Source organism: Panulirus ornatus, chromosome 17 (assembly GCF_036320965.1).
Source record: "Panulirus ornatus isolate Po-2019 chromosome 17, ASM3632096v1, whole genome shotgun sequence".
Taxonomy (NCBI): domain Eukaryota; kingdom Metazoa; phylum Arthropoda; class Malacostraca; order Decapoda; family Palinuridae; genus Panulirus; species Panulirus ornatus.
In genome coordinates this window covers 6,910,332-7,162,940 of record NC_092240.1, presented here as the reverse complement: position 1 = coordinate 7,162,940, position 252,609 = coordinate 6,910,332, and the positions used below count along the sequence as shown (strand labels likewise).

Sequence of the window (252,609 nt, the reverse complement as noted above, 5' to 3'; positions counted from 1 at the left end):
GAAAGTGGTGGCATTGCACAGAGCATCAGACTGAGAAGGAAGAATGGTGTCAAAGAGTGACAGGATATGTGGGTCAGTTGTTTGCTCTGAAGAATATATGTGATTACTGAAGGTGTATGGCATTAGTGGTGGATTGAGTGAGATACTACAGAAGCTGGTGTTTGAATTTGGAAGTGTGTGAAAGGAGAGTAAATGTGAATAAAAGCAATGTTATTAGGTTAAGCATTTTTTTTCTTTCTTTTTTGATAAAGAGTCTGAATGGATAGAACAGAGGAAGTGGAGTATCTGAGATATCGGTGTGGATATAGCAGCAAATGGAACCATAGAAGCTGAAGTGAGCCATAGGGTGGGTGAGGGCAAAGTTTGTGGACTAATGGCAATTGTATGGAAAGAGAGTTCACTATCTTTAAAGTGCTAATGGCAATTGTATGGAGAGTTCAATACCTTTAAAGGGCAAAGTTGGTATGGTAGTCCCATCAATGCTGTATGGGTGTAAGGTGTGGACCTTGCATAGAGATGTAAGAAATAAGGTAAATGTGTTGGAAATTAAATGTTTAAGGACAATATGTGGTGTGAAGAGGATGAACTGAATATGAAATGATAAGAGAGGAGTGTGGGAGTAAGAGATTATGTATGAGACAGCTGAACAGTGTGCCATAATGGTTGGGGCATGAGGAAAGGATGACTGAGAGGATATACATCTCAGAGGTGGAGGGAACAAGGAAAAAAGTTGAAAACATAAGGGTGAAAAGATGCAGTGAACATGAAGGCACAAAGCATGCAAGGGACAGAGCAATATAGTTTACAAGGGACTACATGCTGTCAATGTACTAAATCATGCCATTCAAAGCAGTTGGAAAGCTAAAATAGGTCTTTGAGGTCTGGTTGTGGATAGGGTGCTCTGTATTCAATGCATTACATATGAATTTGAGAGTTAATGAGGACATTTTTTCATTATCTTTATGCTATCTTGCTCATGAGGGAAATGGAAGATGTGAAAAAATTAATTTACTCATTATTACGTTTCCATGGGTTATTATTAAGATCAGCAGATAAACTCAATGTAACAGCCTTTTTTGTTTAAATATACACTTTAGGTTTAGTGCCTGGCCAATGAGTGTTATGAATACCGCTTTTAATTTGTAAATCATAGAGTAGTCTGTAAGGCCTGGGTGTAGATTGTAATCACTGGTATTGTTACATTTTACATGAAAATTAGAGAATGAAAGTGTGTATACGAGTCTTTGTTCATGTGTTCCTGTACTACCTTGCTTTGAGAAAAGCTAATAAGTATTGGAAATTTTTTTTTTAACTATCTGATAAATGAAAATCACAACACAACTGGCTGCACTGAGAATATATAAAATTACTGGAAAGTCCAAGTTACTCATGGTCCAAGTGCCATTTTGCTGAAAAACAAGCATCATTTTGAACAAATTCAACCAACTTGGGATTCTTCAAGCCATTTGTTGTACTGTGCCAAATGTTATGCAGCACCTGAAGTATGGGACCATGATTTAGGGTGAAGCCTGCAGGGATCCTAGTTCGATATTTCAATCCACTAAGTAGAAGTATTCCAAGCTTCATGCATCCCACAACATCTCCCATTCCTCACTCACTCACCCAGCTTCGTTTACTCTCCCCTTTTCCCATTATACCTTCAATCTCTAGGTATTTTTTCACACATCACTTTTCCAAGCATACTTACTTTCATTCTCCTCAAATCATTTCTTCTCCAAAAACCTCAAAAAATCTTCAACCTAGCCTCCACCTAGCAATGATAAGACATCCCACCAGCTGTATAATAATAATAATAATAATAATAAAGTGTGTGAAAGAAGAAAGTTGAGAGTAAATGTGAATAAGAGTAAGGTTATTAGGTACAGTAGGGTTGAGGGTCAAGTAAATTGGGAGGTAAGTCTGAATGGAGAAAAACTGGAGGTAGTGAAGTGTTCTAAATATCTGGGAGTGGATTTGGCAGCGGATGGAACCATGGAAGAGGAAGTGAATCATAGGGTGGGGGAGGGGGCGAAAATTCTGGGAGCCTTGAAGAATGTGTGGAAGTCAAGAACATTATCTCGGAAAGCAAAAATGGGTATGTTTGAAGGAATAGTGGTTCCAACAATGTCGTATGGTTGCGAGGCGTGGGCTATGGATAGAGTTGTGTGGGGGAAGGTGGATGTGCTGGAAATGAGATGTTTGAGGACAATATGTGGTGTGAGGTGGTTTGATCGAGTAAGTAATAATAGGGTAAGAGAGATGTGTGGAAATAAAAAGAGTGTGGTTGAAAAAGCAGAAGAGGGTGTTTTGAAATGGTTCGGGCACATGGAGAGAATGAGTGAGGAAAGATTGACCAAGAGGATATATGTGTCAGAGGTGGAGGGAATGAGGAGAAGTGGGAGACCAAATTGGAGGTGGAAAGATGGAGTGAAAAAGATTTTGAGTGATCAGGGCCTGAACATGGAGGAGGGTGAAAGGCGGGCAAGGAATAGAGTGAATTGGAACGATGTGGTATACCGGGGTCGACGTGCTGTCAATGGATTGAACCAGGGCATGTGAAGCGTCTGGGGTAAACCATGGAAAGTTCTGTGGGGCCTGGATGTGGAAAGGGAGCTGTGGTTTCGGTGCATTATTATATGACAGCTAGAGACTGAGTGTGAGCGAATGGGGCCTTTGTTGTCTTTTCCTAGCACTGCCTCGGACACATGAGGGGGGAGGGTGTTGTTATTCCATGTGTGGCGGGGTGGCGATGGGAATGAATAAAGGCAGACAGTGTGAATTATGTACATGGATATATATGTATATGTCTGTGTGTGTATATATATGTATACACTGAGATGTATAAGTATGTATATGTGCTGTGTGTGGACGTGTATGTGGGTGGGTTGGGCCATTCTTTCGTCTTTTTCCTTGCGCTACTTCACTGACGCGGGAGACGGCGAAAAAGCAGAATTATAATATAATAATAATAATAATAATAATAATAATAATAATAATAATAATCCCTGCGTGTCGTAGAAGGTGACTAAAAGGGGAGGGAGCAGGGGGCTGGAAATCCTCCCCTCTCGTTTTTTGTTTAATTTTCCAAAAGAAGGAACAGAGGGGGCCAGGTGAGGATATTCCAAAAAAGGCCCAGTCCTCTGTTCCTAACACGGGAAATGGCGAATAGTTTAAAAGAAAGAAAGAAAGAAAATAATAATAATAATAATAACAATAATAACAATAATAATAATATTCATCCATCCCTCAATTTATGAATGGGTTACATTCTGAAAAACTTTCTAAGATCAAATTTTCATAAATCAATTTCAATTTATCCATTAACTTACATTTAAAAATGAGTTAAGTTCCTACATAAAGATTAGTTTTTCATAGTAGGAAACATAAAATACATTGTAAAAGTTAGTAAAATTAGCATACTGACAGAACTTCAACCACTATCACATTAACACAGTATTATGTTGACATTTTTAATTTGTCCTTAGCACAAGTGCTAGATAATGGGCACCTCCTCATTTTACTTGGGCAATAATTCACCTTCAAATATTCATTTATCTAATCTATACGTGATCGTCATTTCCCACATTAGCACTACACAATATATACATACAAGAACATACATGTGCATATACATATCAACATATATACTTTTAATATATTCCTCTGAGTCCATGGGGAAAATGAAACACGAAAAGTTCCCAAGTGCACTTTCGTGTAATAATCACATCATCAGGGGAGACACAAGAGAGGAATATAACAGTCAGTTATATTCCTCTCTTGTGTCTCCCTTGATGATGTGATTATTACACGAAAGTGCACTTGGGAACTTTTCGTGTTTCATTTTCTCCGTGGACTCATAGGAATATCTTGATCACGCGCAATATTGTGATCCTTTCCAATATACTTTTAAATATATCTTAAGAAATAATCACCAAGATATTTATAACTGCTAAGTTTATGCTCACAAACTGAGCTGGTGATTCATTTCTATCTATCCGTATCTTCAAAATTTCATAAATAGTCTCTGTAAATCAAGAGCTGAGTGTACAATTATATATTAAACTCATGCAGCTCCATGGATTTCATGCGTATGACTTTTGTGGCTTTTTAGAAAGCATGCAAAACTCTCCTCTCCTTATGTGAGGAGTCAACCACTGCTTTCCTAACCCTTAATCCACACACAGAAATATTGAAGCAAAAAAGAAAATCAGGCAAAAATATGACATTCAGATGAATATACTCTACAGTAACTGTTATAACATCTTTACATGTGCTTCTGTACTATACACACCTTAAAGTGTTGACAGTAAGCACATATCATCTTATAATCCATACCAATGTTGATATCTTTGATGGTAAAGACAGTCCCTTTGGCAGTCACTACAAAATTTCACTCTTATTCCACATGTATGTGGATGCACGAGTTCATCTCTGGCCAAGTATATAAGGATTTATATATAAAAAAATACTTTTTGTAGGTTTATCCAGAAAAACTTAATACTGTATTACATTACGAAAATCCAAGACATTTAACTTGTGGTAAAATGTAACTGCTCATAAGCATGAAGGTAATTATGTGAATTTTGAATATGACAGCACCAAAGTGTAAAGAATTTTTTCTTTTTTCAAATCTCTAAAATTGCACTTCAGCTTTTACCTCTATGATAAACAAATTATAGAGGTTTAAGTTTAATGGGAAAACCTGTTCACTAAACCATAAATTGGCCTTCAGAAGTTCCTTTTTACCCCATGTATCATAAATTTGAGGAGTGTAGGAATATATAAGGCTTTAAAGTAAAATTCTATACCCATAAAAAACCTTTCTATCTAAATATATAAAAAAAAATATATATTTATATATACATATATATGAAAACATCTCAGATGTTATGATAAACAATGCATCCCTCACTTGACTGTTTCACAATGTTACATAATCAGAACATTTAACTCCATTTTCGTGTCACATCAGCAACAATATCACATTTGACTGAGCTACCTTACTCCATCATTTTTTCTTTGAAACCGTGTCACATCAGCAACAACATCACATTTGACTGAGCTACCTTACTCCATCATTTTTCTTTGAAACTGTGTCACATCAGCGACATCACATTTGACTGAGCTACCTTACTCCATTTTTTCTTTGAAACCAATGTTGCATGGGCAAAAGCATGGACTCATGCTAAGTAAATAAAAAGTTAAGTTTAGGAGTGTTAGGAGGCATATAATACAACATGGATTAATGTGAGCTCCTCAAGCATTTGTAGACCCATCTCTTGAAGGTGGAAATGCTGTAGAAAGAGAATGACAAAAGAGGGAACAGAATTTCACTGCTTTACTACACAACAAAAGGGGCTACCATAATGGCCAATCCTCCAGTGACTGGCCTCCATATAGAAATTAAATGGGAATCCAGGTCTAAGAGTTGAAACACAAACACTAGTGCACAAGAGCAGAGACAAAAATATCAAGAACAGAAAGAGGAAAACATCACAGCAGACAATAATGTATGGTCAAACAGAGGTGACAGCAAAATTTATAGGTCAAATAGAGGTGTTGCAGAGCCAACAAGAAAGAGGTATTTTTATTTCACTCTGGCTAACAGGGAGGCAGAATAGGCACCTCAGGCACTATATGCACTCTAAATGATCCCCTGTTGGTGTGGAATACCTCAGGAAGGGAAAAAATTGTGGCAACTATATAACTTCCCCAACTTCTAACATGCAGATTTAGCAATGATGATCATGTGGGGTTCCCAGAAAAGAATGGAAGATATAATTATGCTAACAATGATTATGTTAACACGTTTATGTGAATGCAGGGTTGAATTAAATGAAGTCTGAAAGTAGCAGACAATTGAAATTCACAGATGGATATTGCATTACTTCTCAACTATGAGGTGCTGTAAGAGTCTGAGTTAAAAGAAACAGAATCAGTGTAAGAAAAAGGATGTCTTGGAGTAAAAAAAGTGATCTGAGGTGTGTAGTGTGGAATCAACAGGATTAGAGGCTGAAGAAAGATCACTGGCAGGGCACCACTGTTAACAGGATAAGAAGGAAAGGTTGCTTTATCAATGACTACCGAAACGAAATGATCACAAGGAACTTTTGCACCAGAAAGCAGAGCAGTAAATGAGGGAGGTTTAGTTACCAAAACTTTACGCTTCAGAGATGTTTAGGGTCATGAAAAAAGATTAACCAAATCCTGAATAGGCAAAAGCCAAAGGTGGCTGAAGAGAGATCACTAGCAAATCCTGCATTGATACAACCACATTAATCAACTGGAAGAAAATGAGTTTCGGAAGTTTAGTTACCAAAACTTTATGCTTCAGAGATGTTGAGGGTCATGAAAAAAGATTAAACAAAATCCTGAACAGGCAAAAGCCAAAGGTGGCTAAAGACAGATCACTAGCAAATCCTGCACTGCTACAGCCACACTAATCAACTGGAAGAAAATGAGTTTTGTAGGATTTCATGCAAGAGTTAAGAGGAGTCTCCAGAAATCTGGAGATAGCAGAAACAAAAGTAATGGGGCATTAGCATTCACAGAATGTCAATCTAATACACCCCTTCTACACATATTCAATTTCACTTAAACACCCAGAACAAGTTCATCTTTATTCAAAGCTCCCATATCAGATTTTTTATGGAAAATTAACCATGTCTTTATGTTCTGAGAGTCTGTAACATTAATGAATCCTGAAACTGATATGGCAAAACAACAGTGAAGGTCATACTTCCTGCCCTGAACATTCATCTAAAGTAACAGGTTGAGACACTAATATCTCAATCTCCACTATCTTCGATCAGTGTATTCTATTTATCTATGATGCCCAGTCCCTCCAGGAGCTCCCATCAAGGGGGTGCATGGCAAAAAAGTCTCCATTTATCTGCTCTCAAATGCTTCCCTCATATACAGAATTCCATGCATTCTTCCCTCATCACTGTCCCTTCTATACCCTATTTCCTCATGTCACAGGTGGTCCTCCTCTCAAACCAACCCCTTTAATTGCACTATCATACTCTTTACTTGTAAATGCCCCTTCCTGCATTCTTTCCATATTCCTAAACCACCTCAAAAGAATAATGTTTCACCCACTAAACCACTCATCAGTTCATTCCCTTTGCATTCTCTGCCATACCAAATCCCTCATAAACCCCCTCAATAATTTCTATCCCTCTAGTCATACCACATGCCCCTTTCAAATCACTCATTTCCACAACATGGATTCCTGACCTCTGTGGCTCATGTCCATGTTTTGGTTGCATAGGTCAGGGTCAGGAGGACTGTGATTACTCTTAATTCTTTCTTCACTTCCATACTTACCCTTCTCTCCTTTGTCATGCTATTAAGGGACCCAATGACTCTTCTCACCTGAACTGCTCTCTCCCTTATCTCTTCTTCCATATCACCAAACTTACCAAGATAGCCCCCAAACACTTAAATTCTCTTCCAATCTTTCCCCACCCATATCTACAACAGTTTAATACACCTTCTCTCACTCTGTAGGGCATTACAAACCCTATACTTTCACTTTGTTTCCTTTCAAACACCATTACTTTACTTCTTTCCAAATATTTAGAATTCACAGCAATCTTCAGCTTCTGTTTATACATCCAATTTAACACTAAGTTATCTATGCAGAGCAAACATAGTGTTTTCACTTATACTAATATTTTACTTTCTTTTTTACATCTACATTTTCTTCTGTTGCAATACATTTCTGTGTATAGTACAACAAAATGTGCAATATAACGAAGGCCACAAAAATACAGTACTCAATGTGACACTGCTGCCATTCATGTTTTTTCTTGCCTTAGCATATGCAAACTCCAGCTGGATGGTCTATTTGCTGGAGGAGCATGTCTAAGATGAGGGTCTAATTCACTCATTCGTTGAGTCACGAAAGATATTTCTCCACTACCACCTTTCACTTGACTAACTACTCCTTCAGTAGTTAAATGGGGTCCAAACTCAGGCTCATCTTCATTCACTGCTCTGGGTATTGGCCATATTTCAGTTTTCTTTCTCTCCATTAGAGCTAGAAGACCAGAAAAATTTGTCTGAAGATGAATGGCTCTCTCATCCATGCCAAAGGTGGCCAAGACAGTACACAGAGCCATGACTGATATAACCATGCCATCTACAACATCAAATAAGTCATAAAGTGAAGTAACTAAACCTAAATCTTCATATGCACTTCCTTCTTTTGTGCTATGTTTCTTTCGATCTAATTTTCTCTTATTTTTGGTGGAGCGATATGTTCTTCCAGTGGCTGACGTTCCAGTTCGAGAACCAGTTGCATGACTCCTAGAATATGATATTCCCGTTATTGTACTTGTATCTGAATAAAGATCAGAATCAAGCTGACTTTCATTTCCCTCCATGAAATCATGGTACTGCTTTTCTTTAGTTTCCCGTACAACAGCTAGTCTTAAACAGTACTGAGTTAATGTACTTGTAAGTCTCTCTATTTCTGCAATACAAAACATATACTGCTCTATAGCTCCTGGCTTTATGTGTGTGTCCACAAGATCATGTCGGTCATACCTGTATGCAACCCTAAGTGCATCATCCCACTGATTTGCCCTGACTAAGCAGTCTACTGCTTCCTCTTCATTTTTCAAATATTCCTCATAAATCCATGCAGCATCTGTGAGTTTATTCTTGTCCTTCAGTGTTTCAACAAGAGTGCAACAAAGATTATTCATTTTCTCATTGTCAAACTTAAGTTGTGCCCCAACAACAAGTACCATTTTCCAGTTTCCAGACAGCTGGTAAGCTTTTATAGCATCGTCAAGTTTATTGGCACGAGTATACATAATTCCTGCTTCATTATAGTTTAGTTTTGACCAAAGGTAGTCCCCATATTTTTCACATATAGCTTTGTTCATATCTGATGATGAAGAAAATATCTGTAAAGCTTCTCTGTACAATTTTTCAGACTCTATAAGTTTAAGGCATTCTTCTTTGTGATCATCCCTGTCCTTTAAACATTCTAAAGCCTTATGAAACCTTCTTAAGTGGACATTAATCCTATATTTTCTATAGTTTTCTTCAAGCATTTTTAATTCATTCAGGAAAGGGAGATACTCTTTTGGATCCTTCTGAGATTTTTCAGCAACCATCATGACAAGATCAAAGTCATAGGTTCCAAGGGCTACATCAAACAATTCATTAACATCTGAAATATAGAGCAAATGTCTTAATCCTTCTTCTGCAGATACTTTGAACTTTCTTTCCTTCGAATCTTTCATTTCCTGGATCAATTTCAGAGCAACATCCATTTGTCTGGGAGTCATCTTAACATATGAAGTCAATATAGGTAATAAGAATCTTTCTTCATCAACAGATATCATTGCTTCACGTACAGCTTTGCACACCACATCAATCTTACTATTTAGTGCTTGATTTTGGGATGCCTGGTTCTGTCTATTACTATAATTAAAGGAGTACATGGTGTTAGTAACATCAATTTCATTCAAATTGGCTAAAAATAAGTCTATCCACTGAGGGTTATAAACATTTTGCACAAAATGAGTAATATTAGCAAGAAATTCTGCTGGATCATGGTCATACACAAGATTTAAGTCTATTCGTTGCTTCCTCATGATATCCATAGCTTGGTAATATTTATGCTCCTTTAAGAGGTATTTCAGCGTATGAACTGCTAATGGACGAGGACTTATTACTTCGAGATTCCCACGAGGCATTTGTAAGACTACTCGTGTATCCTGAGGTACAGCTGTAACAAGCCGAGATCCCCTTTCTACTTTTCGTGAACATACAATCCCAACATCCTCATTTCTTCCTTCAACTAATTTACAAAGTGCACTGTGCTTAAGGGGCACTATTTGAAGGGTATGATTAGTTGTAGTTACCAACAAATGGTCAGTGTGAATATGGTATGATGTACAGTTTGCAAAAAGCTGTTTACTTCCCCAATACAAGCGATTCCTGCATGTCAGCCCCAAGGGAATAACTTGAGATCCCTCATTAATTGGGCAAAGACTCATCTGCTCGCATAAACTAGGGAATCTAACTTCCTTTCCATCTTCAATGAAAGGTTCTATTACATGAGTCTGAAGATTGAGTCTAAGCAGTTCTCCAGAGACAAGCTGAAGGGCAGCAACTGTCCCATCAGGAGCAGACACAACACCAACAACAGAATCTTCTACTGGTAATACTGCCCTTACAGCCACTCGTCCAATCTCTGATCCTATGGCTTGCAGGTCAATAACAGCAACAAAACAATCCCCTTCTTTCTTAAAGCAAGCTAGTAAAGTGTTTTTTGCTGCCCAGACCCAGTTATAAAGCTGACAAAATTCTGAAGGCCTTGGAGTTTGTCCTGGGTCCCATTCAATCTTATGTTGAGCAATCACTCGGTGAACCTTGACCTTAACTGTGAAGCCATTTCCTCCAGCTCCAGTAATTTTTACACTGCAACCATGATCATCAAGGGTGTCAGCAGCATGAGCTTGGGTTAAGAAAGTTAAGGTGTTTGAGCCATGCATTACACATATATTGTTACTGTTGCAACCAGGGGGATCAAAGGCTTCAAGAAATCCTGAATCTTCCACATTCTGAGGATTGTCTGATGAACCTTCACAGGATTTAACAATGGGTGGAGCAAACATTACTGTGTGTATCTGCTCTGTGAATGTCACCTCATATGCTGACAGTGGAGGAGGTACAACTGACAACCTAAATGGTGTTATGTATAATTTTGTGCCGTCAATCACTGCAACTTGTGCAAGATCCAAAAGGCTAAAGCCACGCGAAACATTAGTAGTTATGACCCAGCTGTAGCAATGGAGATGGGTAGGTGTGAGTATATGTAAAGTATACGGGCTTTCTTCATCCCAACATACACAATTCATTCCTTTCAAAAACCTCAGCTCCTGTTTCAAGTACCAGTGGTAATTTCCAGTTGTCCACAGCTGAATAATATCTTCTGCTATAAAACCCTCTTTACTGTTCACGAGTGGTTTAATCCAAACAAGGAGAACATCAGAATCCTGGTTCCAGGCAACTTCTTTAACAAGCACCTCATTAGGTTTGAAAGGTAGGGTAAATTCTCCATGCTTGAGGCCATTCTTTTCAAAAAATACCACCTCATGCTTGTTTGGTAACCTCTGAGAAGAAGCAATTAAACTCCCAGAGGGTTTCCATGACAATGCTTGTTCTAGTCCATCCACATCTTCACTTGTGGCCTGTAATATCCCTTCACGATTAATTACTCGAAAACAGCGACTCTGTGTAGCCTGAGCAACATAGCTTACCACAAAGAGTTGGCCATCACCCCGCCAACTGATCCGTGGTTTGCAGTCATCCCAACTGGGAACAGGTTTAACTGCACTCTTTCCAACTTTAGCAGCATGTTTACCCTCTGTGCCATGGAACTGTGTCTCCTTTTTTCCCCAACCTACATTGATGAATTTATTCTCACCAAAATCATCCTGGTGGAGAGTAAGTTCAGTAATAGGATCAAAGTCTGCTGTCATAATCACTATGTTTGCTTCTCCCGTCACCAACACAAGAAGTTCTTGGTCAGGGCTCCAACACGCAGCCTCCACGCCAGCACAAACACTACCTACAACCTCAACCTGTAAGAATCATACATTATCTTTTAGTTTTCCACTAGCTCTAAGAAAACTAAAAAATGCTTATCTTTTTCTTTTCATCACTATCTCATTTGTCTACAAGACATTATCACTTGAGAAATACAGGAATGTAAGAAAAAGAATTTTTTCTAATTAGCATCTTTCATATCCTCAAAGATTAAAGCATTTACATTTCAGTTCTAATGATACTGCACCAAATATTCTTAAACAAAGCATCATTTTAAGAATAAGTCCTAGTTCACACTACTACCTCAGTTTTTTCAACTGCTCCTGTTGACTCCTCTTCTGTCATTATCATCTACTTCATCTAATTCATACAAGTATATTATCATTCTTTCTGTAACTTCATTGATCATGTGAAAGAAAGTGAAACTTAAGAAATAAGAATCCACAAACTGGGAAATCATGAGGTACCAGATATGAGAGAAACAGTGAAATCTGATGAGATAAGAAGGGTCCACTGAGTAACATATTATGACAGAATGCAAAAAAATACATATTCTCGGCTTTCATAAAGTGTATGAGAAAGCATGAAATGAAGTTGGAATCCAAAAACTGGAATGTATACAATCACCATTTTTAATGAAATAGAATAAAAAATCTTACCTACAAATCCATTCACATTTACATAGAGCACATCAAGTGCACATAACATTACAGAACTTTCATGCATATCCTTATGTCTAGTGTAAAAAGTGAACAGTTTATCACACTAAGAGCAGAACTTTATTTATCCCCCTCATTAAGTAAAGTTAAAGGATGGACCTCTAGTCTCCTTTCTACTTAAATCACTTTACATAAAGTTAAAATAGTTACCATGCACTTAGCATCTGAAATACCCTTAGCCTTTACCATTTCATTAATCATGTCTATCCATCTTCTCTACAATTTGCCTCTCTTCCTTGAAACTTCAGCCAACCAAACCATAAATCATCATCATAAGCTTCTCGCTTGTCCTACATTCCATATGTCTGTACCACCTTACACTGTTAGCCATGCAACTACTGTACCTCAAACTACCTTCCTCATCCAACATAACTTTTTCACATCTTTATACGCTCTTTTCAAATCCTCCCATACTACTCCAGTCATCTGTCTCAACCTATTAAATCATTTTAACCATCTGTGCCTATGAAAACTGCAATTTCACTTCCACACAGAAGACTTGAAACAAATATTGTATTAGATAATCTTGTACACTACACATTTATCTTTTTCCAGTTCCATTTTTCACTGTCATATTACCCTTCACAGACTGATATATTCCCAAAATTCTGTCTTTTAAACTTTTCCATTTTCTATCTTTTGTTCTTTCATATTTTTCTTCAACTTTTTTCTTGCATGCACCCAGTAAGGCACCTATGTTCTTCTCACTCATTTTTCCTATTCCAGTGCAAGCAACTAGTAACTACTTCACTTCTGCGATAGCCGTACTTCCTGGCTGAAAAATCTGTCAATTATTCTGAAAAAAGCTAATGAATATTTGAAACTTTTGTAAAGATATTGCCCAAAACACCATGGCATGAGCTTATATGAACCACTATCCTCTGGATGTGTGGGACAGCCCTCACAATATAAAGTATATGAAATGCTAAAAATCTATTTCTCTGTAAAGAAAGACCATAATTACTTTAAAACTGGACATAAACTTCTTACCTCCTGGGTATTATAGTTAACACTGATCACATCTCCCTCTCTTGTAACTACACAAATGGCATCATTCACTGTGATGACATCTGCTTGGATGATGCCTTCAGTCCTGATCTCATGATCAGTCCAAACAACACCAATGAATGACACACTACTGGTATTACTCTGAAAAATCAAACTACTTAAAACTTATAACAATAATTGACAAAGGAGCTAACTTTAAATGTCAAAATAGTAATATAATTCTGAGAAACTGCAGAAGCTGGTGACTGAGTTTGGTAAAGTGTGTGAAAGAAGAAAGTTAAGAGTAAATGTGAATAAGAGCAAGGTTATTAGGTACAGTAGGGTTGAGGGGCAAGTCAATTGGGAGGTGAGTTTGAATGGAGAAAAACTGGAGGAAGTGAAGTGTTTTAGATATCTGGGAGTGGATCTGGCAGCGGATGGAACCATGGAAGCGGAAGTGGATCATAGGGTGGGGGAGGGGGCGAAAATTCTGGGAGCCTTGAAGAATGTGTGGAAGTCGAGAACATTATCTCGGAAAGCAAAAATGGGTATGTTTGAAGGAATAGTGGTTCCAACAATGTTGTATGGTTGCGAGACGTGGGCTATGGATAGAGTTGTGCGCAGGAGGATGGATGTGCTGGAAATGAGATGTTTGAGGACAATATGTGGTGTGAGGTGGTTTGATCGAGTAAGTAACGTAAGGGTAAGAGAGATGTGTGGAAATAAAAAGAGTGTGGTTGAGAGAGCAGAAGAGGGTGTTTTGAAATGGTTCGGGCACATGGAGAGAATGAGTGAGGAAAGATTGACCAAGAGAATATATGTGTCGGAGGTGGAGGGAACGAGGAGAAGAGGGAGACCAAATTGGAGGTGGAAAGATGGAGTGAAAAAGATTTTGTGTGATCGGGGCCTGAACATGCAGGGGGGTGAAAGGAGGGCAAGGAATAGAGTGAATTGGAGCGATGTGGTATACCGGGGTTGACGTGCTGTCAGTGGATTGAATCAAGGCATGTGAGGCGTCTGGGGTAAACCATGGAAAGCTGTGTAGGTATGTATATTTGCGTGTGTGGACGTATGTATATACATGTGTATGGGGGTGGGTTGGGCCATTTCTTTCATCTGTTTCCTTGCGCTACCTCGCAAACGCGGGAGACAGCGGCAAAAAAAAAAAAAAAAAAAAAAAAAAAAATTCTGAGAAATCATGGATTCATATGTAATAATCTAAATATCCTCTTAACTTTTATTCAGGCAAGTGGCTGACAGCATAAAATCAGCAACATTCCAAAAAAGTAACATACCTATAGATGGAAGGCCCAGTAAACAGCTGAAGAACAGCCATGGATGCAGCTGGACTCCAGCCCTGAACTTCCATATACTCCCAAACTTAGCTTTGCATGCCTTTCCCCCAAACACCTTTCAGATACATATAACACCTACTAATTTCCATAGTCTTAAACAGAGAGGCACTCTGTTCCACTGCCACAATGAAACTGGCAGTTTTATAAATGTGGCCATAAGACTGGTTGTTACTCACATTGCACCACACAAGAAAATGAATCATATAAAAAAAAATTCTAAAAATATAGTGGTTCATGACAATGCCAAGTATACAAGAAAGAAATCATGCAACTGTCTATACAGGGAACCATCTAAAGACTCTCCACAAATATGAGTAACTCAGGAATGCTGACCAGCAACAGAAACAAAGACATACAATTATAAATAGCCCAAAAGTAAGAAGCAAAATATTATAATGCCTGTGAATGCAATGTCATATACGGTTCGATGGATCTTCACAATGGGGAAAACAAACATCATTGTACTCAAAAGTGTGGGCTGGCTCAAGTATCTTTCAAAATAGCCATGAGAGCAAGGTGTCCATTAATGATAAAAATCAATCAGTCAGTGGACTGAAACAGGGCATGTTAAGCTGTTAGGGTAAACCATGCAAAGGTCTGTGAGACTGGTTGTCGATTGGATACTGCTGTTCTGGTGCAACGCGCATGACAGCTATAGAATGGATGTTAACAACTGCAGCCTTCCTTTATCTGTTCTTAGAATATACCTCGCTAATGCAGAAAATGGCAATCAAGTATGAAAAAATAATAAACCTAATAAAAAATCATGGAAACCAAGTACAGTAAAACCTCTGTTATCTGTGATTCAAGCCAATGAAATGTTCAAAACACGTAATTTTTTAAAATCACTTGGTAACCCTTTACTACCTACATTCTTTGGTGGAAAATTCACAAAGATAATAAAAATACTTCAAATTGCCCATGCACCATCCAGTGTTTTGTGGCACTGGTGATTGTTTATCATCTCAATGTGCTTTGTGGCATGGTGATGCATGTTGGTCCTGCACATTTGTGCATTATGTGAAACCTGGACTACTATGATGGACAATGGCCCCTTTCAAGCATCAACAGCAATCACCTGACAGCTCCTTGAAGCCAGCTATGTCTCACACAGAGTAAAAGGAGCGTTTTAAGCCTCGAAAAGAAGATGGAGTTGGGCAAGAGGCTGGCTAAGGGCGAGTCCAAGGTGGCACTTATAAAGGACTTGAATGTCATTTGCTTACACTTATTAATATTTCCTTTTTGTAAAATATTTATAAATATGTAAAATTTTTGTTATGCAGAGTGGCTGGATCCCCCAAACATTTTGGATAATAGAGGTTCTATTGTAGTTCATTAGTCATAGACAAAACTGTTTTAATTTGAGCTTACCTAATGAGTACCAACCACAAAATACTTATATAAATTTCATTAACTTTCTTAAGACAGAAGGGGAAAGAACAGATGGAGGAGATCAGGGTTCCAGAAAGTATCACATGTTGCTTACAGCATTCCTCAACCAAGAAAAAGTTGAAAATCACTGGTTTACAGTTAAGAGTGCTATTATGTTATAGTCTGTGAGCATGCAAGCTATCATGTAATCTGGCAAACACATACAGTAATGGTATGTTAATGGATGAATATGATTAGGGAAGTAGCTAAAATAAATCAAAATTTTCCATCCACATCCATATACTGCAGTCAGGGAGGGTATCTAGGCATCCTATGGAACTGGATGTCCATTGCCCTTTGCCTACCAATAATATTAGGATTATGAACCCAGTTACCCCAAGTATATAGCTAGGAGTTATAGATAATACAGAAAAAGACAGACATATCTTACTTATATGATTAACTGTGGCCAACAATAATTACATCTACCTAAATATCTAGGAATAAACTGAACATTTTCACACTATCAGATCGAATATCAACAGAAAAGTTTCTAATGCAATAAATGAGGAGCTGGTTAACAGTAATTGGTAGGAGCAGTAGATAGAAGTAGTAAGTAAGAACATTCAGCCAGGAGAATTAGGTAAAAACATTAGGTAGACATAGTAGGTAGGAGCAGCAGAAAGATGTAGTCATTAGGGACATTAACTAGGAGCCTTTGCAAACACTGCACTAGACTTGCCCTCTGCCATTGGCCTGTTAAGAGTGAGGACTAAAGACTAAGAAGCAGCACTTGAGTTCTTTAATAAACATTTCTGTGGTCCGTATGTTTGTCTGCATGCATAACTGTGTCTCCTCCCATGTGTAGTCATACCAATGCTGGTTATGTTCTTGTGATTCCAGTGATTATGGGTCACAAGCATGCTTGTGATGGAGATTCTAGTGCTTCTAGTACTCCTAGGAGTAAGAGAAAGTGTGTTGTATCAACCATTTGAGGGCAATGAAAGTGCACTATCCATAACAGTGTCTTAAGGTACGAGTATTTGGACAGCATATGATATTTGAAACCATAAAACTGAAGTGTTTAAGTTTAATGCTTATGAAGCTGCAATCAAAATCACTGAAAAATTTAAAACAACTTAAGGATCTGAGCTGCTGCTTATAGAAAAAACACTCTTGTTGTAAGAACTAGTGTTTAAGTAACATCAATAACTTTATATATACATTTTAATGTTATTAGCAATACATAAATGACTTTTACAGTACACAATGGTGTACATCATTATGGACACCTACATGACTCAAGTTCTAAATATACACAGGTGTCTGGAAGGGCAAGCATGCATATCATAGAGTGTTCTGTAACTGAATTATGTAAATGAATTCCAATAAATTATGATGTTTATGTGTAATTCCATACACAAGCATCCTCATTTTCAAATCTAATCAATGAATTGCAATGATTTTATCATTAAAATGCAGAGCTTGCATCTGGCAAAGCTCAAAATTCAAGCTTTAAATGTCTACCTATTTAGTTTCTGAGTAAACTTATCATCAACAGCATGACAGACAATACAACATGTACTCACAGTCTTCCTTGGTTGGATTCCTTCCGTGTTTACATGATAAATAGCCTCAGTAATGACATCTGTGCATAGTATCCCTAGGGAGGATAAAGAAACCTCCCTACTGGTATCATTTATCATTAAAATGCAGAGCTTGCATCTGGCAAAGCTCAAAATTCAAGCTTTAAATGTCTACCTATTTAGTTTCTGAGTAAACTTATCATCAACAGCATGACAGACAATACAACAACATGTACTCACAGTCTTCATTGGTTGGATTCCTTCTGTGTTTACATGATAAATAGCCTCAGTAATGACATCTGTGCATAGTATCCCTAGGGAGGATAAAGAAACCTCCCTACTTGTATGGTCAACTAGAACTAGGTTTTGCATTGCTGGCTGATGTCACCACAACCTGAAAGAACAACAAGGTTAGATTATCACTTGCTAAGAGCCTTGAACACAAATAACTCCCATACAATATGATGGTTAGATCATAAATGTTTGATTAAAATAAGTCAAGTTAATCTAGATTTCTTAACCATGGTTAGTCTCAAGAAAAGTCTTATATGGACAACATAACTTTAAAAATATATAGATGACAGTTAATCAATAAATTAACCTAAGTTCTTTAACCTTTCCATTGCTATAATCATCAACTGACAATGCACAGTTCACTCATTACATCATCAAAAGACAATTTAATGGTTCCTACCCTCATATGTGTTCAAAGCTAATGTTTGATCTCACCACTTACCCCCAGATGTCCAAGGATTTTCCTGCCATAGCTAGAAAAAAATATCGTACTGTACCTCAGTCACCCATATATATCATCAGAAATGCAAGCTCACTCTGTCTCTGTACATACAACACCAACAACAGTACTGAAAATTTAGTGGTCTACTTTGAGAATAACCTTCGGTGAGGAGGTATCATCATCAACGGATGTAGATGAATACAATCTTGTCAAAAAACCTCTCACTCCAAAGGAGTTCAGCCTTTACTTGCCAATGATTGCAGCACAGCCCTGAAGCTGTAACAGTCATGTTAAAAACGGTCCTGGGGTTATACAACTTAGAAAGGTTCTACTGATTTCTAGTGCCATTTTGCTCACTTTTGCTTCATGCTTTCCTTGATCATCATAGCTGTCCCCATTCATTTACTATTGATATGATGAAAATGATGTTCGAATTCATGTTCCCCAGCTTAAATAACTCCTAATTATATAAAGAGTCAACTAACATGCGTTTCTTTCAAATCCATACAATATTCCAGTAAAGTTCCAGTTTAGGAACACCACAAGTATATGGATGACATATGACCTGATTTCTACCCCTTAGCAGAAGTGATTTAGCCAAAAGGTACATGATTCAAGGTATGATTTTCCCTATAGAGAAATGACAGCAGGGCTGTGATGAGGTAAAATGAGGTAAAGCTAAAGTGAAACACTAGTATAAATCAACAGAATTCATGAAAGCCTTGCTTCAATTCATCTACAGGCTGAGCTTTACCTTAACATAATTTATGAAAGCCTCTCTCCAGTTCATCTAGACACTGAGATTTACCTTAATATTTGATATCATATTCAAAGTATACCAATGACATCTACATCTTCCTTCTGCCATACTGGTTCTACGCATAAGGAGAAAGTAAATACTCATGAAGCACTAAACATACATTCAAGCAAACAATCTTCCCAACAACTGAATATAAACATCATAACATTCACATTTTTTGAATGACATTAAAAATACAGTAAATCAAGGTCGGTAAGAATATGCAGGTAAATTTTCATGTGCTCTGTTAATTTCTAACACAGCAGTGACAATCTGACAAATCTTTGACCCCTACCTACTAATGTGTGACTCTTCTCACAACTGTTGCCTTAAATATAAACACCCTTGCTCCATATGTCTCCACTTCTTCTGAAGACATGTGTATAGTTTCATTACGAATATCATTATGGTATTACTTGTATATGTTTTTTTTTTTTTTTTTTTTTTTTTTTTTGCCGCTGTCTCCCACATTTGCGAGGTAGCGCAAGGAAACAGACGAAAGAAATGGCCCAACCCACCCCCATACACATGTATATACATACGTCCACACACGCAAATATACATACCTACACAGCTTTCCATGGTTTACCCCAGACGCTTCACATGCCCTGATTCAATCCACTGACAGCACGTCAACCCCAGTATACCACATCGCTCCAATTCACTCTATTCCTTGCCCTCCTTTCACCCTCCTGCATGTTCAGGCCCCGATCACACAAAATCTTTTTCACTCCATCTTTCCACCTCCAATTTGGTCTCCCTCTTCTCCTCGTTCCCTCCACCTCCGACACATATATCCTCTTGGTCAACCTTTCCTCACTCATTCTCTCCATGTGCCCAAATCATTTCAAAACACCCTCTTCTGCTCTCTCAACCACGCTCTTTTTATTTCCACACATCTCTCTTACCCTTACGTTACTTACTCGATCAAACCACCTCACACCACACATTGTCCTCAAACATCTCATTTCCAGCACATCCATCCTCCTGCGCACCACTCTATCCATAGCCCACGCCTCGCAACCATACAACATTGTTGGAACCACTATTCCTTCAAACATACCCATTTTTGCTTTCCAAGATAATGTTCTCGACTTCCACACATTCTTCAAGGCTCCCAGAATTTTCGCCCCCTCCCCCACCCTATGATCCACTTCCGCTTCCATGGTTCCATCCGCTGCCAGATCCACTCCCAGATATCTAAAACACTTTACTTCCTCCAGTTTTTCTCCATTCAAACTCACCTCCCAATTGACTTGACCCTCAACCCTACTGTACCTAATAACCTTGCTCTTATTCACATTTACTCTTAACTTTCTTCTTTCACACACTTTACCAAACTCAGTCACCAGCTTCTGCAGTTTCTCACATGAATCAGCCACCAGCGCTGTATCATCAGCGAACAACAACTGACTCACTTCCCAAGCTCTCTCATCCCCAACAGACTTCATACTTGCCCCTCTTTCCAGAACTCTTGCATTCACCTCCCTAACAACCCCATCCATAAACAAATTAAACAACCATGGAGACATCACACACCCCTGCCGCAAACCTACATTCACTGAGAACCAATCACTTTCCTATCTTCCTACACGTACACATGCCTTACATCCTCGATAAAAACTTTTCACTGCTTCTAACAACTTGCCTCCCACACCATATATTCTTAATACCTTCCACAGAGCTTCTCTATCAACTCTATCATATGCCTTCTCCAGATCCATAAATGCTACATACAAATCCATTTGCTTTTCTAAGTATTTCTCACATACATTCTTCAAAGCAAACACCTGATCCACACATCCTCTACCACTTCTGAAACCACACTGCTCTTCCCCAATCTGATGCTCTGTACATGCCTTCACCCTCTCAATCAATACCCTCCCATATAATTTACCAGGAATACTCAACAAACTTATACCTCTGTAATTTGAGCACTCACTCTTATCCCCTTTGCCTTTGTACAATGGCACTATGCACGCATTCCGCCAATCCTCAGGCACCTCACCATGAGTCATACATACATTAAATAACCTTACCAACCAGTCAACAATACAGTCGCCCCCTTTTTTAATAAATTCCACTGCAATACCATCCAAACCTGCTGCCTTGCCGGCTTTCATCTTCCGCAAAGCTTTTACTACCTCTTCTCTGTTTACCAAATCATTTTCCCTAACCCTCTCACTTTGCACACCACCTCGACCAAAACACCCTATATCTGCCACTCTATCATCAAACACAATCAACAAACCTTCAAAATACTCACTCCATCTCCTTCTCACATCACCAGTACTTGTTATCACCTCCCCATTTGCGTCCTTCACTGAAGTTCCCATTTGCTCCCCTGTCTTACGCACTTTATTTACCTCCTTCCAGAACATCTTTTTATTCTCCCTAAAATTTAATGATACTCTCTCACCCCAACTCTCATTTGCCCTTTTTTTCACCTCTTGCACCTTTCTCTTGACCTCCTGTCTCTTTCTTTTATACATCTCCCACTCAAATTTACAAATACATATATATTCGTATATGTATTTGTAAATTTATCATCACTTTCTTCTATCACAGCATCTGTATCATCTCATTATCATATAATATCCACTCAATGTAATTATATTTGTGATAAGGATGGGCCAAGATTGATGTTGACTGACATGAAATTTTATTCATCTATTATACTTATTATTATACTTTACTATACTTTATTTATTATACTTTATTTATTATATTTATTTATTATACTTTATTTATTATATTTATTTATTATACTTTATTTATTATATTTATTTATTATACTTTATTTATTATACTTTGTCGCTGTCTCCTGCGTTAGCAAGGTAGCGCAAGGAAAGAATGGCCCAACCCACCCACATACATATGTATATACATACACGTCCACATACGCACATATAAATACCTATACATTTCAACATATACATATATATACATACACAGACATGTACATATATACACATGTACATAATTCGTACTTGCTGTCTTTATTCATTCCTGTTGCCACCCCGCCACACATGAAATGACAACGTGAGGTAGTGCTAGAGAAGACAACAAAGGCCACATTCGTTCACACTCAGTCTCTAGCTGTCATGTATAATGCACCGAAACCACAGCTCCCTTTCCACATCCAGGCCCCACACAACTTTCCATGGTTTACCCCAGACGCTTCACATGCCCTGGTTCAATCCATTGACAGCACGTTGACCCCGGTATACCACATCGTTCCAATTCACTCTATTCCTTGCACGCCTTTCACCCTCCTGCATGTTCAAGCTCCAATCGATCAAAATCTTTTTCCCTCCATCCTTCCACCTCCAATTTGGTCTCCCACTTCTCCTCGTTCCCTCCACCTCTGACAAATATATCCTCTTTGTCAATCTTTCCTCACTCATTCTCTCCATGTGACCAAACCATTTCAATACACCCTCTTCTGCTCTCTCAACTACACTCTTTTTATTACCATATATCTCTCTTACCCTTTCATTACTTACTCGATCAAACCACCTCACACCACATATTGTCCTCAAACATCTCATTTCCAACACATCCAACCTCCACACAACCCTATCTAACCCATGCCTCGCAATCATATAACACTGTTGGAACCACTATTCCTTCAAACATACCCATTTTTGCTTTCCAAGATAATGTTCTCGCCTTCCACACACTTTTCAACCCTCCCAGAACTTTCAGCCCCTCCCCATCCTGTGACTCACTTCCGCTTCCATGGTTCCATCCGCTGCCAAATCCACTCCCAGATATCTAAAACTCTTCACTTCCTCCAATTTTTCTCCATTCAAACTTACCTCCCAATTGACTTGTTCCTCAACCTACTGCACCTAATAACCTTGCTGTTATTCACATTTACTCTCAGCTTTCTTCTTCCACACACTTTACCAAACTCAGAGCATCTCTATCAACTCTATCATATGCCTTCTCCAGATCCATAAATGCTACATACAAATCCATTTGCTTTTCTAAGTATTTCTCACATACATTCTTCAAAGCAAACACCTGATCCACACATCCTCTACCACTTCTGAAACCACACTGCTCTTCCCCAATCTGATGCTCTGTACATGCCTTCACCCTCTCAATCAATACCCTCCCATATAATTTACCAGGAATACTCAACAAACTTATACCTCTGTAATTTGAGCACTCACTCTTATCCCCTTTGCCTTTGTACAATGGCACTATTATTTTTTTCATACAACTCCAGAACCTCCCATCCAGGAGCTCTGCAACGAAAATCCTACAGTCTATATCTCCTTTACTCATCACAAAAATCCATAAGTATCAATTTCGATAAAATTACCGTTGCAGTCATCCTGTAAGTTTCAAGACTTAAAAATCCCAAAATTCGCTGGATGTCCAAAACGGTACTACTGCAATACCATAAACTTAACATATCCCAACCTAACCAAAACTTCAAAACCCCAAAGTTCGTTGGATATCTGACATTGTAATAATGATCCCAATTTCGTTAAATTCTATATCTTGATAACTACCATCTGAAATTTAGGGATACTACCATAATCTTAGCCTTGTAATCTAACTAAGTTCTACTAAGCATAAGTTGACTGACACGCTATTTCTTCCTGATCAATAAGCTATTTCTATGGTGCCCCTTAGACGGGCGGGACTCTAGCCGATTAAATAATATAGAAGTCCAAACTTTACGATAAAACTTCTGTAGCCAAAAATTGTACGAGAATGGTATAATCTACCACAACGTATATTACAAGTCAGTGTCACAAACAAATTTCACAGCCAGTACGCACGTGCTAGACATGGGGTAAATATTACGCAGGGCCTAAAGAAAAAAAAAAATGCAAGTTCAAAATCCTTAACTCAATCTTCTCCCACTTCTCTCCTACAGAAAAGGCCGATTTTTCATAATCATAATGGTATAGGGGAGATAATTATTTCTGAGGGGGTTTGCGTCATTTTGTATCATGAAGATAAGTGAAAACAATGGAAATTTAACGTGCATTACATGTGTTAAATTGACAAACCTGAATTATGAAGAACGTGTATAGCCGAGCGACCTCATGTATAAATATTTACCAAAGTGAATTAATGTCTTCATTATGGTCATATGAATATCAGAAAGCTGAGAATTAATACGTATCAATTGACAAAAAATTAAGATAAATAAGGCATTATGATGATATCAAAGTCTGTTATATTTTTGAACGGAGAACAACGGTTTTCAACTGCTTATCAATGAGCAGTTTTTTCTAAAATTGTAGCTGTCTGCGAAACATTTTCATATCATTTTATGTTTCAAACATCTTTATTGCAGCCCTGAGAGATAAACATATGATTTACTCAGTATAAATAATTATATCCTTAATCCTTAGACGATTTCATGTCCTCACTAACTTATATTTAAAGTTTTGCTCTCATAAAAATATTGTTTTGTCGTTCTCATGGTAGGTATTCTGGACTAATTTCTCTCTGTCAAAAACCTTGACTTAGAAAGTTTCTAGAAATATGTATTTTTAACAAACGAAGTCAACATTTTGTTTGGAATTCATGTGCACTTAATTTACCATTTGACTGTGGTGAGAAAAGATGTATTATATGAGAAAAGGCATGATAGTAATCAGTAATTAGTATTTCGGTGAAGGTCAATGAAACAGTGATCAATTATTCTGTTTTACTATTTGTTGGGCACGAGTGTAAAATGTGATAAGCGGATCATTCATGGTTTTAGTATGATATGCCATATGGAGTTTGCAGGCCTATCGTATAACAGTTGTTAAATCGACTAATTGTAAAAAAAAAAGTATTAAAACAATTCTTCCAGGTGTATTTGTGAAGTGCAAGTATAGCGTTAAAAGAAATTAAATATATTGGGTACAGTCAGCAGTTTTCTCATGGGGCCTTCCAAGAATTTATTGTTTTGAATTGTGATTGTCACCAGTTTATCTGACTTTCATATCTCAAATGATACATGTATATCTCCAAAATGTAATTTTGAACAGTTTCTTTTTATGTATACTAAGAAACTTCATAGAGTGTAAGTTGCCCAGTTATGCTATAAATAAGACTGAGAAGTTCAACGCGAGATTAATTGTAATTTCTGCTGTATGCACAATTTTCAAATAAAGAGCATGATATATTTGATATTAGTTTTTTATTATTATTATTATTATTTTTTAGTATTGTTAGTGAACCAGCAGATTGTACAGCATAGGAAAATGAGAAGAAATATGGAAACACGCAAGATTGATAAATATGAAAAGGAATCCTTCCTTAACATCAAGTATTAAGTTTTAACATGATATGTGTGGATGAAGAAAGTTGATAAGAAAGAAGCAACTGTTGAAACTTGAAAGGACTAAGTTTGAGTAGAAAGAGAAAGGGCACTAATAAAGGTATGAGAGTGTGTTGGTGCAGGATGACTGAAACATTTAAGGGTTTTATATGAGCTGTCATATTTTGTAATGGGTTATTGTCTAGAGTAAAAGCTGTTCAATATATGGCAATTGCAAATTTTTTCCCAGCTCTGCTGAGATTTCCAGAAAAATTAATTGTATTAGTTCATGAAGTTTAGGTTCCCCTGCCAGACATTAATATCTCAAAAAACTCATATTCCAGATCTATGCAAATTGTGAAGATGTTTAGTAAGAAGCCTCTTGATTTACGTCCTGAGATCACGGACTATTATCCTCGCCATAATGAGACTTATCAATTTATGGTTCAGGCATGTCACAGCACAGAGGTGCAATTGAAACTGATCAAGAAATTAAACTAAAGGTGAAAATTGTATATTTTTTTTTTTTTTTGCCGCTGTCTCCCACATTTGCGAGGTAGCGCAAGAAACAGACGAAAGAAATGGCCCAACCCACCCCCATACACATGTATATACATACGTCCACACACGCAAATATACATACCTACACAGCTTTCCATGGTTTACCCCAGACGCTTCACATGCCTTGATTCAATCCACTGACAGCACGTCAACCCCAGTATACCACATCGCTCCAATTCACTCTATTCCTTGCACGCCTTTCACCCTCCTGCATGTTCAGGCCCCGATCACACAAAATCTTTTTCACTCCATCTTTCCACCTCCAATTTGGTCTCCCTCTTCTCCTTGTTCCCTCCACCTCCGACACATATATCCTCTTGGTCAATCTTTCCTCACTCATTCTCTCCATGTGACCAAACCATTTCAATACACCCTCTTCTGCTCTCTCAACTACACTCTTTTTATTACCATATATCTCTCTTACCCTTACGTTACTCACTCGATCAAACCACCTCACACCACATATTGTCCTCAAACATCTCATTTCCAACACATCCAACCTCCACACAACCCTATCTAACCCACGCCTCGCAATCATATAACACTGTTGGAACCACTATTCCTTCAAACATACCCATTTTTGCTTTCCAAGATAATGTTCTCGCCTTCCACACACTTTTCAACCCTCCCAGAACTTTCAGCCCCTCCCCATCCTGTGACTCACTTCCGCTTCCATGGTTCCATCCGCTGCCAAATCCACTCCCAGATATCTAAAACTCTTCACTTCCTCCAATTTTTCTCCATTCAAACTTACCTCCCAATTGACTTGTTCCTCAACCTACTGCACCTAATAACCTTGCTGTTATTCACATTTACTCTCAGCTTTCTTCTTCCACACACTTTACCAAACTCAGTTCACTTTTTTTTTCTGTAGACATTTTGACTAATGAAGCTGAATAAATCATCAAACAAGATATCAATTACCATCATAAAGGTGGATCAAGATTGTCAGTCATTTTGATTGTGTGTATATCTTAATTTTTCGTCCATATATGTTCTAAAGTTAAATAAATCATAAACAATGATTGTCTTGTCATCACTCAATCGTAACACAAATAAGGATGAGCCTAAATCAGTACTGATAAACTAATAAATTCATATATCAAAACCATAAATGTTAAAATAAAATAAAATGCACATCTTATTTACAAGGCATCAGAAGTAGAAGCAAGAAGAAGTGTAAGCTAGTAGGGGCCTAGTGTAATTAGGAGTCTAAAGTGATAGATGGGACCAAAGTGCTGGCAAACCATGTGGAACAAGGGTATTAATGTTGAGGCATCAGTAGCAGGTGAAGTTTATGTTAATACTGAATAAAAAGATCTAAGTGGCACCTGGAGGGACATGTCAACACCAGATTGAGTAAGCCAAGAAAAGCAATGCCAGTTTTCTAGATTCGATGTATTATCATTACTCTACAGCATCTTTTTTGCCACTATAAAGAATTATTTATGAGTGAGGGATTTACCCTTTTCACTCTTAAACAGGAAATGAAAGAGTGGGAAAAATGTAAGGTTATATAATACATAAGTAATGTAATACACATACCAATAAATATAAAATCATAATAATTTGCCTATCTTAACACTCCAGATGTCTTGTGGGTTCTATCATTAAGGAAATTTCATCAATATAAAAACATGTACTTCATTTACCGCTACCATGACTCATTTGGTTTGGAAAGTAGACACTGAGTTTCCATGTCTTTTGAGATATAGGAATCTAACCCTGTGCAGGACATATCTCATGAACAGCAACTGAATCCCTGAATCTATGTACACATCTAAACTCGCCTAACATATGTGAAACTTGAATTCAGTGAGATTTCTGCACTCTACCGGCAAGTTTCCTTGTTCTATAACAATATCATTTGCTTTGTACAATGGCACTATGCACGCATTCCGCCAATCCTCAGGCACCTCACCATGAGTCATACATACATTAAATAACCTTACCAACCAGTCAACAATACAGTCGCCCCCTTTTTTAATAAATTCCACTGCAATACCATCCAAACCTGCTGCCTTGCCGGCTTTCATCTTCCGCAAAGCTTTTACTACCTCTTCTCTGTTTACCAAATCATTTTCCCTAACCCTCTCACTTTTGCACACCACCTCGACCAAAACACCCTATATCTGCCACTCTATCATCAAACACAATCACAAACCTTCAAAATAACTCACTCCATCTTCTCACATCACACTTGGCATGTCATGAGAGGCTGTTGGAAGTGCAGTGTAGAGGTTCAACTTTCATGTCTTCTTGGGTATATCATGAGAGGCTTTTGGAGTTTCCTGATGTGGGAAGCAATGATCAGATATGAAGAGAAAAAATTTATATCACCATTGTTGTTTATTCCCAGATGCTGTTACATCAAAAGTAGTGTTATTGCTGACTGAAGTCATCAGTGACATCATATGTATTGTTTTAACAGTATTATTCATATAATACACACGTGCTTTTCCCATTCCAGAGCAACCAACCATATTGTTGTTCATTATGAGAGAACATGTTTTCAGATTAGTGTAGTATATTATCAGACTGATATCCTAGTCTTCATCAGTCACCCTGCAGTTTCTGGCTACAATATCTTACACAACCTTATCGTCCTTTCTATATGTTGCTGTAAATTGTGTTCCTGTAGTAAACTTTAATGCTGTCATGTTGAGGTTGTCTGTTTGCCACAAGATATTGCTCTAGCATGTTGTTCACAGTGATATCAAATTTACTACTGGTCGTTATCCCCTGCTTATCACCTGTGTGACTTACAACTATTTCTTACATATGACTGGAAAAAAACATAAATTAAAAAATATACGTAAATATGAAAATAAGCTTGGTTGTACATCTGCTAGTGCTAAAGTCTGTATGCATACAATAGTGTACATACACAGCATCTCTAGCAGTTCTTGTTTCATTTATCATTAAAATGCAGAGCTTGCATCTGGCAAAGCTCAAAATTCAAGCTTTAAATGTCTACCTATTTAGTTTCTGAGTAAACTTATCATCAACAGCATGACAGACAATACAACATGTACTCACAGTCTTCCTTGGTTGGATTCCTTCCGTGTTTACATGATAAATAGCCTCAGTAATGACATCTGTGCATAGTATCCCTAGGAGGATAAAGAAACCTCCCTACTTGTATGGTCAACTAGAACTAGGTTTTGCATTGCTGGCTGATGTCACCACAACCTGAAAGAACAACAAGGTTAGATTATCACTTGCAAAGAGCCTTGAACACAAATAACTCCCATACAATATGATGGTTAGATCATAAATGTTTGATTAAAATAAGTCAAGTTAATCTAGATTTCTTAACCATGGTTAGTCTCAAGAAAAGTCTTATATGGACAACATAACTTTAAAAATATATAGATGACAGTTAATCAATAAATTAACCTAAGTTCTTTAACCTTTCCATTGCTATAATCATCAACTGACAATGCACAGTTCACTCATTACATCATCAAAAGACAATTTAATGGTTCCTACCCTCATATGTGTTCAAAGCTAATGTTGATCTCACCACTTACCCCCAGATGGTCCAAGGATTTTCCTGCCATAGCTAGAAAAAAATATCGTACTGTACCTCAGTCACCCATATATATCATCAGAAATGCAAGCTCACTCTGTCTCTGTACATACAACACCAACAACAGTACTGAAAATTTAGTGGTCTACTTTGAGAATAACCTTCGGTGAGGAGGTATCATCATCAACGGATGTAGATGAATACAATCTTGTCAAAAAACCTCTCACTCCAAAGGAGTTCAGCCTTTACTTGCCAATGATTGCAGCACAGCCCTGAAGCTGTAACAGTCATGTTAAAAACGGTCCTGGGGTTATACGACTTAGAAAGGTTCTACTGATTTCTAGTGCCATTTTGCTCACTTTTGCTTCATGCTTTCCTTGATCATCATAGCTGTCCCCATTCATTTACTATTGATATGATGAAAATGATGTTCGAATTCATGTTCCCCCAGCTTAAATAACTCCTAATTATATAAAGAGTCAACTAACATGCGTTTCTTTCAAATCCATACAATATTCCAGTAAAGTTCCAGTTAGGAACACCACAAGTATATGGATGACATATGACCTGATTTCTACCCCTTAGCAGAAGTGATTTAGCCAAAAGGTACATGATTCAAGGTATGATTTTCCCTATAGAGAAATGACAGCAGGGCTGTGATGAGGTAAAATGAGGTAAAGCTAAAGTGAAACACTAGTATAAATCAACCGAATTCATGAAAGCCTTGCTTCAATTCATCTACAGGCTGAGCTTTACCTTAACATAATTTATGAAAGCCTCTCTCCAGTTCATCTAGACACTGAGATTTACCTTAATATTTGATATCATATTCAAGTATACCAATGACATCTACATCTTCCTTCTGCCATACTGTTCTACGCATAAGGAGAAAGTAAATACTCATGAAGCACTAAACATACATTCAAGCAAACAATCTTCCCAACAACTGAATATCAACATCATAACATTCACATTTTTTGAATGACATTAAAAATACAGTAAATCAAGGTCGGTAAGAATATGCAGGTAAATTTTCATGTGCTCTGTTAATTTCTAACACAGCAGTGACAATCTGACAAATCTTTGACCCCTACCTACTAATGTGTGACTCTTCTCTCATCTGTTGCCTTAAATATAAACACCCTTGCTCCATAGTCTCCACTTCTTCTGAGACATGTGTATAGTTTCATTACGAATATCATTATGGTATTACTTGTATATTTTTTTTTTTTTTTGCCGCTGTCTCCCACATTTGCGAGGTAGCGCAAGAAACAGACGAAAGAAATGGCCCAACCCACCCCCATACACATGTATATACATACGTCCACACACGCAAATATACATACCTACACAGCTTTCCATGGTTTACCCCAGACGCTTCACATGCCTTGATTCAATCCACTGACAGCACGTCAACCCCAGTATACCACATCGCTCCAATTCACTCTATTCCTTGCCCTCCTTTCACCCTCCTGCATGTTCAGGCCCCGATCACACAAAATCTTTTTCACTCCATCTTTCCACCTCCAATTTGGTCTCCCTCTTCTCCTTGTTCCCTCCACCTCCGACACATATATCCTCTTGGTCAATCTTTCCTCACTCATCCTCTCCATGTGCCCAAACCACTTCAAAACACCCTCTTCTGCTCTCTCAACCACGCTCTTTTTATTTCCACACACCTCTCTTACCCTTACGTTACTCACTCGATCAAACCACCTCACACCACACATTGTCCTCAAACATCTCATTTCCAGCACATCCATCCTCCTGCGCACAACTCTATCCATAGCCCACGCCTCGCAACCATACAACATTGTTGGAACCACTATTCCTTGAAACATACCCATTTTTGCTTTCCGAGATAATGTTCTCGACTTCCACACATTCTTCAAGGCCCCCAGAATTTTCGCCCCCTCCCCCACCCTATGATCCACTTCCGCTTCCATGGTTCCATCCGCTGCCAGATCCACTCCCAGATATCTAAAACACTTCACTTCCTCCAGTTTTTCTCCATTCAAACTCACCTCCCTATTGACTTGACCCTCAACCCTACTGTACCTAATAACCTTGCTCTTATTCACATTTACTCTTAACTTTCTTCTTCCACACACTTTACCAAACTCAGTCACCAGCTTCTGCAGTTTCTCACATGAATCCGCCACCAGCGCTGTATCATCAGCGAACAACAACTGACTCACTTCCCAAGCTCTCTCATCCCCAACAGACTTCATACTTGCCCCTCTTTCCAAAACTCTTGCATTTACCTCCCTAACAACCCCATCCATAAACAAATTAAACAACCATGGAGACATCACACACCCCTGCCGCAAACCTACATTCACTGAGAACCAATCACTTTCCTCTCTTCCTACACGTACACATGCCTTACATCCTCGATAAAAACTTTTCACTGCTTCTAACAACTTTCCTCCCACACCATATATTCTTAATACCTTCCACAGAGCATCTCTATCAACTCTATCATATGCCTTCTCCAGATCCATAAATGCTACATACAAATCCATTTGCTTTTCTAAGTATTTCTCACATACATTCTTCAAAGCAAACACCTGATCCACACATCCTCTACCACTTCTGAAACCACACTGCTCTTCCCCAATCTGATGCTCTGTACATGCCTTCACCCTCTCAATCAATACCCTCCCATATAATTTACCAGGAATACTCAACAAACTTATACCTCTGTAATTTGAGCACTCACTCTTATCCCCTTTGCCTTTGTACAATGGCACTATTATTTTTTTCATACAACTCCAGAACCTCCCATCCAGGAGCTCCTGCAACTCCAGGGCAGCACTTCTTTCACATTCTGTACCTCTCCTAAAACCACAAAGTTCCTCCTCAGTATGAAACTCTTAGTGCTACTTTCACATACCCAACCACTCATAAAACCACATTCTCACATTCTTACTTCCTAGTGTGAACCTCTGTGCATACCTCCACCTTCTCAGTTACCACTCTTCCATACAACCTTACAGGTATGCTTAACAAACTTACACCTCTGTAATATGAATATTCACTTTACCCCCTTGTAGCACTATACAGGTATTCCACCTATCCTTAGTTGCCTCACCATGAGCCATTACACACATTAAAATCCTAAGTAACTAATCAACAGCACAATCACCCCCTTTTCTAAAAAAAATTCAGCTGCAATTCCATCTCTTCAGAACTACTCTACACTTCATCTTCTGCAAGGCCTTCATCACCTCTTCACTTCTCACCATGCCACTTTCTAAGACTTTCTAATTTCGCGTACCTCCACAAACAAAACATCTCACTTGTAACCTTTTCATCAAACACATTTAACAACCCCTCAGAATACTCACTCCATCTCCTCTCTACCTCATTTCTGCCTGTTGCTACCTTTCCATTTGCCCCCTTCACTGATGTTACCATTTGTTTTCTTGATTTTTTCATACTCTTAAACTCCTTCTAAGACTTTTTCATATCCTCTCATTTATCCCTTTCTTCAGTCTGCACCTTCCTCTACTGCCACTTTCACTTGTATGTCTCCCTCTCGCTTGTGCTCCTTCTTTGCAAATAACAGATACCAACATAACTTTCTCACTGTACCATTGACTTCCCTATCTCACCTGTTATCCGTAGACATAGCCAGGTGCCCAGTTTATTGGCCATCCCCAAGTTGAGATTGAGCAGTTGGGTTAACTGCAAACCAGTTGCCACAGCCAGGATTCAAACCCATGTGGGACTGACCCTAGATGGCCCATGCAATAACTGCTATAACATGGTGGTCATCATGTCCATGCAACTAATTTCATATTTAAAGTCTCATCCAAGGAATGACTTGCATGGCTCTATTTCCCTGCATATTTTCTTTGAAATACGTGTTTGGCTACAAGGGTGACAGAAATGTTAAAGGAGTATTTTACATGCATAACCATGATTTAGATGCGAGAAGTAGGATATACTGTAAAGACTATCAGAATGTAACTGTACTGCATGGAATATTATGTCAAACTCCAGGTGAAGATGAAAATGCTTTATATTATCTTTAGATAATTACCTTATCTTTCAGCTTGGACTCTTTCGTGATGAGCACCAGGACTTCAAGGACGAGATGAAGAGGCAAAGAATCTTGCGTGGAAAAGAGAGACCCAAGAAAGGAGAGGGTAAACGGGCAAAGAAATAAAGGAATATATTCTGTAATTCAAATTCTGGATTTCAGCATCCTGTTAATAGATACCTGTAAATATAACTTTCATTATTCCTCCGTGTTTACATTACCATGGCCATGCGAATTCTAAATTACAAAAATTTGAACTTTGGATGTAACAGTGGAAGATTACTTAGGCTTATAAAAAGAGAATTTCTGTGGGGTTTGGTTGTGGAACAGGAGCTGTGGTTTCTAGTGCATTATACATGACGATTGGAGAATGGATGAGTGAATGCAGCCTTCCTTTATTTATTCTTGGGGTGTGTGGCTGGTGGAGGGGCAGCGTGGAGGTTCCACTCTCACATCACACTTGGCATGTCATGAGAGGCTGTTGGAAGTGCAGTGTAGAGGTTCAACTTTCATGTCTTCTTGGGTATATCATGAGAGGCTTTTGGAGGTTCCTGATGTGGGAAGCAATGATCAGATATGAAGAGAAAAAATTTATATCACCATTGTTGTTTATTCCCAGATGCTGTTACATCAGAAAGTAGTGTTATTGCTGACTGAAGTCATCAGTGACATCATATGTATTGTTTACAGTATTATTCATATAATACACACGTGCTTTTCCCATTCCAGAGCAACCAACCATATTGTTGTTCATTATGAGAGAACATGTTTTCAGATTAGTGTAGTATATTATCAGACTGATATCCTAGTCTTCATCAGTCACCCTGCAGTTTCTGGCTACAATATCTTACACAACCTTATCGTCCTTTCTATATGTTGCTGTAAATGTGTTCCTGTAGTAAACTTTAATGCTGTCATGTTGAGGTTGTCTGTTTGCCACAAGATATTGCTCTAGCATGTTGTTCACAGTGATATCAAATTTACTACTGTCTATCCCCTGCTTATCACCTGTGTGACTTACAACTATTCTTACATATGACTGGAAAAAACATAAATTAAAAAATATACGTAAATATGAAAATAAGCTTGGTTGTACATCTGCTAGTGCTAACGTCTGTATGCATACAATAGTGTACATCACAGCATCTCTCTCAGTTCTTGTTCTCATTTATCATTCAGTAAGTGTGCATTATTCAAGTGAATCTATGTAATGAATATTTCTGCTAGATCTGACTATTTTTGTTTTAAACCCTAAAGATGATGAACAAGAGGGAAAAACCCATCACATGTTGATAGATCTGGCAAGAAGCTGGGGAAGATGCTTGATTTGGAATTGAAAATGAAAGTAATCACACAATATGAAGTAAGAAAAAAATTGATATGATTGCACAATATCAGCAGTTGTCCCATTTGACGGTCTCCACAAATTTAAAGGAAAAGAAAAAAATATGTGAAGCAGTGAAAGGTTCAGCAAGTGTGAAGTCTACAATAATAACTAAGCAACAACAAGGGTCCATCCACGAAATGAAAAAGTTGTTGATGCTGTGGATGGAAGATCAAATTAAAAAACATGTACCACTAAGCCTTCTAACAATTCAGGCAAAGGCCAGAAGTCAAACATTTTTGAGACTTTGAAGGAGCGAACAGGTGAGGATTACATTGAGAACTTCACAGCAAGTCATGGTTGGTTCGGTAGGTTTAAAAGATGATATAGCTTGCACAACATTTGAGTCTCAGGTGAAACAGCAAGTGCTGATGAAGGAGCTGCCAAAAAGGTAGAAAATAAACCAAAGATTTTTTCATAAACCAGAGAGTGATTTAAAAAATGTCACTTCATAAAACTGGTTAAACAAAAATGAGATACTCATAGTAGAACTTGCATAACATGAAAAATAAAAAGGATGAAATTTGAACTAAAGATGCTTAACTAAAAGGCATAAGGAAACTACAGAATCATAATAAAGCTGGTTCATAGAAAACGAGATAATAATGGAAATTGAGTTGGACAAAATAATGCTATACAGGTTTAAGAATTCTACATGCCATGCTGACATACATCTGACTTACATCCATTTCGAGATCCAACTGGTTGGTGAGAATGGAACTTGGACGTATGTCAGAGATGAATAGTATTTGAATATCTATTGTTGATTAACATTCGGCAAATACGTCAGAGTTCTTGGTGTAGAAGTTGCCATGTTGAGTATATGATTGCTCTCCACACATGAGGAGTGAGCAAAGATCCTGGAAGCAATGAAGATTGTATAGAAAGAGAATGTTATCTGGGAGGGCAAACATTGGTATGTCCGAAGGAATAATAGACCCAACAATATTATATGAATGTGGCTCTTGTTTGTCTGGTGAGTGTGGTTTCAGATGGATGTGCCTGGTTTGGTGGTAATTAAGAGTTTTGGGGAGGGCAGTTGTTTACAGCTTACCAGGTCATTTCAGGGTGTGTGTGTTTTGTCTGTGTTATACATGCTGGGAATGTTGGGGGGCAGGTGTCTGTGAGTAAAGCTTGTTGAAGAGAGGCAGAGGTAAGCTCTTTATTTCTAGTTGAGGGTAGGTGGTTAGTTATAGAGTGGTTTGGGAGGAATAGACTTTTGTCTTTCACTATGGTTAGTTTGGTGTCTTCCCCGATTGAAATAGATAGATGTGCTGGAGAGGATCCAACGGAAAGTAACCAAAATTGTACCTAAAATGAGTAAGTCAAGAGTTATGAATTCAGAAAAGCAACCTCTAAATTGCCTATGATAGAAGAAAGATAAGCTTTTTAATGTAAAAATAAATCTGATCAAGTAAGAGTACACCACCAAGAAATTCAGCAAGAAACAAGTTCAGGAAGATGTGAAGTTTTTCATTAGTAATAGAAGCACTAAAGGCTTAGAAGCGGCACTGGAGTTCTTTAGTTTTGGAGACTTAAACTAATACATACTTCAGTGGTAATTGTAGAACCATGTATATATATCAGTGCATATGGTCTTAGAATTATCTTGAGAACCTATAGAATGTGTTAAATATTTTTAGATTGGTGACTTTAATTTGAAGTTGACAGTTTTAATGATTCTGGTATAATATTCTGCTGACACATTACCATCTATATCAATGATGTAAGTATTATGTACTTGATATTACCAACAAAGATTGATGTACCTACCTATGAGTACCTATGATGAGATTTTGTCGTGATGGTAGAGCACTCATTGCACAACTTGTTTGTTGTATATCATATTCTTTCCCTCTAGTCACTTCATCATATATTTTGCTTGCTGAAGAACACCTTTTTTTGACAGCTGCTCCATTAGCATAAATGTATGTTCTAGGTTCATATTCCATAAGTGTAGTCTTCTTTTGAATGTTTCTGTGGTCACCCTTTGTGGATATTTTTTATTCTCCTAAGTGTCTGGAAACTGAATATTAATGCTATCTTTGCATTACTTTATTGCTCAATTATAACTCACTTAGGAGAAGAGCTTTCATGTGTGTGTACATGCTAACAAAGTTCTCATACAGTGGGAAAAATTACTTGACACATAGAGAACCACTCATGCATTTAATTCGTCAGGTCAAGTTGATTAGCACTTAAAATGAAAAGAATTTCAAAAATTGGCGTTAATTCTGTCCATTATGGATGATTAAAGTTTTTCAGTAATTTTCAGGATTGCAAATGATAATACCAATATTTTCAAATTATTAATTTATTTAACTGAAAAAGAGATTTCCTTAAAATGATACGATTTATGAAATCTAATAAATCTTTCCTTAGTATTTGTAGCAAATTCAGATACCATAAAAAGAACTGATCACAATGAAAAAAAAAATCATTGCTATTTGCCTGAGATCTACAAGGTATATACTACATCTTGAATTCAAATTGTATTAATCATAATACAGCCTTGCTCATCTTATCACAAAAGTCTCTGACAATATGCATGAGAATGCCGTACTAAGGAATTATCACTTTGGAGTCATAGCTGCTCTGTAAGCCATGAAAGTCATTATGGGGTGCCCAATTATGAAACTGTACCTGAAAACTGCAGAAACAGAATATGCTAGGACTAGAACTCTACCTTTCTGATTTGACAGATTACCAACTCTTTTATATTTAATGAGCATTATAACACGTGTCCTTTGGAATCATATTAAGCTTAAATTATCATAATCTACAAACATGTTCTTATCAAAACTACCAAGTTGCAGTTTAAAAGTAAAAAAAAAATCAGTCTTTTAAGTGACTCTTTTATTTGACAAGAATGGCTTCAAAAGACTTGTTCCATAAACTTCAGTAAGTGAAAAATGCAAATTGATTTACACAGAACTTTATGATCAAAATAACTTTCCTTGTGAATATACAATGTATCTCTCTCAACATCTTGTACTACATAGGCCCCTTTTAAAAGGTATATAATTGGCAATTCAAATTACAGAGGTATAAGTTTGTTGAGTATTCCTGGGAAATTATATGGGAAGGTATTGATTGAGAGGGTGAAGGCATGTACAGAGCATCAGATTGAAGAAGAGCAGTGTGGTTTCAGAAGTGGTAAAGGATGTGTGGATCAGATATTTGCTTTGAAGAATGTATGTGAAAAATACTTAGAAAAACAGATGGATTTGTATATAGCATTTATGGATCTGGAGAAGGCATATGATAAGAGTTGACAGAGATGCTCTGTGGAAGGTATTAAGAGTATATGGTGTGGAATGCAAGTTGCTAGAAGCAGTGAAAAGTTTTTATCGAGGATGTAAGGCATGTGTATGAGTAGGAAGCGAGAAAAGTGATTGGTTCTCAGAGAATGTCGGTTTGCAGCAGGGGTGTGTGATGTTTCCATGGTCGTTTAATTTGTTTATGGTTGGGTTGTTAGGGAGGTGAATGCAAGAGTTTTGGAGAGAGGGACAGGTATACAGTCTGTTGTGGATGAGAGGGCTTGGGAAGTGAGTCAGTAGTTCGCTGATGATACAGCACTGGTGGCTGATTCGGGTGAGAAACTGCAGAAGCTGGTGACTGAGTTTGATAAAGTTGTGAAAGAAGAAAGCTGAGTAAATGTGAATAAGAGCAAGGTTATTAGGTACAGTAGGGTTGAGGGACAAGTCAATTGGGAGGTAAGTTTGAATGGAGAAAAACTGGGGGAGGGAAGTGAAGTGTGTTAGATATCTGGGTGTGGATTTGGCAGGGGATGGAACCATGGAAGCGGAAGTGAGTCACAGGGTGGGGAAGGGGGCAAAAGTTCTGGGAGCGTTGAAGACTGCGTGGAAGGTGAGAACATTATCTCAGAAATGGGTATGTTTCAAGGAATAGTGGTTCCAACAATGTTATATGGATGTGAGGTGTGGGCTATAGATAGGGTTGTGCGGAGGAGGGTAAATGTGTTGTAAATGAGATGTTTGAGGACAATATGTGATGTGAGGTTGTTTGATCGAGTAAGTAATGAAAGGGTAAGAGAGATGTGTGGTAATAAAAAGAGTGTGGTTGAGAGAGCAGAAGAGGGTGTATTGAAATGGTTTGGTCATGTGGAGAGAATGAGTGAGGAAAGATTGACAAAGAGGATATGTGTCAGAGGTTTTAGGGAACAAGAAGTGGGAGACCAAATTGGAGGTGGAAGGATGGAGTGAAAAAGATTTTGAGCGATCAGGGTCTGAACATGTAGGAGGGTGAAAGGCGTGCAAGGAATAGAGTTAATTGGAACGATATGGTATACCAGGGTCAACATGCTCTCAATGGATTGAACCAGGGCATGTGAAGCGTCTGGGGTAAACCATTGAAAGTTGTGTGGGGCCTGGATATGGAAAGGGGGCTATGGTTTCGGTGCATTATACATGACAGCAAGAGACTGAGTGTGAACGAATGTGGCCTTTGTTGTCTTTTGCAGGGGGAGGGGGGTGTCATTTCATGTGTGGTGGGGTGGTGATGGGAAAGAGTAAAGGCAGCAAGTATGAATTATGTACATGTGTATATATGTATATGTCTGTTTATGTATATATATGTATACGTTGAAATGTATAGGTATGTATATGTGGGTGTGTGGACGTGTATGTATATATATGTGTATGTGGGCGGGTTGGGCCATTTTTTCGTCTGTTTCCTTGCACTACCTCGCCAATGCGGGAGACAGCGACAAAGTATAATAATATAATATAATAATTGGAAAAGCATTTGTATTATAGTCTGCATTTCCTTAAAGAGCATTATTTTCCTCTGATACATTTACATAAGAGGAAGTCTTAAGGATAATGCCGTCACCATTTTCCAGGCTTATAAGAAATAGATTCTTCCATAAAGATTTGATCAGAAGAAAAAAATACTCGTGTATCTTTAATTTGCGAAGGACTATGTCCTTGGACACCCTGTAGTAAGTTGGAGCATTGTGTGCAAAGCAACTGAAACCCATTATATAAATGGGTAAGATGTATCTCTTAAGTATAGAATGTACTTGAGACAAGTTTTGAACAATGCACCACATTATTTCATCTTTTATTACAGTCAATAGTTAACACTTTCTCTCATGTTGAACGTACATGTTAAACTGTATCACAAGTGTTTAGTAATATTAGATGGACACATATCCTACTTTAAATATATATATATTATGTATTTCATTATACTTTGTCGCTGAGTCCCATGTTAGCGAGGTAGTGCAAGGAAACAGACGAAAAAATGGCCCAACCCACCCACATACACATGTATATACACATGCACATATACATACCTATACATTTCAATGTATACATACATATACATACACAGACATATACATATATTCACATGTACATATTCATACATGCTGCCTTCATCCATTCCCGTCGCCACCCTGCCACACATGAAATGGCACCCCCCGTTCCCCCGAGCACAAGCAAGATAGCAGTAGGAAAAAACAACAAAGGCTCTCTCTCTCTCTCTCTCTCTCTCTCTCTCTCTCTCTCTCTCTCTCTCTCTCTCTCTCTCTCATGCCCTGGTTCAATCCATTGACAGCACGTTGACTCCGGTATACCACATCATTCCAGTTCACTCTATTCCTTGCACGCCTTTCACCCTCCTGTTTTTTCAGGCCCTGATGACTCAAAACCTTTATCACTCCATCCTTCCACCTCCAATCTGGTCTCCCACATCTCGTTCCCTCTACCTCTGACACAAATATCCTCTTTGTCAATCTTTCCTCACTCATTATCTCCATGTCACCAATCCATTTCAACACCCTCTACTGCTCTCTCAACCACACACTTTTTATTACCACACATCTCTCTTACCCTTTCATTACTTACTCGATCAAACCACCTCACACCACATATTGTCCTTAAACATTTCTTTCCAACCCATCCACCCTCCTCCGCACAACCCTATCTATAGCCCATGCCTCACAACCATATAACATTGGTGAAACCACTATCCCTTTTGATCTTTGAGATAATGTTCTTGCCTTCCACACATTCTTCAATGCTCCCAGAACCTTCGCTCCCTCCCCTACCCTGTGACACTTCTGTTTCCATGGGTCCATCTGCTGCTAAGTCCACTCCTAGATATCTAAAACACTTAACATCCACCATTTTTTCTCCATTCAAACTTACCTCCCAATTAACTTGTCCCTATATAATTTTTGATCACCAATTCCTGTGTCAGCAAGGAAGTGCCATACAGATGAAGAATGGCTCATCCACTTATATACACATATATACATAAATGCCCATATACATATGTATATGCATATGTGCATATACCTAACTCACAAACGAATACTTATTTAAGAAGGAACACTAGTGCCTGAGGCAAAATGTTTAACTCACACTCGAAAGAAAAATAATGCAGTACGTTGTATTTTTGCATTTTTTCAATACAGTTCCCTTCATTTGATTATCACTAAGCTGATAAACTAATAAATATGGATGATAACTAATAAATATGGATAGTAAAGATCAAGAAGGTATTGTGTAAAGGAATGCAAGTGACCCCAGTGAAGCTTGTGCCCATAGCAAAACTTTCAACATATACTCAGTAAATGATATGGTAATTTATATTTTTAATATACTTTTTCAACAAAATTATCTTTACTTGGCTGTTACCTTACTTAATAACTAATAATTATCTAGATATTTAGAAAATATAAGAGAAAAATTTAGTAATGTAACAAGCCAACTTCCACACACACACACACACACACACACTGTGCATAAACAGGATATTGACAGACCCATATTATTCAAATTGTGTAAAAAAAAAATTACCAGAAATTGTGAGGAGAGCTTGAGGTTATGGTGGAGTGGGATGACTTAATAAGGGAAAGCACCAAGGTCGTTTTTGTTACCCTTATGAATTACATGATTCAGTAACTTGCCAAATCACTTGTACTGTAAACTTTACATAGCCCTTCAAAGCCCTGGGATTTTCTGAATGAAATACTAACAAGACCATAAGCTGAAAATCTCCCTCAACATCACCTCATAGTATGAAGCATCATTCAATCAGTGGCTACCTTAAACCTCAAGTTGCCTCTTCCTACTTGCTAATAGAAGTTAAGAGTGGCATCTTTTTTCAAAGTAAACCAATTTCATCAGCATTGAATACTTGTAAATGTGTGTAACCCCCTTCTCAATAGTTTTCTCAAAATATGCTAGATACACATTTGATCAAGCCCTTTTGTTTACAAGCTGACCACAAGCATATGAGACAGTGGGTCACGTTTTTCTTAACACATCTGCTACCCATCGGTTCCACTAGCCACTACGGAGGTCAGTCTAGTTAATAAATGTCAGAGAAAGATTAAATAAATTTTTTCTACCGGTAGATAGGATACAGATCAAATAGTGCTTTGCCATTACATTATAAAATGCATCATGAGTGCAAAAAAAAAAAAAACTTGAGATATACAGATATGTTATATTACTAAAGGAAAATAGGTATTGAAAGTATGTAATTTGTTTTTTCAAATCTTCCAATTATGAGCCTAGATTTGACATTATTTGAACTTGTACCCTTATTCTCATGTGAGAAATGCCATGAAAAATAGCTATCAAACACCAAGAGCTGGTGGTACTGTAATACTGTACAGAACATGGGTTTTTATTTTCTAATCCTACATGGAGTTATGATGCAATGACAATTATCAGCATTAGTAACTGAAATTTCCTGTACATAATTAAAAGATGCTTGCCTAATCTGTCACTCAACCAAAACCACCATAAGGCTCACAAAATGTGGGAAATGTCATTTCACCTCACCAAAGGTTATGGAACGATAATAACAGTGAAATGAATATAAATGGTAAGGACCTATTAAAGGGGAACCTTACTGATATATACCTTTCTGTTTTGACAACCTTATGTCTCATTTTACTTGTCATTTCTTTTTTTTTAATATAACTGATATTGTATCATAATCTATCTGTCTATTTGCATTTCCATGAGGTGGCTCAAATATCTACAGGTATCTGAGAGAATTAATTAGCATAACGTGTCACACAACATTTAGAGTACTAAAGGTAAATCTGTTATGTTTCCATCTCTTTTGTCAGCTGTCAAGGATGTATCAGCTCTCCCAAAAGATCTGCCTTCTGTGATTTTTCTTTACTCATGCAAGTACATGATGTTGACAGTAATTCTTCATTTCAGCAAAGGGCCGAGTAATTCAGTACTACAAAAATCATCATATAACAGAAATGCTGCAATACAGTAACATAATGGTTAAAACTGACATATTTGAAGTAGACTATTAACTACTACAGTATTACCCACTGTACTATACTGTACCAAGAGATCAGTGACCATTACATATTTACCTCATAGACAAATATGAACTGACCAAATAAAAGTAACATTTGAATTTTATCAACAACATATTTTGCCATTATATAATTCAAAATGATACATAATAATTAAAGCAAATATTGTCCATAAAAAACCTGGGAAATAACTTTGTTCTTTTAATATACAAAAGATGAACTACTTAGGTTTGTTGATAACTGAGCAGGCCCAAGAATCATGAGTCTGTAGGAGTATGTTTGTCATAAAAAAATATATCTAAACCCTATATATGATGCACAATAATGTATATGTAAAATCCTAACCAGAAAGATTCTCCAAGCATTACCATATAATACAATTACATAAATTTTGATTATGATACAGTGCTGACCTCTGCAGAGTTTTCAGATACAATCTTTCTAAATACCATTACCAGTTTTTTCACATTTAGTCAAATAACCAATGAAATGTTTTCAAAATATCCCTTTTAATGCATAATTAACCCATACTTCCAGAGATATTTCTCTTATGCAACCAGTTACTCCCCAGCCTTCCTTTCAAGATACAGCCAATTCAGTAGCATAAATTCATGATCCTCCTAATATCCAAGTTTACTTCATCACACCACAAATAAGAATCTAGTATGAACATCAGCTTCCATGCTGTCTCTTAAAATGGATTCCAAACAGTTGAAAATCCACCAAGGATGCTTACCTTCCATATTATTGTCCCTAGTCCATGCAATGCATCTTATTTTGCCAACCACTTATTTATACATATTCTGATTAGTTCACTTCTAAGAATTTCTTTTTCCATTCAGATGTAAATGTGAACATCCAAAACAAGCATCTCCATCCCATCAATCAAGCCTACTCTTCCCACACCAAGGGAGGCATTGATCAGCTGGAGAATGTGCATAGATTACAAAATTAGTCCCCAATGGACTTACTGTATGAAGAAAGGTGAAATGAGCTTGTGTTTAGCAGTACAAAAAGGAAAGGAGTCTCTGAATTAATAATGCCTTTAAACTGTAGATTACTCTCAGGTCTAACTCACATCATCCGCAGGTCAGTACCAAGAAAAGGGAGGGAACTCATTGCAACTAATCAAATCACAAAAAAGGAATAATTTCTTTGTTGTTAGAGCAATGAATTCTTGGAATGCACTAACAAAGTTGGGTAGCTGAGAGTCTCTCCATAAATGACTTCAAGAATAATTGTGAAAGATAGCCGACTGAAAGCAAGAGAAGGTCATTTAAAAAGGGTAGGCAAATCACTGCCTTTTCTTTTTCATCTACTGTATATCTTGACATTCATAGCCTCACACTCCTTAAGGAAGTACAGTATATCTATTTCTACAGTACTGTTTATCATGATTCACTTCTACCAATATTATTTCATCACATTTTATAAAGTGGAAGTGCTACCATTTCTTTATTCAGAAGCTTCAATGGTCATGTATGGCTTCTACGTGATTTTTCACTGATAAGTGCCTCTGTGATCATATACTTAATTTTGCAAAGTGCAATCAGATTAATAGTTACACAAAACATAATCTTGGATAGATAATACTTGAACTATGAGAAAGTAATGGACAAGTTACTTTCCTCTAACCATTCCTATAACATATTTCTTAGCGCAAGTAAATGGTGACTGCTTTCCTTTTTAAAAATCTAAACCTGTGTTATATAATTTTTTTAACATTATTAAAGTGATGCTGTTAGATCTTCATAACTTAAGTTTGGAGGCAGTAAACTGCAGGAGGAAATTTTGTACTTAACACCCAGCTTTGATTGTAAGGGAAAGCATTATGACAATACATTAACAGCAAAAGAAGTTATTTCTATAATGAATGTAATAAGCAGCTTGCTTCAACATGATAAGCCTAACAAAGATGCAGAATTCACATTCAATATTTTAGCACAGATTTGTTTTGTATTCATTTTATTTTGATGACTGGTGAATGCGATGACGGAAAAAAATCCTGCATATGCAGTTATGCTTTAAGTAAATACAGTGATACATTTCACAAGGATAGATTAAACATGATTACAGTACCTCCTTAGGAGATGCATTGTATCTTTGATAAGATTGCTTTACCGAGGAATGGGATGATTCTCATGCAAATAGTATAATCTGCAATGTGTTTGTATATCCTTAACAGTACAAATGAATATATGTACATTAAGAAAGATGTGACTATCAGAAGAAACTGTATACTGTACTTTAAGAATATTCATATGTATGAAGATATACAGTAACCATGGGTGTCAGGAGATTTTCCCACAAACAATTGTTATAACACTAAAAACAACTTAATGAACATTAAGTTACATGAATTATTGGTCAACATACTTCTAGCTAGTGTACAATCATACTTCTCGCTCTGTGAAATATGAGGAATGGGACACAGTGCTGATGACACACAGAATAATAAAACTCTTAAGGAAATTTCTAAGTGTTCATTGCATTCTTTATTATTTTCCATATACATAAAATATATAAATAATTTCTAAAATTTCCTAATTTTAGACATAATTTAAGAAAAAAAAGTAGCATGTTGAGAAGTAAAAGCTTTACCAGGAAAGAAGAAGTAGGATTGTTCTCTTATCCTATTGATGGTTATTTTCTCGATATTCACATTACTTGCAACACTCTCACTCTTAACTTTACTGTATGGTGTGTTCTATTGGAAACACTCCTATTCTCTTAAAAGATTCACCTTGCACCATTATTTTCTTGTTTCTTGCTTGCTGTTCTGCAGTCTTTCTTAATCATAATTTTCATTTTTCGTCTTCTAAATACTCTACTTCATAATCGGACATATAGTTGATGAGTGCTACACATACATGATAGTGAAACATGCAGGGAAATATTTCAGTTAACATTTTCAGCACTACTGTTGTTAACCTGACATATGAAAGTGCTAAGAGAATTAGCACAATTCCACTGGTGCTTCCTGAAGCTATGAGCTATAAATTCCTCACAAGATATCTACTTGTTTTCATTAAGCTATGAGCTATAAAGTCCTAACAAGATTTAAAGTACATGAGCATATAATTTTGTTTAATATATATATATATATATATATATATATATATATATACATATATTTTTTTTTTTTTTTTTATACTTTGTCGCTGTCTCCCGCGTTTGCGAGGTAGCGCAAGGAAACAGATGAAAGAAATGGCCCAACCCAACTCCATACACATGTATATACATACGTCCACACACGCAAATATACATACCTACACAGCTTTCCATGGTTTACCCCAGACGCTTCACATGCCTTGATTCAATCCACTGACAGCACGTCAGCCCCGGTATACCACATCGCTCCAATTCACTCTATTCCTTGCCCTCCTTTCACCCTCCTGCATGTTCAGGCCCCGATCACACAAAATCTTTTTCACTCCATCTTTCCACCTCCAATTTGGTCTCCTTCTTCTCCTTGTTCCCTCCACCTCCGACACATGTATCCTCTTGGTCAATCTTTCCTCACTCATCCTCTCCATGTGCCCAAACCACTTCAAAACACCCTCTTCTGCTCTCTCAACCACGCTCTTTTTATTTCCACACATCTCTCTTACCCTTACGTTACTCACTCGATCAAACCACCTCACACCACACATTGTCCTCAAACATCTCATTTCCAGCACATCCATCCTCCTGCGCACAACTCTATCCATAGCCCATGCCTCGCAACCATACAACATTGTTGGAACCACTATTCCTTCAAACATACCCATTTTTGCTTTCCGAGATAATGTTCTCGACTTCCACACATTCTTCTGCAACTGGAGGGATGTCTGATCATTATCTTGTGGAGGCTAAGGTGAAGATTTGTATGGGTTTTCAGAAAAGAAGAGTGAATGTTGGGGTGAAGAAGGTGGTGAGAGTAAGTGAGCTTGGGAAGGAGACCTGTGTGAGGAAGTACCAGGAGAGACTGAGTACAGAATGGAAAAAGGTGAGAACAATGGAAGTAAGGGGAGTGGGGGAGGAATGGGATGTATTTAGGGAATCAGTGATGGATTGCGCAAAAGATGCTTGTGGCATGAGAAGAGTGGGAGGTGGGTTGATTAGAAAGGGTAGTGAGTGGTGGGATGAAGAAGTAAGAGTATTAGTGAAAGAGAAGAGAGAGGCATTTGGACGATTTTTGCAGGGAAAAAATGCAATTGAGTGGGAGATGTATAAAAGAAAGAGACAGGAGGTCAAGAGAAAGGTGCAAGAGGTGAAAAAAAGGGCAAATGAGAGTTGGGGTGAGAGAGTATCATTAAATTTTAGGGAGAATAAAAAGATGTTCTGGAAGGAGGTAAATAAAGTGCGTAAGACAAGGGAGCAAATGGGAACTTCAGTGAAGGGCGCAAATGGGGAGGTGATAACAAGTAGTGGTGATGTGAGAAGGAGATGGAGTGAGTATTTCGAAGGTTTGTTGAATGTGTTTAATGATAGAGTGGCAGATATAGGGTGTTTTGGTCGAGGTGGTGTGCAAAGTGAGAGGGTTAGGGAAAATGATTTGGTAAACAGAGAAGAGGTAGTGAAAGCTTTGCGGAAGATGAAAGCCGGCAAGGCAGCAGGTTTGGATGGTATTGCAGTGGAATTTATTAAAAAAGGGGGTGACTGTATTGTTGACTGGTTGGTAAGGTTATTTAATGTATGTATGACTCATGGTGAGGTGCCTGAGGATTGGCGGAATGCGTGCATAGTGCCATTGTACAAAGGCAAAGGGGATAAGAGTGAGTGCTCAAATTACAGAGGTATAAGTTTGTTGAGTATTCCTGGTAAATTATATGGGAGGGTATTGATTGAGAGGGTGAAGGCATGTACAGAGCATCAGATTGGGGAAGAGCAGTGTGGTTTCAGAAGTGGTAGAGGATGTGTGGATCAGGTGTTTGCTTTGAAGAATGTATGTGAGAAATACTTAGAAAAGCAAATGGATTTGTATGTAGCATTTATGGATCTGGAGAAGGCATATGATAGAGTTGATAGAGATGCTCTGTGGAAGATATTAAGAATATATGGTGTGGGTGGAATGTTGTTAGAAGCAGTGAAAAGTTTTTATCGAGGATGTAAGGCATGTGTACGTGTAGGAAGAGAGGAAAGTGATTGGTTCTCAGTGAATGTAGGTTTGCGGCAGGGGTGTGTGATGTCTCCATATATATATATATATATATATATATATATATATATATATATATATATATATATATATAGAGAGAGAGAGAGAGAGAGAGAGAGAGAGAGAGAGAAAAAAAATATTTTCTTTCACTGAACTGCAAAGCAAATACTTAGCTAGATATCAATAATCACAACCTTCTCATGTATACATACATACTATACTAAAATCCATGGTTGTTTCATTACAAACTTCACTTTTTCAGTTGTTTTGAAACTTCAATTCTGAGATGATATTTGTAAAGTGAGGTTAGGAATTTCAAGGAACTCAAAATTTAGCTACAAAAGCATCTCAATAACAGAGAGGTTAACTGAGCAATAAATCTGACTGAAGTCTAATAACTTGAGAATATGTATGCAAAATCATTCCAAACAACAACTGAAATCAAATATATTTCTACCAGTGATCATGAAAAATTTACACTTGACAAATGTGTCACTTGCCTCCATTCAAGAGACGACAGACTTCATATTATTTCTCACACAATTACTGTTCATATGAAAGGATTTACTTTCATAACTTCCAACAAATATTATATATCTTTCTACCAATAATGTAACAAACATTGAAAATTTGACATCTGCTTCATATCCATTTACAAGATGAGATTTTATATTATCTCTAACATATTGCTGTTCATCAGAAAGAATGTATTTTCAGGAATTTCAAAACTTATGCACTCAACTGAAAAACCCTAGATTGTGGGGATGAACTACCAGATGTTAAACAGCTATGAACATGGACTTCAAAAGTATGATTAATATTATACTTGAAGAATGTGTGGAAGGCGAGAATGTCATCTCAGAAAGCAAAAATGGATATGTTTGAAGGAATAGTGGTTCCAACAATATGGTTGTGAGGCATGGATGATAGATAGGGTTGTGCGGAGGTGGGTGGATGTGTTGGAAATGAGATGTTTGAGGACAATATATGGTGTGAGGTGGTTTGATTGAGTAATAATGAAAGGGTAAGAGATGTGTGGTAATAAAAAGAGTGTGATTGAGAGAGCAGAAGAGGGTGTATTGAAATAATTTAGTCACATGGAGAGAATGAGTGAGGAAAGATTGACAAAGAGGATATATGTGTCAGCGGAGGAGGGAACGAGGAGAAGTGGGAGACCAAACTGGAGGTGGAAGAATGGAGTGAAAAAGATTTTGAGTGATCGAGGCTTGAACATACAGGAGGGTGAAAGGCGTCCAAGGGATAGAGTGAATTGGAACGATGTGGTATACCGGTGTTGGCATGCTGTCAATGGACTGAACCAGGGTATGTGAAGCGTCTGGGGTAAACCATGGAAAGTTTTGTGGGGCCTGGCTGTGGAAAGGGAGCTGGGGTTTTGGTGCATTACACATGACAGCTAGACTGTGAACAAATGTGACCTTTGTTGTCTTTTCCTGGCGCTACCTCGCATGCACGCAGGGGGTGTCATTTCATGTGTGGCAGGGTGGCGGCAGGAATGGATGAAGGCAGCATGTATGAATATGTACATGTGTATATATGTATGTGTTTGTGTATGTGTGTATGTACATGTATGTATACATTGAAATGTAGATGTATGTATACGCTGAAATGTATAGGTATGTATATGTGCATATGTGGGCGTGTATGTATATACATGCGTATGTGGGTGGGTTGGGCCATTCTTTTGTCTGTTTCCTTGCGCTACCTCGCTGATGCAGGAGCTGTGGTTTTGGTGCATTACACATGAAAGCTAGAGACTGTGAACGAAAGTGGCCTTTGTTGTCTTTCCCTGGCATTACCTCGCATGCATGTGGGGGAAGGGAGGTGCCATTTCATGTGTGGCGGGGTGGCAGCAGGAATGGATGAAGGCAGCAAGTATGAATATGTATGTGTATATATGTATATGTCTGTGTATGTATATGTATGTATACGTTGAAATGTATAGGTATGTATATGTGTGTGTGTGGGTGTTTATGTATATACATGTATATGTGGGTGAGTTGGGCCATTCTTTCATCTGTTTCCTCGAGCTACCTCACTAACGTGGTAGACAGTGACAAAGTACAATATAATATAATATATATATATATGCAGGTTTGCGGCAGGGGTGTGTGATGTCTCCATGGTTGTTTAATTTGTTTATGGATGGGGTTGTTAGGGAGGTGAATGCAAGAGTTTTGGAAAGAGGGGCAAGTATGAAGTCTGTTGGGGATGAGAGAGCTTGGGAAGTGAGTCAGTTGTTGTTCGCTGATGATACAGCGCTGGTGGCTGATTCATGTGAGACTCTGCAGAAGCTGGTGACTGAGTTTGGTAAAGTGTGTGAAAGAAGAAAGTTAAGAGTAAATGTGAATAAGAGCAAGGTTATTAGGTACAGTAGGGTTGAGGGTCAAGTCAATTGGGAGGTAAGTTTGAATGGAGAAAAACTGGAGGAAGTAAAGTGTTTTAGATATCTGGGAGTGGATCTGGCAGCGGATGGAACCATGGAAGCGGAAGTGGATCATAGGGTGGGGGAGGGGGCGAAAATTCTGGGGGCCTTGAAGAATATGTGGAAGTCAAGAACATTATCTTGGAAAGCAAAAATGGGTATGTTTGAAGGAATAGTGGTTCCAACAATGTTGTATGGTTGTGAGGCGTGGGCTATGGATAGAGTTGTGCACAGGAGGATGGATGTGCTGGAAATGAGATGTTTGAGGACAATGTGTGGTGTGAGGTGGTTTGATCAAGTAAGTAACGTAAGGGTAAGAGAGATGTGTGGAAATAAAAAGAGCGTGGTTGAGAGAGCAGAAGAGGGTGTTTTGAAATGGTTTGGGCACATGGAGAGAATGAGTGAGGTAAGATTGACCAAGAGGATATATTTGTCGGAGGTGGAGGGAACGAGGAGAAGTGGGAGACCAAATTGGAGGTGGAAAGATGGAGTGAAAAAGATTTTGTGTGATCGGGGCCTGAACATGCAGGAGGGTGAAAGGAGGGCAAGGAATAGAGTGAACTGGATCGATGTGGTATACTGGGGTTGACGTGCTGTCAGTGGATTGAATCAGGGCATGTGAAGCGTCTGGGGTAAACCATGGAAAGCTGTGTAGGTATGTATATTTGCGTGTGTGGACGTATGTATATACATGTGTATGGGGTTGGGTTGGGCCATTTCTTTCGTCTGTTTCCTTGCGCTACCTCGCAAACGCGGGAGACAGCGACAAAGCAAAAAGAAAGAAAAAAAAAAATATATATATATATATATATATATATCTTTCTTTCATACTATTCGCCATTTCCCGCATTAGCGAGGTAGCGTTAAGAACAGAGGACTGGGCCTTTGAGGGAATATCCTCATATGGCCCCCTTCTCTGTTCCTTCTTTTGGAAAATTTAAAAAAAAAATGAGAGGGGAGGATTTCCAGCCCCCCGCTCCCTTCCCTTTTAGTCGTCTTCTACGACATGCAGGGAATACGTGGGAAGTATTCTTTCTCCCCTATATATATTTATCTATTTATTCACTTTGCCCCGCTGCCGCCCCCCGCACCAGCGAGGCAGCGCAAGGAAACAGACGAAAGAATGGCCCAACCCACCCACATACACATGTATATACATACACGTCCACACACACCACATATACACACCTATACATCTCAACGCACACACAGAAAGGTGCGGTTGTAAAAACTGTCTGACAGACAGAGAGAGGACCAGGTTTTACAGAAATGGATTGGACAAAAAGAGAGGATGAGTAAAGAAAGATTGTCATAAAACAAAAGTGGAGATCACCAACAGGTTTAGAGAGATTAAGTGAACGAAGCTCGGGGCATCAAAGCTTGAACATTCAGGAGGATGAGAGGCATGTGCAGAATAAAATCAACTGGATTAGTGTTGTGTATGGGGTTGATATACTTTCAGTAGGCTGAACCAGGGCATTTAAACAGCCAAGGTAAACCATGGAGTAACCTAAGGGGTTTGGCTGTGGATAGTAGGCTCCAATTTCAGCACATTATACATGACAGAAAAAGGACACATGCAAATGAGGCTAATGTTCATTTTACTCAGATGTTAACTTGCTGAGGTGGCATAGGAAGCTGTATATATAAAGCTCAAAAGTGTATGTGTCTGTCTTTATGTCTGATTGTTACCTCACTACTTCTAACTCATGAAGCCAATCTTGATTAGGTTTTGTGGGTTGATAGGTTGGAACCAATGATATGTATATAAGGGGTTTTCTACCTTCTCCACTCCCATCTATGTTGGGTTTGAGCTAACATATGTCCATGTGTACTCAATGTAAGTTGATAGTACTGTAAATTCTTTTCATTATCCAGTGTGGCTTTTAAAACGTATTTAGGGACACATGGGTCTTAACATGGAAACTGGCCCAATGCTATAGTATCTGAAAATGAATATTTTTTTTTTTGTCGCTGTCTCCCGCGTTTGCAAGGTAGTGCAAGGAAACAGACGAAAGAAATGGCCCAACCCACCCCATACACATGTATATACATACATGTATATACGTCCACACACGCAAATATACATACCTACATAGCTTTCCATGGTATATATATATATATATATATATATATATATATATATATATATATATATATATATATATCCCATGGGATAGGGGAGAAAGAACACTGCCTACATATTCCATGTGTCATAGGTGACTAAGAGGGATTGAAGTGGGTGGTATTACTTTCAAAAACAAGGAACAGAGCAAGAAGTCAAGTGATGAATTTTCTCTAAGGCTCTTTCATCTGTTCTTGGTGTCACCCTGCTCAAGTAAGAAATGGCGAGCATGTATGAAAAATGTATACGTATATATTCATATTAAGACTGAATGATTAGTTGGTAAACTCCATTTATTATGTTCCCAATTTAAAACAGCAATATCGGATCGTTGCCACGACTGAATTCATGTGAGGTCATGTTGGGCACCATGTTCATCGGGTGCCAGTAAGTCAGATGTATTCTTCTTCTTCACGTTGTGGTGGGTCAGGCAAGGAGCCTTGTTCCTTTTGATTTATTCACATCTTTTATTTCCCCTGAAGAGGTCTTGGAAAACGGACAAATGCATGGGAAGATGTTCTTTTAATTTTCTTTTGAATTGTGAAGATTCTGCATATCCCATGATACCACTATGGATCAACATTCTTAAAGTACATGTATGTCTATCCTTTATCAAGCTTATTCTTAATTACTCTTATTCAATTCACATGTTGCTTGAGGCATAATGCCCATGCATTCACACAATTTACTGCTGGTTTTCTTTCAAGAAAAAATTCCTTCCAGGGGGTGGCCACAGCAACAGAATCTCCAAAACTAATGAACTTCACTGCCATTTCTTGGACTTCAGTGCCTCAGCCTTAACAGGCCACTGGCAGAGATCAGTTCTAGCACAGAGTTTGCAGAGGCTCCTACCCACTACTTCTACCATATGTTTCTATCTAATGCTCCTGTCCAAGTGTTCCTATCTAATGCTACTTCTATTGTTCCTACCATTTTGTTAAAAGCACATAACACATGGTGCTTGCCACAAGAAAATCTAAAGTTACAAAGAATGAGCTGTGTGAGTTAAGTGTTGTCAAGTGTTAAGTATAACAAGAGACTGTATGTTTGTGGACATAATGCTAGTAGTCCACATGTGGGTGAGGCAGAAAGAAAAAACAGCTACCTGGGTCAGAAGAGTGCAACTTGTCAATCACTGAAGTGCTGGCCCTCTATGCAGCCGTCACCAACCCTCCCGATACCCTGGCAAGTAGTACTGGTAATATACCTTCCTGGTCTCAAGCTGCCTACTACCTACTAACATTGAAAAAAAATGTGATGGATATTACAAAAACATTACTTTATTAGAGTAAGTAATACATTTTACTAAAACTTTAGCATTCTACAGAATTTTGGCTGCAAAGTGGCATTCTCCAACCGCTGTTTGACGTGGTAATGCTAGCCTTAAAACCCAGAACCTTTGCCTCAACCTTCATCAGCCTTGTTTTCTTTGGCATACTATTCCAGTAAATGTCAGCCTTATGACAGTTTCATACCTGATCTGGTGTGTAATCTTTCACCTCTATAATTTTTGCGAGTTCAACTTTTGTGCACTTTGCAGCCTCTATATCAGCTGTTGCAGCCTTCCCTGAAACAATTACATTTCTCAGGCTGACAAGCTTGATAAAAGTATGGAGCCAGCTATGGCTAGCAGTTTTTCACTGAATGGTTTACCCTCTTTCTTTATCAACTCATCTTGAATCTCAATGGCTTTATTTCTAAAATATACCTGGTCCTCGGAAACTGTCTCGCCAGCATTTCTTGCCACCAGATTTTCAAGGCATCCTCCATCTTCACATATGTAGGTGTCCTGAGATGCAGTGTCATCTTCAAAATAGTTGGCTGAGAAAAGGCTTTCCTGATAGATTCACCTTTCTCAATGGTGAGGATGCTGTTCTCATTAATGCTAAAAAGGCAAGAGCAGCTGAAGCACTACACCCACTTCCAAGTTCATTCAGTACTTAGAGCTTTTCCTCCAGATAAAGGTCTTCCTTACCCTCTTGGCAGGTTCACTCGGAGAAAGAGCACTTGCTGGGTGCTTAGGCACAGTGGTAACTGGTTCAATTGGGCAAAAGTATAGAAATATACAAGTGGGAAATGATGTGTCCTCACAATGAACACTAGCAGAAAGCTGATGTGGCGGGCAGTGTGGCATGCACAGCATCTGCAACCAGAAGCTCATAGCCAGCTGGGCTTGTGTTGTACTGCATTGATTCATAATGAATAAATTGCAAGTAATTTAGGTTCTTAAGCTATATCAAGATCGTTTATCAACTTGTGCTATATCTTGACACTTCTGTCCAATAATTCAGTAATATTCTTCAAATCAGTGAAAACCTGTAAGGAAAATTTTGCATCACTCGACAAACCATTTATGTAATTAGGCTGATGGCCCAATGACAACACACTGACTGATGCCATCATAGCATGTTCCTATCACACATGACTTATAATAATATCCTAGTATCTTTATGACAGAAAAATGGGCAGCATATTCACAGAGGTTTTCAGCATGCATAAGTAAGATAGCCACTTAACCACCAATTCAACATGACCAAAGACAGAAGTGCATGATCAGGAAAGCATCAAGACCAATCATTGTACTATAACCACAATAAAATTCTAATTGCTAATATAAGTCTCTAAAGTTATTATTTTATCAATCATTCAAAAACAACAGCAACCAAATAATAATGCAAAAAAGTACAGTGTACTGTTCTAAAAGATAACTCCTGTGAGGCATGAATGGTTACCATTACTCATTAAGGATGGAGGGCTCTAGATAAGGTAAATCTGAACAAGCATTACCAAATAACCATGATTTACACTAACACCAATAATAGTATTGCTTATGTTTCCCAGAGCTGGATAAAAAAAACTAAATGACTAATCACTGCTTTCAAGTAAGCTTTCCATTCAAATCTGATGACACATCACTCAGGCACTAATTCCACGACCATTACATCAAAGATAAATCGACTAATACTGTGCTCAGGTAAGAATGCAGAACTCTACTCCTAACATTAATTGTGTGCCATTTCTTGCTATGTATGTCATTATTCATGATGAGCTTTAATCAGATACAATGATCACTAAGTGATGATTCAAACTATACCCATACTTCTGGAGTGAAGCCTTTGATGTAGTAATTCGTAAGCTTTGACTGTTTCTATGGCATTTGCTTGAAATGGCTAGTCCTAAGATTTGTGAACAGTAAACAATTAGTTCTGAAAACAATAAAGATAATTATTACCTTCACTATGAAAACTGGAGGAGCGCACCGCATAAGCTACCTAAAATAAAGTCTATAGCATTCTCGAAGCTCGACAATAATTCTATACTCTTCCTTGATAAAATTTGAACTGAAGAGAGAAACAAAAAACACTCAGGTTAACAGATGGTGGCACTGGTAAGATGGTACACTCACAGCTCTCCCAGGCCATTGGATGCCAACTGATGAGTTTCTGCTGGTTACTACAGATTAATGGTAAATTTCTCAATTTTTCTTATCATTCACTATTCAATGGGCCTTAAACCAAAAGGCAATAAGATGTCTTAATTCTATTTTCTTTTACAATCAGTCTTAGAGAACAAAAAATGCACAACCACTTTGGATACATAAAACCCCAAGAATGAGATCAAATCATAAATCATTTTGTTTCTTACAAGGAACTACATAGCTGGCATTACCACAGAAATACAGTAACTAAAACAATCAAATGAAGAGACATGAAACAATGATATAAATGATGCTATTTTTATCTTTACAAATGAATTACTTTAATGAGTACCCTTATGAAATTAATCATACCATGCTGAAAAGTACAAATGACAACAAATCCTCTCACAGCCAAACAGTCTACATGAACAGTCTATATTACAAAATAATTTGGCAACAAAATTCAGCATTACATAATTCCAATTAACTTTTTGCCTGCCTAATCATATTCTTATTGTTAATCATATCTATAATTAGCAGTACAACCAAAAGAAAACTGCATACTCTTACCACTAAATATTTTCTGATATAAATTGGCCATTGAAAAGTATGTACAACTAAAAGCAACCTCAAGTCAAAAATGATCTCAACCAAGAATGTGCTTGCAGTAGTGCAAATATCAAAAAACTTGCAGAGAGTGATACTGGAAGTAGAAAACTTATTTTTTCATGTATATAGATAGTATCATAGAGAAATCATTTATGAATGAACCATAGTAAAAAAAAAAGATTTAAGACAACAAACAGCATTGCAGATTTTAAATAATTCTAACCATTTACATATAGCAAACTAATGAGTTGATCACCTCAAGAGGTATCAAGAGGGTTCACTTCCTTATGCATAAAAATTTTAGATGAATACAGAATAAAACCTATCCTAATCTAATCAAACCTGCCCTAACCCATACTTAAGGGCCTTCAAATCCTGTCCCCTTACTTAATAAACCTATCATGAGAATCTTTAAGATGTAGCCATTTTCACAGACAGGAGGTGTAACACCTATTCAGCACTTTCTCTACTCATGGTGATAGTTAAGGAGAATATTCAAAATGTTAGGTGATGTCATCATCATCACTAAACTGACAAACATTGTATCAATTTTCTTTTTTCATAATTGATTGCCATTTCCCATGTTAAGAAGATAGAGCCAGGAACAGATGAAGAAAGGCCGCATCCACTCACATCCATTTCCTAGCTGTCATGTGTAATGCATGAGGACTGCGGCTTCCTATCCATGACAAGGCCCCTCAAACTCTACATGGTTTACCCCAGATGCTTCACAGGTCAAAAACTCAACAAATACATAAAACCTAATACAAGGTGTCCCCATACAATGACAGTTCACATAATGTTTTGTACATAGTTGAGATAGGATTCTAACCCAACAAATGTCAATGTAACCCCATGTAGTTGAGAAAGTTTTGTAAAAAGGAATATTTTTCATATATTCAGTGTATAATATTTTCTTCATTTTCCTTTAAAAACACTTGAAAATGTTTCAAGGTATCTCCTGACTCACCATTCATCTTAAAATGATGTCAATGCAAAATATGTTTCAATTTGTATCTCAGCCAGTTAGGTAATACAGGAGCAAAATACTTTTTGAATTTCATACCACCTTCTGATGTCATGTTTCAGCAAACATTCAGCTTTACCATGGTCTGTCTACCATTTCAAGTATCATTTCCTGACTCTAACATAGTATTTTCCATATCCAAGGTTAAGTGTAGCCATTTCATTATATTTAGAAATAATATCAAGGGTACTCAAGGGTGCACAGGACATCAGTTGTCATTCTTGATATGAAATTAAAGGTATCTAAGAGTTTTGATGAAGGCTAGGAACCCATGGCAATGATTAAGTCCATATGTCTCCCTCATTCAACAGTAGCCATATGGAAAAATAGAAATTATCTTTTATGTGGATCTCAAGCATCAACATACCCTGGCATTCTCTAAAGGGTTTACACATTTCACGATGCTACAAGGGTATTTATTGAGGGAAAATCAGGTGAGGCATACAGCTTAACACTGGACAACTTTTTCAACAGTACTACGAAAAGTTCACACCCCTAATTTAAAAAATTGAAGCAGATAATTCTGGGGATGACAAAGACAACATTAGTGCCCCTCCCTCTCCTTCCCAGTAACCCTCACTCAGTTTTTTCTGTTGACTTTTCACTGAATATCATGTAAGTCAAATAATAAGTGGTATGTTGTTCTTAAACTGTTCCCTGTCTATTCCATACTCCTAAATTAGACACAACTGTTTGCTGAGAAATGTGACTCCTTTCATAAAATGAGTTTCAATTGCTCATTTAACAAGGCTGCTTAACAACAGGATTTCCAGGAACTCAACCCTGTCACAAAGTGAAGGCTCCCTGTGTTGGTATAACTGAAGGTACTTGCAATGCCTAAAGTCCTATGTGAAAAAGAAATAAACACTTTCATGATATTTATGTCTCTGCCAAGTACGCATATGCTTAAAGTTTGAAATTTACATCATTACACCTGAAAAACATTATTAAACTGATATGCAAATTTATGCAATTAAATGCCCTAAATGCAACTTCATCACCTCAAGAAGGATGTTTTCCTAATTACGTGCCCAAAAAGCTCAAAATTTAATCAGATCATCACCTCTACAGGAGGTACCTACGATGAAAGTAGGAGATTTTAGGACACATTATGCTTGAGTTATGATATAACAATCTAATTCAATTACATGACCAAAAATCTGATCATTTCATCACCGCCACAGGAGATACCTACAATATAAGTAAGAAGTGTTTATAATGTATCATTCTAAAGTTTCATGCCAGTGTGTCCACAAACAGACAGTGACAACATAATATCCCATATATATACTTTAATACTGGCAAGACAGAAATACTGAAAGCATAAATTTTGTGAATTATGGGTCACTTAGAGGGAAGAGAATACAAAGGTCTGAGCAAGTCATTTTGGTCTACTTGAAAAAAAATCTTTACACAAGTGCTTTTTTCCCCCTTAACAAGGCAGACAAACAACTACCTCAGTTACAGACATCCACTCTTGAGCCATCATGTATGATCTACAGCCAAGCCCCACAGACTATTGCACAGTTTACCTTGGAAGCATCATATGTCCCTGTTCAGCCCACTGACTGTACACTACCCTCACATACCACATGGATCCAATGTGTTTAATCCCATACATACCTCTCACCTTCCCTAATGTTAAGAACCCTATACCCCAAAGCCTCTTTGTCTCTATCCTTACATCTCCATGGTATCCCCTTCCCCCTTCATCCCTCCATTTCTGACATGCAGATCTTCTTAATCAAGTATTTCTTTGCTCCTCCTATTCCTATGTCTGAATCAAAACACACGTCGTCCTGTGGCATTTTATTGCTAACTTGTTCCCTCTCTTTCCTTCTGCCTTCTGGGCCAAAGACACATCCATATGATGCTGCTACGACTACTTCACCTTCAAACATACCCATCTCTGCCATAACAGACAATGACATCTTCCTCACAATCTTCAAAGTAACCAGAACCAGGACCTTTACTCCTCCACCCTATAACTCACCTTAACCCCTAATGATTTCATTCACAGCCAAGTCCACTCCCGGGTATCTAAAACACTCCACTTCCTCCCCATTCATACTTATTCTTGAACTAATTTGTCTCATCTCACTTTTGGTCCTCACTACCTTACTTTTGTTAACATCACTCTCAACCTTCCTTTCACACACACTCTCCCAAATTCTCTCACCAGTTTCAGAGAACTCCCATTGAGTGTGCCACCAAAGCCATGTCATGTGTAAATGGCAACTGAATTGTCTCCTACACCCCATAACCCCTGTGAGCAGTAGACCTACACCTTGAAATAGTGAACTTGTAAAAAAAAATATCCATTAATCATTCAGTTATGCATGCATATATGGTCTGTAACTTCATAAATTTGTACATGTAAAACAAAAATATGTATAAAAACTAAGAAATATGCATATGAAATAACTTGCGCTGATGCTGAGCATCCATGCCACCAACTCAAGCCCAACCCAATCCACTCACCATCTTTCCAGATCTGCATTGATGAAAGTATACTACTTTTATTGTTATCATCTTTGATAATGTATGATATAAACATATTCTGTATGGGAAAAACTTTTTTCATATACTATGATGAAATTTAAGGATTATACCTGCAAATTAAGGGTTAGTTGAGTGATTTTCTAAATCAGTGTTTTACAAAAATCCCTTACCAGCAACTTGGGTTATGTTCTGCAAGACACCATGGTTGGCAAAACCAAGGTTTGCAAAGTATAAGGCCTGTGGGAAACAAGGGTTTAAGGAGAGTGACTTTTGACTGACATATCTTAAAAGTGGATCATAGGGTGGGGGAGGGGGCGAAAATTCTGGGGGCCTTGAAGAATGTGTGGAAGTCGAGAACATTACCTCGGAAAGCAAAAATGGGTATGTTTGAAGGAATAGTGGTTCCAACAATGTTGTATGGTTGCGAGGCGTGGGCTATGGATAGAGTTGTGCGCAGGAGGATGGATGTGCTGGAAATGAGATGTTTGAGGACAATGTGTGGTGTGAGGTGGTTTGATCGAGTGAGTAACGTAAGGGTAAGAGAGATGTGTGGAAATAAAAAGAGCGTGGTTGAGAGAGCAGAAGAGGGTGTTTTGAAGTGGTTTGGGCACATGGAGAGGATGAGTGAGGAAAGATTGACCAAGAGGATATATGTGTCGGAGGTGGAGGGAACGAGGAGAAGAGGGAGACCAAATTGGAGGTGGAAAGATGGAGTGAAAAAGATTTTGTGTGATCGGGGCCTGAACATGCAGGAGGGTGAAAGGAGGGCAAGGAATAGAGTGAATTGGAGCGATGTGGTATACCGGGGTTGACGTGCTGTCAGTGGATTGAATCAAGGCATGTGAAGCGTCTGGGGTAAACCATGGAAAGCTGTGTAGGTATGTATATTTGCGTGTGTGGACGTATGTATATACATGTGTATGGGGGGGGGTTGGGCCATTTCTTTCGTCTGTTTCCTTGCGCTACCTTGCAAACGCGGGAGACAGTGACAAAGTATAATAAAAAAAATAAAAAATAATAATCTTAAAAGTCATATCATGAACACTTTAAGGTAAAAAATAAGTATGTTATACTGACTGCCTATCTATAAAATTACAAAGAAATGATATACACAACTGTAAAGTGATGTGATGGCAGCATGTCACCACTGATGCTGCACCTCCATATTCCCACAAAGCAGCCAACAAGGCACACTGCACAAAAGGCTCTCTTAATGCTCACCCTAGCAACATCACCTCCTAATGGAACTCCTCAAGCCTCTCATTAGCAATGGTGGTCTACTAGGATGGGTTACAAGCACACAGCCACTTGACACTCACCCAATGCTTCAAAAAAATTTTGGTGATGCAAAGGAAAACTGTGGATACTCAAAACTTGCTGTTGAGATTAGTAAAATGGTATACATTATTCTAAACGTATACTCAAACCATGATGGCAAAACCTTGGTAGACAAGGTATCTCTGCATAGACTGTGGGTAAGTCGCCCTCTACCTGACAAGTGATATTCTGGGGCATTTAACCTTAGTGTGTCTGAGCGTGGGCTTTGACACCAAGATGGTTGCTTTTAGGAACTTAAAAGAAATGAACAGTAATATTTTACCTTTTACAATGACAATTTAATATGGTACTTAAAATACATAAAACACATGAAATACAAAACAGATATGCAACTCCCATACTGGTCTTTGTGAGTTATGCAGGTGTTTGTCAAATGGGGTGAATGAGAAAAATAGTTGAATGAATAGGGGGATGGGACAGCAACTTGGAAAATCTACTTACTGGACAATCCCTGAGGCCAGTGGGTGAGACATTTATGCTTCACCAGTTACCTGAATATTGCAAACATCATAAAATGAGTTCTGTTTTTTATTGATCCAATGCAAGAAATGCTGCTTTCATTGGCTCCAGACCTTTGTACATGATTGCGATGCATAGGAACAGTGTGGGTGGAAGAATGATCCTCTCGTATTCGAGAACTATGGTTAGTCATAGATGGACATGCATGGGGTGGGATGGGAAAGCTTTCAGTAAAAGAAAGAAACCATGGAAAAGTCTGTAGGATCTGGCTGATAAAGGGGTGTGCTTTCAATGCATGACAGATAGAGAATAGATGTGAGTGAGTGTGGCCTTTCTTCATCTATTCATAGCACTGCCTCGCTACCATGGAAAATTGCAATCAAGTAAAAGAAAATATAGCTGCTGTAATTTGAAAATATGCCTTACAATCACTACATCAGCATAATATAATGCTATCATCTGAATGATTCACCAGTGCAACATATGTTGTAATCAAATGTAGTTAAAGCTGTTTTTGTTTCCAGACTTCTATTTCTTCTGTAAAAGGGCAAATAAAGTAGCTGGAGGAAACCATGGAAAGGTATGTGGGCTTGACTGTGGACAAGGGGCTGTGGTTTCGGTGCAATACTTGGCAGCTAGAGAACAGATGTAAGCAATTACAGCATTTTAACCCAGTTCCTTACAAAACTTTGCTAAAACATGAAACAGCGAACAACTATGAAACATAAAAGAATTATTGACTAAAAGGTAATTTTTCTAATCTTTTCATTTTACCGCTGTCTCTACCCTCATAAATTACTGAAATTACTATATCTAGCATGAAACAAACGTAGCGGGGTGGCGACAGAAATGGATGAAGGCTGCAAGTATGAATATGTACGTGCGTATGTATATGTATGCATACGTTGAATATGTACGTGTGTATGTATATGTATGCATACGTTGAAATGTATAGGCATGTATATGTGCATGTGGAGGCGTTGATTTATATGCATGTGTATGTGGGTGGGTTGGGCTATTCTTTCGTCTGTTTCCTTGCGCTACCTCGCTAACGCGGGAGACAGCGACTAAGTATAATAAAATATAATAATAAAATAATACTATGTCTAGCTAATAGACTACCTAAATTCAGAGGTAAACACTTATTCTTTCATCCTTATATCATGTTAATGATGGGAATGATGTATGTGTGACCAGTTCGTAACTAGCAATGATTTCAATTAATGATTTAGATACCAAACTTAAAGGCCAAGGCTGGATGGGAGGGAGAAAGGGATGGGGGCAGGAGAGTTAGAGTTGCAAGGTGTTAAGTTTTGAGCAACAAACTTGGGAGTATTTATCTGGTTCTTCCAAAAGATTTTCCATCAATGCTTTCTCAAAATAATAGCTAAAATAATCTAATTTGATGCTGAGATCTGATATTTACATACTGTAGTCTACCCCATAAAACAGAAATAATCAAAACATAAAAATGGGAAGTGTGTGCTCAGTGTCAAAGATGTCTGTCACAAGGCTTTGGAGCAATGGGGATGGAAGAAAGGATGATGGTAGCAGGCAAAGATGAATGCAATATACTTTCATCACTTGCCTTTTTTGTGTCATTGCTTGAACCTAAATCATTTAATGAAGCAGGCTTATCATTGTCTACCAAAGAATATCCATAGCAAATCAAAAACTTGATCTACTTAGTTCCTCAGAGGAGCATGGTTGGAGGAATGAGGCAATAACCTTCTCTTAATGTAGATACAGTATTAAATCATGTTTCTTCCCCACTTACAATGATATACTACATTTTACAAAATAAAGATACAATAATTGTAATCTTTGTGATTTTTCTTAATTCGTTCATTAATCTAATCTTACAATTTAATAAACAAAAATACTTTACTGATTCTTGTGAGAATATTAATTGTTACTGCTTTGTGTTTGATTAAAGCCTATTGCCAGTCATAAGTTAACTGCTGAGGGTATATAATAACTAGTTTTGCTGCATGTTTTTTTATGCTTGATTTTTTACTTTCAAAGCAATACCCTGCAAATTATAAGTGGCTAATTAAGTGAAGCAGGATAAGAGATCAATATCAGCATTTTCGAGAATGACAGCATCAACTTCTCAGTTCCACCACTTCAATATCATCGTCAGTCACAAAGACATTAAGAGGTAAAAGGAAAAACAAAAAAGAATTCTAAAAATGGTAAAAAGCTGAAACTATGGTCTTGATCATATGACATATGGTTTCATCTCAACATCTATTGGTGACAAAAGGCCTCTGTGTGCGATTAGCTATGAAAAATTCACCATTGAAAGTATGAAGCCTATTAATTCTTTCAAAGGGGCAATACAAATGATTTGTACATACCTGCATATCTTTTAACCATTTAATCTAATTGCCAATATTCACAAATGTCTATCAAGAATTTCAAGCTACATCAATAGGTCAGGCAGGGGAGATGAGTCATAGGTCTAGCCATTCATATTCAGATAAAATGGGTATGTGGGAGGGAAAAGTTTAACAAACACTGCTCTAAATGATCTACATTCCTTTCTTGAATGACATCTTCCATAAATTTGCCACCTTCAAACTTCAAGTGGGTGTTACTTTCTTGAGAAGAATTAAAAACCTTCTTGAGCATCGCATCAGTGTTCCATGGTACACTTCCAATCCTGCAGAACTTTTCTCATATGAAGTGGCTCACTGAAATGAACAGTGAAAGGATCAAGTACCTCATTCTTCACTTCCTTTACTTTCATCAGGTAAAACTTACCAGGACATGCCCTTTTATTAACTTTTATTCCTTTTAATACCAATGATACATTATGTACTTGTTTTGTCAATATGCTGCATAATTTTTATCGTCCACTAGCAACAGGACCACAGCTAGAACACAAGTTATGCCTTTTATTGGTTAATATAGGTGAGAAATTTTAAAACATTTTCCATAACCTCACTGTCTTAATTCAAGTTGCTATTTTTTCTCCAGTAATGAACCAACAGACTGGGTAATAACCCTCTCCCTTCTAACTTTAAAATTCTTTGATTTCTTCTACTTTCAGCATCATACTCTTACTCTTGATGTGCACTCAGACTTAATCATGTTTTTCTAATCAGATTTCAGGAATCTATTCTATCATGTTGGTTACTGCTTTGAGTTTCCTGTGTGCCATTTTCTTGGATAATGGGCAGTTCCTTATTTCACTACTCTATCAATTCAGCTTATTCATGACAATTGAATACTGGTATCTGCCATGCATTGGAACATACAATCTCTTTACTACTATGAATGTCTTACTGAGCCTTTTCTAAAGTACAACCATACAGTGTGTGTGTACAATGTCATCCCAGATAATCCTGTAAAGAGGAACATGAAAATAATTACATTATGCAAGCTTTAAATCAGGTGTTTTTTCATAGCTATTATGTTGACCAGCATCAAAAGTGGTGTTGAAAGATACGTCAAATGGAAAATTTTGATAATCATTTATACCAAACTTTTTTCTCTAATCAAAACATTATCGACAAGATTCTCATTTGCAGCTAGAATTACTTCATATGTTCATGGTGTACGTTTTTAAGATAATGTTTATAAGGGCAATATCATTCAAGTCTATGTAGAGTCCATACCCACAGCTACTAGAAAGGGGTTCTCCTCACTTCAATACTGATATGCTTAAGTCTCCCACTATAATCGAATTCCATTCATTACAAATACCTTCTAACTGGTCATTGAGTCTTTTATTTACTGGTGTCTGTGCATGGGCCTAGTCAATAAATTCTATCATTTCCTTAGGAATCTTCATCTTTAACTTACACAAAAAGTCAATAAAATCAGGAGCCACTACATTTTCAGTTAAAATTGTATATTTGGCAATGAGATCTGTTTCGATATCTAACTAAGATTCAGATACACCAATTATATCACGAATTTCATCTTATTCAGTTGTTTTTAAATCAGATTCTTTTTTCATATGCCATGCATCTTCACAGATAACATTCCAAGACATGAGCATGAACTGTATATATATATATATATATATATATATATATATATATATATATATATATATTTTTTTTTTTTTATACTTTGTCGCTGTCTCCCGCGTTTGCGAGGTAGCGCAAGGAAACAGACGAAAGAAATGGCCCAACCCCCCCCCCCATACACATGTATATACATACGTCCACACACGCAAATATACATACCTACACAGCTTTCCATGGTTTACCCCAGACGCTTCACATGCCCTGCTTCAATCCACTGACAGCACGTCAACCCTGGTATACCACATCGCTCCAATTCACTCTATTCCTTGCCCTCCTTTCACCCTCCTGCATGCTCAGGCCCCGATCACTCAAAATCTTTTTCACTCCATCTTTCCACCTCCAGTTTGGTCTCCCACTTCTCCTCGTTCCCTCCACCTCTGACACATATATCCCCTTGGTCAATCTTTCCTCACTCATTCTCTCCATGTGACCAAACCATTTCAAAACACCCTCTTCTGCTCTCTCAACCACACTCTTTTTATTTCCACACATCTCTCTTACCCTTACATTACTTACTTGATCAAACCACCTCACACCACATATTGTCCTCAAACATCTCATTTCCAGCACATTCACCCTCCTGGGCACAACTCTATCCATAGCCCACGCCTCACAACCATACAACATTGTTGGAACCACTATTCCTTCAAACATACCCATTTTTGCTTTCCGAGATAATGTTCTCGACTTCCAAACATTCTTCAAGGCTCCCAGAATTTTTACCCCCTCCCCACCCTATGATTCACTTCCGCTTCCATGGTTCCATCCGCTGCCAGATCCACTCCAAGATATCTAAAACACTACTTCCTCCAGTTTTTCTCCATTCAAACTTACCTCCCAACTGACTTGACCCTCAACCCTACTGTACCTAATAACCTTGCTCTTATTCACATTTACTCTCAACTTTCTTCTTTCACACACTTTACTAAACTCAGTCACCAGCTTCTGCAGTTTCTAACCCAAATCAGCCACCAGCACTGTATCATTAGCGAACAACAACTGACTCACTTCCCAAATTCTCTCATCCACAACAGACTGCATACTTGCCCCTCTTTCCAAAACTCTTGCATTCACCTCCCTAACAACCCCATCCATAAACAAATTAAACAACCATGGAGGAAAGTGATTGGTTCTCAGAGAATGTAGGTTTGCGGAACAGAGAAGGGGGCCAGGTGAGGATATTCCCTCAAAGGCCCTGTCCTCTGTTCTTAATGCTACCTCGCTATTGCGGGAAATGGCGAATAGTATGAAAGAAAGAAAGATATATATCATATATATATATATCTTCCTGCATGTACACATGTCTTACATCCTGAATAAAAACTTTTCACTGCTTTTAACAACTTGCCTCCCACACCATATATTCTTAATACCTTCCACAGAGCATCTCTATCAACTCTATCATATGCCTTCTCCAGATCCATAAATACTACATACAAATCCATTTGCTTTTCTAAGTATTTTTTTTTTTTTTTTTGCTTTGTCGCTGTCTCCCGCGTTTGCGAGGTAGCGCATATATATATGTATATATATATATATATATATATATATATATATATATATATATATATATATATATATATATATATATATTAAGAATATATGGTGTGGGAGGCAAGTTGTTAGAAGCAGTGAAAAGTTTTTATCGAGGATGTAAGGCATGTGTACGTGTAGGAAGAGAGGAAAGTGATTGGTTCTCAGTGAATGTAGGTTTGCGGTAGGGGTGTGTGATGTCTCCATGGTTGTTTAATTTGTTTATGGACGGGGTTGTTAGGGAGGTGAATGCAAGAGTTTTGGAAAGAGGGGCAAGTATGAAGTCTGTTGGGGATGAGAGAGCTTGGGAAGTGAGTCAGTTGTTGTTCACTGATGATACAGTGCTGGTGGCTGATTCATGTGAGAAACTGCAGAAGCTGGTGACTGAGTTTGGTAAAGTGTGTGAAAGAAGAAAGTTGAGAGTAAATGTGAATAAGAGCAAGGTTATTAGGTACAGTAGGGTTGAGGGTCAAGTCAATTGGGAGGTGAGTTTGAATGGAGAAAAACTGGAGGAAGTGAAGTGCTTTAGATATCTGGGAGTGGATCTGGCAGCGGATGGAACCATGGAAGCGGAAGTGGATCATAGGGTGGGGGAGGGGGCGAAAATTCTGGGAGCCCTGAAGAATGTGTGGAAGTCGAGAACATTATCTCGGAAAGCAAAAAAGGGTATGTTTGAAGGAATAGTGGTTCCAACAATGTTGTATGGTTGCGAGACGTGGGCTATGGATAGAGTTGTGCGCAGGAGGATGGATGTGCTGGAAATGAGATGTTTGAGGACAATGTGTGGTGTGAGGTGGTTTGATCGAGTAAGTAATGTAAGGGTTAGAGAGATGTGTGGAAATAAAAAGAGCGTGGTTGAGAGAGCAGAAGAGGGTGTTTTGAAATGGTTTGGGCACATGGAGAGAATGAGTGAGGAAAGATTGACCAAGAGGATATATGTGTCGGAGGTGGAGGGAACGTGGAGAAGAGGGAGACCAAATTGGAGGTGGAAGGATGGAGTGAAAAAGATTTTGTGTGATCGGGGCCTGAACATGCAGGAGGGTGAAAGGAGGGCAAGGAATAGAGTGAACTGGAGCGATGTGGTATACCGGGGTTGACGTGCTGTCAGTGGATTGAATCAGGGCATGTGAAGCGTCTGAGGTAAACCATGGAAAGCTGTGTAGGTATGTATATTTGCGTGTGTGGACGTATGTATATACATGTGTATGGGGGTGGGTTGGGCCATTTCTTTCGTCTGTTTCCTTGCGCTACCTCACAAACGCGGAAGACAGCGACAAAGCACAAAAAAAAAAAAAAAAATATATATATACATGTAGGAAGAGAGAAAAGTGATTGGTTCTCAGTGAATGTAGGTTTGCGGCAGGGGTGTGTGATGTCTCCATGGTTGTTTAATTTGTTTATGGATGGGGTTGTTAGGGAGGTGAATGCAAGAGTTTTGGAAAGAGGCGCAAGTATGAAGTCTGTTGGGGATGAGAGAGCTTGGGAAGTGAGTCAGTTGTTGTTCGCTGATGATACAGCGCTGGTGGCTGATTCATGTGAGAAACTGCAGAAGCTGGTGACTGAGTTTGGTAAAGTGTGTGAAAGAAGAAAGTTAAGAGTAAATGTGAATAAGAGCAAGGTTATTAGGTACAGTAAGGTTGAGGGTCAAGTCAACTGGGAGGTAAGTTTGAATGGAGAAAAACTGGAGGAAGTAAAGTGTTTTAGATATCTGGGAGTGGATCTGGCAGCGGATGGAACCATGGAAGCAGAAGTGGATCATAGGATGGGGGAGGGGGCGAAAATCCTGGAGCCTTGAAGAATGTGTGGAAGTCGAGAACATTATCTCGGAAAGCAAAAATGGGTATGTTTGAAGGAATAGTGGTTCAAACAATTCTGTATGGTTGCGAGGCGTGGGCTATGGATAGAGTTGTGCGCAGGAGGATGGATGTGCTGGAAATGAGATGTTTGAGGACAATGTGTGGTGTGAGGTGGTTTGATCGAGTAAGTAACGTAAGGGTAAGAGAGATGTGTGGAAATAAAAAGAGCGTGGTTGAGAGAGCAGAAGAGGGTGTTTTGAAATGGTTTGGGCACATGGAGAGAATGAGTGAGGAAAGATTGACCAAGAGGATATATGTGTCGGAGGTGGAGGGAACGAGAAGTGGGAGACCAAATTGGAGGTGGAAAGATGGAGTGAAAAAGATTTTGTGTGATCGGGGCCTGAACATGCAGGAGGGTGAAAGGAGGGCAAGGAATAGAGTGAATTGGATTGATGTGGTATACCGGGGTTGACGTGCTGTCAGTGGATTGAATCGGGGCATGTGAAGCGTCTGGGGTAAACCATGGAAAGCTGTGTAGGTATGTATATTTGCGTGTGTGGACGTGTATGTATATACATGTGTATGGGGGTGGGTTGGGCCATTTCTTTCGTCTGTTTCCTTGCGTTACCTCGCAAATGCGGGAGACAGCGACAAAGCAAAAAAAAAAATATATTTTCTTTCTTTTCTTTTAAACTATTCGCCATTTCCCGCGTTAGCGAGGTAGCATTAAGAACAGAGGACTGGGCCTTTGAATATATATATATATATATATATATATATATATATATATATATATATATATATATATATATATATATATATATATATATCTTTCTTTTCTTTCTTTCAAACTATTCGCCATTTCTGTACCAAACACCATGATCTGTGCATCATTCTAATTATGATAGTGCTCCTGCAGTCACAATCACTTGTTCTAAGGCTAATATTGTCCCTGGTCTACAAAAATAAATCCCTTAAAGTCCTTGCCTCTATATGGGCCTCTATCTGTTTACTAACAACATACAATCCTATGTTACTCAAATATATGTAATGTAAATGAAAAAGAGTTAGGAAGAGAGCTAATGATTATTCTGGAATAAGTTGATGACAGCATACTTACTAATTTCAACTATTCTGTCCCATGCAAAATCTGTCAGAAGGGCCAAATCCAGCACATTCTGTTGGTTTTATCATTGTAATTCAATCTATCTTTTCCATATCTATAAACAATAAGTACAAAGAAATTAAATACATTTCTTCATGTAATTAGAGCAAATTCACACCACAAAGAAATAAAGTTTTAAAGTCAAATGACGAGAAAGAATTTTAGTAATATCAATAAAGAGTTCAATAACAAATGAACACAAATATGTCTTATTTGTATAAATATGATGTTTAGAGTTCATAAAAGGGAGTTTGTGCTATCATCTTACTTTTCTCCCATATCTACTTATGGCCTTATGTTTGGATCATTCTTCTGCCCCCTTTAACTAGAAAAAACCTCACAATTCAAAGCATTACAGAGAAAAGTAACTACTTCAGTGTAAAACACAGGAGGACCTGTCCATGTCATAACTTTTTCAGTAATAATACAAATATTACAATACTGTCAAGCACACAGCCATAACTAACACTAATATGGTACATTCTGAATATCTGAATATGGCTTTATGTATGGATAATTCTTCTGCTCACTACCACTCAAGAAAATCATTAATATTTTCAATATATTGAACAAAGAATCCCTACTTACTAGAAGACCTATGCATGTCATTTTTCCGGTACTTAGGCATACATGGCAATATCATCAAATCCATGACCATGAATAATGCACAAAAAGTACATTTTACGCATTTCAATTACATACCATTTGTCTGTTTATTTCAGATTTTTTATGACAAAAAAAATCACACATCAACATAACATACTGATAATTGTAAAAGAAAAAAATTGGAAATTTCAGATGATTTGCTCCAAGCTGTCTTTGATTGCTTAGTTTATTTCACTATATACCAAGGCAAACTGAGACATCAGGTCATGCTAAACATCACATTCCACATTATCGCTAAAATCACATGAAGAAAAGTTTGATGAGATCATCACCATTCAAAGATTCTCCACTGCCAGGAAATTATTCTCTCCCGCTACTCTTACTACTTGTGCCTACATCATTTCACCTAAATCAGCTTTGCTATGAAGACATTAACTCAATATATCTACTGTCTAATTGACCAAGTGACATGCCGAAGCCAACTGTAGGGGGGAGCAGGAAAGCAACCTGGGTAAGAGTGAAGAAGAAAAAGATGTTATCAACTCTGGATAGCAGCAACCTGGGTAGGGGTACAGGAAGAAAAAGATGTTATTAACTCTGGATAACAGTAAGTGATGCCTTATTTGCCACAGAAGAGTATCCTGAGTGTAGCAACCCACTATGCAACAAACAAGAGAACAAAGTCAAACAACGGAAGACCTCTAACAACAAGGACATATGATGTATATCAAAGAATATTTTCACTGGCACCCGATGATGTATGGGGTACATCAAGGGAAGAAATGGGTTAAAACTTTTTGTAAAAATCATTATATAAAATGAAATATGCCTGAATTAAATCATCATAAAATGCTATTCATATTTCAAAATACATTTATCATTAATATTTCAAATGCAATCATACATTAGTTTCTGATAAAGCATATCAATCGATATACACTTCACATGGATAAAATCTTTGAATTGTAGCAACTACAATAAAATTTGCTGATATACTACAGAATCTGTTTAAAGCTATATCTAACCCTTTCATGAGTTGGCATGTATTATTACAGGTCATCATAAAACTGATATGGGCTTATATTTATGGAAGCCTTGTTCCCATCAAATTCCCAACTTGACTTTGCTTATTTCATGCCAGCAGAATTCATTATGCACTTTGTAACTCATCCTAGACTTAGGTCAGTCTTTAATTCCTCTCAAGATTTTTTTCATACATATTTGCCATTTCCCGCATTAGCAAGGTAGCATTAAGAACAGAGGACTGAGCCTCTGAGGGATAAGATATAAGAAAAACATTGCTAATGTTCTGACAGATTGTGAGGACCAACAATCATCAGATGAGAGTGACACTGATATCAGCAATGGTAACAGTGATGAACTTTTTGATGATGACTTACCAGAGAGAACTCAAGACCACTGTGATGAACTACAGCATATCAAACCACAGACAAAAAGTTGCATGTGGCTGATAATGCCCTCAAGCTGCTACCATGAGGAGAGGATTTGCATCTTACCCTCTAAAAATTACTGCGTAAGTATATAGATGCAATAAAAATTCCTGTACAATACTGTTATTAAGAATTTCTTTAAATAACATCATTTCATACCAAAAGATGAGGCTGAGATATCCCTGTTTTTTCCTTGAAAATTAAAAGAGGGAACATCCCCACACAAAACTCACTCATGGAAGGGTTAAAATCTAGATAATAATTCATGCACTTTACCCTCATTAATTCCTCTGAAAGGCCATGACATTTTATTCAGCTTGCAAAGAATTACTGGACGACAATTCATGTCATAAAAGTAGCTTATAAGAAACAGAACATAACCCTTAAGTGATGACCAGAAACTAAGAGGCATTGGCTCAAGTGAAGGGTCAATTTGTAAACACTAATGCTCCTGGCTTGAGTCCTGCTCTGACCAGACAAACATGAATGATATTATCATGTGTTACAAATTTTATTTTCTTCACCCATAAGTACACAATGCAAGACCCTTGTTTAAATTATAGATCATAGAATGTTGACTTATATAATATATCCCTAAATGTTGCTGGGTTGCGTTTCCTGAATGCTGTTCCATATACCCATGAAGAATCAAGTTGTGTTCCTGGGATAATAAAACTTCTTGACTTCATCTATTACTTTACACCATTCTAGTGCAAAGCCATCTGGTTCTTCTAGGTAGTATGTTCGGTTAGGCTGTGGAAAAAATGACAATAGCTGAAGGGCATATATAATGATATCTAAAAACAAATATCAACTGAATGCACAATCAATGCCTATCCTAATAAATATGCATATGCTTGAAGTGGGTTTCTATGGTACAGTGGTTAGTGCTGCTGACCATGAGCCACACATGGGCCTCCTGGGGTTAAAATCCTGGGCCTGCCAGTCCTGCACCCAACACAGCTGTTCATCTTTTCCTCAGGATGGTTGATAAATGGGTATCTGGCTTGAGCTAAAGTAAACATATGTATACATATTTACTTATTCATATATCATACTTGATTGCCATTTCCCGCATCACCGAGGTAGTGCCAGGAAACAGATGGAGAAAGACCCATCCATTCATAAACACACATACGTACCATACATACATGATCATACATGCACATACACAAACATATCAACATATATACATATACATACAAATACACATGGATATACATAACATACACATACACACAGACAGACATATACATATATACACATGTAAATATTCATATTTGCTTGCCTTCATCCATCTCCAGCACCACCCCGCCCCACAGAAAACAGCATCACCACCCACTGTGTCAATGAGGTAGCACCATGAAAAAAAAAAAGACAAAAAAAAGGCCACATTCACTTACACTCAGTGTCTAATTGTCATGTGTAATGCACTGAAACCACAGCTCCCTATCCACATCCAGGCCCCACACACCTTTCCATGGTTTACCCCAGGCATTTCTTTATCTGTTTCCTGGCACTACCTTGGTGATGTGGGAAATGGCAATCAAATATAACAAATAAATAAGTAAAACGTACACATATGTATACTTCAGCCCAAGCCAGAATGAATAAATGATGTACGTGTATGTGTGCGTGTATGTATATATGTGGGTACATGAAAGGATGCGTCTTTCTTTGTCTGTGTCCTGGCGCTACCTCACTGACACAGAAAACAGCGATCAAGTATAATGAATATAAATTAATATTTTTTCATACATATTTGCCATTTCCCATGTTAGCAAGGTAGCATTAAGAACAGAGGACTGTGCCTTAGAGGGACAATCCCCTATCCCCAGGGAAAAATAAATATATTCATGAAATAAACTTTTTTTCATTTTATCATGCTTAGTCGCTGTCTCCCACATTAGCGAGGTAGCACAAGGACACAAATGAAAGAATGGCCCAACCCATCCATACACACATGCATATACATAAACGCCCACACACGCATATATAGATACCCATACATTTCAACTTATACATAAATATACATACACAGACATATATACACATGTACATACTCATACTTGCTGCCTTCATCCATTCCCATCACCACCCCACCACACATGAAACAGCACCCCCCTTCCCCCCCGCGCATGCAAGGTAGCGATAGGAAAAGACAACAAAGACCACATTCATTTACACTCAGTCTCTAGCTGTCATGAGTAATGCACCGAAACCACACATCCCTTTCCACATCTAGGCCCCACAAAACTTTCCATGGTTTACCCCAGATGCTTCACATGCCCTAGTTCAATCCATTGACAGCACGTCAACCCCAGTATATCACATCATCCCAATTCACTCTATTCCTTACATGCCTTTCACCCTCCTGTATGCTCAGGCCCCAATCGCTAAAAATCTTTTCACCCCATCCTTCCACCTCCAATTTGGTCTCCCACTTCTCCTCGTTCCCTCCACCTCTGACACAAATATACTCTGTCAATCTTTCCTCACTCATTCTCTACATGTGACCAAACAGTTTCAATACACCCTCTTCTGCTCTCTCAACCACACTTTTTATTACCACACATCTCTCTTACCCTTTCATTACTTACTTGTTCACACCACCTCACACCACATATTGTCCTCAAACATTTCATTTCCAACACATCCATCCTCCTCTACACAACCTTACCTATAACCCATGCATCACAACCATATAACATTGTTGGAACCACTGTTCCTTCAAACATACTTTTATTATATTTCTATGATATTAGATCACAGTTTCCCATGTCAGTGAGGTAGCACCAGGAAACAGATAAAGAATGTCCCGTCTACTCACACACACACACACACACACACACATATATATATTTCTATTTATTCATTTTGCTTTGTCGCTGTCTCCCGCGTTAGCGAGGTAGCGCAAGGAAACAGACGAAAGAATGGCCCAACCCACCCACATGCACATGTATATACATACACGTCCACACACGTAAATATACATACTTATACATCTCAACGTATACATATATATACACACACAGACATATACATATATACACATGTGCATAATTCATACTGTCTGCTCTTATTCATTCCCATTGCCACCTCGCCACACATGAAATAACAACCCCCTCCCCCTTCATGTGTACAAGGTAGCGCTGGGAAAAGACAACAAAGGCCACATTCGTTCACACTCAGTCTCTAGCTGTCATGTAATAATGCACCGAAACCACAGCTCCCTTTCCACATCCAGGCCCCACAGAACCTTCCATGGTTTACCCCAGACGCTTCACATGCCCTGGTTCAATCCATTGACAGCACGTCGACCCCGGTATACCACATCGTTCCAATTCACTCTATTCCTTGCACGCCTTTCACCCTCATGCATGTTCAGGCCCCGATCACTCAAAATCTTTTTCACTCCATCTTTCCACCTCCAATTTGGTCTCCCACTTCTCGTTCCCTCCACCTCTGACACATATATCCTCTTGGTCAAGCTTTCCTCACTCATTCTCTCCATGTGACCAAACCATTTCAAAACACCCTCTTCTGCTCTCTCAATCACACTCTTTTTATTTCCACACCCTTTATTTCTCTTACCCTTACATTACTTACCCGATCAAACCACCTCACACCACATACTGTCCTCAAACATCTCATTTCCAGCACATCCACCCTCCTGCGCACAACTCTATCCATAGCCCATGCCTCGAAACCATATAACATAGATGGATCCACTATTCCTTCAAACATACCCATTAATGCTTTCCGAGATACGTTCTCGACTTCCACAAATTCTTCAACGCTCCCAGAATTTTCGCCCCCTCCCCCACCCTATGATTCACTTCCGCTTCCATGGTTCCATCTGCTGCCAAATCCACTCCCAGATATCTAAAACACTTCACTTCCTCCAGTTTTTCTCCATTCAAACTTACCTCCCAATCCACTTGACCCTCAACCCTACTGTACCTAATAACCTTGCTCTTATTCACATTTACTCTCAACTTTCTTCTTTCACACACTTTACCAAACTCAGTCACCAGCTTCTGCAGTTTCTCACATGAATCAGCCAACAGCGCTGTATCATCAGCGAACAACAACTGACTCACTTCCCAAGCTCTCTCATCCACAACAGACTGCATACTTGCCCCTTTTTCCAAAACTCTTGTATTCACCTCCCTAACAACCCCATCCATAAACAAATTAAACAACCATGGAGACATCACACACCCCTGTCACAAACTGACATTCACTGAGAACCAATCACTTTCCTCTCTTCCTACACGTACACATGCCTTACATCTTCGATAAAAACTTTTCACTGCTTCTAACAACTTGCCTCCCACACCATATATTCTTAATACCTTCCACAGAGCATCTCTATCAACTCTATCATATGCCTTCTCCATATCCATAAATGCTACATACAAATCCATTTGCTTTTCTAAGTATTTCTCACATACATTCTTCAAAGCAAACACCTGATCCACACATCCTCTACCACTTCTGAAACCACACTGCTCTTCCCCAATCTGATCCTTTTAGGATACATACATATATATTTTTTTTTCATACACATTCGCCTTATCCTGTGTTAGCAAGGTAGCAAGGTAGTGTTAAGAACAGAGGAGTAAGCCTTAGAGGGCATATCCTCACTTGGCCCACCTCTCTGTTCCTTCTTTTGGAAAATTATAAACAGGAGGGGAGGATTTCCAGCCCCCTGCTCCTTCCCCTTTTAGTCGCCTTCTACGACACGCAGGGAATACGTGGGAAGTATTCTTTCTCCCCTATCCCCAGGGATAATATACATATATACATAAATGAATATATAACACATATATCCCTGGGAGTGGGGAGAAAGAATACTTCCCATTTATTCTCTGTGTGTCGTAAAGGGCAACAAAAAGGGGCAGGAGTGGGGGACTGGAAATCCTCTCCTTCAGTTTCACTTTTCTAAAGTAAGAAAATTGAAGGGGGCCAAGATTGGAGTTTCCCTTCAAAGGCTCAGTCATCTGTTCTTGAACACTACATCGCTATCGCAGGAAAGGGTGTATTCCCTGCAATTCATAGAAGGCAACTAAAAGGAGTGAGAGCTAACAGAGACGGTTCAAAGGAGAGGAAAAAAATGGTACTAGAATTAAGAGATGAGTTACAGAGTTAGGTTAGAGGTTTCAAATCTGTCACGCTGGAGGATACAAGAGTGAGTGATGACTTGATCACAGCTTTTAAGTTTTAAAATAGATCGATGGTGTAGACAGTGAGCAGTTCTTCGTGAAAGGTAGAAAAAACAACCAGAAAGCATAATATAAAATTAAGCTAGAAACTTGTTAAAAAAGATGCGAGAAATTATCTCTATAGACTAAAAGTGATTAAGGAATGGAACAAAATGACTGAAGACAAGGTTACTGCAGCAGCATAGAGAAATTTTCGGAGATGTATGGTATGTTCAAGAGATGTGGCCCCATGACTGTAAAACTACCTCCTGTACATTACAAATAAGTAATTAAAAACAAGAGTGAGTGGTGACTTGATCACAGCTCTTAAGCTTTAAAACAGATCGATGGTGTAGACAGTGAGCAGTTCTTTGAGAAAGGTAAGAAAAAACAACCACAAAACATAATATAAAATCAAGCTAGAAACTTGTTAAAAAAGATGTGAGAAATTATCTCTATAGTATAAAAGTGATTAATGAATGGAAAATGACTGAAGGCATGGTTACTGCAGCAGCATAGAGAAATTTTTGGAGATGTATGGTATGTTCAAGAGATGTGGCCCCATGACTGTAAAACTCCCTCCTGTACAATACGAGTAAGTAATTACTAACAGGAAAATTGCAAAGAAAATCCTGAAAAAAATTGCCCAAATAAAGGATGCAGCATGTTTTGGAGGATTCTGTGGAGTCTTTAAGGATAAATTATTAACTATCAAGAGGCACTGCATTCTCAACACAGCAAAAGAAAATAAGTGTTATTGGGTAGTCAAAGAAAATCTTTGTCTGCTATTTCAAAATGTAAAATATTATCAGCCAAATATAAGACATGTTCCACTATGATGTCATAATAAATACCAAGTAACACTTAAAAGCAGATTACCGTATGAACAAAAAATGTTTTAAAATTCTTGGCCTCCGGCCAAATAAAGGGGCTCCATGGAATTTCACCCTTCAGCACCATATTAACAGGGTCAACATAATATAGATGTGGCCCAGTTGTCAATAAAAACATGCGCCTCCTTGGAAACAGTCCCTGTAAATAAAAGAAGTTTTGATTATAGAGAAATTTTATCTATTTAATGTAAATTTTGAAGAAATCTATTGATGCATATACATCTCAGAGAAAAGAAAATAAGTATAACAAGACATATATTTGTTGGTCAAACTGCATACCATTCAATTCACTAACCCAGGATGAGTAAGCAACAGCACCTGACCTATGCACACTTTTTGTCAAGAGACTTTTATGTAATATCTATATTGATGCCCATTCCACAAAGAACTCCCATCAAGAAGGAGGCCATGGCAAAAGAGTTCCCACTTATCCTTGTCTGTACATACCTCTCTCGCATACACCATTCCATGCATTCTTTCACCATTTCTCTCCCTCCAGAACACATTCACTCTATTTGCCCATGCCAGAAGGGGTCCTCCTCTCACATCAACCCCTTTAACTGTACTATGATACACTTTCCTTTTAAACTTCCCACCTAGCTTTCTTTCCACATGTGCAAATCACCTCAAAGTGTTACATTTCACCTAGTCTAACACTCCACAGTTCATTCCCTCTACGTTCCCTGCCAAACCAAACCTCTCATTTACCACTTTCCTCACCTCCATACTTATATGTCTATCCTTCACTGGACAACCAAGCAACCTAAAAACTCTTCTATCCTGTACTGCTCTCTCTCTTATCTCTCCTTCCTATCATGAAATCTACCCAAGCTAAGCTCACAAATACATAAATTCTGTAACCTCTTCCAGTCTTTCTCCCCTCATTTCTACAAAACAGATTAGCACATTTTCTTCTCTAACTTTACAGGGCTTTGTAAAATCTAAACTTTCACTCAATTTCCTTTCAATCACCATTACTTTACTTTTACTCATATTCATCTTTCCCACCCAAAAATGCAAGTTTTGAAAATTGAAAACCCCTTCCCTTTCTGAAACAAAGCGCCATATGGATGAGATTCTCCATGATAATCTCACGGAAAACCAGGGTTAGGACTTTCCAACCATCAGTACTTCTAGTATGGAGTGGAAGTGCTTGTTATCCTCATCCTTCAGTAACCACTCTATTATTAATGATAATGGAAACTCACGTATATCTAGCCTCCCCTTGGCCAAGTAACAACCACCACGAAGATGATGTCACTGGCCCACTCACTGTCAACAAGTTCAAGTTCATAATTTGCTGATCAAGGCATCAACACAAAGGCAGTCATAGTGGGTAGAGAGAAAAGATTTTTTGAAAAACAGAGAAGGAAAGACAGGGTAAAAATCAAGAAAAAATACTCAGAAAAGTTTTCTACCTTTCAAAACCTATACTTCTCTTCTCTGCAGTCCATCCCATGAACAAGATGGCATACTCACATCAACGAGGATGGTTTAAAGAAAATATTTTAGATAAGAAAACTTAAAAGTAAATATCTCCAATGGTGATTCAGAGGTATATTGGAATATGACTATTCCAAAGGAGAAATCACCATAGACACACAGGGTAGATCCACAATATCTAAAGTTCCACCTGATGAAGGTGGGATAAAAATGCTAAGGACTCCTTCCTTGATTTCCTTTAACAAAAAGTTTCTGAGGAAAGCTAATGTAGAGTCATCTGAATAAGAACTACATTAGTAAAAGAGAAGTGGGCATGTGGAACAAGTTGAATAACAGTGAACAAAAAAAGAATAAGTGGTAAACAAACAATATGGAAATTTGAAGAAATTCCTCAAAAGTGCAAAAGTCTTACTAAGGAGAGAAATGGGTACTTACATACAAGCATACATACAAAATAGTACATAAACAATAAGACTTCTACAGCCCTCCCAATTTCTTCAAGTGAATAAAAGGGCAGACATATGTAATCTTCACCATTTGTTTAATTACATCATACAACCATCTACACCCCAAAACAAAGGTTCACCTCATTATGAAAACACTCTTTCTCCCTAAATTCAAACACTTCGTTCAACTATACCATCTTCATTACCTGCCTATTTTCCACAATCACTCTATTTTGCTCCTTCTAACTCATCTCTGAATAAAATGATTATTAATAATAATCAAACCACAAAAAAGGTATCAAAAGGTTTTCAGATAATAAAATTACATTCTTTGAATAACATATACATTGTGCATAAACTTTATTTTTCATTATACTTGATTGCTGTTTCCCACATCAGCGAGATAGCCCCAGGAAATAGACAAAGAATGAACCATCCACTCATATACACGTATATATATATATAAATGCCCATACACACACATATACATACATATACATATCAACATATACAAATAGACATACACATACACAGACATATACATATATACACATGTAAATATTCATACTTGCTTGCCTTCATCAATTCCTGTCACTACCCCATCCCACAGTATACAGCATTGCTACCCCCTGCTTCAGTGAGGTAACACCAAGAAAACAAACAAAAAAGGCCACATTTCTTCACACCCAGTCTCTAGCTGTCATGCATTATGCACCTTAACCACAGCTCCCTATCCAAATCCAGGCCCCACAGACCTTTCCATGGTTTACCCAGATGTTTCACATGCCCTGGTTCAGTCCATAGACAGCACGTCGACCCCAGTATACCACATCGTTCCAATTCACTTTATTCCTTGCGTGCCTATCACCCTTTTGAATGTTCAGGCCCCGATTACTTAAAATATTTTTCACTCCATCCTTCCAACTCCAATTTAGTCACCAGCTTCTCCTTGTTCCCTCCATCTGTGATGTATATACATAATGCCTGTGGGGCCTGGAGGTGCACAGGGAGTTGTGGTTTCAGTGCATTACACATGACAGTTAGAGACTGTGCGAATGACTGTGGCCTCTTGTTTGTTTTCCTGGTGCTACCTCGCTGACACAAGGGATGGCGATGATCTTTCCTGGGGGGAGGGGTGGTGCCAGGAATGGATGAAGGCAAGTGAGTATGAATATGTACATGTGTATATACATGTATATGGCAGTGTATGTGTACATATATGAATGTATATGTTGATATGTATATGTATGTATATGTACGTGCATGACCATGTATGTATAAAGTTGTGTATAAGAGTGGATGGATCTTTCTTCATCTGTTTCCTGGTGCTAACTCACTGATGCAGGAAACGGCAATCAAGTATAATGAATCAATATATACACACATCAATAATCTACTGTACATTACTTCCATACCTTACGCTTATCCATAAGACCCTGTTTGAGAATAAGGTTGCCCTCCACAAATTTGTGCCATTTGTTGTCTTTCTCTTGGGTAGCCAGCCTCAATATGTATTCTTCCTCACTTACATCAGCTATATTCCTCTTTGCTGTAAAGATCAGACCTATGAATTAAAAAATCTGTAAGTATGAAAAAAAAAATTAACTCAATATCAACATTTATCTACAAATACATAACTATCTGAAAATAAAGTATCATAAAATAAAGACTAAAAAAGCAAAAACCAGATATGCGAACATCAAGGAAGAGTCAAAAGAGTGAATATCCTTCATATGGCCTCCTTTTCCCAAACTGTAATTAACTTTCTATGGCCACATTCACACTAAACTGCTTACTGAAATAAGTGTGGAAAAATGATAGGGCCAAAACAGACTGGAAAGCATTAGTGATGAGTGAACACAGTATCAATAAAAGATAATTTATTAAAAAGTCAAAGGTAGATAACTGTAAGGCCCATGGGATATCTAATGACCTGAAATGACAAAGTATTTCTAAAAACTGAAAAAGGAGATAAAAACATACAAATCAATATCAACAGATGCACTTAATGAAGACAACATTCAGTCTAGAAATGGTGACTAATGAGGGAAACAGTTTACAAGAATTACAGATGCAATTGTTCTAGAATCAGGGAATGAAAATGGTCAAGATGATCTTACATCTGATGAGTGAAACATGACAGAAGATACAAATGGCATCTAATCACAGTATTATCTATGAAACTTGTGATTCCTTGGTCCATATTTTTACAGATTTGTAATTATTTTCAAGTAAAAAGCAACGTAAGTAACTAAAACAGAATTTGATATCTTAAAATCAAATGAAAATTACTGAATCGTGTGAATACTCTAATGTCAAGCCTTAACATTTAAAGATCAACATGGTACAAGCAAACTTGCTGTGTTTGGAGAATGTTTTTTTGGTTGTTTATAATTATACATTTCCTTTTTTCTGAGAAATTCAATCTTATCAATGCTATCGTAATGGAATTATGTTGCATCTGGGTTCCTCAACCCCTTACCTCCTCTACACAGATATCTATGCAAACTTGAAATGGTTTGGTCACATGGAGAGAATGAGTGAGGAAAGATTGAAAAAAGAGGATATATGTGTCAGAGGTGGAGGGAACAAGGAGAAGAGGGAGACCAAATTGGAGGTGAAAAAGATTTTGAGCAATCGAGGCCTGAACTACAGGAAGGTGAAAGGCGTGCAAGGAATAGAGCGAATTGGATCGATGTGGTATACCAGGGTGGACGTGCTGTCAATGGATTGAACCAGGGCATGTGAAGCATTTGGGGTAAACCATTGAAAGTTTTGTGGGGCCTGGATGTGGAAAGGGGGCTGTGGTTTCAGTGCATTACACATGACAGATAGAGATTGAGTGTGAACAAATGTGGCCTTTGTTGTCTTTTCCTAGCACTACCTCGCACACACATGGGGGGAGAGGGGTGCCATTTCATGTGTGGCAGGGTGGCGACAGGAACGGATGAAGGCAGAAAGTGTGGATGTGTACACGTGTATATATGTATATGTCTGTGTATGTACATGTATGTATACAGTGAAATGTATAGGTACACATATGTGCATGTGTGGGCATTTATGTATATACATGTGTATGTGGGTGGGTTGGGCCATTCTTTCATCTGTTTCCTTGCGCTACCTCGCTAACGAGGGAGATAGTGACTAAGTATAACAAATAAAATATAAATATATATATATATTGCAGGGAAATAGTACAGATGACTGGGAGATGTATAAAAGACAGAGGCAGGAATCAAGAGAAAAGTGCAAGAGGTGAAAAAGAGGGCAAATGAGAGTTGGGGTGAGAGAGTATCAATAAATTTTAGGAAGAATAATAAGATGTTTTGGAAGGAGGTAAATAAAGTGCGTAAGACAAGAGATCAAATGGGAACATTGGTGAAGGTGGCCACTGGGGGAGTAATAACAAGTAGTGGTGATGTGAGAAGGAGATGGAGTGAGTATTTTGAAGGTTTGCTGAATGTGTTAGAAGATAGAGTGGCAGATATAGGGTGTTGTGGATGAGGTGGTGTGTAAAGTGAGTGGGTTAGGGAGAATAATTTGGTAAACAGATAAGAGGTAGTAAAAGCTTTGTGGAAGATGAAAGCCAGGAAGGCAGCAGGTTTGGATGGTATTGCAGAGAAACTTATCAATAAAAAGGGAGTGACTGTGTTGTTGACTGGTTGGTAAGGATATATAATGTATGTATGACTCACGGTGAGGTGCCTGATGATTGGCGGAATGCATGTATAATGCCATTGTACAAAGGCAAATGGGATAAAAGTGAGTGCTCAAATTACAGAGTTATAAGTTTGTTGAGTATTCCTGGGAAATTATATGGGAGGGTATTGATTGAGAGGGTGAAGGTATGTACAGAGCATCAGATTGGGAAAGAGCAGTGTGGTTTCAGAAGTGGTAGAGGATGTGTGGATCAGGTGTTTGCTTTGAAGAATGTATGTGAGAAATACTTAGAAAAGCAAATGGATTTGTATGTAGCATTTATGGATCTGGAGAAGGCATATGATAGAGTTGATAGAGATGCTCTGTGGAAGGTATTAAGAATATATGGTGAGGGAGGCAAGTTGTTAGAAGCAGTGAAAAGTTTTTATTGAGGATGTAAGGCATGTGTGTGAGTGGAAAGAGAGGAAAGTGATTGGTTCTTAGTGAATGTCAGTTTGCAGCAGGAGAGCGTGATGTCTCCATGGGTGTTTAACTTGTTCATGGATGGGATTGTCAGGGAGGTGAATACAAGAGTTTTGGAGAGAGGGGCTAGTATGCAGTCTGTTGTGGATGAGAGAGCTTGGGAAGTGAGTCACTTGTTGTTCGCTGATGATACAGCGCTGGTGGCTGATTCGGGTGAGAAACTGCAGAAGCTGGTGACTGAGTTTGTAAAGTGTAAGAAAAAAGAAAGCTGAGAGTAAATGGGAATAAGAGCAAGGTTATGAGGTACAGTAGGGTTGAGGGACAAGTCAATTGGGAGGTATGTTTGAATGAAGAAAAACTGGAGGAAAAGAAGTGTTTTAGATATATATGGGAGTGGATTTGGGAGCAGATGGAACCATGGAAGTGGAAGTGAGTCACAGGGTGGGGGAGGGGGCAAAAGTTCTGGGAGCACTGAAAAATGTGCTGAAGGCGAGAACATTATCTTGGAAAGCAAAAATGGGTGTTTGAAGGAATAGTGGTTCCAACAATGTTATATGGTTGCGAGGCGTGGGCTATAGATAGAGTTGTGCGGAAGAGGGTGGATGTGCTGGAAATGAGATGTTTGAGGACAATATGTGGTGTGAGGTGGTTTGATCGAGTAAGTAATAATAGGGTAAGAGAGAAGTGTGGTAATAAAAAGAGTGTGGCTGAGAGAGCAGAAGAGGGTGTTTTGAAATGGTTTGGTCACATGGAGAGAATGAGTGAGAAAAGATTGACCAAGAGGATATATGTGTCAGAGGTGGAGGGAACAAGGAGAAATGGGAGACCATATTGGAGGTGGTAAGGTGGAGTGAAAAAGATTTTGAGCAATCAGGGCCTGAACATGCAGGAGGGTGAAAGGTGTGCAAGGAATAGAGTGAACTGGAACAATGTGGTATACCAGGGTCGACGTGCTGTCAGTGGATTGAACCAGGGCATAGGAAGTGTCTGGGGTAAACCATGGAAAGTTTTGTGGGGCCTGGATGTGGAAAGGGTGCTGTGGTTTCGGCGCATTATACATGATGGACAGAAACTGATTGTGAACAAATGTGGCCTTTGTTGTCTTTTCCTAGCACTACCTTGTGCGCATGAGGGGGGAGGGGGTTGTCATTTCATTTGTGGTGGATGGCGACGGGAATGAATAAAGGCAGCAAGTATGAATTATGTACATGTGTATATATGTATATGTCTGTGTATGTATTCATACACAGAAGCTGGTGACTGAGTTTGGTAAAGTGTGTGAAAGAAGAAAGTTAAGAGTAAATGTGAATAAGAGCAGGGTTATTAGGTACAGTAGGGTTGAGGGTCAAGTCAATTGGGAGGTAAGTTTGAATGGAGAAAAACTGGAGGAAGTAAAGTGTTTTAGATATCTGGGAGTGGATCTGGCAGCGGATGGAACCCTGGAAGCAGAAGTGAATCATAGGGTGGGGGAGGGGGCGAAAATCCTGGGAGCCTTGAAGAATGTGTGGAAGTCGAGAACATTATCTCGGAAAGCAAAAATGGGTATGTTTGAAGGAATAGTAGTTCCAACAATGTTGTATGGTTGCGAGGCGTGGGCTATGGATAGAGTTGTGCGCAGGAGGATGGATGTGCTGGAAATGAGATGTTTGAGGACAATGTGTGGTGTGAGGTGGTTTGATCGAGTAAGTAACGTAAGGGTAAGAGAGATGTGTGGAAATAAAAAGAGCATGGTTGAGAGAGCAGAAGAGGGTGTTTTGAATTGGTTTGGCACATGGAGAGAATGAGTGAGGAAAGATTGACCAAGAGGATATATGTGTCGGAGGTGGAGGGAACGAGGAGAAGTGGGAGACCAAATTGGAGGTGGAAAGATGGAGTGAAAAAGATTTTGTGTGATCGTGGCCTGAACATGCAGGAGGGTGAAAGGAGGGCAAGGAATAGAGTGAATTGGATCGATGTGGTATACCGGGGTTGACGTGCTGTCAGTGGATTGAATCAGGGCATGTGAAGCGTCTCGGGTAAACCATGGAAAGCTGTGTAGGTATGTATATTTGCGTGTGTGGACGTATGTATATACATGTGTATGGAGGTGGGTTGGGCCATTCTTTTGTCTTTTTCCTTCGCTACCTCGCTGACTCGGGAGACAGCGATAAATTATAATAAAAGAAAAATATACACAATTACACACTTAGATTCACATCTCTATTTCAAGGCTGGGTGATTCGCCATGTTGGCAGTGATGATAATTTCTTCCCACAATAAGTCATCCTCTAACCATGCTAATGACAATGCATTCTCCTAAATTTTCTAGGAGGGAAACTGAGCAGCTTTCAGCTAGATTTAGAGGACCAACTGGACGATCCTGAATTACTTGAAAATGACAATGGTACTACCCACCTGGGTTCTGGGAGGGTTAGTGATGGCTACAAAGTGAAAGCACTTCAATGGATGTCAAGTTACACTCATAAGTGGACTGCTGACACTGTGTCAACAAACATAAAACCTCTCCTTGTCACACTTAACACGCAACAACACTCAATTCACAAAACTAGTTCTTCCTAACTCTAGTTTTTCCTGCACTGAGCACTATGCACTACTCCTGTCTATAGGTAATGTGTTTAGCGCAACAGATATAAGTAGTGGTAGGAACATTTGACAGGAGAATTAGATAGAGAAATTTGGTAAAAGTAGTTGGTAGGAGCATTAGCTGGGAGCATTAGGTAAATGTAGTAGGTTGGAACATTAAAGCAAGAGCATAAGGTGTAGGAGCATTAGCTGGAAGCATTAGGTAGATGTAGTAGGTTGGAACATTAAGCAAGAGCATAAGGTAGAAACATTAGGTAGTAGCAGCTGGTAGGAACATTAGATAGGAGCCTCTGAAAACACTCCCCTAGAGTTGCCCTCTGCCAGAGGCCTGTTAAGGGTGAGGCACTGAAGGCAAAGAAGTGGCATTGGAGTTCACCATTTATGGAGACTCTTTTGCCATGGCCATCCCCTCAAGGAAGTTCCTAAAGGGAACAGGCATCAGAGATATAGATAGATAGACATAACCTTTAGCCATATTTAAAGTTAAATATAATATTCTGGCAGATATTTTCAAACTAAATAGTCTTACACACAATGATATTTTCAGTTCATTTCTTCTCTTATTTACCTTCACATATCATTTCAACTATCAACATCAACTGACAACTCTTGTTCTTCTCTTTAATGTTTTCTGTAAAATTCCATAATGGCCAATCAAAAAACAACTTCCCTTGTGAGAATACTTCACCAACTTGCAAAATCCAGTTCTGTTACTGGGATGAGTTTGGGGATAATTTTACAATAACTATCTTCCCTTAAATACAAGGGTTAATCACAAACTAATTTAGTACCTGTCTGTTCTCTGAAAGCTAAGAATCAATGAATGGAGAACAAGCCTGAATCCCAAGAGTTCTTTCAATTTGCAATCACTGTAAACTACAAATATACACAACTAACAGGTAAACAGGTAAACTGAAATATGAAAAACCTGATTTCTTGGTGGCCTCAGAGTCACTGGTTTTATCATTCTTGGATCTCCCTTTATCTTTAATATTAAGTCCGAGCATTAGTTCTAGCTCATTTTTTTCCAACCCGGGCTGGTTCTTAAATTCCCAATCAATCTGTAGAGAAAGATGGTAATGGTATATCAGAAATGGTTTTCATACATAAAAATAATCTATCTAAATTTGACTAACTCTCAGAATCCCAAAAAGGTCTCCTTGCAGACAGAAAGAGCCACTGCATTCTTTCTAAATTCCACTAGTACTTGTTCAGTAAAGAGATTTCACACAATAGAATTATGGTATAATGAACGTCTGTATTTACATAACTTAATTCCCAGACTTTATGATAACTAACACGTTACTTTCCCTTTACTATGTATGAAGCAAAATTTCATAAACATATGGTATCACAATTGATATACTAAGACTCAAAGTAAAATGAGCAAAGGTGTAAGAGTTTAGGGTTCATACAGTAACAACATGGGTATGAATAACCAAAGAAGAGGACACAATTATCAGCTGGTGGTGAGCACTATGGACCATGAGAATAAATGATTCATCTACAGATATGACTCATTTGTTGTATGCCAGACAATGATTTTAGATGATCCCAGTATCTACTAGTGTCCACACAAGTAAAATATGAAAAATCCATCAATAAAGACTGATTTGAGAAAATACAAGGAATATCTGTATGTTAAAGCTGAAGAGCAAAGTAGCAGATTTCATTATGAATATGACGCTGATATTGAATCACCCACACACAATTTTTCTTTTACACCGTCCTACTGTTTCTCACCAAAGTGATGAAGTACAAACTAAAATGACAAAAGACAAATGATTCAACGAAAATTCTGAAACAAAATACAGACAACAAGTAGATTCACATCCCTGATGTTCTTATTATTTGGAATATATGACCTAAAATCAATCGACAAAACACAATGCAAGATCATACATCTCTTCTTCAACAACCAGAGTTGAGATCTTCAAATGACTGAAAGTATTTTCAACCACCAGCATTCCCCACACAGCTACTTTTGTATCCAATGTTCTTATATAAAACATACATAGTTTCATAACATATTTTACAGTTATGGAAGTAGTCATCCTTTACTTTCCTCCTTCATACTCACTGGAGATACTGCATTCCTTATATGCTTGGATATATTCTGCCTTCCAACCAGATCTGGCCAAACCAATCAGACAGGATGCATAAAGTTCATTAAGAGCATGTTGCTTTCTTTTATTCCTGTCCCATTTGGGATTGTCTGTTTGGTTGTGTCTAGAGTGCTGGGGTTTTTCCATCTTTTGGTGTATGTGGATCCAGCCACTCTGAGTAGAAAGGACTAAACCCTACTTGTATTTTTTCAACTATGCTGAGTAGAGAAAATGCTGCTCACAACTTTGAAAAATAACTTATCAACCTCCGAATTCCATGACAACAGAGATTTATTCAATCCACCAAGGTCATTTTCCAGGCTATCAAGTTGCATCAAAAAATTACTGATGGCATTACTTGAGAAAATTTATGTCCAGTAAGATGATGCCTAAGTTCCCTCAGTACCATAACTGATGTAAAATTTAGAAGTTCTACTTCAACATTGTTCAAATTCTGAGTGGTTCAACTGGAAACTTCTGGTTGGTAAATAATCCAAGAATAAAGTTCATTAACATCTCTTACCATTTCAATGATCTTTCTCTTGAAACTGGCATTCTCCAAAAGGACCTAATTCTATCAGAGGATTATACTGACATCTTCCGTGTAGGAATGAAACTCTAGGATCACTGATGAATATACAGATATCTTTTTTTATTAGTATACTTTGTCGCTGTCTCCCGCATTAGCGAGGTAGCGCAAGGATAGGGGAGAAAGAATACTTCCCACGCATTCCTCACGTGTCGTAAAAGGCGACTAAAGGGGAGGGGAGCGGGGGCTAGAAACCCAACCCTCCTTGTATTCTAACTTTCTAAAAGGGGAAACTGATGAATATGACTACAATAAAAAGATCAATATTTCTATGAAATCTGTAACAGGCAGAACCATCAAACTCTGGTTCAATCAAGTGGATATAAGATGTTGCACTTTCCCCCTCACAATATTTCATTTTGATACAATACAAAAAATACAATCACCATCCTAAATCATTCCAGTATGAGAGCCTGAATTGTAAAACAATGAGCACGAAAAGATGAAAAGGGAGGAGTTGCTCTGCAACTATCTGTTGCTATCAGAACCTCACACAACTCTAATAAAAACAGACATAGTAACTCGGTTCCTAAAGCAGTTCACCACCTGACTAATCACATTTGATGAGCTCTGACTCTAACAAAGGATTCTATGATCTGATGGTGTACAGAAGAGTGACTTAATATTGCTTCTCTGGTTTTTGTGTAATGACCATGCAGGAGTCCGAGAATGGCAAACATGTCAACAATTCTACATCAAACAAAGAAAAAACATGAGTTCATGAATTATATGTGGACATCAAAAAGATGTAAAAATAGGCAAAACCAAAGTTTCTATGTATGAAGATATGGTATGAATAATGAATAAAAATCTGAAAACTGGCATTCTTGTAATTTACAAACTAGAACCTCTTACCTCATTCCCGACATGAGGCATAAACGGAGCAATTTTTGGAGGTGTGAGCTCATTTAAGGAGTCAAAGTCTAGGTTAGCAAAGAAAGAATGACTTCTTATGCTAGGATAGCCCTCGCAGTCACAAGCCCCCAATCTTTGGTCCGCCTCAACCACCTGTAAGTATCATGAATCTATGTTTTACCATTCTTAATTACAACGGATGAAATAAATGGGGAAATTCACAACTTGCAACAGCGTCATTGTTACAAACATTTTTCTAAAATGGCTTATAAAAAAAGAAGACAATATGATTTTCAACAACTGTAAGTTTGAATACTTTACCAAGAGTTTTTGCACCAAGTCTTTAGCTTCTTCACAAAATCCCTCAGGGAATTCATACTCTAGTTTCAATATCTTCTGGAAAATATAGTACTCACTCCTGTAAAAAACACAGACTACTTAGCACTGTAAATTAGTATTTCAAACTAACATGTTGATGTCAATACCTTATCCTATTTGCTAGGTGAGAGCATAAGAAAATTCAATTCAAGGAAAGGTTCTGGAAATTTCATCTCTATTTCTAATGCACTACTGGAGAATATAGCACTCACTCCTGTAAATAACAAAGACTACTTGGTATTGTATAACAGTCTTTCATAATGACAGGTCTAAATATCTGCTTTCCAGCATGAAAAATGCATATCTATCATCACTACATTGAGCGCCATTCACAAAAATCCATACTGGCATAATGACAGATAGCTGAGATGGGGAATTATGGCAATACGTCATCACCAGTTATGGAGACTCTTTTGCTGTGGCCACTGCCTTAAAAATGTTCCCAGAGAGAATGGGCATCAGAGATATAGATATCACAAATAGGTCACTGGAGTACATCTTTAACTCTGTTTCTGATGTCTTGTAACTGCTCATCAGTAATACTATAGTTAAATTTTTATCTATATCAAGCACAACTGTGGCATTTTTTAAAGTCTGTTTGCCTACTTCATCAATGTCATTTACACACCTTCTACGAGTTTACAGAAACATAATATGGATGAAGGGTATCTAACAAAAAAAAAAAAAATCTGTACAATTTTTCTCACTTAAAATTAACACATACTTTCTATTTCTTTTTTTCTTATGGGAAGTATGACAGGAAGGGAGGATTTCCAGCCACGCACTCCAGCCCCTATTGGCTGCTTTTTACCACATGTAGGGGACACATGGCCAGTATTCTTTCCCCTCTATCCCTAAGGATATTTCATTATGTAAGGTACTTTTCCAACACTTTATAAATATAGTAAATATTTTGTACCAACCTTGACCTAAAAGGTGGAAGACCAGATACCATTTGGTAGAGAATGCAACCAAGAGCCCAAAGGTCAGATGCTCGGCCACATTTCTTGGATTCTAATAGCTCTGGTGAAACGTACTGTGCTGTTCCCACAAAGCTGCTCTTGCGTCCTCTGCCATCTGCAATTAGATTAGCAAAGATAGGACACAAAAAATCAATACAAAATTACAAATTCAAATATCCTCTACATTAGAAACTTCACTCTCTAACTCATGAAAAACAAATAAAACACTGTTTGACAAAACCATTATTCTTCTCTTCCTCTGTCCCTCTCTATAACAGCATGATACCAATGCACAGAAAACTCTGCTATGGGACTAGATGAAATATCTCGTAATTTCCAATTCAATCTTGTCAATAATACGACCAATGACATTACTTGTAGGACAATCCATTAATGATAGCAACATAGCAAAACTTCACATACTGGCTTTTTGCTATCAACAGACAAAGGAAGATCCAGGCTTCTGCCAAAACAATATAAACCAGATAGTTTGATGTGACATGAAAAAAGTGATCAAGGAACACTTCAAAATACTTGATTAGCAATAACAAAGCTGATGAGCACCAACATGGATCTGTACCATGTAAAAGTTCACAAACCAAGCTACTAAAAACCGAAGACCTCCAAGTCACAGCATGAGAATGAGAGGACTTCTAAGTCTCAGCAGTAGAACAACAAGACTTCTGAGTCTCAGGAGGGAGTGGATGAAAGCTAAGCTGAGGATGAAAGTGCAAAATTAAGATTTCTTGAGGAGCTTGATGAAAAGCTAAAGAATGAACAAAGCACCCTTGTTTATACTGAGTTCACGTACCAAATTTGTAAGTACGTAATCCACCTTTTCTTACCCAAAACTAGTTTTAACTAAACTTAGATTCCCACTTATGCAGTTGTGCATAACTTGTCAAATAAAAAATGAATATTCATTTTATGCTTGTCCATAACTGATGAAAAAAGTTAAATGCCTATCAAATTACCACTGATAACAGAATAAAGAATTAATCATGGTGAACAATGTCTGACAGGTTAGACAGATATCTTCTTGTGGCCATGACAATTAATCATGAGAGTGTGACACAACATGATAATTTTTCATACAGTTTGAATATTCATATTCATCTTTCTATCTATATCTCTGATGCCTGTTCCAACTGGAACTCCCTCAAAGGGGTGGCCACAGCAAAGAGTTTCCATGACTAAAGAACTTCTATGCCACTTCTTAGCCTTTAGTGCCTCATCCTTAACAGGCCACTGGCAGAGGGCAACTCTAGTGCAGTGTTTGCAGAGGCTCCTACCTAATGTTACAAATGACTACTTCTATCTAATGCTCCTACCTATTACTTCTACAAAATGTTTCTACCTAATGATCCTGCCTAAATGTTCCTTCCTACTACTTCTATCTACTGCTCGTACCATTTTGCCAAAAGGCAGGGCTAGCACATAGTGTGTGTTATGTATGACAAGGTGAGACTGTGAGTTTGTAGACAGAATGCCAGTAGCAAGTGTGTTACTGAGGCAGAAAGAAAAGACAGGTACCTGGCTCAGAGGAGTGCAACTTGACAACCACTGAAGTGTTGCCTCACTAAGCAGATATCACTAACCCTTCCAATACCCAAGCAGGTGGTATTGGCAATGTACCTCCCTGGTTGTTGGCTGCCTACCAACTACTACCTACATTCACTACAGTTTATATAATGTATCTATACCATCTACATGTAAAATATTGTAAGTTTCAATGTATGAAAATAAATTTCTCTCTATGTCAAAGCCATATGAGCTTCATGAGAATCTCTAGGAATCCTGAAGGTTAAAAAACTCTTAAACTCCTGCCTTTTGGTGAGGTAAGTGCCTCTTACTCCTTGTTAACCACCTATTTGGTGCTAACAGTCTACTAGCTCAACCTGAATCTACTTACCAACCAATCAGCAACTTCCACCAGGTAATGCCATCATTGTCCCGTCAGCCACTCGCACTGGCCTACCTTATAATTCTCAGAACTGATTCTTCAACTTCAAGGTTGTCACCTCTGGTGAAAAGAAATTTTTTAGGAATAGAGGAGACATAGGGTGGTATACAACAACCCTGAAAAATGGCTTGCAAGTCACCAACTCAGAGCAAAACAGCTTTTCAATCTTTGAAATTTACACTTCTCTCAAGAACTGGATCATCTTACAAACCAAAAGACTATATCAGTATGAAAAACGATGGTAAAAAAAAAAAAGCCTTAATGGGACATCCAGCAGGGTAGTGTCAATCTGCCTGAGAGGAGGGAAACCCAGTGCCACACAAGGTCAATCCTTGACATCTAGAGTAAGGTATCATTGTTTTATATAACAGAAGATGGCCAAAGACCTCCACAGTTGATCTTCTCTCAGGGAAGGTTCCTCAGGAAGGGAAAGGTGGAGGTTACCCTCCCAAAATCATGGGCTCTAACATACAGGCCAGGTAGGACAATGAAATAAGTCTCTTAATCCAGGAAGTGATGTTCCTTACTGAAAGAGGATTTAAGCTTCCTTAATATAAACATGTGCTCCCTTTTTATATGTCTCAGGTGATCTCTACCCATTCTCATGGAGATATAACAGGGTATAAGGAATAAAGCTTTCCAGCTGAAGTCTTCTAAGTATGAATAAGAATAGATGTATTTGGATTTTACTTCAACCCAGGACACATCCCTGTTAAAAATTTTAAGAGTTCATTTGTCTACATGTTGCAAGTATCTCACAAACTCTTCTCCCAGCACCAAAAGCTAAAATGAAGAAAGTTTTCATGATAAAACATTCATAGTGGATATTAGCAGATGCAACCTTTCTTCATCTGTCCATAGTGTTACTTCACTAACATGGGGAACGACAATTGAGAATAAAAAATAAATCCAGGAAAAAACCCTGACTATTAATTAATTTGAAAACTCCAGGATCCCTTCTATGGCACTCCTGCAGCTTCATGGCTGTGCTCCAATCTGTAACAGGGAGTGAGAGGTCCTTCACTGAAATTGTACTCACTTTTGTCAACTGACAATTGATACAGCTCCACCAACAACAACAATTCTCTGTTTGAAAAAATTAAAAATTTTTGATAGCTCTCACTTATACTGCACCATGGAGGCAACTGGACTCCAAAAGAGAGAATGGAGAAGCTTAAGTTGGTCCAGAAAGGCTTATACCAAAATCATACACAAGTGACTCCTTTCAGGTACTCCTTTAGTATCCCTAGCCTTTAATTTCATAATGATAAAGCCTTAAGACAGATTCAACACAAAAAGCTTCAGGAACCTGAGAAAAATCCAAATCTTTAAGGAAAGACTGGAAGATTTCACACTGACTGATAATGTCTTTCAGTAGAGATGAATACTACATATAAGATCATCTTATCAATGCTCTCCAAATCTCAGACTGCAAAGAGGTTTGAGAAAACCCATGTGCATATTCCAAAACCCAAAATTTAGCATTAGGATCATGAATCAAGATTGAGACAGTCTGGAAAAACTTGATACATTTGCTAAAAAATATTGTATAGCTGAAAAAGCATCTTGCAACAAGACAGTCACTCCCACCATGGGATACAATCACTAAATCAAGAAAAGTATATACGCAAATAAAGATAACAATATTCCAAAAGAAGGAACGGAGAAGAGGGCCAGGTGAGGATATTCCCTCAAAGGCCCAGTCCTCTGTTCTAAACGCTACCTCGCTAATGCGGGAAATGGCAAATAGTTTGAAAGAAGAAATAAATAAAATAAATGAATAGTTTGGGGAGAATTTTCTTTAAGAGGTTTACTGGGTAGAAAATATAAATCTGGTCATAACAGTTCTGTTAAACAACCAAGATGTCTATTGCTACTTCTGCCTAACACCAGAGAGACATAGGGTAACAAGTCATTGCCTCGGTGGTAAAGAAGGGATCCAGTTGAATTCATCTCTACTTTCAGAAATTGTGTTGTCATGGCAGCTCCTCATATATGCAAACACAATAAGATGCCTTGAGGTAAAGGTTCCTAATAATCTTTGTTATGAGAAAGAGAAGCTTTATTACCTAGAATGTCCATTTTTGCCTTCAGGGTCACCAGAGAATTGCTATGCTGCAAAACTAAACTTTTCCAAAAAGTTCCAGTTGATGTTAAGACACTTTGGCCTGGGACTGAACAATAACACCTCCCTCTAAAAAAGTACACTTACACTTATAATTCTTGTCTGACACTTTTACCAACTGACCTTTAAGATTACTAAATGATTGTTCAGGCAGTGTAGACCTTTGGCCTAAGAGGGAGAGGGTTTTTGGGAGCACAACTGCTACCAACCTTGTAGAAAACTGGTGAGGCTATGCATAATCCAAAAAAGTATCACCCTGAACTGACAAGTCTGGTTTCCTATTCTGAGATACAAAAAACAGTCTCAATCTGGGTGAATCAGAATGTGCCTATAACTGTCCTTTAGGTCCAGTTTGCTTGCTCAATCTTTTAACCATAAGAATTGGCACATGCTTTGAACATTAGTCATCTTGAATCTGTGATTTTTGATAGAGGTATTTAACAAGCACAGATCATGAATCTTCCTTTTTTCTGCTTGAGTCCCATTTTTTTTAATGACAAAAGAAACAGTTGATAAAAAAAACTTGTCCCACAGGTTTTCTTACATCTCAACACTGCAAGAGTAAATACCAATAAATACTGAATTGGGGGTGTTCCCAAATTTCACCTTGAAAGGGGACGGAGAACTCTATCTCTGATCTAGACCCTTTCTTACCCTCTAATGTCTTTCTCAATAACTATGACCTGGCACATTTTAAGACAGATTTTCCACTTCCTCCAAAATTCCTAAATACTTTCCTGTCTTTTTTTTCCCCATTTCATAATTCTCTCTTATCACAACTAAAGTTCTGGAGCTAATGCCCAATTCAAAAGGAGCTATCTTGACAAAATCTATCAGAAAATCTTGTCTTACAGTCTCAAATGGTGAAAGAAAACCTCTGTCTTTGGTAAGGATATAAGTTGAGGTGAGAGTTTCAGTGGAGAAAAACAGGAAAAAAAGAAGCATTTTAGATACCTGGGACTGGATATGGCAGTGAACAGAACAACAGAAGCAAAAGTGAGACATAGGATGAGGGAGGAGTCGAAGGTTCTGGGAGTGCTGAAGAACATGAGGAAAGAAAGAACATAATCTAGGAGGGCAAAAATGGAAATCTCTGAAGGAAGAGCAGTCCCAACAATATCATATGGATGTAAGGGATGGGCTTTAGATAGGGTTGTGTGAAGGTGTAAATGTAACGGAAATGAAATGGATGGACAGTATGTGGTGTGAGGTGGTTTGATCGAGCAAGCAATTAAATGATATGAGAGATGTGTGTAATAAAAATGTGTGGTTGAGAGTGCTGAAGAGGGGGCACTGAAATGTTTTGGACATATGAAAAGAATGAGTGAGGAAAGGTTGACAAAGAGGACATATTTATCAGAAGTGGAGGGAACAAGAACAGCTGGGTAAAAGGTGTACATGGGATAGAGTGAATTGGAATGATATGGCGTACTGGGGCTGATGTTCAATCAGTGGACTGAACTAGGGTATTTTAAGCATCCAGGATAAAACATTGGCAAGGTCTGTCACTGCATTACATATGACAGCTGGAGAATGGATGTGAGCAGATGTAGCTTTTCTTCATCTGTTCCTAGTGTTAATTCACTGACATGGAAAACTTACACTTTCATTACTTACTTGATCAAACCCCCCACACCACATATTGTCCTCATACATTTAATTTCCAACACAGCCCACCCTCCTCCATATAGCAATTGCCTATAGCCCATGCCCTTGCATCCATATAATATTGTTGGGACTATCATACCTTCAAACACACCCAGTTTTGCCCTCCCTAATAACATTCACTCTTTCCCTACATTCTTCAATGCTCCCAGAACCTTTGACCCCTTACCCACCCTATGACTTACTTTCACTTCAATGGTCCCATTCACTGCCATGTCCACTCCCAAGTACTTAAAAAATTTCACTTCCTCCAATTTTTCTCCATTAAAAGTCACATCCCAACTGGCATGTCCCTTAACCCTGCTAAACTTAATTAGCCTCACTTTTATTCACATTTATTCTCCACTTCATTTCACACACTTTTCAAAACTCAGTCATCAACTTCTGCAATTTCTCACTCAAATCTGCCATCAGCGCTGTATCATCTGCAAACAACAACTGAGTCACTTGCGAGGCCCTTTCATTCCCCACAGACTGCATACTCCAAGAATCTCATATTTACCTCCCTCACCACCTCATCCATAAACAAATTAAACAAACATGGTGACATCACACATCTCTGCTACAGACTACCCTTCATTTAGAAAAATTCACTCTCTTTTCTTACTCATACACATGCCTTTCAACTCCAATAAAAACTTTTCACTGCTTCTAGTAGCTTTTCTCTCACACCATATATTCTTAAGATCTTCCAAAAGGCATCTCTATCAACCCTATCAATTGCTTTCTCTAGATCCATAAATATCACATACAAATCCATCTGTTTCTCTAAGTATTTCTCAAACACATTCTTTAAAGCAAACACTTGATCCAAACACCCTGCATCACAAAGAGGATATATGTATCAAACATGGAGGAACAAAGAAGATAAGGAGACCAAAATGAAGATGAAAGGATGGAGTGAAAAAGATTTTGAGTGATCGAGGCTTGAACATGCAAAGGTCAAGAATCCAGGCTGTAGAATTTAATGAAATTTGAGAAGAATATGGTATGGTAGGATATGCAAAAGGAATGAATTGTGCAGTGAGTGCAATGTCATACTCTGAGGTGGTTGGGCATCTGTAATAAACGCAAGATGGGAAGTTTACATAGAGTTTATGATAGTATGATTAAAGGAGTTGGTATAAGGGGAAGACATGGGGAAATAGAGTAGAAAAATATGGAGACAGAGAAATGGGGGAAAAAGTGAGTGGAATGGCATATGTGAGGGATAAGTGGAGACTCTTTTGCCATGGCCAGCACCTTGATGGGGATTCCTGAAGGATATGGGCATAAAAGAAGAGATCTACATAAACTATCTGTGTTTTGTCATACTGATTCAAAGATATTTCTCAATGTATGAGGTGACAGGGTATCAGCATCCATCAAAAATATCTTCAACTGAAACAAATATGAAAGTAATAGCTCACCATCTACACCTTCCGCTTCCTCTTTATTGAGAATTTTAGCACAGCCGAAGTCTGAAATTTTGATGTGCATACGTTCATCGAGAAGAATATTCTCAGGCTTAAGGTCCCTGTAAGAATAAAATTTAAGACGTGAATAAAAACTTCCTTCTCATGTCTACAACTGATACCTACACTATTCAACACAACCAAAGCAGAGTGGCACATGCAGAATCATCTCCATGCATTCTAAGTAACCGTATCTACATGCTTTCATAAAACAGACCCAGCAGCAATCCTCGAACCACTTCCGGAAGATTTCTATAATTCTGAAAGTTTCATTGCTTATTGCATAATAGAAGCAATCATTAATTACCAAAACTCACTTTAGAGAAAAGTGCTGAAAAATCAAACCTACCTCCCTAAACATGGAAAAAATTAAAGCACAGAAGCAAGAAAATCAGCTCTGAAACATAAGACTCCATTCTATACTTAAACAATGTACAAGCAACAGGGATAAGTCTCTTTAACTTGCTTGAATGATACATAGTATGGAACCCACCTATATTAACCAATAAACTAACTGCTGTGACATATATCCATGACTCATCTATATTTTCAAAAGACAGCACACAATCTTTAAAATGCTACCTCAGATCAAAGATAGGTCAACTCAAAATACAAACTTCCAGGCACTCCAAAACTGAAATAAGGAAACCTGAATAAACCAGTCCTTGCGCTACCTCGCTAATGCGGGAGACAGTGACAAAGCAAAATAAATAAATAAAATATAAGAAATTACACAGTCATGACTATGCAGGAAACACTATCCTACTTGCATGCAAGCCTTCCATATCATATAGGCAAAAAAAATTAATTCATTCACATATTTTTTAAAATCAATCCTAATCCATTCTCCCAAACAAGCAATTACTCATGAAGAATAGTATAGGAGTGTAGCAGTACCTAAAAAAAAAGAGAAGCAACAATGAATCAATTCATAAATATACTGAGACCCTGAGTGCATGACAACAAATTACAGTTTGTAGCTACTGTTTATTGCTGTTTTACATAGCAATGTGAGAACAACTAGCTGGTATTAATGCATTCCACTATTTCTCTTAATTATCTGAAAATGATAAAACGTTTGGTTTTCTATATTTCCTTTAAACCAAAGATACATAACCTAGATATGACAATGGAATAATAACTACAATTTTCTGAAATGGAAAGCTATTACTAAGGGCCCTGCTTATAGCCACCTTTACCCACGCAAAAGAATGAGAGAGGGTGGTTGAACTGGAAATGTAATACTTTAGGATTCCATGTGCTATGGGAAGGGTTGGTTGCCTTAGGAACAATTGCATAAGAGAGAGGTGAAGAGGGTGTGCTAAAATGGTATGGACATATGGAGTGGATAAGTTAGACTGAATTGGAATATATACACGGTTGACATGAGGGAGCAAGGGGGATGAGTACACCGAAAAAGAGAAGTAAAAAATGGAATAAAAAAAGGTTTTGATCAGGGCCTGAACATGCAGGAGGGTGTCAAATGTCCATGGGACGGTACAAATTTGACTGACAGGGTATACATTAAGAAGCATGCCGTCAATGGGCTGAACTGGGGAATAACAAAGGGTCAAGGGTTAACACAGAGAGGTCTGTGAGGCTTGACTGTGGATAGGGGACTCTAGTTTCAGTGAATTATACATGAAAGCTATTGGGTAAGGTGAGCATCTGAAGCAGTTCTTGATTTATTCTTGGCAGTACATCACTAGGCAGGATGCAAGGAACTAGCATTAGGAACATTAGGTGGGAGCCTCTAGAAAAACTAAGTTAGAGTTGCCCTCTGCAAGTGGCCTGTAAAGGGTGAGGCAGTAAAAGGCTAAAATGCAACACTGAAGTTCACCAGTTATGGAGTCTTTTGCAGTGCCCACCCTCTTCAGGAGTTTCCAAAAGGATCAGATATTAGACAACTAACATGAAAAGGAGAGAGAGAGTGGGACATATTTTTTTCACACTTGACTGCCGTTTCCTGTGTTAGCATAGTGCTAGGAACAGAAGAAATACTACATCCGTTCACCTCCATTCTCTAATTGAAATGTGTAGTGTACCGAAACCACAGCTCCCTATCCAATTCATTCCCCACAGACCTTTCCATGGTTTTCTGAGATTGCTTCATCCACTGCATATCATTATCAATATTATCATTTTTCATACATGTTTGATATTTCCCACCAAAACCACAACTCCCTATCCAATCCATGCCCCACAGACCTTTCCATGGTTTTCCTTGGATGCTTCTCCACTTCATATTATCATACTAAAAATTTTCATACATGTTTGATATTTCCCACAAGGTAATGTCCAAAAGAGATGAATGAGCCATAAAGGGTCAAAGATCATCTGGCTCTTTCCTCTGCTCTTCCTTTTGGAAAGCAATACAGGGGGGGAAGATTTCCAGGCCCCACTCCTGCCCCTTAGTTGCCCTCTACGACATGCAAGAGATATGTAAGTAGTATTCTTTCTCCCACAGCCCTTGGGATTATCAATATTACTATTATTATCATTATTATCATTATTATTATTATCATCATTATTATTCCCATCCATGGTTGTTTAATTTGTTTATGGATGGGGTTGGTAGGGAGGTAAATGCAAGAGTTTTGGAAAGAGGGGCAAGTATGAAGTCTGTTGGGGATGAGAGAGCTTGGGAAGTGAGTCAGTTGTTGTTCGCTGATGATACAGCGCTGGTGGCTGATTCATGTGAGAAACTGCAGAAGCTGGTGACTGAGTTTGGAAAAGTGTGTGGAAGAAGAAAGTTAAGAGTAAATGTGAATAAGAGCAAGGTTATTAGGTACAGTAGGGTTGAGGGTCAAGTCAATTGGGAGGTGAGTTTGAATGGAGAAAAACTGGAGGAAGTGAAGTGTTTTAGATATCTGGGAGTGGATCTGGCAGCGGATGGAACCATGGAAGCGGAAGTGGATCATAGGGTGGGGGAGGGGGCGAAAATCCTGGGGGCCTTGAAGAATGTGTGGAAGTCGAGAACATTATCTCGGAAAGCAAAAATGGGTATGTTTGAAGGAATAGTGGTTCCAACAATGTTGTATGGTTGCGAGGCGTGGGCTATGGATAGAGTTATGCGCAGGAGGATGGATGTGCTGGAAATGAGATGTTTGAGGACAATGTGTGGTGTGAGGTGGTTTGATCGAGTGAGTAATGTAAGGGTAAGAGAGATGTGTGGAAATAAAAAGAGCGTGGTTGAGAGAGCAGAAGAGGGTGTTTTGAAGTGGTTTGGGCACATGGAGAGGATGAGTGAGGAAAGATTGACCAAGAGGATATATGTGTCGGAGGTGGAGGGAACAAGGAGAAGAGGGAGACCAAATTGGAGGTGGAAAGATGGAGTGAAAAAGATTTTGTGTGATCGGGGCCTGAACATGCAGGAGGGTGAAAGGAGGGCAAGGAATAGAGTGAATTGGAGCGATGTGGTATACCGGGGTTGTCGTGCTGTCAGTGGATTGAAGCAGGGCATGTGAAGCGTCTGGGGTAAACCATGGAAAGCTGTGTAGGTATGTATATTTGCGTGTGTGGACGTATGTATATACATGTGTATGGGGGGGGTTGGGCCATTTCTTTCGTCTGTTTCCTTGCGCTACCTCGCAAACGCGGGAGACAGCGACAAAGTATAATAAAAAAAAAAAATAAATATCATTATTATTATTATCATTACATATACATGTGTGGACGTATGTATATACATGTGTATGGGGGGGGATTGGGCCATTTCTTTCGTCTGTTTCCTTGCGCTACCTCGCAAATGCGGGAGACAGCGACAAAGTATAATAAAAATAAATAAATATATATATATTTTATCCCTGGGGTTAGGAGTGAAAGAATACTTCCCACGTATTCCCTGCGTGTCGTAGAAGGCGACTAAAAGGGGAGGGAGCGAGGGCTGGAAATCCTCTCCTTTCGTTTTTTTTTTTTTTATTATTATTATTTTCCAAAAGAAGGAACAGAGAAGGGGGCCACGTGAGGATATTCCCTCAAAGGCCCAGTCCTCTGTTCTTAACGCTACCTCGCTAACGCGGGAAATGGCGAATAGTTTGAAAGAAAAAAAGACTATTATTATCATCACTATCATTATTATGGCAGAAACATTTAGGCTGGAGCATTAGGTAAAAACTTTAGGTAGCAGTAATAGGTAGAAGCATTATATAGAAGCAGTCATTAGGAACATTAGGTAGGAGCCTCTGCAAACACTGCACCGGACTTGCGCTTGGCCAGTGTCCTGTTGAGGGTGAGGCACTAAAGGTTAAGAAGCAGCAATGGAGCTCTTTAGTTATGGAGACTCTGTTACCAAGGCCACCCCTTTGAGGGAGTTCCAATTGGAACAGGCATCACATATGTAGATGTAGTAGTAGATTATTATTTTCATTATTATTATTACTTCTATTATTATTAATATAATTATTATTATTATCATTACCATTATCATTATTATATTATCATTATAATTATTATCATTATCATTACCTTTTTTTTTCAGACTTGTTCACTGTTCCCTAAATTAATGAGGTAGTGCCAGGAACAGACAAAGTACAGGCCTCATTTGATCAAATCCATTCTCTAGCTGTTACGTGTAATATACCAAAACTACAATTCCCTATCACAACCAGGCCCCACACACCTTTTCATAGTTTCCCCAGCTGCTTCATATGCTCTAACTCAGTTCAGCAAGAGCACATAGCATCCTATAAAAGATTCCTGGTGTTACCCAGGACCTCTTTTAAGTCTCCTGAAACCCAAGGCTGCACCACTTCCAGTAGCAGGGAAATGTGGACTCCTTCAAGGTAAGAAGTTCTTTGACAAGACTGTTCCCCTATTAATGAGTACAGCCTTGCCAAAGGCAACTTTTCACTCATGGTGCAACTTTCAGAAGATATGTGGATCACATGTTTGCTTTGAAGAATGTGTGTGAGAAAGACTTAAAAGAAACAATAGGATTTGCATGTGGCATCTATGGATCTCAAGAAAGCATATTGCAGGGCTGATAGAGGTGCTCTATGGAAGGTGCTACAACTATATGATTCACGTGGAAGGAAACCTACTGGAGCATGGAGTATTTAACACTCGAGCAAGTCAAGTGCATGAGCAGGTAGAGGGGAGGGTGGGTGATTGCAAGTGATGGTTTATCTGTTTATATATGGGGTAATGAGAGAGGTGAATGTAGGGGCCTTGGAGAAGTCAGGTATGCAGTCTGTTACAGGTGGGGAAAGCAGAGATGAGTCAGTTGTCCTTTGCTGATGAGAAACAGCAGAAGCCAGTCTCAGTTTGGGAATGTATGTCAAAAAACATTGGGAGTAAATATAAACAAAAGAAAAATCATTAGATTCAGCAATGAACTGGGAGAGGTTATTTGGAGCGTGCATTTGAATGGAGAGAGCTTGGAAGAAGTGGGAGTGGAAATGGAAGTGAAAGGAACCATGGAAGGCATAGGTATCATAGGGTAAGTGGGGTACAAAAGTTCTTGGATAACTGAGGGTGAAAATGGGTTTCTGAAGGTATAATACTCCCAAACATGTTGCATGGATGCAAGGTATGGGCTATAGATGAGAAAGTACAGAAAAGGGTAGGTGTTAGAAATTAAATGTTTGAGGTTGACTGAGTAAGTAATGACAGGGTAAGAGAGGTGTGGTAATAAGAAAAGTATGGCTGGCAGAGTTGAAGTGGTGTGTGCTGAAATGCTTTGGACATATGGAGAGAATGAATGATGAAAGGTCAACAAAGAGGATCTATTTGTCAAACAAGGAGGGGACAAAAAGAAGGGAGAGGCCAAATTGGAAACAAGGGATGCTCACTTGAGCATACAGTAAGTTGTGGATAGCAGACTGTGGTTTCAGAGCATTACAAATAACAGAGAGAGAATGGATGTGAGAGAACGAGGCCTTACTGGCTACCGCAAGAAACAGCAAACAAATGTGAAGAAAAGAAAAAGACAATATAAATGTATGGTGCATATATATACCAGTGTTTCTACTTCTATCATATTAACATATATATACAAGTGTTTCTACTTCTATTATATTAAAGCCATATGCAAAAAGGGTTAAAATACAAGCCTACAGCATTAATCATTTTAAATACGTTGATATTAAATCCCTAAAGAATTACGTACTTACCTATGAATGATGTTTAAAGAATGTAGGTGCTCTAATGCCCTTACAATTTCTGCTGTATAAAAGCTTGCACATTCTCTGTCAAAATTACCTACTCTCTGTATCAAATTCAAAAGTTCACCATTCTTACAGTAGGTCATTACAAAATCTGAAGTTTTGCTTAAGGAATACAACTTTGTTTAAAAAAAGCTATCTTAATCAGTGATCTTGGTTCAATGTTTCTTTACTTCCAAAAGTCATATCAGAAAAACTATTATTAAATACATAATAAACCTGCAAAAATTCATCAGGAAAGTATCTGATAAACAAAAAAAAGTTCACTTAAAACAACAAAGAAGCTTACCATATTCCATTATCCTTTACTCTAATCTCATAATATGGGGCTCATTAGTCATATATAGCTTCTGTATTTTACCATACATCTTCAATCTTATCAAGTGCATGAAAGCATGAACTTCTGCATCAATGTAGTGCTTCTTACTTTTTCACTCTGCAAGCCCATATGATTCATCAAATTAGTCAGTCTCCATTCACAACACTGTCAAACACAAAATAGCTCCAATGCACTTGATCGCAATCACTCCTCTGACATCATCTAATATAACCCTTGCCCCACTTAATTCTCTCTTCTACAGTTTATCTTTCTTTTTGTACCTTCAACTAACTATCTGTCAATTATCTATCTAATTATCTATTTATCTATCTATTCTATTATCAATTCCATTAGGTAGATCAGGGAAATAGAGTGGAAGAGTACTGGAGGAAGAGAAATGGAAAAAGGCATGGAATAGTGTGTGCAAGGGAGGCATGTAAGAACTGGGATAAGTGGAGACTGCCTTGGCCACACCCTTCATGGGCTTTCCCACAAGGAACTGGTATCAGATATATATATGGATAGACATATAGACCAGGTTCATACAACCTCTAATATGATTTGTGTACATCCTCAAGCAATGCTCAGAATGAAGCGAAACACGAAAAACTTCCACAATCATAATACTGTCTCTTTCTCTTCAAATATGCACACTAAGTTGATTCAATAAGGGTGACCAATGTCTTCATTCACACCATCACCATGCATAAAATACTTCTGATGCATTAGATCCCAAATCATTCCTGTCATTCATTTCTGTAATCTTAGCAGTTCCTCATGATATCAACATCTATCCATTTCTTTCACAACCTATATCTTTTCCTAATATCTTTTTGACCAACCTATAACCTGCCATACATTCTACATAACCATGCTATCCTAAAAGACTATTCACTTTTATGATCTTCCTTTAAACTCAAGCAATTTAACTTTTAACCGCAATTTCTAATATCACAACATTCACTTCATCATCTACAGATACACTGGAAATCCCTACCCTCCTTAACCACTCACTATTCAACATATCTCACTTCATTTCTTGTGTCTCACAACCAACCATCAAAGATTCTGAAACAGCAGCTTTAACATGTTAAGGTAAGCTTTAACATTATGTTCACGTAGGTATCAAATGTGCATAATCAATTTCATAAGATTAAAAAGGATACAGAGTTTGAACTCCCCTTGGAAAGCATAGGAAAGTTTAACAAAGAAGGGAGCCTTGGGGTTCTGGTTACTGTTCAGCAAATTCATCACATCTTTCTCTCTAGTTATTTGCTGCACCTTTTTCTCTCGTATTATGAGTTGTTTTTCACATACCTTCACTGAAAAAAAAGAAGATATAAATTAAACAACAATGCTCATTAAGATTCTTCATAACTTCCTGCATATGACAAAAAAGGTGTCTGAGCATGAAAATCATTTACTATGTGACCAGAATTAATTCTGAACTTTGACAAAGAAGATTTGAAAGTTACACATTTAGCAACCCTCTCTCGTTAAGCAAGTTGTTACACATACACACACAGTAGCAAACCAAACAGAATATTGGCACTTCCATACAACTTCATTTTATGTACAGGGGGGTTCATTAATTCACAAACATTTGACCAATGAACACCTGTACTTATGAACGAGCTCTAAAAAACAATATTTACTTTCTAGCCCAACATAAAATCAATCATTCGTGCTTAAGAACTGCAGAGCTGAATCTTTTTTCCTTAAGTGTTACTTAATATGATGTTCTAATAACAATATCTTTTCCCTGGGGATAGGGGAGAAAGAATACTTCCCACGTATTCCCTGCGTGTCGTAGATGGCGACTAAAAGGGGAGGGAGCGGGGGGCTGGAAATCCTCCCCTCTCGTTTTTTTTTTAATTTTCCAAAAGAAGGAACAGAGAATTGGGCCAGGTGAGGGTATTCCCTCAAAGGCCCAGTCCTCTGTTCTTAACGCTACCTCGCTAATGCGGGAAATGGCGAATAGTTTGAAAGAAAAGAAAGAAAATAACAATATCTACTTTAGAATACATTATCTAATACATATTTACAGTCAGGTATAGGCATCTATTTTGATTTTATGCATTTTCTTTTTATATTTCCCAACTTACAAACAGGGTCAGGTATGAAACCCATTTGTAAGTTGAGGACCTGATGTACTTGTCAATCACAGTTTTCTGAAACAAAGCATTACATCATTTTGCTCCAAAACACTGCAATGGCCTTGTGGTCTGAATATAAGCTAACTGTACAAGAAGCACAATTCATTATGGTTAAATGGAAGTTACATGTAACCTTCAATTCTCCTTTGTCCCCTACTGAAAGCTACATAAATGAAATGGCACTGGAATACAAGGGAAAATGGGGACTAGTTCTATTATTCCTACCTTCCATCCATAAATTTCTCCATCTGTGACATATGATACATATAGTGTTACAAAGAAAATAGATAAGATTTATTTATGTATTCATTATACTTTGTCGCTGTCTCCTGTGTTAGCGAGGTAGCGCAAGGAAACAGACGAAAGAATGGCCCAACCCACCCACAATTATTCTACAGCTTTACTTTACTGATAAAAATCTAGAGAACTGTAATTAGAATAATCCCCTAATCCCTGGGAAAAGAGAAAGAACATAACCCCACAAGCCTTAGGTATGTTGTAAAAGGTGGTTGAGGGGTAGAAGCACAAGGCTGAAAATTCCCACCTCCTGTATTATCTTTTTTCTATCTATCTATTAACTGCCTATCTGTATCATCTTTTTCTAAAAGACTGAACAGGATAAAGAGCCATGCTTAACCTAAAAGACTCAGTCAACTCTTCCTGAAACTACCTTGCTAAAGCACGAAAGACATGATGTCCAACACATATTCAAATATTCAAACATATATGCATGTACATATCCATAACCAAATCAACAGCCACAGTGACATGACACACCCCTGATACAGACCCACCTTCACCCAAAACCACTTATTCTCCTCTCTAGCTACTTGCACATGTCCCTTACCCTCTTGATAAAAACTCTTACTGCTTTAATAGCTTTCTTCCCACAACATTTATTTGTAGAACTTTCCACAAAGTCTATCTATCACATACTTTCTCCAGATACATAAATGACACATTAAATCACTCTGTTCTTCTAAGTATTTCTCACATAATTTCTTCAATACAAACAAATGATAGACACATCCTCTATCAATTATGAAAGTGCATTTTTCCTCCCTAATCTGATTTTCTGTGTGTGCCACCACCCTCTCAATTATTATTTTCCCATTCAACTTACCAGTTACTTTTAACAAACTTAGAACTCTATGATTCAAAGTCATCTTTGCCTTTATTTAACAGCACTATACAAGTATTCCACCAACTCTCGGGCAGCTCATCACAAGCCCTAAGCACACTGAAAATCATAACCAATCAACAAGTCTTTATCTAATGTCACTATACAAGCATTCCACCAATTCTTGAATAGCTCATCACAAGCCCTACACACACTGAAAGTTACCCTCTTTCTTAAGAAATTCAATTTCATCATCTCTTTTCCATTCATCACCCGAATTGCTGACCCTCTCACTTCACAAAACTCCATGTCCAAAACACCCTATAATTAAACACATTCAATAGTCCTTCAAAACACTCATTCTTCTATTTGCCTCATCTCTGCTTGTTACAACTTCCATAATTTACCCCCTTCACCTATGCTGTCATTTGTTGCTTTTCTCATAGCATTAACCTCCTTCTATGATATTTTCTTATACTGTATATCATACTATGTATTATACTATTTACTACCTACCTTCTTACCTACCAACCAGTGGAGCCTATTATCTTAATGGATAGCAAGTGAAACATAACAACTTACCTGCATATTCTTGATTTGTGTGCACATCCTTTGCGAGGTAAACCTAAAAATAAACAAATTAATTCAATACCTTCATACTGTCTTGTATATTTCAAATCATTCATGTCTATTTTACCACACATTATATGGAGAATGAATTACCATTAACTGGTAACAACACATATCATATGATATAAAAAGTCTTCATTCAATAACAGAAAAAACACATCTACGTTTTCATGCCTATCTGTCCTTCCCCACTACACAGATAGTATCATGAACAGATACACACATGGTCCAATCTGAACACCAACAGTTTCTAGCTCGCACAAAGTGTATCAAACTGAAGTCTATGAACTACATCCAAACCCCACAGACTACTAAATGATTTTACCTTGGCTACTTCAGCCCTTTAACACTCCCCATCCAACACCTCAACTCAATTCCTTCAGTTTAATGCACATCTCCAACATTCCTGTATCTTCAGGCCCTAGAACCCTGTGCAGGATAACTGCACAAAAAACAAAATCTCAAAACTGGTAATTTACAATAGAACACTCAGCTGTCTGAGGGTGCCCTCTTCAATTCTGACTAGGTGAAGGATATAACAAAATACTCACACTTGAGAAACTTCCTTCTCCTATGAGCTTGCCAAAGATGAAATCCCTGTCTGATCGTTTATCTCCAATTGCTTTTGAGCTCTGGTAAAGTAATAAAAAAATATATATGTATTAGAAAACGTCATTTCATACTGCTGAGACAAAATTCAATTCTCCCAAGAAATGTTTAACTGCCAATATAGCAGTTCTAATAATCATTAATTTCTAGCAATTTCTAAGTGAATGAAAGTTCCTGATATAAAAAATATATCATGCTTTTATTTTCAAATGATTTCGCCAGCACCTGCATTACAAAAACTGTTTGTTGATGTTAAGGGAAATATGTCCTCTTTATGGAGTGGTTGCCTCTACTTCTGTCCAAAACTTATTCATTTCACAAAATGACCTTTTCCCAAATATTATACCTTCTGTGGATATATTATAAACTTATCCAAACAGCACATGCCATGGGAAGTCCATTATTGATAAAATGCACACTACATTTCTTTCTTGTATCTCCCCTGGTGATGTGATTATTACACAAAAGTGCTCCTGGGAACTTATCGTGTTTCATTTTCCCTAAGAACTCATAGGAAAATATATATATATATATATATATATATATTTTATATTCATTTATTATACTTTGTTGCGGTCTCCCGCATTAGCGAGGTAGCACAAGGAAACAGACAAAAGAATGGCCCAACCCATCCACATACACATATATATACATACATGTCCACACACACACATATACATACCTATACATTTCAACTTATACATATATATACATACACAGACATATACATATATACATATGTACATACCTCATACTTGCTGCCTTTATTCATTCCCGTCGCCACCCCACCACACATGAAATGACACCCCCCTCCCCCCGTTGCATGCACGAGGTAGCACTAGAAAAGGACAACAAAGGCCACATTCGTTCACACTCAGTCTCTAGCTGTCATGTATAATGCACCGAAACCATAGCTCCCTTTCCACATCCAGGCCCCAAAAAACTTTCCATGGTTTACCCCAGATCCTTCACATACCCTGGTTCAATCCATTGACACCATGTCGACCCTGGTATACCACATTGTTCCAATTCACTCTATTCCTTGCACGCCTTTCACCCTCCTGCATGTTCAGGCTCCGATCGATCAAAATCTTTTTCACTCCATCTTTCCACCTCCAATTTGGACTCCCACTTCCCGTTCCCTCCACCTCTGACATGTATCCTCTTTGTCAATCTTTCCTCACTCATTCTCTCCACGTGACCAAACCATTTCAATACACCCTCTTCTGCTCTCTCAACCACACATCTCTCTTACCCTTTCATTACTTACTCGATCAAACCATCTCACACTACATACTGTCCTCAAACATTTCATTTTCAACTCATCCATCCTCCTCCACACAACTCTATAGCCCACACCTCACAACCATATAGCACTGTTCGAACCACTATCCCTTCAAACATACCCATTTTTGCTTTCCGAGATAATGCTCTCGCCTTTCACACATTTTTCAATGCTCCCAGAACTTTCACCCCCTCCCCCACCCTGTGACTCACTTCCACTTCCATGGTTCCATCGACTGCCAAATCCATTCCCAGATATCTAAAACACTTCACTTCCTCCAGTTTTTTCTCCATTCAAACTTACCTCCCAATTGACTTGTCCCTCTACCCTACTGTACCTAATAACCTTGTTCTTATTCACATTTACTCTCAGCTTTCTTCTTTCACACACTTTACCAAACTCAGTCACCAGCTTCTGCAGTTTCTCACCCAAATCAGCCAACAGTGCTGCATCATCAGCAAACAACAACTGACTCACTTCCCAAGCTCTCTCATCCACAACAGACTGCATACTTGCCCCTTTCTCCAAAACTTTTGCATTCACCTCCCTAACAACCCCATCCATAAACAAATTAAACAACCATGGAGACATCACACACCCCTGCCGCAAATTGACATTCACTGGGAACCAATCACTTTCCTCTCTTCCTACTCGCACACATGCCTTACATCCTTGATAAAAACTTTTCACTGCTTCTAGCAACTTACCTCCCACACCATATATTCTTAATACCTTCCACAAAGCATCTCTATCAACTCTATCATATGCCTTCTCCAGATCCATAAATGCTATATACAAATCCATTTGTTTTTCTAAGTATTTCTCATATACATTCTTCAAAGCAATCACCTGATCCACACATCCTCTACCACTTCTGAAACCACACTGCTCTTCCCCAATCTGATGCTCTGTACATGCCTTCACCCTCTCAATCAATACCCTCCCATAAAATTTCCCAGGAATACTCAACAAACTTATACATCTGTATTTTGAACACTCACCTTTAACTCCTTTGCCTTTGTTCAATGGCACTATGCATGCATTTCACCAATCCTCACATATGTATACACACATGTACACACATATGTGCATATGTGTGTACATGTGCATGTTTGGGCATCTATGCATATACAAGAGTCCAGCAAAATAGTTAGAAATGCTATTCAATGCTATACCAGGAGATACAAGAAGCATACAAGGAATATCTAAAGAAACGTTTCAAACAAACCAAATAGAGGGCTACAGTTGATTCCTGATGAGCCTCATATCAACAAGTTATGAGAGGTCAGTGGCAGCAGAAAGAATAGAGTTAATGACTAGACACAAGACCCAGCATCAGGATGGAATCTAGTTGTAGGTATATCACAGGCAGTTCCATGTAAAGTTTATAGCTCTAGCTCTTTCAGTCATCTTTGCTTTTCTATTCTTACCATACTAATCTCTGTTTCTGATCTCTTCCACTATCACAAACAGCCTTGAAAAGACTCAGTAATTTATTGCCATTCGCATTCTTTGATATTCATACCTTTTCTACCTTAGGTGACCTTGGCATGTTAGAACCATCTGGCGATATCCTGAAATTAATGAAAAGATAAAATCAAAATGGTACATTTACATAAGAATGAACATCTAAACCCTATTCAGCTACATCAAATGTTCTGGAAAAATTACCAAGTCTTTACTTGTCTGGAAAATTAAAATACAATTAACAAAGCATTCCACCTGATTAACCTAATCATCAATTTACACCACAAGTAACTGGACAACATAAAAGACTGCCAACTTTTTTAAAGTAAGACAGTCAGGGAAACAGGCTTCACCAGACAAAATCTACAAGTTTCCTTAACATGAAATTCAAAAAAATCTGGAGCATCAGAAAAGATGAAGTATAATAAGAAGGGTTCGGGTAGAAAGAATTCTACCTCTGATCCCTGCATGTTGTAGAAGGTGACTGAAGGGGCAGAGCTGGAGGCTGCAAACCATCCCCTTCTGGTATTTCAATTTCTAAAAGAAGGAACAGAAGAAGAAGCCCGGATGGGAGTGCTAATCCTCCTCAAGGGTTCAGGCTGGGATGCCTAAGTGTGTGTGTGGCTGTAACTGAGATTAAAAGGGAGGAGAGCATGTGTTGGAGGTACTGGAAATGAAATGTCTGAGGACAATATGTGGTGTAAGGATGGCTGATTGAGTAATAAAAGGGTAAGCATGTAGTGTGGTAATAAGACAAGTCTGGTTGCAAGAGCTGAAGAGGGTATACTGAAATACTATGGACATATAAAGAGAATGTGTGAGGAGAGGTTGATAAAGAGGATATATGAGCCAAAGATGGAGGGGACATGAAGATGGTGACCAAATTTGAAATAGAAAAATGGCGTGGAAAACATTTTGATGGCTATGGGCCTGAATACGCAGGAGTGTGAAAGGCATAAATGGGACAGAGTGAACTGGAGCAATAAAGCATACATGAGCCAACATGCGTTAAACAACAGCAAGAGAATGGATATAAGCAAATGAAGCCTTTTCTTGTCTGTTCATGGTGCTGTCTCACTACCACTGGAAACAGTGAACAAAAAATAAAAAAATTCAAGGTATTACCAAAAATACTGTAGTGACTAAAACAGCTGTCTTGTGAACTGTGGGCTGCAATGAAAGAGGGGGATATGATGATCAAAGCAAGCCAGTGTGTCCAGTTAAGAAACAGCTTAAAAAAGCTTGAATTTCATACTGAAATATCAAGAATAGAAAAAGGAAATATCATCCCCTCCTTAGCACTAGCCATGAAAATTTACAAGAAACCGCCATTAAAACTGATCAAAATTAATAACATTAATTACCCATGTCATCATCCAAAATTTTCTTACGACTTCTTTAGTATCCACATCTTCTAGATCACTTGATATTAGCTAAAAAGCACAAGATTGCATTTCTCATAAATGCTACATCAAATTTTCATCTTTTATAAAAAACAATTTATAAAAGAATCAGATTTCAGATAAGAAGAACCTACATGGTAAACAAAATATTTCAACAAGGGGTCTCCCCCATTTACAGTTAATGAGGACCTAGCATGCAGTATTTTGTTGTTACCTTATACACAATAAATGGCCTGACTCTTATGGTACCTTGTAACTAACATTACCTGCAAGTTCATAATGAAACCATTGATGACAGACACTCTACTTAGCAAGACTCATACAAAAGATAATTCCTAACCTGCTATTGCTGCCATTAATATGTTGTTCTGGGGCAAGTCTGCTTACACTACCATCTGTCTCCATTGTCATACCATAATCTGCATAAAAAGAGCAAACAGTTTAATAATAGATCAGCATAGCTTTTTTTGAGAAAAATGCACCTTTTTCACACTCAAACCTTTCTTTCACCATCATCAGCAAAACAACATAAGAAAACTTCCTAAATGACTTTGAAACAAAGATTCAAACATGCACTTATTTACATCTTAAGTGAAATATTGATTCAAATATGCACTAATCTACATTTTAAGTGAAATACTAAGTTACCTGGATACATGTCTTTCTGCAACCAATAAAGTAAGTTGTTTTCTCTCCTTATGGTTCTTATGGTTTGTCCTACGAGCATGGGATATATTCCCTTGGAATATGGGTAAAGTCCCCCCCAACCCTATTTCTAGTGAGGAATGTCTCATAACTGTGGAACACCAACTCTGAGAGAAAAGTCCTTGTAATATGGGTTAGGTCCCCTCCAACCCCATTTCTAGTGAGGGATGTCTCATAACCAACTCTGGGTGAAGTCTTTTCAATCTTTAAACCTGGCTTCATATTTTACACTTACAGCAATATGTGATATAAGCATGATTATTTTCAAATCATTAAGTATTTTCTTAATGCTAAGGGTAAAATGCAAGAGAAAAACGAGTTCATTGCAGATGAACCTTAAAAAACATAAGGGTATAGGAGATAAAAAATTATATGGAAGGACGAAGAAAAATGTGAAAAATCAAAAAATTCAAGGAAGTGGAAAATGTATCTCTTAAAAAGGGGTTAAGTTATATCTGTCAGGAATAACGAGAAAAAAGTAAGTTCCGAATCTTAGCCATTTTGGAAAAGAAACACTTTGCAAAGGCCCAACTATGAACAGCCAACAGCCCCATAGTACAGCAATCATGTGATGATATTGCTTCACATCACTGCCATACTTTGAAGCAGAAACCAAAGTAATAGCTGTGGAAGAGGAAAGGAGAATCAACACTATGGCAAGTGGATCAAGTTATGAGGTCAATAAAGAATAACTGGCTAGATGGAATGCCTTGGAATCAACTCTGTAAAGTCAGTATGCAAAGCTAAAATTCCCCAAAATGTAACAGCAGTACTCTATACTGTAGAGTTTATTCATCATAATGAGAATTAAGGAGCAAGAAATCTGTTACACTTGAGGAAGTTACTGTAATCCTGCAGGCAATAGACTACAAGAACCCTATTTCTGTCTTCATATTGTATTCCTACCATCAGATGTTGCTTTAAAGATGCAATGAAACGTCATGATTTTGTAATGATTAAAAAGTGACAAAAAAGAACCAATTATTTTCAAACTAAAATGGAAAATATACACTTCTTGGAAACCTAAACAATATGATGACTCTCCATTTGCTAAGGTTGGGTGAGGCTTTGTTTTCATAAGATCTGTAGATTGTTTATGAGAATCACATTCTTTTACAATAATAATAAACACAATACATTCCATTATACTTTTAGCCCTCAAGACAATTGCCTCATCCAATATGGCAACATGTCATGCCCTAAACTACACCCCGCAGCTCATAATATATCCTTAAACACTACACACACATTACAGAGAAAAGCAATTAACATCTAAAGCTCATTTCAATGCAAAGGCAAACTGATAAATTATCATTTTCTAAAAAAGAGGAGGTGTGTTTAGAACAAATAAATGATTCCTAATTTAATGCAAGGTCTGGTACCACATAAGAAAAGTTCACATCTCCCAATGTGTCTGAAGTGGAAGTTTTGTTAAGCTATATATTTAGGCTAAAAGTTGGGTTAAGCTAGATTAGACTTGTAAAATATGGTAATGAAATCCTTTCACCAGACAGATAACTGATATACGAAATAAAACCCTAAGGTCTTACATGAGCTCAACTCTGCCACTTCCTGCACTTCCAGACATCTGCAACCAGTTACCTGCTCTGGTCTTTATTCTTTTAATAAGGAAAAGAAATATGCTGGCAAAGTACAGCTCAAAGTAACTACAAAGCTCTGCTAGACCGACTAAGCTGTTTTCATCTTTCCCACAGTTACGCTTCTGACGATTAGGTCATGGTTTCAGCAGCACATATTTCAAGGGAATCTGAAGTTTATGGAAATCTGGATAATTACAATGTTTATTAGCAATAAACAAGCGTCACTATGGAATATACTTCCCTGTAACTCATCAATACTCTGCTTGATACTGCAGCCAGCTTCAGTTAATTGCACATAATAGTGATGTCAAACTCTCATTACAGCAATGAACCTTTGTAAGCTGGAGCAAAACCATTTCAGACACCCTGAGATGAAACCGACTTCACTCTCCTTGATTTCCAAAAGGTTAATGGGCTACCCGAGTGCCCTATCAACTTGATCATGTACCCTTCGTAAACATCTGTTTGAATAATATTCTTCATTTACCTCTATTTACAAAATATGGTTCAAAGTTCCACGAACGTCCAACCTCAGTTTCCTTCTCTCGCGAGAAACATCAGGCCCTGCAGCTGACGCGTACCAACCCCATCAAAATAAATAAACAGACATTTTGCCGTAATGAAGGGCTTTTACTGATTTATTGAATTATTTTTCATAACTTTTGAGAACACGACGCTAGACCTACTTTTCTTTCTATGATATTTTGACTTAAGATAGAAATATCTAAGAAAAATAACACTACATTAAATGCCAGTCAATAGTATATTACGGTTGGCAGCTCTGGGCCAGCGGCCAGACTAGCGGTATAGGAAAACATGAACATCTCAAGGGTACCACCAGTTCTCCTCAGTCATATATATATATATATATATATATATATATATATATATATATATAATTAAATACATATTTAGTTATTGATATTTTCATGTTCTCTAATTTTCTCAAAATCATTCTTCCATTAGGTGGGTGCTCAAACACCAATTGTCCAAAATTAACCATTTTATTTCATTCAAGCTTTCGCCTTCACAGAAGTATCATCAAGAATCTGCTAGGAAAAAAACTTCGTCAAAACAAACTTGAATGAGAAATGTAAAACGCAAACGTGTATAAAAACAAATTTGGAAAAACTACAGTACGTAGAACATGAGAAGTAAGGGAAAACATTGTAAGCCATACAAATTAAGTCATGACGGATAGTTTGAGCTACAACCTAAATAGAAAGTAAGGATACAGAGATATATAAAAACACACTAAAAAAAAACGCAGAACACTCTTAAACAAGGTAGTACTATAGACAGTCCATCACTAAATACACTAAGATGAGCCAAGCGAAACCGTTATTGCCCTGGTGTGGCGTTGAGGTCAGGTCAGGCTCGTACGACTCTCTCTGACCTTAGTAACCCACGACCGGGTGCGCCATGAAAGAGATGTATAGCGGTGGTCATATATTGATATATTCCTACGAGTCCACGAGGAAAATGAAACACAATAAGTTCTCAAGTGCACTTTCGTTTAATAATCACATCATCAGGGGAGACACAAGAGAAATATGTCATTTGATATATATATATATATATATATATATATATATATATATATATATATATATATATATATATATATATATATATATGCCACCGACAACTGTACACTAAACTGTCATATACATTGTCGTTCAGTGCATAATGATGATGTGAATTGGGAGTGTCATCCCATATCAGTGTGAAGTACGAATGATTGATTTCGTGAATGCTTTTGACATAATTTTATTCAGTTCTACCCCTACGTTTCTGTGTTATAGTAAGTCTTGTGCATTAACTTGCTGAGCATAAACTTTTCCATCTTTTCAAGTATTTTATCTCTAATATTTTCCCTTGCAAGGATTAATAATTCAGGATTTTACTATCATGTTCGTCGCTTCCTGCGTTACCGAGGTAGCGCCAGGAACAAGTTAAGAAAAATAAAAAGGCTTAAAACACAACCAGGCCCCACAGGCCTTTTCATGTTTTCCCCGACTGCTTCAGTCCACTGGCAGCATGTCGCTCCTTGTATACCATATCGTTCCAATCTATCACGTACACGCCTTTTTACCATTGTTTACTTTACATTAGGAATATCTTATCGAGTCCCTTCCTTGCTACTTTAATTCTAGATGTTTCCAGAAGCCTGGTGATACACTTTTTCATTATTAGAGATGTCCCGCTTACATCTCTAAAAATCTCGTCACTTCAGTATATTGCCTTATGTCATGTCAGAGGCCGCTGCAGCATTGCCAGCACGACCTCGTTCGACCCATGGAGTTAGGGTTATGCGGGGCCTGGACCCCGGCCCTGATGATGCATAATGGACAAGCAAAACGTTGCCCCGTCCATTTGTTAGCTGGTGCCTACCGTCCGCGATGGTCTTCAATAATCATAGCCTAACTCAGCATCAATTAACAGGGCGGCTTGAGTCGTGATTACCCCCCCCCCCCGTATTTAATAGGTAGTAAGGTCAGGTCTGAGAGACGTAGCTATTACAGGTCGGAAGCTTCTAACCTCTGTCTCCTCCAAGCTGTTGGACTCAGAGGATAAGTCTGTAAGAGCAGCGCCTTTTACGGAAGTTGTGAAGTCGCCTATAATCATGGAAGTAGCTTCTGAGCTACACCGCCGAACATCGAGTGTGGGTGTCGGGGATTAATACTGTTGGTGCAACCGTAGGTTGGATCGCCAAACACATGTTTCCGAGGATTATTAGGTCAGGTGAGGTCACAGGCTGTCACTTTGCTATCCTGTCAAGGCGTCGTCATGACACCTATGGGGCAACAGCGGGGGTCGCCATAATATCAATTTTCTTAACGAGAAAAGTCAATCGACATTTTTTTTTCTTTTTTGTCAACAATGACTTTGCCAAACTACCAGTTCGATGGGCACCTCACTTACTTGGTGGTAGGTCACAGCGTGTGACCTCGCCTGACCCACTCCTCGATGTTTGAAAGTGAAAGGTCAAACGCTACTGCTGTAACTATTCCAATAAATAGATAACCTGACCTTTTTTTCCATAAGAGCCGCTCATACGGACCTAACCTCAGTCTATGAGTATGGAGAGAAGTCGGAGCCTGCGACATCTCCAGTTAGCTTTGGGAATAGCTCCTCTTCCCACACCGCCTTCATGACCTGACCTTCCTGCCTTTTATATAACTCAGAGGTATCCAGGCTCTCGTGGGCACAGGGTGGAATAACAATCCCAACCCCCTAGGTCCCTCACCACCGACAGGCCGCCCGAGAGCATAGGGCCCGCACCTCCTGAGTCGTGGGGAGGTTTAAATTTAAGCAACATCGTATATACCCGGAGCATCTGCAGAACAGCAGTCAGATGGGTAACTCGCTCTGGACAACGAATGTACCGCTCCGGTGCCTTTAGTTAAGGTAATGTGACTGCAGATTCAAGCCAACCTGACTAGCGGCGTTTCATCCTCCTGGGAGGGTTTTCCCTGGTGGGACATCGCCTCCGTCCGTTACGAGAAGCAGCTGTAAGAAGAAGGGACCAACGGCCACGCCCGCGGCACTCTTGCAACCCAAGCTTATACCGGCAGCTGCCACACACGGCAGGAGCCGCGATACGCACCACACCCACCCCCTACGGAAGCCCCACGAAGACTTGGTACCACGTACTTGTCCCACGTACTCTTGCTTCGCCTTACACCCTCACCAGCATCACGGCACCCTTGCCAAGCCTTCTGCTACTACTTAACTTGATCTCTCCCTCACCATAATCCTGAACCTCTAGTAGCTCACTGACATAGCCTATCCCATTTTATGTACCTTGACCAGTAAAGCACTGTTGTTAAAATAAACTGTAAGAGCATCCGCTAAAGGAATATTGGATGGTTCATTCCTGCTTTCTTTCACTTGTATGCCGTTCTTCTACCGATCTGAGTAATGATTCATGATTTGAAATAGTGGTCGGGGTGTAGAGTGAGGAATGTGTGAAGCAATAATGAACACCAGAAAAATTATACAAGTATATAGAATTTGTGAAGAGATAGGTGAAATTACTGCAGTGCATTGCTTATAGTGAACAATATGGTGAACATTTGTTGCGTATAGTGGTGGCATCTGACGTTAAGTGTAATATATTCTTTTGAAAAGCAGGGGACTCAGCCCCTCCCCCCATTTTGTGTGGACTTACTTGTACAGAACAGCAGTATGCTGCATCGTCGTCCTTAGGTCACTGGCTTTTGCTTGAGACCAGTGAGCCACACACACTTTTTAGAAGCTGCTACTGTCTCTGAAATATATTCAGTACATAACGATAGTGGGATTACCTAGAAAATTTTATAGAATTGTTTAATTACCCAGAAGTGTGGCCATTCATGGCTGTATAAACACACACAAATGATAATGCTGAGGGATGTTCCATGAGCGAAACCTACCCTTTGTCACCAGGTGTGCGGTCACCATAATGATGCCCCTAGCGGCGGTGTTACGAAACATACGGACAAAAAGTTTCCACAGGATACTAGACCGTACAGACGGCATTGTCTCCCTTCTGGAGATGTTAACACTAGCTTTTGTTCTTTGCCAGGTGACGCATGACGTACCGCCTTCCCCCAAAGTACTACTCAATGCTGCACTTTCGTAATACGAGGACCGAGAAATTAGTGGAAAGACCCTGGTAGCCAAACAATGCTATATCAATATGTCAGCCTTCAGAGAAGTGCATCTCCTGGCGACCTGGTGCAGGAATAGGGAAATAGGTGATGTACGAGTCTCGGATGTGGCTGTGGGAGAGGTCAGTCATGACCCCCGGTTCACAGACATCTTTTTTCCATTCATCCAGGATGTTTACGAATGATGCAGATATTTGTCCGTCCTATACTGAATAATAAAAAAAAGAGACTAGTTGGGGGATATGAAGATAGTACTAGAGAGTTTTCCAGCTTAATCTGTCATGGACTGGTTAACCTGTAGCTGGCGTTGACTGAGTTCTGTAGGACACTGTCGTCAGGAGGGCTGTTGTTAACTCTGTTTTCAATAGTGGAGTTGTTAAAACACGTTCGTCAAGCAGTTGTATCCATCAGGACATCTTTCATTAGGATAGGACAAATATCTCAACTTAGTCCTGTGTAGAGATAGCTTCCTAAACACAGACAGCTTGACAATGAATATTCCATCATTATCCTTAAAAATGGTATCCAATTAAGTATTTTTACAGTTAACGTTCCACAGAAGTTACGAAATTTCTGACAGATACAACTGATAGACTTGTTCTATTTTAGTAAAATTTAATGTTGACATTTCACACAAAACGTCATTACCAGCTGATTCTGCATGTGGGTTTGTTTTGAATCGTAGAGCGCATGCGCACGAAATCCGGTCAAGATTCTGACCATATTTATTAGCCGCGACATGTCCATTTTGTTGTCAAATGTAGAAAGTAGCAGAGGGATAGGGGCTCCAATTTACGATATAAGACATTACGATTCGTCACAAATTGAAAATATTCTTACATGGAAAATACTGATCGCGTAACATCAACTTTAAACCAACATGTTTGACGGAAGCAACATCAAAATTATGGCCGGAGCTAAAGGACGAAAATGGGTACAAACTATATATAAACATTCCAGATGTTGATAGTACCACCAATGTGAAAAACACTTGGTTCACACTGTGCCCCAAAGCCACAAGAATAGCTCCAATCAGCCACCGACGAACAAAATGGACACTTCTCAACCTTCACTGTACACCGACATCACTACACACTCCACGTCTGTAAAAGAAGAAAAAAAAAGCACTTAGAATAACCACCCTTAAACTCAAGTTAAACCTACACAACACATTGATCCACTCTGTATCTACCATTTTTTCTAATATACCTTCCTCTATCCAGCCCCATACATTCCTTCCGAACGAGTGTGGAGTGTGTCAGGTTCATTTGTAAATAAACTAAATATCTAGAAATATCTTTACTATCATTAAAGTTCTGAGTTTGATATGACGAAAGTAATAGATAACTTGATTTTTATAGAATACATGTACTATAATCTACTTAAATTTCTATTATATTTGTTGTACACTTTTTTGTTATTCTGGTAATTTCGAACTCAATAAGCCCGCCAGTCCGCGCCGATCTGAATCAAAACAATGAACCCTCTAGCTCTTCACTATCCTAGTTATTTCCCAAGTTATTTTAGTATTAACGACATTTTAGCCACCAACGAGAGAGTTCCGTGTAAATTTGAGCGAGCTGCCTATGGGTTGGGTGAGTAGTTTTGTAGTAAATAAGTTTCCTGGCTTGAAGAACAGCTATGAAGGGAAGGCTAGAGGGAGTTCCGAAATGTTAAAATTGAGTGACAGTTTTAAGGATGAAGTGTTTTTTTGTCTTTATATGTAAAATGGCATTGTTTTATGAAAGTGGCGATTATAACAAGTTAATTCTCTTGGTAAACAGCGACGAGAATCATATCACTTATTTTCCAGAATTCTATTCCTTTTTTGGGCTATTGCTCTAGTAAATGGCTTTTGAAACGGAAGGTGTATATGCACATATATGAAATACGTATGCTTTTGATATGTAAAGAATATATATTAATGATAAAATGGGATCTGTAAATCATGGATGGAAAGAAATAGTACATTTCTATACTGTATCTTTTCTAGCAAGTTTCTTAGTTTCATATTATGGCCACTAGGTGTTCTGCCTTTGCATCTCTTTAAAAGATTGTTTCCTTGGACCTGATGCGGCGGCTTACCTCATGTTCAATTTTTTTTTAACTATGGAATACTGTTATTACAAAAATCAGATTTAGTTATGTGGATTAAGCATAAGGTTACCATACGGGAGATATGCGATAGGACTCTATTGCATGGACGAGTTGGATTTATTGGTGTACAGTTAGCACAGGTTTTTCTCGTGTTTTATGGTTTGCTTGTATTAGAGTAACAGCATAAAATTTGAGAAGGCCCCTTTTATTAATCATTAGCATTTTATTTAGTCTTACCACTAAATATGTTAATGGATGCCCTTTTTGTTGTGATTAATAACAGAATGCATAGGTGATTTTTTCTTATCAGTGAACCTTATCGACTGTCTGTAATTTCTCTTCAGGTTACCTTGATCCATCCAGTGGCAATAAGGATTTGACTGCTGGAACAAAGTTGGAGTTGCCATGCTGGTTGGCAAGGGCATTATATTCCCGTCGACATATAGTTTCTTGCCAGCTCCCGAAAGCTTTTAAGGAGAGATACAGGTAAAAATTAATACAAAGAGACTGCACAGGTATAGTCATAAGAACCAGATTTAGGAATGCAGATGTGTTAATGATGTTGGTTTTGTCCTTATTTGAGCTAGCATTAATTCCTCTTTTCTGTTTTTCATGTAGGAAGTCAGGATTATATTGAAGCAAATGATGTGGAATGGTATAACGGCTGGTAAGTGTAAATAGATGAATTATATTTCTGAGAAATTACTTTGGTACTAGAAGTGGTAGATAAAAAATAGATGAGATAGATATTTTGAATTAAAATGACATAAGTTAATGAAGTAATAGGGGATATAGGATAAGAATAAACACTCAAGGGGAAAAACAGTATTTAAGTTCTGGGTTATGAGAAATGATCAAAAGTTGTACAGGTCTTGCTATGCTTGAAAGAGTACTCTTTAGTATTGTGTAAGTCATATTCCACTGTTATTTTATTATATTCCTATCTCCAGGGAAATCTTAAAGGCAGATGCAAGCTTGGTGGATCTGCATATGTTTTCTCCCCACTTCTATGAATTTGGTCGGCACCTTTTACCTCTGGCTGGACCCGATGCTCCTATTTTGGGCACTCTGCTTGTTGAGGTTAGGCAGTTATTTCATCACAGTTTCTTTTGACCTATTTTCCCAATGATGGTTCATTGTGACCACATTCCCATTACACCTTTACCGCATGTTATTCATTTCCTTAGAATGTTATCCGTTCTATTGTTGTTTACCTCCTGCCTTATGTTACATCCAAAAATCACTGTGTACTAGCTCCCTTGTCTAGTTGGCTCATATTTTTCCCATAAAATTTAAGGTATCTAATTGTGTGAGCACTTAGACACCATTTTTTTCTTATAACGGTATTAATTTGCAAATTTCTTGAAATTTTGAATATTAATGTTTTTTATTTAAAACAACCAAGAAGTCTAGAGAAGAATGTGTCCTATTATTATTGAGTTTTTGATGCTGTAAACTGCAGTAATGATAAAGCTTGTAAGATACTTCACATGATATTGACGGTAAAGTTTGGACAGTTACACCTTGAAAACTGCCACCTCCCAAAATCTTGCATTTGCAAGGGTCACTTCACTGGGTTCTAGGAAAAGAATTCCACTGCCCAGAAAGAGACAATAAGGATGTGCAGGATTAAAGTAACACTAATCAAAGAAAAACCTCATTATGTGAAGCAAGTTGTACTGAAACATGATAGTTTGCAGGAAGTGTGAGTAAATGCCTAGAGAATATTTAGGAAGATATGGAAATAGGCTTTTTAATAAACAAAACTAGTATTTTACAAAAAGATTTAACTGGATGAATATTGAACCACATATGGTTACACTTCATGTTATTTTTCAGACTTTAAGGGAACGCTTACGAAGAACTATGGATACATCTCTGAATTCTCTTGATGATGATGCAGGGTCCCATATGGCCAAGCTAGATGAGCTTGAAAGATCTCTCTTTCGTGCTGGACGAAAGACCTTCCATGATCACCAACTGTGGCTCTCCCGAAGGGCTCACATTGTCACAACTTCTCCTATGGTTGAACAACACAATAAAAGAAAATTTTCCGAACTTACTTAGGTGACATAAGTTTGTTGCATTGTGTTAGTGATATGGTGATACACTTAAGTTTTTGGTTTATGAAAGGAATTTTGTAGCTTTTATCGCTGATTAGTCTGGGTCTAGGGCATTGGTCTTCCAATATTTTGATGGGAATGTAAATTTCACTTTATGAGTGCTCTAGGTTCCAAGATTGTGTCTTGGACCTCTCCTTATCATGTTGGTCATTGAACATATAACCTCAGCTGAAGTGAATATTTATGATGGAATATGTACTCACATCCAAGGCAATATTCTATTTCTCTCATGTCTAAGCCAATCCTTTTATTCCATTTCTCAATTTTACTTACAGAATATATGTAAATTTTGAGTTGATATCTGTCTTTATACAATAACAATGTAAAGAATTCTGAAGGACATTTGTATCTGGGATGATGTAATTTAGGCTGTAATACTTTCATGTCTTGGAAGGTTATCCTCATGAGCTCAGCCTCCATAAAAATGTTATACCAGCTAAGGTTCTGAGGGTTTAAGGGAATGTGTATAATGTACATTGATGGTGAAATGAAATCTAGATTTATGATAAACCCTCCAACTGCTTGAATTCGGATTTATTTGATATTATAGTTAGTCCCTTTAAGGTGACTTTCAGTATGGTTGTAGGTTGACTAATATGGAAGTGTAAATTAATGATTACAGGATTATAAAATTTCATGAGAATTTGCTTCATATTTATTTGGTATCTGTCTGCAAAAGGAAGCATTAAGCGATATTATACAGTATCAAATGAAACAGATTTTCCTGATATTGTATTTTAATTTTGAAACAGTCTTTTTGGCCTTAAAATTATGCTGAACTGTTGATGTTACCTGCATTTTTGTTACTTTTATTTGGAAAATTCATTAGCTTCAAAACTTCACTATAGTACCTATTCATGTCGAGTATGTTTCTAGGGCTAAAATGCTTTTTAGGGGCCATTAAGTCCTGTAATTGGGTATTCAAATCATTACAGCAATAAAAATTTTACAAGAATTAACTTTTTATTTGGTATCTATCAGCCAAACATTATGCAGTACATTACATCATCAAATTAAGAAACTTTCATTATATTTTGGTTTTGAAACAAAAAGTTTTTGGCAGAAAAAATTAACCTGAACTATTCAAGACCTACAATTTTTGCTATTTTTCTTAGGAAAATTTATTAGCTTCAAAACCTTGATATGGCACCTATTCCTCATACTTAATACAATTCTGGGGCTGTCCTTAGGCATTTAATTTTCAACATATTGACACTACTGTTCTTTTGCATTCGGAGTCTGTGACCCACATTAGTACAACACTGTCAGGACTACTGTACCTTCAAAAATACCCGTCTTTGGTCTAAGAGACCTAACCTTTCCTTCCATACTCTCCTCTGTGCATCCAAGACCTTATACTACTCTCCAAACCCATAATTGACTTTGGCTCTCATGGTTCCTTCTACTGCCATGTACTTAAATTGTTACACTTCTTGTAGGTCCTTTCCACTCAGGAATGTGCTTAAACCATCACTCTGATACACCTCATTACTTAACTTTTGTTCACCTTTACTCTCAAGTTTCACACACATTTTCAAATTGTCACTAGCTTTTAGAGTTTCTCTGAGTCTGTTATCAAAATTATTTTGTTAGACCTATTGCCTATCCTGACTTCACAAGGTATCAATAGGAACAGATGAAAAATAACCTTGTTTGCACACATCACTACCCACATCTACATGTCAAAAAAGGTAATGTAACTAATGGGGCCGAAAATCCTTCTCTCCTGTATCATATTTTTCTGAAAGTAGGAATAAGTGCCATAAAAGACTTCTTCCCCTAAAGGCACAGTTTCTGGATTTTAACTTATGAAGGTGTGATAAGGCAACTCATTGCTATATATCTGTAATCTTGCTAAGGCAGAGTAAAAGGTGTAAAAAAAATAAAATGTTACTTTTCATCCCACTTTGATCACTAATGATGGATCTGGACAGTATTTCTTGATCAGAAAGAAATAGTGCTACAATTCAGTGCTTCTAGGACCCAATGTTTTCTTATGGTTTTCTAAAATTTCTTCATTTTCCTTGTGTTCTCATGTACAGAAAATGTAAGTCTAATTTTGGAATAGTATTAAAACATCCTTTTCCTTTTATCCATTTCATTTTAATAACAATTTCATATATAACTACAGATAACAATCTACTTAACTGGCTATGAATAAATTATGTATCACAAAAAACTTTTTTTAAACATACATAAATTTACATATGTACAAGACAGAGTTAGGATAATGTTTAAGTTCTTTTTGATTACATGGCTGTATACAATATCTCTAGGCATACATTACTTTACAAAATGTACATAACAGGATAAAAGGTTTGAAGGTCTTTCAATTAATTGAGTACAACAAACTGATTATATGTTTGTCTTAGACTATTATATCCTGCTTCCAGTAAGATGGTCAATGCTATCTCCCTCACTCACACAAAAATTACAAAAATGTGCAAATCACACACGTTCTCTCCAGTATCCTCTTTCATTAATTTACACTCCAAACCAGCATGTCTCCCACCTCATTCATCTATACTCACGTCAGTTGTTCTCCCATAAACTTTAATCAGTACATCACTCCTCACCTTATTTAAAACTTTCACTGAACTACATCTCCTACATTCTCATTAGTCCTTGTGCACTCTTCCTCCTTATTCAATTCCCCCAGAATCATCTCTAATGCTTGAACTTCATTACCTCTGTTGAAGCTGTTCCATACTTCTTTTCCAAATACCAGAGGCATTTGTACCACGTCTTTCAACATATCTTAAGTAAAAGATAAGTCCCCAGTTTTACTATCCCTTTCCTCTGAGCTTGAGCAGTCAGCTGTCAATTCTGTTTTGAATCTCAATTTCAACTTCATGATAAATTACCCACATTTGAAAATTTCAGTCCTATTTATCCTCTTACCATTTAACCATCTTTCAATGTGTGTTTAAGGGCAATGTTACCACTTACTGTATTTTTTATCTCTAAAAAGTTGGATGTATGCACACAAAAACTGTTTATTTACCAAAACTAATTTATTCATTTGGCTAAACAAATTACCACAGAGCTAATTTTCCCATTCGGCTAACCACAATGGCTAATGCTTTACGTATATCAGTGTGAAAGGAGAGCTAGTAAAATGGTATGACAAAATAACTGTAACCATGGTGCTAGGGTTGACTAAGCAAAGACCACTTTACAATTAAAACCAGTATTCAGCTTTAGAGCAAAAGATACATTAGTTGTTTCTAATAATAAAACAATTTTTTTTTCTTACAAATCATGTGAAAAACCACATAAATAATTCCTTCTAAAAGGCTATTTACAAGACTCAAAATTCATTCTAAACAAAAAACCTATCTATTCATTTTAAAAGAAACACCAATTTACATGGTAAATTATCATCCAACAACAGAAACCCAATCACCTTATACTTACAATTCTCCCAAAATGATGACAAAGTAAAAAAATGCTTCTCACCAGAAGGTTATTCATAAGATTTAATATTCACCATCAATTAACCCTTTACTCAAAATTTAGAGAGAATTTAATGACCATTTACTTGATCATTAAAAAGAATAATTATAAAAAAATAGTACAAAACACCTACAATCACACCACTACCAATACATTCAAAATAACTATACAATTTTGGATGTACTAACTCAACCATATGCAACTACACAACCTTTTTTAACATTGTGCAGTCCTCATTAAATGACCTTTCCATCTATATCATGTATCAGTTACAACATACATGATGATGGCACAAGTAAACTCAATTTAGTATAAGACTCAACACCAATGCACAACTGATTTCCATTTGTCTCTCTAAGAAATATACTTATCATAACAGTTAATTGCACACTTTCATCTGCTAACCATTTCTACCCCTTTAAGTGTTTCAGGAACTAATGGCAACTTCCAAAAAGATTAGCAGCCACAGCATGCTTGCACAAATTCATGTTAAGTGAAAAGCATTACAATCACCTTAATAGGAATAAAGAGGAGTAAAAAAGCATAAAAAACAGTGAATAATTGTAAAAGGAAGGAGAACTGTTAAACTAAGAAGCAATAGAGCACATCACAATATCTGAAGGATATTTTTGAGCTTAAAATGACAACCAAGTGGGGTGCATATGGATGAAATAAAAAATTCAAGTGCATGCATTATATGCACTTGCAGAACACACTCTGTAGCCCTATGAGTTCTGAACACCCTCCCTATCTTGTAGGAAATGTTAATTTTCATACCAAACCTCCCAAACTATGTATGCAAGACTACATTCTTACTTCTCTCATAGTAGTGCTTCTGTGGAGAACCAAGTCAAAATTATCCCACTACCAAATAACATTAGGCAAAATATTGGAGGTAGATTATCAGCACTTAAACAGCAGTATGCTGAATGTTTCTGACACTTTAGTGGACAAGCATGAATAATAACAACAAATGATAATGATAATAACTGTAATAAAACAAAAATTAATCCTTTTGTGGTAAAAGATCAACTGGCAGATTTGTGAGTGGAAGTGATACAGTGGGGAGAGAAAAAAGACTGGAGTTTCCTGAAAATGCTTCTTAACAGTAATCATGTTCACCCTGCAGCATAACCTGATGGTCAACTACATACATAAAAATAACATTCTATTCTCCACTGACTGCTGTGTTCCTGTTTCTCTATCTGTTCAATGTTCTCTTTATTCAATTTCGTATATCTTCTGTACTTTGCTACTTCTTCCTTTTGTACACTTGCCATAAAAAGCTCCATTATTTTAAGTCTTACCTATTAAAACAGAAGCGATAAATGCTTCACTCATACGACTGTTAATCCAGCCTGAAGAACCCTTCAGTCTAAATTCTGAGTAATTTGGCTGAGTCTTTGATACCTTAAGGTATGGAGATAGTCAGGAAGTTAATCATATGATAGATTTTACATGTGCCATCCAAACAGGAATGCAATAAGAAAAAAACAAGATACAGATCATGCAAGAAAGGAAAAAAAATAGTGATCACGATGTTCAGTTTACCAAAGATTTCCAGGAAGCAACAGCCCAAACATTAGAAGTTTCTCTTCAGTAAGAAAAGGCTCTCATATCATATCAGGGTCCTGGTAAACAGCAGAGATTAATATCATATGCTGTAACATTATCAATGTACTGTCTTAGCTCATGGTTAGTAGTGACTATTATCTGGATGGATATTACTGTATCCGATGGCAAACTGTCAAATATAGGAGGATTGAAACAAAGAGATTACAGTATATAAGACAATCTTTGCCTTTGCCTCTTCATTTGCTGGATTTTCTGCTTAAAACAAAGCAAGGTCACATTAACCCAACAACCAGATAAATGAAAATCAAATCATTTAAGATATCCATTCAGACATGACGGTTAGGTTAATTTGGCCTGCATATTTTACATTATCTGTTTAGAATACGGTTTTTGGATATAACAATTGATAACTTACTAACTGCAACAGATTAACATAACATTTCCATACATGTTACACAATTGCACATATGTCCTAAACATCTAATCCAAGTGCAGCTCATAATACTCTTTTGCTTATTAACCTAAACTGAAAAGTACTTTTTAATGTAGTCACAAAAAAAAAACCTAAAAAAATATTCTATTGTTCTTAGAGGACAGCCGGCCAAAAACACGAACTACTAAGTACCCTGTCCCAGCTTGTTAAATGGATAGTGAAACAAAATATCTTAAACTAACCATTATAGTGGCCATTATTGCCGCTGGTTAGCTGTAAACAAATTAAACATGAAAGTCACACTGCATGAAGTCACACATCATTATTGTCACATAAAGAATCGGTGGGATCTTTTAAAAAACATCATAAAACATTTGTATTAAGTTCCATGACCAAGTCAACTTTCAGGTTAAGCTTTCTTTTAAGGGGAATGACTCAGGAAAAATCCAAACTATTGCTACATGTCATGTCAATCACTCCTTTAGACACTTGGAAGGAACTTTCCAAAGAATACATTTTGATGTGTTTGACCCTTACAAGTCAAGTCAAACATAACTTTACTGAATGGGTGTGAGCCCAACCACAAACAAAGGAGAACAATGGAAAACACAATCCCTAAGTGTCTGCTATGCTATACCAGTAACATAAGAAGTCTATCTTTCTGAGAGACTTCAAATATAGGCAATAACTCAAAGCACTTTCAGTGCCAAGTCATGATGAAAAAGGCTCTGACTTGCAATACCTCACTTGTGCAAGCTGACAAGGTCAGATAAGCCTCTGCTTTTATGCAAATAATTCAAGAAATGAACATATATGCTGCCTTACTTACTTGTCAAATGCTTTAATTATCCTACAATATATCCAGAATTATCAGTGATTTTCAAAAATGAGTAAACAAGCCACATCTTAACCTAGTATGGTACAGACATGAGGTTGTTCTCTACTGTGTGTTCAGTAATATATGCTGATATCTGTTTAAAATTATAAGCCTACTATTGTACTCAACAGTGATTTAGGCCTTATATTAGGAAAGGCAGTTTGAAAAGCAGAGACAACCCATAATGTGGCCTGAGGGATGTAATATAAACATGATTCTAGGACTGATGGTTTACTTAGGCTCTGAACTAGGGGAAACTAGTCTAAGAGTACTTGTAAGAAGGAATTAATAAAGATAAGCAAAGTCATATGGAACTAAATAAGCAATGCCCATTTGAATATGGAGCTGATGGAGGAGGTTAATCTCTTACTTTTACATTTATGAGTATTCAACAATTAGAGTAAATGTTTCTGAAATGAATCTTTAAGTTGGTTCATTCTAGTCTGTTGGAACATATTAAGTCTCTAGAAATAAGTGGGGGCTACACGGATGTTTACTTTAACGTCAATATCACCCACAGTACCTTTCTGGGCCCAGAGTCCCTCCTACAGCACAGACTGACTGAGGACATAGTTAATGCAGACAGCATATGTAAACTTAAAGAGTTATGACAGTGCAGTGTTCAAGAGATGGGGCCCCACAAGTGTAAAACTCCATTCGCATACTGAGCAAATACATAATTAAATAACTGATCAGACCATTTAATATGGGAAGAGGGCTTACAATACTAGTTGAAGAGTCTGAAGGTCTACATAATCATTTAAGAGATACAATGAGCATTAACTGTAAGAGTTACTCTTAGCTGAAGGTATGATATCAGAACATTTGTATCCTGAGCACAGGAAAGGTACATCCTGGTCACTTACCTATATGTAATGTACTGCAAAAGTGTATTAAAGCTTTCTGATAACAAGACCTTTCTATTTCTTCCAAATCAAATGGAACTGTAATACAAATAGACAGGGACTTCAATGAAACAATACTTGCCATATCATGGTTGCCATATCTGTGGTTTTGTGCAAATTTGGGTGTTGCCGGACTCCACTTCCTCAAGGTTATATTGCAACTGGAAAGTCATCTTTTGCAAGGCTGGGTCACTGGGAGTACACTCCTATCAATAAACATTTAAATCCAAAGGAGTTTGCATCTCCCTGCTTTTAAAAGTAGAGCAGCCTTGGGCTGTAGCAGCCTCTGCAAGAGATCCTGGGTAACACCAAGACCCATTTCATAGAAACTAGTCCTGAGGTAATCATAAAGAAATGAAATATGCAGCCTTTAGAGTAGATAATAATATCCAAAGCCTGGGTATAACACTGAGAAAACACCTATGGCACATGGGTTCCCATATCATTCACAAAATTTAGTATGTGATAATTTTTTTTTTTCATAGCTTGGTATCTGATAATCCCATTATTACTATGCATATGCTTGTAAGGAGTTTCTCAAATTTCTTTAATGCTAAACTTCCTTCTATATTCAAGCAAAGAAAATCATTTTGATCCATTATAAAAACTGGTAAATAACAAAGGTTCTGGACTACTCTCTTCAATCATTACACTTGTTACTAGTTTTATATGATCTTACAGCAGTGCTCCAATCACAGGGACACAATAGTTTCCAAAGTTGAATGAAAAGATTTCTGTCATCCATGGTTAATTCCATCCAAATCTATGGCATGAACTAATCTATGGTATGCCTCACTTTATCTGCTGATGAAACCAACACAGTTTATCTGATCTCTATTCTATCTTAAAATTTACCCAAATTACCAACTTGGAATACATTTATATTTCAAGACCTGTTCATAAAAATTATTAGATTTTCAGAGCATGAAGTATTTGGAGTCATTTAGGTTTGATTTGTACAAAACATTCTCATACTGATCCCATGTTCAAAGTACAGTAACTATCATGAAAAATGAACATATGTGATGTCCTCAGCTTAATGAATCAAACTAAAGGGATTTGTAAGATGTCTAGAAATATTCTGCATGTATTTTTAACAAATCATATTCTAAGGATTGGTAAAATGTCTAGAAATGCTCTGCTTGTTTTACTGGTTTCTAGCAAAGTTCTTTCAAGTTATGAAGGATGCTATATTCAGCATCAAATATGGCCTAATTGCTGAATTACAATCCAATCACAGAATCAGAATCTAGAATTTTTCTGCTTTGGTGATCTACTAAGCATCCTGGGGTCCTGTTCACCTTATTGGAAAGTATGCATTTTGCCTAGTCAATTAATCTTTAAGGTCAGCATTTCCCAATGTTATACATAAGCCTTTAGGACAACAGGCCTGTAAGCTTGTGGTATCATTTTCTACCAACTTACAACAGACTAGGGGATTGATAATAGATTTGCTCATATACCACAGTATATCCTTTTCCTGAGTTTAAGAGGTCCTTGAGATTCTCTAAGATGATCACTTTAAGTCACAGCTGGAAAATCACTTTATTCACAGTTATTCAATGACAATTAAAGATGCAGTTCTAAGTAATAATCTATATGTTGACTTCTTAAATCTGGGTAAAAACTTCATCAACAACTCTGCAGCTGACTAGTAGGATCTTATGAAAAGTAGTAACAGTTCAAGTAGCTTCCACTACAAATCTGTTAAAATACTTGTTGTTCTTTTCATCTCAGAAAGCCTGAACAGGGAGCCCAGAAGCTGATGTAATTCTTAATATATTCTGCCTGAACTCGAAACTTCATCCATTTCAACTCAAAACCATATTGGCATTTGCACCTCATATGATTTCAGCAAACCATGCAACATTGCATAAAATTTGAGGACTGACCACATACAACTGGCTTGAGAAGTACTTTGCATAAAACAGAGCTAGTCAAATTTTCTAATATCTAAGTTATTTCAAAAACATATCTTTTCTCAGTAATTTTTTTTCAAAATATATTCTAACAGCAATTATTCCTACAAACGCCCAGGATATCTACTCTTTGGTTTCCATTTTGTAGACTGCATCAGTGTGTAGTCAATATAAGTGCAGTGTCGCTCTGTCAGGAAGGGAACATAAAAAGCCCGGAGTAACCTGTGAGATCTGAAAGAGAATCTTTTATATAGGATAAAGGCATATGAAGAACATAACTATCGATTTTACTTATAAAACTTATGTCACATGATAAATGACTAGTCCAAGATTTAAGCAAGTACAGTTAAGTATGTTATCTTGCAGTTAGTGCTTGTTCTTTCCTATCCTGGTAGGTAATTGTGCCACCACCAAATACCTAACATAACCACAGTATGTATAAACTTTAGTAATGGTGTTTAAGTGAGCTCGTGTATGCAGTGCTGTTCAGCTCTTAATGCAACTGAAAATGACCATTTGTATTCTACACGATAAAGATCTGTGTGGATTACATACAATGACAACCCAAACAAAAGAACTCTCTAAGAGGCTGAATTGTTTGTCGATTACATATTTCTTTTTATACTTGATCGCCTTTTCCCACATTAGTGAGGTAGTGCCCAGAGCAGATGAAGGCAGGCCACATACGCCTGCATCCATTCTGTAGGTGTCATGCATAAAGCACCGAAACCAAAGCTCCCTACCCATAACCAGGCCCGACAGAACTTTCCATGGTTTACCCCAGTCACTTCACATGCCCTGGCTCAGTCCACTGACAGCACATTGACCCTAGTATTTCACATTGTTCCAATTCACTCTATCCTGTGCAGGCTTTTCACCCTCCTCCATGTTCAGGCCCTGATCACTCAAAATCTTTTTCACTCCATTCTCCCATTTCCAATATGGTCTCTGCCTTCTCCTTGTTCACTTCACTTCTTATGCATATATCCTCTTTGTCAACCTTTCATCACTCAAACTCTCCATATGTCCAAACCATTTCAGCATATACTTATATCTGTGTAAGGTACATGTTAGCAGACTCTGCCTGCTCAAAGTTACACTGTGAGTGAAAAGTTACCTTTCATGAGGCTGTATTATTCGGAGTACAGCTTCACCAAAGAACTTCTCACTTCAAGGGAGCCTAATTTCTCTGCTACTGGAATAGCATGCCCTAGGCTGCTGGAGCCTTTAGAAAGGTCCTGGGTAACATCGGAACATTTTCATAGAAATTTATAATAAAATCATATTTTCAATGTCTCAAATCCAGCAATTTTGAGGCTGAGCAGTTGTCAAATTACAGATTTTGCTGGATTGTGGATACAATTGTATTAATACTTGCCAAGGGGACCTAAGAGCAGATGGCAGGGTTCAAGCTGTCAATGGGATGAGCCAGGGTGTATGAAGCAATCAAGATAAACCACAGAATAGTCTATGGGGTTTGGCTCTGGACGGTAGGCTCTAGTTTCAGTACATTATATACGATAGCTATAGAGCAAAAAGGCGATGTTATTTTGTTCCTGACACCATCTCACTAAGGTGGGGAAAAAGTAATTAAGTACAAAAAGTCATCCATACTGGTGATTCCATGTGGACATAAGGCTAATCTACAACACCAAAAGTAAATTATGATTAATCAAATTCTAAAAAAGCATTTCATATCTGCTAATAACACTTCACTAAGATTATCTCTAAATTAAATCATACACACACACACACACAAAGAAATCTAATAATTTTTCACTAAGTTCTCTTATATTCTGTTAATACAAACTTACTTACCTTGCTGCATCCATAAATGGTACAGTGTGTAATACAACCCATTCTGAGTTGCGTTTTGAGTATCTCGGTTCCCGTGGTGTATCTTCCTCACGATCCAAGTCTATTAGAAAGTGACATGAACTCAGAGGCACCTGAAAAAGCATGTCAAAAAAGTAGAATACTCAAAACACATCTAATCCATTCATCTACTATCACATTCCATGTTATGCAGCATATGCTACTTACATCTAATTATCTGATCCATGCTCCCCCTGGAAACTCCCTCAAGAGGGCTGCCACAGCAAGTGTCTCACTGTTGAACTCTGGTGCTGCTTTTTGGCCTTTAGTGCCTCACCCTTAACAGGCCACTGACACAGGGTAACTCAAACATCATTAACCATCCCAATACCAAAGTGGATAATACTGGTAATATATCTCCCTGGTCAGTGGCTGACTACCAACTACTACCTACCACTACTTTAAATTCACAAAATATTTCCATCAATTCAAAAAATTTCTTTTAAATTCATAGGTAAACAATTTATATACAGTTATGTAAAACCCCATATGAAGTTCAAATTTGCTTGTTTATGCTTGGATGTTTGTTGAATCATTTCTTTCAGTGATCCCCTTTTCACATGTGTATATACACAATAAATCCTATTTACGAGCACATGCCACTTTCAGTATGTGTTTCTTCTTCCCATGATCAGTTTTAAACACAAGCAAATTCATACATAAATAACACTTACATATGCTACCACATGCATGGGCTACCAATCGATGGTATCAGCTCTTTATTTCCCACTACTTAGCAATCATAATGTTAGTACCTTCCTGTACAATTATCTGCTACATATGAGCTATATTTCTCACTAAAAAAACTCTCCAGGACTTGTTACAATCAAGTAACAGAAAACACTGGGGGAATTAGATTGAAAAACTCTGTTGGCAACTTGTAGACTAGTTTGATATACTGTAAAACAAAAAGTGGAGCAGACATTTCCCAGTTTATATGATAATGAATTAGTAAACAAAATGAAAAAATATGAATAAAATTAAAAGTGTTTATCATTCCCTTGTGAAAAGAAGGAAATAGGAAAAATATTGATCTTTGATTAAAATATTAATGGTTTTATAGGGCCTAGATGTGGAAAGGGAGCTGTGGTTTTGGTGCATTACATGACAGATAGAGACTGAGTGTGAACGAACGTGGCCTTTATTGTCTTTTCCTAGTGCTACCTCGCACGCATGCGGGGGAAGGGGGTGCCATTTCATGTGTGGTGGGGTGGCGACGAGAATGGATGAAGGCAGCATGTATGAATATGTACATGTGTATATATGTATATGCCTGTGCATGTATATGTAAGTATACATTGACATGTATAGGTATGTATATGTGCATGTGTGGGCATTTAAGTATATACATGTGTATGTGGGTGGGTTGGGCCATTCTTTCATCTGTTTCTTTGCACTAACTTGCTGGCAGGGAAGAGTGATAATAATAATTTTTTTTTTTTTTTTTTTTTTTATACTTTGTCGCTGTCTCCCGCGTTTGCGAGGTAGCGCAAGGAAACAGACGAAAGAAATGGCCCAACCCCCCCCCCATACACATGTACATACACACGTCCACACACGCAAATATACATACCTACACAGCTTTCCATGGTTTACCCCAGACGCTTCACATGCCTTGATTCAATCCACTGACAGCACGTCAACCCCTGTATACCACATCGCTCCAATTCACTCTATTCCTTGCCCTCCTTTCACCCTCCTGCATGTTCAGGCCCCGATCACACAAAATCTTTTTCACTCCATCTTTCCACCTCCAATTTGGTCTCCCTCTTCTCCTCGTTCCCTCCACCTCCGACACATATATCCTCTTGGTCAATCTTTCCTCACTCATTCTCTCCATGTGCCCAAACCATTTCAAAACACCCTCTTCTGCTCTCTCAACCACGCTCTTTTTATTTCCACACATCTCTCTTACCCTTACGTTACTTACTCGATCAAACCACCTCACACCACACATTGTCCTCAAACATCTCATTTCCAGCACATCCATCCTCCTGCGCACAACTCTATCCATAGCCCACGCCTCGCAACCATACAACATTGTTGGAACCACTATTCCTTCAAACATACCCATTTTTGCTTTCCGAGATAATGTTCTCGACTTCCACACATTTTTCAAGGCTCCCAAAATTTTCGCCCCCTCCCCCACCCTATGATCCACTTCCGCTTCCATGGTTCCATCCGCTGACAGATCCACTCCCAGATATCTAAAACACTTCACTTCCTCCAGTTTTTCTCCATTCAAACTCACCTCCCAATTGACTTGACCCTCAACCCTACTGTACCTAATAACCTTGCTCTTATTCACATTTACTCTTAACTTTCTTCTTCCACACACTTTACCAAACTCAGTCACCAGCTTCTGCAGTTTCTCACATGAATCAGCCACCAGCGCTGTATCATCAGCGAACAACTGACTCACTTCCCAAGCTCTTTCATCCCCAACAGACTTCATACTTGCCCCTCTTTCCAGGACTCTTGCATTTACCTCCCTAACAACCCCATCCATAAACAAATTAAACAACCATGGAGACATCACACACCCCTGCCGCAAACCTACATTCACTGAGAACCAATCACTTTCCTCTCTTCCTACACGTACACATGCCTTACATCCTCGATAAAAACTTTTCACTGCTTCTAACAACTTGCCTCCCACACCATATATTCTTAATACCTTCCACAGAGCATCTCTATCAACTCTATCATATGCCTTCTCCAGATCCATAAATGCTACATACAAATCCATTTGCTTTTCTAAGTATTTCTCACATACATTCTTCAAAGCAAACACCTGATCCACACATCCTCTACCACTTCTGAAACCGCACTGCTCTTCCCCAATCTGATGCTCTGTACATGCCTTCACCCTCTCAATCAATACCCTCCCATATAATTTACCAGGAATACTCAACAAACTTATACCTCTGTAATTTGAGCACTCACTCTTATCCCCTTTGCCTTTGTACAATGGCACTATGCACGCATTCCGCCAATCCTCAGGCACCTCACCATGAGTCATACATACATTAAATAACCTTACCAACCAGTCAACAATACAGTCACCCCCTTTTTTAATAAATTCCACTGCAATACCATCCAAACCTGCTGCCTTGCCGGCTTTCATCTTCCGCAAAGCTTTTACTACCTCTTCTCTGTTTACCAAATCATTTTCCCTAACCCTCTCACTTTGCACACCACCTCGACCAAAACACCCTATATCTACCACTCTGTCATCAGACACATTCAACAAACCTTCAAAATACTCATTCCATCTCCTCACATCACCACTACTTGTTATCACCTCCCCATTTACGCCCTTCACTGAAGTTCCCATTTGCTCCCTTGTCTTACGCACCCTATTTACCTCCTTCCAGAACAACTTTTTATTCTCCCTAAAATTTACTGATAGTCTCTCACCCCAACTCTCATTTGCCCTTTTTTTCACCTCTTGCACCTTTCTCTTGACCTCCTGTCTCTTTCTTTTATACTTCTCCCACTCAATTGCATTTTTTCCCTGCAAAAATCGTCCAAATGCCTCTCTCTTCTCTTTCACTAATACTCTTACTTCTTCATCCCACCACTCACTACCCTTTCTAAACAGCCCACCTCCCACTCTTCTCATGCCACAAGCATCTTTTGCGCAATCCATCACTGATTCCCTAAATACATCCCATTATTAATAATAATAATAATAATAATAATAATAATAATAATAATAATAATAATAATAATAATAATAATAAATGAATAATTTTCAGCATATCAAAATTTGTTCACCAAAAAAAATTCAATATGTAAGGAAATTCAGACATTTTGATGTTGAAACAACGGTCACAAGGATTATTTGAAGCAGCAAAAAACATATTTCATTACGCTCTATCCCAATTCCATGATAAATTGTGAGTTTTTACAGCTATAACTTCATGAAAACCTTGCTAAAAGAGATAAAAACATCCAGCTCAAAGGCAGTTGATCCTCTGGGAAGAAGAAACTACATGGGAACTGTGACTTTAAAGATACTGTCAAATGTGAGGAAAGCTAGGCTTAGGTGGTACACTCCAGTAACTCATTACATAAACTTTGTTCAACCAACGTACTTACTTTTCATTATCTTGCACTCCTTAGAATATATGGTAAATTTATCTACTTTACACTGATTTTTTTACAGTTATCTTCAGAAATGTCTTACCTAACTAATTAACCAAAGAGTATTGTAATATTAACAAAACCAGTAATATTAACAAAACCCGGAGAAAGTGAGAAGAAATGATGTCCAGCTGAGTCAACGAGGTTGTCAGCACAAGATGCCCAGGGGAAGCCTATGGATTAAGCTTGAGCTTCCATGTTCAAAAGTGTTGAGAAGCATGTGTAAAATAGAAGTCAGTGTCCTTTTGGAGAGGAGGGTGTGTTTGAATGTATAGTAATCCCAATGGTATTGTATGATGCGAGTCTTGGGAAACAAATTCAAAAGAGAGAATGCGGGTGAATGTGTTGAGAATGAAATACCCAAGGATGCCATTCATGCAAGTATTTTGAATGAAAGAGATGACCAGAGTGTAATGAAACAGTTTGGATGCATAAAGATGATGATGAGTAAAAAAAAACTGACTTACAGGATCTATGTGTCACAGGAGGGAGAAAGTGGGAGAAGAAGACTAGGAAGAAGATAAAAGGACACAGATTAAAGAAAATTCTATCGTCCTGAGGCCTGAATATTTAGGATGGTGAAATGTGTATATTGGTTAAAATGAATCTGTCTGATGTGATATACTGAAGGCAACATGCTGTACATAGGCAAAACCAGGGCACAAGAAGTCGGGTAAACCATGGAACAGTCTGAAGGGCTTAGGTATGGGTGGTAAGCTCTGGTTTCAGGACATTATATGTGACAACAAGGAGAGTCGATGTGTTCAAACCAGGCTGCTGTCTTTCCTTCCTAATGCAACCACACTAAGGTGAAAGAAGCAGTATCTACAAAGAGAAGAGAGTTGAAAAGACTTAAAATAGTTAATCTATTTCATACCTAACTGTTTTTCCTGCATTTGTATGAGGAACACAACAAATATTAACTTTATTATCAACAACAATAATAAAAACAATTACATTATACTTTATCAGAAAATGTACTTATTCATCTCCATGGCATGTGAACCCTGGAAATAATTACATCTATTCAGATAGTCAGCTGAATTTTAGTGACATGAAAGATTCCTATCACCTAAAAGGTTAATATATCAGTGTGCCATGATATTAGTATTTGAATTAGTGTGTTCAAGTCAATCATCATCAAGCTACAAAGATCACTTATTAAGCATATTAGGATCACTTGATTTCGATGGCAACTACTATTCTTTGGCAGTATGACTTCATAAGAAGGGTGTTTAAAATACTCATCTCTTAGGCAGATTAGACATGTCTGCCTTTAAGTTTTGCCTGCTATATGGAAATATTAGATAAATGACCCTACCGTGTTGACATATGATGAAAATCATGCCCTTAAGGCAATGAGTTTTAGTTTATCAATTCTCAAAAACACTGCATATGTGAAATATACATTAAAGACTATCTTTTTTTTTTTTTTTTATACTATTCGCCATTTCCCGCGTTGGCGAGGTAGCGTTAAGAACAGAAGACTGAGCCTTTCAGGGAATATCCTCACTTGGCTCCCTTCTCTGTTCCTATCTATCTATCCATCTATATTTCCAATGTCTGTCCCCAAATGGAACTTTCTGAAGGGGGTGGCCATGGAAACAAAGATTCCATAATTAGTGAATTCCAGTGCTACTTCTTAGCCTTCAATGCCTCACCCTTAACAGGCCATTAGCAGAGTGCAACTCTACCACAGTCTTTGCAGAGGTTTCTGTATTAGAGACAGGCAGAAATATATGAAATAACAGAATATACTCTTGACTCCTCCGTACTCACATATCTAGACTTCTCTTCAATATTTGCATCATTCATATGTTCAGGTATAATAGTGGTTCCATTAGCTTCTTGAGAATATGGCTTCGGTAACTGACCTCTAAATTCACTTTCAATGAACTGGAGATTCCAACTGTAAATAAAATATTACTTTTAGTGTAGCTCTATACCTACAAACAAAAATTCAGTAAGAATGAAGGAGGTGAGTGGCTCCTAGTGAAGACAGGGTTGTGTCAAGGATATGTGATGTTTACAGTGGTTGTTTGATCTATTTGAGAATGAATTGGTAAAGGAGGTGAATGCAAATGTCTTACAACAAAAAGTAGATCTATGGTACATTGGTGGTGAATGGGGGATGTAAGGTGAAAAAGTTGCTTTTTGTAAATGGCATGCATCTGGTGGCAGACTCCAAGAAGAAACTCTGGTGACAGAGTTTATGAGTCTGTGCAATAAGAGAAAGTTGAGAGTAAACATGAAAAAAAGTACAGTAATGAGGTGCATGGTGGGATGGGACAGGATGGTTTATGTATAAGTTTGAAAGGGGAGCAGCTGGAAGAAGCTGACCTATTTAGGTACCTAGGATAGCTGATGGAACCAAAAAGGATGAGGCAAGTCATAGCCTGGGAGAGTGGACTAAGCTCCTGGATGCATTCAAGAGCAAGGGTGAAGTCAGAGTATGTTAGGGAAAAGAGGAACATGTTTAAAGGCATAATGGTTCAACAGTGTTTATAGATGTGTCTTGGGCCTTCAAAACAAAAGAAAGATTGATTGATGTTGAGAAATTTGGAAAGTGCTAGAACTCAGTGAATTTTTAGCAAGAGAAAGGTATCTAAATACTTTTAAGCTATTCATACAGAATTATATATCTTGCCAAAATAAAATAAAAGATGTGTTTGGGATGAAATGTCTGAAAATGAAATGAGGTATAAAGCTGGTTCTTGTGTAAGGAAAGACAGTGTAGGAGAGAAATGTGACTGCAAGCATAGTCAGAGAGAGAGGTGACCAGGGTGTGCTGACCACTGATTCAGACAAAAGGAAAGGATTACAGAAGAACCTAAGATGATCTATGCATTAGAAAAGGAAGGAGAGACTGATATGTAAGGATGAAATGAGGGATGCTTTGGGGTTCTGGGGTCTAAACATCCAGGGGGTGACAAGTGTGTAAGTTGCATGGAATAGAATTAATACGATCAATGTAAATGGGCTAAACCAGCGTGTAAAATGTGGTCATGATTAATCATGAAACAGTCTTTGAGGCTTGGCTTTGACTGGTATGCTCTGGTTTCAGTACATTGTCTATGAAAGCCAGAGAGTGGATGTAGGCAATTTTTTTTTTTTTTTTTTTTATACTTTGGCGCTGTCTCCCGCGTTTGCGAGGTAGCGCAAGGAAACAGACGAAAGAAATGGCCCAACCCCCCCATACACATGTATATACATACGTCCACACACGCAAATATACATACCTACACAGCTTTCCATGGTTTATCCTAGACGCTTCACATGCCTTGATTCAATCCACTGACAGCACGTCAACCCCGGTATACCACATCGCTCCAATTCACTCTATTCCTTGCCCTCCTTTCACCCTCCTGCATGTTCAGGCCCCGATCACACAAAATCTTTTTCACTCCATCTTTCCACCTCCAATTTGGTCTCCCTCTTCTCCTTGCTCCCTCCACCTCCGACACATATATCCTCTTGGTCAATCTTTCCTCACTCATCCTCTCCATGTGCCCAAACCACTTCAAAACACCCTCTTCTGCTCTCTCAACCACGCTCTTTTTATTTCCACACATCTCTCTTACCCTTACGTTACTCACTCGATCAAACCACCTCACACCACACATTGTCCTCAAACATCTCATTTCCAGCACATCCATCCTCCTGCGCACAACTCTATCCATAGCCCACGCCTCGCAACCATACAACATTGTTGGAACCACTATTCCTTCAAACATACCCATTTTTGCTTTCCGAGATAATGTTCTCGACTTCCACACATTCTTCAAGGCCCCCAGAATTTTCGCCCCCTCCCCCAACCTATGATCCACTTCCGCTTCCATGGTTCCATCCGCTGACAGATCCACTCCCAGATATCTAAAACACTTCACTTCCTCCAGTTTTTCTCCGTTCAAACTCACCTCCCAATTGACTTGACCCTCAACCCTACTGTACCTAATAACCTTGCTCTTATTCACATTTACTCTTAACTTTCTTCTTCCACACACTTTACCAAACTCAGTCACCAGCTTCTGCAGTTTCTCACATGAATCAGCCACCAGCGCTGTATCATCAGCGAACAACAACTGACTCACTTCCCAAGCTATCTCATCCCCAACAGACTTCATACTTGCCCCTCTTTCCAAAACTCTTGCATTTACCTCCCTAACAACCCCATCCATAAACAAATTAAACAACCATGGAGACATCACACACCCCTGCCGCAAACCTACATTCACTGAGAACCAATCACTTTCCTCTCTTCCTACACGTACACATGCCTTACATCCTCGATAAAAACTTTTCACTGCTTCTAACAACTTAGGCAATTTAGGCTGTTGATTTGTTCCAGATGCTACCTTGGAGGAATACACTATTACAATCAAAATAATTAAGGTCTCCTTTAAATATTCTTTCTCTTTATGATGTTTTCTACATTAATATTCAAACACCTGACATCATGCAATCTGCCACAAATTCTTAAATTTTGCATTGTCCTGCAAATATAAACTTCTCCAATTCCTATTTCTTTTCTTTCCAAAACTTTTTTCATTACCTTTTGTTTTTTCCCATATTGAAGGCCAGAGAGTGCATACAAAATCTTTCATAAGCATGGTAGCTACCAATAACCTCATCATCTTATCAAAGTTTAATGCTAAATAGTACACTCTAAATCAAGTTTACATATGATGTAATCAACAATTACTTAAAAGAAAAAAAGCCAAAAAATGAGGGCTATCAGTTGTATTCACAATGTTAATGTAAACTAAAGAAACATGAAAGGATGAGGATGTTGAAAAAATAAAAAGTAAAAAGAGGGAAAAGATAGACATAAATGTAGTTAAAATTAAAATATCTTTCTCTGACTGTTAGTGTAGCAAAAAAGGGCATGCTACAACAATATATGGGTCCCATTGTCACTACGGACACAGCAAATCAATTTGTTTGGATACTATTGTCTGCACTCTCACAGAAGGGTTAAGGGGATAGTTCTGCCAGGCAAGGGAGAAAGACAATAAAATGTGGTCAAGCTAGTAAAAAGACTATATCCAAACTTCCCTGGCTTTTCTCAGTGGGTCAACCAATCACAGACCTTCAAAAAGAAAATTGCCTACACGTAACATCTACCTCCCCTTGCACCCTCACCCCAAACAAAGTCTCTCAAACATTTTCTCTCTCACACTAACTGACAACCATGTTCAGCATGATTTGCAAAGAGATACATCTAACAACTAGAAGTACTAGGTGAGTAGACAATGTGTTTGTGAACTTCAGGCTCCTCCTATTGCTAGGAAAAATCAATTTCCTCCAAAAATTTATTATCTACACTAATTAGAGCTTGAAAGACACAAGAAGATAATTCTAGTTAGTCCTGAGAGGTTGTGGTAAAAGCTAAAAAGATATCCTTCTAGACCAGGGGGTCTATAACCCTCATTTTTGCAGAAATTTTCTGTGTGGCCAGGAAAATAAAAATATAAAATAAGTAATGAAATCTGGTATGCTTGAGATGACCAAATTTCTTCTGATTATTTGCATTTTTCAAGTTAACAAGAGACAAAGATGAACTAAAGAGGGAAAGACTTGGGAAAAGGGCAAATGATTCTGAATAACTTGTATCATGGTATTATGATACATGTGTCCTGCTTTTTATTGGCCCTAATTCATTATACCTTATTTGGTGATGAAAAAACAGGTTTGTGCTGGCATTTAAAAACACCCTCATATTGGGCCAATTCTATTTTTGTTCTGGTTATCTGAATGCATGATATAGTTCTGCATTTCTGATTGCTCACTTCATGTTTCAATCCTCTGAAGTAGTTTTTGACATGCCGCATGATTACCACAAGCGGCAGTTGTGGCTAACACTGATTACCTGCTAGTAATGTGGCTGATTAGTTCATAAAGGGTGCTGTCCAATGATCTAGCCAATAGAAAATTTTAAAAAATCCTCTAGAATATTCCCAGAAACTTATTGTAATTTTTTCTGTTTTACCTAATTTCCTTTCTGCTTTAGAGGGAAAGTATCAGTGATGAACACAGAGTGGCTGCATATGCATACATCCAATCCCTGTCAAACAAGATAACCTTGCACCTCCTTCAGTTCATCACTCCACCTCCTCCTCAGTCTACCTCATCTTCTTGCTCCATCCACAAAGATACTCTGTGAGCTTCTTTTCATACATTCTCTCCATATGCTTCAGGTACATCCTAGTTAGCCATCTCAATCAAACTGTGCTCTCTTCCACACCTCTTTCTTAAACCACCACTTCTTATACAACCAACCTCCATCATAACTCTTTCAACTCTTTCAAGTTAATCATTTCTGCCTACTGTGATGCTGCTGCTCCCTGCACTTCTGATACAGAGATTTTCTTTGTCAGTCTCTGTTCACTCATCCTCTACATATGCCTAAACCATTTCAGAAAACCTTAGTCAGCTATCTTGATCAGACTGTGTTCTTTACCAAACTTGATCACTATTTCCCACATTAGCAAAGCAGTGCCAGAAACAGACACAGAAAGGCCACATCTGCTCACAACCATTCTCTAGCTGTCATGTGTAATGCACTGAACCACAGCTCCCTATCCATAACCAGACCCCAGAGATCTATCTATTGTTTATCCAGAATGTTTCATATGCCCTGGTTCAGTTCAATGACAGCTCGTCGACCCCAATATACCACATCAGTCCAATTCACTGTCCTGTGCATGCCCTTCATGCTCTTGCAACTTCAGGCCCCTACCACATTTATCACTACTCCATTGGTATTCATGTTATCATTCTTAATATAATTCCAAATCATATTTGCCATTAGGTTATCAACCCTATCTCACTTTATTTTGTTGAAAAGTGAGAAAGACTGTGTGTGTCCATGTGTAAACTGACACAACCATCATGCATCTATGCAGATGCTGGAGCATCCTCAATGAAAAAAATGTATTCAGGACAACAGATATAGATAAAAAAAAGAATAAATTGATACAGAATGAAAAATACCAATAATTAAGCAGTAAAACAAGATCTCACTTTAAGCCAGGAAGAAAAAAGGATGATGGAAATCTGTGCCACTCCTTGCCCATACAGACAGTGATAGGTCTGTCTGATGGATAATTTTCCTCTGCTGCCAATCGATTTAACTCCATGAAGGTTTCTAATGGAGCATGGTAAGCTGAAAAACAAAGAAAAATAATTCTTAAATTGAATATACTGCATTTAAGAGAACACTGAAATATCCACAAAACTAAAAATTTTCATGTACTTTACTCCAAACATAAGCACATACCAGCTTATTTCACATTTCAAGGATAAACAGCAGAAGTTTGAGGAATATTACAATGGTATATTGCTAAAATTCTTCCAAACAATAATATTTTCCTACTGGTACATCGTTTCCAGCCTCAGCAGGGTAGCATCAGGAACAGGAAAAAAAAAATGTCTCATTTGCTCACATCCACTCTCTGGATGTCAAGTTTAATAATGCACCAAAACTAAAGCCCATCAAATATAGCCAAGCCCCACACATCCATGGTTTCCTCTGACCACCTCACATACCCTGGTACAGTCAAGTGATAGCATATCACTCTTGTATACTATACTGCTTCAAATCATTTTATACACTACACACTTCACACCTCCCTGAATGTTGAGACAATGATGCATCAGTCAGCACACAATTCAATAATGTCAGTGAATCTCCAAACCTACTCACCAATGTATGAATTTGTATCCATCTATTTTTAAACTATGTATTTCCTATCACAATTCTTCTTTCAGCATGTAACTCAACAAGCTTTTCTCCATTTTCATTTATTCAAGGAACATCATGTTCCTCTAATCATACCTTCAACTGCCACATCATCCAACCTAGAAAGATCCCCTCACACCAAAATTCAATCCCTTGCAACAAAACTGCCAAGACAGCTCTTCACAAATTGCTTTCATTCTATCTTGAATTCTCTCACTACCATGTGAATAAGTACTGACAATCTACACAGCTCTGAAATTTTTCATTCTAACTACATCAGTCTTGAACTCACTTCTATACACTTATCATCACAGTCCCACAGCAGCTTTTTCATTAGAAATGCCATCCCTTCTTTTCCTCATGTCCAGTCACTAACTCAAGACATTTATCCCTGAACATTCCTACACCATTCCATCCCCTTCCCCCTAGCCTTTGCTTCACTTAGAGCTGATACAGGCATGTTTCTCTCATCAAACATATATTTGTAAAAAATAGACATATAAAGGACAATATAATGGTCATGTTGATATCTCAACAACAAACTGCGATACCTTACAATACCTTTGTACTGGCCAACGATGCGTGAAATACTGAGTGTTGATGTGATGATAACAACAACAAGGGCAAACCAGCCTGTGTGGTTCAAATAGTGTTGTCGTTTTACTGTTAAGAGTGATGACCATAGCTTCTGGCAGCAATCTGTATTGTACAAATAGCTTTACATTTTGTAATCTTAATATAATATCTGGATAGTACAATGTTTGACAAAACAATATTCTGAAACACAAAAGTAATGTTGAGATTAATTTTTCATCAACTCTACATGATGATATGAATGTAAACATATCTACAAAAAGTTGTGATTAAAACTTGGAAAATTATTTAGTGAATGCATGCAATCATATAATGGAGAGATGCTACACAGGTCAGATATAATGAAAAGGAAAAACAAAGGCAAAATTCCACTTCACACTCAAACATGGCATCCTATCTTCTTTTGATGAATATACCATTTTTTTCTAATTTTGTTACCATGTGCCCTTTTCATGAAGTTCTTTTATATAATCTTAAAGACAATGGGAGATTGACTTCTGTATATCCCCCTTTTCAGTAAAATTGCCTTTTTTTTCAAATAATTGCTGGAAAACCACAAAGGTTTCAGATCATTGCTTGAAAACTACAAATATTGCAGGTATGAGCTATCCAAATTTCACAGCAAAAATTCCCTCAATGGAGTATTAAGAATTAATGGTCAACAGAATGGCAACCCATTGATCAAATACCCATGACAACATCAAGAAAATAAAGAATTAATCTATAATTCAACCTCATTCTCTCAGTGACTTGCATGTGGTATATCTAGGATAAACCCCTGTCTATATGATAAAACTTTAATGTACTGATCAATCCTTTTTCTGGTCTACCTCTTTTCCTTGAACCTTTATCAGATATATAGGTCTTCACTTACAACATGTTACAAGTTCAACAAGTAATATCTTTATGTTCTTTCATTCATGCAACTAACTAATCATTTCCACCACCCTTCCTATCTATATCATGAACCCTTCCTTTACTTAAAATCATGAACCCTTCCTTTACTTAAACTATTCTTAATGATTCCCATCAACCTATATCATGAACCCTTTCTTTACTTAAATCATTCTTTTCATTCCTATGATAACTGCAGAGGGCATTCACTTCTACAGAAACATACAGGCAGTATCAAACACTCCTATAAACTGGAAAAATGCCTTAATTACAGCAAAGTCAGCTGTAAAAAAAAAAACAGTTATCCCTCACTTTACAGTGGAGATGTGTCCCCAGAAGATGCCATGCTCACAAAAATCCTTGGTAATTTTTTCACTATACAGATACAATGAGAAAAGGGAGGGGGAGTTACATTCCTTGGGGCAACAATCTAAAAATTTTCATATATACATAAATAAGGCACAGACACAGGATAATGAGAGTAGATACCTGCATGAATTATATTTTTCCAGTAAGAAATTTAGGTTCTAAAGAAGAAAACTGTCTCTAACATAAGTAGAACACTATTGAGCATCTGTGGGAGCAATAGGTCTGTAGGATGTTAAAACATCATTTTATATCACAAAATATGGTGTAACCATAAGGATTCACTTCCTTCAATCATCAAAAATGATATGAAACTGGAATATGCTTATTCAAAGGAAGTCAATAACCATACAGTATTCTAACTATGGCATTACCACACATTAGTAAGCTGGTGTGAAGTACCTAGTCATTCATATCATTCACTTACCACTGGTGTTTGCCTTATGGATTCTCTCAGGGCTTACCCTGCAGCATAATTTCTTTTTTCACATTCCAAAACCTACATATCCATTTTAGGACTGAACCCTATGAGCATGAGAGTATACCTATATGAAGAGGGAGAGACTTACTGCTACATACTGATTCAATTACAAAATAATCATCATGTTCTTTTAAAATTTCCTTTAATTTCTTTGTTTTTCAAGCCACACCTCCTCATTCCACAACTGATTGTGATAAACTGAGGCATTTGGGACATATCCCACCAGGTAATAAAATTATTCATAAATCATGATAACACCACCTAGAAGGACAATAAGAAGCAACTTGACATAAAAAATAGCACAGAAGATGCCACCATGGGGAATCAAAAGCTGACTGTTATGTAAAACAGACATAAACAGTAAATGGGTGAATTCAAGCATGTGATCCTCCCTTTAACTAAACTTTCTGTGCTTGGAGATTCAGATTTCTTCTAATATCACATGCAGAATCACTCTCTATGGTCCCCTCATTGCGCAAATATGATATTTGGATGTGTTCTTTATCTGAACCACATATAATCTTTCTTACATTGCATAGTAAAGAAGGACTCAGTTCAGGGAAGTGCTTGGTGTCTTTCCACCTCAGTTCTATCTATAACTCTGATGCCTGTTTCCCATGGGAACACCCTCAAGGGGGCAGCCACAGCAGAGTCCCCAGCCACAGCCAGAGTCCCCCATAACTGCTGAATGCCAGTGCCACTTCCCAGCCTCCAGAGCCCCATCCCCAACAACATACCAACAGAGGGCAGCTACTGCACAGTTTTCAGAGGCTCCTACCTATGTTCTTACCACCTACTTCTACCTAATATGTCTACTTAATATTCCTGCCTAATGTTACAATCTCCTACTTCTGCCTAATGCTCTCCTACCTTCTACTTCCATCTGATGTTTCTACCTAAAGTACCAGTCTAAAGTTCCTATCTACTACTTCTATCTTGTGCTCCTACCATTTTGCCAAAAGCCAGGCTAGAACAAAAGTGCTCACTGCAGGAAAATCTAAAGTTGTGAAGAATGGGACGTGAGAGTTGTTGTCAGGTGCTATTTGTGACAAGGAGAGATTGTATGTTTGTGAACAGAATACTAGCAATCCATGTGAGAGTTAGGCAGAAAGAAAAGACAACTACCTGGGTCATAGGAGGGTAACTTGACCACCACTGAAGTTTTGGCTCACTACACAGCCATCACTAACCTTCCCAATACAAGTAATACCAGTAATATAACTCCCTAGTCAGTGACTGTCTACCAACTACTACCTACAAATAACTTTGCATAATTGAGTCTTGTTGATATTTCTGCATGCTAGCTAAAGTTGGGGTGATAATTGGCATCAATATATGCCTCTCACAAAAAGAAAGCATTGGATCCTTTAAACAAGGGTGGGAGAATTAAGTTCACAAACAGTGGGGTTCATCTCTACCGGGCTTGTGCAACTTTTTTGGGTATAGTAATTATAAAAAAGTTAAAGTTAGAACAAAAATTGAAATTCCATTTTCAGATCAACAGGAGCTTTGAGGCTCATGGACTATAGTTCTGTACCATAAACAACCAAAGATGAAATGCTGTTCCTAAAGGGAACAGTACTTTATCATGAAAGTTTGGAAAGATATCTTCAAAAAAAAAAGATATCCTTCAGGTGGACATCTTCTGAATCTGTTTTCCTAGTGCATTATGGTGGATCTGTAACGTTCAGGGTTCTGTGCAATGAAGGCAATCCACAATTTAATCACATTTCATGAAGAAAGAATCCTATGAGGTACTGCATGAACACCCACAAGAACAAACCTTCCAATGCAGTTACACTAATGTACCATTAGTACACTTGTCATGGCATGAAACCTTAAGTCTCAGGGTTCATCTTATCTCTTGCCAACACATTCCTTATTCATTTTATTCATTTTGCTTTGTCGCTGTCTCCCGCGTTAGCGAGGTAGCGCAAGGAAACAGACGAAAGAATGGCCCAACCCGCCCACATACACATGTATATACGTACACGTCCACACACGCAAATATACATACCTATACATCTCAATGTACACACATATATATATACACACACAGACATATACATATATACACATGTACATAATTCATACTGTCTGCCTTTATTTGTTCCCATTGCCACCTTGCCACACATGGAATAACAACCCCCTCCCCCTCATGTGTGCGAGGTAGCGTTAGGAAAAGACACGAAAGGCCCCATTCGTTCACACTCAGTCTCTAGCTGTCATGTAATAATGCACCGAAACCACAGCTCCCTTTCCACATCCAGGCCCCACACAACTTTCCATGGTTTACCCCAGACGCTTCACATGCCCTGGTTCAATCCATTGACAGCACGTCGACCCCGGTATACCACATCATTCCAATTCACTCTATTCCTTGCACGCCTCTCATCCTCCTGCATGTTCAGGCCCCGATCACTCAAAATCTTTTTCACTCCATCTTTCCACCTCCACCTTGCCAACACATTCCTAACTTACTAAAATTTCAGCAGGATATCAAAAACTATAAGGGTATGCTGTATTTTAATCAAAGCCTTGTTGTGGTTTAATACAGGAACATTTCCATAAGGTATTGCAGGGTTCTCCTTTGTACAGAAACACCCTCCAACTTGATATCTAGCTTAGGTGTGAGACCTTAGACCTTGGAGTCTGCCTCCATTGTCCCACTAATAACACAAGATTAATAGCTGAATTCAACATATGACTGAGATCGATAACACAAGAAATGGAATCAAAACAATTAAAAGTGAGAGCTGCCTGGAGGACTCTCCCGGTGGGAAATAAATCCGTCAATCATTTGAATTTGCGTTTCGACCTATTACAAAACAGTTCAGTACTGTCCCTCAGTGCATATACAATTATCAAAACCCAGGTCCATTAAAAATACCTCCACTAAATACTCATAAAAGTACTATTCAAAAATACCATAAACCACTACAATGATAAAACAAGAAAATAATATAATGCAAAAACACATAAAGCATATACATAGTATTAGTAGGACTGACCATACCAAATGATAGTAACGGTAATATTTTATTATTTTTTCTATTATACTGCGTTTAGCGAGGTAGCACAAGAAAATAGACGAAAGAATGGCCCAACCTATCCACATACACATGTGTATACATATATATATTTTCAGACATAATATTCCTCAAGGAATACAAAAGTACTCATGACCATGCCTTAGGAACCAAAACTAAAATAATGAAGATTCTGATTCAACATCACTGAGGGTCAGTGAAAAAATTTAACAAACCACAAACTCTACAAAGTTAGACACCTGGAGCACATTACATTAGATAAGGAACATGAATGGATGTTGCAGGCTGCCTCACATCACCTAACCTCCATGCCATTATATTGCAAGTCTGAGAGGGTTGAGTTCCTGTGAACTTGCATCTACCACCCTTATCTAATAAATGGTTGTCAAAGATGATCAATTCTCATGGATACACCTTATTCTCTTTTTTCAAGCAAACAGTGTTATAGCCCACTACTCTAAGATACTCACAGGGCTTAGTCTGTATATGATAAAGAATTAGATACATAATGTATGTGATGTTTGGTCCAAGAGAGGGGTGAGGAAATTTGGCAATTCAAAAGCAGCGAGATATATGTGAACCTTTTACTGTAAAGGGAAATAGGCTAAAGATAAGAATTAAAGAGTGAAATGGATAGAAGTAGAAAAATAAAGAAATAAGATCGTAAAACTAAACATAAAAAAAGTTGTGAAAATCTGAAGCAGTACAATGTTGAGGTAATGTGGAAGCAGTTTAAGAGAGTATCATCAGAGGTTGATATAGAGTTGTACAATGTAGTAAGTACAGGATGCAGAAAGAAAAGTAAAGAATTAAAATGATTTAAGTACATTAGTTAAGGAGAAAAACAGAGACTGAAAAAACTGAATATACCGGTGTATAGCGATGAAAAAGGGTAAAAAATGCAGCAAACCTTACCTTACCTTCCTGCCCCAGGGTCTCCTTGTATGGGGCTCCTGCAGCATTCAGGTAGCCAGCTACGCCCACTAGGAGGGATCACAGGTCAAGAGGTGCAATGACGTGTGTATGTCTTAATGGGGTGAATGCAAGACAGATAAGGAGTTAAGTGTTCAGTGTCTTCTTTATGAAAGTTGCATTTTGGGAATGATGGGTCTTGTAATGTGCCAAACTGCTGTTTGGAATGTTTGAGAGATGGTTGGTGTACAGAACACAAAGAAAGTGTAACCCATACACACCATGGAAATGTAGTTCTGATGGGTGCATGCATGTTAGAGATGACTAAGATTGGGTTGGAATGGAGGATGTTTAGTTCCTGTCAAGACATTATGGTGTGTATACTTTTGCCTGTGTCATATTTGTTGGGGGGAGGGGGAGGATATGTAAGTAAAGGTGCAGAAGAATGAAGCACGGGTATGCATTTTTCTTCTTCTTTTGAGTTGAGTGATTCTGAACTTTTTGGGTTCATCAGTCTACTTCTTTTATGAAAAACTATGTGCCAAGCATAACATTGTGAAATTATACTGGATTTGTATTGCGTGTAGGGAATGGTTGTTTGTGGCTGCAAGGCAGCTCGTGACTAGTATGAGAGTTATGTTTTGTGTGGTATTCAGCTGCTATATTTACTTATGACAGAGTGGATGATGAGGCAAGTGAGGCATTGTCTAATAATGAAAGGATGAACTGTTCGTAAATTATGCAAAAGGATTTTTTGTCAACCAAAACTGGTGCCAGAAATATTCTAAGGGTGGTCTGTTTGCTTATGACAGTGGTGTTGATATTTGTAGCATGGGAAGTGAATGCTTTGTTGATTGTGAGTGGTTCATCACTCAGGTCTATGAGAGAGTGCAGGTTGGATTCATGTCTAACAAGGGTGAAGAGGGCGACATTGGATTTTTATGAGGATTCATACATTCTTCTGTTTTTATTAAGATGGTGTTCTATGTGCACAAGGTCATGTTACATGTTTTTTTCTTGTACTAGTAGTGTCCAGAATGTTTTGAGTGGCTGAGTCTACTAGAGCTGTGGTGTGTGGGTGAGTGTGAAATTTTGGTTGGCTCTGTTGTGGATCAGTTTTGGAGGCAAATTTGGATACTGGTGATGGCACTAATATATGGCAATATGAGCTGGAAGGTTTGGAGGGTTTCAGGATGGGAACTACATTGGCAGGTTTCCAGATCTTTGGGAATTTGCTGTGCAACCAGGAATGGTTGAAAAACATCTGAAAGACCTTAGATTGCTAATGGGCCAAAGCATTATATGTGGGAGTTTGATATGTTGTCAGGGCTTGTTGAAGGGGAGTTCTCAAGGTTTAAATCATACTAGAGTGTCAGAGGGAAAGAAGGGCAAATGAGCAATTTTTTTGAGGGGGGGTTGATTTTGTGTTAGTTTTTCATGTATGTTTAGGATGTGTTTTGTTTGTGGCTATGTGAGTATGTTTGTCTTCTTTGAGATGAAGGGTGCTGCTGGTTTGGGTTTAGACATGCATGCATGGACACTAGGGTGATGTGGAAGAGTGAATTTTCACTATAATCATGGATAAAATGAAAAACAGAGAACAGAATATGATAGTGAACATGAATAAAATGAAAGCAAATTAGGTTTTCAGAATAGAATGAGTGCATAAATAAGGAAAATAATAAACTATCTTGGGAGTACATATGTAGAAGAGCGAAGAGTCAGATTGTATTAAATAAATCTTGGCAGATGCTAATGATAAAAGATAGTAGGAAAAAAGGTGTGCAGAGTAAAATGAGAGTATAAGCTTCCAGTACTACAGATTAGAAGTAAGAAAAAAGGAATGGATGTAGAGTAAAAGTGGTGATAAGAATTACAGAGGAATATCTCTCATTAGCACATTGGTAGGGTATTGGTAGGAAAATGACTGATCATTTTAAAAGGATGAGTCCCTTGTAGATGGAGATCAAGGAAGGTTTATGAAAGGAAGAGCATGCAAATTCCTGCACATATAGGTGTTGGAAAAGTCTACTTGCTATCTATGCACTTAGAAAAGGCGTGATAAAGTGAAGAGAAAAGCTATCTAGGAAGTTCCGACAATATGGTTGTGCAGAGAACTTTTGAAGACTTCCAAATGCTTTTAGGAGTTTTTATAAAGGAATTAATACATGTGTGACCCTAAGTGGTGGTATGAAATAAAAGGGGCTCTGTTAGGGGATTTTGTCACAATGGCAGGCCTAGGAAGTACAGCTTACCATATGTCCTGCCTGTTGACTTTTCTCTGCTGCTACTCCTTTTGAGTAGTTATCAATTTGAATTTCATCATGAATTTACTTCTGCTATGAGTTAGGCAACAGTAATAATTTTCTGTGTACAGTGTAGGCAGAGTTCAAAATACTAAAGAATACATCTTAAGTTTGTTCTTATGATTAAGATCTTAATTTTCTAAGTAAAATGATACACAACTTAATCTGAAGAGATACTGATTATGAGTGCAGTGCTCTCTTTTATTTTTCAGTGTTGCCAAGTGAATGAGGTATGCCATGAGTATTTTCAGGCACACCCAGTAAGTTATGGGGTATCTTTAGAGATTATGACTCAAAGATTATTGCTAATGGTTTTCACTCGTAATATCTACTATCTTGTAAAAGTGAAACATCAACAAAGATTTTAACAGATGAGGGTGCCGATCTTGTACAGGCATCCCTCACATCTCCACATATACTGACCAGTGGATAGAAAATGTCTAGTGTGTGAGACAACATGACAAGTACTGATGGCAGTATATTTCAACTCTAGGCAGAGGTGGCCAATTCAAGAATTAGTTTTCGTATGAGGTCATTTGCTCCAAACAAGAAAGCCTCATATGAGGTCAAATACCTTCGTAGGATTAAATGTTTCTGTTGTCACTTTGTGCACGTTTCTTATTTCTCCTCGTACTACACTACATGATTAGTCAAACTTTTCTGTTGGGTGCTTCTACATTTTTGTGTGATATCTTTTTATTTTTATTTTTTTTTTTTCTACCTTGCAAACGCGGGAGACAGCGACAAAACAAAAAAAAAACAAAAAAATCTTTTTAACATGTTCCAGGAAATAATCTTGCATCTTCTTTGATGAGATACTTTCAAATTAAAAATATAACTCTTTATGCCTACTATTTTATGCCAGGCATATATCATGTTTCTCTCCCATTCTTTCTCGATTGAAGAGTTCAAGATCTCAGCCTCTTGTGGTAGTTCGTATGTTCTGTGCCATCAAAGTTGTATGACATCACCATGGTAGTCTATTGTTTTTTAAGAATGAGTCATTATTTACATTTGAAATTAGTAAAGTGATGCCTGTATACTACTATAATGTAGTATAATGTAAAGTATTAAGTTGGAACATCAAACAAGAACATTAGGTACTGCCTCTGAAAACAATGCACTAGAGTTGCCCTCAGCTCGTGGCCTGTTAAGGGTGGTGCACAAAAGGCTAAGCAGCACAGGAATTCACCAGTTATGGAGAATCTTTTGCATGGCTAACCTCTTGAAAGAGTTCCTGAAGGGAACAGGCATCAGAGATATAGATAGACAGATAGTATACACTAAATCATGATGAAACACAATAAAGTTACCAAAGCTGTACCATGCTGATGATACTATAACATGACATGCTACTCTGATGAAGTATGCAGAAGCAAGCTTCAGTAAATGCCAGGTAAACTTAAGGATTTGAAAAAGGTGGGATATCACTTCGTAATATCAGCTTGAATGGTGAGAAACTGTAAGTCATGTCTGTTTATTTGGAAGCTAAATTTCATTGGGATGGTAGTTGGAATGAAGCTGAAAGCAGCATTTTGCTCAAATACAATAACAGCCAGGAATATTTCAGATAAGACTGCCAGACAAATGACATAGGAACATTGGCACTGGAAGCATTAACTGTATAAAGGTGATGTGGATGGTCATCCTGGCATCATTTGACAAAACAAATATGTTTGCAAGTGAAAATGCAAGAGGGACTCATGTAAGTGTACAAGTTCATATTTCAATTCAACATACTGGACATGGGATGAGGATGAGTGTAAATAATGTGAGAGAAAGTATGTACCTCATCCACCCCATGGGATTATAATCAGAGTTAATGACATAGCGTTAATGACAATCATATTCTTTTCTATTTCATTCAAAATTTCATTCAGGCATTATTATCCATCTGATCCAGCAGTTGTAAATGTCCCAAAATAATGATTTTGTCTTACCAATATTGATGGCTCCAGCAAGGCATATCAGAGGGTACACTGGGAAGAGAAAGCGCTCTTCCTTATGTGGCTGTATTATGAAGATGGTCAGCCATAGATACATGGGGGATAAGCTCAACCAAAAGGGAAGATAAACACTACTCTTCTTTGGCAGCTGCACCACATACAACATGATGCCCTAAACATGAAAAAAAGATAAACCTTAGTGAAAGTCTTTGCAAAATTAAAATTTTGTTACAAATAGAGGAATAACTGGTATTGATGCACAAAGCAAGACCACAACTGGGATGGTGGACACAGAAAATGGAAATGGAAATATAGTGAATGTAGTGAATGGGCTCAACATTTGCATACATTTAAAATAACATTTAAAACGACAGCAACTGTCATTCTCTAGTGAAGAAAGAACTAAAGTATTTGTCAATACTCATTGCTATCAGAAAAACATGCACTCCTTCTACATAACTTGTCTTCTGAGAGGAAGAAACTGATTGACAGTGATACCCTAAATCAACAGCAAGCTCTTTCAACAGATGGCAGTGGTAAACAACAGATCCTAATTGCATGATAAGTTCATTCTCTGATGATTCATCATCCTTGTGGTAAGTTCACTGACGTTGAATTGGCGAGTTGTGCCATTATTTCCTAAATTCTAGTATTCTAAAACTCTGCACATATTTTTGACAATATATGGATACAACATGTGATGAATGATTTTTGAAGCAGACTCAGACTGCCAAAATGGAGAAACAACCTTTCTTCCACAAGTTCTGTACTGATTATGACCATAGTCATCATCTCTAGTTAATCATAAAGTTACAATACATAAGACGAAGTTCTTCTATGAATCACTTTCTGTTGTATCTTAAACTTGAGCCAAAAGTGGATAGAGTGTCTGCAGCCACTTATGCAATTTAGCAAGTTAAGGGTAAATATAGGAGTTGTCCCTTTCAATGCTCCACATATCATGACTTGAGTTATGCAGCTATTGCTCCACCCATCACATGATCTGTGATGTGGCTCCCACCACTATCTAAAATCCCAGCTGATAATTTTTCTACTTAGAGGTTACAAGCAACCAACTGCCACAGCTGGAAAAAATATTCTACATCTCAGTCACTCACAGATATCTGAGAGTTCACATTCTTGACAGAATTTTTGGAGAGTAAATTAAGTTGTAACATTTAAAACTCATATAAACTTAAACATTAGGAAAATAAAACTCCACAGGTAAATTTACAATCCATCAGATCCTCTACCAGGTCCCCCTAGCAATATAAATACCCATAATCTGGCAAACTGGCTTGATCTGAGACATTTGAGGGTGTACTGATGGTAAAAGAATATTCCTAAATAACTGAACATAATTTTGTTACAAAATGAAAAATCTCTAATCCAGTTATCTACTTACATATACTGGAAGTGAAGCTATAGCTGCCAGAAATATAATATTGAAGTTGAGGAAGCCATTGAAGATATAGAAAGACCATGGTTCTGTGCCATAAATGTCTGGGCCATGTGAAGTGAAGACATTGTACATTACGATATTGAAAGGAGCAACTACAAGACGACCAAAGTACTGGGAATCTATTTGTATCATGGGTATCTGAAACAAGATAAATGCTTAAAATCAATTATACTAGTTACATGAATATATACAGAATACACATAAATGCAATGGTGACAATTCAGTGTATAACTGGGGGCCATGGGATCCATGGGGTAGTGTTTGCTTATTCCTCACACTAACTTTGTAAGGTGGGAGAGGCAACTAGGTATAAAATACATTCATATATAAACACAGTAAATCATACATACCAAAATTGTTACGGCAGAGATGATGCACCACTTGATGAACATGAAAACTTGCTTCTTCCGAAATACAATATCATAGGCGACTGGAATCCTGTAAATATATACACATTTAGCACTAAATAAGATAGATCAGGGTGTGAGACAAGTTTGCATGGTGAAAAATGGAAGCTGTGGATGAACTTTAGTATTTGCGAGTAAAGTGTAGTGAAACATCTTTAGCTGAAAGAAGAATCATGCAAGGGAGAAAAATTGGAGGTGTACTGATAATCATGGTGAATGAGAAAAATCTAAGTGAAGATTATACGAGAAGCTGCATGAAGGGATACTTGCCCTAACACTTATGTACTGGTGTGAAATCCAAGTGTATATGTCATATACATCATGACAGATAAAAACATAACAGTACTAAAGATGGATACCTTGTACAATATAGGTGGAATCTACGGTACAAAGACATTGAAAATAAAGATATGGGAAGAATATGAAGAATAAACAAACCACTTAAAAGACACCCAAAGGAAATTCTTTCAGAATTGCATGGTCACATAAATGTATGGCAGACAAAATGTTGGTCAAGAGATACACAACAGTGTAGCTCGGTTCAAGTAAACACCTTTCATAAGAACAAACCGATGTTCCCATTTGTTGTCTTGTCTCACGCACTTTATTTACCTCCTTCCAAAACATCTTTTTTATATATATTATATTTATATATTTTGCTTTGTCGCTGTCTCCCGTGTTTGCGAGGTAGCGCAAGGAAACATCTTTTTATTCTCCCTAAAATTTAACGATACTCTCTCACCCCAACTCTCATCTGCCCTCTTTTTCACCTCTTGCACCTTTCTCTTGACCTCCTGCTTCTTTCTTTTATATATCTCCCAGTCATTTGCACGATTTCCCTACAAATGCCTCTCTTTTCTCTTTCACTAACAGTCCTCGGGGTTATCCCTATAATAGTAGAGGAGTGTTAGGGAAGTGTTGTGGATGACAACTAATGAGGGGATCAAATATGGGATATGGCTCAGTGAACTAAGAGATTCTCACACAAAAGTAAAACATTCAGCAAGGATTGTGGAATTAAAGCAGAAACATCTAAATTTCTCTACTGAACAGAAAATGCTAGTTATCCATGGAAAATAACTGACAGCAACTAGGTACAGTGAAGTTTACATAAGGGAGCAACACCTATATTTCTAATCTATGCTCATGAAATGAAAGAATGATGGATGATGACAGCAAGAAAAAATTGAAGGCAGATGAGATGAATTTTTCAGAAAGTGGATGCAATGCTCATAAGAGACTAAATGAGTAATGAGAAAGTTTGAGTTCTATTAAACAAAATGAAGTCATTAATAAAATCAGAGAAGCACAAAGGGGATTTAGACTTAAGAAGAATATCAAAGAGAGTGATTAGAGAGTTCACTTAATCAAAGTGAGTGAAAATTTCAACAGAGTAAGGTATTAAGTATTTGAGAGTAGTGCTATGATAGAGGAAATGAGATCTTCATAGTTGAACAGAGGACCTGAATAAGTTACCTTATACATCATATGAAATAATATATGGCATAGATGAATCAGGTAATGAAAAAGGTTAAAAAGCTAAAAGCAAAACATTCAGAACACTTATATAAAATACTGTTACTGCTTTCATTGCTGACAATGATACCCAACTCAGTCACTCATTCTCATTTCAGTCTCTTCATAACCCATCCATCAAAAGTAAATAGTAACCATCACATAATGTCAACTTTTTCTGCATTCAAAACAAAAGGGTGCATGCTCAATCTTTTTATGGCATTTTAGCCAACTACTCGCCATTATAATAATAATAAAAAAAAAGCTCAGCAGTTGGGATTTCAAGAACACTGCTTAAAACACCTAAAAGTTTGAGAGGCTTCATTCATACGACAACATCGCCTGAAATCTATGCACTCCATGAGAACTGAAAAGTAATTTTTAAAAAAGGTGAAATTACTAATTATGATAATGAGAGACTTACCCTATAGCTGCAGCAAACGGCCACCCAAGGAAGGCTGATATTGCAGTTGTAAAGATGGCAAGCTCATAGGACTGATGATACCATGCTCCCATAGACATCAATGTCATATACCTAAAGAATGAAACAGTAGGTTGATGGGTGTGTGGAGGGACAGATTTGTGTCTTTGAGGGCAGGGATGGGCATATTTATGGATGACGTAAGGATGCAAGGCATGGGTCCTAAATATAAATGCACATTAATGGATGGATGTGTAGGAAATGAAAAGCTTAAAGGCAATATGTGGTGCAAGGAAGGTTAGTCAAGTACAAAATCATTGGGTATGAGAGATGTGTGATAGTAAGAGGAGTGTGGTTGAAAGAGCTGTAGAGGATGTGCTGTAATGGTTTGGAAATATGGAAAGGATCAGAAAGGAGAGGCTGATTAAGAGGATATGTACATCAGAAGTGGAGGAAACACGGGGAGACCAAGAATGAAATAGAAGAATGGAGTGAAAGATGCTTTCAAGTTACTAGGACCTGAACATGCAGGAAGGTGTGTGGCATGCACAGGATAGACTGAACTAAAGCAATACAGTATATTAAATGAGCTGTTGATGGGCTGACCAACAGCATGTGAAATGGCCAAGGGAAACCATGGAAAAGTTTGTAGGGCTTGGCTGTGGATAGGTGGCTCACATGAAAGATGGAAAGTTGTTAGGAATATTCTTAAATCATTTTAGGGATGTGACCTGCTATTCATAAAAATGTGGGGCTCTCATTTCTTTTGCTCATTGGCCTCTCTGCAGGAAAGTACAGCTCTTGATGAGCTCAAAACCTACTTTAGTGTTGTAAATTCTTCATATTTTCATTGTCCATATTTCTAATTAAAGATATACAATTCAGCTACAACCCATCCATCCAATAACATTCCATACCAGGAATTTTCCATTAAATCCTGCAAGTTTCTTCCAGTACTGTGATCATGAAATCTTCTATTCCCAGATTCTAATGTCTGCATGTTTTTCAATGAACAATTTTGGGATGTTCTTCCTAGATCATTCACTTGGAGAATTAAGCTGTTCAGTACTTCAAAATGTTACTGAATTATGATAAATTACGGTGGGATTCAAACCAGCATGCTGAGGATGCTGAAAAAGATCACAGTACTCTACAAACCAACTCAGGATTCAACAGGACACTGCTTTATCGTGGAAAATGGAACTCAGGATATAAACAAATAAGATAAGAGCCTGGGAAACTTCATAAGAATAGTAAAAACTTACATAGCAAAACTGGAGGGAAGGTAGGCTGTGGATGATATAAACATGCCAGCAGCAAATACCAAAATGCTCAGGGTCAGCCTGCCAACATTTGCTCCAAACTCCCTGCATATGCCTCTGAGAAAATAAAGAATATAACTAGAATAAATTGCTGCAGTGCAACAATACAATGATAAACCGATAGAAGATTGGTAATGGTGTATGTAATAACCTCTGATGATTCTCATTTTTCTTAAGTCATGAAAAATAAAACAATCAAGACAAAATCATTTTCACTTTAAGAATACATACTTCAAAACTAGCATATGCTTCTTAGTATAATATACATCAGTTTAATTGCAAGATAGACACAAATGTATGAACATGTGAAAAGACTAAGGTTTCTATTTTCAACAGCTGTTCTGAGCACTGCTACGGAGTCTTCAACACTTAAACATGAGAAGATGGGTGGAACCCATCAGTTAAAGAAGATTCTACATACATGCAATCAAACACACACCATTAAGCACTCTACAGTATCTGTAGTAATCATGTGGAAATAAGGCCATCTGCAGAAGGTACAATATGGTTATAAGACCAGTCACACAAATCACAATCTGGAAAAAAGGTCATCTACAAATAGATAATGCATCTACAAACTGATGCTAAGAACCTTCATATCAATCCCCTTAAATCTTCAGTCAGGAACCTGAGAGAAATTATTCCTGACTCTCTCTGTTTGAGCTGGCAGCAAGCTCACTGAAAGGCCTCTATAATATTCAATGTCTATTTCTTAAACTTGACAAATCCATTTATAAAGTCCACAAACATTATTTCCAGTCTTAAATCAATGATTCTGAAATTGTAAACCTACAATCCAATTGCAAACTAATGATCAAGTATCTACTAATCCTAACAACAGAGCTACAAAAGCCATGAGCTCTTATGAAATAGATTATGCAACTATTACATTCCTGAAAGATAAACTTGCTCATTCAAGTGCCCCAAATACTGTGTGATGTTTATGAACTATTATGTCAATTCCAAAATACACTTTATAAATAGTCACCTCACAAAACATAAAATTTACCTGTAAAAGTAAAGTTCACAGCCTGAACATCCTAAGGCCAACATGCATCGTATAAAGAAGAATACCAGCATGCGGTTAGACTGCAACAGACTGGAATATATCCAGCCAGGAACTGCATGGATGAGGATGTAAGTGTAGGAGCGCAGTGCATACTGAGGTGCATATTCCCACGTCTGGAATCCCTTACCATACAGCAGGAAGTGTGTCTATGGAAGCATTAGAATATTGAATATATAATAACATAAATGACTGGATGATGAGTACAATCTCTCATTAAAAAATACATGAAAAACATCAAGATATAAAAATACTTGTTTTAATGGTGCTACCTCATTGAAGCAGGGGATAGAGATGCTGTTTCCTGCGGGGCAGGGGAGCACCAGGAATGGATGAAGGCAAGCAAGTATGAATATGTACAAGGGTATACATGTATATGTCTGTGTATATGTATATATACGTATACGTGTACATGTTGATATGAATATGTGCATGTATGGGCATTTATGTATATATATGTATATATGAGTGGATGGGCCATTCTTCCTCTGCTTCCTGCCGCTACCTCAGTGACATTTCACATGCTCTGGTTCTGTTCATTGACAGAAAGTCAACCCCTGTATACCACATCATTCCAAATCACTCTATTTCTTGCACATCTCTCACCCTTCTGTATGTTCAGGCCACGATCACTTAAAATCTTTTTCACTCCATCCTTCCACCTCCAATTTGGTCTCCCGCTTCTCCTTGTTCCCTCCACCTCTGACACATATATCCTCTTTGTCAATCTTTCCTTACTCATTCTCTCCATATGCCCAAACTATTTCAAGACACCTTCTGCTCTCTTAACCACACTCTTTTTATTACCACACATCTCTCTCTCCCTTTCATTACTTAATCAAACCACCTCATACCACATTTTGTCCAAAAACATTTCATTTCCAACACATTTACCATCCTCCGTACAACCCTATATATAGCCCATGCCTCGCAACCATATAGCCTCGCTGTAACTACTGCTCCTTCAGACAAACCTATTTTTGCTCTCCGAGATAATGTTCTCACCTTCTACACATTCTTCATTGCTCTGAGAACCCTCACCCCCTCCCCTACCCTATGACTCATATATATTATCCCTAGGGATAGGGTAGAAAGAATACTTCCTGTGTATTCCCTGCGTGTCGTAGAAGGCGACTAAAGGGAGGGAGAGGGGGCTGGAAATCCTCCCCTCTCGTTTTTATTTTCCACAAGAAGGAACAGAGAAGGGGGACAAATGAGGGTTTCCCTCAAAGGCTCAGTCCTCTGTTCTTAACGCTACCTCGCTAAAGCAGGAGATGGCGGATAGTATGAAAAAAAAAGTGACTGGTTCTCAGTGAATGTCGGTTTGCAGCAGGGGTGCGTGATGTCTCCATGGTAGTTTAATTTGTTTATGGATGGGGTTGTTAGGGAGGTGAATGCAAGAGTTTTGGAGAGAGGGGCAAGTATGCAGTCTGCTGTGGATGAGAGAGCTTGGGAAGTGAGTCAGTTGTTGTTCACTGATGATACAGCGCTGGTAGCTGATTCGGGTGAGAAACTGCAGAAGCTGGTGACTGAGTTTGGTAAAGTGTGAGAAAGAAGAAAGCTGAGAGTAAATGAGAATAAGAGCAAGGTTATTAGGTACAGTAGGGTTGAGGGACAAGTCAACTGGGAGGTATGGTTGAATGGAGAAAAACTGGAGGAAGTGAAGTGTTTTAGATATCTAGGATTGGATTTGGCAGCAGATGGAACCACGGAAGCGGAAGTGAGTCACAGGGTGGGAGAGGGGGCGAAAGTTTTGGGAGTGTTGGAGAATGTGTTGAAGGCAAGAACATTATCTCAGAAAGCAAAAATAGGTATGTTTGAAGGAATAGTGGTTCCAACAATGTTATATGGTAGCGAGGCATGGGCTATAGATGGAGTTGTACAGAGGAGGGTGGATGTGTTGGAAATGACATGTTTGAGGACAATATGTGGTGTGAGTAAGTAATGAAAGGGTAAGAGAGATGTTTGGTAATAAAAAGAGCGTGGTTGAGAAGCTAAGAGGGTGTTTTGAAATGGTTTGGTCACATGAAGAGAATGAGAGAGGAAAGACTGACAAAGAGGATATATGTGTCAGAGGTGGAGGGAACGAGGAGAAGTGGGAGACCAAATTGGAAGGATGGAGTGAAAAAGATTTTGAGCAATCAGGGCCTGAACATATAGGAGGGTGAAAGGCATGCAAAGAACAGAGTGAATTGGAATGATGTGGTATACCAGGGTCAACGTGTTGTCAATGGACTGAACCAGGGAATGTGAAGCGTCTGAGGTAAACCATGGAAAGTTTTGTGGGGCCTGGATGTGGAAAGGGAGCTGTGGTTTCAGTGCATTATACATGACAGCTAGAGACTGAGTGTGAACAAATGTAGCCTTTGTTGTCTTTTCCTAGTGCTACCTCTCGCACATGTGGGGGGAGGGAGTTGTCATTTCATGTGTGGCAGGGTGGTGACAGGAATGAACAAAGGCAGCAAGCATGAATTATGTACATGTGTATATATGTATATGTCTGTGTATGTATATATATGTATACGATGAAATGTATAGGTATGTATATGTGCCTGTCTGGATGTGTATGTATATACATGTGTATGTGGGTGGGTTGGGCCATTCTTTCATCTGTTTCCTTGCGCTACCTCGCTAATGTGGGAGACAGCGACAAAGTATAACAGGAGCATAAGAAGAAAGGTTGCGTATGTCCTTTTCATTCCATCCTTCCATCACTAATTTGGCCTCCCCCTCCTCCTTATCCCCTCCATGCCTGACACATATATCCTTATTTTCAATCTCTTCACACTCATTCTCTCCATATGTCTGAACCATTTCAGCACACACTCTTTAGCTCTTTTACCATACTTATTTTGTTACTACATTTTTCTCTTATCCTTTTAATACTTAATTGATCAAACCACCTCACACCACATATTGTCCTCAAACATTTCATTTCCAGCACCTTCTCCCTCCTCCCACATCCCCATCTATATCCTATGCCTCGCATCCAAACAACATTGTTGGTACTACTATAACTTGAAAAATACCCATCTTTCCCCTCCCACACATCTTTTCCTCTTTCTCTTATTCTTCCATCCTCTTTTCACACATTCTTCAATGCTCCCAGAACCATCACCCCCTCATGGCACTTCCACTTACATGGTTCTATTGCTGCCTTTCCACTCCTGTGTCACTAAAACACTTAACTTCCTCCAAATTTTGTCCATTCAAACTCACATCCCAGCTAGCCTGTCACTCTATCCTGATAAACCTAATAACCTTGACTATATTCACATTTTTTCCTTTTTCATGTTACCTGAGATGGCACATGCAACTGAGGCCCTAATCAAGGCCACCTCATTAGTCTAAGCCAGGTACCCATTTTATCAACTAACTCTCATGGGGTAGATGAATAGCTGGGTTGACTGAGGACTGACTGCTGCAACCAGGATTCCAACCTATGCACTTAACCCTGGGCAGCCCATGAATTTTTCATGATCAAAAATACTAACCACTACCTTCCTCCTGTCACACACACTCTCCCAAACTCAGTCACCGACTTCAGCTCTTTCTCGCTTGAATGTGCCCCCAAGAGTTGCATCATCAGTATACAAAAATTGACTCATTTCCTAAGCACCCCTTTCCGTACACACTGCATACTAGCCCCTCTCTCCAAGACTCTTGCATTTACCTCTCACAACCCCATCCATAAACAAATTAAACAGCTAAGGTGACATCATACAACCCTGCCACAGACAAACCTTCAGATGGAACAACTCACTCTCCTCTCCTCCTACTCATACACATGCTTTGCACCCTTTATAAAAACTTATCACTGCTTTTAGCAGCTTTCCTCCCACACCATATAATCTTAAACCTTCAACAAGGAATCTCTATCAACCCTACCATATGCTTTCTCCAGGTCTATAAATACCATACACAAATTCTGTTTCTCTAAGCATTTCTCAAACACATTTTTTGAAGCAAATCCACATATCTTCTACCACATCTAAAACCTCACTGTTCCTCCCCAGCCAGATGGACTGTGTATGCCTTAATTCTCGATCACTGCTTTTTCATAAATCTTAACAGGTACACTCAACAAACATACCTCTGTAGTCTGAACACTCACCTTGTTCCCCTTGCCTTTATACAAAGCCACTATATGTGCATTCTACCAATTTGTCAGGCACCTTACCATGATCAGTAGATACACTGAAAAGCCTAACTAACCAATCATCATTAAAGTCACCCCCTTAAGAAATTCAACTGCAATAGCAGCCACTCCAGCCACCTTGCCACTTTCATATTCATATACATGAGGAATGTGTGGGAAGAGAGGTCGTTACCTGGGAGGACAAAAGTGGGTATGTTTGAAGGTACAGCAGTCCCAACAATGTTGTAAGGATGTGAGTCATGGGATATGGATGAAAATGTATGGAGGAGGGTAAATGTGCTGGAAATGAAATGTTTTCTACTCATACCACACAGATCTGTCAGTTTCAAATATCTTCCTCTATCGCAAACAGCCTCAAAAGGACCCAGAGGTTGGTTGCATTTGAATTCCTTTGTCTTATCATTCTTATGAGTACAAATAACTTTCAGCATGGATGTATCACGGTCATTAATAGATACAGTACTATCAAGGAACTTCTCACTACAAAGGAGTTCATCTGACAGCAGTGCACTTAGTAATGTGATGTTAGGTTGAGAGAAAGAGCACTGGTAGTGTCTACCCATGAATCCTTATTATCAGATTTTGCTGAAAAGGTAGGGATAGTGTGTGACACTCACTGAATGTCTTACTTGTAAGTAATGCGGTTTCTCTTGGCCACAACTCACTTTTGAACAATCATCAACTCTATCTTCACCAGGGAGTGACTTCTGCTTTCAGTCTCATCTCTTTTTAAATGTATCAGCTGTCACTCCATGCATGTTTCTTCTTTCTCCTGATATCAAAATACCTGATCTCTTAAGATTTTTTCACACCATACAAATGAAAGAGAGAGAGAGAGAGAGAGAGAGAGAGAGAGAGAGAGAGAGAGAGAGAGAGAGAGAGAGAGAGAGAGAGAGAGAGAGAGGGGGGGGGGGGGATTAAGTTTAAAAGAAGACTAAAGATATCTACATTCTTTCATCATGTGGAGATAAACTCCAAAAATAACATTAACACAGTGACTTACAGGCTCCCAATAGTTGTAAGTTTCATCACAATCATTAATTAAAGCCCATATTGCAGCACAGAGGCGAGCTGAAAGGAGAGCCTTCAGTGCTGTGTAAGACCCAGGTGTCCAAGGTTCCACTACACCCACAACGCTTGTTCCTTTCTCATCTTTTTCCTGCTTGCTGAAAAAAAATAATCGTCATACATACTTGCTATTTAATTCATTCAAAAATCAAAAGGACAGAATCCTTGTTTCAGAATCATAATCTATTAGCCTTGAGTATCAATTCAAGTTTACTTACAAGTTAGTAACAACATACTATGTCCCTTTAAACATGACTGACTCCTGTCACCAGTATAACTTCTTTCAAGCTTTCTATTCTTTTACAAAAAAAGGTACAAGACTGAACATGTGTGGAGGTAACCAAGATGAGAAGAAAGGAGAAACTGGAAGTATGTTTGAGGAAAGGAACCTTAATGCTCTAGCTCTGAACAAAACAAAGTTCAAGGGAAATGAGGAAGAATGGTTTGGGGATGTCTTTGGGGTAAAGTCAGGAGGTAATGAAAGGGCAAGAACTACAAAGGAGGTAACTTTACTGCTGAAGTAGTTGTGGGAACATGTGATAGAGAGCATGGTAGTGATGTGAGTAAAAATAATATGAATTACAAGAGATGGGTGATTATTAGTGTTTATGCACCTTGTGAAAAGGAGGAGAAAGGTGAGTGCTTTAGGAGCAGTTGAGTGTGTGTGTCAGCAAATCTGATCCAAGAGACCAGGTATAGTGATGGGTGAATTATATACAAAAGTGAGTAATGTGATAGCTGACGGCATAACTAGGGAGAAAAGGGTACTCTGTAAGGTGAATGGAAATGGTGAAGAGCTTATGGAGTTGTGTCGTGAAAAAGGATGGGTGAATGAAAATACCTAGTATGGAAAGAGGGACAAATGCAGGTATATGTGGGGGAGTAGGAAATATAGTAAATGGGAATTACTGGATTACATACTAAATGACAAACGTGCAAAAGAAATGCTCTTAGATGTGAATGTGCTGAGAGGAGTAGCTGGTAGGTCCTGATCATTAACTGGTGGAAGCAAGGGTGAAGAACTGTGGTAAAGGTTTTTGGGAAAGAGGAAATGGTACAGATGAGAAGAGGGAGGGGAAAGTAAGTGAGCTTGGAAAAGACATGTGAAGAAATATCAGGAGAAACTGAGTGTTGAATGGCAAAAGGTGAGAACAAACAAAACTAAGGATGTGGGTGAGGCATGGGATGTATCTTAAGTCAACATGTGAGAGAAGTGTGTGACACACAAAAAACTGGGAGGAGGCCAAGTGAGAAAGGGTATAGGTGGAATGACAATTCTGTGTGTGAGACGGACTTGGGAGTCAGAATCGTCTTGAATCTATCACTAGAGTCCCATATTAGGAGAACAATGAGGGGAACAATAAAGGTGGCAAACTGTCTTCTGGCAAATATCAGAATAACTTTCAAGTATATGGATAAGGAAATACTAAGCAACCTGTTTATATCATACATAAGGCCAAAACTGGATATGCTTCTCAAGTTCGGTCACTTCATAAAGAACTAACAGAGAGGGTTCAAAGGAGGACAACAAAGATGGTACCAGAATTAAGACAGCTAAGTTACAAGGAAAGGCTAAAAGGCTAAAGGCTTTCAATTTGACCACCTTGGAAGAGAAAGGAGAGAGGGGTGACTTGATTACAACCTTTAAGATTTTAGAACATACTGATGATGTGGACTGAAAAGTTCCTCAAGAGATGTAGGAATAAAACAACCAAAGGATAAACATGAAATTAAGCAAGAAAATTGTCAAAGAAATACTTCCACAGTATAAGAGTGGTGGATGAATGAAAGAGAATGACTAAGGACATGATTAATGCAGACAACATACATAAATTTAAGTTGTATGACAATAATATTCATAAAAAGGGGCCCCCATTAGTGTAAAACTTCCTCCCCATACAAATTACACTCACGCACACACATGTCCAGCCCCAAGAGTCCTTCCTATCTTTATGAGGCTCCTGCAGTGCTCAGAAAGCCAGTGACATCCACTGGTCAGGACCATAGGTCATAAAGTGTAGTGGAGTTGTGTGCATCCATGTGATGACTGAGCAGGTGAGCACTAAATGCTGTCTTTCTTGTGGTAGGTGCATCATGGGCAAGAAAAGTCTTGGTATGGGCTGAAATGGTGTTTCTAGTGTTGTAGGGATGGGTGATGTCCACAGCATAGGTGGGAAAGCATGACTCCTTTCTGCCTGGGAAGTGTGGCTTCTGAAGGGTGTATGTCTACGGGAATGGAGTTTAAACTCAGCTGAAGGGACAACATTTAGTGCTAGTAAGGATATTTTAGTGTATGTGTTTTGTCAGTGTTATATCTGGTGGGGTGGGGGATCAGAGTACAAGTTGCTGAAGAGTGATACAGAGGTAAGCTTATGTTTCTACTTGGAGGTTAGTGGTTATATATGGAGTGGTTTGGTTGGGAGAGGTCTAATGCTGCTGCATAAAGTTGAGTGACAAGCATGTTGAGGTGGTACAGGGAGGACCTTTAGTGTCATTGTGTAGGTGTTGAGTGTTTGTGGTTGCTCAGTAGCCAATGCCTGTTCTGAGCACATCATTTTGTGTGGTTTGCAGTTTTTTTATTATTGCTTTTAAGAGAGTAGAAGACGAGGCAGTTGAGATGTAATACAGAGTGAATGAACTGGTTTTACATGATGCAGAGGAATTCTTTTTCTTGTCTAAATCTGATGTCAGTTAGTGCTTTGAAGGTATTTAGAGTTTGCTGCTCTTGTGATGATATTACTGGTGTAGGGAGTGAATGTTGTGTAGCCCATGTGATGCCTAAAAGTTGCATTTTGTTCAATAAGAGTAATTATCCGAGACAGGTGACTCGCGATTGTGGCTGGATTCATGTCTATCTGGGTTCAAAAGAGTGATTGAAGACTTTTGTTTTGGGTAAGCCACAATTCCAACTGTGTATTGTAGTGTTGCACGTTTGTTGCTGTCACTGTGCTGTCAGGGTGTTGTGATGTAATTACGTAGTCACCTGCATAAATATGAAAAGACCTTCAAGTTGTGTTTTACTAATGGGAGGTTGTTCAAGAAGAGACTGAAGAGGGCTAGAGAGAGATCTGCTACTTGGAGAACTCTACTGTAGAGTTTAAGTGCTTTAGGGCCTAGTTGTGGGTAGAGGGCTGAGGTTTTTTGTGTATCATTCATGAATTCTAGAGAGTAGATGCAAGTTTATGAGGAAATTTCTTTGTTCATAATGACTTAGAACATATATGAAAAAAATTCCTATGACTGAAAGTAAAAAAATGTAGGTTTTGAAGTGAAAAACCTTTTCTCTCTGGTGCAGTATTCCACAGACAAGATATGTTCCTTGGATATATATATGGTTAGGACCCTTCAAACTCTCATGATTCTGGTGAGGAGGCACCAGCCTTCCTTCACCCTTTACAAATAATCCCAGCATGATTGTAGGTGCCTGTTCATTATTCTGGCTTAACTTTAACCAACCACCAACTCCAATTGGACTGATATCATCTACCCACTCACTTCCAGTGTCTCAGAGCTTACAATTCATAGATCTTAGACTTCCACCAACCCAAGACAGTCACAGAAGGCAGCTACAAAGAGTAGAAAAAAAAGGAAGAGACTGTAGAACAGGGCAAGACAAAGATCCTCCAACTTCAAAGCCTACCTAACTCTCCTCTGCAGTCTGTCCTTCAAGCAGAGCATACAGCACCTAAAGAAGCTCAAGGAACGAAAAGGGAAGGTCCAGTGGAGAGCTACAAACACTGTAACAGAATTAAGGGAGGTGAGTTACAGGAAGAGGATAGAGGCCTCAAGTAAGTCCACCAAAGAAGAGAGAAGAGTGAGGGTTAACCTGATCACAAGCTTTAAGATTTCAACCTTTTTCAGTGCACCTGGCCAGAGTTTTAGATGGACATAGCATGGTACACAGAGCCAGATACTTGGCATTTGACCTTCATTCCTAACTAAATTCCCAGCAGATGTTTGACTTCACACCTTATCCACAGATGTCTCAAACAACCTAACAACAAAGCTGGAAGATAAATCACACATCACAGTCACCTATGAATCATCAATCAAAGAAAATGTAATTGCATTATCATAGAGGAAAACCCAATTTTTTATCTACTATAAGTCATTTTTACACTGAAAGAAACAATTTCACTCATATTATGCTCAATCTTTTTGATGGAAAGTTTTTCTTTCACTTATTCAAATATTGTTTTGTGTGAATGCATATTAATGGAAATACATAAATTATACTTATAATGAAAAAGAGTAATGTTTTTTATTATACTTTGTCGCTGTCTCCCGCGTTAGCGAGGTAGCGCAATGAAACAAACGAAAGAGTGGCCCTACCCACCCACATACAAATGTATATACACACACATCCACACACGCACATATATATACCTATACATTTCAACATATACATATATATATGCATACAAAGACATACACATATATACACATGTACATAATCCATACTTGCTGCCCTTATTCATTCCCGTCGCCATCCCGCCACAAATGAAATGACAACCCCCTTCCCCCACACGCACACAAGGTAGCGCTAGGAAAAGACAACAAAGGCCACATTTGTTCACACTCACTCTTTGAAACCACACCTCCCTTTCCACATCCAGACCCCACAAAACTTTCCATGGTTTACCCCAGATGCTTCACAAGCCCTGGTTCAATTCATTGACAGCATGTCAACCCCAGTAGACCACATCATTCCAATTCACTCTATTCCTTGCAAGCCTTTCACCCTCCTGCATGTTCAGGCCCCGATCGCTCAAAATCTTTTTCACTCCATCCCTCCACCCCCAATTTGGTCTCCCACTTCTCCTCATTCCCTCCACCTCTGACACGTATATCCTCTTTGTCAATCTTTCCTCTCATTCTCTCCACATGACCAAACCAAAGAGTAATGTATGTACATGATAAGTATGGGCTGTATGAAATCACAACTGGTGAAACACGATATGGAGTACAGTGGAGTACAGTGTGTTTAGGGGTATATGGAATGAAATCATACTTAGAACCCTTTAATCATCATATACCTACATACATTGAGAGAACCTGTGCCACTATCAGGAAACACAATACATCCTGCCACACCCTCTTACATCAGTTTTGAGAAAAGCATACAACTCTTTGGGATGTTTTCTTCAATAGTATATAAAACAAAATATTCAGTAAGAAACCTGTTTTTTCTTTATGCATGGGGCAATAAACGTTTCAGAAAGTTTACACACTGAAAGGGTTAAATCAGATTCAAGATGCAGACAGTAAAAAGATCCTTGAAAGACATAGAGAAACTAGAGATAATAAATGAAATGAAGGATGAGGCTTGGAAGAAGCACTTCTATAGTATAACAGAGTTGGATATATGAAATAATCTTTATAAGAATACAGAGTAAATCACAGAATTTTAAAAAGCTGTATGCTAGTAGACACAGTTCATCAGATGGGGCCCCATGAATTTTAGGTTCCCACCCTTTACAGTATAAACAGGTGCTGTAATTACAAGTAATCACATGAAACAGAAGGGCTTAAGGAAACTTCAGATAAGCCTATATCAATTCAAAAATAGATACAGTCAATATGTATCAATGAAAAAATGAAATCAAATTCTCAAGAAGTGCCCCTAGTTGGTGACTGTTTCTTCCCCCCAACAAAATACTGAAAATCACAGTACATTTTGGCATCCAGGTAGAATTTAGAGGTTCTCAAAGATTGTCAATTTCTAGCTGTTTCACTTCTGCAAACATTTTCCTTTATTATTACAACTGTCCCCTCATTACTATTCGCATGATAAAAATACTGCTCCTATTAAATTCTCATGTCTGAATTATGTCCACTAGAGTCCCCTAACCTAGAACTTTCACTAAGGTGACATCCATAAATACGATGGTTCACGTAAACAGATACCCAATTTTCATTTTCGTTAGATGATATTAACATGGGAGTAAAACATACTACTGCTGAAGGAAATACATTCTGTATAATAAGCTGACAAGTAAATAGTATCGTAAGATTTTTAAAAATAAAACTATCCTACCCAAACGTCAAACACTACTCAGCTAAGGCAGTATACTGTTCTTGCTAAAAAGTAGTGGGATTCTACTACTAGCGTACACTAACGTTTCTTTACTACTGGCCTGACGTTTCTGAATTTCTTTCTGCAATTCTTTTCGAGTATGAGTACTAGCCCGGCTTCGAGCAGTCGGCGCCATGTTTACACCTGATCAATTAATACAGGTTTACGTTAAGTCAAATCATCAATTCATTTTTCTCTCATTCTTGTAAAAATACTCCTATCTATAATAAATAAAACTTGATAAGTTTTAGAATTATTATTTATTTCGAGCTTAGGATTGCATTGATCGACAAAACAATCGAATGAAGTTATCCACATAATAAATACTTAGCATAAACATTCAAAAATACAAAAATATAATTGACAGCTATGAAACAATATCGTTATTTTAAAGAAATTTCCGCATATTTACGACAAATTTGTAAAAAAAATATAAGAAAACATTTTTTTATCTCAATCTTTAAAGTTTAAAATTTTATCACGAGTTAAGAATTTCAGGGGAGGATCAAGGTAAACAACCATGGCCCACCGAACTTCAGATTCCAGCATATCAAATTCCAGATTAAGGTAAAATGCAAAAAAAATAGTTGTATATCCATACATTTCAGTAAGCTGCTAAAACCATGGTAATACAGTATGAATACATGATACTGTTTAACGTAAAGTGTACCTAAGTATTAGATTTGCAAAGCTAAGAAACTAGTCATTATATATCATAGACCAAGAGTTATAGATATATCAGCAGCTGCCACAGTAATATGCATTTGGTTCACGAATAGATGTATACTGCTATAGAACTTTATGGCGCTCCAAGTTTCACATGCTTCCTCAAGATACACACAGCACTTATAATACTTAACAATACTTAGACACATTAACTTCGTGGTGAGAAGAGTTGCCTGTTTTCCAATGCATGATTGCTATTGAGCTTTCCAGTACTTTAGGTTGATGTGCCTCTCTTGCATTTTTTTTTCAAGAAACTTTTGATTTGGACGTATTTTCTACTTGTTCACAGCTTCCAGTTTCCAGCATGTGGATTTGAATATCCTCACTTGATATTTTTGAACCACCTCAGAATATATCGATTCTTAAACTTTAGTGTAAAATTTCAAGAAGATAGATTTCTGTATGTATTGTAAAGCATTACCTATATGCTCTTTTTTGTACATACAGTTAGGATTCCATATCCTTTCACAAGTTATTAACTATAAGGTGATTCTCTGTTTCAGGCATATCATTTCTGATTATTCAGTTTCAAAATTCATAGCAGTAAGTTGCACCCAACCAGAAGGTCTGTGTCTCTTTAGTTGTCTCTGCTCTGTTAACTTTTCCACCACACTTCACTGATAATCTTTATGCTATCATCATCTTCATTTTTCCCTCCTTTTAATTGAAGACCCCATCAGGTTCTTCAAAACTTTTTAGAGCATTATGTACAATTAGGGTAGGTAAGCAGGTTTTGTGAGGAGTAGTTTTCTCCCATACCTCTTCCTTGTCACTATGTATCCTTCAGTGAAGGTAATTCCATATTCTTAGAAAATTTGGTTTTAAGTATGATGAATTTAATATTTTTTCTGTGGTTACTTAAGTCATCTCATTTAAGTTCAGTATGTTCTGTTTATTGCCATAATCTCTTGATCCTCAACTGGTAGTGATAATGATTATTCTAACTATCATTCTTTTTCTCTTTTACCTTGTTTATAGTCTCTCTGATTTTTTGTTCCTCTTCCTTCATTCAGTCTTTTTTCAGACACTGGAATTTCTCATTATGTGCCAGATTGTAGGCTTGATTCAGTACCCCTTCTCTTTTCATCTAATTTGAATATTACTTTTAAGATTCCTTTGTTATTTTCTTTTTTGTATTAACCAATTTTTCTTACATTTTGTACATCCAAGGCAATATTTTGTTTCTTTTTTTTTTTTGAAGTCTGACCTTCCCTTCTTTTTTTGCATGCTGAATCAAATAATCAAAATTACTATCCTACTATTTCATGATTTACCATTTTGATGACAGATGGTTGAATCCTACTACTCCTGGCAAATCTAATCTTGAGCCTTCTTGTAGTGATATGTTCATCAGTCATATGGGGGAATGCTATGAGGAGGTTCAGAATAGACATAGTTGTTTCAGACTTGTGACCAGTAGACCTAACTAGTGGTGAAATTGTTGGAATGGTAAAGAGAGAGAGAGTTAGAGTTGAAAAACAGAATGCATTTTAGAAACATTATTGTGACAGTCAGGAGAATGGTAGAGATCTTACATTTTAGCTTAAAACTACAGAACAGGACACCTTTGTGTATCCTTTTGATTGAGGAATAATGAAATTATTTACAAAAATTTGTATTTATATTTCTCTACAGTGATATTGATGAGTATGGTTTTGAGAGACCTCCAGATTTTGATTATCAAACATATGAAGAGTTCATGTCAAGATATCTAACAGTGCTGACAAGAAGAGCAAGAAAATGGGCACACCTGCTTGGAGCAAAGGAAACTGTTGGTCGGGGATTAAAAGTGAAGCGCTATGTAAGGAAGGGGATTCCCATGAAACATCGTGGAAAGGTAAAGAAACATGCTTCTGCGTCAGATAATATCTCAGCTGCTGTATGAATTATTTCATTTTTATATTATATCAATTTTTTTCCTATTCATACTTGATTGCAGTTTCCTGTGTTGGTGAGGGCACCAGGAACAGATGAGGAAAGGCCACATCTATTCGCATCCATTCTCTCGCTGTCATGTTTAATGCACAGAAACCACAGCTCCCTATCCACAACCAGGCCCCTCAGACCTTTCCATAGTTTACCACAAATGCTTCAGATGTCCTGGTTCAGTCCATTTACAGCACATTGACCCCAGTATACCACATCATTCCAATTCACTCTACCCGTCACAGTCCTTTCACCCTCCCACGTGTTAAGCCCCTGACTGCTCATAATCTTTTCCACTCCATCCTCCATTTTCTAATTTGGTCTCCCTACTCTCCTTGTTCCCTTCACTTTTGACACATATACCCTCTTTGTCAACCTTCCGTCGCTCATTCTCTCCATGTTGTCCAAACCCTTTCAAAACACCCTTTTCTGCTCTCTGAACCACTATTTTTATTACCATACATCTCTCTTACCCTTTCATTACTTACTTGATCAAACCACTTCACACCACATATTGTACTCAAACATTTCATTTCCAACACATCCACCCTCCTCCACATTGCCCTTTCCTCACATCCATGTGATATTTTAAGGACTTCTATTCCTTCAGACATACCCATTTTTGCCCTCTCAGATCATGTTCTCCCTTTCTATACATTCTTCTTAGCTCCCAGAGCCTTCACCCCCTCCCTCTCCTTATGACTCACTTCCACATTCCATGGTTCCATTCATTGCTAAGTCCAGTTCCAGATATATGATATTAAAAACATGATTATCCCAGGATCTCTTTCCTGAGGCCCCTGCAGGTCAAGGCTGTGCTAATAACTTTAGCAAGGAAATGATGGCTCCCTTGGAGTGAGTTCTTTAACAAGACTTTTCTACTTACAATACAGCCTTGCCAAAGATGACTTCTTACTCACAGCATAAGTACAAATACATTGCACAAACTAAATGCCCTCAAAAGACTAACTATCTCCAAATTTGAACAAGAAAAAGAATCCCTTTGTATCTACTAAAGCAACTCATTTGCTCAACTCTAAACTACACGTTACTTGCCTGGTCATCCACCTTGTAATAAGCAAATATAGCAGAGTTGCAATCCACACTCAATAGATCACTCAGAATGATCGTTGACAATAAATACTCAAGACTTACATAATGCAACAAAGATCCTGATGTAATCAACATGCTCAGCATTCAATTCCTTGCAACAGCACTAGATCCCTCCCACCCAAACCACTCCATAACAAATCACCAACCCCCAAATGAAGATGAAAAGCCTACCCATACCTCCTCAGCCATCAACAGTCTTTAGTCACAGATCCCTCCAACACCAGCAAAATGTAACACTGGTGAAACGCATGCTAAAATGACCTGACGATCACTAAACAGCTTTCCTCCCAATTCAGTCTTGAATACCACCCCACATCCATCTGAAACCACACTGCCCAGACAAACATGAGTCATGCTTTCTCATCTACACTCTGGACATTATCCTTCCTACAATACTTCAAATATAGATTCAGCACTTCCCTGGTTCATGCCCACAATGCAGCAGTCACAGTGAAGACACTGAACACTTACAGCTGAGATGTCCTTCACTATCCCCACATAAACACACAAAACATGTGCATGGGATAGAGTGAACTGGAGCAGTGTGGTATATAGGGTTGATGTGCTGTCAGTGGGCTGAACTAGGGCATATGAAGCTATCAGGAATAACCATGTCTGTAGGGCTTGGCTGTGGATAATGGTCTGTGGTTTTGTTGCATTATTCATGACAGTACGAGATTGGATGTGAGCAAGTAGGGCTTTTGTTTTCTGTTCTTAGCACTACCTTGTGTTGTTGGGAAAGAGCAAGTATGAAAAATGTATATAGATAGATAGACAGATGGACATAAATATATATGCAGGTGTTACCAGACTTCTTGCAAATGTTTACACTGTAAGTGAAAAGTTACCTTTGCTAAGGCTGTATCATTGTCAATGGACAGAAAGGATCATGCTTCAAGGAGTCCATCATTTTGCTGCTCTTGTTTGGAAAGCATCCTCAAAGCTTCAGGAGCCCTGTAAAAGAGGTCCTGGGGCTGTTTATATTCATATTTTTTCTTTAGCATTACCAAACTGGCTACTTGTAGTTATACCACAATTGAGAAGGTACCTTTGGTGAGGTTGTATCTTTTTACTTAACAGAAGTTCCTTCTTTCCCTGCTAACAATATAGCACAGCCTTGAAACTGCAAGAACCCCTGTTGAAGGGATCTTAGAGTTATATGATAAATAATAAATATTTTTTTCTTATTGATTAGTTAGTATTTTAATTGTATGTATGGATGACGTGTAAGTGCCTAAGGCTTATTGGAATACTTGTATAGTTCCACTGCATAAAGGCATGGGAGACAAAGGTAAATTTCACCTTACAGAGACATAAGTTTGTTTAGTGTGACATTAAGTTGCATGGAAGAGTTGTGATTGAGAGGGTGATGGTTTGCACAGAGCATCATACTGAGAAGGAACAATGTTGTTGCAGGAGTCATAGAGAATGTGTGGATCAGGTGTTTGCTTTGAAGAATTTGTATGAAAAGTACTTTGAGAAACAAAAGGATTTATATGTTGCACTTATGGATCTGGAGAAGACATGTGAGAGTGTTGACAGAGATGCAGTAATTATCTCTTTGTAATTATTTTTTGTACTGTTTGGAGAGTGATTTTTAGAAAGCAAGTGACTGACCTTCTGTGGAGGAGAAATTTCCTTTGTGTGAACAGCATGGTTTTAGTGAAAGGAGGTCATGTGCAACTAGCCTTTTAGAGTTCCGTGAGAGAGCTTAGTCCTGGACAAAAGGGAAGGGTGACACAAACGTCATGAGGGAAGTGAAAAGCAAGGAGGACTGCATCAGCTTACAAAGGGAACCTAAGCAGACTCAAAAATAGGTCAGAAATTTGGTCAGTTAAATTAAGTCTGAGCAAATTTGAAGTATTGAGGATGGACAAAGTGAGAGATGGCCTCATTATGATTCCCAGCTGGATATAAGCTTTAAGATTATTTATGTGAGAAGGACTTAGTAGTCAACAGTAACCCCATCCTGTTGCTAGAGTCCCATATTAGGAGAACAGTTAGGGGAACAAACTGTCAAATATCAGAATACATAGTTATCAAGTATATGGATGAGGAAATATTTAACAAGCTCTTCATATCCTTCATAAGGCCTAAATTAGAATACACTTCTCAGATTTGGTCACCATACCTTTAGAAGCATAAAGAGCTCATAAAAGGTTCAGAAGAGGGTAATGAAGGTGGTACCAGAATTAAGAGATCTAAGTTACAGGGAAAGGCTGGAGGCTTTAGATTTACCCAGCTGGGAGGAGAGAAAAGTGAGGCATGACTTGATCACAACTTATGCTTTTAAAAGAAACTGACAGCATGGACTGTTCTTCAAAAGATGTAGGGATAAAGCAACCAGTAGACTTAACATGAAATTAAGTAAGAAAGTTGTTGATAAGGATGAAATTAAGTACTTTTATATCATAAGAGAGTGAACTGAGGGCATGGTTGACCCAGACAACCTACATAAATTTGAGAGGTTGTATAGTTGCATGGAATGTCCAAGAGATGGTGATAAGCAGAGTATGGTTGAGCTGAAGAGGGTGTGCTGAAAATGTTTGGACATATGAAAAGAATGAGTGAGGTGAGGTTGACAAAGGTATATGTTTCGGAAGTGGAGGGGACAAGAAGAGGGAGACCAAATTGGAGATAGAATGACAGAGTGGAAAAGTTTTTAGTCCATGGGACTTGAACATGCACAATTGTGTAAGGCACACATGAGGTAAGTGAATTAGAAAGATATGGTATGCATAGGGTGATGTGCTGTCAACAAACTGAACCAGAGCATGTAAATTTCTCAGGGAAAACCATAAAAAGATTTTTGGGGCCTGATTGTGGAGAGGAGTCTATGGTTTCGATGCATTGCACATGACAGCCAGAGGGTGAATGCTTGTGAATGAGGCCATTTCTTTTTTGTTCTTGGCACTACCTTGTCATGGTTTCGGTGCATTACACATGACAGGTAGAGAGTGAATGTTAGTGAAAGAGACTATTTCTTCATTTGTTCTTGGCAATATGTTGATGTGGGAAATGGGAAAAAGTGTGAATGAAAACAATTCTAACACATACTTGCTTCTCCCACTTTACTGAGGTAATGTCAGGAAAATGTAAATAACAGTTTGTACACTCCTATCCTCTAGCTTTCATGTATAATGAATCAAAGCTATAGCTGACCATCCACAGTCAAGCCCTGCAGATTGTTCCATGGTTCACCATGACTGTATCACGTCATGAGTCAGCCCATTGACAGTACCTCACCCTCAGTATACCACATAGATTAAGTTAATTCTATCGCATACATGGGTCATAATGTTCTGATGTTTAGACCGTGATACCCCTTTCACTATCCATCCGTCCCCTTCTTTGTCTAACCTCACTTTCTTCCTCCACTTCTGCCACATAGATTCTCCCAGTCAGTCTCTCCATAATGTATCAACCATTTTGGCACACACTGGTCAGCTCCATCAATCACACTGCACTCTATACCACACTTTTCTCATGCTGTTGTTTCTTACATGAACAATATGCCCCACACAACATATTTTCCTCAGGCATCTCATTTTCAACATATGCATCTCCTCCTGTTCTTCATGTCCAAAGACTTACAACCATACAACACTCAGAGATGAAATACCTATAGTCTTACCCTAAAAAGACATGACCCACTTTTCTGTAACAGACACTGACCTACCTTCAACACACCTCTCTATGCACCCACACCTTATGTTATTTTTTCATACAGATGTGGATGGAAGTAAGTGGCGGCAGGAGAAAAATGGATGCTCATCCTGGGTATTATCAGAGACTGCTGGAGGCACCACTAAATGAAGATTTAGTTGAATCCATAAAGGTGGATGTTCCACGCACTTTTCCAGACAACATTTATTTTCGTGATTACAAAGAAGGAAAGTTGTCAAGTCTTTACAATGTTCTGGTTGCATTTTCCCATCACAACAAAAAGATTGGATATTGCCAAGTAAGTCTTCTTTTTATTGTTACATTCAGTTAGGATATCAGGTTATATTGATCAGTTACATATCAGAAAATGATGTCTTATATGCAGTTAAGATACTATTCATTACTCTGTTATGTCTAATGCCAAATTGACTCAGGGGTTTCCTTGAGCCACATGCCAGAGTAAGTCACTTTGAACAGTTAATAGCCTTAGAATGATATTGTCGGTTTTCTATAACAGTACGCTCACCGTTTTCTTACTATGTGGCATTTTTTTTTTTAGAACTATTATTGTGACAGTGAATATAATTACTCATAAAATCATTAGATGACTAACTAACTGGGATTCTGGTCACAAGACAATCTGCCATTTCATTCCAGGTTGGTTACAAACGATTTGAGGTTTCCTTCATTAATGTTACATCACCTTAGTCCTTTGTTTTGTAGATAGAACTTTTCTTGATCCCCTAAAGTGTAGGAAAATTAGGACTTGGTCTGATTCAGTTACACATTTTTGTTAGTGGACCAAACTTGGTCTGTGGTGGTGCCACTGGTTATGATTATTCTAGCTGGTTAGGATGTACAGTTATGGACATGAATATGTTGTCAGTCTCTGGTGGACAGTAGCAATATCTGGCAACCCAGATTTGGTAAACATGTTGTACATAGATTTGTTTCATGAAAGAATGAGTACAAATATTTTCATTTGTAATGGATGTAATGATTGTCCAGCAGGAGTGCCTCCTTGCCTTGTTTTTTCTTTTTCTTTTCTTTCAAACTATTCGCCATTTCCCGCGTTAGCGAGGTAGCATTAAGAACAGAGGACTGGGCCTTGGAGGGAATATCCTCACCTGGCCCCCTTCTCTGTTCCTTGTTTTGGAAAATTAAAAAAAAAACGAGAGGGGAAGATTTCCAGCCCCCCGCTCCCTCCCCTTTTAGTCGCCTTCTACGACACGCAGGGAATACGTGGGAAGTATTCTTTCTCCCCTATTCTATTCAGTTAAAAATAGATGTATGGATGTAGAAATTAGTAGAAGTATTTCTTATATCAAACTGAAACTGACAAACCATTGCAAAAGCTAACTGAATATGTAGCAAATACGTCAAAAGTTTTTGAGTTTGTCATCACCATACATCAAACACCTGACTTGTCATGGAAGTGGAAAATATTCATATGAACTTCAGTACATAAGTCACTGTTATGAATAAAGAATCAGTGAAAGAAATAGACAACTGAAACCAAATTTTCCACATTTCTTCACAATAACAAAATTCTCAGACTGATGGAACAGTTACACTGACATCTTCACACTTATATTACCCTAAACCAGCATCACCACACTTACTGTGTATGGGATATGTCCAGAGAATACTGAATGTGATGCTTTTGTGTAACAATCTTGTCAAGAACAAGCTAATTTCATCATCTAAAAAGTACTAACCATTATCACACTCATTCTTCTTACACTTGCCTACATCCATACATGTAGATAAGTCATTACTGTCTGTAGAAGTTTTGTACATCTTTCTTTAAATATTAAAGTTTTCTTGTGTTCTTAGTCACGATATACCTTTGTCTTTCTCAGGGCCACGTCAGTTCACTCTTTCACTTATGTTGTACTCTGTTGTATATGACATTTGATTTCTCTTCCCCAGTGTTTTTATTTTCATGTTCATTTACTTTCAAGTATCCTTACATATATTCATACAAAGATAACTTCTCATTAAGGTCAGGTCTAGAATTAGGAAAAATGAGAAAATTAAAAGGAGAGATGTGAAAAAGAGTATGAAGAAAATGGATGAAGTAAGAGATGAGGTGCATGATGTTTATGAGGAAAAGATATCATATACAGCTTGGTCTTAATTTTGGTGAGGCAGAAAACATAACTGGGAATTCTGACAGAGGATATGAAATGGTTCAAGACATTTTAGTTCTCTAGAGCTTTGCCCTTTCCTTAACTGGCTTTGCTTATAAACAGAAGTACTTAGTGAGGTAAAGCCTTAGAGAGGAAAAATGGTAATGATGAAGACTGAATGAAAAACGGTATGAAGACTAGAGGTAAAGAGATGAAGAAGTATGTAAAGTTTATAAAGACAGGATAATAAAGATAACCTGATAGCTTAGTTTTGATGGCGCAAAAAGAAAGACCATCAATCCAGAGTTAGGGTGTAGGGTGGTTCTGGGCACAGCTTGAACAATCTTAAGTCAGTGTGTCGATTCTTCTCTGGTCAGTTTTCATCTATGTCCTGCCATATATTTTACCAACAAAACAAAAGGTGATGTTTATTAAGATAGAGAGATAATCAGTTTGGGAAAATAGATATCTTTGTATACTGTTGAAAATGATAAAGAAACCCACCTTTCAAATTTCAAGAATCATTTTCTAAGGGTATGAGTAATGTTTTTTTTTTTTTTTCCCAAAAAAGAAGGAACAGAGGGGGCCAGGTGAGGATATTCCAAAAAAGGCCCAGTCCCCTGTTCTTAACGCTTCCTCGCTAATGCGGGAAATGGCGAATAGTTTGAAAGAAAAGAAAAAGAAAATGAGTAATGTATTTTATTCTCTTCATTTTATGTGTCTGTTATACGTAGTAGGTTTTCTATAGTAATGCTGAACTGTTCCATGGTATGAAATTCTTCAGTGATTCTGTATACTAGTAGAATTATAAACTCTATAAAGGTAGATCCTTATAAATGATTGTATCCTGCAGGGACTCAACTACATTGCAGGGTTGTTGCTGATCATTACCAAAGAAGAAGAATGCACTTTTTGGCTTCTCAATGCTTTGATGGAGGACTTATTGCCTGAGTACTACACACCTGATATGGTTGGCGTCCTTACGGATATAAAAGTATTAGAAGCACTTGTTAAGTGAGTTCAGATCTTTCTTATGTTAACAATTCAAGATAGATTTTACCATGATCATAGAAAGCTTTGTCTTGGTAGAATGGCCATACTAGGCTTGTAATCTTTTATTTCTGGTATCAGGCATAACTTGACACAAAACGATGTTTTATAAGTACAGTACACTGCACCAGTATTTAGACCACACTGAAAATTTAGAAGTTATATATTGACATTAAAATTTGACCATTTACATATTAAGCTTGATTTGTGGAAAGTAATGCAGAAGAGTTTGATTGATTTGTTTGTTTTCTTCTACCAAAATGTACTGTTGCTTGCAAACATCAGTATTATGCTGTTAAGATTAATATCTGTGCCATACCATTTGAAAGGAAACTGGGGTATTTTTCCCATCCATACTCCTATATTTCATTCATTTAGACTAATTTGATGTGTCAGTGGATTTTCAACTGAAACTTTGCTGTCCTGTAGTTATAATGGCTGGAAGGTAGAACATGGTGTAGAATTCAGGTGTCTGATTAGTTAATGCCTGTTGGATTGATTGCTAGATGGTACTTGTCATGATTTGTAATGCAGTTTATCCATGAAAAACCACTATCAGAAATTTTTGGGAATCAATTTGTTACAAATTCTCATTTACTTAATCTTTTCATGTAGTTACTTCCATAGTATCTCATAAAAACAATAAGGGACTTCATGTGGCACCAGTATAATTTTTAAATTGTATTACATTTATGGCACAGAGAGCAAAAGATGCACCAAATGTCAGTCCATTCCTTTAAATTACGGGGTTCCAGATGGCTCACTTTAGTAAAGACACAAAATTTTGTATCTTGTAACAAAAGTTCAGCCCAACCTGCATTTCTTTCATTTATAAGTCAATCAGTTTGAATCATTTGGTTTCTTACTCAATCGTGTAGATATTACTTCAGTGATAGTGTCACCATAATATTTCCTTTGTAAATTTTGTCAATTTCCAAACAATTACTATTTGATGTTAGGTAACTACATACCAAAGAGCTTTATATGACTTCTGATTACATGATTTCCTCTACATAAACAAAGTTCAAGCCTGTGGTTGTGGAGATGGCCTTCCATGCTGGCCCCCCTCTTCCCTGTGTTAATTACTTTTATCTTCTCGTTTCCTGTCATTCTTCACTTTCCTCACAAATATCCATATCATGAGTGTTCCTCTCCATCTCTCGGGTCATCCAACACTCTGTGCATTTTCCACAGGGTATGTAAGTATGTAAGTATGACCTACATGTTAATGGCCATGCACCTCTAATGGTAATTGTAGGGGTACTAACAAGAGAAGTTTTTCCTGTGCTTTTCTGGTAGTGGGAGAGACCTGTGTAAGCTACTAAAGGTATGATGAGTCATCAGGTTATTTAAACAGAGGCAGAAAAAGTTGTCATGTTATGACAGTGAGAGCAGTCCTCTAAGGATCGTGAGATGACAACAGGAGCGGTTTAAAGGTTAAGGAGCATTTTGAAAGGAAAGGTCAATGTCTCTAAGGGCAAAGATGGACATGTTTGAAGGTACTGTAGTCCTGACAGTTTTGAGCAGACATGAGTTTTAGGCAAAAGAGAAGAAGAGTGTGGATGTGCTGGAAATGAAGTGCTTGACGTCAGTACCATGTGTAGCATGTGTAAAAGATAGAATTGATCAGAGAGAGATGTGTTAGTGAGTTCATTCCAATTGAGAGAACCAATCAGGATGAAAGAGGAGAGACTGACACGGGATCTATTTGTCAGAAGTGGAGGGAGTAAAAGGAAAAGACATTGTGAATAAGTGTAATTGGAGGATAGAGCAAGGGAGACTTTGGGTTATCAGGGCTTGAACATTCAGGAGGATGGGAGGTGCCTCATTAGATAGAATGAGCTAGATTGATATGATATATGTAGGGGGAGGACATGTTGTCACTGGACTGATAGAGTTCATATGAAGCAGTCAAAGTAAACCATGAAGTTGTCTGTGGGCCTTGGTTGTGGATGGTTGTCTAGATTCCATACTTTATATATGGCAGAAATTGGATGTGTTTAAATAAGGCCATTGTCCATTATTTTCTAACACTACCCTGCTAAAGCATGGAAGGCAACTAAATGTAAAAAGATGACTAAGGGATAACATAATACCTTCAAATTTTTATGATTCTCCATACTAATCTCTATTATTTTTATTTTCACACAGAGAACGAGCACCTTTAGTATGGAAACATATAAATCACTATGGCTTGACCTGGGGTCTTCTTACAACTAAGTGGTTTATCTGCCTTTTTGCTGAAGTTCTGCCCATTGAGGTACTGCACTTTTCAGTTAACTTGAGAGTAAGGGATTCCTTGAAAACATATAAAACACACACACTATAGGTAACATGTACATGTAATTACACACATATACATCAGGATAAGAGAGTTTTAAGGTGGAGCTGCTGCCTCTATGATGTATAATGAGGTAATTCTAGATTTTGATTTTTACTTTGAAGGATTTTTTTTTAATGAGGGCGAGAAGGTTAGAGGTCAGATAAGGGACAAAAATGTTGGAATCTTTGTCTCCTCTAGTATGATGAAGTTTATGGGTATTGTAGTATCTCTGGATGAAAAAGTAAAACAACTAGAAGAAAATAATTAGGAAACTGGGAAGTATATCTTGTGAAAATGAAAAGTGTCAACTAATATATGGTGAACTTTAGGGAACTGAACAATACTGCTTAGAGGAACACAGCCACAAAATCATGGTGATCGAGGAAAGATATAACAATGAGAAAGTGGAGGAAAAAGGGGCTTCTTTTGGGTAAGTGATATATCAAGCAAGTATATTGTCCTTAGGGACTACAGAATATGGCAAACATTCTAGTGCAAGAATTAGGAAGTAATTCTGGGGCCACTGAATAGGGATTTGGAGACACTGAATCAGAAGGAATGAGTGAATTACTAAATGAAGCTATGGAGAGAGCAATGTTAGAACAACAACAGGAACTAAAAGAATGTTTGGTGGAAGGTTTGAGAAGGCACATGATGTTCAGGTTAAGTATGTGATGGTGAAAATGAAGATTCTGAATAAGGCAGAAGTCAAGGATGTGGATGAATCACAAGTGTAGGGGTTATCTGACAGTTTGGCTACACCAAAACTAAGGAACAGAGAGAGTGCAACTCGTGATTTTTAGGAATAATTTGTTATTGATTTTTAGTATGAAAAGATTTGGGAAGAAATGGTAGCAAAATAAAAGAGAACTTCAGAAACTTACTATTGATTATAGACATGCCAAATGCAGTTTCCTAGGTAAAGAAACCTAAGAGAATTCTTAGATAAACTCAAGACATAGAGGTTTGTCCCCTAAAGATCACATTTGATACAGAACAGTGTATCAAGGACATACTAGAGCAGGCTAGAGGAGAAACATGCTAACAGAGGTGATAGACTAAGGGTAGAGTGAGAAAGAAGTGAAGAGCACTGGTACAGTTTGAAGGCAACAAGCAGGAGGCATCAAAAGAGACTACATGGGATGAGGTTCAGATTTAAATTAATGTTCATGAATGCAAATGGATTGTCAGGAAATGGAATTTGAGGACTAAATCAGGTAAAGCAAACCAGATATTGGTGGAGTAATAGACACCAAACATGCTAAAGAGATAAGAGCTGACATGAATTGTTTAGAAGGATAAGTGATAGCAAAGGAAAAGAGAAGATGCACAGGGAGGGTGACTGACCCTCTGAACCATTTACCTAAACCTCTTCTATATTTAGTGCTCAGCATAGGGAAACTAACACAGATAGACAGTCTGTGTTTTCATGCCAGGAATTTATTATCAGCAGACCCTAAGTGGTGATCTGAGATACCTAAGGCCTCCTTACACTATGGTTATGTATAAATTCTTCATTTATCCTTCATTCTTGGTGTCATGAGAATGTTGCAGTAAACTGGTAACTATAAATGAAATCAAGCAGTATATGCTTCATGTGATGAGGACTAGTGATTCAGATGATGGTTTATTCATTGATAACATACTCTACATGGATCTGATTAAGACTTTGATATTGAAGAACTGGATGTTAGTAGCAGGAGGGAAGAGAAACGTGAGTACAACTAAGCTGTGTAGTGATCATCACTGTCTCAGCAAATATGTTCCCACCAGAAGTTTTTGTATCACAAGGGGTAAATTGATGCTCATTTCACTTGTTTCTCTGTTATTTTTTGTGATATTTGATGTTCTTTCATTGCTTTTAGCCATGATCATAGTTCTCTGATGTAGTATCCTCTCAGCTATTATCATGGCTTTGGTATGTCACAGCTCATTTTGAATTCTCAGCTGTTGTATCTGTCTATCTCTGATGCCTGTTCCTTTCTGGAACTCCCGTAAGGGGTTGACCACAGCAATAGAGTCTTCATAACTGGTGTACTCCAGTGCCACTTCTTAGCCTTTCGTGCCTTACCCATAACAGGCCAATGGCAGAGGGCAAATCTAGCACAGTGTTTGCAGGGGCTCCTAACTGTTGTTTCTACTGACTTCCTCTACCTAATGTTTTTACCTAGTGCTCCTACTTAAATGTTCCTATCTCCTACTTCTGCCTACTGCTCCTACCATTTTGCCAAAGGGCAGGGTTAGCATATAGCACTTACCACAGGAAAATCTGGAGTTACAAAGAATGAGCTGTGTGAGTTGAGTGTTGCCAAGTGTTATGTGTGACAAGGAGAGATTCTTTGTTTGTGGACAGAATGCCAGTAGTCCATGTGTGGGTGAGGCAGAAAGAAAAGACAGCTACCTGGGTCAGAGGATTGCAACTTGACAACCACTGAAGTGCTGGCTCACCACGCAGCCATTACTAACTTTCCCAATACCCAGGTGGGTAGTACTGGTAATATACCTTCCAGTTTGTTGTATGATTCCATTTTTTCCTCGTGGATATCATAGATATTCATAGATGGAAGGATGGAGTGAAAAAGATTTTGAGCAATCAGGGCCTGAACATGCAGGAAGGTGAAAGGGTGCATGGTTTTGAGTAAATTGAAACAATGTGGTATACTGGAGTTGATGTGCTGTCAAGAGATTGAACCAGGGCATGTGAAGCATTCAGGGTAAACCATGGAAAGGTTTGTGGGGCCTGTTTGTGGATAAGGAGCTGTGCATTACACGTGACAGCCAAAGAAAGGATGTGATTGGATGCAGCCTGTCTTCATCTGTTCCTTGTGCTACCTCACTAATGTGGGAAGTGGCGATCAAGTATGAAGAATGTATATATACAAGCAATGTATCAGCTCAGCTGGAAAAAATGTCATGCATTAAGGTCAACCATAGATTGTCTTAAGAAAACATAACATCATCATTGTGGGAGAGTTATGTAGTGAATATTGTAGATAACTTTACATTAGAATAAACAGTCTCTTTTGTTTTATCATTTATATATCTTTATGAAAATAAGGTTATATATTCGTTTATTCATGTAATTAATGTTCCATCTATGTGAATGGTTTGTAGATATATAAGATTATGTGAAATACATAAGTATGTAAACGATAAGCACTTGATGTGTGAATCGTACTTGGTTAAAAGATATAAAGTTTGTAAGGTGCTTGGGTGTATGTAGAATGAAATGACACCCATACACTTACTTGAATAAAAAGGGTCACCATGAATAAAAAGGGTCACCATGCCCCACACTTACTACCCTCCCACACCGATAGAAGGGAAAGTGTAATGCTTTTTTGGCTATTTTCTTCACTAATGCTGTTTGTGATACAGGGGCATTCTGAAAGGGAAAAAAAAAGCTTTTGTTTTTATGTACATGGGGCGAGTAACTCAGCTAAAAAAGAAATGCAGTGAAAGGGTTAAGGGGTTAACAAGGGAAAACATTAAGTTTCAGAAGATAGTAATGGATGGCTCATTTAAACATTACACAATGGGAAGTTTAACTAAAAGAAAGACTTAATTACTTACAAGTACTTTATGGTGAGATCTTGCCGAAAGGCAGGGCAAGTGCATAATGTTCATGAAGGAAAACCAAGTTTCTGAACCAGTTGGATGACATAAAGAGTGACCAGTTTTTCTTAAGGTGGAAAAAGCTTTTGAGAACGGACGTAAATACATTTTTTTAGTGTAAGGGTGTTTGATGGTTGGAATGAACTATGTGATGAAAGTGTAAATTCTTGAAGAGTACAGATCTGTGAAAGACTTAGTACTTCATGATAGAGATAGTTCAAGAGGTTGGGCCCCACAAGTGCAAAACATTGCCTTCATACTTTACCAGGGGGTAATTCCTTAGAAATAAGCTATTGAAGAGCCTTGATCCATATAAGTCAAATACATTAGGTCAAGTCTCTTCATGTGTGCTCAAGGAATGTGGAGAAGCACTTAAAAAGCCACCTGAAATATTAAACAAAGTAATTGGAAGGATGAGTGCCGAGGGAGTGGAAAAGAGGAAGCTATGCCTGTTTTAAGACAGATTTGAGAAATACACTGAACTTCAGATCATTATCTCCGTCAGGTATGGACAGTAAGATTTTGGAGAAAATAATCAGGAAGCAAATGGTTGACTGTTTCCAAGTAAGAAAATATCAGAATGAGAGGCAACCATGATTCAGAGGGAAGAGACCCTGTATAGTAAATCTTGTAATAAACCTGAAGATTTCTATGACTGTGGGCAATATTTCATACCAAGTACATTTTATTTATGAACTGATATTGGTGTAGATGCAGGTAAGAGACCAGGTTACTTTTCTGATTAATCAACTTAAGCTATAGAGACTTTTTATGCTTCCTTTTACATATATTCCATTTCAAAAAATTATGCATTTGAACAAGTAGGTTTTATTTCATCTTAACATCTCTTTTAAGTTATCATAATCATAATAGTGAATGCTATTGTAACCTGAATGTTTTAGGAAGCTACTTTACATCCTACATTGCTGGAAATTTGCTTACATAATAAATAAAGAGTGATTGTTATCTGAGATAGAACTCACTACATGCATATGCTAATTTCTTTTCATAGTGTCAGATTAAGACGTATTGAAAATTAACATGTATTTTTTACTTTAGAAAACTTAACAGTAATTGGAAAAACTAATATAGTGCATTGTTTCTCTCCCATAGACAGTGTTGAGGATTTGGGACTGCATATTTTATGAGGGTAATAAGGTCCTAATGCGTGTAGCGATAACCTTGGTGTTGTCCAACCAAGAAAAGATCCTGATGAGTCAAGACTTTGGAGACATCATTGAATGTTTCAAAGCTATAACCAGTGATGCAAATACTATTGACTGTCACACATTCATTGAGGTAAAATATGTCATTTTTCGTTTATGTATAAATCTGTGTCTGATATGTACATAGGTATATATCTATATTCTGTTGATTGGTTAGTAAGGATTTTGAGCTCTGTGTGGAGAGTGAAAACAGTATCTGGGAAGGCAAAAATGGGTATGTTTGAAGGTATAGTAGTTCCGATAATGCAATATGGATGGGAGGCACGGGCTACAGATAAGGCTTTGTGAAGGAGGATGGATGTGCTGGAAATGAAATGTTTGAGGACAATATGTGTTGTGAGGTGGTTTGATCAAGTAATGAGAAGGTAAAAGAAAGGTGTGATTATAAAAGGTGTGTGGTTGAGAGAGCTAAAGAGGGTATGCTGAAATGGTTAGGACTTATGGAGAGAATGAGTGAGGAAAGGTTGACAGAAGTGGAGGGAACAAAGAGATTGGAGAGACCAAATTGGAGTGAAAAAGATTATAAGTAGTTGGGTCCTGAACATGCAGGAGCTTGAAAGGCAGGCATGGGATATTGTGAATTCTAATGATGTGGTATAAAGGGGTTGAAAGAATACTGCCCATATATTCCCTGCATATCATAAAAGGCAACTATGAGGGGGTGAGCAGATGGATGGAAATCCTCCCTTCCCACATTACTTTGTGAAAGAAGGAACAGAGCAAGGAGCCAAGTGAGGAAATTTCCCTCTAAGGCTCAGTCATCTGTTCTTGACACTACCTCACTCACATGGAAAATGGCGAGCATGTATGAAAGAATAAAGATAATTAGAAATAAATGGGCTAACATAACTTCTTTATTTTTGGTTACAGTTTATATATACACATGTATATGTTCATACATATTTACAGTTTTATTGCTGGACTCCGCCTACTTGAGGTTATAATGCGAGGGAAGTGTCACCTTTGACAAGGCTGTATCTTTGGCATTCAAAGAAAGTAGTCCCATCACAGAACTTCTCTCTCCAAAGGAGTCCATCCTGTCCTTGCAGTTGAGTGTTATGCAGCCTTTGAAGTTACAATGCAAGTGAAATGTCACCTTTGGCAAGCCTGGATCATTGTCAGTTGATGAGAGTACAGTCTCATCAAAGAACTTCTCACTTCAAAGGACTCCATCTTGTTCCTGCAACTTTGAGTTGCAGGAGCCCCTGGATGGTCAGTCTTGGAGTAATAGCCCCAGGACCTCCCTTTGTGCTACCTTTGTGCTGTGGGTCCTGGATTTGTATAACAGTAGCAATGCGGAATTACTCCCAGAAAGTGGTAGTCTCTGTAATAAGCACTGATGGTGACCAAGAGACACTTGGTGACCATACAAATGTTAAAATATTGGTGGGTAGTTCAAAATAATCATGGAAAATTTAACTCGCATGTGATGATTCCTGCCACCTGCAACAGAATTGTCATATGATTATGCCCAGTATGTGAGGATTAGCAGATAAAGTCAGTAGTGTTTAGCGGTTAATATCTGAATTCGTCAATAAGGGAAGTGTTTAGTGATTATGTTAGTCTTTGTTACTGAATGTTCTACATTGTTTTTTCTTTTAAACAAAATCACTTTGCTTGCCCTTGAATTATTGAGATTTTATATCCAGAGATCTCCACATATAAGGTATGTCATGAAGTAGTTGTCCTACAGTTTAGTCATTTCATAGCTGTACTAATGTGATGGGGCTCTGCATATTCTGAATGATTATCATTGATTTTAGAAACTGATAAAAATACCTCCTACTCTTGATTTTTCAGTAAATTTATTTAATTTGAAAAGTATGAGAGCATTCATTATCTCATAGAAAATGTTCCCTTTTTGATTTTCAGAATGTATTCAAGGTGTCTGGATCCTTTCCGAGAGCTCGATTAACAAAGTTACGCCTAGAATGTAAAGCAGAGGTACTGGCTGAAATGAAAAAGTAAGTTTGTATATGTGATTGAGGAGTAATGGAACTTACATGCAGGACAGTACTTACATAGCATATACCCAACCATGGATATGTGCTCACACATGCCAGCTCCAGCTTTCAAGTCTTCCTTAGGGGTTGATTAGAAACTTATATTTAGTTTCAATTTATGAGATTCAGTAGACCTCCCCTCATGAAGGTTGATTATATTTCATGGTGATGTTTAATTGATTATTTTCTCTAGTTTGACAACAGATGAGTCACATGATTTGATATGAGTAACCAGTTTGAAATTGCTGGAGGCAGAAGAGTATTTGATTTTCTGTGATATCAATATTTCTGCGCTGTGAATTATTTAATGCCTGATATTCCCTTAAACATTTTTCCTTGTATTTTTAACTGGACTCAGAATTGTATACTACCTCTTCATATACAAGGTACTGATTAGTTAATTCACTTATTAATCATATTCTGGGAATGTGATCATTAATACTATACAATTTTGTATACTCATGGAGTATTTTTATTTATTTCATATGTTTAGAAATCATATGTTTTACAAACAGTACAACTGTAGTCTCATTATGATGGGTCTCTGTGAGGATGATTTGGAGAACCTAGACTTACAAAGCAATGAAAATTGGAGGTTGCATGAACTATTAATATAATCAGAGTATAGTTGTGATATACATTTGAAATTTAGTATATTTTAAAGTTTTATGAATATTGTAGAAACACTTGTGATATTGCCGTACACTTTTACATTTATAAGATGTTGGAATATGTTATAGATTTAACTTATTCTTCTGTATTGCTAATATGTCATTTGTATAAATACAAAGCACAAATATGCTTATAAACCTATAGCATAGTATTTTTAAGGTATCATAGTCATAGTGCTCACTTGAAACTGGAGGAACCCTATACCTCAGGGTTTCTGATGGGGAATGGTGAACAGATCAAACCAGTTGCATTCATGGATGTAGTTGAGCACACATTTAAGGCCTTTTTAATTCTAAGGTCATGTGTTTTAGAGTTTTACATTACTCTTTTCTTCATATTGCTGAAAATTTTACTATTAGATGTACTATTACACATACAGTTTGCACTCTTACAGTGCTTTTGCTACCAAATACACATTCCTGTTACATATGATTTAAATATGATTGATTATATCAAAGACTTAAATCCCGCTTAGTGATGTACGATGCGTAGGTATGAATAGATTAAAAGATTATGCATTTTGTTGAATCGTATCCCATAATTAAAGAGCAAAGTCTAATGATTTTGAAAATAAGAGTCTACATATATTAATGACTAATTTGAGGTAATTATATATCAGATACACATGTGATGTACAAAACAAAATTATTTGATTTAGATTCCGTGATCTATGATAAATCTCAGCCCGGTAACCAGAGCATACATTATTCATATTTTTTGCTGTTTCAGATGCAGTATGATAACTTTCATACACTCATTATATTTTCATTACTGATAATAGGCAAACTCATAAGGGATTGCAAGTTAATTTTTCCTGAGAGTTATGAAGGAAACGTTTCATTATTGATGTTTCCAAATAACAGTGAATGCGGATTTCAGTTGCGTGATGATGATTGTGAATTGCTTTCCATTGACTGTCATGTATTGTAATATGTCAGTTTGTAGAATCCTATAAAACGTTGTCGTAAACATAAGATCAACAGTAGGAACCATTGATTTGTAATTCTTTTAGGTTAAGGAAGAATGCTTTATGTGATTTAAAACAGGCTTCTTTGTGTAGTTAGGGTATTTCTAGTTTACAGATATCTTGGCTAAATGGTAATTAGTTTTTCAGCTTCATAACAGTGATTGTCATTTCATGTCATAAATGGACACAATTTAGTTGCTCATTTCTTTAACTGTCATCAAGATGGTTAATATAAGACTGTTCTGATAATATTTCTTATGTAACAGAATTCACTTGACCCTTTTATTGAAAGCAAACCTTGGTATATACATTGCCATTCCTATAATCCAGTAAATGCAAGGTTTTGAGTTGTTGGCTATATTCTAACATACATGTATCTATTGGTGTAACAGTATTTCATAAATTCATGTTTTTCTCAGAATATGGATATGAAATACTGTGTACAATGGTATTCCTGATTCTTATCTCTGATAGAGATTTATCTTAAGTAGAAACCATAAGAATACCTAACCTTTTATTTCTTAATTGAAAACAAAGTGACTATGTTTGCATAAGGTACCAGTATTTCACTACTGGTCTTTAACATAACTCAGAGCCTTACATTATTATATTTTAAGATGAAATGACATTATATTTAAGAAACCTTTAGCCTGGAAATTCAAATACAGTAGAAGTATGATTGACTAATATTGCTGAATGAAGTGAGGGTTTTACTTATAAACCAACAGACTTACTTTTTATAAACTTAAGTGTACAGCATATCTTAAGGTTATATATTTTAATGGAATTATGTCTATTTCTATATAATTTCTGTTACTTGTTCATTTACCTAACCCCAAAGTGATGGATAGCATGTACATCAAAACAGTTTTGCTTGGGGCAATTTAATCAACAATTAGATTTACAGATTATCACTGCCAATCATTAATGCTATTACAGAGGACTTTCTATTAGTAGTGGTATTTCAGAAAGACAGCCTGGGATTTCCTACTCAAAATATGAATAGCAGCAAATTTGATATAGACTGATGAATGCATAAACATTTATTTATGTTTTGCATGAATTCCTCTTGTTTGGTTTTATTGGAAGTTATTTGAATTGGATAACTACATAATGGACATGAAATATTGACCAGTGAAGGCTTTGATACAACCATATTTACAAAATTGTACTGGAAGAAATCCGAAGCTTTCCAATAGTTGATTCAAATTCTTTGATTCAGACCAATCTTACCATTTTTTAAGTGCATAACATCTTTTTGTACTACTGTACATGCTAGTTCTGATATATTTTTGAGAATTGAAAAGAAGTGTTATGTTACAAACTCTGCCAATTTTGCTTCTGTAATTGACATTCCATTGTAGGTAGATATATGAACATTCCAGAATGGCTGAATTTTGGACTAGCTGTCCCATGTCAAGATTCTCTAAACAGACACTGACCCATGGAAACTTTTGTGTGCTTTTAATGTATTTCATGGAAACTTTTGTGTGCTTTTGATATGTTTTGAAAGTCACCTAACAGAGCTGTCTCACTTCTGCTACACTTGATGTCCGAGGGCCTGCCATTTATGACGTAAATGCCACACCATTTAACATTTGCTTAACAAACAAAGAGTTAACCCCAGCACTCCAGGTAGTAATCTAACTGCTGGTAACAAGCCTCTCACTTTGATTTGTCAGTCGAGGCACATTGGATATGGAAAGGTGAAGAACAGTAAAAATAGACCCTTAGATGGTGAATTTGTATCATGACAGTTACAAGAGATTTAATCCAGCAGATGAGCTTGTTATCCTGCTCTGCTAATTTGAGAAAGAAGATTGTTCTCCAATGAGTCAAGAAGAACTTGTACATATGAAGCATTTGTATCATATATGCCATCAGTCTTTAAGTAAAATGGTACCTATATAGTCTTTTCAGAACACTTTGGTGATAACAACTGCCACCCTTTAAACTCTAATAAAAGATCCAATAGCAAAGCTCTAAACACTTTCCGAAGAATTTTGCATATTGGTTTGGCTGTCTTGACAGCTGAAGTAGGTATAACTTGTATGTAATATAAAACAGAAATATTTGGAAAGTATGAGAGATGCTTTAACAAGCCTTCACAAGGAAGAGGAAAAAGTACAGCTTAGAAGCAGGAAAAAGATAGATTGGTAAAAGGAGAGAAAAACAAGAAATAAGAACAAGTTGGAAAAATTGGTAAAGATAATGCTTTAGATTAAAAGTAACCAAAGAAAAGCACTTTCATGGGGAGAAAGGATAAACCTTCATTTCTTTGCTAATGCTTTTGTGAGTAACTAAATCCCTTCATCTACTGTCTTCAAAGGGAGGGGCTAACTTGTTGAATAGCCAGTATATTCCATGATTTTTGTGCTTTCCTGGAAATTAATTCCTTTTGTCTAGGTTATTTACAGAAGATGAGTGGAATTAAAAAGGTCTCATAGCATTTTGTCCAGTATCATTTAAGCAAAAGCATCATTTAAGAGGAATTTTTTCATGTTTCAAGAATTTTCCCCCAAGAGTTTATACTCATCGGGAAGTTAATTGTTCCTTCACATGTATATGTCTTTCATCCTTAAACAAATACTCTGTATATGTTACACTCCATTAGGAATGTCAGGTTCTTAGAATTTTGCTAATGAAGTAAGATAACTCTAGCACTGCAATACTCTTATATGTTCCAGTCCATTAGGACAGTTAGATTCGTAGCATTTCTCTAATACAGGAAGATACCATAACTGTAGCATTGCAGTTGAGGAAATGCTGTGGTTGTAAGCAATGATTTATGTCACTATTAGTTAGTATATTAGTTTATTCTTCTCTTTAATGAGATTTAGATATATGTGTAAATACTATAAGTTTGAATATGTTTTGGTTGCCTAAATATATTTGTAATTATTGTGTAAACTAGCATCTCATCAAAGCAACAGATAGTAAGCCATTAGCAAGTCACACTATGCCATCCAGCTCAAGAAACCCTGAATTCCGGGAATTGTTACCCAGTAGGTCTTTGATATGAATGTTATGATGTCTTTTAAAGTAAGTTTGTGGTCCTTTAGAGCTAAGATTTAAATCCATGGTTCTTTCACAATTCAGTAGTCAAAATACCAGTCAACTCTTCTTTGTTGGGAAGAGGTTAAAGGTTCACATTGATGCATACTTGGATGATGGGCCAGATGTTGCAGAGAAGCTTTAAAAGTATCATGATGTAGTTTCTGTACATTATGAAATCTGTTCAGAGGTCAATGTTAGAAGCTTTTGACCTAGACTCCAACCTTGCTGAGACAGGTTTATCTCATCTGAGCTCCTCTCGGTTCCATGTCTTTGGCACATACAAAATTGAATACTGATTCTCAGCTATACCTTCTAATGGTATTAGTATCTCTGAACATGGTATCAGTTACCATTCCTGTAATTGTCTGCCTTGAGGATAGATTTTTGTAGCACATTAGTTTTATAGTCAATGATACACAAGAGTGATGTAACTGGTATCAAGTCTGACCACCCTTAATTCCCCATTCATATTGACCTGGTACCCAATTTCAGCTTGGTGAACTATTGTAGGCATGAGCAGGACTTAGGGGTACAATCTCATGCTCAGTTGTTAAGCATTGAAAATTTTTTTTTGTGGTCATACCAGCATTTGATGATATTGGTAGAGGATTGACATTTTCCCTCGTTTAGATAATTTTTTTTTTTCTTTTACATATTAACCCAAAGGGTCCATTCTCCAGGGGTTCCTGCAGTTCCAAAGCAGTGCTATTAACATTAGCAAGGAAAGGATGGACTCCTTTGGGGTGAGAAATTCTTTAACAAAATTTTACTCCAGTGATACAACCTTGCTGAAGGTGATTTTTCACTCCTGGAATAACCACAAGCAATTTCCAATAATGCCTTCAGGTAATTAACTCAGGATATGATACTGAGTGCTTTAACCCTTTTGATGCATAATAAGACTTTATGGGATGTTCCCTGTTGGAGTCAGTTTTCCATGAAAAAATAAGTTCATTATTTTGAGCCCTTTTACTACTTTTCCAGTATGAAAAGACCATAAAGTTTCCATATCTGGCATTAGAATCACTTGTAAATAGTTTGAATAGTAAGACTGATGACTTCTTATGAGAAAATTGTGAAAATGTATAGAAAATGAATCCTCAAAGATTTCTTATAAGTGGCCAAGTTACTTCAACAAGAGGTTAAAAACATTCCAGAAACATAAGTCTTATATTATAGATAAAGTATGATATCAGTTTAGAGTGTAAGTGATATCCTTTTACAATACAAAAAAAATGTTGTGTGGAATAAGAAATGAAATAGTTGAATCATGCTGCTTTTGAGAAAACAATATCAGTATGATAAGAAATATAAATAAAGACTACTCTTTGGTACAATTGGGGCTGAAAATAAAGATAAAATGTAAGTTGTTCTGTTGGCAGGAGTGGCATGGATAGCATTGAGTATCAGTTGATGTTTTATTTTCATGGCTACTGCTGTTCATCTTAGGTGACAGCACATAAGAGCTTGTTTTAAAACAGGGGAAAGTGATTCAACCTTGCAATGTAGAATTTGTAAAGCATTCTTTGATGGACATGGACCACAGGTGAACTCCACACTTTTAACCAGTATTTTTATTCTGACAATAATTGACCTTTGCAGCAAAAGGGTTAAATCTCCAGTTCAGAGATCTTTACTTTTAACTCTGATGCTGTGTTTGATTTGTGTGAATAAGAGAAAATTGCAGATTACTTTCTGTGTGGTTTTGGATCTGGTGAGCAAGTTTAATGAAGACAACTCAAGAATTCTTTAATTCATATCTGTTTGATTCTAAGTTTAAAGGAAATTTTTACTAATTATTGACCAAATGTCATAGTGCCAGGTATTATGTTAGCTTGATGAGTTTCATATTTCTAAGGGTGCTCTTTGAATTTCTTCATTCCTTTGACTTTAATCATCAGCAGTCACTCAGAGTGAAGAATGATTGTTGCTTTGGGAGAATTTGTGTGGCCATAGGTGGCATGTAATGCCAGTCCTGGGACCTTATAATCTTTTGTAGTTGTTCAGGCATGTGTCTCCAGGACGGATGTATGGCTCTGGTTTGTTGATTTGGACCACAGCATAATCTTACTGTTATTCTAATATGGTGTCATCTTTCAAGTTCTTAGGTCCTCTTCATAGACATTTCCTTCATTTAGGCATGCTCTTTCTGTTGCTCTTTTATGTTGTCATCTTTGGCTTTCAAAGTTCTGAGGTCCTTGTCACAGGCTATTCTTTCATCTTGGCATGTTCTTTCTGCTGTTCTTATATGTTGTCATCTTTAGCTTTCAAAACTCTGACATCCCTACCACAGGCTCTTCCTTCATCTAGGCCAGTCCTAGACAAGTCTCCTTTGAGTTACTGTCCATGGTGCACATCATGTTGGCTTGGAGGATGTCCTTCAAATACTTTCTCTCCCCTTCTCACTCACTTACCTTGACTGAGTTGGAATTGGACAACTTGCTTGATGTATCAACTGTCAGGCATCTTAACAAATAGCCAGCTTAATAAAGCTGAAGGCAGAGGATCATTACCTTGATGTTTGTATGAGATCACTAATGCTGGTAATATGTCTTTCCACTGTATGTAAAGGATCATTTATGAAAAAGCAGTGATGGAAATTCTCCAGAGCTTTGCAGTTCCTCTTATACATTGACCTTATTTTAGCCCCATACAGAAGGGTGAGAATCATGAATGTTTGATAAACCAGGAGCTTAGTTTTGCAGCTTTTGTGGCAATCTTTAAGTACCTGCTTCCTCAGTTGACCAAAGATGTTGTTGCACATTTAAAGCAATACTTGATTTCTCTATCAATTTCAAGCTTCTCTGACAGATGACTTCCAAGATTTGGGAAATGTTCAGTATTCTCCTGAATCTCACCATGGTTTTGGATTACCGAGACTAGGGCTGCCTGATTAAGAGCCTGGTGATGGAGGAAATGTCCTCTAGATGTTAATTTTAAGTCCAGTTATGTCACATGCCACATGAAAATAACAACAGTTTCCTGAAGATACATGCCTGACTTAACATTTACCTTAGCATCATCAGTACACTGGAGCTCATTTACTGTAGTCAAGATGAATTTGGCTCTAGGTCAAAGATGGCTGATGTTAAACAGCTCACCTTCTACACAGCAGGCTTAGAAATTTATCAGTATAGCACGACAACAAGGAAGGTTGATAAGAGAATTGGGGCCTGACACCTGCCTTGACCTTGAAGGGATCCTTGATGAATAGTGAGAACCATCATTTGCATGTCATCATAAAGTACACAGGGGTGAGAGTAAATTTCATTGTAGATCTCTGTTTCATTTTTGCCCTTCTGGGAGGGCAAAAATGGGTGTTTTTGAAGGATTGTAGTCCCAACAATATTATATAGTTGCAAGGCATGGAGATAAGGCTATTCAGAGGAGAATGGATGTATTGGAAATTAAATGTCTGAGAACAATATGTGGTGTGAGGTGGTTTGATTAAGTTAGTGAAGAAAGGGGAAGAGAGATGTGTGGTAATAAAAAGAGTGTGGTTGAGAGAGCTGAAGAGGGTATGCTGAAATGGTTTGGACATATGGAGAGAATGAGTATGGAACAGTTGTCAAAGAGGATAAATGCATCAGAGGTGGAGGGAGAAGGGAGAACAGGGAGACCAGACTGGAGATGGAGGGATGGAGTGAAAAAGATTTTGAGTGATTAGGGCCTGAACATGCAGGGGGGTGAAAGGCATGCTTGGGGTAGTGAATTGGAACAGTGTGGTATACTGGGGTCAGTGTGTCAATGAACTGTACCAGGGCATGTGAAGCATCTGAAATAAACCGTGGAAAGGTTAGTGGGTTCTGTTTATGGATTGGGAGCTGTGGTTTCAGTGCTTTACATGTGACTGGTAGAGAATAGAAGTGAGTGGATGTGGCCTTTCTTCATCTGTTCCTAGCACTATCTCACTAACACAGGAAATGATGATCAAGTATGAAAGAAAGATCTCTGCTTCAGAAGATCCAGTGATGATCTTCCATTAACAAAGTTGAAAGCCTTTTTGAATTCAAAAAGGCAATGTTGAGGGATTGGTGTTGTTCCCAGCATTTCTTCTGTGGTTAGTGAGCAGATGCAATGATTATGTTCATAGTACCTGTAAATGGTCTGAACTGACACCAAGATTTCAGGAGGAGCTCTTTAACAAGGAAAAGAAAACCATTCAGGAGTATTTTCACATTGATATTTCTTATGGTAGACCTAATAGGGCAATTTTAACTTTCAAAATAAGTTTTGTTCTTTCTAGATTTTTACAAAAATGTCATCTCTGTGATTTCCTCATTTTTCTAGATCTTTGAGATGAGGAATTAAGCTATGATACTGGCTCATCTTTCCAGTGTGGAATTTTGGTAGGGTTTTACCATCTCCATGTTTCTTGTTCTTCATCTACCTGATAGCTCTCATCACCTTGTCAAGGGCAGGTGGAGTTCTGAGCTCATTTCTTGTCAGACATTGTGAGATTTGGTTAAAACACCATTGTCAACAGCAGAATTGGTTGAAATGATCTTCAAAATGCTCTGTCCAATGAGCTTTAATGACTTCTCCCTCCTAAATTAAACCTTTTCTGTTCTGCATGGAATCTTAATACATAAAGAATTCATAGGATCTAGTCAACTTAGTTAAAATGTATCACAGTCTATCATGTAAATGAATATATATCTCACAATCCTGCTACATATAACTTTTCATCCTTTCATACCATGTTAATTGAAAAAAATAGGGACCATATGCACAGCACATGGCAGTATTAGCTGTATCCTTAAAATTTTTATTTAGAGTTGATATTCATTTGATTTTATCTCTCACTATTATGCTCTTCGTGTTTAATTGAAAATCTCTTGTTAGTTCTTGCTAATAGTTCTTAAACTTATTGATGTTACTTGTTGTGAGTATAGCTAATCAAGCAGTGTCTGTGTGTTTGTGTGTGTGTGTGTGTGTGTGTGTGAATTAAATCCAAAGTCATAAATCCAAGACTACGGCTGAATCTTTCTTCCCGCAAATTTGACAGTGTACAAGTTGATTATGGATGATCAAAGTATTAGATTGCTGTATTTTGTTTTAGAAGAAAATATACCAGTAATTACCACACTTGTATTATGTAGCATTTTAGATCCTTAGAAGTATAGAACAATAGCTTAATGGCTTTGTGTTCTTTTAGGACAATATGATGATGTTTTCTCCTTTGGAAACTTCAATATATCCTTGCTGGGAAATCTTTTCATTATTCAAAATTAAATTGTAGGGCACCTTGTTTTATTATTATTATACTTTGTTGCCATCTCCCATGTTAGTTAGGTAGAGCAAGGAAACAGATGAAAGAATGGCCCAACCCACCCACATACACATGTATATACATACACGTCTACACACACACATATACATACCTATACATTTCAACGTATACAGGTGAGGATATTCCACAAAGGCCCAGTCCTCTGTTCTTAACGCTACCTCGCTAACACGGGAAATGGCGAATAGTTTAAAAGAAAAGAAAAAAAAATATTTGCTTTTATTTATTTATTTTGCTTTGTCGCTGTCTCCCGCATTTGCGAGTTAGCGCAAGGAAACAGACGAAAGAAATGGCCCAACCAACCCCCATACGCAATGTATATACATACACGTCCACACACGCAAATATACATACCCATACATCACACTGTACACATATATATATACACACTCAGACACCTACATATATACACATGCACACAATTCATACTATCTGCCTTTATTCATTCCCATCGCCACCTCGCCACACATGGAATAACATCCCCCTCCCCCCTCATGTGTGCGAGGTAGTGCTAGGAAGACAACAAAGGCACCATTCGTTCTCACTCAGTCTCTAGCTGTCATGCAATAATGCCCGAAACCACAGCTCCCTTTCCACATCCAGGCCCCTCACAACTTTCCATGGTTTACCCCAGACGCTTCACATGCCCTGATTCAATCCATTGACAGCACGTCGACCCCGGTATACCACATCGATCCAATTCACTTTATTCCTTGCCCGCCTTTCACCCCCCTGCATGTTCAGGCCCCGATCACTGAAAATCTTTTTCACTCCATCTTTCCACCTCCAGTTTGCTCTCCCACTTCTCCTCGTTCCCTCCACCTCCGACACATATATCCTCTTGGTCAATCTTTCCTCACTCATTCTCTCCATGTGCCCAAACCATTTCAAAACTCCCTCTTCTACTCTCTCAACCACGCTCTTTTTATTTCCACACATCTCTCTTACCCTTTCATTACTTACTCGATCAAACCACCTCACACCACATATTGTCCTCAAACATGTCATTTCCAGCACATCCACCCTCCTGCGCACAACTCTATCCATAGTCCACGCCTCGCAACCATACAACATTGTTGGAACCACTATTCCTTCAAACATAGTATTATTGTTATTATTATTATTATTATTATTATTATTATTATTATTATTATTATTATTGTTATTATTATTATCATTAAACCCTAGGATCTCTTTTATGGTGTTCTTGCAGCTTTGAGGCTTCCTTCTTTAAATGGGAGGAGGTTACCAATCAAGTGCCCCAGGGTACTGTTTTGGCACCGGTACTCTTCTTGATCTATTTATATTTATTTTGCTTTGTCGCTGTCTCCCGCCTTTGCGAGGTAGCGCAGGGACACAGACGAAAGAAATGGCCCAACTCACCCCCATACACAGTGTATATACATACACGTCCACACACGCAAATATACATACCTATACATCTCAATGTACACATATATATACACACACAGACACATACATATATACCCATGCACACAATTCACACTGTCTGCCTTTATTCATTCCCATCGCCACCTCGCCACACATGGAATAACATCCCCCTCCCCCCTCATGTGTGCGAGGTAGCACTAGGAAAAGGCAACAAAGGCCCCATACGTTCACACTCAGTCTCTAGCTGTCATGCAATAATGCCCGAAACCACAGCTCCCTTTCCACATCCAGGCCCCACACAACTTTCCATGGTTTACCCCAGACGCTTCACATGCCCTGATTCAATCCACTGACAGCACGTCAACCCCGGTATACCACATCGATCCAATTCACTCTATTCCTTGCCCTCCTTTCACCCTCCTGCATGTTCAGGCCCCGATCACACAAAATCTTTTTCACTCCATCTTTCCACCTCCAATTTGGTCTCCCACTTCTCGTTCCCTCCACCTCCGACACATATATCCTCTTGGTCAATCTTTCCTCACTCATTCTCTCCATGTGCCCAAACCATTTCAAAACACCCTCTTCTGCTCTCTCAACCACGCTCTTTTTATTTCCACAAATCTCTCTCACCCTTACATTACTCACTCAATCAAACCACCTCACACCACACATTGTCCTCAAACATCTCATTTCCAGCACATCCACCCTCCTGCGCACAACTCTATCCATAGCCCACGCCTCGCAACCATACAACATTGTTGGAACCACTATTCCTTCAAACATACCCATTTTTGCTTTCCGAGATAATGTTCTCGACTTCCACACATTCTTCAAGGCTCCCAGGATTTTCGCCCCCTCCCCCACCCTATGATTCACTTCCGCTTTCATGGTTCCATCCGCTGCCAGATCCACTTCCAGATATCTAAAACACTTTACTTCCTCCAGTTTTTCTCCATTCAAATTTACCTCCCAATTTGAATGAATCTATTTGAATGAATTGCCTGAAGGTATGGGACTCATACTTAAATATGTTTGCAGATGATGCAAAAGTCATGAGGAAAGTGAAAAGCAAGGAGGTTTCCTTCAGTTTACAAAGGGACTGGAACTAACTCCAAAGTTGGTTGGGTACATGATTGATGAAATTCAATCTGAGCAAATGTAAAGTAATGAGGATGGGACGGAGTGAAAGAAGACCTCAGTGTGATTATTAGGACTTGGGAGTCAACACAGTCCTTAACCTGTCACCAGAGTCCCACATTAGGAGAATAGTTATGGAGGTGAACTCTCTGCTGGCAAACTCAGAATTGCTTTTAAGTATATGGATAAGAAAATATTTAGCAAGTAGTTCATATCTACCTAAAGCTAGAATTAGAATAGGCTTCCCAAATTTGGCTACTGCACTTCAAGAAGCACAAAGGTTTCATGGAGGAGGGGAGCAAAGATGGCACCAGAATTAAGAAAGCTGAGTTTCAGGGGAAAGCTTAAGGCTTTAAATTTTACTACCGTGGAAGAGAGAAGAGTTAGGGTAACCGGAATTCAACGTTTAAGCTTTCAAAACAAATTGATTAGGTGGACAGTGAAAATTCTAGATGCAGGGATAAATGTATATAAATTTGAGAAGATATACAATAGTAGAGAATGTTCAAGAGATGGGGGCCCCATACATGTAAAACTCCCTCCCTGTACAATACTGTATTACATTTGGTGTTTGGCTTTGGTTTTAGCATACTATATGTGACAGCTAAAGAGTGTATGTTAGCAGATAAGGCTGTTGTTCATCTGTAACAGACATTAGCTTGCTAAAGTGACGAAGGTTGTTTCACGCTAAAAGAAAAGAAAATAAAAAACATTTAAAGCATATATGTAACTGGCTGTTGTATTCCATATCTCGTCATTTTTCACATTCCTGCTGAAGATAGTGCCTCAGAAAACTAAAACTATGCCAGTACTTCAACTTTATACCAAATGATTTATAACATCATGAGAAAGTGATGGCCTTAGGATTCATGATGAATTTGATAATGTTGTTGGTGTCAATTAGTTGTTAGGTGGTTGTGAAGAGCTCACTACAGCAAAAAAAAAAAAAAAAAAAAAAAAAAAAAAAAAAAAAAAAAACGCGGGAGACAGCGACAAAGTATAAAAAAAAAAAAAAAAAAAAATATATATATATATATATATATATATATATATATATATATATATATATATATATATTTTTTTTTTTTTTTTTGCCGCTGTCTCCCGCGTTTGCGAGGTAGCGCAAGGAAACAGACGAAAGAAATGGCCCAACCCACCCTCATACACATGTATATACATACACGTCCACACACGCAAATATACATACCTACACAGCTTTCCATGGTTTATCCCAGATGCTTTACATGCCCTGATTCAATCCACTGACAGCACGTCAACCCCGGTATACCACATTGATCCAATTCACTCTATTCCTTGCCCTCCTTTCACCCTCCTGCATGTTCAGGCCCCGATCACACAAATCTTTTTCACTCCATCTTTCCACCTTCAATTTGGTCTCCCACTTCTCCTCGTTCCCTCCACCTCCGACACATATATCCTCTTGGTCAATCTTTCCTCACTCATTCTCTCCATGTGCCCAAACCATTTCAAAACACCCTCTTCTGCTCTCTCAACCATGCTCTTTTTATTTCCACACATCTCTCTTACCCTTACATTACTTACTCGATCAAACCACCTCACACCACACATTGTCCTCAAACATCTCATTTCCAGCACATCCACCCTCCTGCGCACAACTCTATCCATAGCCCACGCCTCACAACCATACAACATTGTTGGAACCACTATTCCTTCAAACATACCCATTTTTGCTTTCCGAGATAATGTTCTCGACTTCCACACATTCTTCAAGGCTCCCAGGATTTTCGCCCCCTCCCCCACCCTATGATCCACTTCCGCTTCCATGGTTCCATCCGCTGCCAGATCCACTCCCAGATATCTAAAACACTTTACTTCCTCCAGTTTTTCTCCATTCACACTTACTTCCCAATTGACTTGATCCTCAACCCTTACTGTACCTAATAACCTTGCTCTTATTCACATTTACTCTTAACTTTCTTCTTTCACACACTTTACCAAACTCAGTCACCAGCTTCTGCAGTTTCTCACATGAATCAGCCACCAGCGCTGTATCATCAGCGAACAACAACTGACTCACTTCCCAAGCTCTCTCATCCACAACAGACTTCATACTTGCCCCTCTTTCCAAAACTCTTGCATTCACCTCCCTACCAACCCCATCCATAAACAAATTAAACAACCATGGAGACATCACACACCCCTGCCGCAAACCTACATTTACTGAGAACCAATCACTTTCCTCTCTTCCTACACGTACACATGCCTTACATCCTCGATAAAAACTTGTCACTGCTTCTAACAACTTGCCTCCCACACCATATATTCTTAATACCTTCCACAGAGCATCTCTATCAACTCTGTCATATGCCTTCTCCAGATCCATAAATGCTACATACAAATCCATTTGCTTTTCTAAGTATTTCTCACATACATTCTTCAAAGCAAACACCTGATCCACACATCCTCTACCACTTCTGAAACCAAACTGCTCTTCCCCAATCTGATGCTCTGTACATGCCTTCACCCTCTCAATCAATACCCTCCCATATAATTTACCAGGAATACTCAACAAACTTATACCTCTGTAATTTGAGCACTCACTCTTATCCCCTTTGCCTTTGTACAATGGCACTATGCACGCATTCCGCCAATCCTCAGGCACCTCACCATGAGTCATACATACATTAAATAACCTTACCAACCAGTCAACAATACAGTCACCCCCTTTTTTAATAAATTCCACTGCAATACCATCCAAACCTGCTGCCTTGCCGGCTTTCATCTTCTGCAAAGCTTTTACTACCTCTTCTCTGTTTACCAAATCATTTTCCCTAACCCTCTCACTTTGCACACCACCTCGACCAAAACACCCCATATCTGCCACTCTATCATCAAACACATTCAACAAACCTTCAAAATACTCACTCCATCTCCTTCTCACATCACCTCTACTTGTTATCACCTCCCCATTTGCGCCCTTCACTGAAGTTCCCATTTGCTCCCTTGTCTTATATATATGGATGGGGTTGTTAGGGAGGTGAATGCAAGAGTTTTGGAAAGAGGGGCAAGTATGAAGTCTGTTGGGGATGAGAGAGCTTGGGAAGTGAGTCAGTTGTTGTTCGCTGATGATACAGCGCTGGTGGCTGATTCATGTGAGAAACTGCAGAGCTGGTGTTTGGTAAAGTGTGTGAAAGAAGAAAGTTAAGAGTAAATGTGAATAAGAGCAAGGTTATTAGGTACAGTAGGGTTGAGGGTCAAGTCAATTGGGAGGTGAGTTTGAATGGAGAAAAACTGGAGGAAGTGAAGTGTTTTAGATATCTGGGAGTGGATCTGGCAGCGGATGGAACCATGGAAGCGGAAGTGGATCATAGGGTGGGGGAGGGGGCGAAAATTCTGGGAGCCTTGAAGAATGTGTGGAAGTCGAGAACATTATCTCGGAAAGCAAAAATGGGTATGTTTGAAGGAATAGTGGTTCCAACAATGTTGTATGGTTGCGAGGCGTGGGCTATGGATAGAGTTGTGCGCAGGAGGATGGATGTGCTGGAAATGAGATGTTTGAGGACAATGTGTGGTGTGAGGTGGTTTGATCGAGTAAGTAACATAAGGGTAAGAGAGATGTGTGGAAATAAAAAGAGCGTAGTTGAGAGAGCAGAAGAGGGTGTTTTGAAATGGTTTGGGCACATGGAGAGAATGAGTGAGGAAAGATTGACCAAGAGGATATATGTGTCAGAGGTGGAGGGAACGAGGAGAAGTGGGAGACCAAATTGGAGGTGGAAAGATGGAGTGAAAAAGATTTTGTGTGATCGGGGCCTGAACATGCAGGAGGGTGAAAGGAGGGCAAGGAATAGAGTGAATTGGCGCGATGTGGTATACCGGGGTTGACGTGCTGTCAGTGGATTGAATCAAGGCATGTGAAGCGTCTGGGGTAAACCATGGAAAGCTGTGTAGGTATGTATATTTGCGTGTGTGGACGTATGTATATACATGTGTATGGGGGTGGGTTGGGCCATTTCTTTCGTCTGTTTCCTTGCGCTACCTCGCAAACGCGGGAGACAGCGGCCAAAAAAAAAAATATATATATATATATATATATATATATATATATATATATATATATATATATATATATATATATATATATTATATGTAATGGCTGTTTCCTCCATCAGAAAAGTAGTGCCAGGAAACAGACGAAGAATGGCTCATCCACTCATATACACGCATAAATGCCCATACATGTACATATACTTATCAACATATACATACACATACACAGACCCAAACATATTTACACATGTACATATTCATACTTACCTGCTTCCATTCCTGTCGCTACCCCACCACACAGGAAACAGCAAACTCTATGCATTTTCATTAAGCACCTCTTTATACAGTTTATGGTGTTATTGCTGTATATATTGCATATGTAATTTAGTAAAACAGTGCCTGTTCCTCCTCATGGCTAGTGAAAATAAACAAAAGGACAGCTGTGAACATACAAAGATGAATAAGCTTTGCATTTTTCTACGTATAGCATTGTTCATCTTTGCAAATTACACTTAGTTGATGCATCATTATTGTGATAATTTACTTTGGAAAAAGGATTAGAAAAATGTAATCAATAACATAGAAATCAAAGATGAAATATTACTTTTAATGGATTAGGAGAATTTTCGACCTTCCCGTTTGTGTACTGTATTTCTTACCCCAGATATTCTCATCAGTGTTGTGTGTAATGTGTCAGAAAAAAATCTTTAAATTTTAACCGCAACACATTTTCATGAAAGATGCAGCATATTTTGTTTGTATTATGCATCATGTGTAAGTAATATTATGTGTGATGTTACATGTTTTTGCATATACTAAGAAGCTTGTTTTAATACCTTACACATTTTTTGGTTTTATAAAGCTCAGGTTTCAAACTGGTATTCATTATAACCGGACTTTGTTCAGTGACTTAATGTAATTTAAAAGGGAGACAACCAGTAAATATTGTTAGAAAGTGTGCTTGTGATGTAAAGAATGCCAGTAAATAGGTAGAGAAGAAACAGCTGAACAGAGTAACATTTGACTGTTCTGCTGGTGTAGAGTATGTGAGTGAAGTAAGTCAAAAGGAATCTTAAAAATACTTTGGTCAGGAAAAAGTTGCAGTAAATGTCGGAGGAATTCTGCATGGTTGTTTCGTCTAAATAGGGAAGCAGCATTTGTGGTATTTACAAATGGACAGATAGATAATCCTTCTCTTCTGAGGAAAATTAGAGGAAAAACTTCAAAAATATTTGGATAATAAGGCGTTTTCACATGTTCCAGCAAATGGAGAAAGTTTCATGTTACTGGTGGTTTAGTTCATTTGTTTGATTGTATTGTTGGGAAAAAACACAGAAGCAAGTAGTTAAGCCTATTGTGAGAGTTTGTCAAGTATACAGTTACTGATACTCAGTTTTTGCCTAAAAATATTCAGAGTATTACGAAAACTGACTGTAGAGAAAGATTCACATATTCTGAGTAATTATAATTCATATGTTGGGCACTTATGATTTAAGGAGGGTTTTAGTAACTGGTCAGACAGGACTTTGCCGCCACAATATGAAGTGTGTTGTTCGGGGTGTAAATCATATAAGTATTGAAAGGATGTAGCCTGAAGTGTTTCTAAAAAGAATTCAACCCTTGAAAAAATATGTAATGAATTTGATTTACAGAGTAGAAAATAAAGAACACTCAAGAAAGCATTAAATTTATGAGGAGTTGCTGTTCAAGAAATGGTGTATTTTTGTAGATGCTCAAAGAAATGGAGTGGTGTATACAAGAATATTCACAAGATTTGTAATTGCTGTCCAGAGAATATATAATAGTTTGGTAAAGAACCCTGAAAGTTAGTATGAATAAAATCAATTATGAAATGTGGAGTCTGTTGGTACGACATGAGGAGGTTAATAAGGTAGAAAAGTTTGAAATCAAAGTTTAGGAACATCTTTGGAGAGATAGAGAGGATCATAAGGTCACAGTAATAGCAGCAACTATGAGACTGTTAGAGAAAGCCACTCATAATAATCAGAAATACATGAGACTATAAGGAATATGATTGGTAAAATGAATACATTTAAAGAGTCAGAAAATGTAAACCTGAAAGCTGATATGGTTGACAAAGTAAAACTGTTAGTACTATAGATGTTTGATGTGTAAATATTTGTAGGAAAAATGTTCATGGCATAGGCACATAGAATATCCAAATAATGGATGGAAGGAATGTGTTGAGTCTTAAATAATCTAGAAAGCTTGAATGAATGTACATATGGAATGTGCTTGGAAATATGCTGGTGTGACCATTCACTGAGCAGATGACAACAAAAATGGATCACATATAAATAAGAAAGTAAAGTTGTGAGAGAATAAAGAAATTAGGAATGAAGTGTGTATGTAAGTATTATCTTGACAGTTCACATGGACATGTGATGTGGCTTATATGGTGAAAAAAAAGAAAAACGAAAGTAGAAAGAAAATCCATTTTACTAGAAAACACAGCAAGGATGTCTGTGGTTAGAATGACCAGATAAATGCCAAAAATTTATGTCAGTCAGTGTATAAGATCTTAAATGGTTACCCTACATTTGGCAAGAAATAGGTTCAGACTCTGTTGAAATTTAGTTTTAGATTCTTATGGTAAATTGTACCTGCTCTTAGATATCTGTTCAAGGTACTGCAGTGTAGAATCCAAAGTTACCCTTACACCAGTAAGTTGTAACTAGTATTCAGTACTGCAGAAAGGTTGTGAGATTACCAGTTGTTTCAGTTTACCTGTTAGTAATACAAAGTGGAAGATATTTAGAAGGAACTTTATTACATTTCGATAGTCAAGCCTGGAAGTGGCTATGTGTCTTAACTGTATCACGTAATACAGTCTTTCTTTTTAGTGTTATTTACTGGGTTGTTATTATTGAATTCATCTTTTCTTTATCTTGTTATTAGACCCTTTATTGTAAAACCTTAATGCATCCAGTAATCTAAATTTTCAGGTACATTTAAATCCAGTGATTAGCATTAAAAAAGTTACAGAGGTTCTCATATACAAATGTAGATGGTTTCTAGATCAGTGATTCCCAGCCTTTATGTATGTGATAAAGAACTTTTTAGGCACTGCTAGTAGCTTCAGCTGAATTGCCGTCTTGCATTGCTCTTGTAACATGTAGAACCTTATACCAGTTAAAGTTACTGTATATCACATTTATCAGCAAAAATATTTTACAGTGAAAACACTGTTACTTTATGCACGTCATCCATATTTGTAATTTTCCATAGACAATGTATTCATGAATTTGACATCAGCAAGAATTTTAATAATGTAATGTGAAGTAAAAAATAAAAGGTATGAATTTTCATTATTAAAAATTAAACCCATGTTTAATAAAAGACCAGCTTCTCCTTTGTAAAAGTATACTTTTTTCTCAATGTGAAAGTTTATTTTCATAAAAAAAATCAGCTCAATAAAAGTATTTTTTAATATGAAAATATACATTCATAGCAGAAAAAGCTTTTTTCTTGATAAATAATACACTACATCTTGATATGAAAATTACACAGTTAGTAGGAAAATGGTCTTGATTTTTTCCTTTAGCAGCTGAGACACAGTTATTGCTTCTGATATTTCAGTACACTTGGGCAACTTTAGCGGCACACTAATTGGGAACCACTGTTCTAGATCTCCAACTCAACTCTAGTTAGGGCAGCAATATGGAGTTTATGGTGTACTCATCTTCATTAATTGTTCTTATAGTCATAATCATGCCTTTTATGCTATTTTGTTAGTTTAAAAGACTGGGAATTAATTTGAAAATTGATTAGAAGTAGAAATAATTAGTTTATTACAATATTTTGATGATTTCATCATCTTTAAATCTCATTCAATTTTCCTTGTGATTTATTTTTCCAGTATATTGTCATTAATATCAAAGATTCCTATAGAAATTCAATATTTGTACTTTCATATAACTTAATATATGGGTAGCATTTTAGGATTGTGATTTTCCTGTGATGTTGGTGCGCACAAACAGTTTCAAAGATTTTGAAGTTGTGTTTATAGGATTTAACATGTGTTAAATGGAAAATAATAATGATGTTAATGATGATAAAAATGATTGATTGTGTCATTGTTAGTAGAACTCTTTCACTGTTTAATACAGTTGATTGTGTAATATGACAGTGGTTTAAGTATCTGATCTCCATGATCACATGTTGATCATACCATCTGTATTGTTATATTTGCCTGTTAGTAAATATAACATTGTTGATGATAGGAGCATTATTTATTCATGGTCACATAATCTACTTGATTGTGGAAATGGTGTTTTTGTGTGGTTGTGGTGACTTTGTCATTTACCAGTGATTGTCAATGATATTATCCTGATCCAGTTTAAATGACAGTACTCATGTTAATGATGTGATGGTATCATCTTGATTCAGTTATGGCTCTGATGCTATTGTCTAGTGTTGTGATGTTCTCAGCTTAAGCCAGTGCTATGCTAAATTTAGTGGTAATAGTCATTGATTATGTTGATGGTACCATATGTAATACTTCATTTATAAGTGACAGCTGAGCAGTACAGTATTGTGTTACATGTCATTCACCCTTGTGTTAGTGTAATCTCTTCTTAAACGTGTTGAAAGTTTCACCACAGTACTGCCTGGTGATCGTGAAACCTGTTAGTGATTGATGAGAGTATCATCCAAAAGTAACCAGTGATAATACCATCATCATCTATTCATTGTTGAATTTTATCTTTTTTAACCCAGGGATGATTGAATTTTAGGTCTGTAATTTTTATCAGTGTACCTTTTTGTGTGAGCATGGAAAGATATTTTCCTGATAGTGTATTTATTTGTTTATATATGTATTTTTTTTTTTCATTTTACATTTCTGCTGTTCATTTACAGTCAGCAGCTTGGCTCAAATTAAGATACCACTGATTAGTGACATACTGTATGGTACGGTATGCATACTTAAACTTTGTGAAACTAAAGTTTCTTCAGCTTTCTTGTAAAAAAATTTTATTTGATTTAATTGATATATTATTTGTGGTATGAAATATTATTTGATCTCCATAAAAATGCTTTTTTTTTTACCAGTGATGTACTGTTGTATAGAGATAAATGAATTAGTAGAGGATCCATACAGTGTATATAATTTATTCCAGGTTTTTATTCATCTCATTTATTATCTTTATTCTCTTTCTTTAATAAGATTTCTTAACATATTCAAAGTAAGTAACAGGTGACATGAAGGAATATCACTTGGCAGTGACTTGCTCCCTAAACAATGGCCATGTTTCCACCAAACTTATATTGTAACAGTCTCAAGACTTATGTATTATTTATCCATATTGGTGAGGAAGCCATCATTTTATATTCTCATTTTTGTAGATTTTGATCTTTAACAACAAAAAAGATGATGGCCATAACTTTTTTGTCAGTTAAATCAAGTAATTATTTTCTAATAAACATGGCAGAATCATAACATAAAACACCTAAAATGTGAGCTGAATTTTGTTTTCTTTTCACATTTAGCTAAAGAGTGAATGAGTTAGATTTTCACAAATCCTCTTTAGTCATATTGCTTAAGTTCAGTCAAGCATTGTCAGTCACTTGCTAAAGCAGGCTCACTTTGATTTTCAGTGTGCTTGATTTTTTTGAAAGCTAAGTGAATTGTTCAGTAACAGATCTGTACACCACAAGCTGGAAATTGATATAATTATCATGATGTTTGTTTTGCTCAGGCTGAGGCGTGCTTTTTATTCTCTCCTGTCATTTGCCATTTAGTTTGTTGAAAGGATATATGAATGGCTTGAACTTGGTCATTGTTATATTCCCCTGCTGCATCAGGCTGAGTCTCACATGATCCAAACATGTGGGAAGTATCTGTGGCACTGATCATAGAAAAAAGTGTCATTGTCCTCCAAGCTTTTCATGGAGTATTGTATAGTATTGATGTTGGTGGTGTGGGGACAATGACGTATGTCGAGGAAAACAAGCAGAGTAATAGTTGGGTTGAATGTAAGATAATGGGAAGGCATAAATGTAAGGCGGGGTAACTGGAATTTAGTCTGGAATAATGGGAAAGGTTTGATGTAATGGAATGGGGTTGCTTCAGTGTGAGTAACGGGTGAGTTAAATATAGTATTATTAATGAGTGTTGAATTGTAATAATAATGATGACCATGTAGTTATGAGAAGAGTAGAAAGTTAAGTAATGGTGTGGAATGAGAGATCTAATGAGGTGTACGTGTAGGAAGAGAGGAAAGTGATTGGTTCTCAGTGAATGTAGGTTTGCGGCAGGGGTGTGTGATGTCTCCATGGTTGTTTAATTTGTTTATGGATGGGGTTGTTAGGGAGGTAAATGCAAGAGTTTTGGAAAGAGGGGCAAGTATGAAGTCTGTTGGGGATGAGAGAGCTTGGGAAGTGAGTCAGTTGTTGTTCGCTGATGATACAGCGCTGGTGGCTGATTCAGGTGAGAAACTGCAGAAGCTGGTGACTGAGTTTGGTAAAGTGTGTGGAAGAAGAAAGTTAAGAGTAAATGTGAATAAGAGCAAGGTTATTAGGTACAGTAGGGTTGAGGGTCAAGTTAATTGGGAGGTGAGTTTGAATGGAGAAAAACTGGAGGAAGTGAAGTGTTTTAGATATCTGGGAGTGGATCTGGCAGCGGATGGAACCATGGAAGCGGAAGTGGATCATAGGGTGGGGGAGGGGGCGAAAATTCTGGGGGCCTTGAAGAATGTGTGGAAGTCGAGAACATTATCTCGGAAAGCAAAAATGGGTATGTTTGAAGGAATAGTGGTTCCAACAATGTTGTATGGTTGCGAGGCGTGGGCTATGGATAGAGTTGTGCGCAGGAGGATGGATGTGCTGGAAATGAGATGTTTGAGGACAATGTGTGGTGTGAGGTGGTTTGATCGAGTGAGTAACGTAAGGGTAAGAGAGATGTGTGGAAATAAAAAGAGCGTGGTTGAGAGAGCAGAAGAGGGTGTTTTGAAGTGGTTTGGGCACATGGAGAGAATGAGTGAGGAAAGATTGACCAAGAGGATATATGTGTCGGAGGTGGAGGGAACGAGGAGAAGAGGGAGACCAAATTGGAGGTGGAAAGATGGAGTGAAAAAGATTTTGTGTGATCGGGGCCTGAACATGCAGGAGGGTGAAAGGAGGGCAAGGAATAGAGTGAATTGGAGCGATGTGGTATACCGGGGTTGACGTGCTGTCAGTGGATTGAATCAAGGCATGTGAAGCATCTGGGGTAAACCATGGAAAGCTGTGTAGGTATGTATATTTGTGTGTGTGGACGTATGTATATACATGTGTATGCGGGGGGTTGGGCCATTTCTTTCGTCTGTTTCCTTGCGCTACCTCGCAAACGCGGGAGACAGCGACAAAGTATAATAATAAAAAAAAATAAATATGGAGAAATGATAAGTGATTGCTATTGTTGTTGGTTTTAGAGTAATGGGAAAAGATCGATTGCAGTAATGGATATGACAGTGATTTTTACTTAGTAATATTGAGTGCATGATAAATGGGTAGGATTGTGAGGAGGTTAATAGGAAAGGATGAGTGCGGTCACAGTGAAGGTCAAGTGTGGGGTAGTTCACTGGTGAGAGACGAGTGCGCTGATGAAATATCTTGATTGTAGTTGAAAAGCTAGGGTGTGATGTGATGTTTTTCTTAATGGAGATGACCAAGTGCAGGTTAATTGTGGACGTTTGATGGTGAGGTGATAAGGGGTGAATATCGGAATTGTGGTAAATGTGGGATCATGAAAGTAGAAACCCACAGACCTGCAACACAAATTATTTCCATGGAGCCTCAAAAAACACTAAGATAGGCTCCAGTCATCCATTAAAATACACAATGAACTATTGATACTTGGCTTTGAGTTTCCTTCCTTAAGCAACAGACATTACTACACACCCACTCCCCAAGTCTGCCGCGGATATGTAGGTAAGGCACCAAATAATATGTATCCACCAAGCCATAAATGCCAGTAAAACCTACATGTTACTTCATTTCACAAGTACAAACGGGTGTTTTTCTGGAGTGTACCTTCTCTTGCCCAACCTCTTCCAATCCACCTCCCTAAACATCTAATTTTGATAATGAGAGTTGATAATGAAACGCATGATTCTGAGTTATTAGCAGGGGTTGAGAGCAAGTCGAACAGTTGAGGGTGAAGGGATAATGGATAGTCTGATAAGGGGAAGAGGCACTAAGCTGCCAAGCAGGGTAGGAAGGCACACCTGAGTTTGCTGGCCACCTCTGTAGCCTTCATTTTCAGCAGTGCCTTTCAGATGGAGTTATATAATTTTCGTATATGTGCTTATATAGTTAAAAGAATAGAGTATAGAGGCAGTTGTGGTGGGCGTGACATCAGGCTTTGGGTGGAGCACGAAAAGATCGCCGTTGTGAGAGTCTTTGGGGGAGTGGGTGGCTTCCATGACGCCTCCCTCTGCCTTAATCATTGTGGGGTAATTACTTCCTGCCCTCCCGAGACCCAAGGCCGTTGGTTGGTTATCCTTTAGTTTTGTTCAGATGTGTAATGTGAACATATATCACTGATAGACTACTCATCAACTGAAGAGTTGACATATAGTAATGTAGTGTCTACACTTATTAATTATGACTCGTGGGTACAGGAATGACACTGCAAAAAATAAGTGGTTACAGTAGTGGCTCGAAGACAACACAATCTACGCCATTGACATGTCTCTGTGTTGACATGTGGCTTTAAGACGGCAAAGTGCATGCAAGCGACCGGTTGACCAGATAGGATGAGAGTATATGCAAGTAGTTAAGCACGAATAGGCACCTGCACACCTCTTCTTCATCATAATGGATATCACGTAAACCGAATAAAAAAAGAATCAGTTGACGACAAAGGCGTCTCGCTGGTTAAGCATAGGATATCTTTACTATGTTTAGTTTCTTCACAAATGTTCATCATATGAATTACTCTACTAGGTTTAGTTTCTTCAAAAATGTTCATCATATGAATTACTCCAAGCTTTGAGGATGATCGAACCTGGCATCTCGTCGTTAGAGAAATATGCCTAGTTTGTGAAAAAAAAAAAAAGCTATTAAGGACGCCCAAATAAAACCTCTCAGAAGGTACAGTACTTCACTGTTAATGATATTTATTACTTATTAATGTGAAATTTTGAGATTATGTCCACTTTTTGAGTAATATCACTTTTTTTATCCCGATCAAAGACAAAGGCAGTTTATATATATATATATATATATATATATATATATATATATATATATATATATATATATATATATATATATTATCCCTGGGGATAGGGGATTAAGAATACTTCCCACGTATTCCCTGCGTGTCGTAGAAGGCGACTAAAAGGGGAGGGAGCGGGGAGCTGGAAATCCTCCCCTCTCGTTTTTTTTTTTTTTATAATTTTCCAAAAGAAGGAACAGAGGGGGCCAGGTGAGGATAATCCAAAAAAGGCCCAGTCCTCTGTTCTTAACGCTACCTCGCTAACGCGGGAAATGGCGAATAGTTTGAAAGAAAAGAATATATGTATATATATATATATATATATATATATATATATATATATATATATATATATATATATATATATATATATATATTGTCTGTCTTGGACAATCATATGTTTACCAAATGACGTCCAAGCTACGTCTCTTCGTATATCAACAAACTGTTATATCTCTCTTTTATCTCCCCTGATGATGTGATTATTACACGAAAGTGCACTTGGGAACTTATCGTGTTTCATTTTACCCGTGGACTCTTATACTTGATCACGCGCAAAATTGTAATCCTTTCCTATATATATATATATATATATATATATATATATATATATATATATATATATATATATATATATATAAGCTGACTGAAATATATAAAAAGTTGTAAAAATGAAATAATCTAAACACGAATGTCAGCGTGAGTATTGTATTGTGAGGTATTGAGATGCAAGATTTAACTTTGTTAATTACACCATAACTGTCAGGATGAAAGGATGCTAATATATTTCTAGGAGCTGGGACTATTATAGTGATAATGCATCTCATGTGTGTCCCGAGATCACTGCATCACACTGTAGCATTGGTAGGACGTCATCATGACTAGGAAATTTTTGGTGTCAATACTGGCGTCTCAGCAGAACATAGTAACGTACTATTCCACAGGTATTACCTTTCCCACTTCATCCTTATCCAGTAATTCCACTTTTCTTATGTAGTAGATGAGTCTACTGTATAAAACATGTAAGCTAGTGTAACTGAACGAGTGTGTAATATCACAGAAATATAGTTTATGTTTATCTCAAACCCAGGAAAGCAAAGGCATTTTCCTTAACTAAAATAGTTATAATTTTTAAATTGAATGAAACAACACGAATGTCAACGTTTAAGTTTTTCGGATATATATATATATATATATATATATATATATATATATATATATATATATATATATATATATATATATATATAAGATTTAACATTGCTATGTAATACATATGTGGTGTGATGAAAGGATGCTCAAGCATCGGCAACCATCAGGAGGAGGATGAAGCTACAGTCACTAGGAAATTTTTGGTCTGATTACTCAGGCCGCTGCTGGAGTCTGAGCCATGCCTGTTATAAGGCCAGCATCATTCTTTCTTCCACATGATCGAGTTCAGCTCTGTCCTACACCCAAATGAAAGATTCTTCTTACAGTGATAACTACTAATTCAACACACCCTGTTCATATATATATATATATATATATATATATATATATATATATATATATATATATATATATATATATATATATATATACATATATATATCCCTGGGGATAGGGGAGAAAGAATACTTCCCACGTATTCCCTGCGTGTCGTAGAAGGCGACTAAAAGGGGAGGGAGCGGGGGGCTGGAAATCCTCCCCTCTTTTTTTTTTTTTCTAACTTTCCAAGAGAAGGAACGGAGAAGGGGGTCAGGTGAGGATATTCCCTCTAAGGCCCAGTTCTATGTTCTTAACGCTACCTCGCTAACGCGGGAAATGGCAAATAGTATGAAAAAAAAAGAAAAAAAAAAAAAAAAAAATATATATATATATATATATATATATATATATATATATATATATATATATATATATATATAATTGCGTATTATGATACAAAAATGTCTATTAACTGGAAATGCCTTACAAACTTTTTTCCATGTAATTGCTCATGCAATACGTTGTCAACAGAATTTATAACGCAGTAATAGAAACAATTCAGGAAGAGGATAATGTTGGAGATGGTTCCAATTATCAGTGTCACTATGGTGGACCTTTTTCTTATATTCTACCAATCGCCCTCAGCCTACCTTCGTTGATAATCACTTCCGAAATATCTCACAGCAGGTCTAGTAGGTCAGCAACTTAAACGTAAGCCTACGAAACGATACTAAAAGATAGCCGAGAATTCAATGAGGAATTGAAGGCAAGCAAATGCAACTGTTATAGGGAATGGAAGTCATTAATACACCTGTAAGGCTCTACTTCATGTATACACTGGTAAACTAGATATACACGAGTCAGGGAAGCCTAACCGTAAAAGGCATGCTGTTTCAGCGGTCAGCTCGCCAGGAAGGGTTGTTTGTATGCCGCTCCAGATTAAATCATGGGCTATCGAACTTCACCCAGTGAGCTCCATCAAGGACGAATCAACGCAGTAGGGAAATGATCGACCCCACTCGTTCGAAAACTGTCTTAGAGATTGTACGTTATTTCTCTCCATTAAAGATGTTGCAGGTGACTTTTTGCTCCCGGTGTAACCATTTGTAGGCGAAGTCCGGTAATGTATAGAGAGGTAGGTAGTGTGTGTGTGTGTGTGTGTGTGTTTGATAGATATAACTGGTATTTGATAGATATAACTGGTATGTGATAAGATGAAAATAGCTTAACCATGAAGCAGTTGCAATATCTTACCAGCAAGAGGGACGAACCAATAAGGTGAAAATCTTAAAAGAGCTGGAAGATTATACAGTCAGACAACCATGATTTTCCTATTTCTTAGCAATTTCAGTTGTCAATAATTTTGCCTGCTGAGATGACATTATTACAACCACATGCAAGACACTACAAAATCAAGATGATATGTCCCTCAAGAAAATTATTTTAATGCTTTAAAATTGTTTATCCGGCGGCAACAAGCATCTTCCCTTCCAGGACCTGGTGCAGAAGGCGGAGAGATGTCCTTGCCCAGTTGTTGGGTGTTGTTCATACTATCTGTTTTACTCCAGTCAAGTCAGCCACTTGACGCGGTGTCATTTTTACATCATCTGTGTTCCTAGAGCTCCACTGATAACCGTTCGACTGTCAGGTTTGTTATTCTTCGTTTATATTTCAACAACTTTGGGAAGCATCTGCCTATGAGTATTCAAGTTATTTTAAAATCTGAAGATTTTAGTTTCACTGTAGCTGACAAAGTTCTTGGTGAGATGGAAGGTCTGCCCCGTTTTAGGAAACTTTTGAACACCTGGTGCAACCTGATTGGAATTTTAGTAGACTGTAAGATGAATGGGAAAATAGATATGTATATGGTTTTCAGGGGATCTTTTCTAGCAAACTGTTGTACATTACATTCGTAGAACTCTGTATAATCAATGTATCCATGGTTGTCGAATAACCCAGAGGAAGAGTTTGTTATCCTAACCTCCAGAATTTTCCTGGAGGCAGTGAAACCCTTATTGGATCGATTGCTGAAAAGTAAAAGTAATTTTTGTCCTATGAGTGATTTGTACACTAATGAAAAATACATTGTAGCTAGATGAGGTACAGGGCGATTGCCATTTACTTTCAGCAGGCACCCGCTATTTTTCGTGGCATGCATGATTCGCCATCATTTAAAACTGTCTTCAAATCTGTCTGTTAACCCCCCAATAAAATTTACATGTGTTATTAGCGAAATTATCGCCATAATTTCATTTACAGTGGTTTCGGTATGTGATGACAAAGTGTATTAAATCACTTGTGATACGCTTTATTTGGTGAAGTTATACAATTGTATCGTTGTTACAGTTAATTCATCCAATTCACTGAAGTACCCCAATGTGATTCGTGTCAGTTTGAACTCGGGAGTAAAGAAGCTTTGTTGTTTACATCCATGACGAGAACACGGTGGATGGTACGTCGACAGATTGAATATCACTGGTATTTATTTGTAATTATTTGATTCACCGCAATTTTGTCTGATCCTTTGTTGATGGTTTAGAGACATTATCCTATAATTTCGTAAAGGGTCTTATCGAACGTGTGGTTTATTTCATGGAGCCATGAATCACAATGTTGGCCAGTCATTACTTGAATTCAGTGATTTCCGAAATCCCGCTTTAATATTAAGGGAATTTGGCGTTGAAATTTATATGTATTTGTAACGACAATAATGTTGCAATTTCTCTTTCAGTAAGATACGAATATGTGTACTTTTGAGCTTTTGTTAAAGAAGTCGGTAATGGAAGTACTGCTGTGTAGTAGAACTGCCGTATGTTTGATCATTTCACCCCGTCGATTTGCATATTGAGAAAGCAATGTTACTACATAATAAGTCTGGGAAAAATGCATGGGGTAATGACCTTGAGTTGGGCCATTAGAGAGCTGAAGGCATGTGGAAGTGATCCATTTCTTAATCCGACTTCTAGTCAGGTCTTCAGTCGTGGAGTGCTTTTTAAGATTAAATCATGGAGCCGTCATTAATAGAATCACTCAAGTTACCGTACAAGCGAGCATTGTGAACAGTCACCTCTGCTCCCGTGGAAAGTCTTGCTTAACAAGATATGTGATTAGATTTATAAATGTGTCTAGATCCATTTGGGTTTTAACTGTGAGCTCATATTCAAGCTGATGGGGTCTGGTTAGATTTGTATATGTGTCTAGATCCATTTGGATTTTAACTGTGAGCTCATAGTTAAGCCGAGGGGGTCTATGCTTAGGCAAAAGATACATTTTCTCTACTTCCCCTGAGGAACTGTGTGATGACTCACACCATAATTCGTAAACTTAAGATTAAAGGGTCAACAAACACGAAACTGATACTGAAGAGGGAATATAGTGATTTTTTTTTTCAGCATTTGCAAATAAGAATACACTCCAAAACCTTCATTGTTAATTGGGTAGTCTGATTACAAGAATTTCACAAAATCTTAAAGGAAAAAGTTCTACCAAAGTGAATTAATCTTAAGTGGAACTAGGAACATCCTCATGAATTGGTATGATGATCAAGTGGGTGTGATATGTCAAATGTGTGACGTGTTTAGTAGGATGACGTTGCTGAGTTCTGGTAAATATTCCAGACACTCAAATATTCTACACGTTACTCGGATCTTCTAGCAGAGTTTATGCAATAATGTACATAATCAATCTTTTAATTCAAAATGGAAAGGTTTTGTGTTTCATGTACACTTGTGAGTGACGGTTCGTTTAATATTTTGTTAGTAGGAACTACCGTCATAAATTTTCTTTCGCTTAAACGAAAATGAGATCTTTGTGTTGCATACGCCTTCGTCAGCCAGGTAATGGAAAATCTTACCAACCAGGGAAGGACTCAAACTTTCCTGTAAGGAGAGCCCCATACACCGGGGGCAAGATGAAACGATCGTTTTCTCACGGTCGTAATGACGTAACGACAAGCGTTGTAATTTTAGGATGCACCTATGTGCCACAGCTTGTGGCATAATTACTCTTTTGAAAGGGTGCTAGCATGAATAAAAGGCCAGTTGGGTAAGTACCTGAGATATATCAAAACAACGTTATTATCAGTAGTCAGTCAAAATCAAGAAAAATAGAAAGACCATCTCATGAATGAGAGCCAGTGTAAAACCAGATATGACGACTTATCCCGCAAAATTCAACAGGTAGTGGAAAGTGAGAATTGGTTTTAGAGGCGTCTTGAACATTTCCGTGATTGGCATGACCCCCCTCCCCCTGATCCACGTCACCAAAACTGTAGAACTTTGTGATATTAGATTCTGTTTCATCAGAAGTTACTCTTTTTGTCAGCCAAGGCCGCAAAATTAAGTAAAATGACGCGGACATTGAAGCAGACGTCCATTTGCACGGGGAATCCACCAACAGTATTACCAAGGTCAGTGTGAGAGGTATGTCTACATCACGGTAGCGTATGGAATAGTGGGGTAGAACGTGGTGCTAACCGGCAGGCTGTGGTGAGTGATTAATGGTCACTGTGTAATGCTAGGTGGGAAGGGAAGTAAGTGGATAGGGTCGTGACGATGCGTGATGTAGTGGGTGATGATGGAAGGGTATTGTGATGAAGAGGTAGCGCGGTGACGAGCGAATTGTGAGTATGGTACATTGATGAGTAGGTAAGTTATGATGGTGAGTGGGTAATTGTAAATTTCGTGTAAAGGTTCCTGACTGATTCATGCTATAAATCACGTAGTTTGGAGCTTTAGTAAGTTAGCCTTCAATAATGATTCTACTACTACTGCTGCTGCTCCTACTGTTACTTCCACTACTAATACTAATGATAGTGATCATTATAATAATGTAATCATAATAATTACGATGTTATTATTTTTACCATACTTATTCGCCTTTTCCTGCGTTAGTGAGGAAGTGCCAAGAGCAGGCGAGAAAAGGCTTTATTATAATAATAATAATAACGCGGGAGAGCGACAAAGCAAAATAAGAAATAATAATAATAATGATCTTTCAAACTGTTCGCCATTTCCCGCGTTAGCAAGGTAGCGTTAAGAACAGAGGACTGGGCCTCTGAGGGAATATCCTCACCTGGCCCCCTTCTCTGTTCCCTCTTTTGGAAAATTAAAAAAAAAAAAAGGGGAGGATTTCCAGCCCCCCTCTCCCTCCCCTTTTAGTCGCCTTTACGACACGCAGGGAATACGTGGGAAGTATTCTTGTTGGTATTGTAATTATAATTTATTATTATTATTATTATTATTATTATTCGTTTTTATAACTTACAGTGAGGCGTCCATGATGAGCGGACGTGGATTGCGCTGGTATGGTCCACGACTTCTGCTGCAGCTTTTGCTGTTCCACACCCCACAGGTAGTAGATGCTTCTATTTCTGGCTATGTCTTAAGTCATATCCTGTCCCTGTATGCCTATCGAGTCTCGTGTGTTCGGAGCAATATAACCATAATAAAAGCTGTACTTCCCGGAGTGTTTTCTCCATGTTTTCCAAAATTACGTTCACACGTTCTGCAGGTCTACCTTCATTCGTGTATATTAATGTCTCTGTATTTGTATATGCACAAGATCTTTGTGTCTTTATTCCCTTTTATAAGTAAGTATACACTATGTATATATGCCTCTTTTTTAGTATTTATGTGTGTGCGTATATATGCCTCTATATGCATTTTTCTCATCTCTGTATATCTGCCTCTTTATACTATACAGGGAATTCATATGTATCTTTGTCGCTTTCTCTTTATATATGCATGGGATTTATGTGTATGTTTGCATGTGTACACTTATGCATAGGATTCTGTATGTGTATACCTCATATATAGGACAACATGTGGTATGAGGTGGTTTGATCGAGTAAGTAATGAAAGGGTAAGGGAGATGTGTGGTAATAAAAAGAGTGTAGTTGAGAGAGCAGATAGGGTGTATTGAAATGGTTTGGTCACATGGAGAGAATAAGTGAGGAAAGATCGACAAAGAGGATATATGTGTCAGAGGTGGAGGGAACGAGGAGAAGTGGGAGACCAAATTGGAGGTGGAAGGATGGAGTGAAAAAGATTTTGAGCGATCGGGGCCTTAACATACAGGAGGGTGAAAGGCATGCAAGGAATAGAGTGAATTGGAACGACGTGGTATAGCAGGGTCGACGTTCTGTCAAGGGATTGAACCAGGGCATATCAAGCGTCTGGAGTAAACCATGGAAAGTTTTGTGGGGCCTAGATTTGGAAAGGGAGCTATGGTTTCGGTGCATTACACATGACAGCTAGAGACTGAGTGTGAACAAATGTGGCCTTTGTTGTCTTAGCGTTACCACGCGGGGGAGGGGAGTGTCATTTCATGTGTGGCGGGGTGGCGGCGGGAATGTATGAAGGCAGCATGTTTGAATATGTACATGTGTATATATTTATATGTATGTATACGTTGAAATGTACTGGTATGTATATGTGCGTATGTGGGCGTTTATATATATATATATATATATATATATATATATATATATATATATATATATATATATATATTTTTCTTTGTATACTTATAAATGGGATTCGTATGTGGGTACACCTTTGTATGTTTATACACAAGGTCCGTGTATGTATACGTGTATACTTTTACACAAGATTGCCTCTGTATACTTGTGAGGTTCGTTTATGTGTGTGTATATTTACACGTGTATGCCTTCGTATATGTATACACAAAATTCGTGTTTTTATACTTATGTATACATAGAACTTTTACGTATGTCTGTGTACTTATACACAAGATTCGGTTTTGATATACATGAAATTGGTTTATGTATGCATCTATACTTATATATAGGAATTTTACGTATGCCTCTGTGGACTTATGCATGATTCGTTTATATATGCCTCTGTATACGTATTTTACACATCATTTGCGTTTGCCTTTTGTATATTCGTACACGGGATACATGTGTATGTATGCTTTGTTCACACACGGGATTTGTTTGTATCTGTGCCAAATGTCATGTAACTATTTTTACACAGGTTTTGTGTGTATGCCACTTTACGCTAGGTTTCTACAAGAATACCTCTTGCTCCCTCAGATCTTTGGGCAGAAAATTGGACAGATGAGACTCACTGGAGGAAGCAGACCTTACGAGGGTAACTTGGAGGTGAGTGGTGTCCGAGGTAGGCTACAACTTATTATTGCATGTCTTAACAGTTGGTCACTGGGAAGTCCTGCTTGCCTCCTTCGGTAACTACATCGTCTGTGACGGCCTGTGTGGATTTCCCATTCTCTGTATTTAGTCAGTGACAGAATCTGTGTTGGTCATCCATAATTTATGATTAATGACGCACTTGATTAATGCCATCCGTATTTATAACATAGAGTGAACCTCTGGCAAGTAATGTGTCCTTCAGAAGTAAAGTGTCATTGACCTGGGGGAGGCTCTTGGTTCTTAATACGTGACCAGGGACTGCTTATCCAGGGACTATGTATAGTGGTGATGGCCTGGCTTACTGCCAGTATATGCACCACAATGCACCTTCACCAACCCCTGTGTATGATGTGTCAGCTGCAGAGTAGTGAATGAACTTATGTCATTTTATTCAACTGCACAGCAGAATCCCAGATTTTGTGTGTGGGTGAATGGCTTTCTGTGTTCTTTCAGTCTCGTATTAGTACAAGATCAGTGTCCCAGAAAAAAATGCGCATGGAATGTATGATTTTCGTAAGTGCTATATATATATATATATATATATATATATATATATATATATATATATATATATATATATATATAAGGTATATTAAGTTTGCTGTGTCGTGTCTCATTTCATTCAGAATCTTTCTTGAAAGAAACATTGGGTTTTCAAGGGCAAGCATCACTGTTCCTGTAATTCATTTTGAAGGGAAAAATGAATATGAAGGAATTATATTCTTGTCGTGTGTGAAGGAGCCTCATGTTGCTTGTATTTCAGGTGCAGGTGAACGGTGTCTGGGGGTACGTGTGTGACGATGACTTCGGCTTCACAGCGGCGGACTTGGTGTGTCGGGATCTGGGCTACTCCCACGCCGAACGCTTTACCCGCAATAACCATTTCGGAGATAAATCGCCAGGTATGGATATCACTGTTCAGCTGTCAGACAGTTATATCCCAGAGAAGGGGGTCATCTCAGCTCGGCTTTTTTTATTGACTTTCTTAGAACAGACTCGGCCGGGATGTTTCTTTCTGTGCTGATCGTATAGCAAAGGTTTTCTTGGCTAGGATGGAGTCATACGTTCGAACTGCCACTGAATCTTTCCACCTCGAATCGTGGTTTTTATCACTCGGGCTCTGATGCCTATTGCATCAGTGATAGAGTGTGCCAGGCCAGGAAACTAGTCCCTATCCCTTCTCCATTTCCATACCCGCTCCGAATCAATGAAGAGGTGTTCTCCGTAGAGGCAATCACATCCTCATTATACAAAAGTGTGATTCTTCCACTGAGAAACCTTTTTGGCTCTTAATCAAAAGCAACTCTAATAACTTCTATGATTCGACCTTTCCTTCTGTAATCTATCTATAGCTAACTCTCCAGCAAATAATGCCGCACTTTTTCTTCTTTTTGCCGATAATGCTCATTCTTTTCTAACTTATTTTCCATTATTTTATCCTTGAGTGATTCTGCTTATCATTGTCCACTGGCACATCCTCCCACTTGAACATATGCCATCAATATTCTGCTTGCATATGGTGTTTTCTCTAACTTTTTCCGCGGCTGGTGGACAAGGCTCTTGACCCAGATGGCATACCTCGTCGAACCTAATGGGGTGTGCCTCTGAGTTGCCTCCAATCCTTGCTCGTCTATTTCGTCTATGTTAAAAGAAAAGAAAATATCAGACCTTTTCTTCCTCATGGAAGCATGCCTTAGTTCATCCCATTCCAAAGGAACAAAACCGCTCAAAACTCCAATTATAGCCCCTTTTCTGTTACATCTGCTACTTCCAAGGTCTTCGAAACTCTCCTGAACTCTTATTTTCTCCCCTTCATTTAGAATCCCATTCTCTTCTACGGGTTTCGCAGTGCTTGGTCTACTGATGGTTTATGTAACCTGCCTCTTCTGGTACTCCACTGTAAACGAGATTTTGGGTAGCAATGTCTTCGTGGTCCTCGATATAACCAAAACATTTGACACGGTGTGATATCAACACGTCTTTGCCTCCTAAACTTCCTTTCTCCGGTTTCTTCTGCTTCCCTCCGCTCCCTGAAGTAGTGCTTCTCAACCTTCTGTATTTTACGGCACACTTCCGGGTTTGCTTGACCCACCCAGGCGGCGCATCGAATCAGATTTCACCAGTATTCTACTATTATTATCCATCACAGTATCCACTGAAATACAGGAAATCGAAAACTCTTTCTATGCACACATGATAAGTACAGGAACACAAATGAAATGCCTTTGTAATCACCTAGATATTCATGCGATGTACAAGACATATTCCATACATACATATTTCACCTTTGTTAACTCGTTGCTATAAATGTTTTGTTTCTCTAATTAGAAATGTATATACCATGGTACACGAGGCCCATTGTGTGCCGCGACACACTGGTTGCGTAACGCTGTCTTAAATGCATAGCTTCCTTTCCAGCTCTTCCATTGTTGTAGTTGTTGATGGGAGTGACTTCCATCACATATCAGTAGAAGTGTTTCTCTGGTTCTCTCCCCTAGCCTGGTCTCATACTTTTACGTTAACATTGTTCACACTTATGCTGATGTTTCCACTTTACCCATTTCATCTTACTTTCCCTATCTTCCTCCTCCTTCTGCTACCAGCCCTCGATATCATACTTGAATGTATTTCCTCTCTGTTCAGACCTGTGCAACATCACGGAGTGGGGGGTAAACACAGTTTTTCTCTTTTACTTAGAGTCGCTGGTGAGCTGTGACTCGGTTGTTTCAAAACATCACAGTTCAACACCTGTCATAACATAAACAAGTTAGGCATAACCGTTTCGTCCACAAAGTCTGCTTCGCAAAAGTTAGGAATGTTGTGTAGGTGGCGAAGTCTTTATATATATGTGTGTGTTTGTCAGCTGCTGATCAACAGCTGTAGGATTATATTCTCATTGATATGGGAGTCCTGCTCACACACACCTCGGGTGATTCTTCCTCGATCATGTCTCTGTTAACACGACGGGAACGAAAAGTCAATCGTCGCGTCATCTCCCTCCTACCTTTCCTTTCTGTACGCTGCGATGCTGCTGCTCCTGCGCTCTCTCTCTCTCTCTCTCTCTCTCTCTCTCTCTCTCTCTCTCTCTCTCTCTCTCTCTCTCTCTCTCTCTCTCTCTCTCTCTCTCTCTCTCTCTCTCACTCTGATTTTGACCACTGCTTCCATCAGCACAGTTACTCTGTGGAGGCCGCCCAGTCGAGTGTAATGACCGTTGTGATAGCTCCTTCCCGTCGTCGAAACTGAGCCTCAGTGTCCCGGTGTGTTCGTGGATAAGTGGCTGTTAACGTGTTCAGAGTTCTGACTGGTCGTTAATGGACGGAGGTGGTTTACAGTGGAAGGGAAACCAGCGAGGAGGCAGATGTTATACGTGGCACTTACATGTGAGCAGAACTCCTGGGTTCTGAGAAACAGACTTTGATGTAGGGTGTGGAGGGCTTGGCACTGTGGGCTTGGAAGGTCTGTTGTCATCCCAATCCCATTATGGCTCTCGTCTTGGCGATATTATTGTTGTTAATAGAGAAGCTCCCAACTACTCCATCTTCCTCTCACCTTTTTTCCTGCTCGGCAGTTGAGCCGGAGGCTGAGGTGGATGGGGGGGGGGGGGGGGGGAGTGCCTTCCGGTTTGCTATCCTTTTTCTACCTCTATAAATTTTTTCCCCGATAGCCTCGGTATGGCCGGTTAGGTTAGTTGACTGTTTTTCCTATGTACGCAGCCATTCTCCGGATACGACTCTCTTACATCATTAATTATTCCCTCGTGAGCCATCACGCAAAGATTACTGTTCCAAGCGAATGACTTATTGCTATACTTCTCAGTTAGTATATCTTTTCACTTCAGATACTTTAATGTATATATATATATATATATATATATATATATATATATATATATATATATATATATATATAGGGGAGAAAGAATACTTCCCACGTATTCCCTGCGTGTCGTAGAAGGCGACTAAAAGGGAAGGGAGCGGGTGGCTGAAAATCCTCCCTTTTTTTTTTTTTTTTTTTGATTTTCCAAAAGAAGGAACAGAGAAGGGGGCCAGGTGAGGATGTTCCCTCAAAGGTCCAGTCCTCTGTTCTTAACGCTACCTTGCTAACGCGGGAAATGGCGAATAGTATAATATATATATATATATATATATATATATATATATATATATATATATATATATATATATATATATATATATATATGGGATAGGGGAGAAAGAATACTTCCCACGTATTCCCTTCGTTTCGTAGAAGGCGACTTAAAGGGGAGGGAGCAGGGGGCTGGAAATCCTCCCCTCTCGTTTTTAATTTTCCAAAAGAAGGAACTGAGAAGGGGGCCTAGTGAGGATATTCCCTCAAAGGTTCAATCCTCTGTTCTAAACGGCACCTCGCTAACGTGGGAAATGGCGAATAGTATAAAAAGAATAAGAATATATATATATATATATATATATATATATATATATATATATATATATATATATATATATATATATATATACATATATATATATATATATGAAGGTGAAATCGCACTTCAGTAGTTCATGCAGTTTTATTTAACATGTAATTTTTCTATATACGTAATGAGGGTATAGATAGAATTATCTCCTGCGTAGGATGAAAGTCTTCATTGTTTCTCGATTAGTGTTTATAACGTGAGGTTCACGGCCTTTGTGACCCAGACTGTCAGTAGGTCATAAACCCAGGAATACCCAGTTTAACCAACCTGTTCTCCGACAGTAGTGATAAATTGATTTTAATGGCTCTCTCATCAACCTCTCCTGCTCTGCATCGTTCCTAATATTTCTCCATACCTTCGTTAATCTTCGTTAACCTGCACAGCTACTCATGTGTTTCATATGTCCAGCGCTGCCAACCTCAACATGTACTGGCTTGGTACACACACACACACACACACACACACACACACAAGACTCAAACCTTTATTATTGCAGGATGGCGTCGGAGGGAGGTCAAGTTCTGGCTGGACCGTTCCGACTGTTCCCTCAACGACACCAGTTTCCGGGAGTGTACCTTCCCTGGGGGCGTGGGTGCCCACGACTGCGGACCTACAGAGGCAAGTCCAACCCATCCTCTCTCACCAAGAGGTACTCGTGTTGGTTAGATAGGATTACAACAGGGTTTTAGGGGATTGGATGCCATCCTTCCTCAATATGGAACAGGATATGTCTCCTTTTCGTTGTATGGGACTGGGAATGCCACCCGTCTTCAGTATGAAACAGGGTATGTCTCCTTTTCGTAGTATGGAACAGAGGACGCCACCTTCCCTCAGTATGGAACAGGATATGTCTCCTTTCCATAGTAGTATGGGACGGGATGCTACACTTCCTCAGTAAGGAACAGGCGAGAGCCATGCGATAGCCCTGTCTTTTGGCAAAATCTCATCTTAAGTACTTTTCCTCTATCTCTCTATCTCTCTCTCTCTTTGCAGATTGCAGGTGTGGTGTGCGCGACAGGTGAGGCCCGGTGCTCCGACGACGAGTTCGCCTGCTCCGCCGTCACCGCCAACGTCTCCTGCGTGCCTCGCGACTTCGTCTGCGACGCCGACTCGGACTGTACTGACGGGAGGTACGTGGCAACTGCTGTGGCTCATCTTGCTCTGCTGATGCGCAAGATCTAACCTGATCTGTCGTGTACTGAGCAGGGGAAAGTGAGACATGGGCTGAAATCCGTAAAAGAGGTAAAGAAGCATAAATAGACAGACTGTTGGCAAAAGTAATGAAATCCATACAACTGATGGACACAGATGACCGAATCTACTGGCGTCAGAGGTTTGGCTGATGCAGGTGTATCGCTAGGAGCCACTTAGCTATAGCAGACACCTTACGACAAGGTTTGTGGCAGTGAAGTCATGCATTTAAAAAAAAAAATTGGAAGGATTTCAGGGGGGGGGGATATGGATCCTCACTTAAAAGATATGAGAAGTTTAAGGGGAGTGGATTGAGACGTGGTTAGAAAGTGTTTGTGTTGCACAGACTTTATACATGGGGTTAGAATTGATGGGTAGGGTCATAATGGGGCTTTGCACAGTCAAAGATTTAAGGCGAAAGATTAGATCACAATCATTGCTCATCTGATGCTGAGGAAAGGCTTGAATTCCCCTTGCTTACAGCGACGAGGATCCTGGCATGTGTGAAGACGTGGGAGTGGTCAGGCTGAAGAGCAACACCCAGATGAACCTACCGGGAGCTGCCCTAGGTACCGTCTTCGTCAAGCACCAACAGGAGTGGGGCACCGTCTGCGACGACAACTTCGACCTAGACGACGTCAGGGTGAGGCTTCAAGTGTCTCAAAACTCGACGACACCGACTTGGGAGCAAAAAGATTTAGATTGCTAGATTTTCTTGTTTTATGAGTTATACTGGTGTACTTAACTACCCTTCTACAAAATTTTTAGTCATCCCACCCATATCTAAAATCTACCTTACTTACTCTAAACTGTACAGATCGAGGGTTGGGTTGTAATCCTGTAAGTTTACCAGTTTTACTGAATGAAACCTTCCACATAAATCTGCCTGACCAAAATACATGGCCGTTATAACTTTGCTGCCCCATCTTGAACTATAGCCTTTGGCCATGACTTGATGAGACTTAGGAAATCCAGCCTTGCCTTCTGCAGTGTGTCAAAGTCTTCCTCAGCTTCAGAAAGAGACTAATGGTACTAAGGAGGGAGAGACTTATGGCTGTTAAGAAGACGCTTGTCAATATACCAAGATGTTTAAGTCGCCATCTCTTTCGGGGAAACAGTGAGGGGTAACAGCATACTGGACTAAACGTCTGTAAACTGGACTGTAGCACAGGGTCCTTATCACTTGCAGGTCATTTGTCGCAGCCTTGGGTACGAGGTCGGATGGATAGCGAAGTTCACCCACGCCCACCTCGGGGAGGGCACAGGACCCATCCTACTGGCTAATCTACAGTGCAGCGGTGAGGAGGAGTGGGTCGGCCAGTGCAATGGCACCGATTGGTTTGTAGACCTCTGCTTCCACTTCGAGGATTCCGGCGTCTTCTGCTACGACGGGGTAAGTTAACTGGAGGAGTGGATGTGGTGGGGCAAGAGGGTGAGGAAGAGGTCATGAACGGGGAAACGGTAGGGATACTAGATTCTCTCTGGTGGGAGTTGGGTTGGGCAGGGTTAGGGTGGGAGACGGAGGGACGGGTGAACTGTGCTGGGAAGGTGAAGACGTATGTTGGTATGTGTTTATTGGCAGGAAATGGGAGTGTGACTTGCTGAGGCCTGAGTGTTGGCAGGAGTTGTGTGGCTTACTAAGGCCTGTGTGTTGGCAGGAGTGGAGGTGAGGCTTACTGAGGCCTGTGTGTTGGCAGGAGTGAAGGTGCGGCTTACTAAGGCTTGAGTGTTGGCAGGAGTGGAGTTGCGGCTTACTGAGGCCTGTGTGTTGTGTTGGCAGGGTTTGGAGTTGCGGCTGGCGGGCGGCAGCAAGAGCAACACAGGTCGTGTGGAGGTACAAGTGGACGGCCAGTGGGGCTCCCTGTGTCACAACGGCTTCGACGACTTCGACGCGCAGGTAGGTCCTCTCTGCTGGGGTGGCTGACTGACGGTGGAGCTCCTCACACTATCATCTGGCTAAGCTCACAAGACAGTGTTCTCCTCTAGTACTGATGATTTGACTTACAAATATATGATGGAACAATGATACTGTAACGGTAAAGGATAGAAAACATAGAGGAAATGTGTGTTATCAACTCTTCTGCTCTGGCAGGTTAACTTAGCTTACTTTTGGAACCACTGCTTTCTGCATGTGTTTCGAAGCATCGCTTGCCTTGCTTGCCTTACTCTTAGAACTCAGCCTTTCCTGTGTACTTTTAGATTCCACTTTGTCTTGTTTGCTCTGCTTTCAGAATCTCATCTGTCCTGTGTGTCTGTAGAACTTTTGTCTGCCCATTTTTTGCCCTATGTTTAGAACTTTCGCCCGTTTTGTTTGTCTTAATTCCCTTGTCTGTTGTGTTCTGTCACTTTAGATATCCCTCCCGCCCCCGACTTGCATGAGCTTGATTTTGCCCCTCTGAGTCTCATCATGTTAGATCCCCACGATCGTCTGTGTATTAGAAAGAAAAAGATAAGGTGATGAGACCTGTTGATCTGCAGGTGGTGTGTAGGATGCTGGGCTACGAGGGCGAGGCGATCTCCTACAAGGACTCCCACTTCGGTCCTGGCAGGGGACCCGTGTGGGACCTGGTTCTCGACTGTCGGGGCAATGAGACCAACCTCCAGAGCTGCGTGGTCAAGTTCTCCGACGAACTATGCTCCCATGACACCACTGCAGGAGTCGCCTGTAGTAACAGGTAACTGGCTTTATGGTGAAAAAGGAAACAAAAATGCGTGTTCCCCAAGGAACAGTTCTTTCTCCAAACCTTTTCAGTCTCCTCCCACATGACTTCCCATACTCCTAGCAAACCACAGCATGAAGGTCTTCCCTTATATGCAGACCACCTCACAGCCACGTCCTAACCACAGTAGCAACAGCGAACATACTGCACTACATTACACACTTGGAAAAATTGGGTTAAGAATAGAATGACTGCATCTCCACAAGTCTTCAATCACTCTTATCCCCAAACAGACACGAGTTCTACCTACACCCTCCAGTCACTCTGAATGGAAAATTCACGCCCACTGAACTAAATACCGTAGCCATCCTACACTTCACAAAACACCGTAACCATCCTACACTTCACAAGACACCGTAACCATCCTACACTTCACAAAACACCGTAGCCATCCTAGACTTCACAAGACACCGTAACCATCCTACACTTCACAAAACACCGTAACCATCTTACACTTCACAAGACACCGTAACCATCCTACACTTCACAAAACACCGTAGCCATCCTACACTTCACAAAACACCGTAGCCATCCTAGGAATCACATGCGATCTGCACCTCCGTGCCTCGGGTCTTGCTCGAAATCGTGGCGAGCTCCAAGGAAAACAGTTGCCGGTATTTATGGTTCTCCCTGAGAGGAGCTTATCAGCTAAGGTGCATCATGAGACAGTGTGCCACGGGCACGTCCTGAGAATCTGTGAGAGTCACAGCATGGATCACTGGCCTGACGTAGGGCTTGGAAACTGTAGTTGCCATCCTGTGCTGTCGGAGTACAACCCACTATTCCAACATGACCTGTAGAGCCAGGCTGGATGGTTTCCATGTTCCAGTTCAACTTGTGTTTTCCAAATATAAACAAATAGAGAGACAGATGGTGGAACAGTTGACAAGTGTTACAATCGCTGCCTCTGTCTTCGGCTGGTGACACACTAACCCTACGTCAGTTGCAGGATACCTTGTGGCTTAACTCTTCTAGTACTGGCCAGTGAAATGAAGCCTTACGAACTTTTTAAAAAGTTCCTTGAAATGCTGACCCAAGTTCGTACATTTAAAGATCTATTACATGATGTTGGCCAGTGTATGTGGCCAGGACATTTAAGGACGTCGGAAGGTTCACGTTACCCCGGTTCATCACTCGGGTCTGGTGGACAGGTTAAGGGACCTGCGTGGCTGGAGTGGTTGAGGCTACGCTTGAGAAGCGTGCATACAGAATATCAGTTTGGACAGGTGACAGACCTTTTAGTCACAAATGCTTATCTAGGGTTAGAGGTTGTTACATTTTTTAATGGTGCAATCGATGCTACGCACCGACGGTACTTTCGTATTGCGGCCCCGTAAGGTAATCCAAAAATAATGATAGTAATGACCATAACAATAGAAGGATATGAGTGTGCTAACCCATTTCGCTCAGTCTAGTGATAATTGCAGCTACTGTATGTACGGACATACATATAAGACTAAAGTATTTGTGGATTTTGAGTTTACGAATGCACCTCTGAATGCCAGACATGACTCTACCCAGAACATGTTAGTTATATTTCATTGAAATTCATATTGAAGAAATGAATGTATAGTATTATTTAATCCATGACTTAAAAACTAGCCTTGTGTTGAAGCGGAACGAGCCGGAGCGCCATTTCGGTTGTAAAAACATTTTGATATTTTTCAGTTTACGTTATTAATTCGATACTCAAAATTTTGAAAAGTCGGTTTCTTTTTTAGCCGATTAGTACGGACTGGCTTCCTGAAAGTATTGCACCTAGTTTGAAGCCTCTGATGGCTGTAGCATAGACTTGAAGTTCAGTTTCCGGAGTGTGATACCCTGTTTGGGTTAGCTTTCACAATGAATAAATCAAGATACAAAAGGGAAAAAAAAATACAAAACTTAAATTTCGTGACAAGTCTGTGTATTGTGATGTGTATTATCTCGTCCGGGAAAAATAACGAAATACAACGCGTTGCCACGGCGTATGTTCCCGTAACTGACTGACAAAATTCTGTTTTTGCTAATATAAATGAAAGAAAATAACCTACTATAATGAATTTTGCTTGACTGTCAGCTTGGGGAAAGGTTGACGAGGAGCTGAGGTCAGCGCTGCCCAGTGAGTGTGGGAATCCGTTGGATGCCACACACCAGTTCCTCGGGCCACTCGGCAAGATCAGCGGAGGAAATATTACCACCAGATTCGATGCTCCCTGGCTGGCCGCATTGTTCACCAAGGATCCGGTAAGATTCAATAGCAACTAGAATCCCATTACCCCGTCATTTAAAACCTTTTAATAGTTTTATTGCAGGAATTATATTTTCTATTGTTTTATGTGTTTCCAAATACGAAATCAAGGTATATATATATATATATATATATATATATATATATATATATATATATATATATATATATATATATGGTTGCAAAATAACGGCCTTAATTACCCCATCATTCGATGGGTAATGATAGGCATTAATTCCAATAGAATACATGAAGAATCCGATCCCTTACTGTCTTGTGTTGCTAGATTATAACCATGCAAAAATCGGATATCATTTCCCGCATTGTGTCACCTATATACCTCTAGTGTCTGAGTTTTATTTCCGCTGCCAGGACCAGGATGTTCAGATCTGCAGCGCCACCATCATCTCCGAGGACTACTTACTCACGGCCGCCCAGTGTTTCGACACGCACGGAAGGTTCAATGTTTATGTGCGAGTGGGCGACTATAACTTCCTCCACGACGAAGCAGATCAGGAGGTACAGTGTATGTGTATCTGATATATATATATATATATATATATATATATATATATATATATATATATATATATATATATATATAATATAATAATAATAATTTTTATTTTTTATACTTTATCGCTGTCTCCCGCGTTTACGAGGTAGCGCATGGAAACAGACGAAAGAATGGACCAACACTTACACGTATATATGAACATAAACACCCACACACGCATATATACATATACCTCTACATTTCAACGTATACATATATACACATGTACATATGCATGCTGCCTTCATTCCATTCCCGCCACACATGAAACGGCACCAACCTCCCCCGAGTGCGCGCGAGGTAGCGCTAGGAAAAGACAACGCTACCTCGCTAACGCGGGAAATGGCGACTATGCATGAAAGAAATATATATATATATATATATATATATATATATATATATATATATATATATATATATATATATATATATATACACTACACATAACAGCTAGAGACTGAGTGTGAACGAATGTGGCCTTTGTTTTTTATTATGGATGTGTACATGTGTATATATGTATATGTTCGTATATGCATATGTATGTGTACGTTGAAATGTATAAGTATGTATATGTGCATGTGTGGGTTTTTATACATGTGTATGTGGGTGGGTTGGGCCATTCTTTTGTCTGTTTACTTGCGATACCTCGCAAACGCGGGAGACAGTGACTAAGTATAATGTATATATATATATATATATATATATATATATATATATATATATATATATATATATATATATATATATATATATATATATATATATACATACATGGGATAGGGGAGAAAGAGTTTCTACCGTTCCTTTCCTGTCTTAGAAGGCGACGAAAGTGGGCGGGAGCGATGGGTTGGAAACCCTTCCCCTCTTGTATTTCATTTCTGTAAGATGGAACAGAATCTGTTCCTGGTGCTACTTCGCTTACGGTGTAAACGGCGATGAAATGTGAGTGTGTGTTTGTGCATATATATATATATATATATATATATATATATATATATATATATATATATATATATATATATATATTTATTATATTATTATTATTATTATTATACTTTGTCGCTGTCTCCCGCGTTTGCGAGGTAGCGCAAGGAAACAGACGAAAGAAATGCCCACCCCCCCCATACACGTGTATATACATACGTCCACACACGCAAATATACATACCTACACAGCCTTTCCATGGTTTACCCCAGACGCTTCACATGCCCTGCTTCAATCCACTGACAGCACGTCAACCCCGGTATACCACATCGCTCCAATTCACTCTATTCCTTGCCCTCCTTTCACCCTCCTGCATGTTCAGGCCCCGATCACACAAAATCTTTTCACTCCATCTTTCCACCTCCAATTTGGTCTCCCTCTTCTCCTTGTTCCCTCCACCTCCGACACATATATCCTCTTGGTCAATCTTTCCTCACTCATCCTCTCCATGTGCCCAAACCACTTCAAAACACCCTCTTCTGCTCTCTCAACCACGCTCTTTTTATTTCCACACATCTCTCTTACCCTTACGTTACTCACTCGATCAAACCACCTCACACCACACATTGTCCTCAAACATCTCATTTCCAGCACATCCATCCTCCTGCGCACAACTCTATCCATAGCCCACGCCTCGCAACCATACAACATTGTTGGAACCACTATTCCTTCAAACATACCCATTTTTGCTTTCCGGAAAGCATATATATATATATATATATATATACACTATTTTTTTATGTTTCCCACGATAGCGAGGTAGCACCAGGAATAGACGAAGAAAAGGCATCATTCGCTCACATCCATTTTCCAACTATCATGTGTAAAGCAAGGAACCCACGGCTCCCTGTCCACAACTAGACCCCACACACTTTTCCATGGTTTTCCTAGGTTCCTTCATAAGCCCTGGTTCAATCCTATGACCACGTCGCCTCTTTTATACCAGTCTGCTCCAGTTCACTCTATCACCTGTACACCTTTTCACCTTCATGGTTGTTCAGGCCACGAACATTCAGAAATCTTATTCACTTCAGTTTTTGTCTCACCATCTTGTCCCCTCCACTTGATATGTAATTTTTGTCAGCTTCTCACTCATTCTCTCCGTATGTCCAAACCAGCTTTCTCAACAATACTCTTTTTTATTGCCACACCTCTCTCTAACCTTAATATTTCATCAAATCTACTAACTCCTCCAGCATATCGTACAAAAATTTGATCTTATAACCTAGCTCAGTTGGTAAGGCGTCTCGCCACGTTCAACTTTCATAATTTTTACACTTGCTTAAAGTTGACAGAACACCAAACATTTCAGCGGATGCACGCGCTCACTTGTTACGCAATAGGCTACTCAGAAACCTGCTACGCTAGAGTTTATCCTAGACACGAATTCAGATTCTGAGGAGGCATTGAGGGTGAATCATGAGCTGCGAACATAATGGTGAACAGCTCAAAAAGAAGGGTGTGTACATTTGAATATATTGTATCTTAGGAAACCCAATGCTTTCGAGTCAAGCTAGATTATATCATTCATATCAGTCAGTTTAAAAAAAATGAATACAAATGTTGTATGGAGGTAAATGTATTTTGAGACCCTTGACCATTTTTGATATTTGAGTACGTAAAACAGCTGAAAGCAATAATCATAGGATTTTTTTTTTTCTATATGAAACAATAGCATTCTACAGGAGAAAGAAATATTCATTTAAAGAAAATTTCACTATCTTATGAAGGTGAAGAATAAAAAGTTGTTTCATTGGTCACCACTGTAAATATCAGTTCTTATTTTATCTTTTTATCATACACTGTGATGCTCATAAGGTATGGGTGGTATCGATCCCATTGCTCCCCCTTGGATACGCTCCCTTATTTGTCTCTTAATCTCAGAAAAGAAAACCTTGGCGATCCTTCAGTCCCCCTTCATACTTTACCCAAAATAGTTTACTCTTATCCCAGTTTACTCTCTGAAGCACTGAAGAATAAAAAACCATCTGCATCTGGAGTGAGTTAAACGCTATGTCACCCGTCTCTAGTCGTACCCCCACATTCTCCCGTTTTCTGTCATCTCGCTCGTATATTCCTCCATTCTTTAGAAATGATAAGGAAACATTGGTAACATTCCGCAGCCATCGCACACTCCTACATTTATATCAGATGTTTCTCTCTGTCATACGATCTCGAAGTTGAGCTGTTTATGCAAAAGGTGATCGTAATCAAAACATCCGAAAGACCGTTGGTTTTCTCATTATGACATGATACTGTAAATCTGTTAGAAGATTTTTCTTTTATTGTCACTTTCCATTGTCTGCGAAAATGCAGAATTCCATTCTGCACCGCTTTTTCCATAGGATTACTTTGCATTACCTCTCTTCCCTGCGGCTCCCATTTCTCCTTACATGTATATCACTGTACACTTCTCAGTACATCCATTTTCTGTTCATTGAATGTCTCCCTTATCGAGTTCCTTTCCTTTGAAAGTTCTCCACAGTTGTATGCATGATTAGGGTCATTACGCCTGCAGTGAGTGTATGATTAACGTCCCCCAGTACGCCAGCCTAGCTCTCTGCACCAGCAGGATCTCGGCGGCTACCTCGTCGATCTAATCCTTGGCTCACAAGTCCTTATTGTCTCAACAGGATTTCTTGATCGACAAGCTCTGGATCCACGAGGACTACCGGGCATTCTCGCTGGATTCCGATATTGCTCTGATCAAGATAGAGAGAAATTACGGGAGGGGTATCAGGTGAGTCAATAGTGGTAATATGGGTGAGGGAGGGAGTGGTAGAGAGAAGTGAGAGTGAGGGAGGCAGGGGGTGCTGAGGAGTAGCGTGAGTGATGGAGTGGTGGCGAGTAGCATGCGTAAGGGTGCGTGGAAGGGAATGATGTGTATGCAGCATGGGAAAAGGAAATGATACGCCAGACACCCAGAAACTCAGTACGAAAACCTGTTCAGAAAGAAATGATGATGATATTAATACTAATGAAATTAGAATTTGCTACAGCTTAAGTAATATCCTGCCGGCAGCTTGAGCTCACGTGTGAAGGCTGCTTGCTTGCCCAGGGTCGGGGACTCGTATGAAGACCTCTCCTCCTGTACTGTCACAGGCAGGGGCATCATTAATGCTGCACAAGTAAGTACAGCTTTATTGCTTGAGAAATATTTGCTTGATGGACGCTGAAAATATACTGTGCATAGGTACAGGATATTTTCAGCGTCCATCAAGCAAATGGGCTTCAATGAAAGTGCAAAGCCCTTGGAATATATATATATATATATATATATATATATATATATATATATATATATTATATATATCCCTGGGGATAGGGGAGAAAGAATACTTCCCACGTATTCCCTGCGTGTCGTAGAAGGCGACTAAAAGGGAAGGGAGCGGGGGGCTGGAAATCCTCCCCTCTCGTTTTTTTTTTTCTTTTTTTTAATTTTCCAAAAGAAGGAACAGAGAAGAGGGCCAGGTGAGGATATTTCCTCAAAGGCCCAGTCCTCTGTTCTTAACGCTACCTCGCTGTCGCGGGAAATGGCGGATAGTATGAAAAAAAAAAAATATATATATGTCATATATATATAATATATATATAATATATATATAATATATATATATATATATATATATATATATATATATATATATATCTGGGGATAAGGGAGAAAGAATACTTCCCACGTATTCCCCGCGTGTCGAAGGCGACTAAAGGGGGCCGGAGCGGGGGGCTAGAAAGTCTCCCCTCCTTGTGTTTTAACTTTCTAAAAGGGGAAACAGAAGAAGTCACGTGGGGAGTGCTCATCCTCCTCTAAGGCTTAGATTGGGGTGTCTAAATGTGTGTGGTTGGAACCAAGATGAGAAAAAAGGAGAGATAGGTAGTATGTTCGAGGAAAGGAACCTGGATGTTTAGGCTGAGTAAAACGAAGCTCAAGAGTAAAGGGGAAGAGTGGTTTGGGAATGTCTTGGGAGTAAAGTCAGGGGTTGGTAAGAGGACAAGAGCAATGGAAGGAGGAGCATTACTCCTGAAGCAGGAGTTGTGGGAGTATGTGATAGAGTGTAAGAAAGAAAACTCTAGATTGATATGGGTGATGAAGAGAAATAGGTAATTATTGGTGCCTGTGTACCTGGTCATGAGAAGAATGATCATGAGAGGCAAGTGTTACGAGAGCAGCTGAGCGAGTGTGTTTGCAGCTTTGATGCACGAGACCTGATTATAGTGATGGGTGATTTGAATGCAAAGGTGAGTAATGTGGCAGTTGAGGGTATAATTGGTGTACATTGGGTGTTCAGTGTTGTAAATGGAAATGGTGAAGAGCTTGTGGATTTGTGTGCTGAAAAAGGATTGGTGATTGGGAATACCTGGTTTAAAAAGAGATATATACATAAATATACGTATGTAAGTAGGAGAGATGGCCGGAGAGCGTTACTGGATTGCGTGTCACTTGATAGGTGTGTGAAAGAGAGACTTTTGGATGTTAATGTGCTGAGAGGGGCAACTGGAGGAATGTCTGATCATTATCTTGTGGAGCGAAGGTGAAGATTTGTAGAGGTTTTCAGAAAAGAAGAGAGAATGTTAGGGTGAAGAGAGTGGTGAGAGTAGGTGAGCTTGGAAAGGAGAATTGTGTGAGGAAGCACCAGGAGAGATTGAGTGAAGAATGGCAAAAGATGAGAGCAAATGACTTAAGAGAAGTGGGGGAGGAATGGAATGTATTTATTGAAGCACTGATGGCTTGCGCAAAAGATGCTTGTTTCATGAGAAAGGTGGGCGGTGGACAGATTAGAAAAGGTAGTGAGTGGTGGGATGATGAAGTAAGATTGTTAGTGAAAGAGAAGAGAGAGGCGTTTGGACAATTTGAGCAGGGAAGTAGTGCAGATAATTGAGAGATGTATAAAAGAAAGCGGCAGGAGGTCAAGAGAAAGGTGCAAGAGGTGAAAAAGAGGGCAAATGAGAATGGGGTGAGAGAGTATCATTGAATTTTAGAGAGAATATAAAGATGTTTTGGAAGGATTTAAATAATGTGCGTAAGACATGAGAGCAAATGGGAACATCGGTGAAGGGGGCTAATGTGGAGGTAATAACAAGTGCTGGTGAAGTGAGGAGATGAAATGAGTATTTTGAAGGTTTGTTGAATGTGTTTGATGATAGATTGGCAGATATAGGATGTTTTGGTCGAGGCGGTGTGCAAAGTGAGAGCGTCAGGAAGAATGGTTTGGTAAAAAGAGAAGAGGTAGTGAAAGCTTTGCGGAAGGTGAAAGCCGGCAAGGCGGCGGGTTTGGATGGTATTGCAGTGGAATTTATTAAGAGGGTGACTGTGTTATTGATTGGTTGGTAAGGATATTCACTGTATGTATGGATCATGGTGAAGTGCCAAAGATTGGCGGAATGTATGCATAGTGCCATTGTACGAAGGCAAAGGGAATAAGGTGTGTGTTCAAATTACAGAGGTACAAGTTTGTTGAGTATTCCTGGGAAATTATATGGGAGGGTATTGATTGAGAGGGTAGATGCATGTACAGGGCATCAGACTGGGGAAGAGCAGTTTGGTTTCAGAAGTGGTAGAGGATGTGTGGATCAGCTGTTTACTTTGGAGAATGTATGTGAGAAATGATTAGAAAAACAGATGGATTTGTATGTAGCATTTATGGATCTGGAGAAGGCATCTGATGGAGTTGATAGAGATGCTTTGTGGAAGGTATTAAGAGTACATGATGTGGGAAGTAAGTTGCTAGAAGCAGTGAAAAGTTTTTTTTACCAAGGATGTAAGATATATGTACGAGTAGGAAGAGAGGAAAGTGATTGGTTCCCAGTGAGTGTCGGTTTGCGACAGGGGTGCGTTTAATTTGTTTATGGGTGGGGTTGTTAGAGAGGTGAATGCAAGAGTTTTGGAGAGAAGGGCAAGTAAGCAAAGTAAGCAGTCTGTTGTGAATGAGAGGGCTTAGGAAGTGAGTCAGTTGTTCGCTGATGATACAGTGCTGGTGGCTGATTCGGGTGAGAAACTGCAGAAGCTGGTGGCTGAGTTTGGTAGTGTGTGAAAGAAGAAAGCCGAGAGTAAATGTGAATAAGTGCAAGGTTATTAGCTTCAGTAGGGTTGAGGGACAAGTTAATTGGGAGGTAAGTTTGAATGGAGAAAAACTGGAGGAAGTGAAGTGTTTTAGATATCTGGAAATGGATTTAGCAGCGGATGGAGCCACGGAGGCGGAAGTGAGTCACAGGGTGGGGGAACGGGCGAAAGTTCTGGGAGCGTTGAAGAATGTGTGGAAGGCGAGAACGTTATCTCGGAGAGCAAAAATGTGTATGTTTGAAGGAATAGTGGTTCCAACAATGTTATATGGTTATAGGGTTGTGCGGAGGAGGGTGGATGTGTTGGAAATGAGATGTTTGAGGATGATATGTGGTGTGAAGTGGTTTGATCGAGTAAGTAATGAAAGGGTAAGAGAGATGTGTGGTAATAAAAAGAGTGTGGTTGAGAGAGCAGAAGAGGGTGTATTGAAATGGTTTGGTCATACGGAGAGAATGAGCGAGGAAAGATTGACAAAGAGGATATACGTGTCAGAGGTGGAGGGAACGAGAAGTGAGAGACCAAATTGGAGGTGGAAGGATGGAGTGCAAAAGATTTTGAGCGATCGGGGCCTGAACTTGCAGGAGGGTGAAAGGCGTGCAAGGAATAGAGTGAATTGGAACGATGTGGTATACCGTGGTCGACGTGCTATCAGTGGATTGAACCAGGGCACGTGAAGCGTCTGGGGTAAACCATGGTAAGTTTTGTGGGGCCTGGATGTGGAAAGGGAGCTGTGGTTTCGATGCATTACACATAACAGCTAGAGACCGAACGTGAACGAATGTGGCCTTTGTTGTCTTTTCCTAGCGCTACCTCGCGCGCACGAGGGGGGAAGTGGATGCCATTTCATGTGTGGCGGGATGACGACGGGAATGGATGAAGGCAGTAAGTATGAATACTTACATGTGTATGTATATATATGTCTGTGTATGTATATATATGTATACGTTGAAATGTATAGGTATGTATATGTGCGTATGTGGGCGTTTATGTATATAAATGTATATGTGTGTGGGTTGGGCCATTCTTTCTTCTGTTTCCTTGCGCTACCTCGCTAACGCGGGAGACAGCATCAAAGTATAATAAAGATAAATAGATAAATAAATATATGAGTTCCAAAAGAGCAAACAGAAATACACTATATTGTTGTAATGTTATTTCAAGTAACCAATTTAAATGTTTTTCATTTGAGATGCTGCAAATGTTGTGATGTACCTGGCTTGGAATACGTTACTCTTTTGTTTTGTGTGACAGGTTAAAATACAGCCGCTTCAGGCCCAGCTGAAGATCCTCAACGACGAAGAATGCAAAGTTCGGATGGGGAACAACTATACGTCCTCTATGGTGTGTGCTGGCAACCAGAATTTTATCAACCCCTGCTCAGTGGACCAGGGCGGCCCGCTCACCTGCCTGGTAGAGGAGGACAGACACACGCTCTATGGCATCATCAGTTCCACCCAGAACTGCGGCTTATTCAGGGGTTCTGATAGTTACACCCGTGTAACCAAGTTCCTTCGCTGGATACACGACATTATTGTCAACAACAAAAGCCTGAGATAGATTGTGAACGATCGTATCTCTTTTGGACGATCGTCATCGTTTATGGTAATGTCAGCAGAATACAATGCATCAGGTCTCATTATCAGATCCGTTATCTTTTGTTTTTTAAGCTGAATTGAGAGAATTGAATTTTTTTTATATACCAATCAGGGTATATAAATGCATTGGATAAGTTGATATCTGTTGCCTGAAATGTATATTAGTTGTGAAATGATATCAATCGTACTGATAATTTCATTTCTTCTAAATTTCGTGAAAAAAAAAATCTACCTGATCATGGTGTTATTTACTCCAGAAAAACTTTCACAATAATCGCACACACAGGATGCAGCAGTGGTCGGACAAATGGCGACATTTTAACACTCGGAAGCTGTAAAGTTATGAGTGGGAGGGATGTAAACACAAGCGGCAAGAACTGACGTCGGCAGAATAAATTAAAAAGAGTCGATATTACACGACATCTTTCGAACACATGGGAAGCGGAGGGTGGAATCTAATTATAACCTTCGTAACGCCAAAATTGGCCTCGATATCATGGAATTCGAGACAATTTGGTATGATATACTCTCTCCTTGTCATCTACAGAGTCTACAGTAGATGTCCTTTAAATGACGTCATGTCCCTTGAACCACCATGTTTGTTTATGTGTCGAAAAGCTCCATCGCTAGACTTTTCAGTCATTTAAATGTAATTCAGTTTGTTTCATACACACACACCCCGACCTATGCTAGTAATGGACCAAGCTTAGCTAGAAATCTGGATCCTTAAGACCTTACCGTGGCCTTACCCTTGGGATTCAGTACCATCATTTGGTTATGCCGGTTATGCCATCTTGTGGGGAGTATGATTAATGGATGTCCAGTGGTGGTATGTGAGGTAACTCCTATGGCCTGTGTAGGGCGTTGTCCGCGCCGTGTCTCCGCCTCAACATATGATGGTCGGCCGGGGCGATGCAATTATTTGGGTTTAAGGTATAGGCAACATTGTTCAGACGCACCAACTCTATCCTATGCTGCATTGCCTCAGTAAGTCGTTATTATTATTATCATTATTATTATTATAATTATTATTATTATTATTATTATTATTATTGTTGTTATTCATGTAGAGAACATAGCCATATAAGAGACACGGAAATATGGTAGTTTCCTTGCCGGCAATGAGTTCTAAGTGAAACACATTTCCTTAGCAACTGGATGTGATTGCTGCAGTGTGGCTGCAAGTTCCACCTCCTGCACATGGTCGTCACCGTCACGTGCTGTGTGACTCTCACTGCTGCCACATATATATGTATGGGTTTGGTAAGGTAGTGGGGCTACCAGTCTCCCGTAGTTCTCTCTCCATCACGTGTTTAGTCGTTATTATATAATTTCTGATTAGCGTGAGGATCATTTTATTTACAGAATGCGTCAGCTTCCTGCTTTCCAGACCACCCAACGCAGCTTACAAAATCCAACGGGCCAGGCAGGGTTAGTGAAGTACAAACACGGTTCCTCATATGTTTTGGCCCAAAATTTTCGTCACGGGTTCTAGCTAGGATAAAAGTCCTCGTCGAGATCAGGCACTGAATGAGACTATGGCACAAAGTAAGAGAAAAGAACACTGGGTTTTCTGAGGAAGAGGTCGAAACAAACACCTCAGAAAACAAAAC

At 38.3% G+C, this 252,609-nt stretch overlaps 6 protein-coding genes across 6 annotated transcripts; 3 read left to right on the top strand and 3 right to left on the bottom strand.

Moving 5' to 3' along the window:
* Window positions 1-4,466: 4,466 nt before the first annotated feature.
* Elp1 (elongator complex protein 1) lies at window positions 4,467-24,266 on the bottom strand. The gene is made up of 4 exons (XM_071671862.1): window positions 24,161-24,266; window positions 17,833-17,986; window positions 13,284-13,442; window positions 4,467-11,609 (listed from the first exon to the last, which is right to left on the bottom strand). The coding sequence occupies exons 2-4, from the start codon at window positions 17,962-17,964 to the stop codon at window positions 7,803-7,805; spliced, it is 4,098 nt and encodes a 1,365-aa protein (XP_071527963.1). The 5' UTR covers window positions 17,965-17,986; window positions 24,161-24,266; the 3' UTR covers window positions 4,467-7,802.
* A 46,489-nt stretch (window positions 24,267-70,755) lies between these two features.
* Window positions 70,756-117,759, bottom strand: Pdk1 (Phosphoinositide-dependent kinase 1). Its single transcript, XM_071671861.1, has 15 exons — window positions 117,644-117,759; window positions 115,191-115,269; window positions 113,506-113,554; window positions 110,638-110,718; window positions 110,039-110,081; window positions 107,347-107,502; window positions 105,811-105,955; window positions 99,653-99,759; window positions 92,452-92,605; window positions 91,472-91,568; window positions 91,151-91,303; window positions 88,530-88,662; window positions 82,312-82,445; window positions 78,994-79,146; window positions 70,756-73,660 (listed from the first exon to the last, which is right to left on the bottom strand). The coding sequence occupies exons 2-15, from the start codon at window positions 115,259-115,261 to the stop codon at window positions 73,556-73,558; spliced, it is 1,581 nt and encodes a 526-aa protein (XP_071527962.1). The 5' UTR covers window positions 115,262-115,269; window positions 117,644-117,759; the 3' UTR covers window positions 70,756-73,555.
* Window positions 117,760-123,252: 5,493 nt separating this feature from the next.
* On the top strand, window positions 123,253-126,986 carry Psf3 (DNA replication complex GINS protein Psf3). Its single transcript, XM_071671860.1, has 4 exons — window positions 123,253-123,406; window positions 124,253-124,394; window positions 124,859-124,988; window positions 125,748-126,986. The coding sequence occupies exons 1-4, from the start codon at window positions 123,289-123,291 to the stop codon at window positions 125,973-125,975; spliced, it is 618 nt and encodes a 205-aa protein (XP_071527961.1). The 5' UTR covers window positions 123,253-123,288; the 3' UTR covers window positions 125,976-126,986.
* Window positions 126,987-133,746: 6,760 nt separating this feature from the next.
* Alg9 (alpha-1,2-mannosyltransferase Alg9) lies at window positions 133,747-177,163 on the bottom strand. Its single transcript, XM_071671859.1, has 13 exons — window positions 177,051-177,163; window positions 170,866-171,028; window positions 165,647-165,852; window positions 164,581-164,694; window positions 163,319-163,429; window positions 161,323-161,410; window positions 160,916-161,110; window positions 159,505-159,682; window positions 149,523-149,660; window positions 148,244-148,385; window positions 143,000-143,129; window positions 137,015-137,145; window positions 133,747-135,427 (listed from the first exon to the last, which is right to left on the bottom strand). The coding sequence occupies exons 1-13, from the start codon at window positions 177,140-177,142 to the stop codon at window positions 135,301-135,303; spliced, it is 1,815 nt and encodes a 604-aa protein (XP_071527960.1). The 5' UTR covers window positions 177,143-177,163; the 3' UTR covers window positions 133,747-135,300.
* A 339-nt stretch (window positions 177,164-177,502) lies between these two features.
* LOC139754539 (growth hormone-regulated TBC protein 1-A-like) lies at window positions 177,503-200,616 on the top strand. The gene is made up of 7 exons (XM_071671858.1): window positions 177,503-177,573; window positions 179,368-179,569; window positions 184,502-184,735; window positions 187,423-187,583; window positions 189,771-189,879; window positions 194,671-194,856; window positions 196,656-200,616. Exons 1-7 carry the CDS (start codon window positions 177,527-177,529, stop codon window positions 196,749-196,751), a joined length of 1,035 nt encoding a protein of 344 aa, XP_071527959.1. The 5' UTR covers window positions 177,503-177,526; the 3' UTR covers window positions 196,752-200,616.
* A 24,913-nt stretch (window positions 200,617-225,529) lies between these two features.
* Window positions 225,530-251,232, top strand: LOC139754837 (neurotrypsin-like). Its single transcript, XM_071672702.1, has 15 exons — window positions 225,530-225,674; window positions 229,294-229,378; window positions 231,084-231,152; window positions 231,964-232,102; window positions 236,156-236,277; window positions 236,653-236,789; window positions 237,334-237,493; window positions 238,040-238,243; window positions 238,631-238,747; window positions 239,329-239,525; window positions 241,622-241,796; window positions 242,173-242,319; window positions 245,974-246,080; window positions 246,363-246,468; window positions 250,653-251,232. Exons 2-15 carry the CDS (start codon window positions 229,304-229,306, stop codon window positions 250,956-250,958), a joined length of 2,061 nt encoding a protein of 686 aa, XP_071528803.1. The 5' UTR covers window positions 225,530-225,674; window positions 229,294-229,303; the 3' UTR covers window positions 250,959-251,232.
* Window positions 251,233-252,609: the final 1,377 nt, after the last annotated feature.

Coding starts and splice junctions, on each gene's coding strand:
- Elp1 (XM_071671862.1), bottom strand. CDS start 17,964: ATGCAAAACCTAGTTCTAGTTGACCATACAAGTAGGGAGGTTTCTTTA. Junction 13,443..17,832: donor GAATCCAACCAATGAAGACT/GTGAGTACATGT, acceptor TTGATTTTTCAG/AGTAATACCAGTAGTGTGTC. Junction 11,610..13,283: donor TTAACTATAATACCCAGGAG/GTAAGAAGTTTA, acceptor TGATTCTTACAG/GTTGAGGTTGTAGGTAGTGT.
- Pdk1 (XM_071671861.1), bottom strand. CDS start 115,261: ATGACAATGGAGACAGATGGTAGTGTAAGCAGACTTGCCCCAGAACAA. Junction 110,082..110,637: donor GAGAAGGAAGTTTCTCAAGT/GTGAGTATTTTG, acceptor GTTTATTTTTAG/GTTTACCTCGCAAAGGATGT. Junction 105,956..107,346: donor CCAAGGGGAGTTCAAACTCT/GTATCCTTTTTA, acceptor GCAAAACTTCAG/ATTTTGTAATGACCTACTGT.
- Psf3 (XM_071671860.1), top strand. CDS start 123,289: ATGAACCCTCTAGCTCTTCACTATCCTAGTTATTTCCCAAGTTATTTT. Junction 123,407..124,252: donor GCGAGCTGCCTATGGGTTGG/GTGAGTAGTTTT, acceptor ATTTCTCTTCAG/GTTACCTTGATCCATCCAGT. Junction 124,395..124,858: donor GCTTTTAAGGAGAGATACAG/GTAAAAATTAAT, acceptor TCCTATCTCCAG/GGAAATCTTAAAGGCAGATG.
- Alg9 (XM_071671859.1), bottom strand. CDS start 177,142: ATGGCGCCGACTGCTCGAAGCCGGGCTAGTACTCATACTCGAAAAGAA. Junction 161,111..161,322: donor TCTCTGCCGTAACAATTTTG/GTATGTATGATT, acceptor ATCTTGTTTCAG/ATACCCATGATACAAATAGA. Junction 159,683..160,915: donor TAGCTTCACTTCCAGTATAT/GTAAGTAGATAA, acceptor TTTCATGTTTAG/GGCATCATGTTGTATGTGGT.
- LOC139754539 (XM_071671858.1), top strand. CDS start 177,527: ATGGCCCACCGAACTTCAGATTCCAGCATATCAAATTCCAGATTAAG. Junction 179,570..184,501: donor CCATGAAACATCGTGGAAAG/GTAAAGAAACAT, acceptor TTTTTCATACAG/ATGTGGATGGAAGTAAGTGG. Junction 189,880..194,670: donor CTGAAGTTCTGCCCATTGAG/GTACTGCACTTT, acceptor TCTCTCCCATAG/ACAGTGTTGAGGATTTGGGA.
- LOC139754837 (XM_071672702.1), top strand. CDS start 229,304: ATGATGAGCGGACGTGGATTGCGCTGGTATGGTCCACGACTTCTGCTG. Junction 229,379..231,083: donor TGCTGTTCCACACCCCACAG/GTAGTAGATGCT, acceptor TTGCTCCCTCAG/ATCTTTGGGCAGAAAATTGG. Junction 237,494..238,039: donor TCGACCTAGACGACGTCAGG/GTGAGGCTTCAA, acceptor TATCACTTGCAG/GTCATTTGTCGCAGCCTTGG.